Here is a 246,389-nt window from a genome sequence, read left to right on the forward strand (position 1 = left end):
GACTGGTAACGATAAAGGAAGAGTACTTTTAAACTGCATTATCATATTATGTTAGGACTCATAAATAACAACAAATAACAAATATTGGGGGAAACTATTTATGTGTTTTGTGTTTGAAAGAAAAAAAAAATCAGCCAATATATGGAATGTTTAAATCACCAAATATTGGTCTTAAAAATCGGTCAGGCTATAGTGACAATTTATCCAAAGGTACTCTAATAGATTCCAATTATAAATATATGGAGATAGAAATCAGCATAATAGGTTTACTTTAAATTAATGTGACATATTTGGAAAAATTCAGGTATTTATTTATTTATTTTTTAGGAGATATGCATCCTGGGCCTGGCATTGTGGTCCCTTTAAGGTGGAAAGGGTAATATGCTGTGCAATAGCAGTGGTGACTTTGTTAGTGTGAGGAGTAAAAACACATAAAATTATATGTTTTCCGTCTAAAAGAAAACACAACTTACAGCACATAATCCCTGAAGCTTCTTTCCCACTCAGCTTGGTTGAAGAAGTCATAAAAGTGGCAGCCAAAGGTTATAAAGACAAAACCAAAGGCAAGGAATCCAAATATTCCTGTATCGTAAAGAAACACAAGGACAACAAATTATATGTAAGGTATTAGTCGCTTTGCTCCTTGTATACATCATACAGAATAAGAAACCTTAATGCATTATTACATCGGCGTAACTTTGTGCTGAACATGAGGAGGGGGGGTCAAATGGCAGATGATTAAACATGCAACTATTTTTCTGGTAATAACTGAAATAGTACAGAAAAGTAAAGAAGTAAAGAAAATCAACAGCCTATTTGTGCAAGATAATTCATAATTTTATTGGGGGGGGTATATTGGTTGGGTCTGATTACTTGGGGGGGGGGGGTCATAACCCCCCAGGAAATTACGCCCCTGCATTATTAAAATGCCTGATTTCTATGATGAACAAGCAGTTAAGCCCAGGTTTCAACTCTCAGGATGGTTTCTCTCTGATATTGATCAGGCGAGAGTAGAGAACTTACCAAGTCGCAGCATAGTCTCATTGATTTTGCTCGCTGCTTTCTCACTCAAGAGACCGGGGTGATTACTTTTGATGGAAAATAATGTCATAACACCTAGAAACAGAGAAATGTTTTAATTAAGTCTTTGCAAAGATTAAAGAGTAACTTTTATGACAGTTTGTGTCTCTTTTTAGCTCTTTGAGCTCAAAACATGACAAACCAGTTCTTCGGAACTCACCGCGAATGAGGAAGTAGCCACCAACAACAAGCACCACTCCAATGGGTGCAAGCACAAAGCCAGCGCGATACCTGTAGTTCTTGTAGCCCACAAAACAGATCCCGCTCACAGAGTCTCCGTCAACCTTTAGACAACCAGGCATAGACAAAAGGAATCATAAAACTGACCAACCTCAGTTGTAAAACATTTTAAAATCTCAAAGAATGAGGAATTTTAGTGAAAAGCCTCATACACACCTCAGCGATTGCTAGGATGGCCACAGTGAGGACAAAGGGGATGGACCAGGTGACCATGTGGAAGTAAGAGGTTCTACCAGACAGTGGCTGGTGAGTAGTGCCCAGAGCTTTGAAGGATGTGTGCCAGGCATATGTCAGCATGACAAACCAAATCACACCTGACATCAGGGAGTAGTAGACGATGATGAAGATGGTGACACATGACAGCGTTTCCGAAGACCTGAAAAGAGCAAGATTAGAGAATTTCTGTGATTTTTTTTTTTCTTTTTCTTTTCTTTTTTTTTGGGGGGGGGGGCATGCGGAGGGGGAAAAAATCACATGAAATCGTATCATATTTAACGCTGAGATCGAGGTTTTGCACTCACGAGGGCTCCCCGAGTCGCATCGTGTTGTCGCTCTTGCATACAATCTCTTCACGTGCGCCATCCAGAAATTGGGCCAGCCAGCCGATGCTGCCCACAAAGAAACAGGCGTTGATGTAGAAGAGAATGACAGCTGGGTAGCGGTTGGAGTTTTTCCAGTCTGCAAGAAATGTGGCCTGAAAAATAAAGAGAAATAATTAACAAAGCGAGAATGTGGCTTAAGTTAAATGTGACCCAATCCCCCCCAAAAATGAATACCGTTATAGTTTGTCTCACCAGGGTAAAGAAAGTGCAGAGGAGGGTGATGGTTCCAAAGTAAGCGATGTAGGCGTGCATGTCATTGTGCTCCTCTTCAGTGAACAGAGGATTGTCACACTGGATACCACAGCCCTCCACGTCCTTGTACCAGCTCGACTGAATGTCCGTCTTCACCAGAGGAGCTTCACACTGGCCCGATGTGTTGAACTTCAGCTTTTGCACCTCATTCTGCAAACAGAGGATATAATGGGTAGTCTTACAGCTGCCTAACAGTTTGAAATCATTGCTGTTTACTGGACCCTGACCTCTGAGCCCGGACTTTTAAAAAAAGTCTCACATGACATTACATGACAATTGAACATACCGAACAGCCCACAGGGAATTTGTCACATTTGAGAAAGCTGGGCCAGCCTCGCTCCCGATCCACGATGCTACATGGACTACGTGTAGTCAGACAGAGGCTCTGGCTGGGCAGTTCAACTCGGCCGTTTTCGCATTTGGGCATGTAGACGGCGCAGAGCAGAGGCTGGATGACCGACCAACAGCGAGGGGCATTCCGCAAACCTAGGACACAAAAACAAAACTGAAACTTCCTGTGGCATTTAACTTAGAGATGATAGATTCACCACAAGAATGACAATGATCCCATGAGTAGTTAGATTTATGAGACCAGTGATGATGACAGTGATGATCGTTATACACTTCCTATCAATTTCCAAGAGCCGGAGGTGGAGATGTACATATTAAGAGAAGTTATGCAAAAAGGGAAAAAGAAATTATTCACTTTGAATATGACTGACTGAATCTGATTCTTTTAATTTGCATGTTCTATTTGTACAATAGCAATTAATCGAGTAATCCACAACTCAGTCAGTGGAAAACAGAGAAGGTGGGCCTGTACAATATGAGAAAAATCTACAATGTTCAATGTTTTGTTCAATATTGCAATGACAACATATGATGAATAAACAAATATTGAGGCGTCCATATTACATTTATTCTCCAGATATGTGAAGGGATAAGGTGCTAAGGAAGCAGCATTAAGTTGGTGGTGTTTTCTCATTTTGTAGTAAGATTGTTGCTACTGTTGAGCTCTTTTCATTTTTCATTGAACAGAACATTAAACATAAGATTTTTTTTGTATTTATTGCGTTTCAGACAGTCTTTTACTGTGTGTTTATGGCCAATTCACAAGTTCCTTAAGTTGCACAAATGATGCAGTGCCAGTTTCGCTGGCAGGCAACTGCAAGTGACAAATAACGGCTCAATTCAATTCAATTCAAATTCCAGCAGGTAGTTAACTGCATACTTTTCTTGACTGTTGCTCAGACATAAATAAATGAATATATAAAATAAATAAAACACATATGGACAAAAAAATGACATAAAAATCATTTTGTGTGACTGAAAATGAAAACTACCACATTCCCTCCCATATAAAATGTATATGTTTTAAATGTGTTTTATAAGAGATATATGCTTCATATCAAAATAGCCCCTTTCACAGTTTTCAAAATAGAATTATTAATGGAACATATTAACAGTAACTGAACACCCTGTGTATACTGTATACAGTATACATAATTGTTATAATTATGTTGCATCAAGTCATAGAGGTCTTACAGGTCTTATGGCTAAAATTGTTTCTGATTATTGTAGATTTGAGGTTTGGCAGTCTGACAAAGTGAGATTTCGTGACGTCAATTATAGGTCAGTTTATAGTCTAGATGATAAAAACTTGGGATTAAAAATTTACAAATTAAAAAAGTTTATTTTTCCATCCGTGTAACACTTATGTACGGGCATGGTTACAGACTTCACCTTATAATACTTGCAATTTTTTTTATTATTGTTTACAAGAATGATTTTCTAAATTAGTAAAAATCGAGACAAATGATACTCTTTAAGATCTGTGAGGCTGGCCTGGTACTGACAGGTCATTAGTGAGAGTTTATGAAGGTCAAAGTCTTCTTGCGGAATATCTAAAAACCCTTTTATCAGCCGGTCTTCATTTGTTTCCGCTCTTAACACCTTTGAATGATTGTCCTTTGTTACCTTTAATGGATTTTAACCCCTCTTTTCCTCTCGAGGATCTTTTCCATTACTTAAACCTCCTGAGTACTTGTGAATTGTCACAGCAGGCCGTTATCATGCATTTAACATCTTATCTCAATAGAACAATACAAAGTAAATACTGATAAATACGGTATATTGACTGAAAAACAGCCAATTTTCAGAGTTTCGGCTTATTAAAAAGCTAAATGAGTTAATTGTTACTACAAAAAAAAGAAAAAGAAAAAAGCATTTTCTTAATTATTTACATGCGGTATCAAGAAACTGACTTCTCTGACATAAAAGACAAACGTACTAAAGTAGCAAATATGAATTATGATTTTCAAATCATACCGGACCACATGGTCAACTTCTCAAAAGCCTCTTCTTGGGTGCTGGAGTCCTCCGCCAGGATCAGAGAAGTGTGACTGTATGGTAAAGGCGATCCCAAACACGTGTTATATTTAAGCACCTCGCAAGTTGTGGTTTTCTTGCAGGTATCCTCAAATATCGTCCCGTTTGGAGAGAGCACTGCCCCGCAGCCAGAAAGCCAGGCAGCCCAGATGCAAAGCATCCCGTAAAATCCAACAATGGAGCTCCAACTCTTGGAAGACATCTTGGAAGGGGGGGAGGATTCAACTGCGCAAAAAAGGGAGAAAAAAATCACTTTGTTTTCTTGTGCTTCAGCAAACTAATGTACAGAAAGACCAAGATGGGTTGCTCTGTTCTTTAGATTTAGGATAGGTTTCCAAAAGCGGCATGGTAAATTAAAAAAAACTAACTTTAAAGTTTTCCCGAAGTCCTTCCAAACTGTTTCATTCTGCACTTCTCATCCGATCCCTTTTGGCTTTTCCCGAATTCCTTCATTATCCAAAATCTAACCGCCGCGCAAAATGTCCTCATGTGTTGAAAACGCGGATGGTGATCTTAGAGCGGTAATAAAGTATCCATTTGTGTCGTTTAAGCTGGATAGGAAAGTTGCAGATTCTTCTTCCCTCCCCCAACTTCCAAAAAAACTTGCCATGAAAAAGTCTGGATCTCTGTAATAGGATCTCCAGCTCACATGCGCCACCCCTTCTCCAAAACCCCCCTCTTTTTTTATAGTGGCAGAAAAATAAGGTGATAAATTATCCTATATCTCTGTATGAGTTTGAAGAAGTGTTTCTCTCCGGGTGAAGTGTCTGATGAGAGGTTTTTGTTAAGTCCCTGTGAGCTGCACTCACTGTCTGCTGGTTGTTGGGGTTTTTTTTTTTTGTATCTCTGGTATGCACATGGTGGGGGAAAGCCAGGGCAACAAAACCTCCCTTCCCATCCCCCTCTGCAAGTAGAAGAATGTGCCTTATGGCAGACCTTCTCAGAGTTTCTCATCTCGAGGACCACCACCCCAAAACAGCACCGACTCTCCGGTCTGACAGGTTAACTCTCATGTGAGAAGGGTTTTGTAATTTATTCTTATTGACAATGTGAAGGGAGTAAAGATGAAATATTTGCATTCTTTCATCCCCATGTAGGATCCCAGGTGACCCTCAGACATTTTCAGAGCAATTTTAATTACATTGCATATACAACAGCCCCTGCATAATTCTGTTATGAGCTTTTTCATTATCTTTGAATAGGTACGAAATCACAAGCTAATAGGATACACAAATAGAAATAATAAGAAATATGTATGGGTATGGTATTTCTATGCATTTTGCAACAACAGTGTTAACAGTGGAATAGAAATCAGGGTTTCTCAAAGTTCTGATCACAGAGTGTAAGTGTAGAACATCAGCATGTCCAGCATTTGTAATGCATCTCTTCAAAGTATGTATATTGGTAATACAACCGTTTGTTTTTATATTATAACATGAACTGTGGATGAAATGAAGAACAGTGGGTGCTTAAAATGCTTTCTAGAGCAGCCACTTACCTGCAGGTCACACATGGAGAACGTTGGATGTACAGAAAGTGTACGTGCAGGCTGATCTGTGCTGATGACATTTGTTTTTTGGTCACAGTTATGCAGAGTAAACACTCCTTGCACTGGAATGTACATGTGCAGGCATTACATAAGACTTTCAAGTGAAAATAAAATGTCTTACGGTGCTCACCAGCCACAACCTTTATTATTAATCGTGTGGGATTATTATTTGTTTACATGAAGGCTTAGCGATTATGACATCGGAATATCTGTGTATGGGAGAGAGAGGGAGGGGCACAACTCAAAATTAGTTTCCTTTGGGACACTCATAATGGTCTGAACTTCCTCTTTTCTGGTTAAGGTGGCTATACTGTTAATAAAAACACAAACACACGGACAGAACTCACACAGTCAAATTATTTTAGGCTCATCCACTTATCGTTCTTTTCTTTTGACTATGGCGGGATACCAGAAAAAGCACATACCTAAAATGTCAAAACTCCACCATGTTGTTGATATTGCTCTAATTGGAGAGTGCACTTGTGGTATTTGGATGACTGCTGATGCTTTGTGTTCGCAGTGAATCTGGGTTAGCTCTGCTCTGTCCTGAATATGTGTGTGTGTGTGTGTGTGTGTGTGTGTGTGTGTGTGTGTGTGTGTGTGTGTGTGTGTGTAATGCACGTCTGGGCCTCTTTAAAACCTACAGTAACACGGCTGCCTCAGTGAGTCAGAGGAGCGGGGACCACACACAGAGCACTGGAGCCCAGGCCAACACACACTCACTCCAACTCTCATGTACACACTGATTCACTGACTAGAATAAGGGACACCTACGGAGCGATATACTGCGGTTTGAACTGTCACTTTGTCATCAGTTTATTCTGCATAATTACATAATTTCAGGTCTCTGAAAAGTGCTAATGAAGTGAGAATCTAAGAGGGGAGTTAAACTCACAAAGACATGTCATGTTTAAATTGGGAGAAAAAAAAAAAGGCTGCTACAAACATAGGACTGTGTGCGCTCCTAAACATCACAGGCATCAGGTTTGAAGTTGAGATCTCCTCAGAGGTTTTCATTTGCCAGGGAGAGAAATGGGGTGGAGATAAGAGGTCATGTTGGTGTTTGCTTCTTCACAGTTACATTAGACTTCTGGCCACGCAAAGCTCCCTGGGTAAGAAGTAAAAATTGTGCCAGTTAACTCTTCCAGTTAGGGAACAGGATTTGTGTCATTTCTTTTTAATGAATATGTACAGTACTGTGTAAAAGTCTCGAGCCACTCCCCATTTTCATTTTCTTTGCTTCCAAGGAGTTCGCTCCTTGTACCTTACCATTTTCAGAGGACTTGTTGTTTGTTAAACCACTTACCACTGATTTAACCCCCTAAACTCCCCTAACTCAAAATGTGTTTACATTTAACAGACAACTTGGTAAAGACCAAAATTCAAATAGGATCTTTAGACACTTTATTCATAGTAGCCTGTCAGAATCTATATCTATAAAAATGGCAACAATAACACAGTTTACAGGGATAAAATAGTATTTCTGCCCCAACAAGGTGATTCCCAAAGAGCAATTAGCTGAAAACTGAAACATTTTGAGAAAACTGAACAGGTGGGCTAAAAAATATCTAGAACAGATGAACAGTACCTGAAAGCCATGTCCTTAAGGAACAGAGGAAATAGAAAAAAAGAAGTAAAGAAAGGCTGAGGTCTGCCAAATTAAACATCAGACTGAAAAATCAGAGGAAACAGGTCCTTGGGAGGGTTAAATCAAAATTTGAAATTTTTGGTTCAAATCATTATCAATATGTATGGAGGTCAGGAGAGAGGTCCAGTAGTCTACTGGGATCTGTAAAACACAGTGGAGGCTGTGTCATGGTTTGGACTGCATTTCAGCCAGTGGTGTTGGAGATTGTGTCAACATTGATGGAATTATGTACCTGGAAATGTAACCTCAGATTCCAGTTGTGCATGCAATATCAACTAGAACACTTTGACTCATGGACTAGACCAGGGGTAGGCAACTCCAGGCCTCGAGTGCCGGTGTCCTGCAGGTTTTAGATGTCCTTGATCCAACACAGCTGATTTAAATGGCTAAATTACCTCCTCAACATGTCTTGAAGTTCTCCAGAGGCCTGGTAATGAACTTATCATTTGATTCAGGTGTGTTGACCCAGGGTGAGATCTAAAACCTGCAGGATACCGGCACTCGAGGCCTGGAGTTGCCTACCCCCAGAATCTGCACCTCAAAATTCCATCCATCCATTCGCTTCCGCTTATCCTTTTTCAGGTTCACAGGAGCCTATCCCAGCTGTCATAGGGTGAGAGGCGGGGTACACCCTGGACATGTCGCCAGTCTGTCGCAAGGCCAACACACAGGGACAGACAACCATTGCCTTGACTTGAATGCCCTTCAAGAAGCCTGGAGAATTATTCCTGAAGAATACTTCGAGAAATTATAGGAAAGCTTGTTTAATAGAGGTTGTGTTGAAGAATGAAGTCAGTGATACCAAATACTGACTCGCAAGCTCATTAGAATTGCCTTATATACTGTATTTCCATGTGTGTCGATAAGTCACTGCTACACCTTTCCAATTTTCCAAGCAATATACCAAAAAGAAAAAAAAAAGGGTAGCTCAAGATTTTTGCACAGTACTGTAAATTTACAGCTTCATGAAGCAGTAAACATTTATGACTAGGCTGAAGCTAATCCTGACAAAACATTTCAATAGAACCAGACTTTGCTTTGCTTTCAGAGTGAATAAATATTTTCCCCCCTCAGTCAGGGGAGGTCAGTCTGCACAGTGACGGGTCACAAAGTACAAACTGGCTTGTACGAATAACTACTTCAAGAGGGTGATTCAACAGCACTCCAGACATTTGTTTTCCTCTTTTTAAAAGAATTCTTCTATATTTTAGTTTTAAAATAAAGTGAGAGCAAGAAGGATTCAGAATTTAAACTAGTTCAGTCCAAACACAAGAATATGAACTGTGTGGTTTGGCAAACATTTATTTGCAATGGCAACGTATTTCAATATACACCCTACAAGAAAATCCCGCGTCTCCACAGCCATGCAGGCAGTCAGCTGGCCAAAATGAAAGGAGGCGATGACATCATGTGCAGTGTGAGGTCTTGGCAGAACAATTGAGCAGGCCAACATGGCAGCATGATTGTGAAAGGTCAGCGCAGCAGTGTAAACATTTGCTTGCGGTTGTTGTCGAACGAAACCTGTTTATCATACTGTATGTTATTGCTTTAACTTTGTAACATGTTCATGGGGTGGGGGAGGTTCTGGAGCATTGAGGTAATACAAGCTTGCGAAAGAGGAAGAAACTATTCACAAAATGGTCTGTATGCATTGGCTTGGCCTTGTCTCAAGACATATTTTAAGTATGCTGAACTTGAGTGACAGACACAGTTCTAAAGGATGACATTAAACAATATGTGATTTACAGTAATTTTCAGCACATTGAAAAAATCAGAGCCACCTCACTGATGGTAAAATTATGCTTTTTGCTTTTTAAAAAAGTTTTTTTAAAAAACTTTTGTAATAAAATAACACAAAATAAATTTTTTTTAATTCTTGTAGATATTTTCGACTGCATCTCCTCACTAAAACGTAACATCCTGAGCACCAAATATACCTTCTGCCCTTGCTTGGGTATAAAGTTTGCTTTTAAAGTAACCCTTTCAAAAGTCAGCATTTGGTCTGTCCGTGTGTCCTTTGTCCAAGAATCATAACAGGCTCAAAGGACTCTATTGGTTTAGTTCTACCAATCAACCCCGATTATGCTGGTGTCTACATGCTTCCTGTTCTCCTCATCAGACTTTGGTGTCTCCTGGATCAGCTCCACGGGTCAGAGCTGTGTTTCTGGTTGTAGTTCTGCAGCTCGATCTGGTCTTTGATCTGGTTCATCAGAATCTGAGACAAAAGCATTCCAGCCAGCTGCAAACCAGAAAACATGACAGAAGGTTGAACATGTGTCTCTTCTATTAGAAGCTGTGTGAGTGTTGGTATGTAATCCTCTACCTGTGGTATAGCCAGTCCCAGCGCAATGCCTCCTAGTAAGAACAGGTTGCTGTGGATCCAATCAACTATTTTGTCTATGCAGCCATTGGTGTGAATGCGGTTTCCAGCCTCGATGTAATCCAATTCCTGAATGTTGTGACCGCACATGGTGTTGATTACCTGCCCGCAAACGAGCACACAGTTAAAACACATGAAAAACAACAAAAATGAACCACAAAAATCAGTATCAGCATATTCTTAAAAGCAAGTTCACCGTGTCATTTCTTAATATACAGCAGGAAAAGGGGACAGAGCAGCGTTCTCGGCTGGGGTTGTCCTTGCTGCAGTTGAAATACATGTTCTGTGACCAGTCCAAGTACCTCAAAGCACCACAGCAGTCAAACTGATGAGACAGAAGAGATCAGAAGATGGAGTAGCCACCTAAAAGGCTGCCATCACCCCAACAATTCCACCTTCAGGCTAAATCCTTACCTCTTCCTGACCAAAATCAATAAGGTTTTGCAGATCAATATCATCTCTGTAGTGGACAATGGCATTGTTGATCACCTCGGTCACTTTACCTCTTGCCTTGAAAGAAAAATGAAAAAGTATTTTATGGATAAAAAAAGTAAATAAAACAATGAAATAAATCTAGATTAATATGGACAACGTGCAGCAGAGGGCGCTCTCATCTTATAATACACAACCTCTCTCCCTGTGTGTGTTGTTTGCTTCGTTGGCTGCCAACTCTGACAAGATCAGGAGTTTGGAGCAACCAAACGTGGCACACATGTACATGTTAGGGCCTTGAAGAGTTTCATCTCCGTCAGATTTTGTAACGTCATCATGTTGCCTAGCAACCTAAACCTTTTTAAAATCATCCTATATTTAAATCTTTTTTTTTTTTTTTTTTGCCTGTCCCGTTTGGCTCTTTTGCCATCAGAATTATTGTCTAAAGGCGAAGAAAGATGCCCAATGGATTTACTTTACCAAATGGACTGTCCCAGCCTTGCCGTAATGGTCCATTTGATTCACCTTTTATTGTTTATTTTATTTTTTATTTTCACTTTCTAGATACGGGACAGACTTGAATGAGGAAAAGAAAAGGGAGAAAGAAAGAGGGGAAAAAAACAGCGGAGAAGAGGGACGGGGATAAAGGGCAAAAAACAAAACCCAACAAAATAAGCAGACAAAAATACATAAATCAATCACCTGGATCACTCGTTGAGAAAGAAAAAAGAAAACAAGCATTTAACAAGGGATAAACAACATCATGATGATATATGGGAATATAACAGTAAATACTAAATATTAAACATTATTGTGCAGCACGTAAGATCGACAGCGCACAGTGTGCTTTAAGGTAGGAGCCAAAAAGAGTGTAGTTTGTGTGTGTGAGCACCCGTGTGTACACCTGTGAGCATGAACGCGTTTGTTTTTAAAAGGTTCCTACATGTAATGATCTCTTAGAGGGTGTGGGGAGCCACAGCCCCGTCCTCCAGGGCATGAAGCAGGTATGGAGGAGATCAAAACTCCAGACATCCAGAGGCCCCCAGAACACAAGAGACCAAGGAAGACCAACAGAGGGGCAGCCGCGCCACTGTCCCAGAAAGAGCTGAGGAGAGTCCCAGATGAGGGGTCACTCAGCAGCCGTAGAGCATAAGCCAGGGGGGGTTGCAGTGACGTGCCCGGGAGCTCCGCCGGCAGCCAGCCGTGCCTGAGTGACCAAGCCCCAGGCTGAGAGGCCGAGGGCACCCCACCCCCGAAGTGGCCCGAGCGAGCCCCAGGCTCCAGGGCCCGATAAGCAGCCACCAAGGAGTGAGCCGGTGTGTACCTGGACTCCCATCCCCGGACACAAAGACCCACCAACGCACCGATGTCTGAGGGTGTCTGCCACTGGCAGGGGAAGTGGTGGTGGGGGGAGATAGGCCTCCATACCTTGGAGGGCCTGGGATGTCCCCAGAGAGGTGGCGCCTGATACCCAACCTGACATATGGACACAGACAAACAGGCACACACAGATACAAACATCCATTCCCACCCTCATGCTCTCATATGCAATTACTCAACACTCACCCAACGTGGAGACAAACACAAAGAGACACTGTACACACAATCACACTCCCCAAGCGTACTCTAAGCCCCAGGTCTAGGTACCCCTTGAGCTGGAAACTGCACCCAGACCCAGGTGGTGTTACCCTTTTCCCTGCAGTGGGGAGATGCAGACCACCCCGACTCCGCAGCAGCAGGGAGGCCCCACATTCCAGACCCCAGTCGGACGGCCAACTCCTCCTCCCAGCCCCCCCGCTCCAGCAGGCCACAGAGAACGGGGGTGTGAGAAGACTCCAAACCTCCCTCTGCCCGCTCATATGTAGTGTTGATGCATGTGTGTTCTAAGGTGCATTTAAAACCCAGGAGGACATGGAGCTACCTGCCAGAGAGCAGCAGGTAAGCGCACAGCCCCTCCTGATAGCCCTCAATGTCTACGTGTATTTAAAATTGAGAGGTGAGCAACGACGCCAGGGGTGAGGTGTACACCCTGATGGCAATTTGGAGTCCGTGTAGCGTGCCCACCCCCAAGATCCTATATGTACGTGTTATGAGAGTGTGAGTAATGTGAATGTCTAAGTTGTGAGATAAAATTGAAAACAACATTTAAATCTTACAACAATAACATCTCCTTTCTATCCAAAAACTTCATTTAGGTAACTAAGCATCTTCCTAGCAATGGGAAATAATGGCCTGTTTTTAAAGCAATCTATTTTTATTTCACGACAATCACGTCAAATTTATATCCACAAAAGCTTAGTTATACACGATACAATATATTATATAATCATGTTGCACAGCAACCAACTAGTGATGAGCTAAAATGACTTTTATTTGTTGTCGTTGTTTGTTTGTTGGGTTTTTTTTTAATTAAAAGAAAATTAATATCATGTGCAACATCATTAATAGGCAAAAGAAGTAGTCTTAAGCACCAGTTTGGAGCGTGCTTTTCAAGGTTTTATATTAATGTGAAGCTACTGTATAACCTCTCATATGACTAGTGCTGATATTCTGTATAAACATAAAACAAAACTGTATAAAAATCATCAAATGATAAAGAGCCCCCCAAAAGACTATTACACCCAAAGTTATTTATTATAGAATGAGCAACAAAAGAAACCTATTTAAGTTTTGAAAGAGTTGAGAATACAGAGAACTGAAATACATTTGTGTTTACATTATTCTGATTGATAGAACAGTCCATATTGTTCGATTACCTTATCTGAAAAGATGAAGCCCAGGACACCAGCAGTCAGCTGCAGGATGAAGATCACGATCAGACAGATACAGAACTGGGAGGAGGGAAAAAGAGCAGTCGTTACCACATTGTAATTTAAACCTCCTCCTGTGTCTCCATGAAGCTGTTGCTTATGAGCGCCTCACTTGTAAAATAAAAAATGTGCAGATTAAGCAAGAAAGCAGAGAACAACTAGTGAACTCTAGAAGCAAAATATTTTAATGGTTTCCTAGTGTAACCTGTTTGCTTGGCATAGATAGCACAAATATAACCAATGATCTTAAAAGATTGTGCATTTGGACCCTTAAAGATATAATAAAAACTTTAAAATCCATTAAATTCTTCTTCCTCACAGTTTGCAAGAGGCAGAGGTTTTCTCGGAGGGACCCCACACAACCGCAGAAGGTGATGATGAACATGAGGACCCCCACAATCAACAGCATTACAGCGGGGTCCACAGCGAGACATGCGAGCGCTGTTTCTAAAGCAGAAGGGGAGAGAGAAGACACTCAAAGGATAACACAGACAGACAGGGCAGGCTGGGAAACATTTCTGGAAATATAATTCAATGTTTTTAGTGAAAAAGTGGACTAACAAAGCCTTACAGAAACAAAAGCACTCTACCTATATGTGATGGGACTCCCACTGTGTTATTAAAAAAGACTGTATGCTTCATAAATAGAGAATTGTTTTACCTGCGTGTTTCACAATGCGGGCATACACTCCGATTAACACCAACACCAGAGAAATTATCTGAGAACAAACACATAGAAAAAAAGATTACCCAAGATTTCTTTATCCTTGGGGCAATTAAAAAAAAAATTAGAAGTGAAGTGTAATATGCACTCGAGGGGAATATGAAGAAATATTTCTCTTATGTTTCTGCTTGTACAGGGTGCATCATCATCTTTCCAGAACACTCAATTACAATAATAAGAAAAATGTGCAGTGGCTACACATGAGTCACCGATAAGGCTGCACTGATGATTTTCCAGAAACATTCACTCTGAATCAGTGTTAAACTGCATCACCAACAATTGGTTGTTAAAACTAGGAGATTCTTCCAGTCTCTCTGCTTTAATCTGACTATATTAACCTACAGCAACCTGCAGACTTCATTAAAAAAAATAAAGGCTCTTTCACTCTGCACTGCTTTCTCAGTCTCAATAGAATAATAGTAAATACTCTTCCCAGCCTGAATGACATAGATCGAGTTACTGCAGACACTGCGCCTTAATGTGGTGGGAGAGAGAGGTCAGGTTTGTCTTTTTGGAAGGGTTTAGTTTCACAGTCAAAGGGAAAAAAAGGGAAAAAAAACCCACAGGGGTGATATTAGGAAGGTAATTCATGTCTGCATACGAGTCAGTAATTGCCATGAAAAGAAGCGGCGCGCACTACGAGACTCACTGTAGCTGGAGGGAGCAGAAATGACAACACATTCCATACAAGTTTTTACAGACTTATCCTGTTTGTACACGAGCACTGCCTCAATACTGCTGACACACTTATGCACAAAAAAAAAAAAAAAAACCATGCAAAAAATGAAACAATTACAAATATAATAGAATGTGCAAAGGAAACACTACAAACACTGAGCAAGGACATAAGAAAAACACTAAAACTTCATGTCAGATCTTGGTTTAAGCATTCTAATTTTCCTGAAAAAGGGTTAGTCTCCTCACATGGATCTAAACCTCAGCTGGTTAAATCTGCAACAAGAGATCAACTCTAAAAATGCTGTAAGAAATCTCCTTAAGTTCTGGCCCACGGTCACCTGACACCGCAACCCACTGATGGGAACGTTTTGTTTACAACCAACCTTCTGAGCTTCGCAGTTTTACATAATTTGCGGAATTTTAATTTGAATGATGTTATTCAGTCATTTGTTGAAATAGAGATGTATCACCACCTGCACAACCTGGCACAGGGGACAACCTCTGTCAGGAAACAGATGTGAGGTGGGGACATTAAACAAATGTGTGGCCCCATGAGCACATTGACCCTGAAAGTTTGCTTGGCATTGAGTATGTAACAAAAAAGGAAATCAGTGAAACTGGGAAAACTCCTTTGTGTTCACATTTTCTGGTGGCTGAAACAAACCACAGCACTGACTGAGGTGACCAAATCCAATCCTGATTTTCAAAGTGAGAATAAAACTTAGTCAATGTTTAAACACTGAGCTGAGAACACCTGGTGTATTTGTTTGTGTGTATGCCTTTGTGAGTGAGACCCATACTTCCTTCTCCCTTCTACTCTTTCCCTCAGTTTCACTCTGAACACCAAAGTTAAAGAACAACTAAGTGAAACAAAGCAGCAAAGTGTTCCGCTGACAAGGAAGTGATGCCTTACATGGTTGGCATAACTGAAATCACAGGATAAACGTCTTTGAACTATTTGTTAGTCAAACGTCCCCTGGAAGCTCCAAAGACAAATGATTAACCAGCACACAGAGTTCCTAAAATGAAGGTCACCACACGCAGAGATCAGTCAGTCAATGCTTTTATAATAGCGCGCGATTACTTACCCAAAATATAAAATTAAATATGAACAGCAGGTACTTCACAGCTGGGCTGACAAACGTAAACTCCTCGTCAGATCTAGGTGCGCCTCTGCTTGTTCGTGCCATGGCGACAGGTGAGCGTCTTTATTCAAGTTTGCGCGCAAAAAGAGCCAAAAGCTGGGAAAAGGTGTTTCCTAAAGTTAAACCGAACACCTCTCAGCATGATGACGACGACTGATTTGCTGACATGCTGACACATAACAGTAAGGTAACGAGTTCCCAGCTGCCCGCCGACCCTGGTTGATAGTAGCAGGGTGTGTAAAAACTGGGTGTTCCCATTTTTTCTCCACTGTGTTTTTTTTTTTGTTGTGTGTGTTTTTGTTTTGTTTTGTTTTTGTTTTTGCACTAAATGTTCCCTGATATTAACAGGGTCCAAGCACTGATTTAAAAGACTGAGTTGGGATTTTATTAATTGGAAACAACGGTTACATTATCAATAAGTACAAAAATAAAAGCCCAATTGTAAGTAAACATGTATGAATGCAACACTAGAGACAAAAAAGGGCAAAAAATAGCATATGGAAAAAAATATGATTTTTCTTTTCTTTTCTAGTCTATTAGAAAAAAGTAAACGCGAACCACATTTGAGCTAAAACTGTCCTCTCGCTGTCTGCTTTTATTTTGAAGGCACGATATCGTCATAACATCCGCTTTACCTAGAGGTTATTTCCGTGTTTATTAGGATGTCTGCAGAAGTAATAATCAGTCAATTTTATAGAAATATATAAAATACGAAAATGGCGTGGAAAAGCGAAGGTTTGTGCGATGTTGCGCGTTTGTTTGCTAGTAGGTTTATTTATTTTCTTTAGCTCAGAGAAGCCTTCTTAAAACAATTAGGCTGTTAAGCTAACGTTGCTAATTCTCTCTATTCGTATAGCTGTAACCTGTTAATTGCAGTTTCTAGTTAAATTATGTGGTGCTTTCACTCCAAAACCTTTGTTTCCAGTGTCTTCGGCAGACCGTGTTCTTCCTCCAGCCTCTCTGCGTCTCCTTGTCCCTCCAGTGAGACTCATGTCTGCCTTCGTGTGGCAGGTAGCGCAGCAGCTCAAAGTGATGCAGTATGACAAGCTGGCGGACTTCATCAGTTTGGCAACAGAGATGGTCCCAGAGCTGCTCAGTCCCACCCAGAAGGCTCAGCTCATCCTGGGCCTGAGAGCAAGGGTAAGGGATTAGTCCCAAATGTAAATACATTTTAATGTCAGTGAAGCTGAGATGAGGAATTAATAACCTATACTAATGTAGTACTTATCTATGTGGCCCCTCAGAGGGTCTTTTTCCTGCCTTCACCTTAATGTGCTAGTGCATGTCTAAGTAATAATATATATGGTAGGTTTTGAATATTGTTGTTAACCACAATTTACATTTTCACCACATTTAAAAGGCTTTGGTAGTTAATTGAACTACTTGGAACATTAGTGAACGTTCCCAGGTGTGGCCAACCTACCAAAAGTGCTCCAAGAGTACATCGACAACTCATCCAGGTGGTTGCAAAACAGTCTTGTTACATCTGGGATAAAAGTAACACAGCATTTCTTTAAAAAAAACATCATACCAACAGTAAAACATGGAAGTGGTAGTGTGACAGTCTGAAGCTACTTTGTTGTTTCAGGACAGGATGACTTGCTATAATTGGTGGAACCATGAATTCTGCTCTATTCTAGAAAATCCTAAAGGAGAATGTCCAGCTATCGGGTCATGCCCTGAAAGTTTTTTTTTTTTTAGGTTATTTATTCAGCTTATTTTCGTCTAATATTGCAACTTGTTTGATGTAAGTGTGAGAACCAGACAAAAATCTGATCTCAGGAGGGTGGCAAATACTTTTTCATAGCACTTAATGTAAGGCACGAGTTCTGTTATTCATCATTTCATTCATTACATTTTTCTTGCTTTCGAAGTTGAAGTGTTTTGTGTTGCTTGTTATTACATGCCTAAATATTGTGCTTCTGCTCATAGTGGCAGTCGTTTTTTTTCCACAGTATGTCGTGATCTTTTTTTTTTGCAGCTGGTTCTTGAGCTGTGTCGAGGTGATGGTGTATCCAACCTGCAGATGATCCAGAGTCAACTAGATAAAGTCCACACCTGCAGTGTTGAGCTGAGCTCTAATCAGGAGATGGTGGGTGTTTTTAAAGACAATTCAGAGCTGTTTCATCACCAAATTTAAAAAGACAAACAAGCAAGCAAACAAAAAATTAGACAAACAATGAGCTTTAGGAAAAAATAGATTAAAAATACAGAAAAAAACCTTTTTCCTGTATTGTGTGTCTTCTTTTTGACAGGCCAGTTCTGATATATTGAAGACATCATACAGCAACTTTGCTAGCCTGGTTCAGAACATTTTGAATGTTCCTTTTGAGAAGGAGTTCTTTTTTCAGGTAAGTTGGTTTCTGAAAAATTCACAAGTCATAAGTTTTGAAGCCTCTGATTTAGCTACAATCAGTGGCTCATATGGTTCTAACTTATCAGTCACAAGGTAGCCACAATCTGTTTTTTTCGTTTTCTGCACACAGTACCATAATTTACATGTTGTATTAAATGTATAACCTATAATCTATGCTTCTCATCAAGTAGATGAACCTATAGTTCAGATATGATTTCTTTAGGAGGTTTTTCCTGCCAACTACGGCTCCATCTATAACCAAAGGATCCAGCAGCTTGTGTCCATCTTTCTGTCCAGACTTGAAGAGCTGCTGCCAGTACCAGACCTGCAGCAGGTACTCCAGCAGTACTACAAAAGTAATTTGCAGCACGAGATCAAAATTTGTAACCTCTAAGATTTTTTGTTCTCTTACAACCTGCATTTCTGTGGTCTTTTCTTTCCATCTCAGACAGCAGCTTGGCTCAATGAAACACCTGTATCAGAAGAAATTGGACTCCATCTGTCTGAACCCTTCAGTTTGAAGACCCTGCTGCATCATCACAGACAGACGGGGACTCTAAGTTCAGGTGGGAACCTTTTTTCTTTTTTTTTTAATGAAGTATTATAAATGAGTGAGTAATGTGTAATATTATCGGGCTTTCTTCTCTGACAGCACGGTCAAGCAGTGAGGACGATGTCATTTTGTCCACACTAGCCCTCCCTTCTCAAACTGTCGCAGAGGGGTTCACTGAGGCTTATAGTCAGGAAGATCATGACAGTGAAGAACAAACACCATCACTGGAGGGCTTAGAAGAAGAATCAAGTCAAAGCTTTGATGTCACGGCAAATGATTGGCTGCCAAAAAAGAAACCAGGTCAGAAAAAAAAGTAGGAGACCAATATTACTCTTGAATCAGTTAGTCTTATCTCTCTGACTTGCTGTGCTTTGTACTGTTTTCAGGTCCTTTCTCTTGTTTATTCATCTGCCCTCAGTGCTCATTCACACATCGCATAAAGAGAAAAGTCCAGGAGCACATCCAGAGTGAGCACCAGATAACCGCTTCTATTCACACAAACTTTTCTGGGAAAAAAGTCAGGAAGAAGATACGTCAGAATGCTGTGAAAAATCAAGTAAAAGGTGACTCAGACAAACGGAGGAAAACCGAACCAAAAAGTGTGGCTAAAAACTGGGAATGCAAGCAGAAAAATGACAATGTAGAAAATAAGGAAAAGCGTAGATGGAAAGAGCCCAAGCAGGAAGACAGAAGGTTTCTGAGCACGCGACCTGTGAACAAAAACTTCACAGAGAAAGAAACCAAATGTCCGATGTGTGAAAAGTTCTTTGAACATCCAAATCAATTGAAGGCTCACATGAAGCTCCACAGCTTCCCCTACCGCTGCAGCCAGTGCGAGAAAGGATTCACCAGCCCATCAGGCTTTTATCAGCACCAGAGGCTTCATAAGAGAGGACGAATATTCATCTGTAACCAGTGCAACAAGGGATTCCTGTGCAGGTATTCACTCAAGCAGCATGAACGCCTGCACAACGGTCCCACCAACTTGTGCAACATCTGCGGGAAATGGTTCAGCAAAGCTGGCATCACGAGACACATGCAGATGCACAGAGGGGAGAAAAACTACCTCTGCACCACTTGCGGGAAATCCTTCTTGTCTTCGGGCGAGCTGCTGATGCACACTCGGTCTCACACGGGGGAGACGCCCTACACCTGCGTCCAGTGCGGGAAGGGTTTCTCCAGCAAAAGTCACCTAAATGTCCACATGCGCTCTCATACAGGGGAGCGCCCATACCTGTGCTCTGAATGCCCCAAGCGTTTCCTTACGTTAAACTGCCTAAAGAGACACACACTCAGCCACAATGGGGTGAAACCATTCAAGTGTCCAAACTGCGAGAGAGAATTCTCGCAGCAGGGGAATCTGAAAAGACACCTTGCCACTCATAAACCCCACATGTAGTTTGCAGTTCTTATTTTATTGTCAGTCAAACAAGTATATTTCAAACTGGAATTCCAGAATGAACTACCTTCTGTACGAAGAAATAAGTGTGGGAAGCATTAACCATGCAATCGCTGGAAGTATAAGCTTTGTTTTCTTCAGTGTATTCAGCAGGCATTAAAGTGCACTTGAGCATATACTTACCATCAGCGATGTCAATTTCATTTTAGTTTCACACACCATTACACTCGCTCACATTGTAGTGTAGAAAATCTGATGATGAAGCTTTCTGGGTGGAGTGCTGGTTAAATATGCTACACTTTCACTTTTCAGCTCTCTGTAAAACTATTCTAACTTCATCCCTGTTTAAGAAACCTGCAGCCTTCCCTTTGAGCTGAATCCTATGAATGTTCTTGTGCCACTGAATTTTTTTTGGCATTCTTGTCAAAAATGTAATTATCTTAAAATTTGGGGGTTTTCTCAAAATTTAGATGTATTCACTTGAACAAAGTTTCAACAACTTTAAATTCTGACTTGTGGAAGGTGTTTTTTTTCAGCAGGGGAACAAAAACTCTGTAGGACACAACCCGAAACGTCAGAGAAAACCGGTGCAATCTACACATCCGTTAGCGCCTGAGTGTCATTTCAAGTTTCAGTTGTTTCTTTGGCATTGTCTTACTGTGCGGGATCACCTCACTGCTGCCAGGTGAAGTGATTAACATTTATTTGTTACAATGAAGAAGCCAGGAAATGTCCTCCCAGCATTCACCTTAAAGTTTCTGCAAATCAGGCACACCACCTCTCCCTCAATGACACCTTCTGCATTCAAACTTTGGAAGGAGCCAGGACTGATCCACAGAGTCCTTTACAAACGTAGGCATCTGGAAACTTAGAGTGAACACATTTTCTTCCAAAGTTGGACATGTTTAGAGAGCAAAAGCCCACACAGTTCTTAGAAGGAACTCAGTAGTGTTTTGTTTTGTATGAGACCCTCTTGTTCTTTGTGAAATAGCTGGTCCATACAATAGCTTTTCAGGACCTTTGATAGTTTTACCGTATTGCATTCACGGCACTTAGGTCATGTCAGAGTTAGTCTATTGAGGAACATGTGAGGATAGAGACCTGTGAAAAACACACACCACTGTAGGAAATGCAATTTATTTGCAATTTTTTAATAACATCATTCCTCAGATAAAAATGCAATGTTACAGGAATATACATCAGATATTAATTTAAAACTTGCTTTCAAGGGACCATACAGTCTAAATATACTTTTTCCTTTTTTATTTACTTGTAGCGTGCGTTATAAGCAAGACAGACTCTGTCACCAATGACAGACTGACAAGTTACAGATACAAACTGTACATTACTTATTTACAAATCAACTTTTTGTTTGGTTTTTTCTTTCACTTTTTATTGAAAATAGGAGTAGAAAAAGTGATTGAATTAATATTCTGATTTATTTCATTTGTATTCTTTCCCTTTCTAAAATCTAAAATGAAATGAAGGAGAAAAAAAATCAAGATCTCTCTTTTAGAAAAAAAAGCAGAACGAGAGGAAGAAAAAATAAAAAGGTTGTGTCAATCGTGAGATCATGTCACTTAGCAACCTCAGAACAAATGAAATTCCTCGCACAGTCGAGGGGGAGTGGCTTACGTTAAAGAATTCAGTTACAAAAAAAAGAAAAGAAAAGAAAAAAAATGGCCATCTGTCTCCAAAGCTACCAAGCACAATAACACACTCTAGTTCATTTTTCTGATCGTAAATAGTGCTGTTATTAAATACTACATTTAACAGTAGCGTCACTACTAATATTACAAGGAATTGGTCTTTGTGTGATCACCTCTCTCCAAAAAAATAAACTCAAGGATTGACAACAGACGTCTCTCTGACAGAGAAGAAGAAGAAAAACAGCTCAGTCCTGTTAATGGCCCTTTAACACTTTGCATGAGTAGTGACGTACACGTAAGATCATACAGAGCAGCATAGCCCTGATATATAAATGAGGAACAGAAAGAAGATAAAGACTGTGCTGTACGTAGAGCTGCGATTCTCTTGCCACTAAATCAAGCTGGCCAAAAGCAGGGAAGTGCCTTCTTTGCTTAAAGAGATGCTCCTGCATCATCAGTAATGGAAGAAAACACTCATGATGCTCTCAAATGGGCCCACTCATCTATTTAAAGCTGCATCTGCACACGCACAAACAGATACAAGACCTCTATGTTTCTAACTCAACTGAGGCCTTTTATGTCTGTGCTGGTCAGAACATCTCTCTTCCATTAATGGCTACGTAGAAGGAAAATCTACAAATATAAAGTGACTCCTCAGGTGTGAGTAAGAGCATATAACTGTATCCTACATTCACGGGGTGATTGGAGAAATAATTCTCATCTGCGATGCAATGTTAAATAGCTCTTGTTTGTAAAATGAAGAGTGGAGAAGCAGATACAGGCGGAGACATTCGTGGTTTTAATGAGGTGAAAGCTGTTCCAAAACCAGAACCGCTGACAGTCAAGTCTGCATTGTAAAGCTGCTGCCACACCTCTGAAGTAATATCCCAAAGAGAGTCGCGTTTGCTGCTACGGAAAGACTCAATCTTAGTGTCAAAACTGAGTGCCAGGCAGGGCTCTCTGTGATTTGGAATGAATGCGGGATAACACACAAGGTCTTTGAGGTCCTGACAAAACAGTCATACTAAATATTCACATAAAAGGTGCTGTTGTAGGTGCCGCTATACAATGAGTGAATTCTAGTCTATACATTATTCCTAAACCCACTGGGCAAGCAAATTTCATCTATCAGGTTCAGCTAAGAGCTTAGCAGCCCTGGAAAAACGTCGCCACCAATATCTGATGACTTAACGTCGTGCTATGAGGGGAAAAAATGATTAAAATCAGCTGTTTGGGTGCTGCTATGTGCGAGTGCTGCTTAACATGCAAAGAGCTGGCTATGAAATTCAGCAGTGATCACTTATTTAAAGCTAAATCAATCACTTCTACTTTGAAGATGTTTTGATTTCATTGATCCCAACAGATTAAATACGTGTAATGATCATGTAACCCAAATTTGTAGTTTTAAACAGGCTGCGTGTCCTTGATCGCATTTAGTCCATCAAGGACTGAATGAAATGCACCTGTGCCCCACTGCATTTCCTTACCGACCTGTGATGTTTCTTCATAAGATCGCGTCTTTGCACGAGCAACAAACAGATGAACGTAAATCTTCACACAAAATCAGTCTCTCTCTCTCTCTTTTTTAAATAAATAAACTCACAGCATTGCACCTGAAACTTGATAAGGATGTTTCTTTAAATAAAACCAGATTCTTTCATCCGTCCCACAAGCTGCAACAACCTGCCCCTAACAGTCATTTAATATCATATAATATAGCTATAATATTCCTATTATTTAATATCTAAAATAGAAGACATGCAGTACAAAGTTGCATGTAACAATATGTTCCCGCTTTCCGTTTCTGCCCTCTTTCCCAAAGCGTTTATTAGCATCGAAGTCAAAATAACATCTGAGGTGATTCTCTTGATGATTTTAATTCTACTCCTACGACAGCTGGCTATTCTAATTGTACCTGGAAAATAAAATACAATTTATATTCAAAATAGTCATCTTAAAATATCTTTGTCGGCATCAAACAGTGATCAACAAACGCTTTGATTTACAAGAAAATATAATATGCATCTGCTGCAACAATGGTAGATCCACGTGAGGAGATCTGAGTGACCGACACGGGGAAAGATTACAAGACTTCTGCTCTCCAGCCTCACACTCTCCGAACTGGCAAAGTTAAGGACAAACACACAACTCTAATACTTCTAAAAAGTGTGTAAAATGCTATTTTTTTGTTAGTTTATTTTCATTTTTTTAAAATACTGAACAGATTAAAAATTTCTCAATGTACAGCAGCTTTTCTCCGTAACGATAAAAATCAGTCTTGTCATCCTTTTGTGGCTTCCCAGTGTCAAGATTTTATGAAGCAGTGACCATGTTTGCATTTCCAGGCTAAATCCAGCAGATAACATTGTTGGTGAATAAATATGGCAAAACCAACCTGAATTCATTTTGCTTTCTTTGAAATAAACGGTCAAATTGCTGCACTGGAGTCTGGAGCTTTTACTGTAAATGCAGACAAAAGATCTTATCGAATTAGTTCATCAGGCGCAAAAATACTTGACTTCCTACTCTGCAAACAACGCAGATGAATAAATGACTCTACACACACATGTAGATCAAGTCCTCCAATATCTTTTTTTGGAAGTAAAAGAAGAAAAAGAAAAGAGGCTACACGATTTAAACGGCTCAAACCCTCCCCCCCATAAAGATATCTAGTCCTTGGTAGGTGCCATTTTTGGTTAGGTCTGTTAAAAATGTACAGTGTGTATATGTTTTGCTGATGTAGGACTACTTGAAGAGAGACACGTCTCTCAGTGCTACAGTAGGAGTAATAACCAGACTCTGACCTGCACGTACAGGTTGCTGGTAGGACGTTTCAGACCTCTGGCCAAAACACAAAAACAAACACGAGCAAAAGCATGTCAGGATTTGGATCTGTCTGCTGCTTAAAGTTGGGGTCTTGAGCCTTTTAATTTTGGAGTCACAAGCAGGGGCGATGGATTGCTTTCCTGTGGTGTAGCTGATTGTGAAGCAACCTTTCCGAATCTTCCTCAACAGCTCAGAATGTGGGCAATAAGTTGAAAAGCCCCACGATTTACTATGAAACATCCATAAACGTCCATAGCTTAAACGTTCAGTTTTCTTCTTCGGTGCTTCCTTATTTCCTGCTGCTTCCTTTTGCTTAAAAAATACATTAAAGTGGGAATTCATACTGACTTCTAGTCAGCAAGCCTACATAGAAGTGTCCTTCCTGTTCCTTAATCTAACATTCTGGCGATTAAATATCATACGTTCATAAATATTTTGCTATATATGGTATATAAAAATATACAATCATTGGCTAGTGGTGAGACAAAAGATATCATCATTTATATAGGACCAATATTTTATATCCCTATGCACATAAAACATTACTTAAATGTATTGTATAATCCACCATGTCAGATCACCCTCCAGAAATCCAAACATGATGAAATAATCTCTGCGTTCAACATTCTCAGGCCAAACGCCCACGTCTTCCCATTGTCGACCGCTGAATAGATTGTCACCCATCTGTCAGGGACTAAGCCGTTCCCCACTCCAGCTCTGCTTTCACTTGAGGAAATTACTTCCATTTGAACTGCACCCTTTTGTGGCAGAGGGGCTTTGTTTACAGTTTAACTGGCTGCAGGTGGAGATCCAGGACGGCTACAGCTTATCAGCCTGTTAAACCCGCTGTCATCTGTCTATGTGGGAAAAGAGAGCACAAGTATACAAAAAGACCCCCTCACACGTAGTGGATTCAAGGTGGAAGATGTGGCTAATAAATGATAAGAGCTTCACAGACGCACGTTTGGTGCACGTTTACCACAAACTGAAATGAGCCGTGACTAAAGGGGATCCATTATGCTTGCTTAATATTGTTTTTCTTATTCTCAGATGTTACCAGAGTAGTTTAGCATGATTTACGTTTTAAAATAATCTTATTTACTTTACACTGCGCTTTAGTGCAGCCTCTCTGTTCATTTATTATCTGAGGTTTCTTCGTGTTAAAAGGGAGTTTTTCCTTCCTACTATCGCCAAGTGCTTGCTCAGGGGTCATTTACCTTTCATTTTAGAAGATACAACTCTTTGATGTGGCTGCTGCTGTGATTAAGCACTATATAAATACAAGTGAAATGAGTTGAAACAAGCAACTTTAGATGTTTCAACTTCCTTTAAGGCAAATTTCTAAGGTTCGAAGCACAGGCGGGCAGAGCTTTTGTGCTCATAGTCAAAGATATGTGCCCGAAATGACCATTTTGGGATAATTTATGCATATGTATATTTATGTAGAGCCAACATCTGAAAAAAAATATTTAGATCAGTCAGAAGTTTGAGCTTTTGGCTCACACGGAATACTCGTACATACGCTATTTGAAGCTTTAAATATGAGGATATCGTAACAGTATATAGCTGACAGAAATATGAAAAAGCATATTAGGTCCCTATCAAAGCAAATGATTATACCTGAGCTTTTCCTGATAATCAGTCAGCTCTGTTCAAAGGGGCCCTCACTGCAGGTTGGTACCAATATCATATTACACACTGACTGTTTACAGCACAGCTACACACCAGTCTTTATAGTAGATTTGTTTGCAGGTTTTGTATAAGATTATTTTCCATTTGAGCTGAAACACAAACATTTGACCAATATAGAATGCAATTTTACTCATAATGATGAGTGTTTATATGACCTGCAGCATGATAAAAGCCTAGTAAATTATTTGTGACTGGCACTGAATAGTAAAAATGTTAGAATATCATCCTATAGAGTAGAAACATTTGAATATATGCTGTGTAACTCCTGCCTATCTGTCCTCAACCTGGATTTAAATCAAAGTCTGTCCCAGTAATCAATTTAAAAGTAATATGGCAACACAAAGCCTTATTTACTGAATGCAAGAGGAAAAATATTAAACTTGATCATTTATCTGTTCTTAAATTTCATCTCACTGTCCTCCTCAGGGTTATGCATCAGGAAAATAAACTAAAAGCACATAAGACACAAGATATGCAAAATCCCCTTCCGTGGACTCTTCAACTGCTGTCCAGTCAGTTCTGAAGAAGAAATACTGCTTTTAATCATTTTATGTACACTAAATAGTCATATTTAACCTGAATCAAACAAAACAACTGCAAAACCCGGAACGCTCAAATGTCAACACGTGAACCTCATGCAATGTTTACACCCAACAAGCTTAATTCTTAAAAAAAACAAAAAGGGGAAATAAGCAACATAAAAAGATACAGTCAGAAAGTGGGAACCTGGGGAAATATGGTCAGTCGCTTTTGTTGCGTCTCCACTGACTGCTTGTTAATTCACGAGGAAAACACTGACCTTCAGGTCACTGCGTCAAAAAAAAACAACAACAAAAAAGAACATGCTCGACCTACACCCTGCGACGAGAATGAAAAATAAATACATCTGCACTATACCTCACTGCAATGTACCTGATTTCAAGTATGTTAGGTTTTCTGGCATGGAAACCACCAAGGTGACTTAAAAACATAACAAACAGAAAATAATACAGCTTCATGATACTGTGTTGTTGTTTTTTTTCTTCACTTTCACAAACATATTTACTTCAGGATCCTTGTATACAGTCATAGTTATTGCATTGTTTTTGCATATCTTGTGGGTTGCAGGATTACACCCACTCATACCGTTACGCTGCAACACAACATCTCGTGCTATTCTATGTGGGACATAAAAATGGCAATGCTGCTCCACTCCACACGGGGGCACCACAGCTCTCTTAATTCTGAAATCACACTCACCAAGCCTGGGTGGTACTTCTGATTTGCAGGGTTGCTTTGTGTATTTATGTATAGGCTAAAATTTATAAGGAACACAAAAGTAAAGTGAATGTAGTCTAAGTACATTAATTCATTATTTATCAGCTGGAGATGGTCCTGGACTGTTTATAATATGTTATGCAATCTTGTGGAAATGTTCCTATCCAATACTGTCACTCATTACTGGTTTCCACATTCATGGCTGTTGATATACTAGCTGATAAAATAGTCATAGTAAAAAGCTGATGGCTCCACTGCAGCAGAACAGCTAGAACCATTGACTTTTAAACTCAGGGCTAACTAAACTTCAGCTTGATGAACTGAACAAAGATTGGTGCTACTTTTCAGGTATTAACATTCTTGACTTTACCCAGATCTGCAGCTTATAGCAAAACTAGCCACCAAACGGTCCTGTCAGCTTATGCCAGCAAATTATTATTTTTTAAGAGGTGCTTTTACAATAATTCAAAGAAATGTTGACAGTATTTTTATGAAGGCAAATGATTTTTTGGGGGGCATAAGTTAGGAGGGTTAATTCCTTTTGACAAAACAGACTTTTTCAGAGTTTGCAGTGTCATAACCACAAAACAACATCATCACTGCCACTAGAACATACTCAACATTCACATTTAGTTTGCATAATAATGTCAGAAGTCTGGTACTGGCACAGGACGCAGTGTATGGCAGTGTGTCCATGCATACCTCCCTTCCCTGCCACAAAGCTGCTCTGCTTAACATGAAGGAATTAGAGCTCGACAGTAAGTCCTTAATGGTAAATTAAAGAGAAACGAATGGCCATAAGTTAAGACATACGAGTGTCTCTAGGTGGTCGTTCAACATCGCTGATGACTTGAAATGGCAAAAGCTTTTGCAGTGTATTCGAATTTTTCTTGGAATTAACTAGAGAAACTTGTGATTTAGGTTTAAAATGACTCATTAATGTCATAACTAAAACATGAAGATGCACTGTTTGGTGACTTTTGGTATTCTCCTGGTGTACTTTGCATTTTGAAAGTGCTGTTAACACCAATTAGATTTCTCCCTATTTGAGAATCCATCTGCTAGGCCATTGACCACCTGTATTTAAGGGTCTTACAGTGTAGGTGGAAGATGCTTAGTTTTTGGAAAATAAAACTGATAATAAGCTTCATCTTCGTCCTTCTGGGACTCAATTTCCCTCTTGGATTAATAAAGTTTCTCTGATTCTGAAATTTTTAAGACTGAATTTCATGAATCTGTTCCCCTTTTATTTCTTACCTGCACACATTCTGCATATTTATCGATTTCACTTTTAAATACTATTAAATTGTAGAAATAATAATAATGATAATAATAATACATGTGGCAGTTGGTACCAATGAGGTGATTTTGATGTCAGGAATGCTTTTGGAGACGGTACAGTACCGAAGTGAGACCTGTGCCCTGTGTAAAATGCTGAGGCTTGAATGAAATACCTTGCAGTGGTCGTACTTTCAGTGTATTCAAACTATACCCAAGGGTTGAGTTAAAAAAGAGAACGATCCATCAAAAAATTTCAGGCTACTTATAAAGAAAAAAAGTAGCTTAGGATACAATTTCCATCCAAAATGTAAGCTTTGTGATTTCTATCTAATAATTTATCACATTAACCAAACAATTATCATCATCTTATAATTATCAGTAAAATTTCCTGCTTGTATGCTAATTTTTTCAGCAAAACTGTCTTTACCAGTAAATCATAAATATCACAAACAGGAAGTCGGTTTTATCTCTGAAACCATCCCTGATAAAAAAATACATTTTATGATACGAGCCTCATATAAAGATGTGTGATTCAGAAGTCTTGCAGCATCTGTACACCAGCCCTAAAAGTTAATTTGGAGTTTAAACTCAAATGGTCGTGTAATGTGTGATACGCGGGGTACCACCCCCACTCTGAGTTCCTTTACGAGTTGTCACTGTGCCGCTATGAATAAGGGGACTTCTAAAATTCAGAGCAACAACCGCCATGATTAAGAAAAACAGCAACTTGCCAAAAGGCTTCTTACCGTCTGGAAAAACTGCAATGCCTGAAAGATCTATAATTCACTCTGACCTTGCTGGAGACCTTACAGTTAAGTACCTCTGAGTGGGGAAATAAAGAAAAGTTATGCAAAAACTAGTTGTTGAAGACAGAGCAGCTTCTGAGTCTGCAGCTTGGCTAAAAAGTAAAAATCTTGCTAATGAAATCACAAAGCTTTGGAAGCATGCCTGTCCATGGTAACCCTGTGTTAAAGAGGCCCATTATCACACATACACGCACATACCCACACACACCCTCACGTACATACAAACAAACAAGACCATACTTGTAATGCTACCTTAATTTACTGTCTAGGCTTAAAATCAGCTTTTAGAATACACAAGTAAATCACTCAAACACACACACACACACGCACGCACACATTTTTTCTCTTCTGGGAAAAAAATAAATAAATAAATAGATACAATCTGTAAAAGGTGCATACTGATAGAGAGAAAGACCCCCCCCCCCTCCCCAATTTTTTTTAAAGATACACACTCTATCTCACGCATTCATACATCCTGTACTAAAACGCAGACACACATCCGCACGCACAAATATAGTTATGCACTCGCACACAAACACTACGCCCTGCTTCGTTACTTAAAACCTCTTAAAATTCTCCTAAAATAAACCGAGCAAAAATACATTTATAAGACCAGCACCCCGATTGTGCAAACAAATCAAGGATAAATTAAACCAATAACATCATGAATATAAAACAAAAATAGTCATGGCTAGCCAGTTTTGCACAATATTGAACTGTTAAATACATAGTGGGCGTGGTCTGTAGAAATCGTGTGTGGCAGCAAATCCAGTAGGATTCCACGCTGAGAGGAAGAGGAGGGTCCTGGAGAAGGAAGTGTCTTTGATTGACGTCAGAGTCTGTTTTTCATTTCAATCGCTCACTCCCGTTCTCCCGCGCACCCCGCCATCTTTGTTGCCCCGTTCGACAAACGCACGCCTCCCCGAGGGCTGACAAAGCAAAAAGACTCAGCGATGGAGGGAGAGGGATGGTGAAGTAACCAAAGAGGAGGGAGGAAGGAGTGAGGAACGGCGAGGTATGAGGCAGAAAGGGGGGGCTCGCTGTCTCTGCTTAGCCACCCAGTGCTCCTGTTCGGGGCAGCGAGTGGGTGTGGCCAAACGAGGAAACCCGGTGGAGGAGGCGGAGCCAGATCACGTTGACAGACGATTCAAGTTTGTCTCTCGCTGGAGTTTTCCTGACCAGCGGTGGAATAAAAATAAAACGAGCTGGCTAGCTTCCTGTTGGCCAGAGAGTGTCTTCCTCTGCCTGGGCCCCCCATCCCTATTGCAGCCTTATTGGGGCTGTTGGACCATCCCTCAAATCCTTCCCCCCCATTGGCTGGAGGTGGTGTGTCACCTCAATCCCACCTCCAGGCTGGCAGGGCTGTGCTCCATGGTTCCTTAGCTTTGGAAGAGGAGGAGAAATGAGATTTCAAACAGGGCTTTTTTTCATCCCTGTTTTACTCAATACAGCGCTTCATCATCAGTGAACCAAAGAGGAGGAGTTGACCTTTGACCTCAAGTGGGTGTGGTCAGACTGTAATCCAAACTGACCCCTTTCAAAAGCTGGTCTGCTGTCCCCTACCTGGTGTCATGGCGGCCAGACAAACAACAACAACACAAAGTAGGCGTAGGAAATGAAAACATTAAACACACTATGTTGTCTGCAGGAGAACCATAGAAAGGACTTCCTGGCTGTGTTGTTTCTTGTCTACCTTCATTCAGTCATACTTCCCTTTGTCTCTTTTCTTTTTTGCTTGTGTCTACTTTTCTGCGCTTAACACTCTGAGGACATGATAAAACTGTGAGGCACTTTAGAGACACACTCAGACACGTGTGGAGAACACACGCACATGCGCGCACAGATAGAAAAAAAATCCTAGATCACACTGACAAACGTGCGTAAGCACACGCTCGTAGAGTATATCGCTTTTACAGCAAACATCCATCCATATACTAACTCATAGACTAACAGAGTCATAACCAAGTGTTTAAGGTTGCATCACTGGCCGCCACTCTCCAGAGCGACAGAGTGTGTTTGTATGTGTGTGTGTGTATGTGAAGGGTGGGGACAGACAGAGCCAGCCGCGGTGCTGTAAGCAGCACCTGACAAGCATCAGTCTCTGATGATGTCAGAGGGGCCAGTTCGTCGATCGAACCCATTAACTTGACTCCTATAAGCTTGTCACACACTCCATATCCTCGTCCTCCAACAGCCCGCTGTTCCTCTGTCGTGCTCCTCCGATCACAAGCGAGCCTCTGTAGTGCCCCTCTTCCCTCCCTCCTGCCTCCTCTTCTTCCTCCTCCTCTTCTGGTTCTCTCTCTCTGGCTAGCAGCTCCTGCCGCTCCTCTATAGAGGAGGGACCGTGTATGGAGCCTCTGCTTCCTGTAGCTTCTCCCCCACCTTCACTAGGACTCAAGCCGACCACTCGGTCCCTGTGCGTTGATGCTGCTGCTGCTGTTGTGTGGAAGGGGAGGACGTTGCCGTTAGGGCTGTGCTGAGAGGTGGAGGAGGTGCTGGATGTGGCGTTTGTGGGCGAGGTGCCGTTGAGAATGTTGTTGGCGGCGTGCTCCATCTCCTCGATGGTCATGTCGCAGGCATCAGCCAGCTCCGCTTTGGTCGCCTCAATGAACGAGGGGTCCTGAGCAAAATGACCCAAGCCCTCTGATATTAGGACCTTGACAGGGAAAAGATTAAGAGGGATGGACAGAGAGGAGAAAGGTTTAATGTGTCACGTGTTACAGTGTGGTGTTGAATATATGCTAAATAACAGGTAGAGAATATCCTTCATGATCCTATACACAGATACAGCTACATATAACTCATACTCACTGCTTCCACTAGACTGCCTGCGCTGCCGTGACACAGCGAGCTGGAGTCTTTCCCCAACAGCGACGGCACAGTGAGCGACACCGGCCTCGGTGCCCTTTGACTGGACGCTGGCATGCTAGGGGTGGGGCTAGGACTGGGCACCGGGCTATTCCCATTACTGTCATTGTACCTAGGAGGGGAAGTGATTTGTTTTAAACCTTAAAAACGTCACTTGTGCTTAAACTGTTTTTGGAGCAGCTTTATTTTCTTACCATGGGCCACAATTGACAGAGGGCAAGCTGGTATTGAGCTTTTCATGGGAGTTGGAGCCCTCTAGCCTCAGAGAGGGAACTCGCTGGTAGGAGGCATCACTGCATTGAGCTAAGGAAAGTATAAACATTAGTTAGAACTCTCTCACTGATTTAATATGACAAGGACAGAAAGTGCTTCAAAATTCTTGGTTAACCTGTGGGACTTGCTGGAGGTGTGGAGCACAGCCGACTGAAGAGGGTCGGTGAGTGGCTCCGTCTTAACAGAGGACTCAACCCTGCTACAGCCAGAGCCTGGAGGAGGAGAGGGAGAGAGTTAGAGAGGAGCTGCCGGGAGGATTATGATTTCTTTGCACATCTTTTTATGTGCATCTGTAACTCTGTGTGTTTGCCTCTATTATGTAGGCGTCCTGAGGCTACCTGATGATGTACAAGATGTAAAGGTACAGCCGTCTTCTGAGAGACGTCTGGCCTCGACTGTCTCCGGAGACACTCCAGATGGAAGGACGATCTCCGCCCTGACATCAATGCCACAAATATGCAAAAACACAGCACGTAAAGATGCGTAAATGACAGCAGGCGCAATTTATACGCAAGATTTTTTTAAAAAGTGGGTCTTCTCACCCAGAGAAGTGGGACAGAGGAAGACCCTCCTGGGAGACTGCCACCCTCCTCCTCCTCTTCTGTCGTCGACTTCCTCCGCTTCCTCCATGGGAGTCAACTGCTTACAAGTCTCATCGTGATACACCAGCCTAACAAGAGCACACAAGTGCATAAAATAAAGAAAAAAAGTTGTGAAATATTAAAGGCTTGGGGAATAAATGTGCTTTTTTTTCGTTGCTGTTTTTGAGTGCATATGTGTTTAAACGCTACATGTCAGACGAGAGCGAGTGGTCATCCTCATGGTACACCCTGTCTTCAACATAGCTCTCGTCGTATGTCTCCTCTGTTGACCCCTCCCCTCTTCGGATGATTGGCAGATGACTGTCACACGAGTCTGAGCTACAGACAAACAAGCAAACGGCCGAACAAACAAAAAACACAGAATGAACATAAAGACGCACGACACACGGAAAAACAGGAAGACAGACAAGTACATGTAAATACACTAAAAATTATTTGCAATAAAACTGAAAGGAGAAACCCATGGATGCTTAGCTACTGCATGTAGGAAGGCAAAGGAGGAGGAGAGTCTGAAAAGAAGCGGGTGGATATTGCAGCTATTTTCTTGAAGCAAAATGGTGAATAGCAATAAAAGGCAACACCTGGATTATAGCAATTGATAGCAAGACTGAAGTTCAGACATCTTTAAAAAACACAGAAGAGACTATATTCTGAAGGAATGTTGCTCTCAGGGAGCTCTATTTTAATACAGTACTTTTTATGCTGCTATCATCATTTGAAGGTCAGTAAAGTCCCAGAATCTGAGGCTATTGCTTTCTGCGAATCACTGCTTATCAGAGAAAAAAGCTGGAGCTGGCGTTTTTGGCGTCACTGGACAGAAGGAAATTTCCACAGCAACCTTTCATACAGTTGTCTGATAGGAAACTAGACTCATGCACCTTCTCTGGGCTCTGACAGGCTAATCACAAATATGTTCAGACCAGACCGAGTGAATTGTAAAAGTAGCGTAAAGAGCTAGCAAGACCATGTAGCGAGTCAGAATCTGTGGTACGATGGGTTAGGTACGAGACTTTCCCTCAGGAGACTAAGATTCAAATCCAATTTATAATATACTTGTGCTTGTCTGGTGCGAGGAGGTTATAATTCTCTTTGCGTCTCAAAGATGTCTTCTTCCCAGTCACATCCACAGTTGCGGTGAGAAGTTTATTTACATTCATCATGGGCATGAATGCCATGGTAATTTGGGGATGTTCTTTTTCCAGGGTGGAATAATTGTACAGCATACATCTTTAATAAGTTTAAAAACAAGATCTATATTTATTCTGGATTTTTTCTAATCCACACAGGTTCAAAAGTATACCCATGGGCTCAAATATATAGATACACCCCACCAATTTTCCATTAAAATTCCCTTGGCAAGTTCCACCTAGACCAGCCATTTGGCTCACCCATGTGGGCAGCTGCAAATATCAGTCGAGCTTAAAGGTGTCGGTTCTGGAGCAGAGGCTCATTTCTTGGTTGGCATTTTCTCAGCCCACTGGGATTTAAAATGCTTCATTGTGGATACTAACACTCGTCTTCCAGTAGTTTCTTTGGCAAAGTAGTGAAACATCAAAGTTAAAAGAGATCGTAGAACCTTCAGAACCACCTATTAAAATATTTAAGTTAACGCATGTATATATTGAGTCCCACATGGACAAGCCAAATGACTTCTGGAGAAATGTTTTATGTTCAGACGGAACAAAGACTGAGACATTTGACATCAGTGAAGTGAAGTAAAGATGAAGCTATGATCCAAAAAATGACCCCAAAAACAGATGACAGCAGGTTTTAGAATGGATAAAGCAGGCTGCCATTAAGCTTCTGCCTTCCCAAAGACTCAACTTCAACCAACCAATTTAAACGAACTCTGTCAATTCTGCTAAGAGTAGTCAAATATCTAGCCAGAATGATCCTGGAAGCTTGTTGAGGGCTACCAAATCATCTGGTTCAGGTGGAACTTTCCACAGGATATTTAACCAAATATTAGAGGGGGTGCATTTATATGCTTGAGCATGTATGTGTAGTTTTGACCCTGTGTGGATTAGAGACAATTCAAAATAAATTTAAACTTGTGCATGCAATTCAGTTTTTTTTAAATCATTAAAAATGTATGCAGTAAAACCATTCCTCATGGGGAAAAAAACACAGTTCAAAGAAATCACTAAATGGTCCAAATGACCACAACATTCATGCCTACAATGAATGTATGTAAACTTTTAACCACAACTGTATTTCATACCCAATACTCAAGCTTTAAGGAGACATTCTGGCATTTAATTTTTATTCTCTTCTTCTTCACCAGATGTGTTTTTACTTCCAAGCAACAGCACTTCAGTTTCCCAGAGTTTCGAATTAAGAGGCGTAATATGATGCCAAGTTTCAGTTTCAAGTCCCAGAATTTTTAATTTAATTTTTGTTAAGCAGCACATAAACCTCCCCAAACAACAGTGTGGTGAAGAAAAACAAATCATGTGGGAAAAAAACAATCAAACAAAAAAAACTAAAAATGCCAGATGTCCCTTTAATCAGCTAACGGTTCCACGGCAAACTCTGGGTTAGAACAACGACCTAACTTGATGATTTTGGCTAAGCCTTGGTGGATCTTAACCTGTTACTGAACTGATTAAATCCAGTCCATCAGAAAGCTTATACTTTGCTTTGCTTGTACTCAAGTGTATTATTTTAGATTCATTACTGTCCAAGTAGGCCTACTGAATGGGAAAAACTGCGGACATACATGCCAGCACACACAATCAGTTATCGTAACTAAAGTGTAAAGCTGGCTCAACATCCCAACAAGTGGGCAAAATAAATCAAGGCAATGATATACATATTAACTGACTGCTGTTTTTAAAGCCTTACAAATACAGTGACTTAATATGTGAAGTCGTTCAGAGAGGGATGCTAGTCGAAAGTAATTAAGCCACTAAAATCAAAATAAATGCAAAGTTTGGTAATATATTTTAACTTGACATGGAGCAATTAAAGCACAACTTTCAAAACATATAAACCAAATTTCATGAATATACAGTCACCGGCCACTTTGACAGGTAAACCTGTTTATGAGCTCATTAATGCAGATATCTATCAGAGTGTTATTGCCAGACTGCTTTGAGCTGATAGGAAGGCAGCAGTACAGCATTTCTAAATGCAACAACACTGAACCTTGTGCTACAGCAGCAAAAGACTAAAGAAAGTGCCATTCCTGTTAGCTAAAAACAGGAAAATAAGGCGACATTTTACACAAGCTCAAGCTCATGATGAAAAATGATCTTTGAAAAATACTGCTGTGACAATCAGATAGTGGACTCGGAATTTGTCCTAAAAAAAATGACAGGATGGATTCAACCTGCATCAATAGTACAGGTGGATAGTGATGCTTTGCACCAACTGATCATCGTTTTAACACTACGGCCAGCCTGAGTATTGCTGCTAACTATGTCCATCCCTTTATGTCCACAGTGTGCCCACCTTCTGATGGCTGCACATTATTTGGGGTGGCTGTACCTCAGTTGAGCAGGTCATCTACTAATAGGAAGGTTTGGTTGTTTGATCACTGGCTGCTCTAGTCTAGATCTCATACAAGTATTCTAAGGGCAAGATAATGAACCCCAATGTGCTCCTGATGCATCCATTGGAGTAATAATGTCTGTAAATCTTAAACAAAAAGCACTTTGGTGTAGAAAAAAGTCTTTAATGAATGATCCTGAACTGGTAAATGAAGAATGTTGCATGAAACACTGAGTACTCAAATACAGCTATATAAGAATCAGTCCATCATGTCATGAAACTCATATAATCCCAAACTAATTTCTTGACAGTGAGTTCTATGCACACAAATGGCCTCCAAAGCCACCAGATCTCAGTCCAACCATCACAGCAGCAGACATCCAAGAAAGGGTCTGAGTCCAGTAGAGCACCTTTAGGATGTGATGAAAGGCAAGATTCACATCATGGATGTGCAGCCAAGAAATCTACAACAGCTGCGTGACGCCATCGTGTCAAAAGGCAGTTTGAAAACAAAACTGGGTCCAACCTGGTACTAGCAAAGTGTACCTATTAAAGTGGCAGTGAGCGTAGAGCACACATTTCCACATTTGCATTAAAATTAGCAAATAAGTATAAGCTTTCAGATGTTTGTATGTTTCTATACAGTGTCTAACCCAGATCTGTCATATTACACCCCCCCCCCAAAAAAAAAAAAAAACCAGCATTCAGAGAAGCCTTGATAGGAAACGTTTGGCCCCATTGAACCAAACAGTCTATCTACAGCTTTGGTAGCTGATTTTTATAGTAACAGCATGTAGCCTGCTTTTTGCTATTGCAAAATAAAGCACTGTGTGCATAGCAACAAGTGTTACTATAGCACCCTGACAGCTATGTTATTTTATATGCCATTATGAGATTACAGACACACACACACACTCTCTCTCTTTCTCTCTCTCTCTGTCCCCTGGCAACATACCGCATGAGGCTGTCATAAAAACACGTCCTGCTCGCCACCAGAAACAAAAGACAGGGAAAGAAAGCAGGTAGTAAAAAGAAATAAACAGCTGAATTATTTATGTCTATATGGACATCTTTTTTGTTAATTATGTTAAAACAAGGCAGTTAAATATTTGTACTAATGCCTGGGCTATGGAAGAGGAAAGCAAATTATTCACAACACAATCAAGGAGCACATAAAGTAGGAAAGAAGCAGAAAAGTTCAAAACAAGGTGTAAATGGAAGCTGCTGTTGAGCCTGCACTCACCTCTTTGGAGGAAAGCACCATGCAGATCTTGGCAGCAGAATGGGGGTGAGTGGCTGCCCCGTGTGCCCATCCACAGTGCTTATAGATGGGCTCGGGAATCGACTGATGCCCTGGGTTGCCACCCCGGCCATGCCAGTGTTGTTGGCATTGTTGATGTTGGCGTTAGAGTCTGATGAGGAGTAAGAGGAAGGGGTGAAAGTAGTTGAATCCATGAGCTTCTCATGAGACGGGCTCTCGCCTTCACAAGGTGACCCTTTTTGGCTGATGTGCAAGGGACGCTGGGTAGTGAAAGACTGCGGGAAGGACCCACGGCCATCGCTCTGGTTGTAGTAGTTGACATGGTTGCCAAACAACCCTCCTGTGCGCTGTGGTGTGGGCGGAGACGGTTGAGATGGAGGAACACAAAAAGTTGAGAAGAGAAATGGAAAGGTTAAGTTAAAGAATATCTTAATAATGTACAGCACCACACCCCAACATCCATAATTCAAAACACTGCTTGCAGCAATGATGGGAATGCAAAGCAAAAAGCTTTTATCAAAAGGCAAAAAACTTCAGAACATTTTTAGTAAATGAAAGCAGACTGATAAAATTAAATAAACTGGACACTGGAGTTTTATTTTCTATTAACCTTCATTTTAGCTAGGCACAGGCTGTCTATTTTTGGTACACAATGCAAATACAGCAGCAAAAAAAACTAAACAAAACAGCATATGAATGTTATAATGGTGGCGAAAATGAAAGGTCGATAGCATAACTCACCCTCTTACTGTAGAAGGAGCTGTGTGTATGTGTAAGTATGTAATCCTTACAGTTGCAGCGCTGAATATTTGTTTAGTGATTATAGTGTGTAAAATACTGCTGTGTTTATTAAAAACTTATTTTCATTGGACCCCACACATCCCCCCAAAATCCATAAATATAGTTCAGTGAGTGTAGCATTTTGTAGCCAAGCTATGTGGTGGAACATGAGGCTTTTTTTATTATGTCTTCTTGACTAAGCACATGCAAGAATGCATGTTTATGTGCATGATGCAATACGGCTTCAAGCTGGCGTTGATCATCTCTCTCTCTCTTTCTTTTTCTCTCTCTCTGGAGAGTGAGTGAAGGTGTGTGTATCCAACCTTTACCCTGAAGATATCGTCCTCAGACGCCGCTGACACAGGCTCCTTTACACCTTTATCCAGCTCCTCCTCCACATTTAGGTCTCCGGAGATGGCTCTCCTAATCTCCGGACCGATGTCGTGCAATGTCCGCAGGCCCGCCTACACACAGACACAGCAGTGTTGCTTACATATCATGTTGTAACCCAGGAGCAAATTTCGAATGTCAGAAATCTACTTCTGTAATGTTTAGCTCTACTGTGGACAAAACTTGTCTGTATACCTGCAGAGAGAGTGCGGTTTTGGGGGGCACCTTGGCCACCAGCCCTTGTTCTTTCCTTTTCTTAAACTTGCGGAAATATTCCTGGATGAGGAAGGTGGCGTAGAATTTCCCGACTGTTACCTCGTCATCTGCAGAAACAAAAAAACAACAACATCATTAAAAAAGATTAATGCTTAAAATTAACATGCTGCAAGATTTTTCAGAAACTCCACTGCAAGTGATGCAACCAAGGTTTTGACCACAGTAAGGTGACAGTAATGTCTATTGGAAACATTCACTTCTTAAATATTTGTGCATAAGAAACTGTGCTGCAGGGTGTACATACCACCAGCAGGGGGCACTACTTGATCCAAGAGCTTCATACTGGTTCTCTTCCATATCTTCTTCACTATTGCCCTCAGTTCCTCATTGGCCTGCTCCAAGTTCCCTGCACACACAAAGCACAGTATGAAGTACACATTATAGATTCAAACTAGAATTTCCATAGTTGGAAATTACATTACAACCCCTCTATAAAATAGGTTTTAAAAAAAGTGGGGCAAAATAAGAAAACATGCAATTTCACATTGTGCTATCAAGTATGATGATGTGCCCACTGGTGCGTACATGTGTGACCTTTACAGTTGTGTGCTAGTGATTGCCCCCATACGTGTTTTTTACCTTCTGTCTTTATCCTGAGTGCGGTTCTGACCAGGGCAAACAGTGTGGCGTTGAACATCACTGTTCCGTCGCTGTTCAGAGGCATGTTCATCGACACCAGACGCTACGTGAGATGAAAAACACACGCACCTTTTTAACACAGTGAATTGCCCTAACAGCTGCCAACAGATACTGGCAGCTGACAGTTTGTTAAAAATACGCAGACAGCAGTTCAACTCTAAGGACGCTAATCTTTCGTTAGAGAGATTTTTTTGAGATATTTTCCCAGGTACGATTTGTTGTCAGTATGTGTTTTGAGTCATTGTGCAAGGCGTTATTAGCTGTGCATATGTCACCACTCTAATACAACACAACATGAGGATTTTTTTTAACTCATGCAGTGATGGTACTTGAGCTGTTATGTATATTTTTGATAACTCTGCAGCCTTGTTTAGGAATTTGTGTGGCCATGCAAGTGTGTTTACCTTGCAAGCCACCCTGTGTGGACAGAGCTTTCCAAACCCGAGGGGAGGCTGGATTCTTCTGAGCAGAGTCACCACATCAAGATGTTTTATTCTCCCCCTAAAAACCAGCATAGATGTTGAATTTTAGAGACGCTCTACACTAGTGATTCTCAACCACGGATAGAGAGTACTCCAGGGAGTGTTTTTGCAGTAGAAACAGGATGCACGGACAGATTATTTCAACTACTTGAACATAACTAAGGATTTAATTAAAGAAATAAATTGAGCAGTTTTGAGCAGAAAGCTTCCCTGTCTACTAAACTATAAGCAGTAAAAATACACAGCCAAAATAAATGCATGAATATATGTTTGAAACAGATGAAAAGTGGCAAATATAGCTTTGTAAACTTACTTAGCTTCTGGGTCATATTCAGCCCAGATCCTCTTGAACTCGTCAAGATGATGTGGCCCCAGGATCGACCAGTCACGCGTCAGGTAGTCAAAGTTGTCCATGATGACGGCCACAAACAAGTTGATGATCTGGGGAAAATCAGAAATCCATAAGTTTCTATCGTACCACTCTAAACAATTATAGACCTGCCAGTTCAATCAACATGTACTACATTTCTCTACAGTCTATTAAATGTAACACACAATTTCAAAGTCATCTTTCTGGCACATTTTGAAATATGTTAATTTGCTATTTGTGGTTATGACAGTCACATGAAATACTCTCCTTTTACTAATTAAAATTAGATGTGTGCCTGTACTCACCAGGAAGGCACAGAGCATGTAGAAGCTGACAAAATAAATGATGGCAAACTGGCTGCCACAGTCCTCGTTGGACGAGCTGCTTTCATTGGTTGATCCTTTCTCACACGGCTGTTTGGGTGAACACGCCAGCATGATCTCCTGCCACGCCTCACCTGTTGCACATCTGATAGACAGACGCATGCACACAACCAACCAAATATGCATGGACGCCGACGCAAATGCCGGCGTGCATGCGGTTGTGAGAAAGACACACAACAGAAACAAAGAGGCACACATACACACATATTGAAATGCATGCATGTGCGCATGTATGCATTCGCGCATAAAAGCATGGAGTGAAGCACACACATGCACATTATTACAAAGACAAAAAGAGAGAGACGCAGATGTTAGACTTTGTTCTTATTACATCTGAGCATATAAAATATGACTATGTATAAGCACTTTATATATATATATATATATATATATATATATATATATATATATATATAGTGGGGCAAAAAAGTATTTAGTCAGCCACCGATTGTGCAAGTTCCCCCACTTAAAATGATGACAGAGGTCAGTAATTTGCACCAGAGGTACACTTCAACTGTGAGAGACAGAATGTGAAAAAAAAAAAATCCATGAATCCACATGGTAGGATTTGTAAAGAATTTATTGGTAAATCAGGGTGGAAAATAAGTATTTGGTCAATAACAAAAATACAACTCAATACTTTGTAACATAACCTTTGTTGGCAATAACAGAGGTCAAACGTTTACTATAGGTCTTTACCAGGTTTGCACACACAGTAGCTGGTATTTTGGCCCATTCCTCCATGCAGATCTTCTCGAGAGCAGGGATGTTTTGGGGCTGTCGCCGAGCAACACGGACTTTCAACTCCCGCCACAGATTTTCTATGGGGTTGAGGTCTGGAGACTGGCTAGGCCACTCCAGGACTTTCAAATGCTTCTTACGGAGCCACTCCTTTGTTGCCTGGGCGGTGTGTTTTGGATCATTGTCATGTTGGAAGACCCAGCCTCATTTCATCTTCAAAGTTCTCACTGATGGAAGGAGGTTTTGGCTCAAAATCTCATGATACATGGCCCCATTCATTCTGTCCTTAACACGGATCAGTCGTCCTGTCCCCTTGGCAGAAAAACAGCCCCATAGCATGATGTTTCCACCCCCATGCTTCACAGTAGGTATGGTGTTCTTGGGATGCAACTCAGTATTCTTCTTCCTCCGAACACGACGAGTTGAGTTTATACCAAAAAGTTCTACTTTGGTTTCATCTGACCACATGACATTCTCCCAATCCTCTGCTGTATCATCCATGTGCTCTCTGGCAAACTTCAGACGGGCCTGGACATGCACTGGCTTCAGCAGCGGAACACGTCTGGCACTGCGGGATTTGATTCCCTGCCGTTGTAGTGTGTTACTGATGGTGACCTTTGTTACTTTGGTCCCAGCTCTCTGCAGGTCATTCACCAGGTCCCCCCGTGTGGTTCTGGGATCTTTGCCCACCGTTCTCATGATCATTTTGACCCCACGGGATGAGATCTTGCGTGGAGCCCCAGATCGAGGGAGATTATCAGTGGTCTTGTATGTCTTCCATTTTCTGATGATTGCTCCCACAGTTGATTTTTTCACACCAAGCTGCTTGCTTATTGTAGATTCACTCTTCCCAGTCTGGTGCAGGTCTACAATACTTTTCCTGGTGTCCTTCGAAAGCTCTTTGGTCTTGGCCATGGCGGAGTTTGGAGTCTGACTGTTTGAGGCTGTGGACAGGTGTCCTTTATACAGATGATGAGTTCAAACAGGTGCCATTCATACAGGTAACGAGTGGGGGACAGAAAAGCTTCTTACAGAAGACGTTACAGGTCTGTGAGAGCCAGAGATTTTCCTTGTTTGAGGTGACCAAATACTTATTTTCCACCCTAATTTACGAATAAATTCTTTACAAATCCTACCATGTGGATTCATGGATTTTTTTTTCACATTCTGTCTCTCTCAGTTGAAGTGTACCTCTGGTGCAAATTACTGACCTCTGTCATCATTTTAAGTGGGGGAACTTGCACAATCGGTGGCTGACTAAATACTTTTTTGCCCCACTGTATATATATATATGATTTTTATCCATTCAGTTTTGAGTTCCTCTGCTTATCAAGTGTCCAAGTATACTGTCATTCTTAATGGAGACTCAGTGCCATGTAGGGGTGTATCCAGAATAAGAAAGGATAGACATTTTTTGAACTTGAGGAGAATAAACTTGGTGTAATGCTAGTAAATTATGTGTGATTCCATCCTTTCAGGTTCTGTGGTTTTTGTCCCCCTTCATGGAATCTTACCATCATCACAACCAAGCAGAAAAGAGGAAGAAAACCTTCAGGGCGTTTGTCGTAAATCAACATCAAGCTGTTTTTGGCTGCTCCCATATAGACTAGCATGTTTGATTTGGCAGTTTTTAATGCCAGAGCAGTTACACAAACAAAGTATACAGATTAGGAGAAAAGTGGAATAACAAAGACGATGAGGGAGTAAAAAAGAGCAAATGCCCAAATTAATCACCCTTACCTGAAGAGCAGCAGCACCGCCTGAGGGAATGTCTGGAAATTGTTGTTCCTGTTGATTTGCATGTGGTCCCGCAGAGCTATCTTACCAAACATCTGTATAGGAGGGGAGGGTGTAGTCACAGCACACAGCATATGATGTCAGCATTGACAAGTGAAAGTCGGTCACATTTAGTGGCCAGACATCCCCCAGCAAATCAAACCAAAGTGTCTCCTACTCATCGTCAGTGAAACAAACAATACAACAGCTTCCAGGTGAAACAGAGAGGAAGCAGAGAGACAAAGACAAACAGTAACTAAAGAGCAACAGAGAGAGGAAGATAATGGGAGAGCAAAATAACAACTTGACCAAACAGGAACTCTGAGTGACAAGACTCCAGGGGGACAGACACAGGACGGAGGCTTGCTAAAGGAGAGAAGGTGAGAGAAGATAACAGTGGGAGGGAAACAAGGGGATAACAACCTGACAGCTTACCTGCATGCCAATGACGGCGTATATGAAGAACAGCATCACTATAAGCAGAGCTACGTAGGGCAGAGCCTGAAGAGAGGAGAGATGCATCAGTGGCAAGTTTTCTGCAGGCTTATCCTACACCAGAGCTGGAGTCCATTCATTTTCATTCAAATCTCACTCGTCCAATTAATCTTCAAAGTCACAATCTATTTTTTTCTTTTCTTTTTTTTTTTCTTTTTTCAAACTTGTGAAAGTGAATGGATCTGCAGTCTTGTGTGGCACAACACCAAAAACAATCCAGGACAAATCATCTGACTTCAGAGTGAAAAACCTCAGCAAAATACAATCTGTTCTCTGGACTTAGCCAGGAGATCAGTCCCAACATACAGCACATGCACCAAACAAGGGCAGAACATTGTTTTTCTATATTAAGACGCATTAGCAAAAGTGCAGGACTGTGCTCCTGGCTAATATTACTCCTGTGTATAGAAGGGCAGGGCCAAGTCATGATGAATAAATGAAAAAGTTAAAGCCTGCTCATAAATTAAATAAATTCTATAAGCGCACAAAATATTAATGCATAGCTCAAAATGATATTCACAACCACTGCTGATTTTTAAGCCTGTGGTTCAAACAGGCAGCAGTAGTACAACATGAAGTGGCCCGTCTCAGCTAACGCAAGAGAGAGAACAGATGATTTTAATGTCCCCACAACTCTCTATCAAATGATTTCACTTTTTTGGTGGAGTGCTTCGTTAAACAAAACTTGTCTACGGCTTAACTCGCCTACGGGGAATGGTGAGCTCTCAGGGGTTAGTAGTAGGGCGCAGGGTGTTTGACGGTAATAAATAGAAGAAGAAGAAGAAGAAGAAGAAGAAGAAGAAGAAAGAAAAGAGGAGAAGTGGAAAGACGAAGAAAAGATTTCTCGTTAAGGTATGGATTTTTTTTCCTGTTTTCAAACTTCATAATCTGCTTCTGTAGTTAGACTCCCAAACATCCTCTCCATTACCTCACACCATCCCTCTTTTTTTTTTAAAAATAGCATCTACCTGACCTTCTACGCAAGTAAGAGGTGGGGATGAGGAGGGACAAGGCGAGGCAAGGAAAGGTAGCTTGTGAGACTCTACCAGGCTGGATTTACACAAGAACAAGGGCATTTATAGCTGCATGCATCTCAGAACTGAAAATAATTTTTAAATTTAATTTACAGACTTTAAATGTGTGGTTAAAATTAAAATGTCTTGTAAAATCTCTTAAAAAACAGAACTTAAGTGAAAGCAAATAGAGCTCTGAAAGGAAGGACAAAGAGAGCCACTTCTCCCTGTGTAAACCCAACCCCCCTATTCTAGCATGTTGTGTCCGGTTCTCCCCTCACTTGGAAGGATTTGATGAAGGTCCACAGCAGGGTCCGAATCCCTTCCCCGCGAGACAGCAGCTTCACCAGCCTCATCACGCGGAACAGCCGGAAGAAGGTGATGGAGATCCTGGCGTTCTCTTCAGAGTTCTGCAGTCCCTTTTGGTGGGGTTTGGTGTTTTTTTTTTGTTAGAAAAAAAAAACACAGGACGCATGGGAACACATGCAGATAGATAGGGAAATGAAGCAAACGCACACGCACACACACATATACACACGCACGCGCATAAATGATCATGAAAACATGCATATGCACACAGACATACAAGTAACATTTGTATCCATATTTCCACCCACACATATGAGTGTTAATATGAATAAAAGGCACACACATACGCACACACACACACACACACACACACACACACATACAGAGTTAATAAATGGAAACTTGCGTCCTACAAAATCCCATCAAAATCAACTGACACAAGAGATCTGGGAGAGAATCGGGCAGTCATGCTTACGTGTATGACTTCATGGAAAAATCCCTTGACATTTCTGATTGAATCCGCTTCATTCATGTTTACAAGCATCTGATACACCTTAACGCTGTTTCTTTGACCTCACCACACCGCCACCATAATCACAACAAAGAAAGCGTCCAATTACAGGTAAATCTAGCCATGCGCTGACATTTGACAAACAGGCTTTTAAACACTTTTGGGACCTCTGAAGTAAATCTTCTGCATTTATTCTGCACTGCTATAGACTAAAAATCTAATATCTGAGACTGGGACGGAGAGTCTTCCATCGATGGAGGTAAGCACTCTCATAAATCACTGTTAACAACTCACGGTAGATACAATACAAAAATCCGAGCCTGTGGGCTGATTCCTGTTTCAATAAATCATGCAGACAGGCTAATTGTTTGTCACAGATAAACTGGCCACCTGGAGAAAGAAAATCCAAGGATGATATTCCAGAGGATAAAGTTATTACTGCCCAGTGCAGTGACAGCCATGTAGAAACACTATTTACCTGTGTGGTAAATCTCCATATCTACACCATCTGTGTACTGTGATCTTCTAGGTCTCTTTTTATTTACAGAGCCTCTAGTATTTTGCATCTCCAGACATTTACGCATTCAATTATTTGAATTTTTGCTGCTTTATTAGGTAAGGTTAGCTAAGGTTTCTGTCATCCACAGGAAATAAGTCTGCGATAAAATATTCAGCCATCTAGCAGAGTGCTATTCTAATACAGATTTATTTATTTATGCTGTTCCTGCTCGTTCTCCAGAACAAAAAGGCAGAAAAACAAAGGCAACATCAGAGTTTTTGTACAGCACGATGCACACAACACAGCAGCTAACGGCCAAGCTAAGGAATAAATATCCACAATTTACACCACAAATGACAGCTGAATCGGGTGAAAGCAAGGATATCGGCTCATTAGCAATCCTAATGACAAAACTAGTTATGCAAAATTAAGGAGAAAATCTCCAGTTCACCATTATCTGACTGGCCAGTATGCACAAAACAAACCTGACTACACGCAACGTGTAACCAGAGGAGAGCTGTGCTACATCTTTCGTCACTGTAACAATGAAATGTGACCCAAAGAAACACGGCATCAGCCTCTCTGACCTCTGAATCTGCTTTGCCACTTGTATTTTTCCAAGAAGCCATTAATTCTTTATGTTAATCCCACAAAGAACACACAGTGTGCTCCCACAAAGAACTTGCCATTCTCCACACATCCTGCTGCAGTTTGGGATAACAGATGTTGCACGGTGCGTTACTTTTCAACATATTACTGATCTGATTTGCATTCATTATTTGCACTAGTCACTTGCTTTGTGTTGCAAATAAATCAAAGTTTGGAAAAATGACTAGTCACTTCTATTTTTATGTAATTCTGGGATAAAAGCTTGTTGACAAGTAACCGATAACATGCATTATCCCAAACTCCACTGCCAGATATGCTAAAAGTGGCACATCCTTCTGAGGAGTGGAAAATCACAATTCTGTACTGCATGTAAATACCACAATTGGACCACAGTGGGCACCATTGCACCATTGAAAGAGTGGGGGTGGGGGTGGGGAGTGAGCAGAAGAAGTACAGTGACAGTAAGTGTAACAGAGAGAGAAAGAGAGCCAAAGACAGACACTAAAGATAAGGAATTGTTGGAAATATTCAGAGACAAATCACAAGACTGATTCGTAAACAGACAGACAGATACAGACAAAGAGACAGATACAGACAGATAGATCAGTGGAGAAGAGTGAGAAAAAGAGAGACAGCGTGACCATGATGGCTCGTACTGATGACGAAGCGCGAAAGATACCACTTCCATACGGAGGGCAACTTGCAAGCCATGGGGAGGAAGTGGGGGCAGCTTGCGCCATGGCAAGAATGACAGCCACCAAGGAAAGTCACAAGACTCCAGTGATACTAGGCCTGCATAACGTACAGTGTCCTTCACCATATAGGACTACACATATATATACATTTAACAAAGCACAAACAACAGCGATATATATCTCGGCATGCTGCAGAAGTTAACAGCATGAGCGACAGAGGGGGAGATGACAGGGTGGACGAGAAGATCATACCGTGGATGGCATAGCAGAGGGAGGGATGGAATGATGGAGGGATGAAGGGATGGTGGAGGAGGTAGGGCGGCGGGCGAGGTTACCGTCGGAGCGTACCATTGGCCTTACCACAGGGGGGTGAGAGGAGGAAGAGGAGGAAGAGGAGGACGAAGAGGACGAGGACGAGGAGGAGTCAGCCGGCTTTAAGGAAAGGCAACAAACATCAGCACCAGAGTAGCGCCTTGGTGTGTGTGTTTGTGTCACGGTGCAAGTGTGTTTATGTGTGTGTCTGTGTGTTTTGTTTGTTTGTTTTTTTGAAAACGAAAAAATAAATAAATCACAAACCGACAGAGTTCAATCTCTGATCGAGACTCATATGGTGGTGAATAAATATAATCTCATCAGAGCCAGATATTAGAGGGAGATATTTGTGTGATATTACTGCATCTAGAGAGTGACCTATCCTCTGCGAGGGCCAGATCAGGCTGAATCACTTCTTATCAGAGATACTAGAAGACTGAAACATGTAGTGATGAGAGATGGTGGGAAATTTCTGTCCTTGAGGGACAAAAAAAATGAATAACGCTCAGGAGCTGCAACACAGGGGGTGAGAGTTGTCGTAGAGTGTGTGTCTATGTGCGAAAGCTTATATGTGTATATGATCGGGGATAATTTAAGTGAATCTACATTTAACCAAATTTACCTACATTAATCAGGTGCATCTTTCACCAGAGAATAGTCACAATTCATGTGAAATTAAGCTTTTTTTGGAAGTTTTACTTTGAAGGAAGCATCCACAGTTAAGATGCTGGTAAGATAACATATAAAACTCTGTAAGTTCCACTAACTGCAAAGACGATGCTAGACTGTGGAAATTAGAGCTTGTGTGTGTCTGCATGTACTAACGAGCACACAAACCTTGTGCTGTAGGGAGCCACCCACTGGTTTTCCCCGGCACTGCAACATTTCAGACTGCTGGGAGTGATAGATTAACTAACAGTTCAATCTATGACTCGGAAGCGCGTCACTCTGCGTTAGAAATGGCCGTGTTGAAATACCCCTCACAAAATAAACGCATCATTACTTCCTGTCCTTGTTTTCAAAATCAAAAAGGTCTGAGCGGGTGAGTTTAAAGGAAGAGAGAAAGAGGGTGTTTAAGAGACACAATAGGAAGGAAATTAAGGAGAAAATTGGGAAAGAAAAGGAAGAGTAGAAGAAGGGACGGAAGACATGCAGGGAAATTATTTTAGAGAGTTGGAAAACAAATTAAAAGAGGAAGAAAACAAGGAAGGAAGGATGAGGGATTTTATGGGATTTCAACAGGGCCATCTACACGCCTTTATGATAACACACACACATACTAACGATGTACACAGAGTAAAAAGTCTTTACGATGCACCACTTCTCTAAATAGAAAACGTAAATAATAGAAAAACAAAAGTAATAATCTCTTCACATAAAAAAGGAGATCAGGCATAGCAAGCCTGAAGAGAGAATATGACTATATGTCTGTAGGAAGGAGGGAGGGATAAAGGAAGGATCTGCAGGAAGGAAGGACGGAAGGGTATAGGGGAGGAAGATAACCTGATTTATATTAAGTGTGGACTAAGTAACAAACTAAAGGCATGTTTGAGTGTTTTTCTGAGGATTATGATTAAGGGCCATTGTTTGCAATGTGCTTTCATTTCAAATTGAAATCAAAGCTTTGACACAGAATCCAATTAAACTTAAAATATCCTTCATTTATCTTCTTTTAAAACAGATCAAAAGTAAAATATTGATACTACACTGAATTTTTGGCCCTGGAAGATCCTCAAATAAAATATACTTTTAGCAAAACACAAATTTAGTCCTAAAAAAATAATCAAACAGTCAAATTATAATATATACACAATATATAGGCTGAACTACAGTGCAGATGTGAGCACATTTAAAATGGATCCGAGTTGTTCACTCACATTGCACGGCAATTTTTTCAAGCAAAAAATTTCATCAGTTCAGTCAGTTTAATGGGTAACATGTGTGTCATGGGATTATTCTTACCCGTTAATTTACGTTACAGAAGCTCGAACATATTTTTGTTTCATTTGTCATATTTATGTATATTTTAAAACACATGTTTACATATAGAGCGGATAATTGTGGACCTCGTAGGGCATATGAAACACACGAGAGACCCATGTTACCCAGCTTTCATTTTATGTGAGCAAGCTGCACCGCAATCAAACGTCAAAGAAAAGACAGAGAAAAAGAGAGAGATAAACATCCATAAAAGAAGAGTTCAGTGCATTGAAAAGGCTCAGAAAAAGAGAAGGAGGAGGAGGATGGAGAGGAGAAGAAGAGGCATTCCGAAGATAGAGAAAGAGATGCAGTCCATACTGGCATTGTCCGCAAGACACCGCTCAGAGCAAACCACTACTGATCTGTTCAAACTACTGCTACTCAAACCAAAACCAAAACGTAAAAGAAACCATACAAGGTTTAAGAAGCACCCGCAGGTTTCTGGGGAGAATTAGAGATCCAGGATTAAGGGGATATTCGGTTTTAATGACCGGAAGATATGCGGCTAATCTAAGTCAACCAGGCACCCAAAGGAGCGGCGAAGTGGGTGCATTTAGATTGGATGTTTTAAATATTTACTACAGGCAAAGTGATAAGGTTTTAAACGCCAGCCTGTTACTGCACTCCACTGTACACTCGTGTACATTTGAGAGATGCGACTAAGGAGATGGCGGCTGTTAAATACATTCACTTGTGCTTTCGTGGCTGATGCAGTCGCAGGCTAAGATTTTAAATGTCTATGTGACAGGGCCCCAGTTCAAAAACGGTCAAGAGTTCTCAGAGTGCGGAGGGTTTCTTAAAAAAAAGACACCGGAAAAGAAAAAAACTACAGGAGATAAAGACAGAAAAGGTAGCTTGGGCAGCGCATCGCCCAAATTATTAAAAACTACCAGAGGAGAAAATGAAGAGGAGGAAAAAAACAAACAAACTTGGGGCATGCCTTTAGGTTAGAGGTTAGAAAACAATATGATGAATCATTCAGAAGGAACTGCAAACCAATTAACCAAATCAATCAATCTCTCAATTAACCAACTCACTCAAATCAAAGGCAATCTCCAAACCAAAGTGCTAAGTGCAACATCAGCAGCTTGTATAGATGACAAAAGTGGATATCTCTGGCCCAACACACCTCAGTCTTAAGGTGGTTATTCAACCTGTTTATTTAAATTGACATTTGTGCCTTTCTAAACAGGAGCTTCAAGATCAGATACATTATTGAAGATACTTTATGATCCTTTATTGAGTCCCTTGACAGCAAATTGTTCTAATAACTAAATAGAAAAACGAAATAAAGAACATATCTAAGCATACCCAAGCAACGATAAGCAGCTTTGTCAGCCTCTCATGGGGACAAATGCCTTCCTCATGGCATGAATACAAGCGCTTAGCTCATACATGCCTGGAATACAGTAACTGTACTGTATTTGTATGCCTCACCGGTGCTATCTGAGGAGGAAAAGCTGCATATGAAATAAAGTACTGATCTACATCTATGCATGCTCTCTTCCTGCTTCATGTTTTCAAACCAGTTGGAATTTTTAAGCTGGTAATATGTGGATCCCCAATCTTAAACAGAAAAAGGCTGTATTTATTGTGACCTCCTAAATAAAAGTCTTTTAGTGCTCTTTATTATGTTAGATTAGAAGACTAATGACTGACTTTGAAGGACCTTGTTCTTTCTAGCTGAGGGACAGCCAAGCTATGCTTACCAAAAAGACTGGCTACACCTAGCTCTTTCCAAGATCACTGTAGAGAACACCAGCACCACTATGTTTTGTGACTGAAATCAAAAAAAGAGATGGGTGGCTACTTTCTTTTTACCCCTTCACCACAACTGGGCCAGCTCTTCTCTCCTGGTGTCTTTATTTTCCTTTTCAAGTTATGCTAACCCTCAACTTTGACTCAAACATGTAGTCAGAACTCCATCAACATTATACTAATATTAAACACTTACTTCTCTAAGTTAGGGTAAAAGTACTGATTCTTGAAGGTGCTATGTCCTTGATTTAGTCCTTAGGAGGTCTTAAAATGCTCTCAATACAGCCTCAGATAAACAACAAAACTAAACATATTATACTGTGTTATTAATTTAACAAAAAATAAGTCAAAATCCAGAAGCCATGTGCAGGAAATTTATCTCTAAGTCAAACCATACAATGCTAAGGGACACTGCAAAAAAAAATCCTGGAAAAAGCTACATCTCATGCTCTACAGGCCTCAGTTAGTTATTAAGTGATAAAGTTCATGACAGTACAAGTAGAAAAAGAATGTGTAACTATGCCACTACAGCTTAGGTTTGCAAAATTGCATCTGAACAAACCACAAGACTTCTGGAATAATGTCCTTTGGACCAAGAGTGGAAATCAAAGTGGAGATGTTTGGCCATAATGCACAGCACAACATTTGGAGAAAACCAATCACAGCACAAACACCTCATACCAACCACTCCAACAGTGATTTGAGCTTGTTTTGATAGACCATCAACTCCTTTGAATACCAAAGCATACAAGGGTCAAACGTGAGGCGATCGGTCTGACAGCTAAGGTTTGGCTGAATTGGGTCATGTAACAGGTTAATGATCCGAGGCACAGCAGCAAATCTACAACATAAAGGCTAAAAAAAGAAAAGAATCAAGGTGTTGCAATGGCCCAGTCAAAGTCCTCAATGTTTGACACACTGCTTCTGGATTTTGGCTCAATTTTTGTTAAATAAGTAAGACCTAATTTTAAGAATTGTTAAGGACTAGATAATTTAAAAAAAAAATAAATGTCTTGATGTATTTTAGAATTGACAGAGGGTGAACTTCTTTTTTTTTTAACCATAAGTGTATAGAGAATTACACTTGTTCTCGTGTTTTGTTTTTTGCTTTACAAAAGATGCAAAGCTTTTCAGATCGAAGGGAAACCATAAAAGCAACTTTAATGATGGGCAGGTAGAAGAAATGTCGAAGTAACATTAAGGTCTTCGGTGAGGCCGATCATTAGTACAAATGCACTTTCCTCTAAGGATAAATGAAAAGGACTGTGCAGTTCTTAAACTCTACTCCTGCCAAAGAGCACTTTCAGTACCACATGAATTAAACACTAACTGTCCCTGAAGTGTAAATACAATAGACACTCAACATTTGACTTGTGTTTGGGATATTCATTCTTATTCAGCCCCACCACTGACCATAGGGCCTCCACGTCGATGATAAATGAATTCATACATACATTTACATAAATTTCATGGGTCCCGAGTAAATCCATTTATGGATCAAATTGTTCCCCATGTCTCCACATTGCTACTGTTGGACAAAAGAAAATGCAACTCGTGTATGTTTCTCATAGCTACCTTAAGTTTTTCTCGCTATATATAAACTCAGAGCGCTTTTCTTCTTACCCTCAAAACACTGTTGTTATAATATGAGAATCTGCATTTGTTCCTTTATTCAGAATATAATTTCTGCATAAGATAAATTGGATACAGTAACAGGCCTGGATATACCACTGTTGTATCTGTCATGCTATACAGTGTCCATCATGCCAGGGGAATGTATCCCCTAAGGCAGTGATGAAAGACCAAATAAAACCAATGTGTAATCAAACCAAGTGCTGAGGAAATGCAATCGGTTCTATTGACAAATGCAATAGTCTCTGATGCTACTGATACTAAGCAGACCGAGGCGTGAAAACATATCTCAAGCAGCTTCAAATGTTAAAAGCCGCACTGAAAATTTGGCATTTTCACACTGCTTCTAATAGTAAAAAAGTGATTAGGATTGCTTGGGAAGGAGGCATTTTCTTACACAAAAAGAAAAAAAACCAAAACAAAATTAAAGGACGCGATACCTTACCACGTCCAAAGATAATCAGATATGGGAACAAAACAAAGCTCAAAAACTACAAAAACCCTTCAGAAGCCAGTAGTTTCCAGTTTGATTGGGCCCCATATGGCTGTTTTATCTGCCAGACTTACTCAGCCATCTCTTAGGTTAAAATATTGTGCAGCTGCAGTTTTCCTAATCATTTGAAAGCATGCGAGATGGGTATCAGCGCTCGGTCTGTTTGTGTGTGTGGGAATGGCAGAGCAGGCAGGCAGGAAGGGAGGGAGGGAGTTTGGACTACTTACGTTAACCTCAGTGATCGCTATGTCAACAATGCTACCCACAACTATCAAGGCATCAAATGTGTTCCATGCATCAACAAAATAATGCTGTGTAGGGATGGACAGAAAAGGAAAACAACAAAAGAAAAGGACAAAACATAAGACATTTAAAAAAATGGAAAGAACGGAAATTAAAGGAGAGAGGAGAAAAAATAAGATAAAAACCATTACATACATGAGCACTGGAGTTTTTAGTAGGAGTAGAAAGGGAAAGAAACAACAAAATTTAAAAAAGGCTAAAAAAGAAAAGAGGGGGCAGTCTGAAGAAGATAGACAGCACAGGTAGAGCAGCAGCGATCGGTCATGCTTGTCTATGAGAGGAAATGTCAACAGGAACAGGAACAGTAAGGAACAATATGCAACAAAATCACAACTAAAAAAAAATGAGAAAAAGCTGCGTAAGGCTGTTTGTGATTGGTCAGTGAGTTAGTTCAGTTAGTCAGGGGGATCAAACCTGAGTGTCACAGTGTGGCCAAAAAAACAAAAGAAAAGAAACCAAAAAACCCAACAACATTTTAGATACTGTGAAGAGTTAGGAAAGAGGACGCAAGACAGAAACCTTTGTGCTCAAAGCTAAACCCTGCCTCTGTTTCCTTGACTTTTTGTGAAACCCAGGAAGAAGCTTGTTCTCGCTCAGGAACCTCTGTGGCTGTGGGTGGGGGGAGTGGGGGTCCCGTGCGTGGCAGCGGCCATCTTGGTTTTAAGAATGAAAGGAAGAGAAGGAGGAGGAAGAAGAGAAGGAGGAGGCTGACAAAGAAGATAGATGAAGAGAAATGACAGCATGACAGAGAGTAACCACAAAGGAAAGGAGAGCAGAAGGTAAGACAGAGTGAGAGGACATGAGACAGAGAGGGAGAGACAAGGAGAGTGAAGTGGGAAGGGGGGGGACGTCGTACTTACGTTGATTTCACTGAGAATGACGTCTATTATGCTGCCAATTACGATGAGGAAATCAAACACATTCCAGGGATCACTAAAGTACCCCTACACAGGATGAGGTGAGCAAGAGGAGGAGGAGGGTAAGAAAGGTAGGTTAGAAGGAAAACAACATCTGCTGCCACTTCGCAGCCCCTATCAAGGTGGTATGAGGTTGTACAGTACATTGAGGAAACAGAAAGAAAATCAGCTACACTTGATGAACCAACACATGAAAGGATAAGAAGTTTCCACTGAGCTATCTGTTCATCGAGTGCAGCTGAATTTCCTGCTCTGCGAAGGATGGTGGGTTAAATGGTTATTTACATCTTCCACATGCATCTCGGGGCTATTCAGCAAAGCTGTGGCAGTGATTACACTGAAAGCCGACTTTGTTTACTTAACTTATTGTGGGCAATTCTTTATCAGCATTGGTACAAAGGCAGTATTTATGCAAAAATACATCCATATATCTTCAGGCCAGAATGGTATTATTCACATTTATTTTTATAGTGTAATTACAAAGAGCTGCGTCTTTGAACACTAATGAACCTTGGAGTTTCGTCTGCATACACTGTCGTCTAATACGTCACTGTGATTATTCTTTTTTTTTTAAACACATCTGGACCACTTTGACTTTTATTGTTCTCGGTCATAGTTTTGCATATTTTACAGGAATGGAACTAGCGACTAGCTACAATATTTTCAACAAAAACATTAAGTCGTAAGGTATGCATGACAAATATCACGCAACTGTTTGCACCAATTGCTAAATTGGTGGCTACACACACTGACGGGGAATGGAGATCAATCTTGCTGATCTATTTTAAGCTTCTTCATCTGTCATCAGCAGCTGAGATAACATGAAAAAAAGGGGGGAAAAAACTCCTCCTGCCATAATTCGTCTGCACAGTGCAGATATTAGAAGGTATCCTTGGCAACAGTGGTTTTAATGAAGTTGCTTTCAGTTTTAGGAATAATAATGAGAACTGAGAGTTAAATATTAGTCAAACGGGGGTTTGGCATTAGTACCCAAATACTCATTTATGAATTGATTAAATAGAGAGATTAGACAAAATAAGCATTGTCTAAATAAATAATTAGATTATGTGATTCATTAAAGACTTAAAAATATAAAAGAGTGGGAAAAACTGTAAAAACATGTAAAAGTCTTTGTTAGTGTTACTGTTGCCCATCCATTGATCAACCTATCAAAAAGTATTGAGGTTAAATAGAATGAGGCAAACATTACTGGAGCGAATTCCTTGCGTCTGTGAGACCTGAGAAGCAAAAGCATTAGTGAGCTCCTCCGTCCTGTGCGATGGCTGTTTAAGGCAAAAGTTTATCAAGGCAAGGAAAAGCATACACAACACCATATGTCCTAAGCACTGTTCATTGTGGCTTGGGAATCTGCTGTCATGCTGCACCACAATAAACACAAGAAAGAAAGATGCAAAACAAGTATCAGTTCGTCAGTATTTTATACGTAAAGAGTCACAACTTAACTGGTGATACTTTGATGTTTTTTAAAAAGAGAAACGCTGCCTTCATGATCTGGCAGTTCATCTTCCTCACATACATAACACAGCACAGCACGATGTAAATTCCCAAGTCCTAAAATTCATTGTTCCAAAATCCACTGTTGGCTAAAATACTGCAGAGCATGCATTATGTTACTCAGACAAAATGTTCTAACCGTAGCATTTCAAAAGTCATTACAAGATAACCATCTTGCAACTATTTAAATAAAAAGCACAAACTTTGCAGAGGATTATTGGAAGAAACAACAAAACAAAACAACAGAAGACTTGTAATTTAATTAGTGGTTGGAAAACATTGTGTGCAAAATAGTAGATGGTCTTCATTAATGAGCTCAATTAACTTTTGTAATAACTGGAAAACCTTTGTTCTTTTGATTAGTACAATGCAACAGTAGTCAAAGGAGTAAAGTATAATATGAAACTATGTTATTGCTGTTGATTGCGTTCAAGATTCTCCACTAACCCTGCGGTAATAAGAGGGAGCATGCCCATCTGTTACTGTTTAAATAGCTGAAGCACCAGGAAGTTCTTAGATTGGGCACGGCAACAACAGCAGGATAACAAGGGAACAATGGGATTAAGCACATAAACGCTTTCCTCTAATCAAGGTTTAAATCCATCGTATCGTAAGGAAGGAAATGAAAAAGAATTATGAATTTAGAGCACAACAATCCGTCTTCTGCAACGCTGTGACTCAAAAGCCTTTAAAAAAAACTATTAAACTCTTTTTCTTCCGGGCTGCAATGAGCACTGATAGATAGAGCTGTGAGTTTATCTAATTTCATCTAACATTACATTATAAAATGTCTCTTTGTCTGTGCTTTTTCACATTTCTCTAGTCTGTAGTCCTACACAGGTATCACTGTTATTCTAGCCTGCTGTTTGAGTAGTGAACATACCCTGGGTTTGAAGGCGATCAGTTTAAGGATCATCTCAACAGTGAAAAGTCCCGTGAAGAGCATGTTGAGGATGTTCATGGCATCATTGAAATTTTTGGTCTGTCCATGATGCTGCAGGGAAAAAAAAACACAAACTCATTACACAATGTTAGTTCTATGGGAGTTTTTTTCTAAATGTACACACACATTACTCACCTGCATGGCCAGACAGATGGTGTTGAGAAGGATGAGTGTGAACATCAAATACTCAAAGTAGGTGGAGTTGACCACATACCACACCTTGTACTGGTAAGGGTTCTTGGGGATGTAGCGACGCAGCGGACGAGCCTTTAGAGCGTACTCCACGCACTGACGCTGTGGCATACACACACAAACACAAAGGTGAGCATTTGCCATTTACATGTGTCTGCTGATGTATTCAGCTGTGTGTCGCCCTGTTCCCAGACAGTCATGGAGGAAAAGCTGTAGAAAAGTCTTTTGGCACGCTAAAAAAGCTAGACTACTCTTCTATCCTCTGTCTGCATTTACATGCTTTTTCTGAAACATGGATCATGTCAGAGAACACAGCCGCAGGCCCTTGGCCTCGTTCCTTTTGTAAGGTTTAGTCTCATCTTTTTTGAACTGCTGCAGCTCCTCCTGGCTGGGCTCCTGAAGTGGTTCTGCCCCTAAAACTCATGTTCAGCCTCTTCAGATTCATCCGTGTCAAACCCCCATTGCCTGGCTCTTATTCCTTCTCCCTTGTGGCTCCTAAATGACACAATGACTTTCCCGCTCCTGTCAGAACAGTAGAATCACTCCTCTGTACCTTTAAAAAAAATCTCTCTGCTGTACTACGAGATTTAAAGTCAGAAAGTTATCACTATACAAACAAAAACAAAAAAGCTCCAAAAGTACTAATAATTTTATCGAGTAGTAACTTTACACAAAATATACACGAACACTACCTGGTTTTTGTCCAGCTCGCAGTTCTTATATTCTTGCTCCCCTTGTTCCTGGAATGTGACGATGACGAAACCGACGAAAATGTTCATCATGAAGAAGGCAATGATGATGATGTAGATGATAAAGAAGATGGAAATGACCACGCGGTAGTTGTAAATGGGCCCCACATCCTCAGCATGAGAGTCAATGGCTCGGTACAGTAACCTGACAAAGAGACGGAAAATGAAATCTGGAATTTAAAAAACAAATTGCATTTATTCCATTGTTTAGTAAGAAGTTTCACAAAGTTCAAAAGAAAACTATTATATTTGAACACTGTGCATGTATTCAAATTGTTATGTATTTAAACAGTCAGTTTAGTCAGTCTGAAAACCCTCTACATGTCATTATTATCACTTTGACCTTCAGATCAATCAGAATTTTGAAAAAGAGGTCAGGGGTCAAATGTGACATAATATTTTAAATCTTTATACGGTACTATCTCTATGTTGACAATAGAAACCACACTTACCACAGCTATAAGGCTTATTGTCAATTTTGGACCAATAAATTACTGAGTTGACCTTGGATGTGGATTGTAAGAATGACCCCACTCTACACTCTGAATTTATCTGAATTCAGACACAATGACATGCACACACTCACTTAAACCACAAAATTGGCAGAGGTCATAAAAAAAGGGATTGTAATATATATACATAAAAAAACATCTGCACTGTGCTGTTATATAGACACACACCCTGGCCATCCCTCGAAGGTAGACACGGCAAACAGTGCCATCATGCCTTGTAGAACATCATCAAAGTTAAAGTCACTGTTCTCCCACACTCTTGGGGCTTTGTCAGGCTTCCCCACATCCCCGTCTTTATATGTGATGAAAGAACCTCTGTGGACGCAAACAGACATACGCACACATAATGTAGTTAGACTGTAAGAAAAAAGATTAAGATGCCGTCTGCAGGGGGGATCTCTTACCTGCACTCTGCCTGAGTCTGCTTAGAGTTGTCGGTACAGTAGAAGAACTTGCCCTGATTGAAACACGAGACAATTTCTTAGTCAGAATTTTAAAAAAGGGTTCAAAAAGTACATTAACTAACTGATCATATTCCCTTTTTTTTTACCTTAAAGAGTTGCACTCCAATACAGGCGAACATGAACTGGAGTAACGTGGTGACGATGACGATGTTGCCAATAGTCCTGATGGCCACAAACACGCACTGCACTACATGCTGCAAAAAACCCACCAAATATAAGAGTGAGTGATAAGTCTATGCCTTTTTTTAGAGGACAGACAAGTGTTCATTGTGTGTATTTTTTATGCGTGACTATGTCAACCTTTAGTCCTTTGGCTCTGTTGATGGCCCTCAGTGGTCTAAGCACGCGCAGAACTCTCAGGATTTTTACAACATTAATTGCGCTGGACCTGTAGACACACATTTGATTTAACTACTGACCTGCCAATTTGATTGACCACATCTTACCATCTTAAAAAAATATATTTGTAATGTTGGAACAACACACACCATAAACTGCTTTCAGTAGAGTCTTTACTTTTAAACACAAACTGTGGAGGCTGATGCAACGAAAAGCTAATGAAATGACAAAAAATGGACAAAATACAATGGACAACTGAAATAAAAGTTCACAAGAAATTAAGAAAGATGACAAAAAACAGATACAGATACAAAAAGGAATTTAACACAGCCTTGATTTGTTTTTACATAAAATGTAAAACTGAAATTTTGTCACGGCTTAGAGTGGAGAGCACCGAGAGGCAGAAGTCGAAGGCAGGAGAAGTAACTGAAAGTGAGCAGTTTATTTGGCTGCTGAAAAATTGTACAAAATACAAAAAAGACCAAACAGGAACACAAGGAGGATGAAAAAACATGTAACACCATGGGAACACAAGAAGGTAAGAAAACAGACGCCATGACAAACAGAAAGGTCGGAGTATACATACACTGGGAACTGATTACATGATGGCACACAGCTAGGAAGAGGGGAGAGGTGCACCAGTCAGCAACAGGTAAAAACAATGAGGGGAAAAAATAGAAAGTAAAACTGGATACAGAAGACTAACCTTCCAAGTAGAAGAGTAAAACGAAAAAAACGCCGAGATATGAAGACAAACACTAAACAAGGTGACAGAAACAGTGGGAACACAAAACAAAGACACCAACACAGACACGAAAAAGGAACTCAAAGAAACAATGGGGGTACTGTGAGCATGAAAAACAGGAACAAAAACCCAAGAACCCAGAACTCAACATCATGCATTTCATCATCTACACCAAACTACTGTTATTATTATTTTAACTAACGTCCCATAGCTGTGAAAGCATTCTTCCCAAGAAGACCAACGTGTATTATGTTACTAAATAAATAAATCTCTATGCCTAGCTAGTTGCTGTAATGTTGTTAATGTTATTTATTTTATAAACAGAAACTACTTAGCATACTTACTTTTTTAGACAGTTTAAAGCAAATAGACTTTGTTAATGTTACGAGTAGTTCTAGCATCAGTTATCAAGGGGTCACTTTCAAAAGCAGAAAGCATACAGTCACGTCCATAATTTGTCTGACAAAGACACAACTTTTTTTTTAAAACTTTTTCTAAACTACCATAGTGGATTTAAATCAAGCTATTAAGATGTGAATAAATTTCCCCCTTTCAGCTTTAATTCAAGGTGATTTTACAAAAGTTTGCAATAACATTTCAGTAATTAAAGCCATTTTTTGATACCATTTTCAGAGAATCAAAAGTAATTGGACAATTAAATGACAAAGCACATTTTTAAATATATTTTTAAAGATCAATCTTAAAGAAATATCATCATACATCATGTTCCTTAGTTGTTTTTGTGGTATTTCAGCCCTTCGCAGTGTTTCTCCTATCTCTCTGATTTTTGAAAAAGTTTATTACCTTAGTTTATTTTGTTTTTAATGAGGGCCTCCTTCAATTGCACTGACATCTCTTTGAGCCTCATATTTAAAAATGCAACATTTTTTGCACTTCAGATATTATGTTTGGGTGTGTCATGAAATAAGAAAGGAACAGGCCATCAATGTTAGTCCACCAATTGTCCAATTGCTTTTGAGCATCTGAAAATAGGAGAGCGTATATGAAAATTGTTGTAATTCCTGAACCGTTCATGCAAAATTTTTGTAAAAACCCTTAAATTAAAGCTGAAAGTCTGCACTTTAATTGCATCTTGATTGTTTGATTTAAAATCCATTGTAATGGTTCACAGAGGCAAAAGTGCCAAAATTATGTCACTGTCTGACAAATTATGGACCTAACTGTAGCTCCTCAAAAACAGATATTAGTAACAGTGTATCCGTTACATAGTAATGCACATGAAACACATATAATATATGGACAAACACACATAATGAAACAACACGGATGGGCCAACATAAAGACACAGGCAGACATTTACAAGCAAACTACTGTGCTGTAAAAGAGTGTCACTACAAGCCAAAGGTCAAATGGTGTGACCTTTTTCAGGTAGAGCTTAAAAGAAAGTGATTTACATACAAAGGAAAAAAAATAATAAAATTAATACCATGACATTTTGAGTTGTACAGTAACTGTCTGGAAAGAGCTTTAGCATTAGTCCTTCTCTGATCTGAACCGGGCCTCTCTCAGCGTGATTATTTATACTTGAGCTGAGTTGGTCAAAGTCGCTTCCCTTTATTTAAAAAGCCAGTTTTTCAGATAAATGAAGGAAAAATACAAAAACGCTTTCCACTGTGTGACACAAGTACAAGGAAAAGAAGGTGTTTTCAAAATGTCAACATAAATAGATTTCAAGGAGTGACTTTCTTGATGGGTAAAGTTGTGATTTGGAGGGAAACAATACTCTGTGCTAACTTTGAAACAAAGAGTGAGAAACAAAAGAAAAAAATTACCCGCTGTGCAACTTTTTACAGAGAAATGTGGAAGTTAAAGGCACTTAAAGGTAGCTCGTGTGGAGTAGGATGTTATCAATCGCATATCACAGTCAAACCAACTGCTAGGTTATTCGTGGAAACATCAAATTATGTTAAAAGGCAATATTTTAACTGTCGGAGTCTGATGACAGGGATGAAGCACGCCATCCACCTGATGAAAAGGACTCTGACTAGCGATAAGAGAGCAAAAATAGATGAGGTCATCAGGTATTGTTTTGCTATAGTTCTGTCTTCTTAGCTGATGTAAGCCATATTTCATGCTGTCACATTATGAGGCTTACTCGGGGTGACAACACAAACAAGCAATCTGTCATATGTAGTGTATACAGTAGTTTTTTTTACATGCTTTTTTATGAGCGTTTTTTCACAGCTTCTCTACAACTTAGGCTATACTTAAAATGGGTTCTTATTTTGTAGGAGTAAAAATAAAAAAAACTACATCACAGAAGTGGTTTAGTTGATCATAACATCATTGCAGTTCTTTTAACTGTGATAAATAAAGAAAAATCCCACTCACTCGCTACCTTTAACAGGCAAAAACCACTAGATTCTAGCATTAGGGCGTCATTTCTATAACCCAGGAGAGTTGCATTTATCTAGAAATATGAGAACTGAATTTGACCTGCCCCCAAAATCCATGACAAAAAGTGAAAAAAAGAAGAACAAACTCATTAACATCAATTGGATATGAAATGCGACGAGAGTATTGGAAGACCCAGGATAATTTACTCAATGTAACACTTTTTCTGGGTAGAAACCAATTATGTTGCTGCTTGCAAAAGATGCATTCTGCAGTGGATCTGGCTCAAAAAGAACCGCATGTGTTCATTCGTTACAAGTTCAGTGTTATCCTACTCGACAAAACCATTCAGTGACAGATTTGGTTTTATTTGTTCTTGCTTTGGGTGAGTCTTCGACTAAACTCTCCAAGACTATAGGAATATCAAATCAAAAAAAGTGACAGCTTTACACGGTTCAGGTGACGGTCTGTTAAAGGGGTTATAACACGGACTAATATGGACTTACGTCGAGAAGTCTAGTCTATTAAGCATCAGAGACAGAAAGTGCAGTATAGAATATTAAACATCACAGCATTTCAATGAGTTATTTGCTGCAAGAAGAAGAGAACATTTTAATAAACATCACAAAGAGACAGCGGATTAGGAGTAATGAAGTGTGAACTTGTTATGAGAAGACAGAGAAGTGTAAAGCACGGAGCAATTTGCTAACGTTTTTTTTTTCCGACTTAGGCACTTGATTTGTGTCTCACGCAGTAGTCACAATTTGTGTGATTATATACGAGACAATAACACAAATGCGTGTTTAATGATATTTGGAAAATGTTAGTAATATCGGTGAACAAAAGCTTACAACGTGACTGGATCAGGTATAACACATGCACCATAAAACATCGTACTGTACTCACTGTATTCCAGAGGAGATGAGGGACACGCTGACCACCACCAAGTCCAGGATGTTAAAATAGTTTCTACAGAAAGAACCTTTGTGGAGGAAGGCGCCATAGGCTGTCATCTGCAGGGGTCAAAGTTCTGATTATTACCTTTTACCACGAGCAGCAATATTTTAAAAGGGTTTAATGCTAGCTTACCAGAAACAACACTATATTACCACATCTACAGTTTGCCTATCTATACATCTAAATCCAGTAAATAATTTTTGGTAAGCACATGAACCAGCTTGTAATGATTAAATATTATTTGACAGCCAAATGTTAATTTTAGCAAAGAAAAAAAAAAGAAACTGAATGAACAGTGAATGAATGCTTTAGTGTGCATCACAAACATTAAATACTACCTTAAGAATGATCTCGATGGTGAAGAGTCCAGTAAACACATGATCTGCATAGCCCAGGATCTGAAAATAAATACAACACTGTATTTTAACTGGACTTGGACTACCCCTGCCCGACACGCAAAGGCTTTCTGAATGAACAGAGATCAAAGTTGTTACACTGTTTCATTTGCCATGACAAAGTTCTTAATGAACCAAGATTGTTTAACATTTCACAAAGCAAAGCTGAATGAATTCAGAAATGCTCATGACTCTCTTAAGGCCACAGTATACCCGCTGTAATGGTCGCTTCGCTGACCACTGCAAGTGATTTTAACAGAAACCCGTATTTACACCTGCCGTTACAGTGCAGGAAGGTGCTGCGGTATTCTTCTGAAGGATAGGTGTCGCCACTCAGACAGTATCACCACACAAGCACTAATGTAGGAGGAGAAGAAATCAAAACCGGATGTTTTCAAACTGTATATCTGTATGTGTCTGAGCTCCTGTGCTGGAATATTATTAAAATGCCTCTAAAAAAACGACACGGCCGCTCAACTCAGCTGCGGTGGCTGTGGCGCAATCCGATTTACAAAAATCCAGAGATGTACAACTAGCCGATGCGCCACTCACGACCCAAACACAGCATTAGAAGGCACTTTTTTTAGGTTCATAGTCTGTACATAAACGATGGCAGTAGCTACTGGGCCTGAAAAGATGGCGAACTCTTGTGCTCATCCATTGTATAGAAGTAAATTTTTATACAGAAGATTAAAAAAAACAAGATAGAAACAGTCAAAATGCTCATCTAGAGGCTTCAGAACATCAGTCTACAAACCAGTTGGTGATGTCCACTGCCTATATACAATCTATTTGTGCCCCATTAGCAGAAGCACTCTTGAAGCCCTAAACTTGGTAAAATGTGTGGTAAAACTTGGCAATGAATGTGTGCTTCTTTTTGGGAAAAAGCAGGACTTACGGTCAGCTGCAGCATAACATAAATGACTCCACAACTTACTGAAATAATGATAATGTTCAGGTCCAAATGAACTAAAATAGAAATGCTGGAAAAGCTGAAAAACAGGTTTTTTGATTTCATTACTGTTTCAGACTAAGGTTAATTGGTTTAGACTAATAGAATATATAATAGGATCCTACACCAAAGCAAGGGAAAATATAATAAAACAGATCTTTATTGGCCTCTGAGGAATACGTCTCACTGACTGAGACAGGAAACTGTGCACAAAAACAGATACAGCAGCACACATGGTGTTTACATTAGACTACAGCTCCATTACAGTCATAAACACCACATTAATTTACGAACAACGGGCTGATGTCACGCAGCGAGTACAATTGCAGATATATCCTTCGTATACTGCAAAGTAACTGAAAATGTTGCGGTTTCACAGCTCGCCTTGAGGCTAAACACGAAGTCTCCGCTGCTGCATACGAATTAAAAGACACAACTTCTTACACATTGTCAAAACAGACTGTGCAAACACTAAAACAGTAAATACATTCATTTCTTGATTAAATGTTGACATTTAGCAAAACAAACACAAAAAACACCCTCATAAATATATTTTCACACTGTATGTGTACAAAATGATACAATAACTACTCATTTTTCTTTTTGGCTAATAAAACAGTTTAAAAGAGCGCAAAGCTTAAGAGGCGTTTCATATCTTCTTAACATGAAGTTAGTAACAGTTACAGTGCTCGAGACGAAATCTCATTAAGTGTAACGGGCCACTCACAATAAGCTTTGGTTCCTCTATAGCTATAATCCATTTAGGTCAGAATGAGTGTGCGTGTGGGCATCTAATTATGGCTACTGTGCCTTACTGTACATCCGGCATTGTATGTCTTTATATACTTTATTTATATTGTTATATATGGGTTTTTTTTATGCTTACAGGTGGCTGTGGCTCAGGCAGTAGAGCTGGTCGTCCAGTAATCATAAGGTTGTTAGATATACTGCCGAAATACTGCTGTGGATACTGAACCCTGATTTGCCCCAGATTCATTAATTGAAGTGTGAGAGTGTGTGTGAATGTTAGATAAAAGTGCTTAAGTATAAAAGCAGTCTATGAATGCGCTCGAATCGAGTAGACGGGCGTTATATCACTTATATGCTACCTTATTTCTGAAGGAGTCATTTTTGACAGGGTCTTCTGCCGCTAGACTGATGCTGCTGAGCAGGATGAAGAAGAGGATGAGGTTGGTGAAGATGTTGTGGTTGACGACCTTATGGCAGAGAACCCTGAACCTAAAAAAACAAAGTTCAAGCGAGAAAGAAAGCAAAATGTTTTCATCTAGTCTCTTTAAAGGAAAAGGATGCCAAAACGAATGCAGCAGAAGCTGACTGAAATATTGGGCGGAGAAAATGAAGTTGGAGAGGAAGATTACTTGTTGGTGTGGCTGAAGATAAAGAAAGCTCGGGCCTCAGGCATGGGGACAGCCTTCTCCTTCAGCTGAATGTCAGAGAGGGGCCGTGGCCTCGGGCCCACAGGCATCTCTGGCTCATCATCGTCTTCATCTCCTGATTAGGAGGAACGGGAAAGAGGAGAGTAAGATAAAGAAGGAATATAATGTTAGTAACTAACTGTTTTTTATAATAACAAAGACAAAATTCTCAATGAAACCACCTCTTACCTTATACCTATAGGAACACATAATATTTATGGCTGTGGTGTGTGTTACCTATATAATCATTGGCGGGATATGGATTCTTCTCTTCGCTCTCATCCCCACAGCAGTCATCCATGTTAATCTGACAAGGAGAAGTATGAGATTTCATTCATTTTTTCTCACTCCTTTGAACACACACACATATTCTCACTGAGTCTTTGTGTGTCTCCATGTACCTTTGTAGCAGTGTTGGTCTCCCCATCAGAAGTAATGGACTTCAGCTCTATTTTCTCCTTCTTCTCTTCTTCCAGAGGCGGCTTCTCATTTTCATGACGCTTCTCTGGACTGCCAAGCCTGGAGAAGGAGAGAGAACAAGAAGATCCTCAACTCTAGCATCTTCCCTTCTCCATACATAAATTAACATCAGAGGGACAACATAAAGACGTGTAATTATAGGGGGTATTTTCTCAGCTGTGAGGAAAATTACAATTTTCTGTTGCACCTTTTCCATAGATTAATACAGATTGCAACTAAGCAGAATACATTTTTATGATTTGTGCTAAAGAACACTTTCTTTCTCAGCTGCACTTTAAACTCAACTTTGATCTTTGCTGGGAATTAATCTTTGCAATGACACTGAAAAAAATAATAAACTGTTGTAGAGAAAAGCCAAATAATATATTTGTATTCTATGTATGAAAAAGCAATTTTAGTGGTTTAATTCAAGCTTCTAGTGTCAGCATCCTTATTCACCTTGAGAAATAATAGGCTATCCAAGATGCTGCAAGCTAATGTTTTCCCTGGGTGCTGTTTGGATTGGCCGGGTCTCAACATCTCCCTCTATCCCTTTACAATTTTTTGTCTGACTGCCTCCATTCAGTTTTCTGCTTTACCTGGCCAGTTTTTTCCTCTCCTTCTCCTCCTCTTCCTCTTTCTGGGCTGATGTCAGGCTCTCGGCGTCTGCCAGATTGTCTACAGCAATGGCCAAGAAGACATTCAGCAGGATATCTGTTCAGAGGGGTGATGTTAAGGATGTTGCTGACCCATCAGATCACAAACAAAGCTGGCTATAAACAGGTGGCAACCCCTGGGGCTAAAAAAGGAAGCCAAAACCTACAGTTACTGTAATGACCACTTGAAGCTTGGGTTAAAAAGTGAGTTTTGTTTTGTTTTTTGTTTTGTTTTTTGCTTTGTTTTATTCTTTGCTTTGAGCCCTGTGTACAGGAGCTGCATGCTAAAACATCTTTTGTTAAAAGGGTTGGCGTAATAAGCATATGCTTCAGCCAGTACCTTTTGATTAGCCTTGTCTTGTGCTTTCTTGCTTTGTGGTAATCTTTTTTCTTTATTCACTTTATTTGAATGCTAATCAATAAATCAAAAAAAAAATATCAGTTAATGTTCATAGACTGTTATGTTGAAGTGATCAGATAAACAGCATTCAAAACCAATGAATGCAGACTCCAAAGCCAAATGACTAATCCTGCACTGGCTTTGGATTCAGCAGGCTAAGCTGATGAATAGTAACAATTTAATCTGAAAAACACATTTTTAACTACTCTGTACTTTTAAGTACAGACGCTCAGTGGCCTGCACTAAAATCTTTTAGCTTTAGGGAAAGCATCTGCATGCAAAATGTGTTCTTTTCCCCTGCAACTGCATCTTAACAAGGGGTTAGATATCAGATGTGACTCAGTGATTCAAATCACAATCAGCAACACCAGTATCCATTTGATGACAGGATTAAAGATTGTCAGAAAACAAATTTGACTGTCAGTTACTGGATCTGATTCACCACGTTTTTATTTTGAAATTCTACATGTATAAGCATCACGCCCGCATGTCCTGGGTTACTGGTGTAGCTATTCCATGTATTTGTATTTACATAGCACCAACATCTAAAAGGACCTGACATTATAATAGAAAGACTCTGCAACAATCTAGAACAACCAAAAGATTCCCTATGAGCAAGTGCTTTGTGACAATGGGGACCTCCTGTTGTGGTAGGATACAGTTTCCGCAGATGAAGAGGATGATGAAGTAGATGCAAACTAGCATGCCAGGAAAAGCTGGACCACCGTACGCCATGATACCATCATACATCACAGAGTTCCAGTCCTCTCCGGTCAGGATCTGTAGAGACAGAAGACAGTAAACAAAATCTTATAAAAATTTATTTTCATTTAAAAGAAGCCTCAGCCTCGTGATAGTGACAGATTACATTTAATTAAGCAACATTATAAAATTTACACTTTTTGTATCATTCAAGGACAAAGGTAAGGTGACAATGGAGGCCGGACACACTTCACGAGAAAAAGTGGAGCATGATTACCTGAAACACAGTGAGCAGAGACTGGGGGAAGTTGTCAAACGTGCTTCGTCTGGTCTCGTCAAAGTTGAATTTTCCCCCAAACAGCTGCATGCCCAGCAGGGAGAAGATGATGATGAAGAGGAACAGCAGGAGCAGCAGGGAAGCGATGGAGCGGACAGAGTTCAGCAGGGATGCCACCAGGTTGGACAAAGAGTTCCAATATCTAAAGGAAGAGAAATTTAGTTGAAATGGTAGTCTTGTTATAATATATTTGGTAGGTTGACTGTTTTGATTTCTTTATAGTTTAGAAGTGACTAGAAGGGAGTCTGATAGTTTCTGTTTCAGTTTAACAGTGCTGCCGGAGTTTCCTGCTAAGAAGTTTATGTTTTGCCATCCTGGATTCATGATTTAGTGTTTCAGTTGTAGGATTGAACTTTTCAGTGTTTCCTTTATTGTTTTTTTCCCTCTGTTCTGTGTTTCTGTTTTATGTGTTTGCCCTCCAGAGTTCCTTTGTCTCTGTCTTCATGTTAATGTGACCGTCGTATCTCTGTGAGTGTTTTGGTTACTCCCTGTTTTCAAGTGGGTGTTTTTGTGCGTCCTGTGTATGTTTTTCTTCCAATCTGCCTTTCTGCCATTGTCTTTACCTGTGTGTGGGTGTTTTACCCTCCTGTTATTCATTTCCTAATTAGCCCTTTGTGTATAAATAGTCCAGTCTTTGTCACAGTGTGTTCTCTGTGTGTAGCCTTTGCATGTTTTGTTGTGCTGATTTTTTGTTCTTAGACCTTGTTAATTTTTACTCCTGTTTACATATATTGAAAGCTACTATTGAAAACTTTGCTTTGTTATTAAGGTTTCTTTCTGAAATCCTGTATTTGGATCCTCACCCCTATGCTTCCCAAACCTTGACAAGTCTAAAAAGCCAATATACAATCACTGGACTGTATTTGGTACACCTGTTAAACTGATTAATGCAGTGACTTAAGTGACTTTGAATGTGGCATAGTTGTTGGTGTCAGCCTGGTCTGATGAGCTTTGATTTATGGTGCGACATTCAGATGGTCGAGTCAGCATTTGGCATAAACAACATGAAAGCATAGATCCATCCTTCCTTGAATCCAGTCCAATACCTGGCTGTTGTTGCTGTCCATCTCTTTATGACCACAGTGTCTTCTGACGACTGCTTCTAGTAGGATAAGGCGCCACGTCACAAAGCTCAAATCATTTCCCACTGCTTTCCTAATCTTGACAATACGTTAACTGGACTCTATTAGCCTCAAAAGTCACTAAAGCTCAATCCAATAGCGCTCGTTTGGGATGTGGTGGACGGGATGTGTAGCTGACAAATGCTATCGTGTCAACATGGACCAAAATCTCTGAGGAACGTTTCCAGCACAGCGCTGAATCTATGCTTTGAAGAATTACAGCAGTTCTCAAGGGAAAACTGCATCCAACCCGTTATAACGAGCTGTACCTAATGAAGCGGTCAATGAGTGTATGTAAACTAGTCACAATAGGAAATTCTCACTAAATGATTACTGTGGCAAAATAAAATCCAAGTTTGTTTGTTGTTTTTGGTAATTGCATCACAGACCTATTGTAACCTGTTAGTTCTTCATCCTCTGTTTCCGCTTTGCTGAATGCAAAATTAAGGCTCCACTGGTATAGAAACACTGTAAAACGGGGCAGTGTTAGCTCAGTAGGTAGAGTGGTGGCCCCATGATTGGAAGGTTGGGGGTTCGAATCCACTGAACGGCTACCCTGAGGTACCCCTGAGCAAGGTACCGTACCTACACACTGCTCCCTGGGTGCCCATGGCTGCCCACTACTTCACTGAGTGAATGGGTTAAATGCAGAGAGGAATTTGCCCACGGGGATCAATAAAGTATATATTATTATTATTAAAAAGATGTTACTTTATGTTCAGTATAGCATTAGGTATCTGGGTGAGTATCTTGCCTGTTGGAGGACTGAAGGAATAACTTCTGCTTATCAAATGCATATGCTTTAAGGTCTACACTAACCTGGTTATTTTGAAGATTCGGAGTAAGCGTACACAACGTAACACAGAGATGCCAAGAGGAGACATGATTTTTGTTTCCACCAGAATGGTTTCAAGGATCCCTCCACATACTACGAAGCTGTCGAACCGATTGAAGAGTGAAACAAAGTAGGCCTGTGAGGAGCAAAACGCAGACGTTAAAGGTAGAAAAAAGGGTAGAATGTGGTCAATGTTAACACAAAACAGTGATACAGTGTCCTACCTGCAGGCCCAGACTGTACATCTTCAACAGCATCTCACCAGTAAAGAGTGCTAGCAAAACCTTATTGGCTATGTCTGGGGAGGGAAATAAAGGGGGAGTAAAATTAGTGTGGGATGAAAATATAATGCCAAAGAAAGTAATTGCACAGAGGTCAATAATTAAGCCCAGATCAGACATATTACTGTTTTGTGTGCATGTGTGTGGGTTGAGCAATGTACCTTGTACATCAGTTAGCCACTGAGGCTGCTGGTGATGTTCAGAGGCAATGGTCAGAGTGTTGAGGAAAACCAGGAAAATGACCAGCCAATAGAAAACTTGTGATTTGACTGCTGCCCGGCATTTCCTTCGACACAGCCTGTTCCACCTCCGAGAGTAGCGGCTGAGAAGGAAGAAGCAGAGATAATAAGTTGGGAAAAGGTGGGAGAGAAAAGAGAGGTAGGAGGACGGGACAGAGAATGGTGGGAAAAGGGAAAGATGAAGGAAGAGAAAAGGACCCACGAGCAATAGGATAAACCAAGAAAAATAATCAAAAGAAAGAAACGAATGGTGAAAAACAAATAGAGGAAGTGGAAGAAGGACAAGAAAGAGTCAATTAGGTTTTCTACAAAACAGTGATGACATCATGCCTCGGTCTGTGGTCGAGGGTTAGTCATCCTCAAAGGCGTTTCACAGAAAGGAGAAACCAGTACAAAGAGCTGTGCTGGAGCATGAGATATGCACTGTTTGAAAAAAAAAAAGAACATTTGCGCTCTAAAAATGATCGAAGGGGCAAATTTAAAGTGAAATATGTTGTATTGTGTCTCACAACACAAAGGAAAACAATGCTTTAAAAAGAGAAGTAGCTCATTTTAGGATGCCAACCCCCCTTTTTTTTAAATCTAGTGATTTTAATATCTTCCTCTATGCTGTGGTCAGGTCTTTTGCACCTTGAATGCTCTCTCATGTTGGAAATTAAAGTCATTGTTTCTGATAATTGCTAGCGTTAAACTTCGCAGTCACATCTGTGTGGAAAAACTCCACTCAAAGGGTGTTTCGACGCTCATATACTGATAAGGTGTCGACTGTAATTTCATAATTGTCCTATTCTGGTCAAGTGACATCAAAAACACTAACGAAGAGCAGCTTGTGGTCTTGTTGGCCTACAGGTGGAAAAGTAGTGACGCATGAATTTCACTTAAGATTTTCACATAATTTCAATAGCCTAGACACTGATTATATATTTATGGAATGAATTGCTTTAAAAAAGAACGAGCAATTAATTGTTTTTTCTCCAAATAAACACTGTAAGTCACTTTGTCATGATTTTGTACACATGTGGGTGTCTTTGCATTATGCGTACTTGACCCATTTGTCAACCGCAGCAAACATGCAAGAGGATTTTTCATCCAATTGTGACTCCTCTAATTAAAACAGATCAACACAGCCCACCAGAGAATCTTCTCCCTCTGCCTATATATGTTGCATCAGTCTTCTGTTTAAATGTGCGTGAGTGCTTTTTATAGTCACTTATGGCACACACTGGCTTCTGCCATGATGCTCACACTGAATTTTACATGAGACACACTCACAACACAAGCAGGCATGCATCGTTACGCTACAGTTTTTTATCGTGTCCGTGACTCCAATTCAAGAAACATTAGTGTTTTTCAAATACTTTGTGTACAGAGGGATAGTTAGTTCGTTGTCTCATCCCCGCTATGGAGATATCAGTGGAAGAATTTGGACCATTTTATGGAATGGTTGGAAATTTTTGAGAATTCCTTGATAATGCTCATTGTTTCAAGTAGTGATGAATATGGATTTTGCATGAAAAGTCAAATGTCGTCTGCATAAAGATTAATCTTGAGGTTATTATTAGATGTTGGGATTCAGATGATATTTTTATTTTGACAGATACTTTAGGCGCTATGAGTGGCTCAATTAAAAAAGAAAAAAGAAGACTGATGGTGATGGGCATCTTTGCCTAGTACCCCTGTTTCGTGTGTCATTTTGTGAGATTATTCCATTCGTAGTGCCAGTGGCTAATGATGTGGTATACAGAAGTTATAGAATGATTCAATAAATCCAAAGTTTACCTTATCAAAAGCTTTTTCTCCATCACTGTAACAACAACTTATTGTTCTCGCAATTAAATTAAATAGTCTAAGTGTATTATTTGAGGAGTAAAGTGGTCCCTCGCTATAACACAGTTCACCTTTCGCGACATCGCTGATTCACGGATTTTTTGTGTGTGCAATTTTTCATGGTTTTTGGGGTTATTTTTTTTGGTTTGTTTGTTTTTTGTTTTTTTGACAGCGCATTGTGTTCTGCGTCCTGATGGGCTGTAGACCACTGTCAATCAATCTTGTGTGGGTCTTCTGTACAGTACAGAATGCGTTCAGCTTGTCAAATTGTTTGTACGTTTTCTCCCCAACAAACACAACAATGTCAACGAAATGCTTTGCACCGTCAAAGGCAACCGCGGGTGCCTTTGGTTTCATTCTGTAATACTGGACATATTTTTTCTACAAAGGTTTGAACTTTGAGGGTCTATAAATAAGAGTGAAAAGTGTGAAAAAGTTCATGCCTGTCTGAGAACAGTGTGTAAAGTGTGTAGTGAGGGGTTTTACAGCCTCAAAACATCTCTATATATAATTGTAATTATATAATTGTAAAAAATAAAGTTGGCTACTTCGTGGATTTCACCTATCGCGGGTTATTTTTGGAACATAACTCCCGCGATAAACAAGGGACCACTGTATTGACCTTTAATGAAGCCAGTGTGGTCTTAATGTATTATGTATGCATTTAATCTAGATACTGAGACGTGAGAGGGACAATAAAAGGACATATTAGGTTTCCATAGAAGTCAAAGAGTAAACAAATAGTAAACAGTCAGTATGCAGATTTTGTGGAAGCTGTGATGTGTGTTTTGTTTCTGTAATGAGACATAAAAAAATCATTTGAGCATGTTCCATAAATATTCTCCACAAATGCTTATAAGTGGCGAATCTAACATATTTACTGGCAACTTTTTTGCTTTAAATGTGGTGGTAGGACAGAACGAGGCTGTTTACAATATTTATTTTAAACTTTATTTGACATACCCCATTTAAGCAACAGTTCACATCACTACCAAGCAAGAAATAATCTATTTTTCTAATTAAACATTACCACCAAAACTTTTGTCTGTTTATCTTCCATTTTCATTCATCTCATTCACTCTATATTTTTCCCCTGTCTGCTACTCTGCAGTCTGATAACTACAATGCTAAGCTTAAATAATTGTTACCATAAATTTATTTTACTGCACAAACATAACCATGGCAACGATCTTCTCATCAAACTCTGCAAGAGAAGAACCGACATATTCGCAACAGTTTCTCCAAAGAGCAAGGCTATGTTTGCCTGTGTTCCTTTTGCACATCTGTACACACACACACACACACACACACACACACACACACACACACACACACACACACACACACACACACACACAAACACCAACGACCAATTAAATAGCACAGCATTAGAGACATTAGAGCAGGTGAATTAAGAGACTATGGTAAACAACATGTACTAACCTGAACTTGGATTTGGAGATCCTAATTCTGGAACACAGAAAACAGAATGGATTATACATACACACATAACACACATATAGACAGGTGCACATGAAAGGGGTGATTTGAGAGGGATAAAGGGGAATAGCTTCCCTTATTATCACAAATGTCTTGGCATATGTTTCTTGATCAACCTCAAACATTCCCCGATACGCAAGCACAAAAACTGCTGATTCTCTCCACAGGATGATCAAAGAACATATCTGCTTTTAACAAAAAAAAAAACGGCCTGTCCATTTTTATGCACCCACTGGGAACAGATTTTGGGTACAATATAACAAAATGCACTTTGCCGTTATATTTCCTGCTTTTCTCTTGAACAAATCACCCCCAAACACACATACAGTGGCATCCAGTCAAAAGAAAGCAAACTGCGAGTTTGAATTTCCTTCAATCAATCCTGGTGTGAAAAAGAAACGTCATTTATTATTGTAACAAAATGTCTGTTGATTGTTCACCACTGTAACGGGAAAAAGTACAACATGGATAACTGAGGACAAGAGATTATGGAAGACATTTTGAGAGAAGAGTCCCCATGGTGGAAAATTTTAATCTAAAAAATAAAACTAAAAAAAAAAAAAAGAATCACTCAATTTATGACTTTAAATATTTAATTTGATCACAAATCTGTGGGGATGCTGAATGACCACGATTAGTTTAACTATATCCACATTTTTTAAAAAGATCTGAAAATTTTATGGTCCCCATGAAACTTCTCTTGGATTGTTTTCACTGACTACTCTGATGTTGGTAAAAGCAGATAAATAAACCGACGAGCTCACTGACCGAAGCAATGAAATGTTTTCACTGACTGACTGACTGACTGGATATGGGAGCTGACAGGACACACATCTCTTGTCTTCATGTGTCCGTCTTGATTACGAGACCAGTGGGTGCTAAAGTAGCTTGTACTGTGAGGAACAGCTCCATGCCGATGTGAAGAAGAACTGACATACTCTGAAGTCTTTCCTCCGGAATACTGGGAGGAATGCTCCATGTCAAATTTGTTGAAATCTCACAGAGAAAGAATAAGGGGCTATATTTCTAGTCCTGACACGGGTACACTACATATCATTCTCTGGATATGTAAATTTAAATTAAACGTTATGAATGGTAACACCAAGGGCATTACTGATCGCCAAGAAAACAACATAATAAAGCAAATATTATGTCATTTATTTCCTAAATATTCTGACCCGTCTAATCCTCAGCATGTCAGCTAATGCGGTTTGGTTAAAACTGCTGGAGTAGCAGAACTCCTGAGTCTATAAATATAGTTTAAAATATATAAACATAGTCCAAGATTAAAAAAAGAAACCAAATCAGCAAATGAAAGTTCAAGCAAGATATAAATGACTTTAGCTACGGCCACTTACACTATGTGGTCAAAAGTATTTGGCCACACATCTTAATCTCTGAATTAAAAGCACCTAGCCATGCAGGTTGCCTTTAAAACATTTGTGAAAGAATGGTTATTCTAAAGAGATCACTGAATTCAACCATGGTACCATAATAGAAAGCCACTGTTGCAACAAGTGAGCTTGTAAAATTTCTTTCTTTCTAGATATTTCACATTGAACTAAAAGTGGTGTTATTGCAAACTGGGAGAATTTAGAAACTGCAGCCATAAAGCGGCAGACCATGAACGAGTGCGGAGGTGTGTAGTGTGCAAAAGTCACCAACACCCTGCTGACTCAACACTTGCAGAATTCCAAACCTCCTCTGGCATTAAAATCAGTACAGATACTGTACACTTGGAGCTTCATGGCATGGATGTCCATAGCCTGTAATGCCTGGGATGAGGATGTATTGCAATACATCATCTTTATTACACTGACTGGCAACGTGAGTAGTTGGAAAAACCGTTACGTAGCCAATAATAATATTTAATTTAAAAAAAAAAACGTAATCCAGAACTGCATGTCCTCAAAGGTTAGTGGTGACTAAAGTGAGGCAACATAGCCAATCAAATAATTGTCTAATTACTAATTTTAGTAAAGGAAAGAGACATCTGTGTTCTTGAACAAAAGAGCAGAACCTTTTTACTACTTTATGACAACAAAGAAAAAGAAACTGTGAAAAAGAAAAAAAGTAATGTCGTGAAATGTAATAGAAAATTAGTTTACTTACAAAATTAATTTGTAAGTATCAAATTGCTGGTTTCTTATTTATTTGGCATTTCATTATTCCATGTTTCATTTCTGGTTCCAGCTTAAGCCTCACATATAACATACCCTTTTATTTTTTTTTATTTTAGCCTGACAGATCACAAATAAACACATACAACATAACAAAGATGAAATAACAGATGGACAGTGAGACTACAGATAAACAACAGCGTGCCATCCACGTGTGCCAACTAGCCTTATCGCTCCTGCGGTTGAGAGTGAATCAGTTTAAATTTAAGATTAAAGTTTCTGTGTAATGCATTTCTGCTCGTGAGCAACAGTTTTTTATGCAGGTGTGTTTGCATGTGTGTACTGAAATAAGTCCGCTGGGGTCGCGGCCCCTGTGCTGTCTTGTGTCTAAGAAAGAAAGCAACACATTTGTTTGAATAATGTAAAAAATGAAAGCAGAGCGCGAAGCGGGAATGAATGAGTCAGCTGTTTGTGAGCTCCCACAGGGGCGGAAGAAAGCACTTCAACAGCTAACACAGAAAAGTGGGTAGAGAGGGAGAGAACGGAAACTCAGAGAGAGATGAAAGAAAAAATAAAGACGGAATACTATTAGATGTAGTTAGGATGTCTTGCTTTTCAAAATTCATTAGCTCCCAAGCAATGATTGGCTTTGTCCTTGTACCATGTGTAGCAGTTGTGTGCACTCACTACCCAACTAGATAAACTTAAAAACTGTGTTCAAATGATAAACCTCTAGTTCGCAAACTGATAGCAATAGCACATTTATAATTGTGATATGAGGAAAACAACCATAAAACGAGATTAAAATCATTTTTTAACTGGAACTGCGATCTAGCAACTAGTTTTTGCTCCCTCAATTTGCTTGCTTAGCAACAGTTTGCCAAAAGAAAGTGGAAAAAAGGGCAGTTGGCACAGCACTACTAATAAACTAGCAAGTTAAAAAAAAAAAAAAAAAAAAACACTTCCAGGAGCAGCTCTGATTAGTTCCCCTTCAGATCGATCCAATTTTACTCTAACAGAACTTTATCCATGTGGAATATATTGACAGCTTTGTGCTACTGTAGTCTAACAGACTTGTGAGATCAGTAAAGTATATAAGCAATCTGAGGCAATTCTTCCATGCACAATACTGCAGGATGCAATCTGTCCTTAAACCTGACAAAAGATGGGTGAGAAAGCTGAGGAAAAGAAGGAGGAGAAAAGGTGTGTCTGTGAAAGACGGTGAGATACTTACGCCAGCCGGGTACAGCAGGTCTCACCCTCTACGTCTCCCCCGGGGGCGTTGTCTGTGTTGACGGATTCATTCTCGCTGGCTGGCATGCTCACTGAGAGACAGAGATGAGCAGCAGCAGAGAAAGGGGAAAAAAATTGACAGATGTGGAGAGAAACAGAAAGAGAGATGAATTAACCAGAAGGAGAAATGGGTCGGACATCATAATTATGCAACGGAAAACACTGTAGAATTTTACAGGTGCAAGACAACACACTTGAGAGCTACAAAGTGCAACCAGTGTTCAGGTAGCGAGGAGCACTGGACACTTGGTTGGTGTTAAACATTTGATCTTTATCGGAGTTATCTTGCACCAGCATACAAGCTAATTAAAACCACTGTTGAAGTATAGGAATGAAAAAGTCAGCATTATTCAATCCTGCTAATTAAGGCACACGGCTACACACATACCCTAGAGTCAATAAAACCATTCCCAAATTTTGCACTGATTGCCCACACTAATTACACACTAAGTTGCCAGTTAGGAATCCTGGGACACAAACCTTGCAACCTTGTTAGTTTGTGGTGCTAAACCAAAGTAATATAATTCCACAGCTTAATGCCTAAAGCTAAAAAGGTAGCACAGACACAACACTTGAGGAAAAAGCTGACTAATTCTAATTTTGCCAATTGCTGCTGTGGTGAATGAAACTAAGCTGAAGCATTAGCATGCTTATTGACATCGCCACAATTTTTGAAATTAGTCAACCATTTCTGTGCTCGATTTTAACTTTTGGGTATTCAACATTGGGGGTATTTAGAAGGATTTCCATTTTCAAGCTGGGGGATTGCTTTACTTTGAGGGGATTAAAACTTGATAAAATCTATTTGTGATTTCAAGACCCAAAGAGTTGGGGAAAAAAGATGTCTATCTGTAGTCTACAGATGGTGTGTGGGGAGGGGATTGGTCTTTAAAAACAATCAAACTATTAAAAAGAAAAAGTACAGTTTTACTCCTCGCCGCAGTGATAATTTTGCAGATTTGCAAACAGGTGGAAAGCTTTTTCTTTGTTTATATAAATCACAAGTACACTGCAAATGTGGCACTTTGTCCTTAGGCAGGAGTAATATAAATTGGCAGGTAAGGATGGAATAGAAGAAAAAATGAAGGAAAATAGAAAGGCAGGATTGGAGGGCGAAAGTAATGGAGGCACTGAGGGAGGTATGGTTAGCGGGAGAGAGGGGAGAAAAGAATGTGGGGATGGCTGCTGGAGAGATTGATATGAAGTGATACATTGGTTTTTATTGCTTCTGTCAGTCTTTGCCTGCTGGCGGGAATGAGCTGCGTTCCCCTTACTGTCACCTCAAACACTTATTGTAACACCCTCTGGGCACTAGAGCCAGGTACTGCATATGAATATCAATGCCTCTTTTGTTAAAATAAGATATCTTCAGTAAAACCTACTGGTGCAAATGATCTTACAGCATGAAACCAAATAATATGATCAGCACTTAACCACGACCCTCTCAAAAAACCTGCAAACAAACACCAATTTAAAAAAAAATATATATTAATAATGTTATTCTGACTGGGATTATCTTTTTCATTTACTCATTGGTTCTGGGCCAAAAAGTCCAGTTACATGTATTCCTGCATTTTGTTGGTCTTTTGTGCAGATTTGCTACTGAAACTTGAGAAATCCACCAGGCGAGGTCATGAAGTCATGTTTAGAAAATTACTCCAAAGTATGTATGTAAGTATGCATTTCAGCCCAGAGAACTGCTGCTGGATATCTCCTCTTTTTCTAGCCATAAACTCTAGTGATGGTTGTGCAGGAAGATACCAGTAAATCAGCAGGTTTCTGAAATACTCAGACTAACCTGTCCAGCACAGAACAACCACTGCATGTTGAAAGTCACATAAATCTCCATTTTTTTTCCATTCTGATGCTCAGTTTGAACTTTAGCAGGTTGTCTTGATCATGCCCGCATGCTTAAAAGCATTGAGTTGCTGTCTTGTCATTGGCTGATTAGATATGTGTGTACCTATCAGAATGGCCAGTGAGTGTATCTTTCTGAGCCAAAGGAATCTGTTTGCATTATGTGGTTATCCTAAGAGATGGCTTGTAAGCCCAATGATGTGTCAAAGTAAGCTACAGTGAGTGAACAGTGCATTAGGTTACTGTACTTTGACACATGGTTAGGGATGAACGAGTTTAGTGCTGTAGAGATCACGATGGTCTGTCTCAACTTGAATACCTCTGCCATGAACACGCTGTGTGTTTCTTCACCTCGACACGTGCCACCTGCTGCTATGCTACTTAGTTAAAAGCACTCAGGGCCCTCTGGTCTCTCCTGAGGCTAAAAGCCTTTCAAATATAAAAGCAGCCTGGTGCCTTCCCCTCAATGGAGCGCTGAACTAGTTTAATGCCTATTGTTAGAGTAAAACCCCAAAGACCTGAGACACAGAGACAGGGAAGGAGATGAAGAAGGAAAAGGAACATATAGTATTGAAAGGAGGGGCAGAGGAGGGAAGACAGGAAGACAGAAAAGTGATAGAACAGAAAGTGTTGGCATGTGTTGGTGAGCTTGAACATGAACTCACGGCGCTATTTCTGAAAAAAAGCATCCTCCACAACAATTTGTTTTTATGACAGCGTCTCGTGTTTGTTTTGGTGTTTTTGTCAGCAAACCAAAACAGATTTTATTTCCAGTCACAAAAATGAAAAATATATTTAATTTAAAATGTCACACAAACCCCCCAAAAGACACTGAATTCTACTTTGTATCATTGTCTTAATAATGACAACACAAATCTTTTCATGCAGGCTTTTGGTAATTTGATTTTATAAAAATGTTAAATTTCTCATTTCAAAGCTGTTTCTCCACTGTGTTTCATTATTGCAGCTAGCAAGGCTAATAGTGATGCAGGAGGGGGGCGGGGGGACTTTAGGGAAAGGAATCTGAAAAACCAAGGAGAGGACTCTGACATCACTAACAATAGTAAGAACAGTGTTTTTTATGAGTCGTGTGGTACGAAACCATCACTCCAGTTGTTTTCTGTGATGACATCCTCTTGTTATTTTTTCAGACAAGTCAGGCAGATGCAGATCCTTTCCTACAAAAGTTGTTTCATCTCAGCACAGTAATGTTATTTCTCTCCTTGTATCCCTATTCCCTGGACTTTGAGGTTTTTTTTGTTTTGTTTTTTTTTTACATTTTGGATGTACTCAAGTAATTTAAAGGGCCATGAAACACTGTAAAGATTTTAATGTAATAAAGACATGCAATTTTGCCAGCAGCAGGGGTAGTCATCAGGGGGAAAATTCCATGTCTCCACTGTCGGAGGATATTCATATATATGGCCCTCATATTTAATCATCATTCAGTGGTTGGTGCATGAAAAAGGGTAAGGAAGAGAATAAACTACTTTACAGTGTTGAGAGGCAGCTGATCCCCACTCTGGAGGCTGCAGAGAAAGATGCTTACTCCACTGGAGGGGGAGTGGATAAAAGGGGGAGGAAGAGAGGCATCGGAAAGTGGGGAGTATAGGTGAGCAGAGAGGTTGCAATCTGCTTGCATGTCTAGAATCCAGTAAAGCTTTAACTAGTGCTGGACCATGCAGACAGACGCACACGCCTTACGAAGGAAAGCCGCATTTTTCTTCACGGCTCCACGCAGGGACAGAAAATGATGGCTCTTACCTGGGGATAGAGAGCACGGCTCAGCAAGACAGACCAATATACACGCACACACACACAAACACTAACATGAAGCGTTCACACAAGTATGGTCATATATACCAAAATACGCACAAAGAACTATGAATTCTTCTGGAAAAATGGCATTCCCTCTTTGCAGTCACACCTCATTTCATTACTGCAGGTACAGAGTACTAACATTACTGGCATTACTGGCACAAAATCACTCATGTCTGTTTCTCTCCTGTACCGCTTAATCTTTTAATCTCCACATGCTGGGTAAAGGTACATATTTGAACCCAAATCACAATCTTTTCTCAAATCTAGCCAGGTAGCGAATGAAAACAAACGTAAAAAGGCAGGTTAAAAAGAGATGGTGACTGAGAACTAAGTGTATTGAAAAATTTCTGTTGTTTCGCTCCGCATAGTGAGATGCCACAGAGTAGTAGCCTGAACATCTTTCTTTTTCGTCACATCCTCCACAAACTCTTTAGGAGTCTGGTGTGTTTCCAGGACAGATGGGATTGTATCACTCTACTATTAAGGAGGCATCCTAACCAGAAGCCCTGCAGATCAAAAATAATTCCAACTGAAAACATTTTAATGTATACATGCCTAATCCTAAACTGGATAGACATCGGAGCACAAGTCAAAGAACAGACACATACATGATCCTAACAGTCAGTGGAATGACTGGACCAGGCATGCATACTGGTCTTGTTTCTCAAGTAGGCTAGAAATTATTTTAACACACACAGGAAGGACAACAAAAGAAGAAGACAGAATGTAAGAACAAGATAGCAATGAAAGCATGCAAGACTGGCACTTCTGCTGTGTGCCTTAAACTACCTGCTTCCATAAAAATCTATCCTCCATTCCATGTGTTCCAAATCAATCCCATATCTTCCAGCTCTCTGTACCTCTTGGCTAGCCCTCCGTTGACCTGGCAGGGTGGTGGGTGACCATTCGGCCAATGCTGTCTGTAGCATTTTGGGTGTGCTGTGGTGGATCGGATTCTCCAGTTTCTGGTTGATTGGGAAGGGTATGATTCCTTCATCCAACAAGTGTTACAGGGTTTGGAAGTTTTGAGTTTTGGCAGTTGAGACTCTTAAGACAAAGACTCTATTGTGGTAAACCCGGGAATTTCTTCTTATACTGTCCAGTGAGGCCAAAAGGGAAAGCCTACCAGTAAATGTAGAGATACTAGTGAGCAGTATTTAACTAAAAGCCATTCCCTGCATGTTTTTGTCAGCCAGTCTTTGTTTTAATCAGGATACACTGTCTCGCTGAGCTATAGTTGACTCTGGAACTAAACAAAGCCTGTTACCAAATCAACTGTTTCCTGCCCAAAGGGCCAGGTTGCAAAGGGGATAGCTGGAGAGATAACCATACCTTCTGTGTATTAGCACCTTTACCACTGTCTATATTGGAAGCAGACAAAAGCAGCATGAACTTCAGAGCAAAATCAACACCTTGATGACTATCAGAGGGCCCCCTGCCCCACAATATACTGAAAGCCAGAGAGTTTGGTTGTCTTCTAGAGACCTCTTAAAATCCACTTCCAAGAAGTTAGGTCCTCTTCCGGGGACACACCAAAAGTGTTTCCAAGCCAACTGAGAGACATAATCTCAGCATGCCTAGCGTGCCCTGGGTCTACCTCTGGGCCTACTCCCATTTGAACATAACTGAAACTGCTCATCTAGAAATCATCCTAGTAGAACTATATCACACCATATCAAATGGCTTCTTTCAATATGAAGTGCCCAATGTATAGCAGCCAGTGTGGCAAAGGACCTCTTCCTGTCTCAAAGGCTGAGACCAGACACCTTTCAGAGAGGTCATTTCTGCCACTTGTATATGCGAGCTCATTCTTTCAGTCACTAAACTGAGCTCATAGGAATGCAGATCTAAATCAACAGCTCTTTCTTTACCACAAAAGAGTGGCACAGCATTTAGATTACTGCGGATGCTCAAATGAATTATATTAATAATGATTTAATCTATTTTGTTTGTTTTTAAGTTGATTTCTTAAGTTGTGGTTTACAGCAAAAATCCTTCCTCAAGTGAAATGCATATTTACCATGTCACAGTGTAAGATCTATCACACCATTTTTGCAGTAGCAGCTAAAAGCAAGCAACATTTATAACACTGGCGCCGCTGTAAAATGGACATTAGAGCATCATTCCCACAGCATCAAATGCTGCTGGGTTTTTTTTCCAGTGCCAGCACACCTCACAGATAATCAGCTGTCCTTTGGTATCTGTGCTATGGAGCACTGGGTCTGTCACATAATGTTTGCAAAGGACCTCATATCACTGCATTTAAACACGCTGGGCAAATACAACATTTTTCAAGGTGTAGCATTAAATCGCAAATTCCAATCTTTTGTTAAACCTAAACAGGCAGCAAGTGAAAACTAACGTCAAAAGCAGGTTTAAAGGAGAAAAAACAAGACTGAAAACCAGGAGGCTGTGATCTCCTGGTTAACAAACCTGTGATTTATTTCACCACAACAACTCAAACGTCCTAATGTGGACATCTTTCATCGCTCTGTGTTTATTGTAGGACACATCTTTGCGTATCAATCTCAGACAAGGAGAATCGGACAAAACGGCAGTATTTGACATCCCTGGATGAGACTGCATTGCAAGATAAATTGAAAATTTCTGTTTTATTACTCCACACAGCGGGAAGCCACAGAGCAGTCACATCCTCTACAAATCTTTAGGGGATCGGTGCATTTCCATGATAGATGCAATATACTGTATCACTGCACCATCAAGAAGGCATCCCAAACAGAAGCCATGTAGACCAAATGTAATTACAACCACTTTTGGTGTACACAGGCCTAATCACAACCGGAATTACATGGAAGCACATGTCAACGCCACAGAGGATACACAAACACCATCCTGACAGTCAGGAGAATGACTGGATCAGACATGCATACTGGTCTTGCTTCTCAGGTGGGCTGGAGACACTCCTAACACAAACAGCAAGGACAACAAAACACGATGACAGCATGCAAGAACAAGATGGTAGACAGCAACAGCACGGAAGACATGCATACAGACTATGCCCTTGAGATGACAGAAAACACACATATTTTACATATATTATACTTGACATCATCAACTTCTCATATTCATAATATTGAATATGATGTTAGTGCAGCCCTGTTGCACTGCAAGCCTAATCTTCTTTGGGAGCCTCATGTTAGAACATCATGAGACAGCAGGGTTGTCCAGCGATGATGCTGATTTAACCTGAATAAGAACAGCAAGACTAGTGAATATCGAGGGAATTTATAGGCAGTCCATGGGGTGTCATGTGACTTCTGCACACCCTGCTCAGGACTATCTACAGCAGTAATGCACATGAAGCAAACCTCTGCTGCTGCTGTGTGCCACATGTGATAAAAGGCAACTTCGGACAATCCCCTAACCTGATTTTCTAGATATTGTCTGGAGTCCGTGTACACTCTGCAGTCCTTACACTGTCTGAACATCTACTTTTCCCTTTTCATCTATTCTACTCTCTGAGTCTCCTATCGCTTCTTAGGACACACATTTATGTGAGCTGTGCATGCATGAGCTGATGCAAAATGTCCTGGGCAGCAGGGACAAACTGCCCTCGTTCATCTTCCCACAAGAGGATCCATCCATCGGGGAGAGGGGAGGCAGAGTAATAGACAGAGCAAGTGACTTGATTTTTCACCTTCACAAACAGAGAGCGATGATTGATCCTTCTTATAGAGAACTTTGTATCATATATATTAATCATTTTGTTGAATCATCTACATCTAATGGCCTAATTTATACTGTTTAGAAGATGTCACAGGCTTAATCTTGCAACTAAGTGATCCACAGAGATCGCATGGTAGATTTATTTGAGGAAAATATGTATATGTGTGTATGTTTACTGTATAGCAAACACTTACAGGTTCTGGTTTACAGCCATATTTGGCTTGTTAAGACACTGCAAAATATATCACTGATGCAGAATTTGCAAAACTTAGAGCAAAAAAAATATCATAATATTTTGATGTGACATTTTTAAAATTGGCCACATACTGTATTTGTTTGTTTGTTAATGGGCCAAAACACTATCTAAGAGACTGCTGATGTGTGTTTGCCAGACTGATTGGCCCAGGGGAGCACAGTGGTAACAGGTGAAAACAAGCAGATTTGTTACGGATTAGCCACGGGGGTGTTGTGCCTTATTTTCATGTAAATTAGGTCATTGCTCATTTGACCATGTTAATTTCTTGATATTCCCTGAAAGATTAGATCATCATTAGATTTTCTCTTTCTTTCTTTTTTCCCTTGGCAGTCATCAGTGTTTTCTCAGAATGAACCACAGTGATTTTCAAGAGATGAGCGTGGCTGTGCGCAGAATGTAAGCAGAATGCACGCTCTGTCTCTTCGTGGTTAGTCCTCATTATTCATTCATCCACTACCAGTGTGAGCAAGCTTAGCTCCAAGCCTTTATAAAATACTTCACAGTCCATACTGTTTATACTAAGGGTACATGTCCAGGAATACAACAGACATGCATTTTGTCAAATCACTGCCTCTCTTTCTTATTGTCCCTCTTTCAAGGTCTAACTTCTGAGCTCCAACCTCCAGGTTAAAGAGGCCAGTGTCTACTTTCCCTCCCAAGGAAATATAGTGCATTCCTGAGGAGACATGAGCCATGTGTGGCTGCATCTCTCCGGAGGTGTTTGTATAGAGAGACAAGGTGTTAATTTGTGTGTGTAAATTTCTGTCAAAACACAAGTAAACAAATTCCTTAGGGTGTACCTACAGTGCGTGTGTGTGTTCCTATGTTAATTTTGCATAGCTGCAGTAGTGTGTGTTTGTTGTGTGTCACAGTGTGGGCCCAGAGGCTATTAGCTGCAGTCTGACACATTCCACTAATATCTAAACAGGTTTTAATCCTCAGGATGATTCTCAGCCAAAGCAAGCAGATAATATTAATATCTTCTCGGTCTGTCAGTCACTCTGCCCATACGTCAGTTGTTCATGTAATGACTGTGCCATAACAGTGTGAAGGAAACTACGAAAAGCTCACTACTTATAGACAGAGCAATAAATGTAGTGCAGACACATCCACATCTATCCTGACAAACTTGTGATGCATCTGGGAGGAAATCATTCCAGCTAGCCTTTGCCAAAGTCTTACCATATCCTGACACAGCTAATCCTAACCACCAATCAATAATTCAGTCACACATGCATACAGCATCATCTTCACGGAGAACCATTCTTCCTTCTGTCAAAAAAACGCACACTCACGATTTCTGGGTTTCTCATCGTCCATGCCCTCCTCTTCATTCTCTGGGTCAATGTCTTCGGCTTGAGTGATCCAGTCTAAATAGCCCTGTATTCACACACAAACAAGGGAAATACTGATGGGTAAACAGAAAGATCAAACTTCACATCTGTTTGGAATCATAAGAATGAAATGTTTTAGAATATGTATCATGTGTCTCAATCTTCGTGTGCCCTATTTTTTTTTACACTTTTCCATGAGGTAAGAGGAGTGCTTGTGTTGTTTTGTAACTTAGGTAACTTCTAAGTAAAGTTTGCTCTGCTTTCCCTGCTCACTGTTACTGAAGGGTTACAGGTTACTGAACACTGACAGTACAATGAACCTAAGTCTTTGGTAAAGACTGTAACAGCTTTTCTGGCATGGGGACAACCGCATGCACACATGCACACACACACCAAACTACCTTGAGGTCTTCCTCCAGTTGCTGTTTTTCTCTGAGTTTCTGGAAGTCACCGCGCGCCTTGGCCTTCTCTCTCTCCTTGGAAAACTCTCTGGGAGGAGGGGAGCAGAAGAGAAGGAGCGGGGCAGAGAGTTGACGGGAAAGAGAGAGCAAACAGAGAGAGAGACAGGAAAGAGAATCTGAAAATCTTGGCTAAGGTTTTGGCAAAATCATGTGACAAAAGTGATCAAGTTAAAAGAAAAGGATACTTCGGAAAGAAGAAGAGGGAAAACCCTGCCAGAGAGAAGAAAAGTTAAGTAACGAAAGAAAAGTTTTGCCACGGAGAAACGGTGTTAGTATGCAAATGCAGCTTTTGGTTTCCTAGAATATAGATCTTTATACCTTATTAATAATTATTTACATATCAACCACTCAAATAATGAAATACCATTCAAGCCAGCTGGGGTTCCATGAAAGATGATGAGGACTGATTCCATGTGATTCACATAGACAAAAGGAAGAACCAAACAAAAGAGTGAAAGGAATTGATGCAGCAGGAACCCTATTCATTTAGGCTGTTGCACTGTTGATGAATTGTACCACCTTTTCTCAGCAGGGAACAGGTGATGATTTCTGGCTGATGCATGCTCAGCTAATATGATAAAAAGCTACAGTGAAAAGTCTGCCGATTGTAAAAACTTACTAAATATTAAAGTTCAAGACTTCATTTATCTGTACTGGACTCCCAGGTGGATCCAGGCCAGCTGGGAAATGGGATTCCTGTGGTGTTTTCTGGGTCTACCCCAGGTTGCAATGTGCTTGGTACAACCCCGGAGGGAAGCACAAAGAGGGCGCCCTCACCAGCTGCACAGCCTCAGCTGTTGTCAAATAGTTGGAGAGGTGGCTCTGCACTAAAGTCATCCTGCATCACTGAGCTCCGAACCTTTTGCCCGCCAACTCATTCTTTCAGTTACTACTCAGAGACATTGATTACAGAAAAAAGTTATAGGTTTGCACCTCACCTGGATTTTGGAGTTTTTGTGCACAAAGAACACGTGCAGAAAAAACAATTTAAGACAATTAAAACCAACGTGACCAGCGAGTGTGAAATATCATATCATTATGATGAAATTCAGTGAAATTGCTTCCAGGTGACAGGAGGGAAGAAAGAACTGAGGAACACTTGATTAAACGGTGCACTCGGGGAAGGTCAAAGACAGGTTAGAACCAAAGATCCAGTCTGAACAAAGGAAATTTATTCAGATGAGGGCTGACAGGACTTGGGAGACTTGGGAATTTTTGCAGTTAAAACGTGAACAAATTCATATTTAAAGGCCTGCTGGAAAATAAACACAGCAAATGCCTCCTTGTCATGAATATTTTACATAGAAGTAAACTTCCCTACGTTCGTTTTGAACATACAAGTGGGACTCTTTTTGAAGCTCAGGTTTAAGCGTTATCTCAATACTCCTAATCAGATTTCAAGCAATTAGCACAAAGGTTTTAAGAGAGGTTGTGTAGGCTGTTAGTGTTTCACTGCTCTCCAGAGATCAAGAACTGATGAAACTCTTGGTATTGTTATTGACTTTTTTTTGATCATGTCTATTGGCTGGGCAGAATTCAAGTGTTTGAGGATATCTGTGTGAAATTTAGGGGAATGATGGAACCTCAGATTGAACTCAAACCCACAACAGCAGATCAATGAGCATTAGGACAAACATCTATTGTCCCACTTGTCAGAACATTAGCAGGAGATCCAATCCTATTGATCTGGGCTTGTGCAGTTCAGTGCGCATATCCTGAATGTGTGTGTGCGAGTGTGGCCTTGAGTGCTAAAACCTTAGGCTCCACGCTCATTTTCCAATTCTCCACTGTCTCACCTTTCTGTCCTCAGTCATCTTTTAATTCTCCTTTCTCTACCTACTCATTCTCTTTCGGTCGAGCCACTTTCTCCATCCTCTCTGTTTACGTATTACATCAAATCCAGACAAACACAGTCACACCCTATGCCTATGTCTCTACATCCGTCACTCTCCTTCTTCCTGTTTAGCCATTAGTTATTATGCCAATCTGAGACCTACACACACCATGGAGTAACCAGTTGGTAAAAGGTCAGGCTGTGTAGTGAGCTGACAGCATCATTAATCACAAGTCAGACAAAGAGTCGGACTACCAAACCCCCCAAGCTGTTTGGTACAGATAGACCTCTATTATTTTCCCTACAATGCTGCTGCCACCTCTCCTGAGGGTATCAAGTCAGATTCAGGTCAGTCAGTCAGTCAGGGGTGAGACATCTGACTCTAAAACCTGTTCCCTGGCAGAGCTGATTTTGGAACTGAGAAGTTTAAGATGTTTTTAGGTGGCAATTGATATACTTCTGTTACTGCTGAATTTAGATACATTTTCTTGCATGTTTTTGTGTATTAACTGCTGGTCTATAAACAGCTTTAATCACAACAGTTCTTAGTTTACATATTAATTCCTTAAAAAAAACCCCAAAATGAAATGGTAGTTTTTCCACCCTGCATCAGTGCTGAAAACAGAGCACTTCACTTCACAATAGCACTAGTGCTATTTTACAGAAACAGCAGTGGAGCCTTGTAGTAAGAGAAACAATACCCAGAAGGTTTCAGTGGTCTTCGAGCCAGATGCTCGAGTATGATTTCACTACAGTCAGCTACAGTGATAAAAAAAAAAAAAAAAAATCTATGTGCAGTCAGCAATGCTCAGTTGGAAGAGTCACAAAGCCTCAGATACATGGTCTTGTAAAGCAACCAAATGGGACTATATAGAAACACAATCTTGTACATGCTTTGTACTCATTAAATATAAACGCCAGCAGCAGCAAGAGGCAGGAAGGAGAAGGAAGTAAAGAGATCCCTTGAGCAAAAGACCAGAAGCAAAATTCTCCAAGAGCAGCAAAAAGACAAGAAAGAAAAATTAGTTTCAAACGACCTTTGACCCTGCCCTTACCCGCTTAATACCCCCAGAACCAAGTTTAGCACAAAGAAGGATCCGATGATGATTAAGGTGACAAAATAGACCCAGGGCCACGTGTAACCTACAGCATCATTCACCTAGGAGGCATCAGGATAGGGGGCAAAGGGAGGAGATAGAAGGATGGAAGATGGGAAGTAGATGGATGGTAAAAGAGGAAAAAGTAAGACAAGAAGACAGGGGATTGAAGGAAAAGGCAGGGAGTGGTAGGATGATGGGGATGGGAGAAAGGAGAAGGGGGGATAAGGGAATGAATTAGATCCTTGGTGAAAGTTCCCAACAGATGGAACCGTTTACCTCTGCTTGTTCCTTGCTGGGATTATGGTGCATTGATATTATTTGTTAGTCACTTAGCCTGCCACATGGCAAAGTATTTGGGCAATATGAATGTGAGAAATGATAAAGAGATGCCTTGGTGGATTCAGCGGGTCTTTTAAAACAGTGAAACCTACAGCAGGCTGCGAGTCTCATGGGACAAACAAAATACATGAATTAATGTATTCCTGCAAGAAAAAAGTCAGAAGTTTAATAATCACATAGGTGATTCTACTTCCACTGTAATTCTTCTTTTTCATCCTTCATCACTGGAGAAATAAGAGTGTAGTTAGACAAATGAAGAGACTGTGCACCAAGACTCCCATGGACTGGAAATAGACATCAAGTCAAAACCATTCTCTGCCGATTTATTGACAATTATTTTTTAACATTATCATCATTATTATTACCATCATGTGTGATCTGCAAACAATGTTTTTTACGGATGCTTAAAAAAATGCTTTTCACTACTCAGTGCAGCCTGCTGTTCCATAATTTCCATATTTAATGCCACATTTCCTCCAGACTCCACTCTGTCCTTATTGTGTTTTACCTGTTGTGCAAGTTTTTTTAGCATTCCACCTCCATGGCTGACTTGAGGGGTGAATTATTTATACCCTAGTGTGTCCCTGCAGACCGGGAGGCGCTTGTACTGAAACAGTGTGACTTGGCAGAGTGGGGTAAAACAGCACCCAGCGAGCCTGCTCGAGCAGTATTTGTTGAAACAAAACACACAGCGCAGCACATGCCTTTAAACAAATATAAACACTCTGTGTGTGCGCGCACAAATGTAAAAAAAAAAAAAAAGAAAGATAAATGCTAACTTGCAAGAGACAAACGTGCATGTAAGCTAAAAAACATGTAGGAACACAGCAGTGTTCATTTTAAGTTGAAATGTGTTACGTTTTGGAAATGTGTAAATATTTGTGTGTATGTGTCTACCTGTCCAGCACAGACAGGTGGGCAAACTGACATGAACACGACAGCTAGACGTGGGGTCACTCGCAGCTTTTTCTGAGTGCTTTTGTGTATTTCTTTCAGGCCTGTGCCAAAGGATTGATTGAGTGAAAGAGAAAGGGAAGAGAGCGAATGATTTTGCTCAGTTCAGTGATCATCATTTTATCTTTCCTCAACAACAGAGGACTACGGTTGTCTAGCTCTGCTTTTTCTGGTGGAATGATGAGGTGAGACTGCTGTCAGCACACGGCTCTTATTTGCATCTAATTTATTATTTTACTGGGTCTGTGTGTATGTATGTGTTAAAACATTAATGACAACAAAAAGAGAAATAATAAGAAAAAACTTGCACTTTAGATTGCATTACGGGAGTCTTGTAACATCGTCATTTATCACATTTAAAATAGTAAATAAAGCCACACAGCACACCTACTGCACATACACAAGTGACAACAGCATAACCTCTTACCCGCTCAACACTCCCAGAACGAGATTGAGAACGAAAAAAGAGCCGAAGATGACAAGAGAGACAAAATAGACCCATGGCAGCTCATAGCCCATGGCATCCTGCATCTGAGAGAGAGAAAAGGCAAAGAGGAGCGAAGAAGAAAGAAAAGGAGAAAGAAGAGGAAGGAGAAAAAGGGGGAGTAGCACAGATGTGGAATCAACAGGTGGGTGAGAAAAGTAGGGAAAGAACAGGAAACATGACAGAAAAGGTTTTGTGAAGGTTGACAGAGAGAAGATGAAGTCACGGATGAGTCAGGGCGGTAGAGGTCAAGGACAGGAAAGTGTGTTAGAGAGAGAGAGGTTAAAAGGAGATAAAAGCAGGAAAAAAGAAAAGGAGCGGTGCATGTTAAAAGAGCAGCAGATAGCAGAATGGCATAATTGTATGATTAAAACTGACTATAAGCCTTTTATCCTTTGCTTGGAGAGCAGGCAGGCCACGATCCACAATTAAGAACACTTTTGTAATTTAATGGCAAACCCTGGCTGCAATTTAAAAAATCTCTTTAAACAGTTCCACAGTAACTTAAGTAATTTCATCTTAGATTGGTGAATGGATCTAGAAAGTCTGTGAAGGTTCTCAGTCATCCAGGTCATCGTAGTCAAAGGTGCTTGCAAAGAAAAGCGTCTGGACTTCTTTAAGTTGCTTGAAGACGTTTCACCTCTCACCCGAGACGCTTTTCTTTGCAAGCTCCTTTGACATGGATCTAGAAACAAAGATACAACAGTATCAAGAGAGATTAATGTGGAAATTGTTGTGATGAATAAATGGGGTGGATATATGTAGCAATCGATGCTGACAAAGTAAGCAGTTTAGCATCCAGGATTTTACTTCAAAACAAAAGTCCCATTATTAGACTATTAGATTACTGATTAGATTGAGGTTGTAAATGCAAAGGTTAGGTTAGCAGATAATAATATGATAAGGCTCTTAATTAAAGAATTTAACACAAAGACTGGGGGACAGAGATAAAAAGGGGAGATGATAAAGGAGAAGGCTGACAGCAGGTTTATGTGCTGTGACAGCAGCAAATGTTGCATGTTGATATTTTGTAGTGAAAGTGACGCTGACAATTATGTAAAATTACAACACAAACAAAATATTGTCAAAGGGCTGGTGCTTCAATCATTCGACTATTTAACATTTTACAGCACGTCAAATTTGTTATAGGCGTGCTGTGGGTAAATATAAACAGGAAACTGCAGTAGATAAGCAGAAATAGCAGAACGGATGTAGAGCTAGTAACTCAACCAACAAGCACATACTGGATGCACATTTTTACGTGATATCCCTACAGTGGCTCTTAAGAAAACATCAGGAAACAGAAAAAACACATAAACCACAGTGAAAGTTTAATAAAACACAATGGAAATAGAAAAAATTAAGCAAAAGTGAAAACAAAAAACAGAATACTTTTGGGGACACTATAAGGTGACGGAACAGCTGCGGAAGTGCCAAGCTAACAGTAAATAGCTAATAGCAAGAATGTATTTACGTTATTATATGAATCATGTGATTAAAACAAAAATTACCTTCCATCTTTTTAAGCCTCACAACACCGATGAACCCTCTGGTTATTTTAAGCGTGTCTTAATGCTTGGCATGCGTTGGTTTCCGTCATTTCTGCAGCTGGTTCGTCACGGTATTGTGTCCCCAGAAACACTTCTGTTGTGTTTTGTAGAATTTTCTTGTTTTTTTCTGCTTCTACTGTGTTTTAGTCAACTTCTTTTTTGTTTTAATCAATTTCAGCTGTGTTTTTTTTTATTTCCACGGTGTGTTGTTCAGCTTCTGTTTTTTTGCAGTGTTCTTCTAGTTGCTGTTATTTTCTTAAGCAACAGTCCATTTGACCTCTCAGTGCCATGTAGATCTCAAACACAAGAGAAATTTATTTTGCTACTTTTTGTAACTAATTTATAACCATTTTATAAAATGTCAAGCCAGAAAGCTAATGCATTTACTTCCCTACAAGATAAAACTTTCAAAAATGCAATTGCAACAAAGCACTTAAAGCTGTTCTAAAGGTTTGTCCAGCATCTTGAAAGCCCTTTTGTTCTAATTTACCAAGCTCTATTTGATTTGATTAGCAGGGAAACTTGTCCCTGCGGAAATATTTAGTTGTCTGTGGCCCCATGTTTGCTCACTTGACACTGAAATCAAGCGTAGGGATTCTACACACGTTCTAAATGAATCTGCAGCTTCAATTACACAGTGTATTGTCTGCATTAACCTGAGATAGAAGCTAACTCTGTGTGTGTATTTGTTCAGTCTTTGTATATGTACCCACCTTTCTAAAACAAGTGTTTTTGTTATTGTGTTATACTCCTTTCTCAAAAGCACTCATCTGGCACTGATGTTACAGATACAGTAAAGAGGCTCCACGCACCAATCCCTCTGGTACTCAGTAAGCCACACAAACACAAAAACACTGCTTTGGTGTCCGACTCACCCAGTACAGCACATCCGTCCAGCCTTCCATGGTTATACACTGGAACACCGTTAACATGGCAAAGGCAAAGTTGTCGAAGTTTGTGATGCCGTCGTTTGGGCCCTCCCACCCAACTCTGCACTGTGTTCCATTCTGCTTGCAATGTCGACCATAAGCTCCATCAGGTGCACATGGTGCTGGCTTTTCCTCTGCAATAGTGCCTGTGACAAAAGAGAAAAAAGTGGCAATGGCCATTTTTTTTAATTTTTCAGATATCTTACAAATAATGTCTTTTTTGTTGCTTTAATGATGCACTGTTGAGGAGGGTCAGAGGTGGAAAATTAGACTGAATTACACACAAAGATCATTTTCTGTTGTACGAGGGAAAAAACAGCTCAACAAGACAGCTATAATTTATTTAGAAACCACAGATGTAGTGAGTTAAACTTCATAGAAAAAGCCATTTTTAGCTTTTACCCATCATGATTTTTAATGTAGAAATCAAGCAGCAGGAAGCCAACTTAAAAGTAGCAAAAACCACAGATCCTCGAAAGCCTGCTTGAGGCATGCTCCAAAAGGAGGTCACTTGTCAAGGATTCACATGTTACGATAACCAAATTTATAACAGAAATAAACATGTTTAGAAGCTGGTATAAAAACATTTTGTGCTCTGTAGCTTAAGTCTGCTTTGATGCCAACTGTAAATTTTCACATAACCCACTGTTTTAAGTGTATTTTGCATTGGTAGCACGTGCAAGTTTCACTTCCAATAACTCTGTAACTTTTTAAGATTTTGTCATATTAAAACATACTGCAAACTATAAGTTGCTCACTTTTTTTCGATTGTGTTTTGTTTTAAGCCTGTTTTTCACTCGTCAAAGTTAGCATCTCATGTAGCAATGCAGTGACTTTACACAGGCCTAGAAAGCAGTTGGCAATTGTCTGCTAACCACTGGCTGCTAGGATTATTCCTTACTGGTTGCAAGAGGTTGCTGGCTTACGCTGTGAAATCAGTTGCTAAGCTCCAGTCATACATGTCTAGAGACCTGTCAGCTACCCCCTGTAATCAGCGATTGCCAGGGAAAAGTTGCTTACAATAGCTAATTGCAAAGAGGTTGCAAACAAACTGCCTTGTGAATGCCATTAACTGTGAAGACATGAAATATACAGAAATATGTTGATTTCTGTGGCAAAGCACCACTTACTTTGAAGGTGAACTGTCTCTGCTTCCAGTTTGTGTCATACTTTTTCCAGTTAGTTAGCATGTTTGCAGACAAATTGGAGCCTTCCATGCAAACTATGGGTGACAGCATCAATCTGCTAGCAACCAAAGCAATTGCAAAGAAGCTTTTGGTATGGCACCTGTTTGCAACAGAGTTCACCCTATTTGCCAGCACTAGCAATAGCAGAAGCTCCAAGCTTCAAAACTCTAGTCAATGTTTCATTTCAATGGAATATCCATGTACTGTACTATTTATGATATATAGTGGCGACTGGATCCTTGTTATCAAAATTCTCCTTGAGATCATGACTCCTTATGCTTTTGTTTACACAGACTTGCACTTTTTTTATCGAGCATACTTTTCGAACTCAGCTGCTTGTCTTTTGAACTGCAGATCCCAGCAGGAGAGATTTACGCCCATCCAAGCAGTGCTCACTGAACATTTTGATTTTTTGCTACGGGAAGCTCTGTTACAGATTCAATCCATTCACATAAAAAAAGAGGTTGAAAGGCTAAAAGGACACCATGAAATAACACCAAACAAAGGCACCATGAAAAAAAATCAATGTGGAAAAAGTGTTTTACTAATTATACAAAACAAGCTCTTCAGGGTGATGTATAGGATAGCAGAGTATTCCACTGGCACTTACCCTGTGGAAAGCTAATGCCTCTCAGGGGATGTATAACACCATCATAATAACACTCCAGTCCATTATACCTGAGGCCCTTTGCTGAAAATTGTTTCAATCATTTATGGCAGCTGTTGTTTCAATTATTGCTGAAATTGTTCCTGCTCAAAAACATAAATGATGGTTTGAATAATTAATTGATGTGATCATTTAACTGTTTAAGGTTTGTTTGCTGATAAAGTTTTACTGTAGAGTTCGAATTTATGCAAAGCTCAGTCAAACCAAAGACCTTGAACACCAAAGTTTGCACTTTGTATGTATGTGAATAAATGCTAACTGAAGCATGGCTGCACATACACTTCAATACATGCTTTGATCATGTATCTAAGCAACTGAAGTGTTGTGTGCCATTGGCTGTGTTTGATCGTGCATGTTTTTATTTATATCTGTGCATCAGTGCTTATAAATAGGTATTCTACGAGTGAGTGTTTGTGTGTACCTGTTAGGTTATGAACGCAGGTCTTGTGCATCTTGCCCATGAAGAGCTCCAGACCGATGATGGCATAGATGATGATGACGAAGAGGACCAGCAGGGCGATATGGAGCAGAGGAACCATGGCTTTGATTATGGAGTTCAACACTACCTGTAAACCTGCAGGAGGCACACATTTGCTAAGAATCCAAAAAGGCATATGAGAGTGTACAGAACATTTTAAAAAAGCATACAGTTCTTATAAAATCTGAGGATTGGAGACTTACTGTCATTAAAAATCATTACTGCCACCTCATATACCAGCATTGTCATAATGAATCACCATGCAAGCACTTAAGCTGGCTGTTATATTTCATCTGAAGCTTTAATATTGCTTTTGTACAGATATTCTACTGAAAAGTATGACTTCTATTAATTGTAGGCAAAGAAAAAAACATGGTATTTTTAAATGCAAATTTGTCTATGAGCAGAACACCTTTCCAGTTAAATTTAATAAATGCTTTAATGAACAAAAGCTCAGTGCTCTGCATATTAATAACTTAAAACAAGAGGAGCAAAAATATGTTGCTGCTGAAGAGGCGTAACAATACAAAAGGCAGTAGGAGAAATTGTGGGTTTATTTAACTGACTAATTTGTTAAAACAAACTAAATTAAAAACAAAAAAGTTCACAGGCTTGCGCATATAGGCGAGACCAGTTTATCAGATTACACTCGTATTAATTTAATCAGTTACTCTTTTGAACTTTTTAAAACGCAACTGCAAAATTAGTGTGGTGTCATGGAGTGAGGAACACTTAGATAGTTGCTGGAACAGCAGTTTTTCCACTTTTCAGTCGTGAATAACTGGCATGGCTAAGACGTCTTGATTGTACAACCTCATGTTTTTCTTCCTTTAATGATCAGCCTTTAATAAAAAGATAATAAATTCCACAGCACATAAGCAACTGAACACCATCTGTGCGCAAGTCAGCTGGCAAACACGCTGTTGATCAGTTGCCACGACTGCCATGACAGCCCAGTGATGTTGGACAGCGCACAACGGCACTCAGCACTTTTACACCAAATGACAAAGTGATAGCTGTGCACTTGCATCCTCTGCATTTGTCTGCAAGTGTAATGCACATAAAGGTGGAAACACACTATTTTCATTAAGAGTGTCTTCACAGACAAGTACGCACATAAATCGTCCAGTTCTGAAAGCCTCTGCATTTCTGACAAGAAGAAGACTGGGTGTGAGTATATGTGTGTCATCATGTGTGGCGTCAAGCACCAATGCAAGCTTCAATCTCTGGTCCATTCCACCCCCCACAACACCCAATCACCATTCACACCTGATCCCCAGAGCACCATTTGTGCTCCTGCTTTTCTCTCTTTCATTCTTCTTTTTTACTTCCATAGCTCTCAGTACTTACTCGGTACTCCAGAGACCAGTCTGAGGGGTCTGAGTACTCTGAATGCCCTCAGAGCCTTGACATCAAAGCCCGCCGCTTTCCCTCCAATAGGAGTAGCCCCATCCCCTTTTGTGGCCTGCTCCAAGATTGCACTGAATAACCTGTAAGACAGAAGGTAATGACTTCAATAACCATCAGTTTCACATTGACATCCCATTTCCACATACTAGAGAATCTATGAGAGAAAGAAAACAATAAAAGAGATACAGCTGTAAAGGCCCCACCACAGTTGGTGTCATTATGGCCATGTGTTTTACATCTTTGTTTGCCACTTTAGACATTGTCAGTAGTGTTGCACAATATCAGGTTTCAGTTGAAATAAAACTTTTTAAACACTTTTTTCATTAATTCTATACTAAATGAATCACCAGTGGAAACATTGCAATATAAGTGAAATGTGCTTACAGCAGCCAAATTTGGGAACATATTTTTAGAAGGTAAAGGCCTGGTGAAGTCAACAGTGTCGTTTCACAATTTGACTCTTGAAGAAACTCGAAAGCAAAAAATAAAACAGCTTAGCAAGTTATCCTTCCAAGAAAACAATCGAAAATGTTTCATCTGTTCCTTCTGTCTTTCGCAGATAAGGAAATGTGAGGCATGTGGCTTTAATGATTTGACAGTCAGCTCCACAGATGCCTGTGCATGACTGTAGTGAAGAGAGCTGCACAGTCAGGTTATGTGGTACTATGCAGAAAAACTCTCTTTTAAAATGTCAAATGTATTTTTACACTGTTGCCCTTTTTAGTTATTACCCTCCATGAAAACAGAAACATCCAGCCAAGAAAGATTTAAGCAAGAACTGCTCATGAGTTTAAATTAATGGACTTTGACCAAAATGTGTGAACACTTTACTTTGGTGAAATTCAGGCCTGGGACTGATTTATTATAGTTTGGGTTACTGACTTTTAGTCAGAGTGACCAGTAATTACCAACCTTGGGACTGAAAGGACATCATTACAGAAAAGGGCCAAAACAGCTAAACAGGTGCACTCTGAGGATGGCCTTGATTTTGGATTTGAAGGGTCACAAGCCAATAAGGTTGGGCAGCACTGTTTTACTGTAGAGCAGTAAAAGTTTGTGGTAAATGTAAAGCGAAATGTCGTATAACAGTGCCCATGAGTGCAAACCGAGGTCGGTGAAGTCATAATTTCTCACATTGGTCTGCAAGAACTTGGGATGAAATACAACACCGATCCCATCAGGCAGGGTGTGGTGGAAAGCAGAGGCCAGTGCCCAGAAATGTCTTGAATGACATGATCAGCAATCACACTGTACTCTTCAGGCTTCCATACATATTTATCAGTGTAAAGCAGAAGTATAATCTTCAATGAAGAGCTAAATATGCTCTTTTTAACGCTCCCCCCTTTTGTTAACTGATATCCCAATGAAATTATTGACATACATCCCTTTGGTGTAAGTGACTCACAAGCTTGAATTTATGTACGTCCAGCTGAGCTTATCGCTCTCCCCTTCCTGTCTCTGGCTCTCCGACATCCTTTAGAAATCACCATACAATACCATTTTCCAGCTAGCGTGGCTCAAAGGCCAGTCAGTGGCACGTTAGTCATGGAGAATTATCAATTAGCACAGATGAAATGGCCACTTGAAAAGGCCTCTCAAAACATATCTCCCTCTCTCCCTCTCACACTCTCTCTGCCTCTCTATTTCGCACTACCTGCCTCTCAATTTGATTAACTCTCTTTTCCTCTCTCTCCCCCTCTCTCTTGGTGGGAAGCACTCCTTTGAAACTGAGCACGAACAGTACGTCAGAGATTCACAATTTTGCACCACCAGCATGTTCTTTTGTTGTAGGGTGTTTAAAGGTAATTAGAGCCTTGGAGTGTAGCACCACAGCTCCAAGGTTGTATAGAGCTGTATAGATCCACAGCTAAAGATAGTACCAACCGCACGCATTCAGAAAGAGAAAAAAGGCTGAGAGGTCTCACAGACGTCAAAATGTCAACACCGCTTCGCTTGAGAAAAAAATATTTACACTTAATTATTACAGTTTTAAAAGCTTGAGCATGTTTAAATAGTGATTCTTGAAGCATGTAAATAACACTTGTAGCAAAGTGTGATAAAGTAAAAGCAGAGTCTCTGCTTCACATTTAGATGGCACTACAGTCCTTGATGCACTGACTCACAACTTTGAACTGATCATGTGTTATGCTGCAAATACACATACTTTACACCTTTAGATACCTTTAGATACCTTTGTTTGTTTGTTTGCTATCCTGCGAACAGAGAAAAATTGACTGACACATATTTGCGGATTTAAATAGTCTGTATATATCTACAGGTATTTATTTGTTCTTTCCTTTCTAAGTGAATTGAATTAATTTTATTTTTGTGTAGTTATCTGTGTGATTGTTTGGGCCTTGGCCAACTTTGCTTGGATCAGCTGGTTGTTGCGTTTGTGGTGTTCTAAACACGTGATATATTGAAGGATGTTTCTACTATATCTCCTTTTACATTTTTTATTTATTGGCATAAATTGTCATAAATGCTGATATCGACAGTTAATATCTACTGATAATATCAGCCCACTGATAAGCCTAATTTAGCTCATTTTGGTGTACGAGGTATGTGGAGTTGCTATCTAGTATTACTATCCTTCAAAGGCTCTGATTAATAGTCAAGTCTCTAGAACAGTGATTCCCACAGTGCAGATCAATGACTGTATAAAATCTTTTACACAGTCATTGTGCAGGAAGGAAACCCCTTGTGGGCTGTAATGGTACTGCAGGTGAGCTTCAGTAATAACAGAAGTATTTATATTTATATAAAGGTATGTATTTAGATAAAAAGTGGATCAAATCGGGTAATAAGAGATGGTAATGATATTGATCATTACCCTGATCTAAATTTAATGCTTTTATATTGAAGGTTTCCTCGAGTTTGGCCAGCCTAAGATACCACAGTTTATTCTTAGTGTATAAATTATTTACTTTTTTTCTTTTTCTTTTTTTTTTTTTACAAAAAGCTACGACTGACTCATGAAATATTATACCAAACCACAATACATTATATTATCTCTTATAAAAGCAAACATAGTCTATAAAACTCTTCGAACAAACTGTCACAAACTCTGCGCTTATAATATAAATGAATTGTTTTATAAATTGTTTTGTATGCGTGAAAGGAAAAGTTCTTTCCCAGCACGTTTTGTCATTCATCTTCAGTATCCAAAGGTGTATGGTACTCCTGTGTAATCTGAACATATATCTGTGTAAATACACACAAGTTTGCTTCACAATAATTTCTAACATTCTCCAAACAAGAAAAGTTCAATAGAGGAAACAAATTCTTTTTTGCGGGTCAGGCCATGAAAGTTTATTCACATCACATTCACTGTCGTCTTTAACTCGACAGCATGGAAAGTATTGCCTGTAGTGCCGAATCTGAGTGAAGTATAGTGAGTTTTTCCACAGGCTTTTTTTCCCTGTTTTTTCCCCCTCTTTTTGTTACAGTGTAAAGCAAAATATTCATTCAGCTTGTATTAATTCTGCCCAAATTTTACATCCTGGAGTACAGTAAGTGTCACGTGGTAGTTTTCTGACCCTGTAAATGCTGAACAAATGAAATAGATAATTTTTTTTTGCCTGAATCCTTCACTCTGTATTTTGTATTGATTACACCCTGAATACAAGGAGGGAAAGTAAAATGAAAGAAACATAAAATTGCATGGGGAAGGAGATGGACCTAATATATCTGAGGAAAAACAAAAGTGGAAAAAGTGATGACAAAGAGTGAAAGAGAGAAGTCAAAAATGAAGAAGCAAGGTATGTATGAATGCAGAGACCAAGGTTCTTAACATTTATTTTCCAATCTGATCTTTAAGTTACTAAAATTGAACGTGGGTCTTTTTTTTTTAATTGTTAATGATTATTAAAAATGTGGATGGGGTATGGGGTACATATTTTTTTCTGTGTGACAGAAAAAGTTTGAAAACTGCTGAACTTGAGTCTCATTCATATTCATATTGCGCATGCACACATGAACACAGCCTGTTGAATTACTGAGCCTTAACTAATGACCTCTCAGGTAAGTGCCAGCCAAGTGTGGACCGTAGTATCTATGTGTGTGTGTGTGTGTGTGTGTGTGTGTGTGTGTGTGTGTGTGTGTCTGAGGTTGCTCAGCACCAGGTACAAGCTCCTTCACCCATATGGTGAATAATCCAGAGGGAGTGAACTCTTGTCACTTCTCATCTATACACAGACACACAGACAGACTGGCAGTTAGATTCGCAAGGGCACAGAGACAAACAGCCACTTATGCACATAGCCACACAAACACCCAGCCACACACACTCCCTGCAGCTTGTGAAACAGAAGAATTTTGTGTTTGTTAGCTTTTCACATCTACTCTAGTGGATTTTATTTGGTTTCCAATTCAGTTAAATGTCAAGTTAAAACTGAGTTTGCATATTAGTGGAGTGCTTTCTAATGTGTTAGCTCTTTAGCAAAGAAGTGGTTAGGATTAGGCAACATAAGCTGTTTGGGGGATATTAGGAAAGAATTATGATCATGTTCACCTTCACGACTGATTTACATAGCAGCAAAAAAGGAGCATACATGACCTTTGCACTGAATTCTGACTACCTCAAGTTAAAAACTAAAAATTTTGAAGTTATTCAGTATTCTCAGATCTAAATCTGAATTTGGGGGGGGGTATCTGAATTTGGAGACTGAAGAAAGAATTCAGACTTTAATCATCCAAGCTAATAAAATACACTAATCAAAAGTCAATAAGCTGTTTGGCATTGGCATAGGAGATTTGGTGTTCCCTCTGGGTGCAACCCTCATTCTCAACTCTACTGCTCATCTCTGCTGCTCAACTCTTAAATATGTTTACAAATGTGTCAAAGAAGAAGCAAAGTTACGACAAAGAAATAAACACAAATTTCCTTACATTTTGTGCCAAGTTTATATATATGTTCAGTGGGCCTAACCCTCTAGTATACATATTTTCTGAGCCTTTTGAGGCATCCATATCCAGTCCCCTATAACATTAATCATTAAATAGACTGATGTGTCATTCTGCATGACTCCAAATAGAGTCATGCAGTCAAACAGACGTGTATTTCGCCTTCTGAACTTCCTTTGGCAAGGTTGTAAGAGAAACAAAAATATTTGCAGGCATCAGTGCATTATAGTTGTAAATTAAATCATGTTACATTACAATAAAAGGCACAATTCACATCGAGAAAGAGACATGAACAGAGGGAGACAGACAGTGAGGGTAGATAACAGCTTAAGAGTGGCAAAGGTTGTGTTTATGCCATGGGCACTGGCACCATGTTTTCAGCCGATGGGATGTATGTGTGTGTGTGTGGTTGGTGTGTGTGTGTGTGTGGTTATAGGCTCAAGCCAAGCGTGTTCAGTTAGTGATGGCTAATATGAGTGAACACTTGACTTGCAATGAACAAGACTCACTGAATGTGCATGTCTGTGTGTTGGTGTATTTACAAAGGCTTCCTCCAGGCTGAGGGTGCTTTCGTGCACACACACACACACACACACACACACACACACACACACACACACACACACACACACACACACACACAGGCACACACGCTCAATTAGACCATCTTTATGGCATAAATGTAACTGTCAAGTCCAGTGGTCAAGTCCAAAATTATGTACACACAGCACAGCTGGCAAGGGGGTCACACACACGCACACACACACACACACAAACACGCAGGCACGCACGCACACACACACACAAACTTAGGCAAAATGGATTTAGCAGATGGACTATGTTGCTGAGTTGCAGATAAAGAAAAACAGAGCAGAGCTTTGCTATCAGCATCTCACAAGCTAATCAGTTTAAGCTTCACCAATACACTGATGGCCAAAGTTTGCTGCAGCTTTAGCACAGATTTTCTGTGAACTAAAGAAAGCTTTGTCAGCGGACAATACTCCTCTCAAATGGCTACTACAGTAATCTTTCTAAAATACAACAAAATACTAAATATACTCGAGGTATTGTGAAAAAAGAGCATGCATATCCTCAATCAGCTTCCTAATTCAGAATTACTTTGTGTGCCAGCAGGTTGGACATTGCAAATCAAATAATTTTACTGTCACAAATAGAGAAAGTGTTCAATAACGCTGACAAGATCACAGCAGTTGCACTGATCCAGGCTATCAACACAGACAATTCGACTGTGAAAAATGAACATAATTTTGGCACAAACTGAACTTTTTATTTCAATGGTTGGATGTTAAAAAAAAAACACATGACTGTCGTGTTAAATTAGTAAATAAATTAACAGACTTCAGCTTCTCACCAAGGCCGTATATTTGTCTCTCTGTCGATGAGACGAGTCGAGCTGAATTTTACGAAACCTAGTGGAGATGTTGAGCAAGGAGGAGCAGTAGAAGAATCTATAAAATGTTAGTGCAGACCTGGATCACTTTCATTAAAATCGCAAAATATGGGATTGGCCTTGTAGAGTCTGTCTGAGCGCCCTTCTGGTTTTACAAACAGGAATTAGAGTAAAAGATGAGCTACAAGAGAAAATATAGCTGCTTCTTTGCCTTTGCAACTGAAAGTAAAGAAGGCCACGTGAAACGCTATCTTACTGCAATTTTGATAGATGCTAACACTATGACTACCTCTTACATTAGACAGAGGCTGCCAATTGACTTGGCTGTACTTCCATTGGTTGACAGTAATTATACTAAGGTACTATGATTAATTTGCTAATGATGTGCTGAGGTTGTGTGTGTCAGGTAGCTGTTGAAAAGAGACTATGCGTCACAATTACACAACTGAATCTATGAAATCTGCTTCATCTGTCAAACTTCATAGACTCACTTGGAGTAACAGAGAACCATCAAATAGCACCTCGCAGTTTGTCTCTTTTCTGTGTGATTCTGATCGCTTACCCTACAACTACAATGATGAAGTCTAGCAGATTCCAGCCGTTCCTCAGGTAGGCGTTGGGGTGGAAGAGCAGGCCGTAGGCTATTACCTTCAGGAACGCCTCCACCGTGAAAATGATGAGGAACAGATACTCCACACGCTCCTGTGCAGACACAAACATAAAAAAGTCCATTTACTCATCTGAGGGGCATCATTGCAGCATGACATAAAACGAGCAACAGACACAGATAAAATCAGAGGTAATTATAAATGAAAATTTGAAATCAGATTAAATGCTAAGTTCATGTCGCAAAGGATTGAACTATGTGCAGTAAATCTTTTCATCGTGAGAGGTGGCTTATTGGAAAAAATTGACATGCTGTAGCACTATTATATACACACGTTCATTCACAATCATAAAACTTTTTTATTTTTCCTACATCAACTCTAAGGACATTGTATATGACTTGTGAGCACTCGCAGTGCTGGCTGCCTACTCTTTCAAATTTATCAGCCAGAACAAGATGTTCTGCCGCTGTTTATGTGGCTTCTGCTTTGTGCGTATGCATGCGTGTGTGCGTGCGCATGTTTGATTATTTATATGTTAACATGTATTTGTCTAACTTGTAATCGTGTACACAATCAAAGCATTTTGATTATTTAATCAAACTGGCTCTCTTCCTGTCCTACGACGTTACTGTCTGATGGAAGGAATGATTTCATGTGCACATGTATGCACACGCAAACACACAACGGGATTTTTACTACAGAGCTCCTCAGGGATTGTTGTCATATTGCCGACCCCAGCCTGACGGGGTCCTGGGAAATGTCCTGAAATGTCCTTGAAAGAGAGCAGGATCATATAACTTTCTGACTGTTGCAAAGTCGTAAACAATTCATCATCCACCTAATCCCTTTTCATATCTGATTTTAAATGTTTTGTCAAGTTTTTAAGGAAAATGAGATCAAAGCAATGCAGAAATCTATTTATTTCTTGCTGTGCAAATACAACATCCTATATATAGAATTATTCAACATCCTCTTGCTTTCTGCCCAGTTTCTTTCTTTCTTTCTTTTGGGGGTGGGTAATAAAAACATCTATCAATCCATCCATTCATTTTATTCCCTGCTCCTCCTCTTTTTCCCTCTATTTTCCCATGGATACATACACACAGCGGGCCAGAGGTTTGGGACAGAAGGCCAGGCAGGTCTCTCTAGGCTCCAGTCTCATCCCTGGGAAGAATCAGCTAAACCTGAAGAAGCTGTGTTTAAATTTACCAAAATATCTTCACAGGCTGACTGACAAAAGAGTTTAGGTTGGATTCCATCATTGACGTACATAACCACATACAATACAATACAATACAGCTTCTAAATTGTCCAATCCACTGGAATTATATGCCTTCAAGCCTGTTATTTCCTCTGATCAATGCTGACATTTTTCTCCTGACAGCTACAACACTGACGTCACTGACTGTGCAACACCTGAGTCACATGCTGGCCTTTGTGTTTTTAAATTTCTTTTTGTTTCTGGCTTGTTTTGAGGCTCTCAAATACTAAATCATTTGCACTGAGGGGAAACATCTTTTAAAACTTAAAACTGATAAGGAATAAGTGATTAGCAAGGATAAGAAAGATCTGTTTACCTCTGTCATAAAATGGACATGACATTGGTTTTGGAAAAAATAAAAATGTATTCTTCTGTAGATTATACAGCAGGGGTGTCGAACTCCAGGTCTCGAGAGCCGATGTCCTGCAGGTTTTAGATCTCACCCTGGGTCAAAACACCTGAACCAAATGATTAGTTCATTACCAGGCCTCTGGAGAACTTCAGGACATGTTGAGGAGGTCATTTAGCAATTTAAATCAGCTGTGTTGGATCAAGGACATCTAAAACCTGCAGGACACCAGCCCTCGAGGCCTGGAGTTCAACACCGGTGTTTATACAGGGATGGCATTTTAAAACTGAATGCCAACCTTCTCATTGAGAATAAAATTTCTTATTCTTTAATGTATTTATTTGATTGTTGGTGATTTTAAGGACAGTACAAAGAGTGAACATTCTCAAATCATTGCTGAATGAAGGTTAAATGTTTGTAATGGTGTTTAATCCAAATCAGTCCGATCAGTCTATAATCGCTAAAGTGTTTCTAAAGTTAATGTTTATGTTGGAAAAACTTGTGTATACAGTAGCCGCATTAAGATTAGATGTTCAGGCTGATGGAAATCCGAAGGCCATCCAGCTAAACAAACAAGAAAAGACTACATCAGACTCCCATTAGGCCAGTTGCAGTGACACTTAACACAGCAATTTCCAGTACCATGGGAATCAGGCATTTTTCTAACCACTGATCTCACTTTTTCTCAAGTAGTTTTTTTCAAGTGTTTAAACTTGTTTTTTTTTAAGAGCTCTATATAAGAGCCATCTCAAAAATGTCTCATGAATCACAGCTGCCAACACATTACAACTGCAAGAGGCTGATAAAAAACAAAAAAACTTGTCCTTTGCTTTCTTTTTTGTTCATAATGAAGCGATTAAACTTGTAAACCATGATTTTTCCCGCACTTAGAAATGCTCAAGTAACTTGACAGTCAAAGAAGTGACATGAATTATAATTCTGTGGATTTAAACAGGTTGAAACACAGAATACGTGAAAGGCGAGTCGATTTTTAGCCCAGGGATTCTGCGCCTCAGTCACCTGCTCAGAAAGCTGTCTTAAACTTGTTGTGCTCCTGCTCTCTACATTTCTAACCTTCACTCCTTTCAATTCAAGTCTGTTCAGCGTCTTTTTCAGCCCAAAAGTGTCCAGCTTAATGATAAAAACTGAGATTTTCACAGTCGACACCTGTTTTTTTTTTCTGCGTGCGCGTTTCGATTTCAAAGCCGGCAGAACTGATTTGGTTTAATATTCACCGTTTGTACCGTCGACCCTTCACCGCACAGTGGAGTGTTAGCAGTGTATGCGGAAGTAATTAATCTCACAAACACACACATCCTCCCTCTCGAATATACAAAAGCTCTCTATCACGCTCGCGCTCTCTCAAAGATACACACACCCGAGCTGTGTATCTGCTGGTGACAGGCAGACAGTGCGGCGCTCAGAAACATAAAACAAAGAAAAACATCTGGTAGGAACAGCTTAGCCTGACACACATACACACACACACACACACACACACAGAAAACACACACTTCCTCCTTTCCTTCAATTCATCCAGTCCTGTAAAGGGCAAAATCCAAAGGGGCAAGACTAATTTGGTTAGTGACTGGAAAAAGACGAGAGAAGATGAGAGTACACGAGGAAGAGCGGCAGACTATAGAGACAGAGAGAGCGAGAAAAGAAAGCAGACAGAATGACCGAAAGGTAAGCATGTGGGGGCAATAATTCAGTTAACTGTGATAGGTCAACCAAACCACCTATCCATCAACTAGGCCAATCAGATTATAGTATCGACATTCTACCATAGCGCAGACATTGTTTCCATTTGCAATGACCTTCTGTGTTTGTGTGTATGCTGCAAGACAGGATTAGCTATTAAGCTGCTTTTGAAGGAACCCACAGATATATCGCACTGTGTGTGTGTGTGTTAAGGCATGTGTTTGCAAGAAGAAGACAAAAAAAGTATCATATCGAAAGTATTACAACAGCACAAATCAGTACCACAGAAGAAATATCCTATTCTTCACTTGTCCCTGCCAAATTATGACCCGATCATCTGAATGTTGCAGCACAAATCAAGACACATTAGACCAGCCAGTAATGTTCTAATCTTCAGCTTTTGTGTACTTATGTGAACTGAAGCCTCAGGTGTGGCATCCGGTGTGGTCTTCTGCTGCTGTAGCCCATCTGCCTCAAGGTTTGAAGTGTTGTGCATTCAGAGATGCTCTTCTGCATGACTTGGTTGCAATCAGTAGATGGTTTAATTGCCTTTCTATAAGTCTGCAGCAATCTTCACATTCTCCTCTGACCTCTGGCATCAACAGCCCATTTTCTCTCAGAGAACTGATGCTCACTGGAGATTTCCTCTTATTTAGACAAATTTTTGTAAACCCTAGAGATGGTTGTGCAAGAAGCTCCCAGTTGATTAGCAGTTTTTGAAACACTCGGACTAGCCTTTTTGGCATAGGATAGTGAGCTGTCTAGGATGACACCAAGGCTCTTAACCTGAGGTGAAACGAAAACTGCGAAGTTGTCATTAGTGAATGTGAAATGATTTGGTGCCACTTAAATCATCTTTCTTCCACATGCTGGTGTTTGGTTTGATCTTCAGCATGTCTACTTGACATCCACAAATGCAGTTATATAACTGGACAAAAGGTAAGAAAGGAAAGAAAGGAAAGGAGGACCAAGGTTATTAAGGCCCTTGAAGGTGAGGAGAAGAAGCTTGTATACTATTTGGAAGTTCCTGAAGGATAGGGATGATGTGCTGGTAGGACGGGGTTCTGGTAATAATGCGGGCAGTTTTGAACCAATTGAAGCGTATGGAGGGATTTTTGGAGGAGACCATCTAAGAGTCAATTACAATAGTCAACGCAGGAGGTAACGACACTATGAACAAGAACGGACGCCGACTGAGTGGAAAGAGACGGATGTAATCGGTTAATGGTGTGTAGACGGAAATAGGCAGAATGAGTGAGATCACTGATGTGAGATTTATAGGATAGTGAGCTGTCTAGGATGACACCAAGGCTCTTAACCCGAGGTGAAACGAAAACCACAAAGGTTCAATAGTGAAAGTGAAATGATTTGCCTTTAGTAGGTTGGATTTGGAGCTGATACGGATTTCAGTTTTATGCTGATTGAGCTTAAGAAAATTTGAGCTGAACCGGGATTTTAATTCAGATAAACATTCTGGAGGAATCAGGCCTGCAAATCAAATCAAATCAAATCACTTTTATTGTCACATCACATGTGCAGGCACACTGGCACAGCACATGCGAGTGAAATTCTTGTGTGCGAGCCCCACAAGCAACAGAGATGTGCAAACACAACAACACAAACGAGCAAAATACAAGAATGGCCAACCTGAAACTAATAAATATATGTACAATATATAATAGTGTATGCATTTCTGGATGTGTATACTAAATATTTTCCTACGTGTGTGTGTGTGTGTGTGTGTGTATACACATTTTTACAAATTAAATAGTAAAAAAATAAAAATAATAAAAAAAATAAATAAATAAAATAAAATATATAAAATATACAGAGTTGAATATGTGCAAAACAAGTGGCATTTATATACAGTGTGGAGTGCATAATGTTGCAGGAGAGATATAACTGGGTGTCATTAGCAAAATAATAAAAGTGAAGATCAAATTTATTGACAATGGTACCAAAAGGGAGGATGTATATTATGAAGAGAAGAGGGCCTGAGACTGAACCTTGGGGTAAACCAAAAGTGACTGGGAATAGACGAGAGCAGAATGATTTAAATTGAATAAACTGGGAACGGTCAAGGAGATATGATTGGAACCCGGTTAGGGGTGTGTCGGAGATGCCAAGAGAGGAAAGTCTGTTTAGAAGGATGGAGTGAGAGAAAGTGTCAAAGGCTGAAAGATCATTAGTAACTTTAAGTAAAGCAGATGTACTGTGACATGAGCGAAAGCCAGATTGAAACCTCTCGTATATATTATTATAAACCAGGTGTGAATGAAGTTGAGCAGTTGTACTGCTGCTGCGCTTAATCAAGTTACAGTGTAGCAGGAGCAGTAGTTCCAGTTAATTAATGTTATCAGGTGAAGCAGTATGACTTTATAACTTTTCTCTAATTTGTTTTTTCCTTTTAAAAACTTTTACATACAGTAAGGGGTTAAATTTAGCCCAATAAGTTGGTGGGAAAAACCTGTTAATCATTTCATTTATTTTTTACAGCGCTTTAGATTTAGGTTACGATGTTGTAAAAGTTTGCACATTAGAATTATTAATATAGTTTGCAGGGGTGAAGGGGGTGGGAGTTGTTTAAACCTATGTTTTCTAATCTGATTTGATTCCACAATCTACCTTTGGAATTATTGTTGATACTCTTAAAAATAACTGCTGAAATAACTGCCCAGAGGAGTTGTTAAGATGCACGGCTGAGTGGCAAGACTTGCTTCTTGAAAGACTTTGGTAAAGTAATATCAATACCCAACACCCTAAACAGATGGAAATTCTTTAAACGACGTGGGTTCTATATGTAAGTCATATGCTCAACACCTACATCAGACTGAACTAGCAACCACCTCTTTCCTATATGAAGCCAACCAAAAGCCCATGTGAGGCTGCAGATAACAATATTAGAAGCTCAGACAAAAAAGTAAGAGGATGATGCTTTGAATTCTCTCAGTTTCTCATTCCTCTCTTCTACATCTTCATCTCTTTCTTTCTCTCTATCTCTGTGGGTGCCAACAAGAAGTTACCATAGAGACCAAGATGGGTTTCTACGTTACCATGGAAACTGTGGGCTGCAACAGCAGCGGCAGCAGACTTTCTCTTCTTCTCTCTCTCTCTCTCTCTCTCTCTCTCTCTCTCACACACACACACACACACACACACACACACACACACACACACACACACACACACATACAGATGACACTGATCAGTACAGTACTAAGAATATCCACAGCACATAGTTCTAATTACTACTCTTCTATCAGCATTCAAACTTCCTATTGTAAGTCTTTGTGCACTTATGTATACCAGCAACAGCTCCTGTATGAAATCATGTGCTCATCTCTGATGCAGTCATCATGTGTTATACTTGCCACATTTTACCTTTTACTTACCACCAGCAGATTGGACTTAGTCTCATATAAAACTTTAGCATCACTTTACACAGCCCTTTCATCTATAACATTAAACTTAGCCAGTTCGGTATGGATGACCATGAGCACGTCTTTGCCAGTAGAAAGGCAAAAAGTGACCATATTTCAGACCTCTGTCTCAGGTGAAATAAACAATTCAGGCTGTCACTCTCATCCCATGACCTGTTCTTAATGACTTAATGCACTGTTAGTGCAAGGTACAGTTAAGGTCCAAAGTTGACCATGAGTGGGCCAGAACAGATCCTTAAGTGGGCTCACGAGCCATAAGTTTGACACTTGTGATCTACAGAATAATGTAACACAAAATCATTGGATGTTGAATGCCAAGATGATCCTACACTGCTTCAATAATGTTGAGGTCCAGCATCTGGGTAGACAAATCCAAGACTCCTTTTTTTTTTTTTTTTTTTTTTTTTTTTAATTTTTTATTCTTTTTATTTTATTTTTTTTTGGGGGGAGGGGGGGATGCTTTTCGCATTTCTTAAGGACATGATATTGTTTATCTGCTTTTCAGGGCTGCAACTTCTTCTTTTTGCCTCCTATTGTTCAGTTTCCTCAACATTCCAACATTCAACCAAAACATTACTTTGAAATTGGTCAGGTACAAGGCCTGGACTAAAAATAAGTGAGAAAACAGTCGATGACTGACCTTCAAAACCTTCAAAAAACTATTGCTCAATATCAATTTAAAAAATATGAATAAAGTCGGATTCTTTGTAAGCAAAGTTTTCTTTTTCCATCATGTCTTTATTCACATCACATCATCTGTCACAGTTGTAAAGGGCTGCTTGAAAATGAAAAAAATAAATCCTAATCTAAGTTACATTTAGATGCCAATTATTTAACATAATTAATCATTAACTTTATAAACAATATGAATTTAATGAAATCAAAAACACCAATTTCTACTTGGGTTTTTGGAACTTAATTGTGTAGACAGTGAGGCATGCCACTTGGCTTCAGGCTAGACTTAAAAGAGGGCGAACTGTAAACTGTAAAGATCATTATAGTAAATGAGTGGAGCACATAATTCTTTTATCTCAATTACCTTGTTTTCACAATCATTGGAGGCCAAAACTCCATCCTGAGTACCACATCTGACAGTCATAAAGAGGAAACACTCAGCTCTCCATTCCTGAAGTCTGCTCTGCACTAAGGACATCCAGCTATGAGTTTTTCATGGTCACTCAAGAGAAGAGAACTCTTTTCTTTTTCTCCAAAGCCTGCTATTGAGGTTGTATTGAGAAAGGCTCTTAAAGGTAGGCTGAGTTTCGATGGCAGCACCTTGGGTTGTAAAGTTTAATATATTGTCAATCATCTATGTCAGCTGCCCTGTTCCATGAGGCGGAAATGGAAAAGTGTCTTTTTCCTGTGCTCACTGCCTGATAAAACAGATCTCCAAGCAGAAATAAACACCAGAAGAAAAGAAAGAAAATTTCAGCATATTCTGCAGTTTTCTGTAATATAAAGGTCAACCTTCAACCTTTAACTTAGTCTAAATTATGCTAGGTTATACTACAAGTTCAATATGGCTTTGAATCCATTCCCTTTAATGTAACTGACTAATTCTGAGCTTTTAGTGAGACACTAGGTTTGGTTTACTGAATATATATGACAGTAAGAGCACGAGTGCTTATGTTCTACATAATTAAAGGTTGACACATGGGAAGGGGACAAAACAAGATGTAAGGAGGTCTACATAATATGTAATTATGATATCCAGAAGCCTTCAGCTACAGCGTGTGTTCAGCAAACATAGCTTAGCAAATATTATGATTTCATTTGAAAAAAAGACCAACCAACACTGCTTTGATATATTCAAGCTGTAAGCGGTGGCATCTCTGCCACTTACAGGTGATTGCAATTATTTTTAGAGATTTTCCTGGTAACAACTTTATAAATAGTCTATTATTGCACAACTACAGTCTCTTAGTTGTTGAGAGGCCACAGATCTGAACACAGTGGTAACATGCTGCATAACATGTTTAAATCAAGACTAAATTATAAAATTCAGTTCCAGTCTGTGGGACTCTGGCAGGAATTACATCTTGTCTTCATGCATCCAGCTGGAGAGAGATGACAAGAAAAGGGATCTATACTTATCAAGGGTCATGACCCCTGATCTACAGTTATAGATCAATGATAGATCACACACATACAGTCACTCACACAAGCAGGTAGGCCCAAGCTTACAGTAATATGGCTGATGAACTTTTGTCTATGACTGGAAAAATACTAGACTGTCATTGTTTATTTCCTGCAGTATACAGAATATCAAAGTTTACATAAAGACAAAAAACTCCAGTTTCTAGGCAACTAGCACTGTAACTACCAAATAAGAAAAGCAAGAGAGAAAAGAAGACAGGAGGAAAGTATGAAAGAAAAAAAGCAAGCACGAAAAAAAGAAAAAGCATGAAAACAAGAAGGGAAGAAAGAAAGGAAATTGAGACATTTGTATCCATGCAACAAACGTCTTGACACGCAATCTGTCTGTGGAGGTTGATTATCATGAGACTTGTGTGTCTAATGTGATAAAAATGATTCACATTTGTCTTTCCATAACAATTTTTACAAACACAGATGACATGCTGTGTTCTCTCATGCTGTTCCAGGGAGTTTGCACATTTCAGCTGTAGCTTTTTTTTTAAAGGCAACTTTTAGGGGAAGAAATGACATAATACGAAGAAAGAATGCAGAGTGATGAGTATTGTGAAGGGCTGAGATTTATTTCATACTGTTGGTATGTCAGTATATGCAGTCATTTCAGAGTTTGAATACCAGCTGGCTGAGGCATTTCTATGTGGCGTTTACTCTGGATTCCTCTCACTGTCAAAGACATGCATGTTACATTAACTGGGGAACTAAATTGTACTGATAGTTTGAAATAATCTTTATTTACTTCATACCACTTTATACATCAATCTATTAACTGTATGAAACAAGCTATTTTTGGCTCCTGGCCCTCTAAACCACCTTTCTTCTTATCAGTTGCTCTTTCTGTTCAAAAGTATAGACGTTCTTCACATAACTAGTTTATGTGTAATAATTACTTCCCCTTAAATGCGTTATACCTCTGGAGACAACTGTACTGTGCTAAGAATATGATCTTTGACATCGAAGAGAAGAAAAAACTACGAGTTTTTAGAGCTTCTTGCTCACTGGGATTACATGTATACAAGCCTCTTAATTTAAAACTGTGACCAAACTCAATATGAACGTACACAACGTATAACAATATCCTCTGTTTTTCTGAGGTAGTTCTTTCTTAATTTATAAACTGATCTCACTTTTACACACTACACACAGAGAGATTAAATATGTCAATAAACCACATCCCAGCTGAAATTTCTTTTGGAAACCAGACAGCAAGTAGCATCAAGTTCTTATTCCTCTAAATAAATAATTGATTCATTCCTTTATGCTCTTAAGCTGTCTCTCTTCCTTTGAGTTAAAATGTTGGCAGCCTATCCCAGAATGCATCTGGAAGAAGTTTGAGAAATAACTTAACACACAAGTAGTCTTACATCCATAAAGCCATAAAGCCAAGCAAAAGTCAAACTGACCTTTGACAGAGACAAAACATTTAAAGTCATCTTCAAATATAGACCAAAGAGCAGAAAACCAGAGACGAGAAAATGTTTAGAAGGCTATCAACGTAAGCAGAGAACTGAAAAAGAACCAGAGTAATTGGTCTAAAAATAAAAGAACACAGGGGCATAAATCATGTAATATAGACAGCCAGTGTGTGTGTGTGACTTAGAAAGTGTTGATAAATGTGTGTACACTAGTTGATGTCTGGGAGGAGGTAACTGGTACCCTTGAGAGATGAGAAGGAGAGAAAGAAAGCTGGAGATTGCAGAAAGAAAAAGAAAGATACTGTACATAATAGGAAGAAAATTTAAAAAACACCAGATGAAAGGTTGGAGAAGCGAGTCTTCCTGGTTTTTTCCACTACCTCCTTTCCAGCTTACACACTCCCTTTCCTTTCTCCCGATCAATTGAAACATGCTACCCCTCCACTTCTGCATTCCGTTGAGTGTGTTGTGCCTGACTTATCACGACTTCGCCTGCGTCCTGCCTCACCACGCAGGGAGACAGATGCTGCACACAGACACACACACACATAAAAGTCACAGTCCTGAGTTTGGAGTTCACGTTCACACCCTCCCACGCACGTATACGCTCACAATACACACAGATTTGTGCGTGCAAGGGGACACACATGCAAAGGTACAAATGAAGACAAAGTGAAGTGAGACGCAGGATCACTGTAGTGCATCAAGATCAGAGTAGCTGCTTGCTAAACTGGCAGGAAGAGATAGATTACTATACTTTATGACTCATGATACAGAATGAGTGTGTGTGTGTGCGTGCGTGCATGTGAGTCATCTAATATGCCTCTTGGGCTGATCATGCTGCTGTGACTTCTAAGGAGCGCGGAGAGACTGAAAGGTGGTATAGAATGACAAGACCTCACCACAGCATATATTGATATAGAATATTAAAAATAGCATCATTATTCGTCAATCTCTTACAAATGTCGCCCGATTATAGTTGCACTTCACTTCTGTCTTATGTGAACATGCCAGTTTTGTGCACACGTCTACAGGAATACGAGTACTACAATAAAGTCAAGTCTACAGTAAAAACGAATAAACTGAGAACACAGGAAATCAAAGTAACTCTTAAACATCTCGGACTGCCAACTGGAATAAATGGGGGATTTAAATACGCCAGTATGTGCAGTATGGGCTTGGTTTGTCACCCCAAAGCTTTCTGTTCATATCCACCTTTACATCGTTTTGTCCTTTTTTTTAGATTCTTCTCAATTCTCAATCAGTTGTCCTGTCTTCACAATAAGACGATGTAGAATGAAAATGGCTGAAGCAACAGACAAATCACTTAAAGAAAGAAAGAGGACGTCGCTGGTGTCGTTCTCCTCCTGGCATCAACTGAACCGAGTAATCAGAAAAAAAGACTACCCTGAAAAACCAACGATTAGAATTCTTAAAAAGAATATCAAAACTACTCAAACTATCCAAAACTATAACACAAGATTTGCGATGACAAACCCAATTGTAACTATTATTCACAATGACGCCAGCATAGGACGGCATTAACCACACGCACATACGGCGATGATGTGGGATATGCGCTATATGTGATGGAGGACTGAGTTTTGCCTTCTAGTTCTTTGCCAACTGAGATCAAACATAACATGAGTATGTGCCCGCTGATGTGCTGACATAAGTTTTCCTCAGATATGATCCAGGATGGGCCGGCAACCGTGAAAATGCTGTTCAGTGAAGCTGTGATACTTTTTAATCTTTCAATGACGGACAGAATTTTTAAAAACAGAAATAAATCCAACTCCTCAGGTTTACACAGAGTGTGATGCTTATGCATTTGCAAGGCGAATAATGAATATTTTAACATATTTTATATATTACTTTCAGTATTGGTAGTAGTCAGTACTGTGCCTTTAATACCTTTTGGGTTCTAGCTCACTGTATGAACGAGTGACCATAAAAGAAGAAATATTGGTGGCTGCCAGCAATAACCCCCAGCCCCCTACATTAACTTGTTCTCAAGTTATTGCATGCTCAAGATTTTCAGAAAGCTTTACCTCTGACCTTGAGGTCAAGGTCACTATGATTCAAATTCATCTGTTGCTCACACGTGGGGAAAAGGGTAACACCACCTGGGTCTGGGTGCAATTTCCCCCCCTCCAACGGCAAGGGTACCTAGACCCGGGGCTTAGAGTACGCTTGGGGAGTGTGATCGTGTGTACAGCGTCTCTTTATGTCTGTCTCCACGTTGGTTGAGTGTGGAGTAAGTGTATATGAGAGCATGAGGATGGGAATGGATGTTTGTATATGTGTGTGCCTGTATTTCTGTGTCTATATGTCAGGTTGGGTGTCAGGCGCCACCTCTCTGGGGACATCTTAGGCCCTCCAAGGTATGGAGGCCTATCTCCCCCTACCACCACTTCCCCTGCCAGTGGCGGACTCCCTCAGACGTCGGTGCGTTGGTGGTTCTTTGTGTCCGGGGATGGGCGTCCAGGTACACACCGGCTCACTCCTTGGCGGCCGCTTATCGGGGCCTGGAGCCTGGGGCTTGCTCGGGCCACTTCGGAGGTGGGGTGCCCCCGGCCTCTCGGCCTGGGGCTCGGTCACTCAGGCATGGCTGGCTGCCGGCGGAGCTCACGGGTGCGTCACTGCAACTCCCCCTGGCTTCTGCTCCGCGGCTGCTGAGTGAGCCCTCATCTGGGACTCTCCTCAGCTCTTTCTGGGACAGTGGCGCGGCTGCCCCTCTGTTGGTCTTCCTTGGTCTCTTGTGTTCTGGGGCCTCTGGATGTCTGGAGTTTTGATCTCCTCCATACCTGCTTCATGCCCTGGAGGACGGGGCTGTGGCCCCCCCACACCCTCTAGCAGATCATTACATGAAGGAACCTTTTAAAAAACAAAAAACAAGCGCGTCCATGCTCACAGGTGTACACACGGGTGATCACACCCACAAACTACACCCTTTTTGGCTCCTACCTCAAAGCACACTGTGTTCTGTTGATCTTATGTGCTGCACAATAATGTTTAATATTTAGTATTTACTGTCATATTCCCATATATCATTGTGATGTTGTTTATTCTATTACTCTTGTTCTCTTCTGCTTGTTTTCTTTTTTCTTTCTCAGCAGGTGACCCAGGTGATTGATATATGCTTTTTTTTTCTTTTTTTCTTCTTTTTTTTCTTTTTCTGCTCATTCTGTTGGTTTTTGGTTTTTGCCCTTCTCCCCCGTCCCTCTTCTCAGCTGTTTCTCCTTCCCTCTTTCTTTCTCCCCTTCTTTCCCCCAGTCAAGTCTGTCCCATGTTCAGTAAGTGAAAATAAAATAAACAATAAAAGGTGAATCAAATGGACCATTATGGCAAGGCTGGGATGGTCAATTTGGTAAAGTAAATCCGTTGGGCATCTTTCTTTGCCTTTAGACAACAATTCTGATGGCAAAAGAGCCAAACGGGACAGGCAAAAAACCAAAAAAAACCAAAAAACAAAAACAGAGCAGGAAGGATTTTTGCAGCAATGACCAGCTACAGCCAAATGACTGCTGTCCTCGCTTCAGAAATTTAGGAAATATTTAAGATAAAAAGTAGGTATTGATAACTCCCCTCTAAATGTTTCAGGTCTGAAGCATTCCAGATTATATGTTTATTCAGTCACACATTTTATATTTTGCTTTATAGTCACTAAACGCCACTTTATTTCCTGCTTTTTCATTTCCTATTGATATTCACACTGAGTGCCAGGGCACTACACTGTGCCACAACAAAACTGTTTCCCCTCTTGCTGAATAAAAGAAAAAAATCCTAGAGGAAACACTGTTCTGTCCATGTTGATTTGCTCCTATCAGAAGCAAGCACACCACTCTATCTCCCCGCAGAGGGCTCGAGCAGCCCTGCCTGGGAATGTATGTGCGCTTGTTTGCATTTTTGTTAGAATTGCTCCATCATTCCTCCGCTGGTTAATGTTCAGTGGAGCGAGACCAGAGCACAACACGGTGAAAATAGAGAAACAGAGATACAATGGGAAAACACTGACATGTGTGGCTTGGCTGTGTGTGTGTGTGTGTGTGTGTGTGTGTGTGTGTGTGTGTGTGTGTGTGTGTGTGTGTGTGTGTGTGTGTGTGTGTGTGTGAAAAAGAATAAATAACACTGAGGTGTACCAATCTCATACAGCTATAAAAGCACTGCAACAGATATGTCAATTATTTCGAATGGCACCTGGAATCAATAACAATTCCTCTCAGTAAACTACACATGGTGTCATTACAGGGTCATTAAGTGCACTTAAACATGCCATTTAAAGCAAGTCATATGGGGTCATGCTTTCATGTGCCATTTGGTGCTGGGAAGTTATCACCATGTTTGCAACACTTGATTGCTGTGCAAAGAGATGTGTACTATATTTCAGGAGCTAAAGCTGATAAGCAAGGTGAGACTGAACTAGAGAAGAGAATTTACAGAAGCAAAACTTAAATCCAGGGGTAAAAGATTATAGAAAGAATGAACAGACACACTGCAAGTTTTATTTTTTTAATCACCTTCCTGCTTTTTTTTCTAATTATCTTCATATTGCAAATTTGGATTTCCTTTCACATAAACGGTATCTGTTTCACTTGTATTTTACTGAAGTAAACTAATAAACTCAGCTGCACAGCGGTTAGCATCACTGTCTCATGGCTAATGCCAAAGAAGTTCTGCGTTGTCTTGGTGAACTCCTTCCACTGATTACATGCGGACGCTCTTCTTTTTAAACTTACTAGGCTATTCAGGGATTCAGATTTAGCCACTGATGTGAATGTAAGCACGAGCCTTTGTCTGTCTCTGGGTCACAGGGATAGGCCTAAGTCATCACGGTGAACCAAGCAAGATAAGATGCTCTAAAAATATAGGTGGAAGTATGGATAAATAATATAATTCTGATTGTTTCCACACACAAAAAAATCATTTTCATAAAATCCTTTTCTCACAGAAAAAAAACTTGGAATAATTAGTCCCCCTCATGCAATATCTTTAAACTTTCATAATATCTTTGTATCCTAATAGTAAATTAGCTACTCACGCTACAGGCTAGCTTGTGGTTCCTAAAGTTTCTAAAGCTGCGTGCCAGCTGATTGCTTGCGGACATTCCAGATTCCAGTTGCCTAGGTGACCCTCGAACGTTTTGCTTAGCATTATCGTTCTCATTTGTTGTCTCTTCAGTCGCTCGCCTGAAAGTTTTGCGCTAGTCCTGCCCACAATGCATCGCCAGCAGTCATTTCGCTCGTAGTCACCTGAAATTGTGAAATATCATTCGCTTTCTGTGGTATTGGATCACCACATCACTACAAACCGCTTACATTGTGTATGCAGCTTAAAGGTAAAATTGGAGGTCCCTCTCCTTGTCGCCTCACAACAGAAAGGACCCCAGACACTAGATGCTTTTTAAGATTAGACTTAACCTTCCTTTTTTCAAAGCTTACAGTTAGAGCCAGGTCCTGCGGTGGGACTTTCTGTGATACACTGAATACTTCTTCTCCTCTCACCTTTTTCACTCTCCAAGTGTTTTGTATACAACTGCTTCCCATAACTTTTTCTAACCATTTGACACTTCCTTTTAAAAGGGAGTTTTTCCTTCCTACTGTTGCCTGGTGCTTTCATTCTAATATTGTAGAGTCTTCACAGTACAGTGCAAAGACAGTACAAAGACAGACAGTGTTGTGGTTTAGCACGATATCTACCTAAAGATAGATAAACAGATTAAAAAACACCAGGAAAAAAAAGAAAACTTTTTAAATCTTTTCTGGGACTTATGAGGCCACAATTCATCTGAAGCTGAAGAATTTCTAATGGAGACTGTAAGGGGATTATATTAAAATCATAATTTAAACTTGAAAATTAAAATATGTTTTTATATATATATAAATGTTCGGTCAAAAAAACAAAAAATCCAATGAAAGTGAAAAAATACCTTTTGCTATTTCATTTTCACATACTTGTAAGTGATGTATTATAATATAACATGGAAGAGAAAAGCTTTTTAACACTTCATTTTCAAAGTATATATTGTGTATGTAATCTGGACAAAATTTACATTTATTACATTTTATTTTTAAAAACGCACACAGTGTCCTTTAAACGAAATCAATGGAACTACAATGACTTTAAGTGATCAACCTAATCTGTGTTGATGAAATATTAAAATATTATTAAAAAGAAGAAAGCTTGTTTAGCTCTCTTACTTGGTGCCATAGCAATGTCACCATGACACCCAAACAGGATTAGCTGCTAACACCCACTCCCCTGCTGTTACCATAGTAGCACTGCAGAAACTGTGACCCACAAGCTATAAAAAGCCAAATGAAACTTCAAAAAGCAAAGAATCAAACAGAAAAAGAAAGCAATTAAAGGGGTAACAACTTATCTTTTGTGGGTATTTAACTTGTTTGATTTGACCGAAGCACATTTTAGCCGACAGGTCAAAAAGAGAAAGAGCAGGACATGAAAGATGGAGGGAAAAGCTGTGGAGGACTATTAAAATGGCTAATGGGGTTATTATGAGGATGAACCAGAACAAAATCCATTTTTCTCTTTCCTCCTTCACTGTTGAAACGTCAGAGGACCTGTCCTCACCTTGTCTCCTTTCAGCCTCTCCCCGTCTTCCTATCACCTCTCCTTTCTGACTGTGAAATTCAACCTTCACTTTTTTTTGCCAAACCAAGGGAAACACCTGAATTTGGACACTGACTGCCTCTCTCTGCGTTCTCGTTGTCATTGTTAGAGACGCAATAACCAACAATTATTAATACATATATATTTAAATATGAATAATTTCTGGTTCTTTTTCAAATAGATTACGAGCACTGACAATTCTGGTAGAGTTAGTGATACGACCGCATAACCGCAGATCTATTTCATAACTTATCAAAATTTGTTAGTGTAAGGCCATGAAGCAAAAGTAAGGCTTTACAAAAGAGCGTGGAAACACAACTTTTTTTCTTTCTTTTTTTTTTCTTTTTTTTAAAGAGAGAGTATAGTCTCTTTTCTGAAATTTCCACTGATATGGGCATTCACTTATAATCATGGCAGGAAAGGGAATGAAGGCTGAAGGTATAGCCAGCAGGTCTGAGAGTCAGCTGGAGTTAAAGAAGAGTGGAAATGTGACCAAAACACAGACAGACAAGCATGGACAGGTAAGAGTGTGAGAGATTAAAAGAGACACTAGGTATATATACAAGTTTGCCTTGATTCAGTAGCTCGTAGAACCACCTTTACCAACAGTAACTTGAACCAACGATTTTGATTATGGAGGAATATTGGCCCTCTCTTCTTAACAGTGTTGTTTTAGTCCACTGACCGCTCTCTTTACAGTTTGACTGGGTCTTTGCAGTACCACCACACTTTTTTTCAGTCATTTTGTTGCAAGTTTGTGTCCCAAATATGTTTGGGATTATTTTCCTCTTATATGCTTTAGCTCTTGGACAGATTTGACTCTAGAATACGTTGGTATCAAGGGAATATCTTTGTTGCCTCAATGACTGCAAGGTAGCTAGGTTCCATTGCTGTAGGACAAACCTCATACATCACCCCTCCACCATTGTACTTGTGAGTTAGTGTGAGGTGTTTTGTGTTAATATGCTGCATTTGGTTTTCACTTTTCCACACAAGCCATACTTGTTTACCGTGATATCAACTTCAACATTTAGCATGCTAACAGACCTGCAGAGTCTGGCATGTAGCTCTAGGGGTTTTTTGCAGTGTCTTTGAACATTGCAGTCTGACTTTGTGGTGAATTTGCTGGGACGTCCACTTCAGGGAAGATTGTGGCTTTGTGTTAACAGATACCTGAATGCTCCAGAGCAGCAAACTACCAAACTGCCATTATAGACATGCACATAATTGCTGGTGATCAGTTACTGAAATACATTTGATTAGCAACACCTGGCTGCTACTTAACCTTTTAATTCTAATCGAAGCAGTAAGGGTGTACAGAGTCCTGTGAAAACTCTCCTTTTAAAATAATTGTACAACTATTTAGGCACAATTCCTTGTCCATCCCTGTCTCCAGAGCCCAAAAAGCAGTTTCTCCAACAATATACTTGTTTTACAATTTAAAAAGACATAACCCAGATGTATTTGGTTGCAATGATCTTAAGCAGAAACTAATGCTTACATTTGTGGAACTAGGACCACTGATATTCATCTTTACCTTTAATTTACCCTAAAAGGTTAGTCAGATTTTTTTCCCTCTGATATCTAATCATTAAATCAGCTGCTTGCACTCTGTTATTTATGTGGCAAAAGTTACAAGGACTTTCTTCTGGACTTTTTCATTTCTTCAAACCTGAGACTTCAAATATATTTCCCTAACTATTTGTAGTTTTTCTCAAAATAAGGTATTTTGTCACCATAAGTAAGAAATTCAGTATAGGAAGCACATACAAAATCAAACAAGGCAGCAGCAGCGTTGTATCCCATAAGAGTTCGATGACTCATACTATGATTTACTCATAAATGCGGCCTCTTTATCGTTTTTCTCAGACACCATAATGTTGCTACTATGATTCATATTTCATTCTTAAATTTAAAATGTATCAGGTCACTTTCATGAGTAATATAAATATAAATCATATAAATCTTTACAATATATAAACACAAACATTTAATCAAACTTGGGCTTTTTTTCATATGCGATGTGACAGACACTTCTTAAGAGTTCAGTGATGTGATCACTAAATGTGGAGAGATGGCGAAAAAAGTGAGATGAGTGAACCTGCAGGGCATCACAGCGGTTTAGGCAGAGCACTGAAGTTGCACACACCCTCAGCTGATCAGTATCAGCTGACTCAGTTTATATAATCTGACAAGCTTGCGCTCTCACTCTCCTCTGATCATTCATGCTGCTGTGACCGGTTATGCTGATTTATTTTTTCCTGCACCCCAGCATCATCCTGTTCTACCTTCATACTAAACACAGTTTGTGATAGCATCTCATACCTTGTTAAAAATATATACTCCACCTCTCTGTGATATTGTATGAGTGTACAGACTGTGTTACAGTTACAAAGACAAATCCTGAATTACGGCTACATTTCGACAGGCCTATAGCAAACAGCGTGCCACATTTCTTTTCCTTTTTCCGCCTGAAACCAATCAAATTACCGAAAAGCATTTACAAATCAGGAGGTGAACAATATGCTGTGTTTTGAGACATCTGTCTGAATTGTATGCATTTCTCAGATCAAAGAGAAAACAAAGCACACATGGTCCACCTACACTTTCCCTTTCAGCTCAGCGGGGAGCGCAGTAGATGTTGCTTGTGGCCCTTTTCAGACATGGCCATAATTAACCACATGAAAGAGACACGTAGACAGAGACAAACACATCTCACACATAACTCACTGTCTCAGGATAGTTGCAGGGTCCAAAAACCCTTAGACACCAGAAAGCTTAGCATTTGAATGAGAAGCAAGATTTTGATGTGTGGTTAGGATGTCTATGCTGGGATTTTCCCACACAGAACCATGTCTGGGGTTTACAGAGAATGGTCCAGAGAAGAGGGTGTTGCAATTCTTTGGGTGAAAGTACCGTATGCGAGGGTCATAGGAGAACGGTCAGACTGATTAAAGCTCATATGAAGGCAATAGTCACTTAAATAGCAGCTGGAAGGTGTTGTGGTAAGACTACACACCTTTGAAGTGGGAGTCGCAAGTTTGATTCCCACCCGGTATCCAGTAAGAGGCCTGGCTAGACCCCCCCATGCTAAAACCAAGCCCTGGAATGGCGCGGCTACATCGGACACAAGCATTTCACTACATGTTATATGATTGTGTATGTGACAAATAAAGGTTGCTTTGCTTTATAAATTGCTACAGTGCTACTGCTGCCACACCAGGTGCTACTCCTGTGAGCTAAAAACAGGAAATAGGCTGACCAAAACTGGACAAAAGAACACGTGATATCTGGATGGTAGGGTTAGAATGTGCCATAAACAACATGAAAATCCATTCTGCCTTGTATCAACAGTTCATCCTTCTGCTGGTGGTGTAATGGTATGGACGTAGTACCAACTGAGCATCAATTAATTGCCTCAGCCTACCTGAAAACAGTTAAACTGGCTTTGGTTAGTTCAGCGTCTTATGGGAGACAGTGAAAACAAGAAAGATTGTGGAAAGCTGATAGATGTAAAATGGAATAACAAAAACTAGAGCGAGGTAAAGTGTCAAAATCATACAGGATAAACATATGGGAATATAACAGGAAAGTAAAAAGAAGGCTGGACTGTGACTTTTGGTTATTTTGTGTACCCACAGCCCTCATATTTACCTCCATATCAAAATTTGTTGAAACAACAAAAAAATCAGCACACTGTCTTCCTGAAGTGATCAGTTTGATGCAGCAAAGACATGATTTTTTTTGACTGTGTAGTGGTCAAGTGCAGAGTTTGGTGCTGACTAGGGTGTTTTTGATAAAACATTCATCCTTTCTGTGCTTTTACTGATTCAGCTAGGGTAAGAAAGAGAGTGAGTGCATGTGAGCTTGTATGTGTACATATCTACGGTCCTGTGCAGTTATTTTGTAATATATGTGCATGTCAATAGATGTTTGGAAGAAGTCCAACCTTTCTGTATGCATGTGTTTGCACATCAAGGCATAATACTGCAGCACTAATGCTGATATTGCATGCCTGTGTATACATGTGTGTCTGTGCTTTCACTTTCTTTTACCATATTCATCACTTTGCCCTCACTTCAAAGTACTTAGGAAGGTAACTCAGAAGTAACACTCTTCTTAAAATGCGCTTGGACTGCTGGTTTTTGCATAATCTGTCCTTCACTCTCGGGTTTCTCACTGGGGGTAAGAAAAACGACGTTTCTGTTATAACCAGTGTGGACTGTGCAGACTCACTCAAAATCAAACACATCAAAGCTGCGAGTGTGAAAACAGACAGAAACATTGTGATTAATGATGGGATAATTAAAGGCACAGCTCATCCCAAAAATTAACTTTGTCTTGTGGCATGAGCTATTTTTCTAACTAGATGATTTTTTCCAGTGTTTTAAAGATATCAGCTTCAGGGACGTCAGCTTTCTCTTAAATATGATGGAAACACATGCCAAAAGAAAAAGACATTTGAAAAACTCAGCAACAGTATGGCTTTTTTTTTTCTCCCATAAATCATAACCTGGTTGCTTTAGAAACAAACAATCCATAAATCTTGTACTGACTACTTTCATAATACCAAACTACACTTGCTAACCTCTCTCATTGTCACGGCTGGCGGAGTGAGCCGTGTGGAGTGGAGGAAAAGGAGGACCCAAAATGCAGCAAACTGATGATACGAGTGAAGTTTATTTACACGGTGGCAGTGGCAAAAACAGGCAATGAAGCATGAGTAATGACATGACAGTACCCCCCCTCCAAGGGCTGGCACCAGACAGCCAAAAAACAAAAACAAACGACCAACCCAGGGCGGGCGGCGGGGGCCCAGGACGGAGGGACCAACACCGAGCAAAACAAGCTCCAGCGGACCGAGGGAATTGTCCAAAACAAAAACACACATGCTGGAGTACAAGGACAAAAACACAGTTCAGGAGGCCGGCCCAGGGGCTGACAGCTCAGAAGTCCAGGACAGTTCATCTTCTGAGGCCGGCCACGTCGGCGACGCAGATCCATAAGCCGACCGAGCGGAAGGCAGCGGTGGCGGAGTGGAGGCAGTTCAGGGGGCCGCCCGTGCACACGGCAGCGGCGGCAACAGGGAAACCGTTCAGGCGGTCGACCGTGCGGACGGCAACGGCGGCGATGACAGAAGTCTGGAGGCCGACCGTGCGGACGGCAACGATGACAGAAGTCTGGAGGCCGACCGTGCGGACGGCAACGATGACAGAAGTCTGGAGGCCGACCGTGCGGACGGCAACGATGACAGAAGTCTGGAGGCCGACCGCGCGGACGGCAACGATGACAGAAGTCTGGAGGCCGACCGCGCGGACGGCAACGATGACAGAAGTCTGGAGGCCGACCGCGCGGAAGGCAGCGGCGGCGTCTAGGAGGTCGTCCATGTTGATGATGACGCTCCACCAGCGGCCTGGCAGATGACCGCCGATGTCGAGGCGGCAGTTTGGGAACCGAAGGTGGCGTGGCCGTCGCAGCACCAGACGAGACCGAAGCAGAGGCTGGACCAGACGAGGCAGCTGATGAGGATGCTGAAGCAGAGGCCGGACCAGGCGAAGCTGAAGACACGAAGGCTGGACCGGGCGAGGATGAAGGCTCGGAGGCTGCAGCTGGCGAGGATGATGAGGCTGCAGCAGGCGACGGCGTGGAAGCCGGAGACTGTAGCGCTGCAGGCGTGGAAGAAGCTGCTGCTGCCCGCGGCGTGGATGAAGCTGCAGCTGGCGAGGATGATGAGGCTGCAGTTGGCAGCTGGACGGGCTCCTCGGGCCCTCCAGCTGACGAGGCAGGAGGCTGGCTAGGTTCTCCTGAACCTCCAGCTGACGAGTCTTGAGGCTGGACGGGCTCCTCGGGCCCCCCAGCTGACGAGTCTTGAGGCTGGACGGGCTCCTCGGGCCATCCAGCTGGCGAAACAGGAAGCTGGGCGGGCTCCTCGGGCCCCCCAGCGAAAACAGTCTCTGGACCAGTGGGCACCGGGGCCCCTGGAACACACAGGTCAGAACCAGCAGGCGCACGGGCCTCTGGCAGGCACGGGTCAGAACCAGCAGGCGCACGGGCCTCTGGCAAACACAAGGCAGACTGCAGCTGCACAGAGCATTGACCCAGCTCGGGCAGCGACAGCCGGATACAGTCCTCAGCTGGCTTCTTAATCTCCAGGGGTCCAGAGTCGGCCGGGGGCTGGGACCCAGCCTCTGGGGAGGCCCTGGAGTGCGTCACAGTCTCTGGGCTGGCCAGCTGTTGCGGACTGACAACTGCTTATGTGGTGTGTCTCTCTGCTTGACATGAACAGGTGAAATACAGTGCTTTTCCGGTTGGATGGACTCGACTTGTAATACAGGCGGAGCTGGTGAAGATGGTGGCTGAATAGGTGGCTGAGCTGATAATAAAGCTGATGAGTCTCTTGCCAACAGAGCTATTGACTGAGCTATGGATTGTAACCAAGTGTCTAATAGGTCTGGCTGTGACTGTAATGGAGGTGGCGATTGAGTGGCTAACAGAGCTACTGGCTGCTGGGCGGCTAACTGAGCTACCTGCTGGGCAGCTGGCTCAACAAACACAGCCCCGGAATAAACAGTCATTCGAGCTGGCGAAACAGACGGAGTGTCTTTTCCACTCACCACAGCCGGCAGTTCCGAAGTCCTACTCTCCGGCTGTGGGGCGACGCGCCGACGGCGCGATCGTCGCTTCCTCCCGGGCGAAACCTCCGGCGGGCCGGGCAAAACCTCCTCCGGCGGGCCGGGCAAAACCTCCTCCGGCGGGCCGGGCAAAACCTCCTCCGGCGGGCCGGGCAAAATCTCCTCCGGCGGGCCGGGCAAAATCTCCTCCGGCGGGCCGGGCAAAATCTCCTCCGGCGGGCCGGGCAAAATCTCCTCCGGCGGGCCGGGCAAAATCTCCTCCGGCGGGCCGGGCAAAATCTTCACCGGCGGGCTGGGTTGGGAAGCGGTAGCGGCTGGAGGGCGAAGGTGCAGCTCATGAAGGAGGAAGTCCCGTGCCAGCGGGTGAAGCGAGTCTAGCAGCCTGGAGTGTGCAGAGAGTAGCTGCTGTAGCCTGGCTTCTACAGCGCGGTGGAACTCTTCTTCCTCCTGCTCGAGCCACAGGTTTACCAACCTTGCGACCGTGTCGGTTACCTCCTCCCGAAACTCCTGGGTAGGTGCGAATGCTGCTGGGTCCATGTTGGTCGGCTCGTACTGTCACGGCTGGCGGAGTGAGCCGTGTGGAGTGGAGGAAAAGGAGGACCCAAAATGCAGCAAACTGATGATACGAGTGAAGTTTATTTACACGGTGGCAGTGGCAAAAACAGGCAATGAAGCATGAGTAATGACAAACCTAAACTGGGAGAAACTAAAGAGCAAACCTGAAATCTTACAAAACGGAGAGCGGAGCAGAGAGACGCAGACCAAGGACCAGGATACCAAGAAACACAGATGAATGTAGATTAACGCAGTGATACATGGATGAACGCAGACGAGCCGACAACGAACACAGACCGACACCCACTAAATACACACACACACACACACACACACACACACACACACACAAGGTAATCAGGTAATCACACACAGGAGGGAAGAACAGCTGAACCTAATACACCTGGGGACCGGAGGAGACAAGCTGAACACAATAACAACAGACACAGACCTTCAGAACAGAACAGGAAATCCAGAACACGAGCCTTCAAAATAAAACAGGAAACAGACTGATGTACAACACAACACGGGGACATGAACAGAGCACCAAGGACAGACACAGGTAGGGCTGACAATACACCAAACTTCAGGTTAACCCTAACTAATACAGATCAGAAAAAACGCAAAACGCTGGGTCAACGACCCAGGACCATGACACTCATAGAAGAAAAAAGCAGGAATGACAGTGACAAGACACAAACATTACTGCACTTAATTCTCAGAGTGTTTGAGCAGATATGTAGCATTATGTATCTTTTGCAGGGCTACAACTGCAATCACATGAAAAAATAAGACTTTATTTAATATTGTGCTGATTTTCTTCAGTTTTCAGACCCAGCACAGTGCAGCTTTCTCAACCTTGGAAAATAGACTTCTACACACTACAGTAGGTAAAAGTTACTAAGCAACCACCAGCTGGTACGAGCAAAATAAATGCCGATGCTGGAGTAAATCGTTGTATATTGGGTTATGTAACTTTAATGTTAGCTAGCTGCGTGTGTCATAAAGTGCAGGAAGAGGGACCCAAATGCAGGCTATGGAGGCAGACTGATTCAGCAAAAGTCAAGCTGTTTATTATGCTTGAAGAAAAGTGCAATTGGTAAAAAAATCTCAAAGCCCTGTGTGCTAGGTAACACTCTCTGGTAGAAATGTGAGGGGAACTACTCAGGGAAGAATAAAAGCCACAACAAGGAGTGAAGAAAAAGACCTGGATAGATGCTCATAAGGGTTATCAGTGGAAAAGAGGTGGGTAATGAGCCACATGTGTAGATAATCAAGACAAAGAAGACAAATGACTACCAAAATAAAACAGGAAGTGAGAAACAACTATTAATCAGAAAAACACAGGCACAAGAATGAACTTGTATTTAACAAAGGGGAAAGTCAAAGGAGGATTAGAAAGAGGAAACCCTTAAGAGACCAATAAACTCTAAAACAAATTGGACACAGAGCTAAAAAGCAACGGCTCGAAACACTAAGGAAATGTAACATGCAATTTTCAAACATGGATTGTAACCTAACAAAGATCTATTATTTATATTCTCATAATAAATAATAATATACTGACAATTTATTAAAGAGTTTGACAGCATGGTCTTTTTTTGCTGGGCCGATGTAGAGAGTAGAAAAAGCGAAGTTAGGCTCCAGTGTATTCAAGATAAGGCAGACTCAAACCAAAACAAATGATGGATAAACAACATTGCAGACCAGAGGGGGAAAATAGCATTAATTGGATTTTGGGGTGGCATAATTTACAAAACAGGGAAAAGACAGGTTTAAGGAGCAAAAGCACTAAAAAGGGGTGATGTGAAAATGAAAGGAACAACAACTGTAATAATAATTACAGATAATTACAGTCGCTCTTTCTTTCTTTTTTTAACCCCATTACTCTTTCTGGAATTTAAACTGATGCAATAGTATTTTAGTGATCACTTTAGTGATCTGGTATTGCTTATTTTATCCCCAGTGTTCCTAATTTGATTACATATGCGCAAGGTAATGAAACTGTACCCTATCAGATACCAAAGCAATTTGCCTAACATATAATATATGTTGCACAATCTTGGAGAATAGTTTGTAAATTAACATAACCATAACAAACTGCATAGTACATTTCTCCCATTTACAGATGCACTGCTTAGGGGTGAAGAGGTACAGAGAAACGTAAAGAGGGATGAGGCAGAGAAAAAAGAGAGATGGAGGGAAAATGGGGTTATAAAATGAATCTAGTATCTTGTGTTCTTACAGTCTGCATGCTGTCATTTTACCCTTGCTGTCACTAGCAACACATTGTCTCCCTGCTGTATGTATGTGTGTGTATGCATGAGCGTATGAGTCACAGGGTGTGTGTGATGAGCCATGAATGATGCTGGATATCAGCCTGTCAGACGTGTACAACCACACAGGTACAGAGGCACACACAAACGCACACACACACTAACACAGAGTTCTGCCCCACAGCAGTATATCACACAGATAGGATAGATACAAGGACATGCTTCCTCTCTTTATTCAGTATGTGTTTCTCTATTATCCATATCGCTTCACCGCCATGCAACTTCTGCCTCTTGAATTCACAAACCTTATTTAATCTTTCTTTAGTATAGCAGTCTTCATTATAACTTCTGTGGCAACTTTTTGCAATGCATTCAGACCCGCCTTTTACTGTGTATGCGTGGTTCACTGTTAAAAGCTGTTTGCACACCAACATTAGTTTTTGATTGAATCATTTATATTGGCTCAGTTTTGGACCCCATGTGTGCGGGTGTCTATCACTGAATGTGAGAGAAAGCTGGCCTCTCATTAACCATCCACCCCAGCATTGTGATGTAAACTCCCGCTGAGTCTGGCATGTTGACCAGCTCTAGGAAACCGTCCCTGTATCATTAAGAGGCTTTTGTTTCTGATGCTCGACTTTTCTCTGCCATTCCTCTGCTGCCTGTGAATCATGAATGCTAATGATTTAATGATAAAAACTGAGAATGGATCAGCTCCTTTTCCCAAAATAAACAATTCTCATATTCATGCAATTTGCTGAGCTATTCAATGCTTATCTTCACAAACTGTGAGTGGCCCAAAGAGCAACTTTTAAGCTTGTTGTAGATTGTACTAAATAACATGGTGGGAAAAATATTGCTCCTTTGCTGTATATATTGTATGGCTAGACCATTATATTATACTGAATGTGTGAACATGCCAGCACTTATGTTTTGACAAGTTTTGAGAAGGTTTCGTGTTGTTGGCATTCGCATAGCCACTGACCCTGACTTTGTCAAAGAGATGATGAGTCATTGTTCTGGACTTCTAGCATAAGCCTCTCATCAACCGACTCTTGAATGCTGCTCGGTCTTTATTCCAGCGTCTGTTGCCATTGTTAAAATTCCCATTTCCATGGGCAAAAACAAAAACTTGGCTTGGGGATAAAGCAGGTCGTGTACAAAATGTCAGTGTTTTTCGGCCAGCATTATATTTAGCAAGAGCATCAATGACAGCACTATAGTTTAGATCGGCCATAGACAAGTCAGATCGGGATTCTGGTTTGGAATCAAATGAACAATTCTTTGTCTTTGCAAAGAATTCCTAAAGACTTGTCATGATCTGCGGAGGCAGACCGTACGGAAATGTGTGTGGTGGACCCAGGTGCGAACACAAGCGAAGATACAGGAGTGGATTAAACAAAAGCGAGCCTTTTATTATGGCTGATGAAAAGGAACAAACCAGAGTGAGGGCAGCATAAGAGTATAACTCAACAGAAACCTAAACTGGACATAAACTATGGAAAGGCTATGGCTGGAGATACGGAACACAGGGGGTGGGAACACAGACAACGTGACACAGACTACATGAAACACAGAGACTAAATACACATGAGGGATGATCAGGGGAAGTGGTCACACATGGGAACACAGCTGACACACATGAACCATAACGACAGGACAGGTGAAACTGAATACACTGACATTGAATACAGACTTTCAAAGTAAAACAGGAAACATGGAGATTAGACATGAACTAGACATAACCACGCAGACATGACACATGAACCAGGGAGACTTAGTACAGGGGAAGATGACATAAACAACTAAGGAACAAGACTAAACAGCAATCTAGAAATTAACTAGGTGCACTAAGCTAAGGCACAACAGAAGTACAAAAGATACATAAACTCAAACACTGGGTCGCTTGACCCAGGACCATGACAAGACTGCTGTTGGATTTTTCTCTTGCACTGACAAGTACAGTGCGTAATGGGGGAAGGCGGGGCAACGTGATTGTACGTGATCTCAATTTAAAGTTTTCAGGGTTCGCTGTACGGCAGGCAGAGTAGGACTCAAATGGAGGACTCGAAATCAGGGATGAATACAACCAATATCTTGACGCATGCTCAATCATCCAGGTAAGTAAATCCCCAAAAGTTGATTCTGTTCATCTGGACGTTTCGTTACTCATCCAAGTGACTTCTTCAGTCTCAGCTGACTGCAGGTTTCTCCAATCTTATAAACAGTACATTTGCATAATGACTGAGACTAGCACCACTGAAGGAACAATGGGTTGGGAGGTCAGTTCCTTGATCATTAATATGCAAATTCTCATGACCATTGATCAACAACCACTGATCAAAGCTAATTAATCAAAGACCTCTGATCAATGGCCATGAGTACCACAGAGAGTTGGGGAATGGCTGCAATCACAGCATTGTAAGATTGGGGAAACCTGCAGTACGCTGAGACTGAAGAAGTCACCTGGATGAGTGACTGTAAACGCTACGTCTAGATGAACAGAATCAACTTTTGGGGAACACATCCAATAGTTTTATTGTTTAAACTAAAATAACAAAATAACAAAAATAACTCAGGCAGAAACCAGGAATTCACTAACTAAGCTTTATGGCCTAAACACTGAACACATGGGGCACACAAGACTAAATGGAGACACAACTGCAATGACTACAAACAGCATGGACTAATATATAAAATGGTGTCTATTTGAAAGTTTTTTTTTTTTAAGTCTGTACGCAAATGAGCCAAATGTCTAATATTGTCCTGATGATCGCCTCCTTTTAAAATTCTGGTCATATTAAAAATAAGTAAAGGCTTCAAAACATCTATGCTGGACATAATCACATGATCATGATCAGACTTTAGAAGTACACAAGTTCTAGCTTACCCGAATGACTTCTTTAATCACATTATCATTATGCTGTTGTGTACCAGTAGACCTAGCTAATAACCAAGTTAACCTACTTCCCAACTAATTCCATGTTTTATTTTGGATCCTTCCATAACTAAGCTTCCGTGTTGTACACGGTACACACCATGTACCCACTTGCGGAGTGTAACAGCTTTCCAATAAACCACAACTACATGCCACCTTATGTAAGCAGTTCAAACATCGTTGTTGCTGCATCTTTTATTATTATTTAAACAGACACAAGTTAGTTCTTCCAGTTCAACATTTATAATGCAGTCTAACTTAACACAACCAGTGCTGACATACCTGCTCAGAGAACACAGTTAAAAACTGCTGTGCTCCCCCAGTGGTGCACCTGAATGAATGAACCGTTTCCTGTATAAATGCAGTAACTTAAGAGGTAACCGCAAATAGTGTCCAAGCGTCCAAGGAGTAAATGTCTCTTAAAGCATGTGAAATCTAAATTTTCTTAAATGGAACACAGTAGAGGGGCATCCGAGCATGAAGCGATTTGCTCGTGGCGCACCGCTTTGTCACTAGAGGACATTACAAGCTCAGGTTGCCTTGGTAACCCTCTAATGTATCTACCATTGTGTCATCTTTGAATCATTTTTATCTTCTTGTCTTATATGTAGTCGCTTCCGTTGCTTATCTTGAAGTTGAGATGAGTTTATCTAGGCACCATCCACCAATCACTTCACGTCGCCTGCAGTTACACTTACTACTGGTGGACCTTGCTGACAATCATTGATTTTCTATGGTCGCCTCATTACTGCAAATCATTCCTGTGTTGATGCCTCTTAAGTGTGTTCAGTTACTGGATATAGCAAACACAGTATTTGACCATGACTGTCTTGCTAGCTTTCACATTTTGAAAATATTCAAAATGACTACACGTAATTACTTTTTCTAAAGACGACAATTTAAAAGCATTCATCACAACGCATGCAATGTGAATGACACGGCAAACACAGAGAGATGAATAAAGTGTTCCACACAACTATTACACTTACGAGAGCATCCTTGAGGTAACCTCAGTGCACCCCAACTAGCCATACCTGTCATTGTGAATGAATAATGCACTCAAAATAGCAAGTGGAAGAGCAGATGTGATTTGAGGGACAGCATTAACACTGTGGCGTCACCATTAAACCTGAGCCTCTTCATCTCCATTGGAAGCACATCTGTACACTGTAAAAACTGTGATTGGGGTTAATTAGAATCTAATAGGAGAGTAATAGTAATTATTACTCAGTAAAAACGTGTATGAGTAGTTTTAATCAAATCTAAGCAAAATTCAACAATTTTGAGATGTTCAGTTATTTAAATTTACACAGTTTTGTTTGGGGTAAATTCAGCAATGGTTTGTTGAGTAGATTTAAAAAAAATGTTTGAGTAGTAAAAAAATTTAAGAAATCTAATAGATTTAACTGATGAAAGCATTTTCATTTTTCATTGTACACTTCCGCCCATAATCCTTTGTGCCACGTGCAGGACACACGCGCTTCATGAGTGGACGTCTCCATTTTGTCAGAGGTAAGACTTCTTAATTTGTTCAAATATAAGACACGGTTTAAACAATAACGTATATCGGTTTTGAGTAAAGGTTTTAAACAGTATGATACGTCGAAATTTTATTAATAATCATCACTGTAATGATAGTATCGTATTTTTACACAAATGGCAGTTAGTGGACTGCTAGCACAAGGTCACTTTCCAAGCCTTCACACTGTGTTACTGAACAGCTTTAACTAACCACATGTTTTACCGTATTAAAAAACATCAACGACATATTCCGATGAGTTTTAACGTCTTTCATCCACGTTTAAAAGTTCATGAAAAGGTTTTGCGGTCAGTTGTGAGTGATTTTGTCAGCCACAGTCAGTTTTTCGAACTCCAGTTTCCAATAATGGCGGCCGCTACTAAGTTTTAAAATTACTCTTAGTAATCTTTCTGGGTCACAAAATAAACTTTTAACATATTTTCAGGCGCGAAAGTAGCTGTGTAAACATCAAATATCTGCTCGGTTTATCAAGATATCGCATGTTTGCAAAAGTGCTTCGACGTTTTCGGAGCATCTGCTACCCACCAGCTCGATAGCAAGCCGGGAGCTCGAGGGTCACTGAAGCCGCTGAGAACGGCACAACTCCCGGCACATCATTTTCAGATCACCGCGGGGTTTCGCTACTCAGTTTAAACGTAATGTATAAGTCACTTAGACAACCTAAAAATGTTATTGTTTGGTTTTTTTCAGTGTTTTATTTGTTCGTGAGTAAATCGGTTTGGCTGAGATTAAAGTTATTAGATTAGATTAGATAAAATAAAACTTTATTAATCCCCCGGGTGGGTTCCTCCTTGGTTTTTACACAGCTGACTAAACGTCAAAAATGATAATGTTGCTTTCCTTTCAGGTAATGGAAGATCCCTCAACTTAAATTCACCTGATCAGCATGGGATTGAAGTTGCAGGCTATCATAGCCAAGGTATTTTCCACAGACATTTCAGCTTGGAATTTTATTTAAAGAATTTTTTTGTCAAATTTCATTTGCATGGTGCACAGCTCCACTAATTTGTTTGCATGTTTTTGTCAGTGCAAGAGGACGCCAGGACGTCACTGATATAATTAACAACACAATTATGGGTTTCATGTTTTAATTGTATTTTAAATACATGTCTATTCTTAGTAAAAAAAACAAACAAAAAACAAACAAAAAAACACAAGTACAGGTATTGCTGGGTTTTTGTTTTGTCCCAAGAAGGAAAAACCCTTTCTGACGAACATAAACTAAATTAGATAAAAAAACTAAATGACTAAATTAATGTAATTTACTAAAACGACACATTTAAAGATTGAACCTGTCAAGCATGTTGACAATACCTTTGTGTTGACTGTCAGCACCCAGGCATGTGCATTAACATCAGCTAATTATCGCACATAATGCTCCATGTGATGATAATTTGATATTTAACAGTTTTTTTTAATACTGCCAATTCTCACAGTTTTGTCTTAATAAATGGTCACTTATCTGATGGTAATTTTTGGAATTCTTGCTCATTTTCAGTCACCAAGCAATCCTAGCAATAACATAACCAGAAATCTGGTTATTCAGTGCTTGATGGTGTACCTTGGGGAGTCCATTGATCAACTGATCAAAGAGTACAGTGTAAGTGTTGAAGTAGAAACATTATTCTGTTTTTGTTATTCATATGTGTTTGTCAAGTTTCAAATAATTTGAGGCATTATCATGTTTTATTTGTCATTCAGCTACAGGATGTGTCCAGGAAATATTTCATGTGTGCAACTACAGTCAGAAAACCCATGTGTTTGTTGTTTCAGGATGCTGATGAGGATGGTGTGTCACAAGATCTTTCTGAACAGAGGATGAAAATCTACAAAATCAAGGCTGTTGGATCTGAGGAGGATGACATTGGCATTGTGCTGGAGGGTGTGAGAGTTATGCCTGCTCTGGGCAATTTTTCAAGAGCATGCGCAATGCTGGTTGGATTGACATATGCAGTCGATCTTGCCTATTCCAAAGAGCTAAAATACACCTTGGAAGTATTCCAGAAACTTTTCCTTGAACTGGATTGTGCTAAGCTCTCACCAAAAGTGAACAGCCTCAAGAACAAGTTATTGGCTTAAACGAGGACTCTGAAAGAATGAAAGGGAAATAAGCTCACTGAAAACCTTTGGTTTGTCTTTGTTAGATGCAGCTATCTTTTCAGTTTTTAAGTTAATTTCATCTTATTCATATCTTACCCAAATGACCTGCAATGTGTCAGGCTGTATTTGTGCTCTTCATTTTAATTTTGTTTTTTATTACCTACAAGTTTCTTAGGAATATTCTGTTTGAAAGGCAGCAAATTGGAGGAATCACTAGTGAAGCTTTTCTTTGTTTATAGTGTATGTTACTATAAAACATTGGTTTAAAACAACTTTAAAATTTAACAGAAGTGCAGTCCTGTAGCTGTAGAAATGTTACTTCCTCTTACATGTGTCTTAGATTTTCTCAGGTTAAACATCCAAATTGGGATAAAAGGTTGATTTACATTATTGATATTCCATGTACATGAGTGAAAAACCTTTGTTCTACAGTTATATTGAGTGATTCAATTTAACAAAAGATTGACAAACTAAAGTTTTTGTTTGTCAATCATAAATAAGTAACAGAGATAAAGGAAACGGTAAAAGATATTCAAATTTCAGGTTCATGTTGATATTACAGTCTAAAGATTAATTTCTTTTTTACAAAACTGGTTTACATTCATGCAGTTTATGTTGCTGTTGCTCTGTACACAAAGCTGTGTGATAAACTGTTTATGACACTAAAACAAATTTACAGCAGAGGAATGTATTTAGGAGATCAGGAGATTGTTGATGAGAATTCAGTGTATACGAGCAGAAAAATGTTATATTATAAATTACTGTGTTTTATTTTCCACAATAAAACAAATTACTGTTTTGATGTTTTCTTTGTGAAATTGATTCATTTTACTCAGAAAATAAGTAAAATCCATTTCATTTTCTCTTATTATTCAGTCATTACTTTTAAGGTTTATTTGGAAAATTATTGAATCCAATTTGAGTTTTACTGAAAAAACAAGAAGATTTCATTTCTTTGTAATGGATATTTTAGGAAGTTTTTACTAAACATTTGCCAGATAGTTAGTAAATTCAAAGTAATTTTTCTCAGAGACTTATTTCATATCAATTATTTTTTTTGGTAAAGTTGGGCAATTTCAACCTTCAGTTTGAGATTTTGACCCTAAATCCAACACATATTTACAGTTTAATTCTATTAATATCTACTTTTGTTTTCTATTTGAATTTAATTAACATTTTCTCTACATTTTACATAAATCTTTTGAAATTAAAATCTACTTAATTATTTCAAGTGTCACTTTGTTGCCATAACTTTTTAAAGTAACCTCTAGTCACAGTTTTTACAGTGTAGGACAAAGTGTCCTAATGGTCTGCTAGAGGGTGATGTCATAAGGTTGACCAGACACAGAGGAACGCCTCCCCAGAGAGGACGCACTGTACCGATCTGGACACAATGACATACAGATATACAGAGCAGCCCGGCTGCTGTGTATTAGTGTGCCACAGACACATGCAGACACTCCCCAGCGTGTAAACTTGTGGCCGGATCATAAAGATTCACAAAGAGATTCGTCCTTCAGACTTTGTCATTGTATGAGGACGAGCCAATGACAGTATGGGAAGAGAAAAAGGAATAAAAATAAATGGGATGCTCTTACAGAACCCAGTATGCATGTTTGAAGACAAAAGAGAAGAGGAAGCAACATGATAGCCCAGATGGATGGGATGATATACGACTACTTCTTTTAAAAACATTTGAATGCAAGTTTAAATGTTTGCATATGAATTTAGCATTAGTATGAAAAAATCCTGCTTAGTAATCTCTGAGCTATTAGCATTCAAAGTAGGGAATTTAATAATGAATTCTTCTTCCTCTTTAAGTAGTGCTCCTTTAACTGTCCTTTAATCAAACAACCTCCTCATAAATCTTGTTTTCATCCTTCCTCCCTGTAGTATTTTTTCCATCCATCTGTCGTTCTGTTACCTGTCCTTGTACTTTATCCCATGCTACAGATTTGTACTCAGCACACTGACAACCTTGCCACATTTCCTGTCTTTGGAGTTCATTCGTTAATCTATACTTAAATAGGATGCCTCTCAAAATCAAACCATTTCTGATATCTGTGTGTCTGTCAGCTTTGTTCACCTAAATATGAGCACACCTCTCCCTCCTTTCTTCCCTCTTTTTCCTCAAGAGCATGCCCATTAGTTCTGCTTGCTTGGTGTTCGATGGAGCCTGTCCGCCATGCCGGCCCCCTCAGAGACCCCGCTGGAGCCGCCATGGAACCTCTGATTCATCAATCTCCCTGCAGCTGGCAGGAAACTCAAGGGGCACAGTCCCTGCTGGCCACCTGGAGCCAAGATGGCTGACAAGACGTGAGGGTAAAGGAGAGGACAGAGGCAGGGGACACACAGATTTAAAACAAAAAAAGGGAAAAAAACCAAAGTGTTATGCAGAGAGATGGAGAATGGAGAGTATACTTGGTAAATTGCAGGAATGGCGATTGTTGTGGGTGTGGTGCTAAACCTCTGATGCAATAACGGAGAGCAACTGTTTTGTCCCTGCCTCGTTCCAAACACAAGCCCTTCAGCAGTGCTCTGTTGTATATCATGTGGCCATCTCTCTATCATGTCTGTGTGTGTGTGTGTGTCAGCATGAGCAACAAGATTTCACGGTCTAAGCTGATACACTAAAAGCACAGTAGAGGGCAAGAAGGTTAATAAGCATTCAATAAATGGATTTTACAGGGCCTTGTGTAATCCCCCTACATACCTACGAGCACCCAACATAATGCGCACTTGCACACACCCGACTCAAATGTGCAAGACTCCTTTGGAATAAGTTACCAATCAAATGCACACAGTTTAAACATCACTCATAGTATAAAACAAGTGAGAAAACAGAAGAGGGCTAAGAATGAGTATCTATGAATACGGGCTTAAGAATACGAGTAAAATAAATAATGAAGAGGCTATTAAAGGGTATTAGTGACAAGACATGCGCAATAAAATGAACTTATCTGTGCAAACTAGCTTTACAGATTCCCTCGCCTGAAGCTAACTCACTGCACGCAGATTTGCTTAAAACCAAAAACAGTGACTCTGACATTAAATCCAAAAAAATCAGGCTGTTAGCACCAGGAAATCCCCTCTACAGCAATCTCTTTGCCTCAGTCATGATGTGACAAAACACAGTCACCCTAGGGCGGATGCTCGCTTTAACCACCAGTCTGACTGGCCTCAAAGCAGCTTCATTGAAGCAGCAGAGGTTGAGTGTCTTGCTCAAGGGCCACTCGACCACATTTATAGATCCAGCAGGAAGTGTGGTTCATTCGTTGCCCAGCCTGGGTTTCCCCCTGTTGGTCTGGGCACTCAATCTAGTTGGCTTCTTAAAAGATCTGGCAGCCACCCTTTTGGCTTACCTCCATAAAACAGAAAACCCTTGTGTTTCCTGAGGAAATCTGACTTAATTGTACGAATGTACAAAAGAAATAAAAAATGCCAATCACAGTTTCTGAAAGCCTAAGGAAACATCAATATTTTCAGTTGAAAAACCCCAAATGTTTTGGTTTATGAGGATTAACAGAGAAAGCATTTCTTCACCAGATACATTCCATATTACTTCCATATCACTTATAATGTACATAGAAACAAATGAGCAACATACTATACTCCCCTCACTGTTCATATAATTACTACACTACACACAATCCTTCCCTCTTTGTCTTACTATTTTATAAGACAGAGCTTTGTGCCACTGCATTGATGAGTCATTGATGACACACACACACACACTAAAGATTATTAAGTCTTCTGTTGCTCATGTAAATGTGTGAGTGACTTGGGATTAGTCAAAAATCCCAAGTCAAAAAAGGCACACAATAAGCTGTGTACACAGACCCTTACGTGAGGTACCTGCCTACACACATGGATTCACACAATTGCAAACATACACGTGAGCAGTGGTCCCGAGGTCTGTTTCAGGCAAGCGGCCTGGGCTAACAATGGATAGCGAAGCCTTGCGGGACACCCAGTGGCACACACGCACACAAATGCGCTCCCTCTCTCACTTTCTCTTTCCCCCTGTGGGTAAAGACACAAAGTAGATTCTGGGCTGTTGTTCAAAGCTTAGCAGGATTAGCTGCATGATCTCGCCACTTTTTTTGAAAAATATATTTTCATATTTCTAGCAGGTTTTGGAGATCAGCTTTAGAGAGAAGTACTTGAGAATAAACTGTCAGATTTCATCTCTGTTTAGCAAACACGTTACATCCTGGGGAGCGGTGAAGGTGTCAGTAACACAGGCAGAAAGTAAATAGACAAGACTCTACATACTTGGTCTATGGCTGTGTTTCCTGATATGGTCAGTAACTTACTTCCACTTAGGACAGATCCATAAAAATGTGATTGGACTGCACATAGCAATCCAACATCTTTCAGCTGAACTGGACGCCTGACAACACAGCAGCCCATGCCAACCACCATCATAGCCTGACCTCACCAAAGCCTGAGTAAAAGCTACTTCCAGCAGGTCCAGGTTGCAAAATTTTGTAGACATCAATGTGTGAAAGCTGTAGGTTAAAGAAGAACATCAAACCAAATAATTCTGGAATGTGACATTTGATGTGAGTGTCCCAATCATGCAGGCCTAGAGACCAGTCAGGGACCATGTAGCAACCACCTGTCATGAGGGAAACGCAAAGAGGCATAAAATGCTGCACTGAAAACCTCCTCATGATTGTTTTGATTGCTATCAGGACAGGTTGTCACGGTTGCCAGTAGTTTGCATGGAATTTGTCAGCAAACACTTACAAGCATTGATGAAACCGTGTGACGCAGACCAGAATCTGAGACAACAAGTATTCAAATTAAAATCTGTGCCTTTTGACATATATGCTCTTTGCAACGCTAAAGCACTTTTTCAGGTTTAACTGCAGCTCAGAGAGTAAATGGTGTTTATAGAGAAGCTGCCATCTTCCATGCAGACTATGGGCAAGCGTGACAATTTTCTACCGACCAAAACAATCACAATGAGGTTCTTGGTTCAACACTCTCTGCAGCTGATTTCGCTCAGCTATTGCTAACAACCTCCAGCAGCTGCTCGCAAACTGATCATGCAGTACACAGTTGTCCATAGCAACAGGAGGTTACCAGGAGGTCGTAGGCCTATGTGACTGAGTGAACCTAACCTAAAATTATGTCACATAATATAGTTCTTCTGAGAACGATTCCAGTAACTTTTACTTCTGTTCAAACGATGTAATTTCCAAATCATCTAAAGCTGTATTTCCTAAACCACCCTCTTGCAGAGAAATACACACCACAAGAACATGTTGCTTGTGTAATAAAGTCATGTAATGGCACTGAGCTCATTCTGGCTCATTTTAAGAAGTCTCCTTGGAGAAGGTTGACTTTGCCTTTTAAAAACCAGCGCTTGTGATTTGTGAGTCTCCCGTGAATTGTCAGGGCTTGGTTTCAGTGAGGCAAGCAGTAGCGAGACGCCTCTGCCTCGTTTTATATCGCATTTTGTCCACTTTGTGTAATTTTTTCCTCTCTTGCTGTACTCTCGTTTTAGTCTCTCTCTTTCTCTATTACATCTTGAATCTATCAGTGTCTTGGAAGCGAGACAACAGAGAGGCAACACTGCACGTGGAGAGAACATACCCACAATTCCACTGCTGTGTCCAACAAACACACACATACACTGACGCGCACGCGTGTTGATAATTCCATTGTGTTAACTAGCTGGCAGAAAGCCTACCTCAGTGTTTCCAAGGCAACAAGTTTGTAATTTTTAGGGATGTTGTTGTACATAGCGTGTGTACATGCGTGTGAGCCGATATTTTCTGAAAACAATAATGAAAACATATGAAAATGCCAAATGTGATTTAATTGTTCTCCTCCCTCTTTCTGGTCTGACATCTCCGGAGCTTTTCAAAGACAACTGTCATTTACACAGAGATGAACAGATTGGCACATGAATGATGATATAAAGTCGCAGTCTTCTACACTGATATTTTTGCTTGCTGCATCTTTTGCAGATGACTTCAAACTCAATCTCTGCTCCTGAATGAATGCTTTGAGACTTTTGATTGATTGTCAGTAATGTTTACGCTGGAGGATAAGGTTGTTGGTTTTTCTGGATTTTTATTGTTATCCAACCAATCCTGCGAAAAGATCAAAACTAGTGTCAACCACAATCCCAGTGATGCGCCTCTAGACGAATATTTGATGCTGCAGAGCTGTAACCTAAGATGGACTTATTATGATTTTTCTCCTCCAGTGAGAAAAATAAAGCAATGTCACCTGCTTAATTCTTTAAATATACAAACAGGAAGGGACTAGTGGCAATGTGGGGAGATTGCTGAAAGGCAGTGAATTTCCATCAATTGCAGCAATGACAGATGAACCAAGCACTAGAAATCCAAAGTGTACTGACTGAGTAGCACTACTTCCAAGGAAGCAAATTACTTTAGACTCTACAAATGGAAGCAAAAAAACAAAACACAAAACCAATCAAACAAACCCTTGACTGAAATGTGACAGTGTGGAATATAAAGTACAAGGTTACCTAACAACTAGACCTTAGCTTGGGTAAACACTACAAAGTGATGGGAGACAAGGAAGTTCAAGGTCTTTCAGTAACAGCAGCTATACTCAGACTTGTCTCTTTTTAAAGGAAAAAGAAGATATCACATATGGGAACTGTGAAATATAATCCTCACTATATGGGGTCAGTTAGTGTTATTCCTCTATATTTACTGTGTTGGGATTGCCAGGTCTTATATTTTTCAGAAATTAAAACTGTGAATGGGCTGTGGACTAATAATAATAAAAACTGGACAAATAATGCTTTTTTCCCTCTATATTTATAATTTATTTAGGATAAAAAGGCTGCACTGTTTTTTACTTTATCTCTCCAGTCAATTGTGTGCTGAGATTGGACAAGATTTTTTTTTTGACTGAAGAAATAAGAATTACAGTGAAATAAGGAAAAGTATAAGACATGAAGTACACAGTGCACATACATACTATATGCATTATACATACATTCTTTGCATCAGAAACAATGGCTGAAACCAAGCATACAGCATGGTCAGCCAAGATAGGGTGAGTCCAGACTGTAGCCCAACGTCAGTGTGTGTATTAAGTGTGTGAGAGTGGTTTACGCCTCGAGCTGTCTTCTTTTCTTCAAGAGGCAAGTAATGGAATTAAAGAGTCTCTACTGGCAATTTTTACACACATACTCAAATGAATCAGGTTCAAAACGAATTTTTAAACATCTTCCTCTCTCTCTCTCTCTCTCTCACACTCACTCACACACACACACACACACACACACACACACACACACACACACACACACACACACACACACACACACGGGAGGCCAGAATAAAACATGATTTATGGGGTCTATGAGAGGCTAAAGTGAGTAAAGATGCTGCTGGCTATTATACTGAATACTGCAGATAAATAGCAAATGTTTACAATGTGCATACTGTATGTACAACATGGATAGTATTATTCCACAAAAGACACACATTCACATGTGCAATTGTACAAAAAAATAAATACACAACATCAGAGATTCATGTGATATCAATCAATTGCATAGTAAGTGTGCTGCAGAACATCTTCACCTGAAGAAACCTCAGTGCAGGAAGCTAGAGCCCCACCAGAAAGCCACAAAAAAATAAATAAATAAAAATAAAACTCAGTGTGTGCACACCTAGTCCTGCCACGCTGTCTACCTTCTGATTTAATTTGCATAAGCCTGCTACTAGAAAACCTTGGGTTTGTACGCTACAGAAAATCTAATAACAGTCTTCGACTAGATGAATTTATAATTTAGTTTTCATTTTTTTTCATCACACCGAATGGGAAAAGAAGACACTGACAAAAAATGATGGAAAAGGAAACGGAGAGAATGATGAAAGAAAGAGGAGAAAGCGTCACTAATGTTTCCTGCTAAAATATTCAGACTACTGCTGCATGATGCGTCACCGTGTCCCACACATACACGTACACTTACACACTCTCACATGTACACACGGAGCCGAGAGCCATTTCTAGCCCCTCTATCCAGAGTCCCCCACGGAGGAGCGTGCAAGAGCCGGCGGCCATATTTGACCATGCTAAACTTCCTGTTCACTCGCTCTACTGACTCATGATTGGTTAATTATTTAGGAACGGGAACAGGAAGGGAAATTCAGCGAGTAGAGCACAAAGATTACATGTTGCAGCTGCCTGTTTTGTAGAGAAAAAAATGCCAAAAAGTTAAAAGTGAATCACCTCTTAACCAAACTTTTTTCATGCAGATTGGAGGACCAGGATTTTCTTAGTTCCCGCATAGTTAACAGAGGCCCACGTAGAGTTAGATAAAAGTCACATTAAATAGAAAAAAAGGAGCAGACAAAATTCAGGATACTGGAATGTGTGTAAGCTATGAAAAGATGTAACCAAATGGAGGGCAATCGTGGCTCAAGAGTCGGGAGTTCGCCTTGTAATCGGAAGGTTGCCGGTTTGAGCCCCGGACAGTCTCGGTTGTTGTGTCTTTGGGCAAGACACTTCACCCGTTGCCTACTGGTGGTGGTCAGAGGGCCCGGTGGTGTCAGTGTCCGGCACCCTCGCCTCTGTCAGTGCTGTGGCTGTGGTTACAATGTAGCTTGCCATCACCAGTGTGTGAATGGGTGGATGACTGGATGTGTAAAGCGCTTTGGGGTCCTTAGGGACTAGTAAAGCGCTATATAAATACAGGCCATTTACCATTTGCCAAACACTGGGTATCTTTTGCTTTCCTTTCTTCCCTCCATCCTTCCCACCTAGGACACAGCATATTAAACATTAAAAACCCCTAGTCCGCTCAGGAATACAGTCCAGAAAGAACAACGGCAGGAAGTGGAAGGTAGAGGAGAACAGAATCAGTCAGATCCTATACACACACTCAGTGTGGTGTACGTGTGTACTCGTCAGAGGTCAGTGTGCTAATGTTAAATATGAATAAACATGTGGTTAAAAAAAAGGTCACACCATTGAAGCCCAAAGACAACTGAAAATAATCATTTTTGTACTAATTGTCTCTGGAACACTTAAAGAGCTTTGACTGATACTATTTCAGTCAGGCAAAATATGTTGAGGTATTTTTGTTTATTCAAGGTCAGACTCTTTGACTCTAATACTTTCTGACAGTTGTCACTTGTTACACCTCAGTTCCACCAAGACACACTGCTACCTAACTGTGAGATTTTTTAGCTTGAAACAAGGCGAAACGTCAGCAAGCAGTGAACTGCAATTGCAATTTAAACAGCTTTTTTTCCCCCAGATGCAGCATTTATCTTCAGCTATGACTGATATACTATGGCAATATGATGCAATTCAAGACAGAGCTGCTAAAAACTCAGAGTGATAGGATTTATTAACTAGCTGAAACCTTGCCATCACTGCCCTTTCTTTTTCATTTTATACCATCCCACTTAATACAGCAACACATTTTTTAAGGTTCTGGTTAGGCTTTATTCACCAATCAGATGATGTGTATAAATACTTGTGGCGTACCACTGTCTTTTAATGGGTAGAAAAAAACCTGCCATACTTATATGCACTCATATCCAAAAGACAAAGCGACAGTATGGTAGCTTTCACAAGTAGTAACACATACACATGCTGATACAGAAATCAAAAAATTAGCAAATTCAGCATATATAATAAGACCCCTCCACCTTTAATAATAACGTAAATGTTCATTCATCCTATTAAACTGATGAAAAGGCTTACTGGATTTCTGTCTCTCCACATGGGCTGTTTGGCTCATTGACTTCATCTTTCTGTCTTTCCTTCCATCCTCCCATACACACTCTCGCACAGGTACTACTTTTGTTAGGTTTTAGGGACATTTTAATACCATAAAAAGCCCAAAACGGCACGTCAGTTTGCTGTAAACATATATAAACATGCACACACGCACACACAGTCCTCTGCAGCTGAGACGGTTTTCCTCCAGAGACGTAGTGTGTCCAGTTCTCTTAGTTCTCTATCTAGGTCAGCTTCATAGAAAACCATGCATACCTCTCTCTTTCTCTTTTTCTCTTTCTTTATAGCTCCATCTCTTTCCTTTTCTTTTCCCGTTTCTGTCTCAACATCTGGCTTCATTCTTTCCTCTTCTAAGCTGCCCCACTCCAGCTTTATTTTAAGTTTTCCTCTCTGCGTGTGTGTGTGTGTGTGTGTGTGTGTGTGTGTGTGTGTGTGCCTGTGGGGGTGTCCATGTGCGTATGATCTCTGAGAAAGGATACCAACAGTTTGAACAGAGTTCCAGTTATCCTATTGCCAGGGGATAAGGTTGCATTTTAAGGAAAGGAAAAATAACTTCATGTAAAAATATGCCAGCAACATTTCCCGATATCCACATTCTGCGTAGCTGTAAATCACATTAACAGGATTTTCCTGAAGTCAACTGAGGGGCTTCATTTTGAAAGTATAAAGTCCTGTTGATCAAAGGATGAACTATGCAGTTCTGCACCAGAATATTGAAAAGATCACACCTACACTTAAAACTAGTTGGCGTGAAAATGAACTTTCATTGTGGGTTTCTTGTTGACTCATGACTCATGTTTAATCCTTTGTTTACAAAGTTTCACTTAGAAAGTTGGGGCTTTGACATCATCACAAGAAGCTGCTTTTTCACTGATTTTCAACCCAGTCCTTGTATCTGACCGTGTGATTTTTTTCCTCCTTTCTTTTAAACCACTTAACACTGACCTATGAATCATTCAAGCATAGAAAAGGCACCTAACTCAAGGGATGATCCAGTATTGTGTCTACACATAACAGACACAGCACAGAACCAGTTTTAAATGGTATGTTTAGGCACTTTGCTACTTGCAGCCTTTGGCAAAAGCAGACAATTTGTTACCATGTCTTTAGGTCTACCAAAGATATTAAAGATAATACAGTTTGATAGGCATAAAATTCTATTTTTGCACCACTAAGGTGATTCCCAAAATGTTATTAGCCATCTCAGCATGGTGTGCATTGTGTCTTTAAAAATTTCTAAGGAAACTGGAGAAATAGAAGTAGCACGCCTAAAACCTACCTACAACAGGTGAACAGTATCTGAAATGTCATGTCTTTAAGAAACAGCAAATCCAGCAAAGACCTCACTCAGACCTGAGAGGTGCAACTGACGCCTCATTAGAAATGGTCTAAATGAAAGGGTGACTGTCAAGAAGCCATTCTTAAGGAATAAAACAGGGAGAAAGGGGTGTGGTAGGCCAAGTAACACAAGAACAAGACTGAAAATCAGTGGCTACACGGCTTATGAAGTGATAAATCCAAATTTGAAATGATAAATGATCAAAATCAAAATTTGTGGTTCAAATTCTCACCAAAATAGAAGAGCTCAGGGGAGGTATCAACTGCCATCTGTAATCAAGGTAGATGCGTTGTCATGGTTTGAGAACAAAAACGATGCAGCCAAAGAAAAGCTTCAAAAAGTCTGGAGAGCCAATCCTAAAGACTGCTTAATGAAATGACAAGACAGCTTGCCTAGAAGACTGTGTTAACGATTAAAGGTGTTCATACCAAATAATTTCCCATAAAGAAATGAGGGGTGCTCCAAGTCATATGCAAAGTAGTTTATGTCTTCAATTATTATATCTTTATAAATGGATATATAATGTGCACAAGCTTGTCTGACAGCAGATGTGTAAGGATGCATATATTAAATAACAAAACACAAAGTACAGTCTTGTCTGCTCTGCTGAAATGGTTTCCATGCCCTTTGGTGAAAAAAGAAGCCAAGGGGAGTGACAGCAAATAGAAGCTGATTGATTAAAATGAAGTTTGAATGGGTTGCAATTAATATCAAATGTTACATGTCCTGTTTTGTTTTGTTGTTTTGGTCACACAAGCTCACAATTCACACAGATCAGTGCATATTAAAAGGTAATGACACATGCAAAAGACACACCTACAAGAGCACAAGAGGTTTAAAGGTTTTCCTGGAAAATATGCCTTCAAAGAACATTTATCCAATCGCTGTGTCACTGTACGATAAATGTGCCCTGTGTGTGCTTTCCACATATTTGGAGCAGGTATTTATACAAGCTGAGTGAAGGCACAAATTTTTTGTGGTCTCTATACACCTCAATTAACTTTTGTAATAATATTTAATGAGTTTTGAGAGTCACTACACTGAAATTTGGATTCTTTGTTACACTCACTTTGTTTTTCATCTTTCCACTTCCTTTTCTTATCCATTCATTTACTGTACTTTAATCCTGTATGTACTTTATGTACTTTAATGTCTATTGTGCAGCTAAGGTGTTGCCACCATAGGTTACTTTGCTAAAAACAAAAAACAGTTGCCATAGTGTAACTGACTATAATACAAAGAAATGCAGCTTGGAAAAAAAAGAAAAAGAAGAAGATGAGGCAGACTTAACTGACAAGTCTGCTCTTTTACTGGAAGCCGACACTCGTGATCCACTTGATGCGTGCGTTTGCTTGTGTACAGTAGGTTCTGATTATGTAAATGTTTGTCTCTTTTCTGGATGTGTGGATATTTTTTAGAGCTTTGGAGCTTTCTTTTTTAGCTTATGCAGTCAGTTAAATCTGTGTATAACTTGTCCATTTGTCTGCAGATTGATCTGGTTAGACTACAGAGTTCAGAGGCGATGGCTAACAGAGCTTGAAGATGACTACTCTGATAAACGAGTAAACCACACGACACATACAAACACATGCACTGGCAATCCGAGGGCAGTGAGGGACGCAGAAGATGAAAGCAAATCAGCTGAGCCCATATAAAAAGCTTCAATCTGATTCCTGGTAAAGTGCTGGATAACATAGAGAATAGCATAATCAATGCAAACATGATAGTACAGCCACAATAACCAGCACTTTAGAATACTTAATATTGGCTGCTTTCTTAACAGAGGGCCATTTGTGAATTACGTTGTCATTGTTTTTGCCTTTTTCTTCCAATAATGACGGTTGCCAGGAAGCAAATTTGAATGATTAATGTAAAAATGCAACACTGAATCATCACATCTTCATATGCCAGTGTTCTGACAACACAAATCAAATTGTAAATCAAATTAAGTAATGTCACACCTCTAATAAATCAGACCAATAATACATAATTTAGTTTTATTTGTAGCCCGTATTTTTTTCTTTTTGAAAATGTTCTATCTATCTATCTATCTATCTATCTATCTATCTATCTATCTATCTATCTATCTATCTATCTATCTATCTATCTATCTATCTATCTATCTATCTATCTATCTATCTATCTATCTATCTATCTATCTATCTATCTATAATATGCACAGATTAGAGCATTCTACTGTCACATTACATTGCATTTCAATTTATATTTACTCATAAATCGGGACTTGCTAATGACTCCTTCACCTCCTTCTACTAGGAAAAATTGGTGGTTGCTTCATATTGTAGTATTATATAGAATTTTTCCACTTTCACCGACAGACTGCAAGTAGTTGCAGTGAGTGCTTTTGATCGCAAGGTGATCATACAAGTCACCTGGTGGGAAAAAAACCCTGTGTTCAAGCAATCGTGGACTGATTTAGAGAGACTACAGTCACTGTCAGACAGATTGGCAAAGGTCTGCAAATAAATGCAAAATTAAAAAAAAAAACTCTTTGTGAAATTACAGTTTAATCCAATTGTTCACTTGATAATGATCAATCTTACATGCTAAGTTAAACATATTTCAATTAAGGAGTCGATTTCCACCAGAGGGCCATATCATTTCCATCAGACACATTCAATAGCCATCATGATAAAACCACTAGAGAGCAAACAGAGAGATCTGTTTGGCTAGCAGCCTAGACAGATGGACTATAACACCAGGCTAGGACAATAACATGGCCTACAGGACCATACAGGCAAAGTACACGCATAACACACATGCAACGCACTAACCACAGGGAGATGGCCAATCATATGAGCATCTCTGCCAAGGTCAGTGACCCACTGAGAGAGAACGACACGAAGTGTGTGTATGTGTGTTTTGTGGTTCCTTTGCTATAATTGCACTCACTGGACTTTAAAGCTCTGAATAAACTGAGAAAAATATATATTCTGAATGAAAACATCACACGAAAATATACAAAAACCATTTATCATACTTACAATGTGACAATGTTTCCATCATTTTAAACCTATCCATCTCTGTCAAGATGTTCTCCATAAACTACACTGCTCTGTCGTGTTCTTTCAAGCAATTAACACCCCCCTCGTCTGGCTAAGAAGCAGGTAAATCAGAACAAGCCACTGAGACATGTTGAGAGTTTGAGTCATTACAGTTGTAGGAGAGCCCTCTGATTCTGTTGCTAGCATATCATTAAGACTTGTTGAGGTAATTCCTCTCCAATTAGCCTCTCTGTGATATGAGGACCAGTAAAGGAGCAAGCAATAGCAGACAAGGCCACTCAGAGTTGAAGCCACCCTCGCGCACAAATCTCACCTGATCCCACTTAAGCAGTTCAACTTGCTGCTGTTCTTAGTACTGCTACTGCCCTGCTGCAAGAATTGTAACTATGTTTCGCTTCCAGATTTTAATGAAACAAGACCCTCCAACTTACTTACATAAAAGAATAGTCAAGTAGGTTAAATACGACAATGCAGTAGCCAATGTAAGATAATGACACTAAAGACAATTGGAAACTATAGAGACTGTTTTACTCTTCCAGCAGGTATTAAAAATCAATAACAACAATCAAGTTCACTGTCATAAATAGTTTAAATTGGACACCACTACATGCACAATGTATTTGCTAGTGTAGTGCATAAAACTAAACCAGGCAGTGTTGTCGCAAATCAAACAAATGCACTAGCTGCCTCAGCATTTCCTGAGGCTCTGACACATACACACGTTATGTTAATTCCTGAAAAAAAAAATCTAAACGCAGCTGTTAGCTAGCTAGCAATAGTAGTACTCTAAACTAACATGTTAGCACCACGCTTTGACTAAAATAAGAATTGCATGCTGCTAACTATCAAAAACCAAAGGAAAGGAAAAAGGAAATGCACGAAAAGACTGCTTCAGCCTTCAAAAGGTTCTGTGTTGAAAATGAGGTCTTGTGCATGCTGTGCCAGGTAAAGCAAGCATGTTATAAATGTGCCAGGGGGGATCTTTTAAGCATTGCTAAAAAAAAATGCATTGTAAATCTCAAATACTCTGTTTCCCAGAAAATGCCCATCTCGAGTAGATATCCCAACTTTAACATCTAATCTCTGGGACAGTTTTTGCACTTTGTTGATCAAGCTTAGAACTTCCTTCCTGTGCCTCAGGTCCTCTCCCTCTTGTGTCCGTACCTGCCAGTCTTTTTCCGCCCCCAAATAATCACTCTTAACAGTAACTGTAAATGCTAAAGACCATTTCCATTGTTTAGAATAATTATTTTAATTCATAGAATAATTGTTTAAAACATTAACATTTTCTAGACCAAAAAGTCAAATCATTAAATTTTTGTTTTGCTTAAGCAGCAAGCCAAACAGCTGGTAAATTGTAAGATGAGGAAAGACAGAAAACTCTGACATTAATATTCCTTTGTATGACTAAATGATGCAGATTTCAAACGGTTGAACAAAATGCACATACACGCTATGAAATTTTGGCTGTGCAATTCAACATGTTTTAACTCCTATCTCTCTTTGCCTCTTTGGCTCATTAAAATGTCATCTTTACACTGAAGACACTGTCTCTCTCTCTCCCCTTCTTTCTCTCCCTCTGTCTTTGTGTCACTCGTTCACCTTCTTTCTCCAAACATGGTAAACAGAGGAGAGCTTCACCACCACAGTTTGAGAATATGCATGTGCGAGTGTGTGCGCTGCTGAGCGGTAGATAAACATCTTTCTCTTTCTCCCTAGGACACACTGTAACCAAACCCATCTTTCTCACAGCCCATCTGTCTCCTTTGTGACTGCAACCTAAAACTTGAGTGTGAAAGCCAGATGGGGACATCATTTCTCATGGTTCTTTTATACACTGACTAAAAATTTCTAAAATTTGCTGCACACCTCTCAGGCAAGTCATTTTTACAAATAAACCTTGCTCCCAAGGAATGAAAAGGGTAACGCGGGGACACAATCTGAAAGCAGAGATGACAAAAAAGCAAACTTTACACAACAGCTGATAAAAACCAGCCTGTTAGCAACAATGTAATAAGTGATTATCATGTACATTTAATGAAATTACAACATGCAAAAGAAGTTACTGTACTGGGAAATATCATATTTATTTTCAGAATTCAATGAAAAGAAAAGCATGTAACCCAAAGTATGTGAGCACCATTTGCCATCCAAGTAATGCCTGCATAGGTAATTGCTAATATATAAATTTTTTGAAGCCCTAGTCATTGATATCCTGTTTTTATGCATTTCTGTGAAGGCCTTCTAAAAGATGCTGAAACCTTGAAAAGATTTTTCCTCCAATTCAGCCTCCACAGCATCATTAACGTTGAGTACTGACATCAGATAATGTTACCTGACCACAGACATTATATAGCTTTTCCTCGACTTTGAGTGTAAGCAGAAGCCTGACTTGCCCCATTTACAGGACTTTATGCATCTTGCCATCATTTCCCATTAGGTCGTGGTGTATTAAAAATCCAAAATAATGTGGATAACTTTGAGGTTGTGGTCTTGTGTTCCAGATCTCCAGGGAAAATCAGTGCTTTATGCAAAAAACTTGTGACCACATTGTTTCTTGCATGCATAATAATAATAACAATAACAACAATAACAGTAATAACAATAATATTAAAGAGATCTTCTTCAGTTTATTCAAATTTCAGGGCTTTACTGCCATGAACGTTTAAGTGGAATTGCTAAATTATCAAAAGGCACAACAAATAATAAAGAAAATTGTGATTATTCATCAATTTTTATTTATTTATTGTGAACTTTGTGTGTTATGGTCAATCACTGTTCTTAAGGTTATGTTTATACATGATGTTCTGTATCCTTCTTCTTGGGCTATTTTTAATTTAGACATGTCATTAAGCTCTCAAACTGCAAAGTTGAATTTGTTGAGCTTGTTTAACTGAATGCTTAGCATGGCAACTGTTGTCATGCACTGGTGACACATTTGCCTTATTTATCCCGCTTTTAAACATATTCACACTAAAAACAGTAAAATATTTCCTGCAATTTATGCAAGCGTGAGTATGAGCATGTGTTTGCTGCATGCTCTGCGTGTGTACCAGTTGTCACATACACACTCCCATCTCTGCAAATGTGAGGCTACTAAGCTCCATCACCAAGGAAACCAGCTTGTTGCCAGGTAGCAACAGAGAGAGAAAGAGAGAGAGAGAGAGAGAGAGAGAGAGAGAAGGGGAAAACAAGAAAAATTAGTGAGACAGAAAAGACAAAATTAGACAGAAGTGAGAGACAGCGTGTGTGAAAACACAAGAACATTTCCCTTTTTTAAAATGACACCTCACAAATTAAAATGCTCTATATCATAGTAGTTAGTGTGTCCATTCTTTACTCCAGTCCTTTGACATATTTTGGAAAATGTTTCGGTATTGCCGAAACATTTTCCAACATTTTCCACTTTGCATTCTTCATAGCGCTTGGTGACAGTGAAGCACACCTTATGAAAGGTAGCTGTTGAATAAAAGCTGAATTCTGGCAGCATTTACAGTGGGGCAAAAAAGTATTTAGTCAGCCACCGATTGTGCAAGTTCCCCCACCTAAAATGATGACAGAGGTCAGTCATTTGCACCAGAGGTACACTTCAACTGTGAGAGACAGAATGTGAAAAAAAAATCCATGAATCCACATGGTAGGATTTGTAAAGAATTTATTCGTAAATCAGGGTGGAAAATAAGTATTTGGTCAATAACAAAAATACAACTCAATACTTTGTAACATAACCTTTGTTGGCAATAACAGAGGTCAGACGTTTACTATAGGTCTTTACCAGGTTTGCACACACAGTAGCTGGTATTTTGGCCCATTCCTCCATGCAGATCTTCTCGAGAGCAGTGATGTTTTGGGGCTGTCGGACTTTCAACTCCCGCCACAGATTTTCTATGGGGTTGAGGTCTGGAGACTGGCTAGGCCACTCCAGGACTTTCAAATGCTTCTTACGGAGCCAATCCTTTGTTGCCCGGGCGGTGTGTTTTGGATCATTGTCATGTTGGAAGACCCAGCCTCGTTTCATCTTCAAAGTTCTCACTGATGGAAGGAGGTTTTGGCTCGAAATCTCACGATACATGGCCCCATTCATTCTGTCCTTAACACGGATCAGTCGTCCTGTCCCCTTGGCAGAAAAACAGCCCCATAGCATGATGTTTCCACCCCCATGCTTCACAGTAGGTATGGTGTTCTTGGGATGCAACTCAGTATTCTTCTTCCTCCAAACACGACAAGTTGAGTTTATACCAAAAAGTTCTACTTTGGTTTCATCTGACCACATGACATTCTCCCAATCCTCTGCTGTATCATCCATGTGCTCTCTGGCAAACTTCAGACGGGCCTGGACATGCACTGGCTTCAGCAGCGGAACACGTCTGGCACTGCGGGATTTGATTCCCTGCCGTTGTAGTGTGTTACTGATGGTGACCTTTGTTACTTTGGTCCCAGCTCTCTGCAGGTCATTCACCAGGTCCCCCCGTGTGGTTCTGGGATCTTTGCTCACCGTTCTCATGATCATTTTGACCCCACGGGATGAGATCTTGCGTGGAGCCCCAGATCGAGGGAGATTATCAGTGGTCTTGTATGTCTTCCATTTTCTGATGATTGCTCCCACAGTTGATTTTTTCACACCAAGCTGCTTGCCTATTGTAGATTCACTCTTCCCAGTCTGGTGCAGGTCTACAATACTTTTCCTGGTGTCCTTCGAAAGCTCTTTGGTCTTGGCCATGGCGGAGTTTGGAGTCTGACTGTTTGAGGCTGTGGGCAGGTGTCTTTTATACAGATGATGAGTTCAAACAGGTGCCATTCATACAGGTAACAAGTGGGGGACAGAAAAGCTTCTTACAGAAGACGTTACAGGTCTGTGAGAGCCAGAGATTTTCCTTGTTTGAGGTGACCAAATACTTATTTTCCACCCTAATTTACGAATAAATTCTTTATAAATCCTACCATGTGGATTCATGGATTTTTTTTTCACATTCTGTCTCTCACAGTTGAAGTGTACCTCTGGTGCAAATTACTGACCTCTGTCATCATTTTAAGTGGGGGAACTTGCACAATCGGTGGCTGACTAAATACTTTTTTGCCCCACTGTATTTAAGAAAGATGAAGCGGTCAGCCATCAGAGCAAAACTTCATCTGTTTCTGCCCCCCTCACAGCTACGTTTAAACCTTTGTTTGTGAAGCATCACACGATATGTTCCCGTGTGTGAATGTGCAAGTGCTCGAGTTCATAATTAAATCTGACTTGAAGGTCGCTAAAGATTAGAATTAGATTAGAGTTTAACACTAATTCAACAATGTATGAGACACACACAGACAAGGTTACATCACAGGTCTGGGCCAGTAGGAATGGTGCTTCACACTGTCAGTCTGTCAGCTTTCATTAAAAGCTGATGAGATTTCAGCAGATGAACACAATATAGTGAAGACGCTGGTGTGTCTCTGAGGACAGCACCTTCGTGAACTTGGCTTATGTTTTCTTTAAACACTTCTGTGCATGTGTTTACTTGCGCTAGTGTGCGACTGCATGAGGCGGCAGAGTCTGAGAAAGAAAGGAAAAAGGCAAGGACAGATATAAAATAAGTCTATCAAACTGCTAGAGTTGGGGGGGAGGGGGGGGGGATTCAATTTCAAAAACATCAGTGCATATCGTAAAGTATTTGAAATGGCAGCTGAATCTATACCTGCAACCTTCAATGCAACATGAACCTGCTAGCTGCCAGCTCCTTCCTAAGAAGGCAATAACGGCCCTGAGCAGCCCTAAACATAATGTATTTTTAAAATCCTTGCCTTAGTCCCATCTAACAAGGCACAGCCAAATTGTCAAACATGGCGGATCAGCTGCTAAGCTTCCAAATCATGACACAGCGGATTCAGACTTTTAATATGACACAGCGTGTTTACACTGCAGCAGAGCACAGAGAGAAGAAGGGAGGGTGCTCACCAGTGAATTGAAGATGGCATTTTAATTAGATCAGGGAGCAGACGCATGAGACGAATGAGTGAGGCTGGAAGAGATGGAGAAGCAAAGAGATAGCAAGCATGGGAGAAATGAAAAGGAGCATGCTTTCATATGCATCTTACCTTGTTAGCCTTTGGCTATATAATTAGAGGAAAAAGCATCTTCTTTCATAACTATGCAATCATCACTTGTTACACTGTATTGAGCCAAACAGGCTTGCTGCTTTATATGACTGCCAAGCTCTTGAAAAAAGATGGGGTGTTTGAACATTTCCTTAAGCTAAAAGCAGCTCAAAACTCAGCTTAACAGGCTGAGGCATTTTTTTTACATAAAGGGGATCTTTAAATATGCTAACTGAAAGGAAATTATGATGGTTGTGATGATTTTCACTACCCTGTGAGCAAAGTAACCCCCCCCCCCCCCCCCAAAAAAAAAAAAATCATAATTAAATGAACGTTTTCAAAATAGGAAAGACTAAAAAAAGTGTAAATCGTTTAAAAAATAGTTCATATATTGCAAAGCAAAATCATACTTAGGTTCTAATTTTGTATTTGTTTCTTTTAGTTGTAGCTACATTGCAGGTTCACCCACTGCTGAAGAAAAATGTGATGTTCAATGAACACTCAGGGTCACTGGATGTTAATACAATCTATTGTCCAAAAATTGGTAAGAGCATTTATTTTGTGGAATTAATTGATAAACACAGATTTTAAATGACTTAAAGCACAGGTTTCGAACTCCAGCCTCGAGGGTCAGTGTCCCTGCAGGTTTTAGATGTGTCCTTGATCCAACACAGCTGATTTAAATGGCTAAATTACCTCAACATGTCTTGAAGTTCTCCAGAGGCCTGGTAACGAACTAATCATTTGATTCGGGTGTGTTGACCCAAGGTGAGATCTAAAACCTGCAGGGACACCGGCCCTCGAGGCCTGGAGTTCGACACCCCGACTTAAAGGAAATGTACAATTAAAATTATACAGTAAGATCCACAAGGTTTTAGACCATCACAAAATATTTGTAGTTCTACTTCTGTACACCACCACAGTGGATTTAAAATTAAAGTGCAGACCTTCAGCTTTAATCCAAGGGGTTTAACAAAAGTATAGTATTAACTGTTTAGCAAATACAGATATTTTTTTTACACTGTCCTGCATTTTCAGGCTCAAATGTAATTGAGCAATTCCCTGACAAGTAGTTTCATGCCCAGGTGAGTCCTATTCCCTTGTTGTTTCATGACAAATTAAGCAGATAAAAGATCTGGAGCGGATTCAATGAGTTGAACTGTTTACTGAAACTAAGAGAACTCATACAGAGTTAAACTGTTTATATACATATATATATATATACATATATATCTTTTCTTTGTGCACTTCTCACTTTCTTTCTTCTTGTTCTTAAGTTTTCTAACTCATAATTTCACCCTTAGCTATCACACCCATGATTTTAACAAAGCCAATTTAAACATTAATAGAGACAGTAGTTGAATATGTGTAACTGTTTTGGAGTGCAAGAATTAGAAAAAAACACAGCTTGAGAAAAAGAAAATACCTCACTGTATTTAAAACAGAGAGAGTTAAAGAGAAGGATACAATGAAAGTGGAAGAAGAAAGAAGCTGAGAATCACAGTGACATGAAGTCTAAAGCAAAGATAAAAAAAAGAAATGTCCATATACGGTTGCCGGTGTCGCTCGAGTTGCCTGGCAACCTAAAAGTTTGGCTTGAATCTCACTGCCAAGTCATTATTGCTGTGAAACAATCTGTATCCTTTTATAACTACAGTGAAGCTAGAGAGAAGAGAGAGATTTACCAGAGAGCAACTTCGCACACTGCAAAGCAACAGAGGCTCATTAAAATAGACCAGAGACATGAACACGGATGCTTTGGACAGTGTTTATTTATGATAGAACTGAGGTCTTGTGTGTAGGTTCAGTGTAGAACTGCTGCATGGGCCTCAGTGCATCATACCATAAAGGATTGTTAGTTATCAAAAGAACAAAACAGTGTAACAGCCTTTAGAAAGCACAAATGAGGAAGAAATTGCATTTTCATGGCCTGCCTTGATTTGCGCTTTAAAGTTGTATCTTTTTTAAATCTCGTGCCCACAAGTTATTATTTTCTGTTCTATGAAATAGAACAGTCAGATACTGACGTGTTGAGTGATTGAACAATCTTCCACAGACATCCCAGGGTGCACAAAATAATATGTTATGTGTTTACATGCACAAAATAATCACCTCAGTGTATTTCAAAGGCTTCATAACCAAGTAAAAATGTCATATTAGCAATATATATAAACAATACTAAAACTTCTTGAGAGACATGTTCTGCTTCAACTCTGATTGTGACCACTCTAAAAAGCCTTAAAGTTAAAATATAGTATTATATATATACTTTTACATTACTTAAAAATATACATTTTTTATGTGAGCTACTGCTCCTCTGCATACTGTACTTGTGTCTATTCTGCCCATCTCACTGTCTGTGTCTCATACTTTGGCTCCCACACACACATCAGAGTCCTTGTCAAGCTGCCTTGGTGAAACTAATAGTAAAGGCTAATACCGAACACGTGAAGCCATGTGCTGCTTAATCTTCTGAATAATGTGATGTTTGGAAGGATAAAGTGTGCAGAATGTGCTTGTGTGTGCTGCAGATGTGTTAAAGGTCAACCACTTTGAACTGTGCCTTCTTCATGAATCCATAAAAAGTTTTTTTTATCAGTAGCCAGACAAAATTATATTTCATAAAAAGCCACCTTTGGCTCTGGAAAATGTAATAACATTATTTTTCTGTTCACTGACATTTTATAGATACAATGATCAATCAGTGAAAGAGGAAAGATACACCCTCATGGAGGTTTAGGAATCTGTTCCATTACATTTAGCTACAACCTGAACAGAAAGGTGGACTAGACATTTGAAAAAAACAACAACAACAACAACAACAACAAAACATATTTGATCTCCTACAATTAAAAGTGTAGGCACACATTAGTTATGTCTTCACATTTAGGTTCCAAAGAGCCAGACTCTCTTGTAATTGTTTAAAATGGCCTGAGCCGCAGGTTTAGAAGGTTTCAGAAGGACTTTAACTGATCAAGCACACACATCCATACATATGCAATAATACTAAGTGCAATAATCCTTTCTGTCATCGTTGTATTTTTACTCAGTTGTATATAGTATTTGTATTTGTATTCTATTTTTATCTTATTGTATATTTATTTTATTTTATTCTACTGTATATAGTATTTTATTTTATTCTATTCTGTACAGTTGTGTACTGTATTTATTCTTATTGTATTCTAATTTTTGCCTCATAACTTTTGCACTGTCCACTTCCTGCTGTGACAAAACAAATTTCCCACGTGTGGGACTAATAAAGGTTATCTTATCTTATCTTATCTTATCTTATCTTAAAAGTTTTTCTTTGGACATTTCTCTGCTTTTTTTTTTCATTTTCAGTCCAGTTCTTGTACCTGACAGTATTTAAAAGTCATATCCTTAAGAAATAGGAAAAATCCCACAAAAACCTGAAACAGGACCTGAGACATACATCTGACCCTTCACCCGACCTATTGTTTGCTGAATGAAGCTTGGTGGAAGGTTAAAATTGAACGAGACTGTGTTATGGAGTGATTAATCCAAATTTAGAATTTGTGTCTCAAATTTTCAATATTTATGTAGGACAGCGGTGAATGAGTGCATGCAGCCATCAGTAAAACACCATGGAGGCTCTGTCATGGTTTGGGGAACTTGTCAAAATTGATGGAATAATGAAAGCAGAAAAGTACCATCAGAATTCGGAAAGCATCTGATTGGGAAGATATTCATTTTTCAGCATGACCATGATCCTAAGTACATGGCAAATGCAGTAAAAGCATACATGGATAGAAAAAAACATAATGGAATCAGTCATGGATTGGCCTCCCCAGAGCTCAAGAATATTCAGGAAGTGTGGGATCATCTTTACAGAGAGTGAAACAAAAGCAGCCAACATCCAAAGAAAAGCCTTGAAAGACCTTCAAGAAACTTGAAGAACTATTCCTGAAGACTGCTTGAATAAATTGCAAGAAAGCTTGCCTAAGAGAGTTCAGGTTATGCTGAAAAATAAAGGTGTTCATACCCAATGTTTACCTTCAAGCTGGTTAGAACTGAACAAAACCCTTTTTTTTGCCTTATATTCTCTATTTCCATTTATGTTTGCACGTTTCAACCTGTTTGACCTATTCCCCTAGCAAAATCGAAAGAAATGAATAGTGGCTCCGCTTTTGCACGATACTGTATAAAAAGTGTTTGCAAGAAACACAAAACTTGTGTTAAAATGTAGTTTCTGAACAAATTCCTCCGTGTCGATTAGGTTTGTGTGAGACGAAACTGCAGTCGGAGACTTTTAACTGTCCTGCAGATCTTGCAGTGACACTGTCGCTCTGTCTGTAAAGAGGTCTTGGTTTACAACAAAAAGGCTATTACAGACTTAGAGCTGGCTCTTCATAATTATGCACATGCAGTTAACGCAATAAAAAATTTACTACAGGAAAACCGAGAGACTAAACATGGTTTTAGCCCCCGCAACATCCGTTCACCAAGCATTGATGGTTGCTTACATGTTGTGTTTTTTTTTCTTTAATTGTTTTTACTAAGCAAATGTGCTAACACCATGCTTTGAAGTAAAAATGCTGTGTGGGCACTTTAAAGCCTTTCGGATAAAGTGAAATATATTATTCACAACACCCAATGAGAAGGCTTTTGTTGTTTGTGCGTGCGTGTGTTTTGCCTGTTCAGACCCACTTATGTACAAACTTTATGCCATCACAAGGATTGACAGCTCTGGTAGAAAGGTAAAAGGCAGTCACCTCTACATGCCCCTGTATGTATGTGTCGGCTGCACAGAACGAGTGTGTGTGTGTGTGTTTGTGCGAGTGTGTGAAAATGCTATTCAACAGGTGGCTGCTGCAGTCAGCAGTAACAGAGATTTAATACAAGCTACACAGCAGCCATAAAAGCAAGCACACACACACTTTTACTCACTGACTGTATAGTAGCAGTCTCTAACCCATCCATTTAGAACACACTAACACAAATGCACATCCTTGTGATATTAAATATGTTCACATTTATTGTAATCTTGTAGAATTGAGCAAAGGATCCCACAACTTATATTCCAATCAGGCTCTATAGGAAGGTGGACAGAAGCACAGGAGAAGGTGAATGTGCCTGAGCGTCTGCTAAGACAACTATTTGGGGATCTAGGCAGGTCATGATTGACAGGGTCCTCGAGCAGCAGATGGCCATTTCCCAAGTCCTTTCAAATGACAGAAAGGTCAGACTCTCATCTCCTCGTGGCAGGACGCTGATGTACGTGAGACCACCAATAAGTCACTCAGACCTCTGGTTGAATTCTAAGAAGACCTAAGTGTGTTTTGTTTGAAACTAACCCCTTCAACACCTCAGAAGCTACAGTGCAAGACAACAAAACGGAGCTCAATAAAAGCACTGAAAAGAAAACGGTGTACTTCCTCGAAGGCAAATGTAATGACATAGACAGGAGCTGATCGGCATGGCCTTTTCCCAGGACCGAAGGTACAAGCTAAAATCTGAAAATAAGAACAATTTCTCAAAGCAGCCATGTTGATATGAAATAGTAACGCATGTAAACACGTCTGTTACTACTATTTGCTGGGCTCATTTTCAAATACACAGCTTTAATTACTGTGCTTTTTAAAGAGTGTTTAACTCTATGACGAGTCCATCAAAGACAGAAAGACAACTAAGACGAAGAGAGTAATGTCATTGTAATAATAACAGCAATAATAATTAAACCAGCTGAATTCATCCTTAGAAAAAGTTTTCCTTTGCCATAAATCAAACACATAAAATACAAATATTCTAACAGAACAGATACAGTCTTACAGGCAATAATATATAATATTCAGTTAAAGGTAAGTTTAACGTCAGTAGTAAGACCTGTTGGCTGTTTGCCTAGTCTTATGCTACTGTCTTGAGAGACAAAGTGCACAAAATTGCTGTTATTGAACTGACTGTAGATGGTTCAGTAGTTCGAATATTTGGTCCATTTTTCCCTTCTCATCTCTCTTTCTGTCATCTACCTCTCCTTTCAGTACTTTTTTCATCTCTCTTCCCCTACCCCTCTTCCGTCTCCTCCATTTCGGACTTCTTGTCCCGTCTACCCACACACTCCTTCAGTATCCCAACTCTCTCCATCACTTCTTCTCTTTGTTATCTCTCTCCCTCTCCTTGCGTCTAATACTCTGTCACTCTCTCTATCCATTATTCATGGCACAGCCACAGTCGGCATTAAAGGACCTTGCATTATTGCTACGGCAACAACGCAGCAGAAGCAGCCGCACTGGATCATGGGAAACTGGGTCACCTCCCAGGAGCGGGAGGGTGCGGGGGGTGCAGCAGAGGGAGGTCGCTGTCACACACACACACACACACACACACACACACACACACACACACACACACACACACACACATGGATAGACACACCTGATTTGTCCTACAAAGCCGGATACAGGAAAAGAAAGTGTGGGAGACGAGAGAGATATAATTGGTGTCATTATGTTAGCTTTTTTACTGAATAAGTATATATATTTATGTTTTTAAGTTTTATTTTCATGTATATATTGTCTTGTCCTTCAAGCTCAGGTCGTCTACCTGGTAGTATTTTAGCTATTCCTAGTACTGCACTTTTCTGCGCAAAACTCAGATATCTTTCCTGGAGTCTGCACACCCAATTTGGGGTCTACTGTCCCATGTCTTCTGATTACCACAGTGACTACTGTTCCCTTCACGCTTCACCTTCACTATTCTCTCGGCCCTTGGTGTTTATCAAGCTTCTTCAGATTTTGAATGAAATCAGTAACAGTACAAGTATTTTTGATTAGTTTTAATTTAGCCAGTAGTACGGCAAATAAGAACTGAAAATCAATTGCAACTTCCATATTTGTTATCCAACAGTTTCAAAGGTTTTGTGTACTCAATGCATTAATCACAAATGCTCCCACTCTGCTGCCTGTCAGAAAACAGTAGATGCTTTTTATGCTTATTGATTCCACACTAAACTGATTTCAGTGAATAGATATGAGTGGAAGCAGCAATTTACAGTATGAACGAGGCCACTCTATTGATCATGACCAATCTGCCTCCCACCAGCCTCTCAACAATGAACGATAAAGACCCAGCGGCAAAAGCTAACTGATATTCATCTTTTGATGTGAAATCACTATTACATAGTGAATGAGTCATCATAAGAATAAAACAAATCCTGGAGCTGCTGACTTTATGCCAGGTGGGTCTAAATGATGAATGTAAAAAAAAAAACGTAAGGATTTTGTTTCTCATAGTGAGCAAAAAACATTCTTTGTGCTTAACTTTTATGTACATATCCGCTGTGGTTGGTTTAGTTTTAAGAAGGGTTATCAAAAAGGGATAGAGATGTTTACCTGTATTTACCTCATTATGTATTTATCCAAAAAATACATGTCCCTATGTTAAGAATCTCTGTGTATATCACAGAAAAACAGAAATAAACACAATGAAACACTGTGTCACATGTTGCCACCAAGGAGGAAAATGGAAACATCTGTTTCTATGGGAACCCAGCCCTTTGATGATGCAGGCAAAACACACAAAGCACGCTAGCAAGTGTGCTGATAGACACAAACGCACACTTACACACACTAATGTTCTACATCATACTAATGCACACTGTCAACAGTTTCAACACACGTGTATAGAGTACATCTATGAAAACCTTTACATTGCATGTCTGCGTGTAACAGCAAGACAGAGCACGACAGAGAGGGACGGGAGTGAAAAAAAAAGAGTGCATGGCTGCCAGAACCACGACCAGATGGCTAAATGTCAGTGAATACCACACCAACATGACAGCTACTTCTCCCTAACAGAACGAGTACACACTGCAACACAGCTTCACCTATTAATTCAGTGAGCAAGTGAGCTGAGACTTCATTTCAGGGCTTCGAAAAAGTAACCACAAGCAGGAGCGTGACCACAGAGTGACAGAGCAACAACAATTTTCATGCTGATTTTGAAAAAAAAAACAAAACATGTTATTCTGCAAATCTGTTGCTGACGAGTCTGCTTCCTGCTGCTTGGGGAAGGATGGAGGCGGGGGAATGGGGAGCGGGGGGAGCCGAAATGACCTGGTGCAGAGTTTGCATTTCTCCTCGTGATGTCACAACAGGCTTTTATGGCTAGTCAAATATTAGTCTGGATTAAAAAAGGCATCTGTTTGCGACCCTAAACTACCCAAAGATCTACTGTGATCTTCCATTACCAATGTGTTGCCATGGCTCTGATATTTGCTAAATACACAATTTGCTAGGCACACGTGTGTAATGTTATCAAGCCTGGTTTTCATGTTTTTACTGGTTTCCCCCTATAGATCCTAGATCCAATACTTGTTTTGAAATTCATTTGGAAAGTTGAATAAGGTCTTATCTGTCACAACAGGTCTGGATGATCTCGTAAATTCAGTTACATGATAATCTATATTTCCTACAGCAGCGGTCCTCAACCTTTTTTGTGCCACGGACCGGTGGCAAAACCAGTACCAGTACCAAAAAAAATAAGATTATTCACAACACACAGGAAAAGACCCAGGGAAACAGAGTTAACGATAAAAACTTTTAAAAAAAATAACGCTAAAAACCGATAAAAACCTTGAAAACCATAAATTTCACACCCGAGCCTCAACTCACGCGGTCCGGTACCAAACGGGCTCAGGGGTTGGGGACCGCTGTCCTACATAATCAAATTTAATAAATGTCTAAATCTGGCTGGACTGCACATAAAAAGAATGACTCACAGTGTCCTGACACATGCTCAATAATCCAGGTAAGAAAATCCTAGAAAGTGTCTTCAATCACTGCACTGTAAGATCTCAAAATGCCACGACTGCAGCAATTCCCAGAATCTCAATCAGTTTGCGCATCAGTAATCGTGAAACTAAGCTCATTGCTCATTGTTAGGCAAATGGTGCTAGTTTTGGTTGTTATGCAACTGTACTTTTTCTGAGGTTGGGGAAACATGCAGCCAGCCAAGACTGAAGAAGTCACTTGGATGAGCGACGAAATGTTTCTTGTACTGAAAATCCTACGTCCATCTGAATAGAATCAACTTTCTGGGAATGACTCCCAGTCACAGTACAGAACACAGCTTACTAAATAGACGCTGGTATGGAATTGCTGATCCAAGCCAAAGTGTCATTATTGATGGGTTGCATTTGCTCTTTACTTTGCTTAGGGACTTCAGACTTGAGAAACCAGTGGAATAACTAATATGTACATTTTTGCTTTTGCACACATGTGCCTGAAATGTCGTAAAAGCTGCCTCTCTACTTTAAAAAGAGCAAAGTCATTCATTGCCTCCATCCGTGACAGTGCACATTACATTGTCCTTGATCACTTGGGAGCAATGTGGCTGCCAGAGTTAAAATAATATAGATAGGTCAAATTCAAATTTCTCCAGGGTGGTTTAGTAAAATTAAACATTATATTTTATTCAGAACTTGAAACTAACCTCTGCACCACCCACTGTCTTGGTGATCACTCATTCATTATTTAATCTCATGCTGATTCATGCTCAATTTTATCGCTATCTCTATGACGTTCTATGCATGTTGCAATAATTACATTTACACAACACATGTGTAATGTTTGGCTCTGCTCTGTGATTTGTTTGCTCTTACCATGATGAACTGCTTTTCCTACTGGGCAGAGGAGCCATTAAGTTTAAGCCGACCGTATTTGTCATAATAGCAAACTAAGACAAGTATGCTCCTGATAGAAATGGGGACATTAAGACTGACACGGCTCCCTGTGGAAAGGTTGCAGTGAGAACCAGAGTTTCAGTGATGGACAGAGACATAACTCTTTCATCTCCCTGCGTGCTCTGTGTGAGCTCTAATGTGGGTCGAACAGAGGCAGAGGTGGACACTTTTAGCTCAGTAAAAATATCCTCTCTTTCTCTTCCTTCTCTGTCACCCTGTCTTTCTCACCACCTCTCTGTCTCTCTCCACATTACTGCTGGCACATCTGGAACGTCATACAAACGATTTAAAAAAAATTCACCTCTGCATCAACTATTTCAGACAGTTATGTAATGCTATTTCCTACATTGGCATGAGCGTTAGGAAAACTTTATTTTAGTTTCATAAGGCTCATTTGACCTGATTTAGCATTACTCACTTGCCAAATTACTCCAGCACTGAATGCCAATGCAGCAATTCAAATCTACAAGCATGTATGGTACATCCTTATATATACACATTTCCTCCCACACAAAAAATGCACCAAATACACACACACATATGCACAAATATACACACAAACATGGCTTAGAACTCAAAGGGGTTTGTGTTATGCAGATTTGGCATAAGCAGGGGGTGTAGGATAGGATAGTTTCCAGGGATTTGCTCAGGAATCATGAAATACATGCTTAAGACAGTGTTTTCACAAAAAAAAAGAAAGATGCACGCAAAAAAAAAGAAGAGAAAAAAATGAGGCAGAGGTCAGGAGGTTTGTGTGGAAATCTCCAAATCTTTATCATCAAAATGGGACTATTAAAAAGTAAGGGAGGAGGAAAGGGGGAGGAGGGCAAGGGTGGTTCTGTAATGGATGCGGTGCCACAGCTGCCATCATTTAGTCTTTATCTTTCATTTTTATAAGAGGTAGAGGAGCACAGTGAGGGGAAGGAGAGAAAGACTCAGGGAGGGAGGGGCAGACTGAGGTTAGCAAGGAAGAAAAATTCTTGCTTAAGTGTAGTTTCAGTTCAAAACAATGATATCACCGAAGCGGATAATAAAATGTTCTGCTTTAGTCAAATGGTTCCTGTTTAACAACCATGCCATGAAAGCTTTTCAAAACAGTGTGAAAACAAACTGAGTGTCAAAGCGCACTTTTTTCCCCCTGGCACAAACGTGTGAATGTGAAAATGGTTAGCTACACAAGCAGATATTGCTAAACACTTAAATTAATTATCCCTTTTATTTCCTGTACTCTTCCTAAAAAGATTTCCTTTGGAATACAAAAATATGTAGGCAAAGGATCAGCTTTCTTTTTTGCTTTTTTTTTTTTTGTTTTTTTTTTGCTTTTTTAAATAATGCACTTGTAGATTATTGATCATTCATTTTTAACGATCTTTTTGGTAGCTGGACCAACCAAACACTAACCAATTTTTTTTTTAAGTATTTACTTCCACATTTGCTTCCTCATCTGGCAAAAGTCTATTCTCCAGCACTATCCTGCAAGGTCAAGACTGTGATGATGAGTTGGGAGCGAGTTGGGAGCTATAATCCAGTATCTCTATGTGGCTAAGCACCATGTATGGAAATACTGCATGCCAACTACATTTTTTTTATTTGTCTTTGCTAGTACACAAAGTACTGAATTAATTTAAACCCTGAAGGAGATGATCAGACACACAGGCGTGTGGGACGGAGAGATTTCGCAGGTCTTTCCTCCCCACTGCTGTCAGACTCCATAATAAAGACTTTAACTGATCAAGCACACACATCCATACATATGCAATAATACTAAGTGCAATAATCCTTTCTGTCATCGTTGTATTTTTACTCAGTTGTATATAGTATTTGTATTTGTATTCTATTTTTATCTTATTGTATATTTATTTTATTTTATTCTACTGTATATAGTATTTTTATTTTATTCTATTCTGTACAGTTGTGTACTGTATTTATTCTTATTGTATTCTAATTTTTGCCTCATAACTTTTGCACTGTCCACTTCCTGCTGTGACAAAACAAATTTCCCACGTGTGGGACTAATAATAAAGGTTATCTTATCTTATTTCATAGTAGTCACCAATGTTCCCTCTAAGCTGCGCGTGTGCGCAATTGCGCACTGTTGGCACGGTCTCTGCGCACAAATCTAACCTGAATCGAAATTAAAATTAAAACTTTAACAATTCTGTTTTGCAGTGTTAGTAAGTAAGTGACTGGCTGCTCCCGTATATAATTAGAATGATGCCACCTTATCCCATAGTCCAGCCAATCACACGATTTACATTCCCATATACCGAGCTAATCAATGTCGTTGACAGGCTATGGCAGCGTCCTTATGTGCCGACACCGGTGTTTTAGCTGGCAAAACGGCGTGGCTGATGAGGACTGACGCCACGTTAATGACAACGTGTACAACCATTGGAGATGTGAGCAGGACATTGATGGGAAAAATGTGGACTTTATACCAGTTTTTAAATTGTGTTGATAGGCCACGTAAAACCAGAATTATGATAAAAAATATTTGCTATGTTTGGTTTTCTTCCTGAATACTATCGTTGTTTATATTTACTGCTGGAAGAAACAGTAAAAACGGCGTTTTATAAGGAAAAATCTCGAAAGCACTCTCCGCCTGTGAGCAAAGATGAAACCAAAAAAACCCTCCACCCTTTCCTATTGGTCAAAAAATGTACCATGTCGACCAATCAAAAAATTATATGGCAACGTGGCATTTAGTTGTTAAGAAACGGGAGGAAGTTTTAGGAGTGACGGCGGTGTTTTGAGATGTGAGAGATTTGCGACGCAAATCTTGTGTAGTTAGTGTGTAGTGTAGTCAATAGTTTTGTTGTGTGTGTCAGAACAATGAGGCGACTGCTGAATGTTACAGGTGTTACAGGAGTGATACATCTCCTGCTGTCAGGCCTGCAGGTATCAGGCTGTTGTTCTCCTTTATGTGGACAGAAATTATTTTTTGGAGTGGCACAAATAATTTGTGTGGCATCAAATTTGATGCAGAACAGCTGATTGTTCTGTAACTATTTTGAAATGTTTGTTTAAAAAATGCCTTGGCTGCATTTTTAGGTAAACAGCTGCAAAAAGCTGTGTTGTTTGCAAAACTCAGTCATTTTTTTGAAGACGTAATTGCCCAACATTTGTCTTTATATACTGTATTTTGCAGAGAGAGTTACAGAACTCTCTCCCAGACCACAGCTCATACTCATAATACAAGTCAGAGCTTTATAAAAAATAAATAAATAAATAAAAAATTTGTGTTTTCAAAATTGGAGTTCAAGTTATTTTTACCTCCAAAAGTGTTAACATACTACACAGGTCATTTTTTTTTAAATTTTCATTGTAAGTGGGCTAAAGCAGTTCATTAAAAGTAGTCTAACATAGATGTAAATGCTGTAATTTGATTATTTTAATATAATTATAATTTAATATAATTTTAACCATGTGACTTGGATGGATTTGATGCTGGCATGACCACAGTCCACACGTCTGCTGTTTCTCACAGTGGTCCAAGGGATCGCCCAGGGAGCTCAGACACATGGAAAATTAGATGGAACATTGGTAGTCACTCTAGCAGAAAGAAAGAAAAAAAAGCCCTTCCCTGTGCATATGTAAAGCAATTTGTTCATTGCCAAACCAGGTAACAGTGGGTTGCTAGTGGCAAGTGCAGGCTGTGGCTGCAAGAGTCACCGGTTGTATTTCGCACTGCATCATATGCTATTCAATTCAATTCAATTTTATTTATAAATCACAACAGCAGTCGCATCAGGCCCTTGTTGTAAGGCAAACACCCTACAATAATAGAGAGAAAACCCCAACTATCAAATGACCCCTTTTCACCAAGCACTTCGCAACAGCAGCAGGAAAAGCTTCCTTTAATTAAACAGGCAGCTATATGGACAAAAGTACTGGGCCATCAACACATTACACCTGACCATGAAGCCGCTGGTGCACTGTTTTGATGGTGATGTTAATGCTAGAGGAAGTTTGGAATTCTGAAATAATTAAGTCAGCAGAATCTTTTACACACTATGTGCTTTAGTGCTCGACGACACTGCTCTGTGGCTCTATGTGGTCTTCCACTTCTAGCGGAGTTGAAATATATAGAAGGGAAAAGTTTTCACTTGTTGCAGGTGTGGTATCCTATAAAAAGTTTTAAAAAGTTTAAAAGAATAAATATAAAAGTTTTAATTCAGTAAATGGACTGGTACTTGCATAACAGCTTCTACTCAGTTGAGTCTTATTCAAGCAACATTCACACACACATTCATACATTATCTATGCCTAAGTGCTTTCTCTGGCATCATGGGCAACTTGGGAGTTAATATCTAGCCCAGGGTTACTTTGACATGCAAGCTACAGGAGGCAGGGATCGATCCGCCAACCTTTCGATTAACAGATAACCTGAGGATCATAGCTGCCCTCTGTGAGCTCTTTAGAACGACCCACTTGTTTAGTCAGTAAAACCACACTGGATGGCTAGGTGCTTGATTTTTGGGGGTCAGTCAAAACATCCTTCACTCCCACCTAGTTGCTCCAATCTCTTGCTTAAAAGTCATTTTCTGTGCAACACCGCCCCACCACACACACACACACACACACACACGCACACACACACTATCACTATCACTAAAAGAAAACATAGACCCAATGTGGTTAGATAAGTGAACATAAAGACAGATGCTGATCGTTCCTTGAGGTCTATAAATAGACATTCCTAGCAACCAGCAGAGTAGCACCCAATGGAACAGCATGTCAACTTGATCCTCTACAGCACGAATGATGAGATGACAACAAGACAAGTGGAGAAAGACAAGTGGAGAGTCTAGAGTTTACCAGGCAATATTTGGAGGAACATGCAGGTCAGAATTTAACATAAACAATGGCTCACTGGCCCAGGGCCAGTAAGAAACCCTATCTAGGCAAATGCTTACTGTAAGTACCAAAGAAGCAGCTTTTCAAACTATGCCACTCTATAATTTCACCTTGTAAAAGGTTCTTGTCAAAGGGACCTTATGCGATTGCAAAAAAAGAAGTGGTTCGTAGTGTCATGATCAACACAGTAAACCTCGGTAAAGGAAGGCAACAGAGCTTTCAGTTTGGGTTTCTGCTGTCCAGAGAGATAACTGCCTATTTAAGTCCAACTCGCTCCAGTGATAAATAATACTTAATAACTATGTGCAATATAAACATAATATATACTAATGGGTAATGGAATTTTCATTACTTTAATTAAAAGAAAACTAATCCAAGGATACATATAGGCCCATCAAGAGGTAAAATCTTTGCAAATACAATCCACTTTCAAATTGAACAGGCACAGCCAATAAAAAAATTGTTATGCAATCATCAGAGATGAATTTTGAAGTTATGTACAGTGAATTAATCGTACATGCCTATACCTTTGTCCTGCTCTGCCATGTAAATATCGTTTTAGTTCATCGTTAAGTGTTTGACAGGCAGGGTGTTATAATATGAACACACATATATATAGATATATATTCAAGGATTGTGGATATAAGTTAGATTGGTGTGAAATTAAAACAACAAGAAGCTTTTATGAGGTGCATAAATGCTAAAAATGAGTTATTTTAGCCCTTTGGTAGGTGGTTGCTAGGCATCATGATTACATCATAATATCTGATATAGATAAGAACCTTCAGGGACCTAAGATGTACCAGTGTGGGAAGTTTGGTTTTTCAACTCTTGATTGTATGGGAGTTTGCAGACCAGCAGACAGGCAGTACTTTAGTTGTTGTAATATGTAGCAAAACCTGTACCATAAATAAAGGAGGTGGTTAAAAAGCAAAAATGTGTCACTCAATATAGTTTAGCACCATAAACTTTAAGAAAAGAGAAAAATCCTGTTTGGTTTTAAAGAAAAAAAATTAACCGTGTTAACAAATACTGCTGTTGATAGAAAAGCAAAGATGAGACACAGAGACTGGGTAGGAGTGTGTATGAGATGTGCCGGGGTCCATTACCCTCAAACAGGTGATTCATTTATACAAAGGTGCTCATTTCACATGCCTTCTGCAGAGCCGGCAGCTACTTCATCCAACACTGAAGACTCCGTCACGCACTACAGATACACACAAATATACCCCTTGTGAAACGCAAAAGAAATTTAACTAGTTATGTGTATTTGTGCACACAGGATGCCACAGCGAGCTGACAGTAGCTCTCTTACCCCTCCTCTCAATTACTCAGTGTCTAGTCTGATGTATCGATTAGCTAATTGCTTTGTTATGGCAACATTATTCTGTCAATCTAAAAGATATTGATCTGATTAGTCAGAGCAGCGAAGTAAAAATGTGACTGAATAGAACAAAGGCGTTGGTGGGAAAGAGAGAAGCGGTGAAGTGAACGTGTTTAAATTTAGCCTCACATTTAAATTTTAAAAATTTTACAGTTAAAAAAAGAAAAGGAAAAAAATGTGGTCGCTAAACTTAACGATCCAAAGTGCAGCATATATATCCTCCCTGAGAGAAGAGACTTTCTCACACTTTGGTTCCTATCCTTCCCATCTGTAACCAAGGACAGATGAGGCGCATCACTACGGTTACCATATCCATGACAACCTCTCCTGCTGCTATTATTGGGCATGTCGTCAAGGAGACAGAGCGGCACATTATGGGATGCAGACAGAAATAGAAATCTTGAACTGGGAGAAATACAACAGATCTGTGGTATTACATAACAAGGACTTGCAAACCTACTGAGGGGGTGCCACACTGAATCTGAAACTCAGGTATGATTAAAGCAGGGTTGAGGGGGAGTATATTTATAAATACATTATTACAAGTATACTTAAAAGTATAACTGTAAGAACATTTTGAATATTCCTCAGTTCCATTTGTAGTTGACGGCAGCTACTCTGCAAGTTCTTCTTATTTAATGCCAATGAAAAAACTTTAGAAGACAAGATCACAGGAATGGACTGATGACAGGTGGCATCGATCATTGGGTGGACTAAATAGTGGATAGAAAAAAAGAGAAACAAGTAGCTTGGGAGTGTGTCATTGCTGCAGTGAAGACGGTAAGGCAGAAACTTGTGCAAATGGATTCCAAACTGCAACAGCCATATGCAACCAGCAGGATAATTGTATAAAAAAAGGAGAAATGGAAAGAAATAAAACTTTTGGTAAACAAACAAAATCACACGGGACTAAACACTTAATGATAAAAATAATAATGATAAGCTACATGGGAAAGAAAATTAATGGCAGCAATATCCAACAAGGATGGAAAATGCTACAACAATACTAAATAACAACACAAAAGGTTAAGGTTAAGCTGTGAGGAAGGCAGTATTTATAAGACTCCCGTGGTTCAAACTAACATTATAGGGCTGTCTCACAGTCTGCAGCACTGGAAAGGTGACACTAACTTATCTTAGTGTAACGGGAATGATCATGCCACTGAGTTTCCTGCTGGTTAAACAATATGGTCACAGGTTCCCTCTTCCTAAATGTGCATTAAGAGTCATTTGGGCCGTTAGTGTCCTTAATCAAAGCAGCTCTGGATAAAGCCATCCTCTAAATTATTATGTGAATATAATGAGGATCACAATAGACACTCTGGCAAATTAAAAAGTGGAAAGTAATATGGATTCTGGCAGTCTTTGGTTTAATTACTGCTGTGCAAACACAATGAAAAAAAAAAGCTCAATAGGGCCAGTTGTTAAATAGCGTAAACATAAAGAACATGCTTAAGAGGCCCTTATGGCATTATCAGATGAAGGCACTGTTATTAAATATGATGTTCTCATTCTGACATGTGTTTGTCACAAAAAAAACACCAAAAAACATTTAAAAAGCATTAAACGGTGTATCGGTTTAGTGGCAGATGTTTGAATAAAGACAAAAATACACTCACTGGCCTCTTTGTTAGGTACACCTGTTCACCTGCACATTAATGCAAGTATCTAACCAGCCTGTCACATTTAGTCATATAGACAAGGTCAAGATTACTTGCTGAAGTTTAAACTGACCATCAGAATAGAGAAGAAATGTGATTTAAGTGCCTTTTACTGCCTCATGCTCCTTGGTGTCTGACAGATTACCTAGTGAGCAGCAATTCCCTGAGTGAAATTGCCTTGTTGATATCAGAGGTCAAAGGAGAATGGCCAGGGTGCGTTGAGCTGATAGGAAGGCAACAATAACTCAAATAATCACTTGTTACAAGCAAGGTTTGTTGAAGAGCATCTTTGAGACACATACAACACATCACATTTTGAAGTAGATGGGCTACAGCAGCAGAAGACCACACTGTGCGTCAGTCCTTTTAGCTAATAAACAGCAAACTGAGGCTACAATTCACAAAGGTTTGCCAAAACTAGACAACAGAAGATTGGGAAAAATGCCACCTTGTCTGAAGAGCCTCGATTTTAGATGGTAAGGTCAGAATTTGGCATAAACAGCAAGTATTGATCAATCCCATCTTGTATCAAAGAGTAGGCTGCTACCGGTGGTGTAATAGGATAGGGGATATTTGTTTAGTACACTTTTTTACCCCTTAGTAGCAACTATGGAAACTCCAACAAATTATCCCAAACTTGTTTCTTAAACATAACAATAAGTTCAATACACTCAAATACCTTCCACAGTCACCAGATCTCAAACCAATAGAGCACCTTTGGGATGTGGTAAAACGGGAGATTTGCCTCAGGGATGCATGACTGACAAATCTGTAGCAATTGTGTGATGCTATGATGCCAATATGCACCAAAACCTCTGAGGAATATTTCCACCACCATATTTTTTGTACCGTCACACATTTGACGACATCTGTGTCTGAGTGAAACGAGATCTGAACCACTGATGCCTCCACACATTAATCAGCCAGACAGCTGTGCAATAGATCTATCCCCCCACCCGCCTAAAAAAAAAGTTGCCTAGTTGTTAATACTGCACAGACACAGACACTTACATATACATGGTTCGCCTGTATATTTAAGACTCTGGTCCATCTGCTCACTGCTTCCTGTCTGTCAGAAGGTTATAAAACTAATTGAGCACAGCTGTAGTGGTTGTGTGTGTTGTATCTGTTCATTAACTTAGGAGGTGGGGAGGGGCCACCCGTAGGGTCCAAAAAAGAAAAAAAAAAGAAAAACTTGGCTAAAATATATGACTTGACACTAGTTTTGTTTAGGCCTTGCATTTTATCTAACAGTGTTCCTCACAGTGTGCCAGGGCTTTGTGCTTTATACGGTTTCAGAACACTGAAGCCCTCTACGGTGCTTCCATACGGTGGGAAAAACTGAGAGACTTATTACACAGTTCAGATTTCAAGTAAAAACCTCTTCTGCACTGAAAGACAAAATAATATTTACATAAAACAGAATTTCCATTTGGGTTTCCAACATGAATGACTGCGCTAGCTGCTTTTCACCTGAAAGTTCAGCCTTTCTCAATGCCTCTGAAGGATCAAGTTCTGTCAGTCTGTGCTGCTAATCTTATTAACGGTTTGATAACATAAATAGAACCTTTCAAATTATATGAAAGAGTGTGATTAAAGAGCTAAAAAGCAAAGCGTGATAAGCAGAGAGAGTAGGTGATGGGCATGGATCTAGAAGATAAAAAACAGCTGTCTGTTTGCTGACTCATATGCACCTGCTCTGACACTGTATCTTTATGCGAGAAATTAGAGGGTTGGCATACAGTTAAACAAATAAAAACAAATATTTAATCATTCACAGATGTGCTGTAAGTCCAACACAACATTATGAGTATGCAAGGTGAAAAAAGCCTAAATGGGGCCTCTTTTTCTGCTATTTGTATTCAGAAGACAAGACGGAACCATTCTCCAAACATGTAGAGATGTGTGGAAATGTGAAGGCCATAGTAAAGTGTGAGTTGTACAAGATAACCTTAGGAAGAAGGAAAGAAAGAGTTGGAAACAGAGTGCCAGATGTTACAAGGCCTCAGAGGGATTAGTCTCCTCTAACTATAAGGTTTTGTCTGCATACAGGATTTTTTGGCATCTCCCAAAGAGGTTTTAGCCAGAGCCAAAGGAAAGATCACCAGCATTATATTAACATTCGTTTTTAACCAAATATAGAAGAATTCTATGAAATAACAAGAAAATGCATAGATTTCTGTCACATGAGTTAAAATAGACTCACTATTTTAACAGTCACAGTCAAGCCCTAGAGATTCGAGCCAGGAAAAACCCTGTAACTATACACTGGCATACATTTGCCAGCTGACACACACATTCACACATATGTGACGCACATAAATCACATGTACAGTCGAGTCTAAAAGTTTGGAACCACGCTGAATATCAGTCATAGAAACCTGGAAATCCTTTGAGCACTTGGAAACATTTTAAAACACAAGAAGCTGAGACGCTAAATGTGAAGAATCAAGTGTGCTAAAGGAGGGCTAAATAGAGGACTTCTCAATATGAACTCATGGCTAGGCTGAAGGATTCTTAGGGGGAAGTGTAAGTCACATCAAATGCTTTGTGGAAACTGGTTCAGCTGTTTCCCAAGCACGGTCAGGCAGAACAAAACTGACCACATAATCAAAAGATCAATACATCAGGCATTATTTTCACTGAAAGACAGAAAAGTAGCTTCACCACAGTTGCGGGATTTGCTAAATGAAGTACACAACACTTCAGTCCAATAATCTGCAAGCACCTGACCGCAGCCTCACTGAGCATTTATGGGGACACTTTATGACTGAAAAAGCCAAGCATTCCTAACATCACAAGAAGCTTATCAAATCGTGGCTGAGTTTAATGTGTCATCATTGTGGTTACTGTCAGTGTAGCTCTGAAACCCATTTAAATTTTTCAAAGGTTTAATACAAAGCTTTTTATCAACTCTTAACATATGAATGAACAATGCAAAAATACAATTTGCAAATCTCTTTTTATTAATAACTCATTTTTTCTTCAATATGTAACATTTAGTACAATATGAAAGAAGAAAGAAAGAAAATCAGCCAATTAAAACAAGTCAAGTCAGGCCACCAACAAAAGTTCGCAGTTCCTCAGTGCAGACCAAAATGATGGTTTTGCCCACAAAAAATGAGGCCTCATCTTTGAGCAGATTAACCCACAAAGCTTTGTATATTTCATACAACTCTGAACTCAAGTTAAAAGTTATAATCAATAACCTTTTCAAAAAATTAGGGTAATTCCATGCCCGTTTTCCCCAAAGTTTCTGCCTTTCATTAATTTTACTCGCTCATTCTTATGCTGTACCTTCGCTAACTTGGCAAAACCGCATACAGTTCATGACAGTAAATCATACAAGGATGAATCAACTGGAAATGTGCAAATTACACGCTAGAATGCTAAGGAAAAACAGCAAATGCTGCTAATGAATTGCTTAATAAATCACCCCCTACAAACACAAGGTAACTCAAGTGTCAGGCCGAAGCAACAGGACTGCAAAAACATACCCAGTGAACCAAGCAGCATCTATTATACCAAACCGCAAGCGAGCATACTGAGCTGTAAAAGAGCTTAAATATCATGCACTACTCACCAAGTTGGAGTTGGTGGCGTTCGAGTCATCCTCAGGAAAGGGGATGTAGACAGCTAAGGCCACACAGTTGGCAAAAATTGTCATCAGGATGATGATCTCAAATGGTCTGAGTGAAAAGTTAAGGTGGAATAGTGTACACAAAACAAGAGATACAGAGGCATTTACATAGCAATGATTATCTTGGTTTACTTGAGTACACTTTAAAAACATTAAACTGAGTCAAATACATTTCTTCTGCTTTTGGAGTACCTCTGAGTTGGTTTTAAAATCTGTGATGGAAAACACAAAATAATATAGACTCTGGTTTCTGACCTCCTTGTATAGAAAAAGTCTTCATATTAAGCATGTTGTTTCAACAGAGAAGTATTTTCAACCACAGCAATACATCTTTACATAAGCATAGGTATATATAAACATCGCAGAGTGCACAAGGAGTGTACACAAGGAGAGAGATCAAAGTCAGTGAGTTTGGCTTTTTGTTAACAATGACACACGCTGGCTTACTTAGAGACCTCTTTGTGCGTAGTGGAGGGAGGCGAGGGTTAGAGAGACGCTGCATGGCCTAATATGGGTGCGGCAAGGAGCAGGCCTGTCGCGTGGAAGACGGGATGAGGAAAGAGTGAGAGCAAGATGGAATAAGAGAGGAGAGACACAGAGGGCTTTTATTTGGAACGGTCCTTCAGAGGGGAGTGACCTCATTATTTTGGGCCTCAGAGAGAGAGAGAGAGAAAGAGAGGGGTGGGAGAGAGAGGAGGGCTACAGATAAAGAGAAAGAAAGGGAGAGAGTGTGAAGGAGAGATAGAGGAGCTCTGGTTTTCATCAACACAATTACAAACTGCCACTGCTGTCACCTCCCTCCACCTTCTTCTTGCCCTCCCTCTTCTTCTATTCTTACCTTCCTTTTCTTACTTTGTTCCCCTCCTGTCTGCCTTCACTCTCGGCTGCATATCAAATTAGTCTAGACTCCAGACCTCAAGGTATAATGTAAACAGCAATGTACTGATGACTCGAGCTGTCAAAACCTCCAATCCTGAAGACAAACCATCAGCAAAGTCATATATATTAGCTGACACTAACATATTGCATCATACCGCGAAAGCAGTTGGGTTTTTTTTTTTTTGTCCTTGAGACCAGGGTTTAATTATTCACTACACTGAATCTCACTGTTGGACTTGGAAGTGGCGGTTTTGCAGGTGCTGTAACAACTGGTAAATTAATCTAATCAGCCAATCGCTTGACAGCACTTCATTGCATTTATACATGTAGACATGGTTGAGGCCACTTGTTGCATAAGAACATCACCAAAAGCACAACTCATAAAACCTTGAAGCAGATGAGCTACAGGAATTGAAGACCACACTGGATGCCACTCTTGTCGGCTAAGAACAGGAAACTGAGGCTATAATTCACATGGGCTCACCAAAATTGAACAATAGAAGATTGGAAACATGTTGCCTGGTCTGATGAGTTTCAATTTCTGCTGCTACATTCAGACGGTAGTGTCAGAATTTGATGCAGAAATCATTAAAGCATGGATCCGTCTGGCCTGTCATAAACTTCTTATTTAGAGTTGCAGATGGTAAAAAATAAATCAACATTCAGATATGGTTAGAAGTTTACATACATTCAACATGGGCATGAATGCCATGGTAATTTGGGGGTTTTAATGTTTTCTTTGAACTGTTCCAGAGTGGAATGATTCTGCAGCACACATCTTAAATGACTTTAAAAAAAACAAACAAACAAAAAAAAAAGAATTGGATGCAAAAGTCTGAATTTACTTTGGATTTTCTCGTTTTAACCCCAACAAGTTCTACAGATCACAGCCTTATAGTCTTCTGAAGTATTGCTTGCAATAGGTTTAGATGACCAATAAGAAATGGGTAAGTAATTCCCCAAAAATGGCCCCAACAATTTTAGCAATCATACTACTTGCACCATTAATAATTGCTGTGTGACTAGAAACAGACCTCCTATTCATTTTAGAGGCTTAACTTCTGTTGTAAGAACAGCACTGTAAACACATAAAAGAGAAAGAGCTTCAAATTATTACCATCAAGCAAATGTTTTGTTTATGTTTGGATTAAGAATTGACTCTTGAACACCATCGGCCACGAGATCATTCAGCTCGTTCAGCTTGGGACCAAAATGCATCAAAGTTAATCACTCACCCTTCTACCAAGGGCTCATTAAACTCACTTCAGACATATGGGGACCCACTGAAAAATAGGCCTGTGACTCATTCTGCATTCCTGACCCATAATTTCAAAAACCCTTGAGGTCTGCTTCCATCAGCATGATAATAAATCTACTGTCTGCTGTGCTGTTGAGAGCAAAACAACACTTGGAGGAAATTTGGGAGGTCTGTACCAAATCTATTCGTAACGTACATTAATTAGCATAACAACAATAGCAATATGCATCTTTAAGACCACAGGAAATAAAGAAATATCACTGGGAATCAACATTTTGCTGCAAGCAAACTGAGAGCTCTAAAATTAACCAGAGTAAATAAAATTGAAATCAACATCCATGAAGCTGAGAGGCTTTTACGGCTGATACATATTCTGCATTCTGACAGGCTAACTGTGGAACAGAATTTCACTTTGGGATTGCATCCTAGTACCCCTGAAGCTGTTATTTCTAGAGCTTCTCTCTGTACAGTTGGATCACATAAATGCCACATACAGTTTACAATAACTCAGATAATCTCTTATCTTTTCAAAAGCCCGTAAGGAATCTGGGCTATACTTATACTATCGAGGAGAGTGAGGTTACTTGTTATGCTGATATCCCGATATCTAGTTTCCTGAGTTTGAAAATGTATACGAACAGTGCAATTCTTCATGTAAGCCTGTGGAGTTTATTAGCTGTAGCTGGGAAGTGTGTGCATGCATGTGTCTGTTTGTAAATGCGCTAAATAACACCTTTTGAAAATGACAACTTAGTGTGATTTCATATAGAGAACATGGTAGTTAGGAAGATGTCTCTCTCGCTGACCTTGCAGCGTGCAGGTAATGTTTCCAGGCTATAATTACACAGCACGCGAGAGCACTGTGTGTCTGTGTTTTAGTCCTTTATCATCTGTGTTCAAGTACGTGTGTGTTCTTCAAGAGTGTTGCTGTGTGTTCTCTAATCTGAGTGTGTGCTTGTGTGAGCTTAGACAGGCCCCATTGACCTGTTGAGAGCAGCAGCAGTTGTCATGGTAACAGAGGAGGAAAAGCGGAGGATTTTGGATCTCTATCTCCAGAGACAGAGGTACTCACAGTACACAGGACATGCACGCATAAAGCCTCACATATATAAACAAAACATACACCAGAGTGGACACCGAGTCACCCACATGTTCAACAGCATGCCCGCACTGCAGTTATGAAGGACATCCCATAGCAGGGAGGTTAAATAGAAAAGCAGAAAAACAAAGACTTGGTGTTAATGGTGTTAATTGTGTTTCTTCCACGTTTCTTCGTGACTCAGAGGCCATGCCTTTTTAGCTGCAGTTTTCTTTAAGAGCACATTTTAATGTCCATTTTCTTTCTGTCACCTCACCAACGCTCTTTTCCTTCCCACACTGAGCAGTTTAAATGAATGATTTCAGGGAATTGTGGCTAATAATCTCATCAGTTCACTGGGTTAGATTGTTCCAGCAGCCCTCAGGGTTTATTCATGCTTTTGGCTTATATTTTCCAGCTTCTGCACAGCTGGACAGTTGATAGGTTATTGGCACGATAATGACAGATACACAAGGTGACCGTCGGGACAACACGCTCACCGTTTCCATAAACAAACTCAATAATATAGGTCTGACTCCACTTTCATGAATTCATGGCAGATTCACAAGTTAACCTGCATGATGGAGGGAATCTATGTAAATGGAAACTTTTGTTCAAATTAAAATTTGTGAAACTTAAGCACTTTTTTCATTGTAGTTTTTTGATAAATATAGCCTGTAATGTCAGGCTCAGACGATAACAATGCCCACTGTGCCAGGCTAGGCTAGGTTATAGTCATAAAATTTGCTTTTTGATGACTGAAAGACCTGAAAGACGAGAGTCTGATCCTTGACTATTCCTGCTTCCTGTCTTTCACCATATTCATGACACAGTTGGAAAGGAGGCTCTAGCTAGCAATTTACAGGAAAAGAATGTAAAGAGACATTAGCAACTAACCACCTAGCTAAAGCCAAAGTATCCTTCCCATTTTGTTTTTGCAGGTGTAAAGTTGTACAAAGCACAGCTCTTAATACTACGAATTTTGTAGTATCCACAATGGGTTAGTGGAAAATCTAGAAAACCTTACATGGTGGGGCAAAGCAGGGGCAAATTACCAAAATATCCACAAAAACCATTTAAAGTATCATTATCTCATCTAAGAAAACAAACACAAAGGGATTTTTCTACAAGTTTTAAAGCAGAACAACTTTGCTCACACCGTGCAGTACTCACTGGCAAAACAATGGCACAGATGAAAAGTATTTTAAGGACATAAAAGTTGGGGCGGCTGCTGGATGTGGCAAGTTTCTACAGCAGGGGGCCAGTTGCTCCCCTTGCCCCCTTTAGATCTGTCCCTGCTACAAAAAGAGCTAGTATAGCATATTCATCTTTCTGTCTGGAAGTCATTAGGCAGCCCAAATGCAGTGTTGTTTTTTGTTCATTAACAGACACTAAGGGGTAAAACAATTAACAGTAATGCACAATCTCAGCTTTCTGATCTGGACATTATCAAGTAGTCTGAACAATGTTTTTCAGACTAGCTTATAGTGTGAACATGTGAGGTCCATTAGAGCCTATAATATTATCAACACTGATTTATTGTGACTTGTTAATTTGTTAATGCAACCCACCCAGCACATGCATTAAAACACATACTTCCTATATCTTCTTCTATTTCCTACCATTTTGCACTGCTTTCTACTTCCTTCCTCTTCTCTTCCCTTATGATCCTTCTATTCTAAACCCACACCTCTACCTCCTTCCCTCCACTTCACTCACTATTTTCTTGTTTACCTTTTCCGTCCTCCCCTCAATCTCTCACTCCCTCCGTCCCTTCTCTGTTACTCAGCTCCATTATCTCTCCTGTCGACATCAATGTCCTGCCCACATCCCTGCCTTTCTCATTTTCCTGACCCCTCCTTTTCCTCTCCTTCTGTTCCTCTAAGAACCGTGTGCAATTGTGCTCTTGCTGAGTCGAGGCTTATGTGGACATGCACCTACTATTGATTATTTTGAGTGTGACACAGGCCATTTCTGTCTATCTCTCCATTTCCCCGTCTCTTTCGCACCCTGAGGGAGAACCATGTCATTATGTTCAGGAACTTAAAAATAGATTTTAAAAAAACAAAACAAAACTGGAGAAGCAGGGTTGAAAGGAAGAACAGTAAGAATTTGGGATTTGGGTGGACAGAGGGAGGGTTGGCTATTAAATGCTGAGACTCCTAGGTGGAGGATGGGGGGTGGGGGTAAAGGATGAACAGAGGTGTGGATGGACCTGGGGGAAAGAGGATAAATACACTTTGAAATAGCAAGGGGAGAAGTGTGAAGGAGGGATGAAAATGAGACAATTTTTTCATCCTCCTGTGAGAAAACAGAAATAAAGAATGTAAGATGAAAGAGAAGAGTAGTAAAAGAGGGAGAAGGGCAGGCAGAGGAAGGGGAGAAGGGATTAAGACTACTGAGTGAAGAGGGAAAATCACACTTATTGAGAGCTAGAGGACAGAGAGAGATTGATTAAAGCCCCATACGAATGGGATTATCATTATGGGGGGGAGGAAAGGGATAAAATATTCTCAGTGGACCATGGAAATTTTTACTCATTGTCCTGGAAAGAAATTTTAAAGTTAAAATTAAAGAATGGGAATGGATGTCCAGTAGGACAAAAAGGCCCAAAAGACATACATAAATCCACTTTGAAATAACAGAAAAAGACGCTTCAGAATCAGCTTTTTGTAAATCCACCTGTGCATCCTCTACCAGTTATTAATCATACATATAAAAACATCAATTAGCTATAATTCTATTTTTTTATGACATGCTGTTCCATCTGCGTCTCTCCAATAATTTCATCCTAAATCTAAAAAACAAGGGGGTGGAATATGGTTGCAGTAAGAACTGTATATAAAAGATGGATGTAGCTTCTGGGCCTTAAAGGTGAGCCAATGAGGAAGTGCTTTAAGCTTGTATTCTATACAATGGCCAGCAGAGGGAGAATATCTTTTTCTTTAGAAGTCTGGGAAAACTGTAATTGCCCCCCTTGCTCTATAACCTTTGCTAATACTTTACTCATGAATTTATGGGCTTTTGGGAAGGATTTGAATCACCGTTTGACTGACAAGTTTCTACTCTGGGAGACTGCTATATATATATATATATATATATATATATATATATATATATATATATATATATATATATATATATATATATATATATATATCACTTACTCGGATTCACCCCTTTCTCATCACATCCAGTTTTAAAACTCAAAAATGCCAACAACAAAAAAGCTTAGCTTGAGGCTTCACAACGGGACAGGACCAATAAAGAAATACGATCAGATAAAGTCTGTGGTTTGCAGTTGAAACATATTTATCCTACATGTATATGTTTGCACAGGAACATTATATATAGTTGTAAAATATAGAAATGTCATCATATAACTCTCCAGTACAATAATAACAATAATAATAATAATGGATTGGATTTATATAGCGCTTTTCAAGGCACCCAAAGCGCTTGATAAAGATGGGCCATAACCCTTTACATTTTGAAACTGACATGGACAAATTCTACTTTTAACTGATTTTCTTTAGACTATGCAACCAATTGATAAGGATCTGATCTATGAGAAAGCACTACACAGGGAACAACCCTTTGCCCATAGTTTGTTGAAGGATACTTCCACTCTACGATGCTGATGCAGGCCCTGCGGATAGGATTCTTGAGTGTGAGGCAGAGTAGAGCTCGTGGCGGCCTTGTGGCTGTCGTTGTGGTTTGTTTCTTGGGTTTAGCGGTATAGTGCTGTCTCTTCCGTTGCGTGGAGCTGGCCGTGGAGATGGGCCCTCGCCCTCCAGACCCAAGCCCCGCCCCTCCACCCGATGCGGCATTACCCATCATCTTCGCCTGCCGCGCGGCATCGATCGCCGCCTGCCAGCTCAGGGCTGCCCCCGGTGTGGGGATGTGCTCTGGAGCCAGACCAACCACGCCCACTCCATGGTTGACCCCGCCCCCTCCTCCACCATGGTCGCCATGGCTAGTGCCACCACTGTGCTCATTGGTCAGGCCAGGTGGAGGAGGTCGAGGAAGAGGAGGAGGGGGAGAGTAGTCGGAGCCTGGAATTGAGAAAAAGAGAAAAGACAGAGGAGACAGGAAGTTAGCTACATAAATTTATGGATTACTTATAGAAGGGATTTGCTTCAAAAACTGTTTAGTTTGTTGGTTTGTTAGATTATTCTGAATATTCTGAAGAGGCTGGATAAAGCACAAACTCATCAGTTATGATGCCCTGTACTTTGTATTTTTGTTAGCTATCGAGTTCAAAAGAGCTAACCGCTTTAACTGAAAGTCTAAGGTCTTGACAATGTTGTGATGTCTTCATCACAAGCCATCAAATGTAGTACTTCAACATCCATGTGAAAGACTTGATGGCACTAGTACCACTTGTGCATGGCTGGATCCCTCAATCAAGAATTTAGCAATGTCTACTTGGGGAGATTAAAAACAACTGAGTAGCAAACAGTTCTTTGGGTGTAGTTGTAGGGAACTAACATGTTTAAAATGATAGGTCTCCCAGCTTTAAAGATTAATACCCACTGAAAAATCCAGAACGTGTTTAGCCCTGAAAAGAATAAGACTGGGGACAACAAATGCTTGTATTGAAATAAAAGATAAAAAAAAGAAGAGAGAGACAGAATTACAATAATCTCTGTGAGATTACATAGTTTTACGCAAACAAATCGTGGGAATAAGACAGTGTAAAACAAAGACACCGGATTAACCATACTGTATGCTTAGCCAGATTAAAGACAGTTATAATATCCTCTCAGCCCTCCTTCTCTCTGACAACTCAGCAAATGTTTCCACTGTGCATATAGATTATACGCTGAAATTTTATGCAAACAATTATTATTCACACAAAGCCAAGCGTGCAAGTGCACATGGAAATTTTCTACAGATGGAAGAAGTAACAGTGCTTTGCAGAGACAAGGGTATGTTTGTGAAACAGTAGTCAGAGCTACTGATATCAAAGCAGAAAATGTTTGTTTTTAATGATTAAAAAGAAAAACTAATTTTAAAATTGTTAAATTGTTTGAACGCAATAGATTTAGTAGATATACTATTTAATCATACAAACTGGAATATATATCATTATCTCGATGTTGCAGTGCCATATAGTAGATCACTAGATCTTTTAGCACAACTAATGCATGGTGGAAATGAAAAGCTTAATCTTTGTAGATTTAGCAATGTCGAATTCATAAATCTCATAAAGTGAAATTCTTTTGGAAGAGGAAGAATCCAAAAGTTAAAGAACCTCTGTAAAGTTAATCCATCCTGTGCTGTTGCAACAGAGATAAGGAGCTAGAAAGACAGAGGAAGGAGAAATGTGAGTGGGTTCAGAGGGAGGAGGAGGAGAGAAGTAGATTTATCCTACAATTACAGGGCATTCACAATGTCTGCTAAAATCCTGCTCCTCTCACTTCACTGCTACAGGTTTTTACAAATGCACTCACACTGGGCGATGGCCTGAGGGAACAGTACATCACATCCTGAGGACTATAGTGACTATAACACATGCACAGAGTGTATATACATCTATCGCCTAATCATCTGCAAGTGCTGCTTTCTTACTCAGTCACAGTAAAGTAAAAATAGGACAGCAATATCCCTGTGACTAGGGAAAATGGATGGTTGCCTGGTGATTGGACTAAAAAAAATTTTTCGTATTCAGCGACTGAATGCAAGTAGTTGCGGTGATTGATTGTCAACATGTCGTAATCCATCTCAGTCAGTCTGTGCCGATGAACGGAACTGGCCTGCAAAATATTTTTAACATATTTGCGTTTATAAGAGTTAATTCGCATATCATCACAAACAAATTGCATGTAATTGCCAAACTGATAGCCGACTGATAGCCGACTGATAGCGTTTCATCGCCATCTTGAAGCGTCAAAGTTGTTTTGAAAACAGCAGCTACCTGCAAGTGGTCACAAACCTGGTCCTTGTCTTCGAAGAAACTATTTCAAAGGCAACAAGATTATAAATTCATTGTGACTGTAGCATTATCCACAGAAATTGACTCGTCAAGAGCAACTTAGAAGGGTGCTGGCAAATCTCACATGCTTTTTGGCAATGTAAAACATAATAATTTATCCCTTACTAAAGATATATTAAAATTCATTACTGAAGTTGCTAATTACTTAATCAGTATAATTAGTTCCCTATTTTTCTTTCCCTCTCTTTTTAATCCATGTACCATGCCTCTAACAACAACTCTTAAGCCTCAACAAGCACACTGAATCTTCACATATGTACAGCTACTGGACTCTGATACGCCCATGAAAAACAGTACAACCATCTTAAATGTGCTTGTATTTAAATGCTACTTAAGTGATCCAAAAAAGTCCAATATTTATATAAATATGCATGACAATGATGATGATAACTGTGTTAGGCATTCAATCATAAAAACAAGAAAACACAAATATTATACACACATGACAGAAAGAAACAACACACTGGACTTATTTGAGAAGTTAGTTACTAATTTCAGCATTTTTTGCATGCAACTGTGGCGTAAACCATAGATAGATAGATAGATAGATAGATAGATAGATAGATAGATAGATAGATAGATAGATAGATAGATTTACTGATGCATTATTCATGGTAGCAGGCCTAATTTTATTGACTTTATACCATTAATAAGTTTAATGTAACCAAAAAAAAAACACAATGGTACAGCTAGATATAGCTATATTAAGACATTGTAGAAAATTATCCGTAGCCTACTTTGCTTAAATGGCCTACAGTGAATAAGATGTTATGCGCATACAGCTACATTTACTTTGCGCAACACATTTAGAAATATAGCAAAGAGCTAGCTACTCTGACTCACAGCTATCACCAACAAGTTAACTTGGGATCAAGGACTTTTTGCAGCACTGCAGAAGTCAAGACACAAAACCATAATACAGCAATGACATAAAAATAACTTAGTAGATCCTTATAATACTTGATTTAGCATGTTTACATGCCATAAGCTAGCTTAGCTAGCAACTAACACGACCTTCTGTTGGGATTAGTGACTGAAATACAACCAAAATGTAGTCTTACTGTTAATGTTATATGAAAATATGAATAGATAGCCATATTCCACTCCTTATAGTGATAACATCCGTCATTTGCTTGGCTTGTCATCCTTAAGGAAAACAATATAACTCAAAGCTATAGCCTTTTAGCGAACTCTTATTCATTCTTAGTATTTATTGATATAGCGGTTTTGCATTTTCAGACTTTTCTGTTATGATTTGTTCTATTAATAATGTAGATTGCTGGTTTTATTTGTGTATGTGGGTAAGTTGTTTTTTATGGCAAGTCTGCTGTAATATTTGTTTGGATAAGTGCTATATAAATAAACTTTATTGCTTCTATTACAAAATAAACTGCGATGCCCTCAAGGTAGAAGTGGTCTTAAAAAAAACAACAAAAACAAACAAACAAATGCAGTAAGAAACAACAGCACCAGATCTGCAAATATTTAAAGAGTAGTGTGCTTTGAATAGAGCAGTCATGCCCAAGGAGGTGCTCTTTACATTTACCAGCAATGAAGTCACTTGGTATCAGATGCAGCTGTGTCCTATGAGAAAAACCACTGTGGTTTCAATTTTCGAGCATATCTTTCATCTCATTACTTGGCTGAAACTGCACTCCCCTCATTTATTTATTTATTTTCAATAAAATGAGGGGTTGATTTTAGAGATTTTCTTAAAATCAGCATAGTAAAATTTTCTTTTATCAAACATGCATTTTGGCTCTGTCTCAGATGCTCCTTTATACTGGAGCATATCTTCCTTCAGTGCGAGTTAATAACTGCTTCCTGACTTCTGTTGCACATCATCATTTCTCCTTTGCTCTCTATCTCTCACAAACGCACACTCGCAAACACACTCACACATAATCACTTTCAGCATATTGTACTGCTGTGTGATCAGTTTATCTCACATAGCCTGCTCCTCACACAGGGTGTACCCCACCGAGAGAGTGTGTTTGTTAGTATGTGTGCTGTATGAGCGAGTTTGAGAGGATTAGAGGCAAGTAAACTTTAATAATACTAATCTGTCTGACCGCGTGTCTCTCCTGTGCGTCCGTCCTCTCACATGCATATGCACGGACATGTGTTTGTGTGTGTTGCACAAGCTTATGTGACCGACTATAATTCTATTAGCAGCTCTAATGGAAACACAGCATTCCGTGGAAATATGATTCCTAGAGAAAGGGAGAGGTGGGACAAGCAAAGGATGAGGAAAAGGATGGAGGATGAAGGGAGTTTAAACCATGAGAAAGAGTGGGATGAATGGAAGAAGAGGCTGAAAGACTAACGAAGGGGAAAACAAAAATATATGAATGACATCAGAAAAAGCGAACAGAAAAAAGTGTAAAGGACTTAAAACCACTATTGTCATTACACAACACTGTAATGGCAATAGTGGTTCATTTTTATGCTGTTATTGTTATTGTTATTTTAGTAGACTCGCAGACATAAGGTTCTTCATTTTCAACATCTATCCACCACAGGTTTTGTGGTGTAGCTCCATTTAGGCCAGGCTAACTCATCATAAATGTTCTTTTGTCTGTGCTTTCATGTTACTCTGATGAATATAACTCACCTAAACATTGTTGCAAGACTAAGCACCTGCTTCCAATAGCAAAGGCAAGCCCCAAAAGCAGTGACCTCCCCCAGCTGAACCACACCGCCAAAACTGATCAGAAACTGTTTGGGAGCCTCATCGGTGCCTCAGGCTCTTTGCTGTGCTTCTCAGAGTCCCCAGATCCCAGTCTGTACAAGCATCTGCAGCAAGCAGCAGAACAAAGCCAGTCCACAGAGGCCAAACCCTGAAGCCCACAGGACCCAAAGGATCTGCTGCCAACGTCACACCGGGAGACAACACAGGGCACCCCAAGGGGTCCCCTCCCTTGTGGTATATAATAATAATAAACTAAAAATGCATGAGAATTAAATGAAACAGTGATGAATTTATCTATGATCTTCCAGGGATAAATCAGGGTCAAATCAATGAATAGGAAGCAGAGGGACTTTATACATCCAGCTTTGTACTGTAAAGACAGTCAGCATTCACTCTTAATGAACTTGAAGTGAACCTGAAGTGAAACTGAGTCAAACTTCACTGTGAACTGAGCTGGAGACTGTAATGAGCCGTGATTCAAACTAAAGTCAGTGGAGCTGTTATCTACTTAAAGATAAAGACTGGCAAAAGATACTATCACTGCAACTCTAAGCACTCTGCCTCAAAATATCATTGCTGCTCTGCACTTGCACACAGACAGTATTCTCCAGATCGGTTGGTCTAATTTTGATTACCAGCAAAGTACGGTTCCTTTGCAATTTACAGTGTCAATAACTGCATTAGTGGAAAGCTTACAAAGTATTATGCCGCTTTGCTCTGTTAATTGGCTCAACCAGATAATGAACAAAGACAAGGACCAATCAGATTATGCCATCCAAAATCATTCTCAAGTCTTTCCCTCAATCTGGTCTTTTTTCCTCGCTTCTTTTTTCACTCGTTTTTACACTCTCACTCTCCGTCTGCTTTTGAACAGGGATCTGCTTGAACGGACAGTAAAGATGCAATTATCAGTCAGTTAACTGATGATGACACCTGATCACACACTAATTGAGCTAGGGTCCACACATGCAGGCACGCACAAACATGTGTCACCTCTAATAAGACGCAGAAAAAAACTAATATTTTTGTGGCGAAAGCTGGTCTGTTTTCCATCTTATGAAAATACTATCTCCTTTGTTTTAAGTGTTCTGTTTCCTCCTCTCCTATTTTTTTCCTCCTCTTGGTCCTGATCATTGCCAAATACCCTCTTAAAAGCCTGCCCTCTAGCTTTTCATCTCTATTTCTTTCTCCTTCCCTAACCCGCACCTCCTCATCCTCTCCTTCTTTTCCCCTTCCTTCTTTTCTCCCTAATCTATACAACTGTCACTCCCTCCATTGACTCTCCAGCAGCAGACAAGTTCATTTTCAGTCGTGCACCCTTCCTCCATTAATCTACCCCCACCCCTCGCCCATCGCCTCTCCATTTTTCCCTATCTCTCTTGCCTTGCTGCTTCTCACTCTTTCTCCCATCACTTGCCTCTCTGTCATCTCCAAATAGCTGACAATTATTCTTTCACTCCTGCTCTCACCCATCTCCTTAGCTGAAAAGAGAGGTTAGCCCATAACTAATCAGATCCACAACACCGCTCCTTCCTCGCCGCCTGTAGCAGTCACCTTCGGCCTCATGCCTGGACTAAGACACTAAGCAAAAGACGACACAAATAATTATTTCAGTGACAAAGATTGTCACTTCTTCCACGCTTTTCAGATCTTGAATGACATCCCATCACGCTTAACCCTCATTATCGCTGTCATCGTAAATACCAGTTGTAATGCTAATACTACTTTTTAACCAATTTATGTGTCATCCACTCACTAACGCGCACACTTACACATACATGGAGCGAGTGTACTCACAAATCCCAAAGCAAGTTAAAGGGTTTATGTATCTGTTGTACATACACACAGTCTACTCCTTCATGTACACACTGTGTGTGCATATGTGTGTCTCTCATTTGTCTCTCTCTCACACTGTCCATATGTGCCCATTATCTGGCCGAGTGAGCACGGCACACAAACACACACTCATGCATACACACCTGCTACCCTCAACACACAAGCACACCTGCTCCCCTTGAAAAATAAGACACATACACACCTGCTTTTCTTAATCTATGATACTCCCCAGCAGACACACACACACACACATAAAACAAGCAGGACATGCATGTAATTTACAAGGAAAATACACAAAGTGGAAATCACATGCTTGTGATTGGGGCATTGCTGAATAATCATGACAACCAAACAAACTGAAAATTTGCCACACTGCACAGAAAATTTACTGTTAATGGGCAAAAGGGCAGCCTATTGTCAGGAGAAATTCCGGCTCATTTAGCGCACACTGAAAGTAAGATGCTTCTTATTGGTTTGAACACAACCAGTCAGCACACACACCTCTGGCTCTTACAGCTGACGTAGTTTGTCCCACTTTGTGATGTCAAACACAAAGAGGTAACAGCAAGACATATTGACACTTTTTGGTTATAAATAATAAACTAACAACAAGTGCGTGTATTTGTGTTGCTCAAGCCATTTTTTTATTGTAATAGTTATTTATTGGTGTAAGCATTAGCTATAAAAATCCTGTTGATTTATTCATTAAACTAAGCAAGATACCTGGTGATGAAAAGTGAAGAAACTGTGTATGTGGATATTCCACACAAAAATGTAAATGTTGTTTGAATTATGCATTAATGTCCTGTATTCAACACTGCATGGGTTCAGCCCTCGCTCTGTCAATCATGATTCTAAAGCAGTGATTGGTTGTTGTCTCCGTATTCCCAGGAAATCACAAAGGACACGTCTTTAAAGCACAGGGTAAAAAAATAAAATAGAGCTCTAATACTAATATATAGTAGTACAATTAGTTTTCAATCTGTATATCCAGGATTTAATACTGTGTGATAAATCCACCACTCTCAAAACAGTCTTATCAGTGGTTGTTTATTCACACAAATGCCGTAGCTTTCAGAAAATTAATAAAAGAAGTTCACTGCGGGACTGTAAATGTAGCTACTTGCAATTTATCCCTTTTGAAGTGACACTTGTTACAATAATGACACATTATTTTAAATCCTCAGAGGTTAACTTTAAGCCAAAGATAAGACGTTGATTTTAAGTTGTTTAATACTTTGAAAGTCAAATCAGCGCTTGGCTGACTAGTTTGAGTCTGAGCCACATCCAACGAGGTCTTATTTTTTCATGACACAGTGAAATGTGAATTCCTCTGAGATGATTTTGGGTTTTTTTTTAAGTAACTTTAATAAATGTTTTGGATGCTGAGAGTCCTGAAGGTTTGGCAACAACAGGATTTTAGTTAAGGTAATAATCTGTTGTAATGTAATGTCTCGGGCTTCTTCTACCTGTCCCTTCAAAGGAATTATTTAACATTCTGGACAGCATGCTTATTCCATATCTAAATAAGTGATTAGATTAACAGCACTCTTCAAGGAGCACCCCATAAGCTTAGTTTAGAGCCTCAACAAGCTTACAGTAGCTCTGTCCAAATTCTGCCTTATAGCCTCCCTAAACTTCACTTCCATTATATAGTTTGGCATTTTTAGACAGTTTCTGTGGAGTGATTTCAACTACAGTGTGTTTCTTCTTCACAACCTTTGAGTGGAAATGAGTTTAAATATTGTTTGGCAATAGTAGTAAGATCCCTGGTTTGATTCTTAGAGGAGACATAAATCTGTTGGGGATTGTGTCAGGAGCTCAGATTTGTGAAGCAGCGTTTTAGTAAGTCTATCTCCGCTTTTGATTGGCTGAGAGCTAATTAGCATGGTCATACAGCCTATTCTTTACCCAGACAAGACCTAAAAACATGAACGCAACAGTCAGAAGCCACTTTCTGTCTCAACATTGCGCCATTTACCACTATAGGTGTCAAATAGAGTCAGCGAACATCTGCCCTCTAAGTGATGTACAGTAAAAGTCACTGCAGAATGACTGGGGTATAATACATTTCAAACAGAGGGAGTGTGTCTTAATAGCTGACAAAGCATAGACACAAAGGACAAATGTGAGGGTGAAGAACGTGAGCGAAACCAGTGGAAAGGATGCCGAGAAATAAAAGAACTTAAAGGAAACAGAAGCGTGAACATGAGGAGGAGGAAAATAGAGGAGAAAGTGACGTGTAGAGGAGGAGGAGAGGCAAGAGGAGGAAGGTTCGTTCGCACTGCCTCTCCATGCCGACCTCGCATACACGAGTATTCATGCACACAGCGCAGGCAGCAGATATTAATAACTCCTTATTAATATTCATCTGCAGTGGAGAGATGTGAGGCCAGAGTAACCCAGATACGAACAGTTTTCTCTACCTGTCTTTGTGTGTGCGCGTGTGTTCCTTGCATCTAAAGTTTGTGATCTCTATCAATCTCTGCCTTAGCAATGTATATATTAACCATTTATTGGACATATTTGCTGGCTAAAACAACATAAAGAGTTAATTTCCTGAACTCTGATAAGCCACACTCCCAATGCAGAAATTCTGAATGCAGTAAGGTCAAAAGCTAAACCAACAACACACAAGTTCCACACAATAGCATCACTAACGAATGCATTTTCTCCTTTTGAGATACAAACACGCTTAAACAAAGTGGCATGCAATATTTATTAGTGGCAGGTTCCACCTTATCCACTCTCCTCCACAACTCCTGTTCGGTCCTTTTCTTTCTATTCTGCTTTTGTCTTCCTGTCTGGCTCACCTCCCACTTCACATCTGCCCTTTACTTTTGTAAAGGCCACAGTGGGCGCCTGCATTGTACAGCTTATGCCATTCAGGCATGTGTTCATCTAAAGAGCCTTTCTGTTAAAGTAAATGCATACATTTTGTAATCCCACTGAATGGAAATCATGACCTTGGCAAGGTCATTTTATGCAAAACCCACTGAGCCTTGCCTGTATAGTGCAGAATCAAGTCATTGCAGGTGGCGTGATAGTGGTTATACACAGGTTAAAATAAATAACCATCTACTAGAGGATCAGCACACTGCAAAAGAAAAATACAAATCACATACTGCATACACCCTGCAGCATCTGTATTAGCAATTTTATTCATTAATGTATGTATTCATTTAGCTCCTATAACTATAGTAGCAGGTGTGTGACACAAATCACCAAATCCTAGATTGCCTTTAACAATACCCAAACCTCAAGGAGTACGATAGTTGGAAAGACTGTATGTCTGTGCAGGTTGTCAGTCATCCTGGTCATGATAGTCTTAAGATCTTGAAAGAAGAAGGCACTCTGGACTTCTTTAAGTTTGTGAAGATGTTTTACTTCTCATCCAAGAGACTTTTCAGCTCTAAAAACAATAGGTGGAGAGTAACAGGTGTTTAAACCCTCATCGGTTGTACACTTTGGATCGACTAATAATCCTGTGCATCATCACATGAGCCAAGTGGGAAAAAAGTTCTCAGTCATTACAAAAACTGAGAGTTAACAGTTGAACCCCTCTATCGTGTGATCCACTGAGGTCACCTGAGGCACGGTTTATGTGGGGCTCACAGGCCTCAGTTGCACCACAAGACATCTCAAAGGTAACCTTTCGACAAAATGCATGTTATCTTATAATCTCTTTAAATGGTTTAAATGCTGCATTATTGAATTTATATTGATTCTACAGCTGGGCTTTTAAAATATCACCAGCCAGATTTCAAATATTTATGGATGCCTGCTTTGGCTGTTATCTCTATCTTTTTGGCAGCCAACTAGGTCACCGTTTGCCCGCCTGGTCACTCGTTTTCTCAAGTCATCGTGTGACCATGTACCTTTCAAACAGCAGAATATATCAAATCTCTCAGCTATGCCAGCAGCAGTCGCCTGGCTTAGCCATTAAAAAGAGCCTGTTCATTTGAGTTCAACAAGAGGTTAAAAATGAAACATAAAGAATAACCAAAATGCCAAAATCAAAGACAATAAAAATGCTCAATAACAATGTGTCTTACACTCCCCATATGCCCTTAAGCAAGGATTGTATTTGCTCCAGGAGCCGCAGTAGGAGACTGTGGATGCAATCTGCAGCTGAGATGAGGAGGGATTGTGTGAAGATGTGTTACTGCGAAGCAGAGCGTTGATGATAAGCAGTTACAAATTGTAACACCACTTTCTGTGTGACCAAAATCAAACAAAAAAGCTTTCAGTCTTTTATGATTTTTTCTCCTTTTTTAAAAAATTTCTTTTAAAAATTGTCTTCAGGTGCTGAGAGAGTGAAGGACTCACAACACAATGTAGTGAGGCAAACATCCCAGTACAATTAGCTTGAACAAAGCTGGGTTTCTTTCTTGTCAGCTGCCTCCTGTGGGAAGCTTTCTTTTTGTTAACTAGGCCAAAACAAATTTAAAAATCAATATTTTGAGTTTATCTAAGCAATAATAAATTCACATTTCACAGCTTCGCGCTCAGTCTGCTTTTAATCTTCAGTTTAGATCTGAAATAGATTTTTCTTAAGTGTTTTAACAATATTACACAGATATGCATATGCAAACAATTAGTTTGATTTCACTGAGCTAATTTCAGTTAATTAAAAGGTGAAAGTCTCACCAGCAGGTTCCCTTTGACTGCTGTCTCTTGAACTTAAACAGGTCCTATTGGGAAAGCCTGCATTTAAAAACGCTGTTAATTGTTTAACATTAACTCAGTTCCTGACAAATCCATATTATTCAAGCTTCTCACAAATAAACTGTAATGTTTACATTATAATAGACCTTAGGATTTTAACACCACTGCACACATCACCTCAACCTTACAGCTGATACAGGTCACCCCAGATATAATAAATCATAAGTGATGATAAGAGATGGATCAAGCATTCAATCAGGGCTGAAACTGTATTTTAAATCGTATTCGTATTCTATTCAAAATTGTGTTCTCATAAAATTAAAACTGCCTTGTTACTGTAAGTTACAAAAGGCTGCTGGATAAATTATTAATGAATGCATTTTTATTTTAAAATGATCATTGTAGCCTGTAGCTACAATAATACTTGAAATACTTGAATCTTGCTTGTGGCTTTCATAAACATCACTGTGACTGTGTACCTTGCCATAAAAACAACAGCTAATCTAGTTAGAACACACGGTTCAATTCAGATTTCACTTATTTATGACTTGTTCATTACCTTGGCTGTGCTGGCACAGAGTCAGAGCATGCAAAACCCTCAACCTCTGGGCAACCACTTTCGATCTCAAGGTGACAACACAAGTCGCACATATAGGCCAAACAATCTGACACCAAACAACTGCAGTTCAACTTGAACTGAAAGCAGTCACTCACACTTTGGCAAATTTTTATGAATAACTGCCATTTAATCTATGAATGTAGACAGATCCCCTACAAGTTGCAACCAATTGGAGTCTATCTGATCTGTAACGATTCTTTTTGCAACAGGCGACTCAGTTCAGCCTGTTCCTAGCAGGTTGCATTGTGAATATATTCCCATATAAAAGCAAGGATGCTAAGTGCCTACTTCATTTTGCAGTTAAATCTACGGTGGCCCTGAGAGACCAAACAGACTGCAACTTAAGAAAACACCAGCAATAAGAAAAACACTGCAAAAGCACACAAAACACAACAGAAATAGGAAAAACTACAATGGAAATAGGAAAAAAGAAAACAGAAATAGGAAAAAACAGATTTCCGAATAGTGATGTGTTGGTTGCGAACGAAACGGCTCTTGGAGCCGGGTCTTTGAAGTGAACAACGCGAGCCTGCTTATTGGGAGCCATATTTTGATTTTTTTTTTCTCTCTCTCTCACCCTCTCTCTCTCGCACTTTTTTTCCTGCTTTGTCTCTAGGGGCCACCATATATATTTATATATAAACATATATAAATAAAACCACATTTTTTTACATTAGTAATTCCTTTTGTGCATAATTTTAGATTGTTGTTGATAATAAATTAATTAAAACAACCTGAAGATCCAGTACGGCCCCGGTTGGGAACCGAAAGAATCGGATCTTTTTAGTGAGGCGAGCCGAAAGAGCCGATTCTCTAAAAAGAGTCGGAATTCCCATCACTATTTCCAAACGCACAAGGGAAATGTTTCTGGGGAGACAATAACCCGACGGACCAATTGCAGGAACCAAAATATGCTAGGAATTGCGCTGGGAGACACTTAAAAGAAGTGGAGGATCTATCGGTTTTGTGAGGAAAGAAAAGATGAGAGGTAAGTGTGTTAACCTAACTTAGCCTAAAAATCCGTCATCAGTATTATATGAATCATGATAAAACACACCTCCCATGTTTTGGGTTCCTGCAACTGGTCCGTCGGGTTATTGTCTCCCCTGAAACACTTCCCTTGTGCTTTTGGAAATCTGTTTTTCCTATTTCTGTTTTTGTTTTTCCAGTTTCTGTTTTGTTTTTTCCTATTTCCGTTGTTGTTTTTCCCTATTTCCATTGTGTTTTGTGTGCTTTTGCAGCGTTTTTCTTATTGCTGGTGTTTTCTTAAGTTGCAGTCCGTTTGGCCTCTCAGGGCCACCATGTAAATCACCTTACTGCAGCAGCTATATCACTATTACTGAATCTTGGAATTATGGTCCACACAGTTAGCTGTAAAGTCATGTGAATTTGTTAGCGACGCTTTTCTTTCCAAGCTCCTTAGACTATTGTGTGTCTACATTTTTCAGTGTGTTGCAAATTTCTAAATTTCACACCTGCTGAAATGTTTTTATTTCAACTATGGTGGCTATTTTCCAATTCAGTCTGCAAATCTGCTTTACTCTGAGCTAAACACAATCACTTCAGATGAAAGAAAAGGTTTATTTATTTTTTTGATGTTTAAAACTTGATTGAAATGAGAGTCGTCCGATGCTGCCACCTTAATCTAGGAGAAGAAAAGCGTACAACCAGCCAAAACAGAATTGGATTTAAGGGTCATGAACATCAGACTGAATGAAAATTGTCACATAGTCCAAAAGCTCTTGGTTAATTCAAAAAAAGAAGAGAAATTAATAACCGAAAGCGCACATAAGGAGTCTAAATCGTAAAATACCTTGAGGATAAAAGATAACGGAAGAATATTGCAGTGCAAATCACGATCTCACTGTAAAATGGTTAATAACTCTGTACCGCGACTAAAAGTCATTAAGAAGAGCAGTTGTGTCATTATGAGGAGCTCTGACATAAATACAAATGGCCCTGAAACTATAAATGAAACTACAATTAACCACTATTAAGATTCCTTCCATAAAACCTTCATGGAGAAATTAGAGGGGAGCCGAGGTGACACCGTTTTACTGTTGAGTCAATAAGTGTCTTCACAGTTTGTACAGACATTACATGAGCGAATATGTCTGTGTGTGATATGGCGACCCAGAGAGAAATTGTAGTCTAAGGTACAACACACCAGGGAGCCATCAAGTGAAGTACATATGCTGTAATGTCTGTGTGTGTGCTCAGAAGCAAAGGTGAGCGTGTGTCTCTTTGTCGAGTGTTGTCAAGTTTAGACAAAAAAGTGTGTCTGTGTGTGTGCGTGTGTGCTTGGAGCTATGCACGTCTGTGATTAATTGATGTGCCTACAAGCAATAAAATGCTAATGAATGTGCTCATAGTTTAGCTCCACAGTCTGGCAGAGCCACAGTCTCAGAGGGTGCGTTAAGTTTATAGCTCCAGCTCTACCCATCCTGCACATCCCCCATCAGGTGATGAGGGGCCATGGGAACAAAGGTCTGGTTTTTTTGCAGTTAAACTCAAGTTATGCAACAGTCAGTATTCTGTGTTAATAAAGTACAATAAAAAAGGCAAAGGAAATAGGAATAAAACAAGTTGCTTACAGATTGATGATAAGCACATTTGGAATACCTATGATCTCTCGAGTTACCCGGCACACTCTTTAAATCTACCAGGATAAAAATGTCATTGGTCTTTTAATAAATGTAAATGGAAAAAAACCAGACTCCATCCTGGCTTCTTCTGTGTCTTAGGTGAAGACAGTGACGGTGAATTGTGATGTCAATTCCAGTCATGTCACTCCTTGTTTCTCTCTCTTTAATATCTCACTGAATCATGTATCTGTTTTTTAATTGTTTTTTGTCTCCTTCTTGCCTCAAAATGTTTGCCTTTATTAAGGAAAACATAAAGAAGGGAAATAGTAAAGAAGCTAGGAGTCCAGCAGAACAGCAGTCGTTAGAATGGCTCAAAAAACAATTGTGACCCCGGTACTCTATAATCACTCTATAACCAACAGACTGCCTTTCTTATTCGCTTTAGCCATAACTAATAGATTTCATGGAATTCCAATTCATCTGGAGGTTACTGTCCCCCCCATTATACTTGATTTTTTTATTAGATGAGACAGAGTTTTCAGACAGAATAGTCTCAGTTGACTCTCCTCTATCATGCCCAGTTATTTTCTTTTATGGTGGCATTTAAATCTAACAATGAACAAAATATATTTTGTCATATACAGAAGAGTAAACAGTAAAATCCTGGACCATTGTTTTTGAGATATGTGTCAGGTGATAGGATTACAAGTTAACAGCCAAATTAACCCCCTGGTCCATCGCCAGTCAGGCACTGCATTTGTTAAGCAAGAGCTAGCGAAAGCACACAAATGAATAAATTAAAAGCAAGCATTTCAAGAACAAAGATTTTTAATAACATTCCAGCTGTCGAGCAAAAATGCTCCATGAGATCTAGATGAAAAAGAAACACCCGGTCCTGCAGTGGTGAGATTTTTTGGTCGTGTCTTTGCTGAAGACACATCATGACACATAAGCATTTATGCTGCAAAAGATATTTGTCCAGAAGTGTCCCAAACTACCTCAGCAAGTGCTTTGATTGCTTAGACAAATTATAATTGGTGGCATTCATTTGTGATGTGGTCTCCCAACAGGCATTGGGCACCAATGAAAATTTAAATTGTGAACTGATTTCACACCATCCATCCATTCTCTTCCACTTATCCTTATCAGGGTTGCGAGTGTGAGATCATAAGGCGGGGTACACCCTGGACAAGTCACCAGCCTAACACACAGAGAGACAACCATTCTCACCTATAGGCAATTTAGAACTATCAGTTAACCTAACCCCACGTCTTTGGACTTTGGGAGGAAGCCGGAGTACTTGGAGAGAACCTGCGCAAACATGGAGAGAACATGCAAACTTGACACAGAAAAGCCCTGGCCAGATGGTAGATTCAAACTCAGGACCTGCTTGCTGTGAGGGAGCAGTGCTAACCACTGCAGCAACGTGCTGCCCTGATTTATACCAACTTCATTATATTCCATTATTTCATATCTCTTTAGGTTATTCAATATGTGATCCATTTATTTGCAGAATGCTGGTTTTAAGTTTGCAATGTGATTTTATTTGTACATCATGCAAAGCACCTTGTGATGTTTACCTTCCAAACTGGAATTTTTTTTCTCCTCCGTTCTTTTTCTTTACACTAAGTAAAACTTAGTTTCAGTCAGTTAAATGGCCTAAAGCTTGGATATCTTCAAAAATAATCCAACACGCATCCATCGAGTGAGCACAGTCCCACATTAGCATATTCGCTGTGCTTATCAGATTACGGCATTCTCTGATTTACAGCTGCACAAATGCACAGCACTTCCCAGCGCAACGATGCACAAATATGCTCTTACATGAGAAACTGTTGTGTGTCTCTCATCCTAAGAAGTGTGGACAAAACACATGAATATTTACCAAGAAACACTATACACATTAAGGTTTTGTACTGGGAACAGTATATGAACTTTAAAGATTAATGATAAATTACCAGGATGTGAATTACACATTACTGCCAGTCAATCAAACTCTAAACCAGACTGACAATATCCATTCATCTATCCATTTTATTCTACATTAATTGCATTTCACCAGTCATCAATGTATAATTCTAAAAAATCCCAGCAAAGTGGAGCAGATTCATGACAAATCTCGCATTGAAAATTTCCAACAAAGATTAGCAAAATGTTTGACTGACAAATGCAAAGCGTCTAATTGGGTGTTTTTGCAGATTTATAGTTCTGAGCCTCAGAGAGTTCCAGGCTTACAGCTCAGCCCCTCCCTGCTCTTTCTACCCCCAGCCTACTAGGACATGTGGGGCCTGGGCAGCAGAAGAAGAAATCAAACACCCCTTTGATGCGAGTTTGGCTGCGGAGTGAAAAAGGCACAGTGTGTGTATGTGTGTGTTTATGGATATAAATACATCAGAAAGCTCAAGTGGAACACAAAGGGCACTTCCTGTGACAAAAGAAACATGTGTGCCACCCATATTTCAGCTCACTCAGTGAACTGGTAGAAATGACACGACAAAATATTTGATGATTAAATGGATTAGGGATGAGGAGAAGAAGGGAGGAAAGAGAGGATGGAAGGACATATGTTGAGTGGGTGGACAAGCAGGGAAGGCAGGGAAGGGGGTACGACTGGCAAAAATCACACACACGAACACACACATGCAAGTCTCTCCGCCATCTGGAAAACTCACCACCCTGCCAGTGGTCCTATCCAACCAAAAATGATTGTTTCTCTGCCTTTCTTTCCCTCCGTTTTCCTGCCTTTCATTCTTACCTTCTTTCCTCTTCTCCTGATCTCTAAACTAATTCTTTTCTCTTCTCTGGAAATTGCAGAAAGCTTTTATAGTTGCCTGTGTGTGTCCATAATGTACGTATAAGACAATCCATCTGTGTTTGCATTCATGCCTGAGTGTGTGTGTGGGCGTGTGTGCGCGGTGTGTGTGTTATGTGTGTGTGTGCACTTCTCCTTAGTGTGCAGGGACCTCTCATGGCTACCACAAGCTAATGAGCTCCATTTAAATCCAGCCCTTCTGATCCTTCCTCTCGCCCAGTTTTTCTGCCCCAGGGGCTGTCGTTCCCTGCTCTGGCCTGGAAACTGTGGCACGGCGGCGGCCATTTTGGCTCATTAGTAACAAGCTGTTGAACCAACACGCATGTCTCACTGAATCAGTTTCAGACTAATGGATGACTGGTGTACTGGTGTGTGTATGGGTGGGTGTTTGGGTGTGTGTTCAATCACGTGACTAAATATTTGTGTATAGCGTATGCGTGTCTGAGGATGCATGATTCTGTGTGTATTTGTGTGCACTTGTGTGTGCGTGTCGGTCCATGAGGCATCACCAGCTTATGGATGAGTCATCCTCAAGTGCTCCAGTAGCATCATCTTTCTTTCGTCGCACATCTAACTTTCCCTTTTTCTCACTTTCTCTCATTCAGCCTTTTTCTCTTCATTTTGCTTCCTCTCTCTCTCTTTTTTTTTTTTTGGGGGGGGGGGGGGCACATTTTCTGTAAAACTAAACTGGCTCCTCCCACTGTGCAATCAGAGTGTTGAAAGGGTTGAGATCATGTGTTTGCTGGTTTTACGGTCGAAACGTTGCCTCAAGCACACATTTGCAGAACCACACGTACACGAATCCATAGAGTCATGGTGAAAAGATATCATATCAGGACATAATAATAAAAAAAACCATCTAGGTGGTAAATACCACCTGAAATAAGCAACACATGGCATTATTTATTTAACAAAAACTAGGCCATAATTCAGAAGCAATGTGTAAAATCCCCATGCCCCCCATCCTCCAGTAGCAATTGTGACTTGTTTTCTGTATAACTTTATCAGTCTCTGACATGGTTATGGAAGAATTTGGCCCACTCTCCTTAAAACACTGCCTAATTTCATTTTTGTGGCACACTCTTAAGATCCCAATTCAGCATTTCAGGTTGGCAAAAAAACTCTTTGGTCTCATCTTTCCAAAGGACATTGATCCAGAAATCTTGTGGTTTGCTCAGATGTAGCTATGCAAACCTCAGCTGCTCTGCCATGTTCTTTTTAGAGTTACAAAACTTTTTATTGGAAACCCTTCCAAACAGGTCATACTTGTTCAGTCTTTTTCCAATTACACTGGCATGAACTTTAATATTTAACATGCAAACTGAGGCTTGTAGAGTCTGAGATGACTTCATCTTATTTTCCCCTTTCTCTGAGAATCACAGGGTTCATTGGCACAACTACTTGCGTGAAGATTAGCAGCTATCTTGAATGTTGTTTTTTTTGTTTTTTGTTTTTCTTATGAAAAACATTTCTCACTGTAAACCTTCCAATTGTTTGGAGTTGTTTGTTCGCAGCTTGAATTCCTTCTTTCAGATCATTGCTAAAAGTGTCTCTTTTGCATTTTGTTAATACACAGACAGTGTTGGATCATCAAATTGCAAAAACATCTGCTTTTATAAAGATATCCGCACTTACTGATGATCAATTAAACAAGTGTATTTGATTAGCAGCACCCTTGGAACAATGGAAGCTTGGGTGAACTTAGTTTTTTTTACACTAATCAAACTGGCTAGTATTAGCTGATAACTGCTCTGTTGATAAAACCAGCAATTGTAGTTCTTGAGTATCCTTATAGTGGCTACAACCATATTCCATAATGCTTTTGAAAGGGCTGCATGGAGTTGTTGGTTCACTAGTCAAAATGATTGGCCTTATGTGTTTCATCCTGCTACACTGTCTACTACCTGTATAGCCTGCTCTAGACTGACATCTGATATCAGTCTCTAATATTTAACAAAAACATGATTGTGTATACTAGGTCTGTTTTTTATAAGAACTGTTAATAACTATCAGGCAATTTGTTGCCTTTTTGTTATTTCTTTTTAATGTTCTTTGGATGCTATGGTAATAGTTCTATATGTATTACCATAACCTTATCCTAACCCAACCTAAGCTTAAACTTAATCCGTCCATCCATCTATCCAATTTCTCCTCAATCTAGTGATTGACATTATAGGGGCTTACTGTTGTACCTAAAATAAACAGTGACTGCACTGTCTCATGTGTACATACACAGAAGCGGGTGTGTGCAAGCTCACATAGCACAGTTCAGGGTGAGCAGATCATATTGGTATGAAAGAGCCTCATTGGACTACTTTCAACACACACACAGAGAGTTGGGCAGAAGCGAAATACCCCCTGCCTGAAGATATGTGTGTGTGTGGGTTTGGGTTTGTGTCTGTGTCCATATTTCCATGGTATTCAAGTACAAGAAAAAAACCACAATGTGTCAGTATGAGTTGTGTATGCATATGTGGTTAAGCGGTTCGGAGACTTGATGTTTCAATAAACAACAAGTGACTTCTCATTTACCGCTTGTGCAAGGCTTGACTGTAAGACACAGACACACAGGCACAGAACTGCACCTCATGGCTGCCTTTGCGTCTGAGTCATAAAGCTATTAGATAGCTGGCTACGAACGGACTTCTTTCTCTCCAGCATTCCTCTCTTCTTAACCAAACGAGTCCCATTATAAGCACTTACACTGAAGTGCCATCACGCCGCCATCGCACACATATGAAGGTCTATGTGTGTGTCTAAAGTTTACTACTTTCTCCTCTTGCACTTTTTCTTTCTTTCTTCTCATCATGAGTTTGTCCTGTTCAAGTAATGGGCTAACTAATAAAACACACGCAGGCTGAAGTGTTTCCCGGGGGCATTCCTCAGCTAAAAAAGTTATGGTATGACCGAGTTTCCACTAGAATTTTAGACTTTCAGGAAAAAAAATTATCTGGAATACTGGGAAGCCATGTGGCATTTACAACTGGAAGTTTTCCCAGACTAGGATAGAGTTGATGGGGGACAGTAGGGAAAATTAGGGAAAACCACAGACTACTGTTTATACTAATGTCGACAAGAGAAGAGAAGAGAAGAGAAGAGAAGAGAAGAGAAGAGAAGAGAAGAGAAGTAAATTTAATTACTAGTAGATACGATCTGCTCAGTAGACCTGAATAAAACAATATTGAGATCAATGATTCACTAAAATGCAAAGCCCATAAAATAGCAAAGTAAGTCTAGCTTTAACTGGTAGCCCAGACTTAGACAGCGTCTTCTTTATGGTATAATAGCTTTTCTGTTTAAGATACTTTTTGCCCTTCTGTATAAGGATTACATGCAGAGATTGCCAGAAGTCTGACCTCTGTGTGTTCAACATTTATCTGCTCTGTCTTGCCTCGTGCATGGGCTTCAGTAAATCAACTGGCATAAGCTTGCTTAGCATCATCTTGAGAGCAATGTAAAGCAGTGGATCCAGGACACACAGAGGACAACCTCCTACCAGTTTTGTCACTGCGCAACAATGAGCTGATCTTAGAGCTTAATCCAGGAAATGTTGGGTATAACTCAGAGAGTATTAGGAAGGTTCAGATGGGGACAGAACAAAAAAGTGTTTGCATGTGGTTGATGCTACTAATGAATAGCGCCCACTATTGCTTTGTAACCTCTAAACTAAATGTCAATAAATGTGTACTAGTCCATCATAACATAAGAAATCACCATAAGAAATTTGTGCCACACACAGAGACTAGGTCACATATGCTTTTGTGATTAGTATTTTATTTTATTGCTATGAAAGATGGAAGTTGCTTTATGGCTACAACTATGTTGGTTACTTGAAATCAGAATTACTTATTAACCATTAGAGGATAGGAGGGGTAGCTAATGCTACCAACCCTTATTAGCAAGGATAATCCAAGAATGTGCTGGTACATTGTACAGACACCTGCTAATTAGTGCTAAGTAACATGCTTCTTAGCCATGCTGTTAATAAAATTACACAACAGGACATATAATTTGCCATTTAATTGCTTCAAATTCTCCAAATGGTACAAACAACACAAATACAATTTAAAGGTACAGTTTAGTTAGTTTAGCATATAGCTCCTAGCTATAACTGGCTGTATCTGGCATGGACTGCAATCTATCTTTGGGGACTGATTTGGAGCCAGCCCCAAGTGGCCATTTAAGGAACTTCAGTTTTTTGCCCTTCTGCTTTGGCTTCATTTTTGAGCTCTGTAGCCCAACTCAAGTAACAAGATAATAACTTTTGGAAGACCGCTATTCAGCAATGGATCTTCTAAGACTTAAACAATCAATCTTTATGCATTTTGTGGGCCATGTGGAACCAGAAGTTAAATCTTTATTAAAAAAAAAATACTTCAATTAGAATTCGCACGTTTAAGTCTTACCCTGCAGCTAAACTGTACAGTTAGAACTCATCAAAATGACTCTGAATATGTCATTTGCAAACAAAGAAAGTGAACAAATAAATGCTATGTGACAGAGCACGAAAAAAGAGAAAAGGCAGAAAAAAGCAGATGAAAGACAGGCTGAAAAAAGACAAACGGACAGACGGGCAGAGTGACAGAGAGCGAGAGAAAGACTAAAAAGAGAGACTAAGTTTAGCACTCCCCCTGAGGACTCCTCTCAGGTTCCTCTGCTCTTTTCAACGTCCTCCTCTCCTCCCTTTCTTCCTGCCTCCTCCCTCTTACAATCCATCACAAAATAATTAACTTGCTATAAGTGAAATTAATTCCACTAATTGGTTTTAAAGGTATTTTTGGAAAGGAAAAAGGATGAGGAGGAGAGTGATGTGTGTGTGTGTGTGTGTGTGTGTGTGTGTGTGTGTGTGTGTGTGTGTGTGTGTGTGTGTGTGTGTGTGTGTGTGTGTGTGTGCGAGAGCGATAGAGACAGAGAGAGAGCATGTAAGACAGTAGGAGCGTATGGTAGCTATTCACCCAATCATGTCATACCAGGGAGGATGTGACCTAGCCTAACAGGAAGTGAACTTGATGAACTTAATGAGCAAATAAGCGGAAACTGACTATCCGGACAGATGGATGCTGGCAGTGAACAAACACTTTTCATGTCAAAATCCCTTTTTTCCTGATGTTTTTTCTCTGCCATCTCTAGATCTATACTTTGTCTTTCTTCTACTTGTTTTTTCTGTCTTTTAGACTTCAGTTAAACAGTTGTTTTCATACAACAAATGCATTCTACTCCTGTCGATTTGCAGTAAAGGGCTTATCTTTGAATACCCGTGGTCTGATCGCGAGAGAGAAGAAGGCTTTCGTTTTCAGATGATCCTTGAGTGAATAGGGAGGAGAAAATGACAGTGAAGGCTTTTCAAGTAGCTTCAAAGCTAACATGAAACGGACTGAAATAGAATCTTAAGTTGTCCAAACAGCTATTTTTGTCTTGGTTTTCTTTTCATTTTTGACAACTTATTGATGCATTAAGGACACAAAATGGGAACACAGATCCCTAACACATAAGCCAACCTATTAAAGAGCAGATAAATGAATCAGGTGATTTGTGCAGATATAAATTCTTGTTTTTTAAATTAGCTAAATGTCAGCATTTAGCATATGATATATGTTATGATAACATATTATAACCTGCTAATATTTTATATCTATAGTGCATTAGTTAATCACAATGCAAATAAAGTACAATATAACCTTCTAATGGTGATGTTGTTTAACTGTGTGAATGTAAAACAGCAAAAAGGGGTATGTGATGGGAAAACATCAACGTGAGCTGTGAAGTTTGCTAGAGTAATAATGATCATACTTCCGAATGTTCTTGTGGCATGCTATGCTACTTAGAGCATTCCTTAGTTCAGGAAGGCCATGAAGTCAGGCTAGTTCTCCACTCCCAACAAATCAGCTGATAGCAGCTGACCTGAGTGCTTACCCACATTAGCTTATGGCTCAACGGACACCTTTCTATGCATCCAGCTGATAAAGCTAATAGATTTACTACTACTTAACCTGCTTTAGCCTCCTTACCTTTCCTGTGCCTATGCACGCCACTTTTCAAACCTGCCCCAAGCCTTTTAACATGATTATGCAATATAATCTGCAATGAAACAGTAGAACAAAGGAAAGAATAAAGCAGCACAAAGTTATTCATCTATCCATCCATCAATACATCCATCATCCATCAATGCATCCATCCAGGCAACCAAGCTAACCAGACTGACAGACAAACTAAGCAGAGAAACCTAGACCTCATTTTCCTCCAGCAAACTCCACTCACGTGTCATAGACCTATCCCCCCAGGGCCTCCTCCTGGTAGGACATGCCAGAACACCTCACCCAGGAGGTGCCCAGGAGCCTAGCTAACCTTCATAGCAAACTAATTTCCTCCACTTGAATCTTCTATCTCATGCTTTTGGTATTCACCCAGAGCTTGTGATCATAGGTGAAGGCAGGGATTTAAATCCGCGGGAAAATCTGCAGCTTTGCTTTACCACTCAGCTCTGTTTTCTCCTCAATGCACCACTGCAAACCCTGAGATAATTGAAATCCTCCACTTGGGACAGCAATTCGTCCCTGACCCAGAGTGGGGACTCCATCCTATCTGGGAACCATGGCCTCAGACATGGAAGTGCTAATTCTCATTCCTGCCACTTCCCACTCAGCTATGAACTGCTCTAGCAGTGGAGAAACACAAAAAAGCAAAGACGAAATCCTGAGACAACCAAACACAGACAAAGGTCTGTCCAGCTTCCTCCCCTGCCACTACCAGGTGGTGACTTCTCTTCTACCTCTCTCTGTCCCAATTGCTAGTCTTGGTATCGCAAACACGCAACACACCCCGCACCTGACCCTACGGCGCCTCCTGCAGGTGGTGGGAATACAGAATGTTGGGCCCATGTGACTTTTTCAGGCTGAGCCCGGCCGGGCCCCATGGACTAAGGCTTGGCCACCAGGCACTCATCCTTGGGTGCCCTCCTCAAGCCTGGCTCCAGGCTTTCACTCCTAGATGTTTTTTAATGTCTTTATGTGATCCCTCACCTCACAATGAGATACAAGCGGCGGAAACAAGCTTTCTCCAAAGGGTGGCTGGCCTCCCCATTAGAGATGGGGTGAAGAGCTTGGCCATCTGGGAGGGCTTAAGAGTAGAGCCGCTACTCCTCCATGTTGAAAGGAGCCAATTGAGGTGGTTTGGGCATGTGACAAGGATGCCCCCTGGGCGACTTGTTCTGGACATCTCCCACTGGGAGTACGCCACGGTGGCGAGATTATATCTTTCAGTTGGCCTGGGAATGCCTTGGTGTTCCCCCGGACAAGCTGGAGGAGGTGGCCGGGGAGAGGGATATCGCAGCTTCTCAGCTTAGGCTGTTGCCCCAGCGACCCAGCAGCGGATAAGCAGAAAAAAATGGGAGGATGGATATTAAAGCTAATAAATAAATAAGGTATGAGGTTATTTGGTGACAAAAAAAACTGTTAAGAGTAGCATGAATGTGGCAGTATTTTGTAATTTCACAGTGATTTAACCAATAACAGACAATATTACACAGAGCATCATGTCATGTCATTGATGCCTGATTTGTTCAGTATGAGGGTCTTATTGTTGTTGTTCGTATGGAAGAGTACAGAGGTCTAAGAACAGAGATGTTATCAAATCTACATTACCACAGATAACTAAAGTGGTTCTGATTGGACTAATAATTACACTGTTTACACTGATTTTTCTTATTTTACCCTTTGTTTTTATTACATTGAGAAATTATTACAAAAAAAAAAAATTTGAACACATAATAATTCCTTAGCTTCGCAGCCAGCAACACTCTTATTCAAATGAATGGGGCTGCTCTGTTGTTTGCTCTGTTGAGTTCAAAACCAGCATAGCAGAGACAAGAATAGGGTTTCCAGTAAGCCAAAAGTGTATCTTAGGAATTCTAAATGCATCCAGCTGCACTGCTGCCCAGGTATGACTTTAAATGTGTGTTTTGTCAGCCATCCAAACACAATTTACCGAGTCCGTTTAATAGCACCCTTGCCCTTCCTGTATCTTGACATGGAGAACACAGGGCAACTAAACTGTGTGCATTTTTGTGTGGGGGCTTTTTCCTTTGTTTGTTTGTTTGTTTGTTTGTTTTGTTGGTAACCAGATTCCTTCCCTGCCTTCCTTCACTTGCTTTGCTCACACGTCATACGGCCCTTAACTCTCACCTTTCACTCTTCATTATTTTCACCTACTTTGTTTCTGTCTTTGCTGTCAAATCCCGCTCCTACCGCCTGATGACTTTCACTGATGTTTTCGTTATCTCTTTACGTTCTTTATTCTTTAAAGCTTTTTCTTCCTCCCTGCTTTCTCTGACTGATTCGCTGCAACATATGCAACCACTTGCCTCCCTCTCTTTCTCTCTCTCTCGAACACACACACACACAGACTAATTACAGAAGGAGGAGAAAGGAAGAAGGAAAATAAAAGAGAACTAGTCTGGGTGAGCGAGAGGGGAGGTGAGAGAAAGGGCAGGGAAAGAGAGAAGGATAGAAAAAAGAGAGATAAGGAAAGTGGGTGAAGGGGTCCTTGGGGTGAATTTTTCATCTTACTCCATGACACCTGAGGGCAATCTACCTCTCTGTGAGTCACCAAGTTAAAGAGAGAGAGAGAGAGCAGACTGTATGAGTCAGACATGCCCAAGAGGATATTAACACCTGTGTGTGTGTGTGTGTGTCTGCGCGTGTGCATGTGTGTCCTGCAGCGTATTGTCCCCTAAGCCTATCATGTGCCACCTACATACGGAGACCATCTAAAGTGTAACCTGTGGCTGTCACTCACACAGACACATACTCAAGCACACACATATCCTCGGAGTCAGTAATAAGCTAGGTCAGCGCAGCACACAGTGTAAATCTTACTCACGCTGAGCCACAGCCGTAAGCAGTGCTAGCATTAAACAGCAGGGGGAATAAACTCACACACACAGACAGATGAAAAACACGCGCACGAAACTGGCTCGTGTTCTCAAGCATCACACATGTCATCTTTCCATTAGCCGCATTTCAATTAATAACCGCCATCATCCTCTTTGCGTGTAATACGGTATAATCTGGTGTCTCCACTCAGGCTCTCAGACCTCTCTAACTGTTGACTGGATCACCGACATTCATCAGCATCAAGCCCACTGCTTCTTGAATTATTAAACACGCGTATTTCTTACATCCTAAAGCAAAAAGAAAAAAAAATCAATTCTGGGGAGGCTGTAAAACTGTTGCAGTTCATTTGAAGCTTTTAATTGGTGCTGCTGTCTAAAGTAAATTGCAGTGATTTAGTGGAGGCAGAGTGTCTTGCTCAAACAGACTAATAGCATAGCAGCTGATAGACAGATTATTTAATTCTGGGATTGATGCTGTCAGTTTGTACAGGATCACCACACCGAGCTCCTGAGACTTTCGTAAGACATGATGTTTAAAGGTAATTCAAGGTTCAAAAAGTTACCCAAAGATCGATAATGCTGCAATTTGAACTGATCATGGAGCAGCTTTTTTTTAAAAGAGAAAAAAGGTGATTTAATGACATAATTTAACTACAAATGGAAAACTTTCCAAGCACACGCACGCACACACACACACATCCATGCACCCACAGATATTGGAAACAAAGCTGTAATGCAGTGTCTTGCTGAGATGCTGAAAAAAGACGAGAAGCTATTTGATGTCTCTGTTTGTCTTTTGGCTTCTTTATATGCGTTCCACTTTCCCTGGCACTGAGCGTGACTTCCCTTCTGAAATTAACCAGGCAGCCCAAAAATAATCCACCGCTAGAGAGAAAGAGTGATGGGTGAAAGGAGAGAGGGAGAGGGAGCGAGAGGATGGGTGGGGGTGAGAAAACAGGGTGGTGAAAACTAAAGATGAAAAGGAATAAAGCCAAGCAAAATGATAAAACAGACAAAAAAGAAACTAAAGAGGCAGAGTGAAAGCAAGAAGTGGAGACAATGACAATGTGCAGCAGTGACAGACTCTATCCTGTGCGTGAATTTATTAGCATTCCTTTCCTCGCTGTTTCATATAATCTTTTGGCTGATCTGTTCTAATGCACATCCAGACAAGACACGGTCAAATTTTTATTCCAAATTAGGTCATCCTTGTTTTGGAGATACTCCTTAGCAGTTTATAGAGCAGGTGACAAGGTTAGAGTTACTATGTCCGAGCCTGAAGGCATGGCTTGACTGGAAAAAATGGTGGGTTTTATCTATACTTGCTGCTAAAAGTGGTGGTGATCAAGCATCTTGGAGTCAAGCCAATATGGAATGCAAGCACAACCTAAGTGTGGAGGGGGAGTATGGGATATGAGATGCCTTCTGAGTGCCACTCCATGGAGGTTGGTGTTAGATTGTGTCACCTAGGGAGGGATGCTACATCCTCCTCCTTCACTATAAGCTAACTGACGATGCTCTGTTTGCTATGTTTAGTTTTCCAACCCTGGCTGAAGCGCAAGTGGTTCAAGCAAGTCTCTATACCCAACTAAAAGGTGGGTATAAAATAGTGTCAGAGCTCAGAATGACACCATGCTGCTTTGTGCAACCAACAGTCTAACTTCTAAATTCTCAATAAGCAGGAATTCACTAATTTGCCTGGAACGATAGAATGTGTACATTATTCGGTCTAACAAACGATTATTAAATATTTTAAGAGCTTTTTGTTCAATTAATGTTGGTACTTAAGTTGTCAGGTAAATATAATCAAGTAAAGAGCACAATATTTTCCTCTTAAATATTTTACTGTATAGGAATAAAGCATCAAAACACTGAAAAAATTCAAGTAATGAGTAATAAGTACATGAGTCAGCTTGGATTTTAGGTGGCACACTCTGTGCTATGAGCTACTCCATCAAAGTAAACACAAAAGAAGTCTAAATTATCTTCATCTTGGTGCATAAATTGTGCAAATACCCCACACCCCAAGTGTCTGCCCAGTATTTCAGGAGGACACAGCTGAGGAGAATGTTGTGAAAACTATGCTGCTGCTGTGGCTGTTACCCACACATAGATAAGCCGCAGAAAATGGAAAGGCTGATTATTCTGCTGGTTCAATTATTGGACAAAGAAAGAATCCTCGGCCTGCACTTTTGAAAAGTTGAAAAGCTGAATATGGAGCACTGAAAGTTCACAGTGGAACACGAGGACCTTTATTCAAGGAGCATTACCTCCAGAAATGACAAAGAAATTACGGAAAATGCATGAAACCCATTAAGCATCCATTAAAAATGGATACATGCGAGGGGGGAAAAAAGGATTACAAATGCCAGCTGTGGCGAGATTCTAAATAAAAACCTCAAATAAACATCATGCTAACGAATGACTGATTCTAAAGAACGCTTTCAACTCCGACATGCATTAATATTTTCATCAGTTTCTCCTAAGGCTGCAGACCGCAAGCAGAATCATTTTCCAAGTAAGCATCAAGAAACAGCCCTCACAAATCAAGGCGCTGCAGGTCTTCTTATTCGTGCGGAGACTTCAAAGCTAAAGTGGAGACAGAGATAACACGCCATCACACACACACACACACACACACACACACACACACACACACACCATTTCAGGTGAACTACATGAAGCTGAATGTCACCTTCAAGAACGAGAAGCCCGGGTGTAGTAATTTGCAATGCACTGCTAGCTCTGCCTGCACTTTCTATTAGTCCTCCACAGAGTACATCCACATTCGCATAATAGTGTATTCTGCACGGCTTTAGTTAAGAAAAACCCAACTACATGTGCAAAAACACAAAGCACATGTGCTCACACAAACAGAGACGCACATTCATATTTTTCCGTGATAATCTAACAGAGATGTCTTTATAATTAATGGATTAATCAAGCAGTAATGAAAGTGGAGTGGCTCCACACGGTGCTGATTAACACAGATGATGGAGGGGGAATGGGGAAAACTCTGCGTCTATGCTTCGTTAATACTAACAGTGGTAGCCATGGGAGAAGCCTCCATGTTTGGCTCCTACAGTGCAGTGGGAGAGAGTGACAGCCTGATTGAGTGCATGTGTGTTTGTATGTGCGGGAACATAAATGATAACAGTGTCGCACAGAGAGAGAAAGTACGTTTTCTTCCGGCTTCCGCTGTCTGTTTAATCAAGTGACACTGTGTATGTCTATATGTGTGCGTGCGTGTGTGTGTGTGTGTTTGTGTGTGCGTGTGTAATCACAGTGACTTTCTCTCCCCAATTACAGCTTTAATCCATCAGCTGGCTGTTGCTATGGTGTTTCTCTCTCCACCCAATCAAAGCGATGCGAGTGAGCACGCTCAGAGAGGAGAATCATAAGACAACTCCAACAATAATCTTGGTACAATGAACAAAGGGATGATGGAAGCGGTGTTTTTTGTTATTTTTAAAGGGGAGTTAATTATTAATAAGACCAATAACAGTAAATACAATGTGGAGAAGAAAACAAGCAAATGCAAACACTCGGTCCATTCTTTGAGTGCGCAGGTTTCCAGAGCACAGACACTCAATGCCACGTTTCTCAGTTGCACTTTTTCTGTTAGGAGAAAGTTCTGATTTACTACAACTGCACTGCTTGCACAGTTGCTCGCACTCATCCCAGGAGGAAGTGGCATGACTCGTGTGTGTGTGTGTGTGTGTGTGTGTGTGTGTATAGGGATGATATAACAGCAGACACTAAGTAGTGGCACCAATTTTCCCTCCATATTGTGCATATTATGGATTCCCTCCCATGATGTCACTATTTCTGACTGCGCCTTTATGCCTGTTTATTTCTAGAACAGTACAAGCACGACTTCTGTGTTTACAGAGAAAATGATAATAATTCCAGATTTTCTCTGTCAGTGCCAAATAGATTTTTTGGTTATCAAGTAAGGTATCTTTGAACAACAATATTTATTAAAAAAAGAAAAAGGAAAAAAAAAAACATTTTCAATGAGAAATAGAGAACATTAACAATACATTTCCATCCAATCATCTCCTTCACTGGGTGGGCTGGAGGCTATCCCAGCTGTTATGGGGTGATAGGTAGGGTACACCTTAGATAGGTTGCCAATCTTTTGCAGGGCAAACACAGACAGTCATTTAACCATTCACATTCACACCTATTGCCAATTGCCAGTTGTCGTAGCCCAATGTCTTTGGACTGTGAGAAGAAGGTAGAGTACCCAGAGAAAACATGCAAACTCAACACAGAAAGGCCTCATACTAGATTCAAACCCAGGACTTTCTTGGTGTGAGGCAATGCTGCCAATCACCACAATGCTCTAAATGGTGTCAATAAATAGAAACATTTTAAAACACACAAATTTCCCCCTAAAACGATGAAATCTTTAATTTAGCAATTACAGGACACACCCATCACATGCACACAAAAGCATCCATACCACAAATAGGAGGAAGAGGTGACGTCTATGCTAACTAACCAATAAAAGCATCCAGTCTCATAAGAACAAACAGTGGAGCAAATTGACTACACATCATTTCCTGTCATTTTGTGCTGTATTAGAAAGGTCAGAGTGCTAGTTTAGATATTACTGTCCACGACAAAGTGCTTTTCATGAAGTGTATGCCATTTTATTGAACTATATTATTTACTATAAGTGAATAACCAGTGTCCAAACTCGGCCAAATGCTGGCAACGTGTATAAAGTTTGCATGCGGTGTATGTAGAGTGAACGAAGGACTTGAGCAGCGCGGATATAGGTCAAGAAGAAGGCATGGTCACACAGAAACATACAGAGTGAGAAAGAATGGCAGGCATACAAAGAATGTCAGGTGTCCCAACCTTGTCCACTTGACATTAAGGAGTTAAGATGGAATACGGCTGTCCTTACGCAGGATGACAACTGCTCTGGTGGATGGAGCAGCATGGCGCCACTTGGCCTTGCTCACAGCACGGGCAAAAATGTTGCTAATCAATAATGGAAAGTGTGAGTCAAAGCCTTAACAAAGTAAAAGAGCCCAACAAATAGAAAACATGGGGCATAAGAATTTGTATTTCACTGAAAACAAAACAATTAACAACCATTAAAATAATAAAACTACACAGGCCTGCAATTTAAAGCCTTTCTGACTTCATAATGGCAGTAATATATCTCAGTTCTAAAGCTACCCATAACAAGAGGGCGTTAGTGGAAAAGAACAGAGAAGAATTGCCTGTCTTGCTCTCCCTGTCTTACATTCCTAAGTGGATTTATCATTTCCAGGCTCTGACCTGTCCTTCCTGACAGGGAGGCCCTGCTCTGACTCAGCCCTGCAAATTACTGCTGACCCTGACCATGAAAAGTCTTTGACCAAATCACAGAACTTGTGATATTATACAGCAGCTCTAAGGCTGCTAGATGTGACTTTGACTCTGACCTGTGCTTACAGACCCCACCACCTTCTTTTATATCACAATTCGATCAGAAGATGAGCAATGATGAAATGCATTCGGTCTAAATTTTTCACTTATTCAGAGATGAATTCACGAGAAGAAGAGATATCACTCTGTTGTGGGCAGTCTGATGTTTTTGTTTTCATGTGTGTTTCTCCTGACTCATTCACCTGCCTCCCCACACACTAAACGAATACTGCTTTTGCTGTCAGGCAACTTCACACCTCTCTTTCACATCCATTTAAGCTGTACAGCTGTGTCATTATCAAGTCCTCCTATTTTTGTGCGATAGCCCGTTTCACACATCCTGGAACCTTTCTTCCTGCTTCTCCACCTTCATTCCCTCCCTCTGCCTATCCTTCATTCTTCCCTTTCTTGTCCCATCCCCCCCTCCATTTTGGCCACGGCTAGGCTGTCAGTATTTCTTTCCAACACCGTCTAATGCGCTGTCATGTTCCAATAAAAGTTGTGTGTGTCTCATTGTGTGTGTTCAAGTCAGTTTGTGTGACACAGCCAGTCGTAGGAAGCTTGGGTGATTAACTCTGATAGCCACCAGATGCCCAACATAGAGATACACTCTCTTGCACAGAGGTATGCACGCACACACACACACACATAAAAACTTTAAAATAGGAGATGGACATAAACTTAGACCGCAAAGAAAAAAAAGCGGAGTGCCGTGTAAATAAGACAGAGCGAGTGAGGAGGAAAGAGGTGCATGCGTGTACACTATGAAGTTGCAACAACATGTACAGCAAGTGCTGACTTTGTACAACTTGTTTTTTTGGTGTTTTTTTTTTTTCAAAAAGCCCATGCTCCTTGTGAGGTTTGTTTTGGAGAACAAACAATACACGAGTGAAGGCAGATGACTGTCACATTTTTTTTTTCAGAATGGCTCGGATGTGACCCCAGATCAAAGCTTTGAGTGGCCAGATGCTGCAGATGTTGTTTGCTCTCTGGTATTTGCGCATGTCTGTATGTGTGTGAGAGAACGATGAGGTGGTGGTGGTGGATTACAATGCTTATTTTCATTTTGCTTCCCAGAGGGCAGTTGTGTGTGACAGGACAGTACATCGCCGTGTGTGCATGCATGTGCTCACCCCTAGTGTTAGCCTGTGTGTGTGTGTGTTCACTGGAAACTTGCTATCAGTCAAGCCTATCAGATTGAGCAGTCAAAAAGCAGCTGGCTCAGACTGTGGGACTCGATTGGTATTGCCTTTCTAAAACTGCCAAACACCGAAACCCTAGACCAGGGGTGGGCAATCTCAGTCCACGAGGGCCGGTGTCCCTGCAAGTTTTAGATCTCACCTTGGGTCAACACACCTGAATCACATGATTAGTTCGTTAACAGGCCTCTGGAGAACTTCAGGACATGTTGAGGAGCTAATTTAGCCATTTAAATCAGCTGTGTTGGTTCGAGGACACTGGCCCTCGTGAACTGAGATTGCCCACCCCTGGTCTAGACTCTGTCATAACAACTGCTGTTGACAAAACGCACAAAAAATATGCATATATGTACAATGACAGACATGATACAGTAATTTATTTTCAATTTAGAGGGTAATATTTCCGTTGGAATGCATATCTAACAGAATTAGCGAGGCCCAACTACAATCTAAAACAGGAACCATTTAAATTATTTAAGGCAGTGCCTAAAACAGGAATCAGGGCCTCCTGTTTTCATTTCTGACTTCCGGAAGTCTATCCGTATATCAAATAAAATCCAAAATTCACAAATGCATGTATTTAAAATAGAAAACGAGCTTTAGTTTTAAGGGAACAAACCTCTTCTGTATGACTGTCTGCATGAGTAATGTGCATTTGGCAAATATTATTGTAAGTAGGGGGCATGCTTGTTGACATGAAGTGAACGGGACTTCCTTTCATGGCCTGATCCTAATCAAAGCATCGCACTTGTTGCAGCTTATCGCAAATTATGTGCTTGTTTTACTGCAGCTGACTCCTACAGTGAGACTCAACCATATTTAGCCAAACTTAATTTGAGATCCCATGGTGAGGATGCTTCAAAGACCATTACCCCAATGATCTAGCATCTAAAAATGTATAATTGATTTTTTTTTCTCTCACCCTCTCTTTCTCACTCTCTCTCTTAGGTCCCAACCCACCTCAGCAAAACACCTTATGAACCACTCTACCAAGTTCCTCAACATCTGTGCTCCAATCAGCCTTACTGTGCTGCGACATCCAGCATCATTAATACTCAACAACCTGCTGTTCTGTTGAGCTGTTAGCACTTGTAATAATTAGCATTAGCATAAGTTAAATGTGGAGAAAATTTGCATTTATTACTGTGCTGCTACACTGGGCTGTTGTTGGAGTTGAGCTGAAGAAAATTATGGGGAAGCTCAAAGCTGCTCAGTGGTAGTACCTACACAGCCAATGCTATTCTGGGGGAACATTAGCATATAGAAGCACTGGATATTAGTTCGCCATTTAAATATTCCACCCAGTGACTGACAACACACAGGGTGTGTAGTGTTAAGGGGAATGTAATATTAAGACTGATGCACACATGCGATTGATAAAAGCAGTAGATAGTCTAACAAGCACACATCATGTACTTTTACGAAAGAGAACAGCAATATCAGGTATCAAAAATAATGTTCTTTAATCTATGTTTTAAATGTATCATATCTCACATGGAGATAGAAATTTTTCTGTTATGATTTTCTTAGAAAAATACTTCTCCTGAGCTTTTTAACGGAAGAATGCCCAGAGTCAAGCTAATCATAGAAAGGATAAGGAACTGAACACACAAGCAGAGGGTGATATTAACTGCAGTTTTAAGATATCCAGGAAACAAGTACAGGGTAAAATTGAAACACATCTGTAATATATTTGTATGACTGGAAAATAGTGATTCCCAGAAGCAGGTGCTATTTTGTTAGAACTAAAATGATGGATTGAGTCAAGTTTATGCAACTGCTGGATCATATATTCAGTCTGGAGCACCCCAAGGCCAAGTGAAATGTGCTTAGAGGGAAAACATGATGACGGCGATGATGACGACATAGATGTCTAATACCTTTACCAATGTGTAACTGCAAACAGAAAGGCTTTCAGGGGGGAAGTGGTTTCCAAATTATGCTGCAACACCTCCAACAATTGTTTTTCTCACTGAGCAAATTCTAATGTAAAGTACGGCCTACAAGGGTTAACACTGTCGTTTCTGGGCAAGAAGTTTCTGGGTTCAAAGCTGCTGGCCGATGTCTTACTGTGTAGAGCCTGTATGGTCTCTGTTTGCCTGTGTGGGCTTTTTCCAGGTGTTCCAGTTTCCTCCCACAGTCCCAAAACATTCATGTCAGGTTAATTAGCAATACTAAATTGGCCGTAGGTTACTTGTGAGTGTGGATTGTTCTCTGTCTCTCTGTGTTAGCCCTGTGATAGGCTGGGGACCTGTCTAGTTTGAACCCTAAGCTCCAGTGACTTTGGTTGCAAAACTGGTTAAGAAAATTAATGTGATGGAGAGATTTGTAGAAACACTACAAACTCAATAATTACCAATCCTTTCATGCTGGACTAAATTTAATGTAGATTGAGTCAAACCCACAGCAAACTGTCGCTAACTAGTGCTCATGTTACCACTGGTGGGTCACATGACTGCATGTTGTAATAGTCTCTTGACACTTTCTCAGTAGAAATCAGAGTATTAAGCATATTTTCACAAATTCCCACATGCATGATCTAATTACGGAGCTACAAAATACTGACGAGAACTTACGTGTGAATTATCATCATCGCTCTTACCAGTCACCCAAATATCCGTCTCTTATGCCCATATGCTGGTTGTTGTACATATTACCTTGTTACCGTGACTACATACGTGTGGGGGGTTAGCAGTGGGACATGGTTTCCTGTGTCACTGTTATTAACCGAACCCTGATAACTGGCATAGAATATTGATAGAGAGGAAAATGGCCCCAAGCAGATCTTTGCTTCATTAGCGAAGACTAGGGAGACGGAAGCAGGAGAGTTCACAGTAGCTGGAGGAGGAGAGAGAAGGGACATGAGAGTGGAAAGGGGTAAGGGCTGGGTGGTAATGGTGGGGGTGGCAAAGAAACAAAAAGCCAAGTGAAGTTGAGTACAATGCTGCTAACCCAAGAGGAAGCAAAGCAGAAAGGAGAAAAGGTGTTAGGAAGGATGGAGAATGGATACAGACCAGAGGAAATTGCTTTAAATCATATGTGGTTTCTAACAGCTTTCAGAAACCAAAGATATTGAATCACTCAGTACATGAGTGACCATGAAACAGTTCCCGTAACAAATAGAAAAGCAGTTATGTCATTCTTTCCTGGAAGAGTGGCAATTCATTATACAGTGTATAGCTGAAGTGACCCTTTAAAGGTCTGAGGCGGGAGTCTGACCTCCACTTGTGGGTACCAATCAAGGTCCCAGGATGTTACAACAATACAATCGCAATGAATCAGCAAGAAAAATAAGACCAAAAAGAAAAGCATCTCGCTATTCTTCTCCTTTTTTTCTTCCCCATCTGATCCATCTCTCCTGCACCCTCTCTCCTTGCCTCTTACCCTCTCTCTCCCTGTGTGTCCCTGTTGGAGCACAGTGTTTGTTTAATGCGGTGTCGCCGTCTGCCACACTGAGGTAATGTCGTTAATCATCAACTTTATCACACTGCAACCTAGACGCATGCACGCAAAGGACCAGCTATGACATTTTGCTGAAACCATCGAAGGGAGGTACACTTGCAGACATTAAAGAGCAATGGCACACAGTCTGAGGTGTACACTGAGGTAAATCAGTGCTTTCACAGGCAAAGACACACCTTACAAACGCTCTCCTTATTCCTCCTTTTATCCATCTATCTCGCTTTATGAGAATCTCTTTCGGTTGACATGACAACAGACAGGCGATGTCGCGCCTCCTATTCTAATGACATCACTACAGGCGCCAAGCCAATCCCCAAAAAAGCTCCCCATCATCTCCTCTCTTTCTCCCTCTCTTTCTCTTTCTCTGGGACATATTGATCTGGAATACTAATCACAGATGCAAAGCGGACATGAAAGAGGGGAGGTAAAAGGTGAGGAGACGAGATGAAAAAAAGACGAAGAAGAGAGGAATGCAAGAGAAGAGAGGGAGAAAGACGAATAGCTACACTAACATCTGAACTACTGCCATGCCCACTATCTCCCCTTGGCTGTCTAAAATGGAGTGTGTGTTCCATACTCAGTGACTTTGGTATAAATCACAGGCACACACATGTAGAATCAATTTGTTGAATCCATTTTTGCAAGGAGAATGTTAAGTCGTTTTGCATTCTCTGTGAGTTCTTGTGACTGGGATTGCCTACTAGGATATGTTTTTTGTCTATGGTAAGCAAAATACATGATGGGCAAGTGTGAAATAGCTCATTCATTTCCAAGAATATTCAAAATGACAAAGTACGCCTTGCACTTCCATTGCTATTAATGACATGAACATTAAGGAAACAACAGCGAGGATCTTTTTACTTGAGAGATGAGACCATAGACTGTATAAAAAGATGGACATAGGCATTGTGACGTCACCCATTAGTAAGAACGGCTAATTGCTTTTTGACCATTCCCTTCTTGCTTTTTTTTTTAAACAACATGTGGTAATAGGTTCCACTGCCACTGACAAGTTAGTGTGTCTATTGCATACCTAAATGTCAATCTTTTGATAGTGAAGGGCTACATTCATGCTAATCAGTCAACCAACCCTGCCTTGAATTGCTCTTTAAACCTCTACTGTGGAAAGCAATCCTTAGCTAAAGATGTGAGGCACGTTCAGTCATCCCGGAAAGGAAATCCCAGAAAGCTGATTATGTTCATCTGGACATTGCATTTTCTCCAACTGAAAATACAAAGTCCAGATGAACAGATTTTTCTTTCTGGGATTTATACAGTTACAACATTTATTGTTGGCTAACTCAGAGCAGAAAAATGTATATAGGCCACGTCAGCGGTCCCCAACCCCTGGGCCACGGACCAGTACAGGTCCGTGAGTTGTTTGGTACTGGTCCGCAAGAGTTGAAGCTTGGGTGTGAAATTCATGGTTTTCTGGGTTTTTCTCGGTTTTAGCATTTTTTTTTATTTTTTATTTTTATTGTTAACTCAGTTTCCCTGGCTCTTTTCTCATGTGTTATGAATAAATCTTCTTTTTTTGGTACCAGTACTGGTTTTATTTTGTTGTATTTATTCGGGACACCTTAAAAGCCAGTCCGTGAAAATATTGTCGGACATAAACTGATCCATGTCGCAAAAAAGGTCGGGGACCGTTGGGCTACGTACTTATCCATTTATTATAAAATTAATATTCTTTCATGAAATATATGTGATTCATGAAACCTGGTGAAGAAATTTTACAATTTAGCTAAAGAACAGCTCTACCAAGACAGTACATTGCTCCATTACAGCAGCAAGGTAACAAGCTAACATTAGCCAGCCAGCTGTTACTTAGCTATGCTACATGCTACCATTTTATCTACATTTATGCTACCATTTTATCTAGATGGTGGTTAGATTGTAATGTAGATAAAATGGAAAGCTAACACTAATTAGCAGCTTAAACTATCAAAACAGGATTATGCTACATTCAGCAGCTAGAAAGTAATCCCTATTAGAAGGAAAGCTAGAAAAGCTAATCTTAGCAAACATTAGCCAGGAAAAAGACAGGTCGCCATCAATTTTGATTCCAGAAGCAATAAACATCTCAACCAACCTACATAACTAAAACCTTTGAACAAACATACGCATCTATGACAGAAAAGATTTGCCAAAAGTTATTAGGTAAGGATATATTTTTAGATTTCAGTAGAGACAAAATAGGTGAAATGATTGACCCATGTACAAACACTGTTATCCACAGAGCTACAAACAACACAAAAATCCTCAACAGTTAAACCAGCCATTTAAAACCTCGAACTATGCTGGACCTGGGTTTTTTGTTTGCTTTTTAATCTCTGGAGATGGAAGTCCACATGCACATGCATGGATACACTGTAAAAGGAGTCATGTAACAAGCCTGTTTTTGCCATTATAACTCCAGAGTGTGAAAGTGAGTCTGGTCTTTTGGGAAGTGGACTGCTCTCTGTCTCTCTGTAATACACACACTCTCTCACACACACATACAGTGGTCTGTGGGGAAGTGGTCCATAGAGCACACACATCAAGACTGGCCTAGATAGATGGGATGGCAGGACACACACACACATAACAGCTTCTTCTCTTTTACACACATAGAAAGTCAAGGACACTCTTATGGCCTATATAGTTGGATCATTTCATACCAGAACACCTTACCCTTGTCTTTCATATGAAAAGGAGTCGAGGGGGAACGGGGACACACACACACACACACAAGTGGCACAAGAAAGATAGAATGATGGGATGAAACCACTAAATAGAATAGAGGGGCCACTGGAGTGTGAAAGAAGAGAGAAAGAGAGACGAATTGTTGCAGGATTTTCTCAAGATTCGCCTTCTAACCTTAGTTTCATCCTCTCCAATCCTACCCTAATCTCTGCAGAGAGAGTTGATGAAAAGAACAGAGTCACTGGCGACTCGACAAAATAACTGGAATAAAGTAACAGAATAGAAATAAACAGAAAGGATAAGATCAAGAACACAGATGTGAATTCATGCACGATAATAAACCCTGTTTTTTTTATTTTAAGAAATCTACTTGGGTGATGCATGTTTTCAGTACAGTAACCAGTGCATTTGCTAATGACAAGTCTCATATAAGACATTTCTTTAAAAAACACTATAAACCAGCATCAACAGAGGCTTAAAAGGGCAACTCTTTTTTACTGTCAGTGTGTGACCAGTTACAATATAATGTCTTCTCGGTCCTCAGAGAGAAGGCGTTTTTTTGTTTTTGTTTTTTATCATTTTAAGTGTTTAGAGATCATGAGAACTCAATGTGGCCAAGGACTAAAAGTCAAACTACTACTGCTGCTGCTTCCATTGAAACATTTAATTTTTTTTACCTTAGCCCTCAAAGCACCATGACTTTGTGGCCATTCAAAAATATATAAATAAACTGCTCCATTAAATTTGAGACCGCATGTCTTAATAGTGTATTTTCCATAAATCTAAAGGTAGAGTGGGCTATCTACCAATCAGAAGGTTGCTTATTCAATCCCCAGTTTCTCTAGTCTCCATGTCAAAGAATGGAAAGAAAAGCGTCTGGACTTCTTTAAGTTGCTTGAAGATGTTTCACCTCTCATCCGAGAAGCTTCTTCAGTTCTGAAGATGAAAGGTGAAACGTCTTCAAGCAACTTAAAGAAGTCCAGACACTTTTCTTTCCAAGCTCCTTAGACTACGATGACCAGGATGACTGAGAACCTTCACAGACAAGAAGATACTGAATCCCAAGTTGCCCCTTATGCATCCTTTTGAGTCTGAGTGTGTGTGAATGTTAGGTTAAAAGCACATATGCACAGAAAACAGCACTTGGGTGAATGACGAAGAAGAAGGACATGATGAAGAAGGAAGAAGGACAGCGCTTTGAGTGCTAAATACAATAGAAGAGCACTGTATACGTACAACAGTCTCTCTCTTTATCCGTTACTGTACCAAAAAATACTTAGATATTTTCAAATAATCCTAAAAGTAATTATATAATTTTTCTTGGTTTTCCCGGTGACTTTTCCTGATACATTTCAATTGCTTGGTTGATTTAAGTCAAAATCGAAAGCAGTTGTCAAGACGCTTTTTCTACAAGAATCATGTTTTCATAGGCTACCTTCTCTTGATGTTTGAACTGTTGTGCATGTAAATCTAAGAACTTACCAGAATGGCAGTCATTCTGATAAGTCCATTTCCTAACCTCTCATTAGTGATGTTGCACAAAGAATTTTAAAAACATTGGTGCTAATTATGATTTAGAATATGTTGGGTTTTTGCATCTTTTCTGGAAATGGTGTTGTTTAGAACAAGATGACCTCTGTCAACCAACAGCCCTTTGCGCTTCCAAGCTGAGGTGTTACTTAACCTTTGCCAGTCTTGCTGCATAATAGAAAAAGTAAAAGAGTGAATTTTGTGCCCCGGGCTACACAACAGGCTTTTGTCACCTGTGACTCTTAGCTGCAAGAAGTGATCTGACAGCTTTTGGCCCACGACCAAAAAAACAAAAAGGAAAAGAAAAAAAATGCACATCTACAAACACCCAGAGGCAGGTAAACACATATACATGCATATACACACAAAGACTTGCATCACACCACTCTTAGGTTTATCTGTCTTGTCTGGGTGCCGCCACCAAGCGGGGTGATGCACTCACAGAGGAAAGTGTGTGTTTACGTGCAGATGCCCATGGTGACAGCTTCTCTTTAGGGCAGCTTTTCACCTATGACAAGCCCACCAGAGGCCTGACTAACTAGACTTTCTGGAACTGGGAGCGTGACAAAAACACATGAGTGGAAATCCTTTGTGCTTTTAAAGCTCACTTCCTGAGAGTCAAACATGCCCAGCAACAAGATATCTGCAAGATGCATACTCGAATGAATGAATAAATAAGCATTTATTCGAGTATGCATTCTAAAGGGTGATGTACTTTTTCTTATATCAGTAGGAGCTAATAATAGAGGAACACATTATAGCATAAAATTCAATTTGCTGCAATGCACTGATTGAATAATGGAAAATCACTAGCAGCTTGTTGGGGGAAAAGAGACCTTACTCCAAATCTTCATTTTAACCAAATGCTTTGTTTTCTGCTGGGACACTCGTGAACAACTAGAATCATTAATTGAATTAATTCAGTTTGAAAGAAGAAAAATGTAGCAAAACTGGATTCACTGGTTTGACTATAGAAACACAAACTCAAAAATCTAACATGCTGCAGAAATTCGTGGATCTGTGCCTTCTGTACCATTATTCTATCTTAAACATTCTCTTTCTTTAATTCTTTTCCTCCTGCTAAGGCCCCACCTTCTTAAATTGGCCTTAAGGAAAATAAATGATAAAGGGCTGGTGTGTTTTATGTCTGGTGAATCACAAGTGCATGTCTGCATAACACAGTCGGGACCACTGCTGGCGCACACATATGTGATCAGTGTATATTTGAGCATGCAGGGTCAGACTCTCTAATGTGGACAGTGGTTTCATCATTCCTGCAGATTACACAGCTCAGCCTCACGTCTGAACACTCAGCTGGAAACAGGGAAAGACTACTCTTATACTGCAGATGCACACGGCATAAGTCCTTCCTTCAATGCGAGTGTGAACAGTTGACACTTCATGCTGGTGCACTCAAGTGTAACATAGGTCAAAGTTGGGTGTGATCTGGCAAGCCGTAGTTAAACTTGTCACCGGGTGTCAGAATAGGAGAAATACAGCATGTGAAATGAAAACATGGATGTTATTTACAAATATAGTTGCTTTGTTAAACAGAAAGAAACTAGTCGACATGTCACTCCATTTGATTAGATTATGATAGTCATAAATGTGAAGTATAGCAACTGAAATAATCTCAACATCAAGTGTGCACATTTGCAACACATCATGGACACTTCTGTTTCTTTAAAGGCTGTCAAAACTTAAAGTATTTCATTGCATTTTTTATTGCAATAAGCTATTAGAATCTGTATGGCTGAGCCAAAACTGAACACTTTGTTATTTGACTTGACAGATTTCTGCTGCGATTTGTCATCTGGGTTCATTGGTGAAGGCCATGAACCAATCATCAATTAGTAGCTCTTTAGAAAACTATAGCTCACTTGGTTGAACAGGTGACCTGCATGCCAAATGGTTCAGTTTTCTGGAACCATTCTGTCTTACTATCTACGTATTTTCCTTCTAATATTGTCCTATCCAATAATGCCAAACAATACCCCAAAAAACAATAATACCAAAAGAAATTGAGCTAATTTACTGACTACTGAGGGGTTACTGACAAGTAGAATTAAATGAAAATAACACAATAATACTGAAAAAGGTGTTTACACTGCATAATCTAAATGGTGATGAATGAGTGCGGCACACAAATGTTTCATAAATAATGATATCATATCGCTGAGTGTTTTGTTCCCATAAATATTTGATGCTATAGGCAATAGTTTGAGGCGAGTTCTCGGGAACTTTAGGCACATCATTTCGCAAACCACACTGCTGTGTTTCAACAGACTATAAAAAGCCCCTTCTTATTTTTAATTCCTGGCATTTTCATGTTGGTTGGAGTTAATGTGTTTCTTGAAGTGAAGACAAAATGACAGCCGTGACGTGCGCTGACATTGTTGACTGTCATAAACAGTAAAAGGATGACGTCAGGGGGAAGTTCACGGTGCTGCACGCTTAAAGCATCACCATCATCCCCTTTGTTCTTCTAGTGTCATTTTGTGGAATTTTATAGCTAAGAAAGCGGCAGACTTATCAAATCGTGCACGCCCTTCTTCCTCGTACATACAAAACACCACAGGGTTGGACAAGCTAAGATTAATGTCAATGTCTAGCTGTTGTCAAGTACCAGGAGCAAATCCTGGTATTGCTGCTGAATGATCTGCTTCACTTTTAAAATACAATGACGTTAGATTGAGGCAGATGCTATGGTCTCCCCTCTCACATGGAAATCATTTAAAGTGGGAACAATATCAGGCGAGGTTGGAAACGGGGTGGAAAGACAATTTCCTCTAACATCAGGCTACTAATTTGGACAGAGTAAATTCTCAGAAAGCTCCAGTAGTAACATGACCCACCGCTCTGGTGTTTCCTCTAAAATAAGGCAAAACGTTCCTGCTTCACAGAGGATGTCCTGCTTCCTGATTTTAAATGTCTGCTGACAAAACTTACACAATCTAAAAAGAAATCTCCACAGTCAACCTTTCAAGCACACACCTTTCTTAAAGCAATACAGAATATAAATATCAAGTCATGAGTGCACAAAGAACGGGCTAGTGGTTATCAAAAACATCCGTGTGGCTACGGGGAAAGCTCTTACTGCATATACATTAGAGCAACAGGCCAGATGCATACTTGTTAGTGTACTGACTTGTGGTTTATCTACTTTGTGTTGAGTAGTGAATCTGTTGATCTTATAGGCAGAGCACCCCCATTGGGGCAATAAAGAGTGTTTTCTATCTTGCTTTTCTGTGGTTATATCTACAGCAAATGCTATCGAGCCTTACAGTAAATGCAGGCAGATGGACCGATTATTTCACAGAAGAAAGGAAACGTATTAAACCTCGTGAGCTAAAACCAAATGGATAGCGGATTGATTGGAGGGCGGGTCGGGTTGGGGTTGAGAGCAAATGAGAGAATTCAAAGTAATTTCTCTACAGGCAGAAATTATTTAGAAACTGCGAGATAGAGAGAGAAAAAAGCTGAAAAATCGAAAGAGGCAAATGCATGACAGATCATGAATGACAGACTGCTCCCGACTCTTCTCTCACTTCTTCATCATAGAGGAGGCAAACACACCCAAAGACAAACTTGCATACAGCTCCTGAGCAGTGGAGGCGTTAAACACACATGGGTGCTGTAGATCCTTGGTGATGCTGCAGGCATCACATGAAACATAGACATGGCACATAAGACTGAAATATAAATTTTTAACCAGTTTCCATATGTCCATGCAAGAGCCTAGATGTGACTTAAATGTGGAATAAGTTATAATCAAGTCCCTCCCACTATGTCCTAATAGGCCTGCAGCACTGAATTTCATTGCTCTTATGTTTAGTGTAGAATTGGTTTTGTATAAATCTTTCTTGAAAGCACATAGAAGTGCATATAATGCTTTGCAGGGATGTTTTATCATTAAATTCATGTAAGGTGGAAAAATACTTTCACTGCCACATAATCAATTGTGCATTCATGACATACATCAACACAATCTGTGGAAAATTCCTGCTAAAAAATTGAAGAATCTAACCATAACACCATTATTGAAGCACTAATCCTCAGTGAAGCTTTAGGGAACTTTGATAGTCAAACAGCACCCAATAAGTTGAGGGTTAGCTAAGGTAAGGCACCTGAGACGGAGAACTTGCAGTCAAAAAGAGGGAGCGTGGTGAAGAGTAGAGAGCGCAGAAGATGCTACAGGTCCGTATTCATTATTTCCGCTTGTGGCTTCAGCCAGATCAATAGAATAGGAGGCTGTGTGTGTGTCTGTGTATGGGTTTGCATCAGAGAGGTAAGACACATGTCCAAACACAGACGCATACACACACTGAGGCAGCCAAGCAGGCACAATGCATGTAGGCAGGCAGCCAGTTGCAAATGCACACTCTCACACACACATACACTCACAAAACACACTCAGTGCTGCCAGTGTTGGCATATTGTCCCACCAGAAATGAAGACTGAGGCCCGATAGCACTAAGAGCAGAGGACAGCCTCTGGATAGATTTCCAATATCCAACCAGAGGCTTAAGCAAGACAGAGTCATGGATAATCCTCCCTCCTTCTCCTCCTCCAACTGTGCTCCATCAGTTCTTGTTCTCCCTCGGCCCCAGCCCTGTCCCCTAACCTGCGATGCTCACTATTTTTCATGGTCGTTCCATCCCTTGATTCCCTTCTCCTACAGTTTCTTCTCTCCATTGTCTGCTCCTCTACGATCCCTCTGTTTCAGTGCCAGGCAGTGTTCTTGCTCCATCCCTCCTTTCCAGCTCTGCTCTCCACTCTCTCAGTCTTGCTTCTCTTTTATTACCTTTAATGCAATCTGTCATTTCATTCTCTAATTTCTCCTTCGATCCCCCCACCCCTCTTTTCCTACCGTCTTTGTGTTGTCTTCTTTTGTCTTTCAGATGGAGTTTTACGTTAAGCGCAGCTGTTGATGAGTCACATCCTTAAGTTAAAGCCATTATACTCTCTAAAATGCTAATATAAGCTTCTTTAATGCTAGTTGGCCTTTAATCGCTCATTACATCCTCCACTACAACATTACAACCTCGCTGTGACTAACATGTCTTCGCACACACATCCCGTCAACAATAAGCTGACTCTATGATTCTATACTACTCTTGTAAAGCCTGAATTAAGGGTAGTGTGAGAGAGCAGTTTCCAGATGTTTTTGTCTGTGACCCTATAATATAAAGCAATTCCTATTTGCAAGCCCACAGCTCATTTGCAAGAAATTCTATTTAAGAGTTAATTTGAATTATCATTTGGTAACTGGCAAATCAGTTTTTTTCTAAACCTAAGTGGTTTTGCTCAACTTCCAGGGTGGGGTTCACCAGATTAAAGGGATTCTGAAGGGCAGTACAAAATTATAGGGGCTCTTCAACAATCTGATGCACTGCTTAATATTTCTGCTACTATCCCCTCTAAAAATCAGAAAACATATCTGAGTTAAACTGGCTCAATCTTTGCAAAAGACTTTCAGAAGACTTTTCTGCAAAGTGCTTCACCATCTAGTGCTCCTTAGTTTATGTCATTCCTGTTCGGACCACTTACATTTACACATGCCTACACAGAGTGAAAACATCAGCTTCGGTGTCAAACTGACCAAAGGTTTATGTCAAGAGTCATCACTGGTGCTGTGTCTCTCTGACCCAAAGCCTGCAGTTCATCTATTTTCTTCATTTTATCCAATTCAGGGTCATGGCAGGGCTGGGGCCCATCCCAGCTGTCAGAGGACGAGAGGCAGGGTACAGCCTGTACAGGTCTCCAGTGTGTCACAAGGTTAACACAGAGATGCTCACATTCACACCTACAGCCAACCTAACATGCATGTAATTGGACCGTGGGAGAAAGCCAGAGTACCTGTTAGTGACAAAGTAAGCATATGGCTATCTTTTCGTTAAAACATTTAGTAAATTATCAATTACTAAACACAATTTACAATGGTGAAACAGCGCAGTGACCACCAGGAATAGACTCTCAGATAACGTTTCAACACTGAATAACTGTTGGCTGCTCATCTTTTCATGACATCTAGTGTTGCTTAAAAAATACTTCCAAAATAAAAGTAAAAGTTGTGTCAGTATCATAGACGCAAGTTTGCCATCAGTTCAAAATAGTTCTGAAAGTACCTCAACACTCTTGACAAACTTTCTAACAAGATAACGTTTGTGTTCAAGGATTCTTTTATAATAAATTTTTACTGATTACGGTGGCAGAAAGGAATATCTAAAAATATCTAAAACAATGTATAAACGTTTATGGTAACCTTTCATCCCGATGACCTAAGTGACTACATACCAATAATAATAAATTCATCATGATAGTTCAGATATGTTAAGTTCACCATGGGAAAATATGCTTCTATTTTCTTTATCACAATAACTAATCGGTAGTTCTTCCTCTATCTGACTGGACCACTACAGTACTGGAAACTGAGTTATTATCGCAGCATAAAGAGCTCAGTTTTTCCCGACATACAGCAGCCCGGTTTGATCGTGTGAGATAATGATGCTGGGCTGCAGTTGAATGCAAAAGGCAAAACTGCAAAAGATTTAAAAAATGAAAAAAACATAACAAATCCTTGTTGGTTTAAATAAAGGTTTGAACACACATGCAGCAGTTTTGACTTGTTATTTAATCATCTCAGCCATAGCACTGAATTATTGAAGGTGATTATGTCCTGTGTAAATCACTGCTTGGAAGGATGACCCTGTCTCTATATTCTCATGTAGCTCACAGATGTGGACACAAGCATGTCGTATTCTTGAGCCACAGCCATCCTATGTAAAGTGTTGGGGGATAACTAGCAAGGTTGGATCTTTCTTTATTGTTTTTTATCTACTGTGTTTGTGTTTGCTGCTTGACATGTATGTCTTTAAAAAACAGAAAAGTTTAAAAAATGTTTAAAAGGTTTTTTGTTTTTCTTGGTTTTTAAATCAAATGTATCTAGGATTATTTCTTCAACTTGCAGTGACTGAAGACATGATACAAGGCCCAACATTAGCTGATTTTACCTTACTGTGGATGAATGTAGGTTTTAAAAAAGAATAATGCAAACTAACATAACATAATTGTGACTCGTATTATTTTTAAATGGCACTTTTCACGTTACAAAACACTGTTGAATGATTGGTTTCTGTTCATTTTATCACACCAAGAATTCAATTCCACCAATATTGAGCAACAACTGGTTTGGGTAACAGCTGACTGGCGCCTAATTGCCCAGATTTCCATCTATGTCAAGCACACTGATTGATGCCTTAGCTTCCTTAGCAGCTACTCTGCCCCTGTGGATTCTAATTAAAACACGTCTGGAAGAAATGCTTGATTAGTTTTTGCCCTTTTTTTAAATAAAGCAACAACTTTACCACCTGCAGCTAATCTGACTTCTCAAAAGATACCTTGATTCATCTGGATTTTCTTTAATTACGTTTATTGTCATTGAGTCTAACAAACCTAAAGCCAGTCTAAGCCTCCTTGTTAGTCCTGCATAGGAACTGAAGATTTTTTAAACCTGCTGTTGCATAGCTCCACTTCTACTTAAAAACCTCTGCTTACGTCTGTAAGTGAGAAACAACCTTAAAAACGTCAGTGCAGGGGTTTAGCAAATCGAGTCAAGTCATTACAGAGTGAGGTGAACTGGCAGATGGCCAACACCCCTGAGTAACAATTGCAAATCAATTAATATCCCCTAACGGATGTATCATGCCTCTAGCACAATGCCCACAGGGAAAATCAACTTGCTGATTACACAGCTAAAAACTGCTGCTGTAATAAGTGTGCATGCCTCTGTGTGTGAATACTTGTGCGCGTGTGCATCTCTACAATAACTAGAGATTCCACAGGTGTTTGTTTGTTTCCCAGCCCCGTCGGTCACACGTGCATTGCAGCAACAGGTCTGTATGTGCCTCAGTGCGAGAGTGCACTTTCACAACTCACTCAAAAGAGTCCTTAAAACTGAGATTATGCAGTAAAGATGATCATCAACTCTGAATTACAGGGTAGATCTAAAGATGCACGCTAATCGATGAAGGAAGGAGAATGTCAGATCTGGTGTTAGATGTCAGGAACTGTAAACTAAAGTTTCACATATCGACTGGTCTGAGACTTGTCTTTTCTTTCAGGTCCATCGATAAAGAGAAGAGAGGTCAGGGTTGGATGGAGAGGAGGGGCAGGAAGGGCTTAACTGTGGTTATTATTAAAACCGAACTGCTGTAACTTAGCCAAAGCATGATGTCTGTTATAGCTACACTGCATGAGGCTGCTGTCATCTTTCATGTGTAGAAAACTCGTTAAGTGGCCCCTAAAATATATCCACCTCCCTCCCCTCCACTTAACCCTTCTTAACAAATGAAAACTACAGATAAATATAGCACATAATTTAATATGGTTTCTATGACTTTGACCCATACATGCAAATGATTCATTCACCATTAAACAAAAAAACAAAAAAACAAATGACTAGAGTAGAGCAGGATATAAAGAATGCTATCTCAGCGTCGATGTCTTTGTAATTCTTTAATAGCTGTCATGTAGCTGTCAATAGACCAATGAAGAATGAACTGTCCGTGGTGCTGAAACCACCACCCACATGTGCAGCCTGAGATAAGAATGCTAAATCCAAAAATAACAGGGCCCAAAAATTCACTTAGGTTTCTCTAATAGAGTTTAAAAGTCTTAATCTGACTCTTTTTTAAATGTTTGAACCTGAAAAGGTTGTTACAAGGTTTAACTTCACTTTTACAAGTGAAGTCATAAATCAATCTCCATTAGAAAAAGCTGACATGACTGTTAAACTGTGCTGTATCCATGTGCTGTTGACTTGTCCTAAAGTAAAATACATTTTGCAGAGTTCGCATGCTACACTTTTAGACAGCATTATGCACAGTGACCCACAAGATAACAAGTGACGCCTAATCGTGAAAAGAATCACATGTGTTAAACAGCAGTTTTCTTGATCTGCTTACTCTCACTTACACCCCATGGTGGTGATGGTATCCATTACTTGTTTGGATATCGTTTAAAGGGGACCCAAAAAAAAATCTTTTCCGTTGATAATAATGGATTAAGAGGACATTGTGGCAATCAGGGCAACACTTGTCTTACAGACTGAACACACACCTGAACACACACATCATCGTGCTGTTCTGACTGTCATCAAACTAGCTTCTCAGGCTCCTGGGTAACATCCACCCTGTGGTGAGTTCCTCCTTGAAACAAACTGTTAGTGAAGGTGGCTCGCTGCGACACAGATGCACGCACGGATAGACTTACATAGGCTACATACATACACACACACACACACATACACCCCCACCCCTCTCCTCATCCCCTGTTGCTATGGAACCTGTCGCCAAGGAAGAGGTATGTGGTTGTGCTGGAGGTGGTGGATGAAGTCGACGACGACCACGATGATGATGATGGTCAGGAGGGTGATAATAGTGATCGGATAAATAAGGGTTAGCTGAATTGTATGGTTCGGCTGGCCATAGGCGAATGCATTGCTGGGCTTTGCTCTCTGCAACGTGGGTGGAAGGAGCGACGCGTAATACTGCGCAATGCAAACAGAGCCTTTCCACTGACAGTACAACAGAGCACGGCACAGGATTTCAATCCACTCTTTGCCCGCGGATTCCCTTAAACACTTGAAAACTCCTTAAGGTTGAACTTTGGGTCGTGTTTTGTGCAAAACAATCTACTGTCCTCGCTGCCATCCCAAAAATAGCACACCATCAACCCAATTCTCAGCAGACAAATAAGTCCTACAGGCCCTCCTACTGCCACCTGTCATCTCTGCGATTTTCTCTCGTGCTGCCATCAAGGAGCTCTAAGAAAACTGAAAACTTGCTTTTAAAATGTGAAAAATAAAACTAGTGATTAGGAGAAAGGGGATCGATAGTGGTCGAGCTCGTTGGCAAGCGCCTTACGCCGGGTTGTGAAGTATCGTCAACATTCTGTATCTGCAGTTTAGTGTAGTTGTGCAAAATGCTGTCAGATGTTTCTTGAACAATAATATACACCGCCTACAACTGCCTGTTGGCTAAATATGACCACTGCCCACCCATTGTGCCACAGAGCTCACAGAGTTCCGGCTTGTCAAACCGACAAGCGTGGACGAAATCAAGCAAGGGAAAAAGGCCTCATCCGTATCTGTTCGCGGCTACCTGCAGCCTTCTGTTGCGTGATCATGGCACAAGTTCACTTGCTGCACAAAGTGCTGTGGGCCTGCGGGGAAAGATCAAATAGACAAACTGCACACACAGAGGGGAAGTGGAGAAAAGAGAGCTGCATCTGTCCATCTGTTGAAAATGAGTGAAGAGCTACCACCCCCTTTTCCCCCTCCTTCCCTCCACCTCCTCCTTTCCCCATCCCATCCCCATTTCGAGACCACATCATAGGCTACCTACTCCCTCCCTCCCTCCCTCCCTCATGCACAGTTAGATGTTTGTTAGTTACAAATAAAAAAGGCACCACATACCTTGATGGTTCTCAAGGGTGTCCTCCGGGATGTACATGTTTTTGCTTTCATTTACCATAAATGTAGTCCGGCGTTATCCCTATAGGTAAATGGAAGAGAGAGAGGGAAAAAAGCTGGAGAGGAAAATAACAAGAGGGGGGGAAAGCCCCCAAAAAATAAAGAAATTAAAGAAGAGGGGAGGAAAGAAGAAATAACTGTCTGACACGGACAGTTTTGGGTATTCCGTTGTTTTTGTTTATGGGGAGGGTTTCTTCCGATGGAGTGAATATTACCTAATCCCCATGATGGAGGTGAAGGCGAGAAAAAAGAGGGAGCTTTCGGCGGAACCGGCTGGGAAAACGCACCGGTGCATCCCTCGGTACATCCGGGCCCTAGGCAAGAAACATGAGACCAGCACCGCGTTCAATTCAATTCACACCTCTCTCTCTCTCTTTCTCTTTCTTCCTCCCCTCTCTCGTGTTTTTAATAAATGTATACAAAAAAGAAAGAAAGAAAGCAATTGAAAATGTTATAAAAAACGGGCGCTGTCAGTGACGGTCGCAATGGAAGTGCGCAAAAGACGCATTCGGGCGCATCTTCAACAGCGTGTCAAAATGTGAGAGAATGAAGCACGGGAGGTGGAAGTGATGGATGAAGAAAAGGAGGAGGAAGAGAAGAGGAGAAAAATTAGAAAACGAGAAGAGCGTAAATATTCCATCACGGGAAGCACGGGGTTAAATCTCCCAAAAGGTTGTCGGTTATTCCACGAATCTTTAGCAGAGTCCCCCCAAAAACAGAAGCCAGGCCGTCCTGTCTCATCCGGAGGCGGGTTTCTCTGTCTTGATCCAGTCCATGATGGTCCGGCAGTGTGTCTGTCAGTCAGTCTGTGTGCCTGTCTGCCTGTGTCTTACTGATTGGGAGTTAGAACTCTCTCTTCTCTCTGCCTCTGCTGCCTCTGCGGCTCAGCTCTGCAGTGATACCGAGAGAGAGTGAGAAAGAGAGCGAGAGAAAGAGAGAGAGCGAGAGGTAGCCCCCCTCCCAGTGCATGTAGACGCTTTGACTGTTTCCAGATGTGTGTGTGCCTGTGTGTGTGTGCCAGAGAGAGAGGGAGAGAGAGAGGAGAGAGCGAAAGAAGGAGGGAGACTGTATATGGAATAGTGTGGAACTGGCGGCTGGTATCCAGATGAGGATGAGGATGGTGAGGAGGAAGACAAAGATGATGATGATGAAGTGTGTGGGTGGTGAAAGGAGAGGAGGGCCCACAAAATGCAAAATATTTGGGAACAGAGGGCTCGATGAAAGAAAGGTGCTGAAACCTGTGAGAGTGTGTGTTGCAGACAGGAAGAGAGGGAGAGAGCACAGGGAAGAAGAAGGGGAAAGTGTGCCTGCGTGTGTGTGAGAGAAGGGAAATAAAGCGGGATAATGATCCATGGCAGGCTTGAGCCCTACAAAGACTTTCATTTCTGCAGGAACAAACAGAGATCCGAGAAGTTATGTGTACATCTGATTTGTCCGTAGTGCCCACACATCTGGACTGTTTCAACCCCATTCTTTTCTTTGGCTAACGTTGTGTTTACACACACACCAAATATCTGGTTTTTCCAACTCTTTTATGACTCAAGCTCTGATCTTTTCATGGCTCTCTTAAGCAGGAAGAAACCGCAGGGAAGTTGATTTGTTAGATCCTCGGATGCTGTGTAAATGCAAACTCAAATCTCATAAAGTAGACGGGCTCAGGAAGGTCAATGCTCAAGGACTGACTGTGAACCTTTTTATCTAGAGGGCAATAAAATGATTTTGGGGGGGAATGTAATTATGTTTCTCTCTCATTCTCTTTCTTTCTCTGTCTCTCTCTCGCTCTCCTTTGCTATCAGGACAGTGAAGCAGGCTTTGACATTGTGCTCCATGGCCAGAAACAAATTTGTCCTGGCCCCTGAGGCACGCAAAGCCATTTTCTGGAGACATGGGCTCACTTTCTTAGGTAACACAACAAAGAATTGAAGCTCATTTGAGAGTAAAATGTCAAACAAAGTCAACAACATCAGCTCTTAACTAAATAGCTTCTGACCAGGCTTCCATGGCACAGAGTCAGCTTCGCTTATAGCTCACAGAGGCTTTGGGATAGAGCTTCTTGCGCAAATAACATGTCAGTTCTTAAATTGAGCTGGCTTCTTAAAAGCTGTCCACAGGCAGCTTGATATAAAAAAGATAAAACAAGCTATCTCAGGCTTATAAAGAACCTTGAGTGCCTTTATTTAGCGAATAAATTCAGAAGACAAAAAACTGCATCTGAACATTTCAAATTAGAGGATGATAATTAGACATCAAATGTGCACGAAGGCCTTATAGAAACCTCCACAAACATAATACTTGGGTTCAATAATACATCAGAAAGTACTGAAGGTACTCTTGATTCTATTCATGGCACTGGCCAGCCCATGTAATTGTTTCTTGACACTGAATACAAACTTCACAATGTGCAGGCCTCATGTCATTCTCACTGCAGGCTATAATCAGGAGGTGAATCTGATGACTCAACCCAGCCTGTATTCATTTGTTCAGTGCCATAGCGCAAAATCACCACCCACCCATTCTGTAATAGAATAAAGCTTTTTGTCTACATGTGTCACTGCAGACATAGTAAAGACAGGGAGAAGAGTGATAAACGATTCTATTGATGACATCTGACAACTGAATTGTGTTTTTTAGAGGAATATATAGTGTTTTGTGAATCATATGTTATATTAATATACTGTATTTTGACGGAAATTGCAGACTGTTGAATGCCTGCGCTGGTGAATGAAATGAAATAATACCAGAATTTATTACAGAGGTTATTATAAAATAGCATCTCAGCAGTGAGTAAGAACTTTGTCTGCAGAAAATATATGCCTCAGTTGACTGCAATATCACCATATTATTCAAAAGTTAATACTTATGTTTAAGTAGAAATTTAGAATTTTAACAATGAAGCTGGTCAAGGTGATGTGATTGGGTGGTTGCTCCTAGCCAACAGGCCAGCAACAGGGCCTCTCTAAAGAGTCACATGATAAAGATGCGATTCTAACTACTTTCACAGCTTTTTTAATTTATTTATTTATGTCTGTTGAGAGTTAGCAGGCTAGAAAGTTGTATTTATACCAGTTTATCCTCTTCCTATTATTTAAATATAACATAAATGTCAAATAAACGTTATGGAGAAAAATATCTGCCTCTGAAATTCTCAAGAAGGTAGAAATCACTACAAAACAGCAAATTCCCACTGCTGTAGATGGCTGCTTGAACATTACTGCACTGGTTGTGTCACAGATGGACTGTGAGATGCATCTTATTCTTCATTTTTGAGCCAGACCAGCTTCTGTTTGATTATGCTGGCCAGTGAATGGAAGACGGGAGGAAGGGAATGAGTGAGAGAAGGAAGAACGGATGGAGGGCAGGTCGTGGGAACAGACAATTCTGCCCAGGGGACGCACAAACACACATACACAAATGTCCTCAGTAATGCAGCCTGCAGATGGAATACCAGTTCTATTTATGACTGTTCTATATTTGTGGGCCCAGGCCCTTTGTATGTGCAAATGTGTGTGCGAGTCTAAAGCCCAGTTGGTCTCTGGGAATCTCTGTACAGGCAAACATTCAAACGCTAGTATCCCATGTGGGAAACCAACAACCTGCTGGTCAATCAAAGGGGAATCCCCTGGTGAACAGAGAAAGATGCAAAACTTTGGATGAAAGTTTTTATTTTTATTACCAATCAAAAAATGTGTACTTTTAACATTGCCCCTTAAAAACAGAAAAAAAAGCATCTGGTTTATTATCTCTTAATAACATTAATTTTTTTTTATCTTAAAAAGAAAGAAAAGAAAATGGATACTGAGCTTGAGAGTCCCTTTCAGATAAACACAAACATTGGCCCCCTTTTCACTCATTTGTAGTCCATTCTTTGTACCAGACCATTTTCAGAGGAGTTGGGTTTTTTTTTGTTTGTTTAGTTTAAGTTACTTAAAGTTGACCTATGAATCATTCACGCAAAACTTAGAAGAAAAAAAAACATGCACCAAACTCAAGAGATGATCCAGTGCTGTGTTTACACATTCAGACCCCAAAGATAACAAGGCATAAAATAACCACTCTTTTTTTTTTTTACCAACAAGGTGATTCCCAAGAGTTGTTAGCTAAACATTTGGTATATCCCAGTATGGTCTTTAACAAATATGTGGAAACAGGACACACAGAGGACACAACAAGTGGAAGAGCTAAAAATTATTTAAAAATGTATCTGAAAGTCATGTAAAAGAAAGAAATAGGGGGGGAAAACTCTGACACAAGACATGAAAGATGAAGAGCAACTTCGGGTTCTGTATCTTGCCCAAGGATATTTTGGCATGCAGACTGGAGAGACTAGTAGTATGACCTGCTCTGCCACTAAAGTATACCTGGACAGAAAAACAAGATGAAACACAATTAACACAGTCATGGACAAGTGCCCCAGAGCCTAGACTTCAACATTACTGAAGCATTGTGGGATCATCTGGACAAAAAACAAGAAGAAAACCAGCCAAAATCCCAAGAAGAGCCTTGGATTTCCTTCAAGAAGCCTGGAGAACTATTCCTGAAGACTACTTAAAGAAGATCTAAGAAAGCATGCCTAAGAAAGTTCAGGCTGTACTGGAGAATAAAGGTGCTCAAACACTTCCTTTAAAACTCATTTGAATTGTTCACACTGTTATTGCCGTACATACTATATTGCTATGTAAGTTTGCACCTGTTTCAGTAAATCACTGCACTAATTTTCATGGAAAAATATAAATAAATGAGTGGTGATTCAAGACTTTTGCATGGTACTGTATAAACTCAAGTTTTTATATTTAAAGTCTAATGAGGACCTAGAAGAAAAATGTAATGTCTACCAGTATCTAGATGTATGGCTGAAGATAGTCCCAGATTGAACAATGTAGGAAGGCTCATTCAGTCATTGTGGTCATTATCTCACCTACAAAGATATTCCCTTAAAGTAATAAATGATACAGTCACATGACAAAGAACGTTTTCACTGGACTCTATGCAGACTTGTGAAAAACAAAGTACGCTCTCATCTTGATGCATTCTCAATCATCCAGGTAAGTAAATCTCCAAAGGTTGATTCTGTTCATCTGGACGTAGCGTTTTCAGTGGGAGAACCGTTTCGACACTCATCAAAGTGACTTCTTCAGTCTCAGCTGGCTGCAGGTTTCCCCACTGCTTTCACGGGAATCAAGAAAATAAGTAGCAGCCAGCTTATACCAAAGCATTCTCGAGTCAAATGTGAGGCCATCAGTCTGACAGCTAAAGCTTGGCTGAAATCGGGTCGTGCAACAGGACGATGCCAAGTGCACCAGCAAATCTACAACAGAATGGCTGGAAAATAAAAGTATCTAGGTGTGGCAATGACCCAGCCGAAGTCCAGACTTCAGCCTGATTGAAATACTGTGGTGGGACCTTAAGACAGCTGTGCATAAACAAATGCCTGCAAACCTCAATGAAATGAAGCAACATTGTAAAGAAGAGTGAGCCAAAATTCTTCTACAATGATGTGAGAGCCTGTAAGGTCCTACAGGAAATGATTACAGGAGTTTTTGGTGCTGAAGGGGGTTCTACAAACTATTGAATAATAAGGTGTATTTATTTTTACATGAGTACTTTTAGTACTTTTAAATATGTACATATAACAGTGTTTTACATGATGTTACTATTTTTTTCTTTTCAGCACACATCAGTTTGCATTTCCTTTAATATATAAAATAATTTTTCAATGTGTCTAGTACAGTATAGCACAGTGGGCATATAGAAACACAACACCCCAGAAAACAATGCTTATCCAAATCTTGCTATTCCAACACTCTGTCCACCAGATAAATCCATGCATCATTTCTGCCTGGGAGCCAATCATGAGCATCTCATGGTGTGTCCCCACTAGTCCACCACTAAAGACATCTATTCAGTCTTGACTGATTATCGGCAGTTTTGACCTGCTGATGGATAAGTCATTAGCCTCATCATTTACTAACTCACACCCTGAACAAACAGATAAATAACACTCCGACAGACGTGCATGTGCGCCTTGAAACACACACAGCACTAAATCTCTGACAAATAGGCTCATGCTAAATCACCAGGAGGTTATTTTCATCTTAATGGAGACATGCGTGTCTTGGCCTGACCTGGAAGTGTTTCATTCATATTTAAGAGAAGGATTTGTGTACAGCCTTGGCGTGGTGAACCCTTCACCTTAAAACATCTGAAGCAGATATTTTTATCCAGTGTTTCTTGGGCTGAGTGAATAGCTGAATGTTTTTCTTTTTTTTAATTGTTTTTCTCAAGGACACTCTGATACAGCTCTTGATTTTACATGTCAGACTTGTGCCAGGTTTAATTACTGAAGCAACTGTTAGCGTACCACTGTTACACTAATGAGAAGAAGTGCCTATATAAAGCTAAACAGTAATTTAGTGATGAAGAGCTTCTCTGTGATTTCAAGTCAGAGCATTACGTCTTGTGCAATCACTATCAGAAGGAAGAAGAGGAATGAGACCGGGCTCATATGTTCACTTGAAGAGTTTGCTATGCCTGCTCAAGCACCCTTGAAACAGAACAGAATGTGTTGAACTGAATATAGAGAATCATTGTCAGGTGATATTGTCTGATATGGCAATTGCTGAGATGAATTTCAAGAACTTACAGTCCTGAAAGTCCTGTTCCTGTATCAGTTACTGTCCTGTCCTTGAGTATTAATTTCAGGCAGGATGTGTCTCATTTCTGAAGCCTAGAGCTGGTAGATAATGTAAACCAAAAAGAAGAAGAAACAGTTTGAAATGACCTAGGAATAAGGGGAAAAAGATTTTTGCATAACAGTGGGATAAAAAAAATGAAATCCTTTTAAAATGCCTGACAAATGTTCACTGTAACTGTCAACTTTGTAAAACTTCACTAAGTAGGCTATCTTAACTGGGTCCAACAAGACACTAAAAGACTTTCAAGAAAAGGCAGCCTTTGCCCTTCTTCTCTCCTCTTTATCACTCCTTATTGAGCACAAATGGCTGAAAAACTCCTGATGTGACTCAGAACCAGAAAAAAAATGCAATTAAGAAAAATCTATCTCGACACTGAGACAGAGGTTATTTTCTTATGAAACGGAAATCTTTTAAGATGGATAGATGTCCATTTTAGAATATAAGTGGTTTTGCTTTTGACTGCTTGTGTCTACTCTTCTTTTTATGTAGACAACAAGACATTAAATATATTTGCAATGTAAGCCTTCTTACAAATACGCCTGTTTGTATTCTTCCTTTGCATTTAGATCAAGTCCAGCTCTTGCGATGAAATGGGAAAGGATGGATGCCCGATTTAGCCATCCCTTTGGCGCCTCCTAGTGCATTTGAAGGGTGGTGTTAGAGAGGATATGGTGCCATCAGTAATCATCACTGAAATATACCCTACTTAACAGAAAGGTGAATGATAAAAGAGAAACGTCAGCTGCTTACTTTTAGGACACACACACAATTAATGTAGCATGAAACAAGATAGCTTTAAATTAAAAAAAAATACTAATGAACTCTCAGTGTACAGCAAAATATAATTTCTTTCTGTCACACACACACACACACACACACACACACACACACACACACACACACACACACACACTACA

General features: G+C 40.1%; 5 protein-coding genes across 29 annotated transcripts in view; 2 read left to right on the forward strand and 3 right to left on the reverse strand.

The window, feature by feature from the left end:
• smo (smoothened, frizzled class receptor) overlaps nt 1-5,381 on the reverse strand; it is a 10,218-nt gene extending 4,837 nt beyond the window's left edge. Inside the window, exons 1-8 of the mRNA XM_082509583.1 lie at nt 4,503-5,381; nt 2,461-2,660; nt 2,115-2,324; nt 1,842-2,014; nt 1,477-1,696; nt 1,241-1,364; nt 1,024-1,116; nt 474-582 (exon numbers count right to left, since the gene is read on the reverse strand). Of these exons, the coding sequence (XP_082365709.1) occupies nt 474-582; nt 1,024-1,116; nt 1,241-1,364; nt 1,477-1,696; nt 1,842-2,014; nt 2,115-2,324; nt 2,461-2,660; nt 4,503-4,764 (1,391 nt within the window). The 5' untranslated portion in view covers nt 4,765-5,381. The remainder of the gene's footprint in view (nt 1-473; nt 583-1,023; nt 1,117-1,240; nt 1,365-1,476; nt 1,697-1,841; nt 2,015-2,114; nt 2,325-2,460; nt 2,661-4,502) is intronic.
• Nucleotides 5,382-9,045: 3,664 nt separating this feature from the next.
• On the reverse strand, nt 9,046-16,927 carry tspan33a (tetraspanin 33a). 3 transcript variants are annotated; one of them, XM_082510251.1, is made up of 8 exons: nt 16,842-16,927; nt 14,043-14,100; nt 13,701-13,828; nt 13,328-13,402; nt 10,554-10,649; nt 10,336-10,464; nt 10,083-10,241; nt 9,046-9,998 (listed from the first exon to the last, which is right to left on the reverse strand). In XM_082510251.1, the coding sequence occupies exons 3-8, from the start codon at nt 13,788-13,790 to the stop codon at nt 9,897-9,899; spliced, it is 651 nt and encodes a 216-aa protein (XP_082366377.1). In that variant the 5' UTR covers nt 13,791-13,828; nt 14,043-14,100; nt 16,842-16,927; the 3' UTR covers nt 9,046-9,896. The 3 variants fall into 3 exon arrangements, with proteins under 3 accessions (XP_082366377.1, XP_082366375.1, XP_082366376.1); XM_082510249.1 differs by lacking the exon at nt 16,842-16,927 and adding an exon at nt 15,872-16,153; XM_082510250.1 differs by lacking the exons at nt 10,336-10,464; nt 16,842-16,927 and adding an exon at nt 15,872-16,156.
• On the forward strand, nt 15,647-20,414 carry LOC309692068 (uncharacterized protein). 6 transcript variants are annotated; one of them, XM_082510246.1, is made up of 8 exons: nt 15,647-15,833; nt 16,854-17,068; nt 17,910-18,020; nt 18,184-18,279; nt 18,508-18,618; nt 18,733-18,850; nt 18,937-19,137; nt 19,224-20,414. In XM_082510246.1, coding segments are annotated over exons 1-8 (1,866 nt in total). In that variant the 5' UTR covers nt 15,647-15,832; the 3' UTR covers nt 20,237-20,414. The 6 variants fall into 6 exon arrangements, with proteins under 6 accessions (XP_082366372.1, XP_082366369.1, XP_082366370.1 ...); XM_082510243.1 differs by lacking the exon at nt 15,647-15,833 and adding an exon at nt 16,278-16,693; XM_082510244.1 differs by lacking the exon at nt 15,647-15,833 and adding an exon at nt 16,278-16,693 and having other exon boundaries at nt 18,511-18,618.
• Nucleotides 20,415-21,357: 943 nt separating this feature from the next.
• On the reverse strand, nt 21,358-239,723 carry cacna1c (calcium channel, voltage-dependent, L type, alpha 1C subunit). Of its 17 annotated transcripts, none has more exons than XM_082510506.1 (51): nt 238,724-239,723; nt 187,466-187,898; nt 180,572-180,677; nt 106,157-106,296; nt 99,219-99,358; nt 97,812-97,964; nt 95,483-95,682; nt 91,236-91,339; nt 88,287-88,374; nt 87,841-87,931; nt 78,872-78,962; nt 75,461-75,487; nt 72,113-72,273; nt 71,895-71,968; nt 71,655-71,806; nt 69,655-69,856; nt 69,335-69,455; nt 68,219-68,333; nt 67,562-67,679; nt 67,398-67,467; nt 67,104-67,236; nt 66,834-66,963; nt 64,716-64,775; nt 64,327-64,433; nt 60,282-60,369; nt 60,068-60,175; nt 59,922-59,974; nt 59,686-59,832; nt 58,949-59,150; nt 58,200-58,358; nt 58,005-58,115; nt 55,550-55,633; nt 48,464-48,643; nt 45,870-46,007; nt 44,516-44,581; nt 44,045-44,136; nt 41,486-41,648; nt 41,124-41,251; nt 40,733-40,829; nt 40,269-40,371; nt 39,934-40,035; nt 39,609-39,736; nt 39,347-39,487; nt 38,226-38,590; nt 33,680-33,808; nt 33,431-33,558; nt 33,227-33,324; nt 33,004-33,100; nt 32,810-32,918; nt 32,559-32,727; nt 21,358-32,403 (listed from the first exon to the last, which is right to left on the reverse strand). In XM_082510506.1, exons 1-51 carry the CDS (start codon nt 238,779-238,781, stop codon nt 31,900-31,902), a joined length of 6,963 nt encoding a protein of 2,320 aa, XP_082366632.1. In that variant the 5' UTR covers nt 238,782-239,723; the 3' UTR covers nt 21,358-31,899. The 17 variants fall into 17 exon arrangements, with proteins under 17 accessions (XP_082366632.1, XP_082366639.1, XP_082366638.1 ...); XM_082510513.1 differs by lacking the exon at nt 91,236-91,339 and adding an exon at nt 93,001-93,104 and having other exon boundaries at nt 39,353-39,487; nt 48,560-48,643; nt 87,847-87,931; XM_082510512.1 differs by lacking the exon at nt 91,236-91,339 and adding an exon at nt 93,001-93,104 and having other exon boundaries at nt 48,560-48,643; nt 87,847-87,931.
• Nucleotides 136,992-139,988, forward strand: LOC309692219 (uncharacterized protein). 2 transcript variants are annotated; one of them, XM_082510519.1, is made up of 4 exons: nt 136,992-137,062; nt 137,938-138,009; nt 138,589-138,690; nt 138,864-139,988. In XM_082510519.1, exons 2-4 carry the CDS (start codon nt 137,977-137,979, stop codon nt 139,167-139,169), a joined length of 441 nt encoding a protein of 146 aa, XP_082366645.1. In that variant the 5' UTR covers nt 136,992-137,062; nt 137,938-137,976; the 3' UTR covers nt 139,170-139,988. The 2 variants fall into 2 exon arrangements, with proteins under 2 accessions (XP_082366645.1, XP_082366646.1); XM_082510520.1 differs by lacking the exon at nt 136,992-137,062 and adding an exon at nt 137,325-137,725.
• Nucleotides 239,724-246,389: the final 6,666 nt, after the last annotated feature.

The sequence above is a fragment of the Aulonocara stuartgranti genome, assembly GCF_965226115.1.
Source record: "Aulonocara stuartgranti genome assembly, chromosome: 17".
NCBI lineage: Eukaryota > Metazoa > Chordata > Actinopteri > Cichliformes > Cichlidae > Aulonocara > Aulonocara stuartgranti.

Coding starts and splice junctions, on each gene's coding strand:
- tspan33a (XM_082510249.1), bottom strand. CDS start 15,973: ATGGCACGAACAAGCAGAGGCGCACCTAGATCTGACGAGGAGTTTACG. Junction 14,101..15,871: donor TATTTAATTTTATATTTTGG/GTAAGTAATCGC, acceptor GTTTGTTCTCAG/ATAATTTCTCTGGTGTTGGT. Junction 13,829..14,042: donor CCGCATTGTGAAACACGCAG/GTAAAACAATTC, acceptor CTTCTGCTTTAG/AAACAGCGCTCGCATGTCTC.
- LOC309692068 (XM_082510243.1), top strand. CDS start 16,645: ATGGCGTGGAAAAGCGAAGGTTTGTGCGATGTTGCGCGTTTGTTTGCT. Junction 16,694..16,853: donor TGTTGCGCGTTTGTTTGCTA/GTAGGTTTATTT, acceptor CTTTGTTTCCAG/TGTCTTCGGCAGACCGTGTT. Junction 18,280..18,507: donor AGAAGGAGTTCTTTTTTCAG/GTAAGTTGGTTT, acceptor TGATTTCTTTAG/GAGGTTTTTCCTGCCAACTA.
- LOC309692219 (XM_082510519.1), top strand. CDS start 137,977: ATGGGATTGAAGTTGCAGGCTATCATAGCCAAG. Junction 138,010..138,588: donor TGCAGGCTATCATAGCCAAG/GTATTTTCCACA, acceptor GCTCATTTTCAG/TCACCAAGCAATCCTAGCAA. Junction 138,691..138,863: donor AACTGATCAAAGAGTACAGT/GTAAGTGTTGAA, acceptor TTGTTGTTTCAG/GATGCTGATGAGGATGGTGT.
- cacna1c (XM_082510506.1), bottom strand. CDS start 238,781: ATGGTAAATGAAAGCAAAAACATGTACATCCCGGAGGACACCCTTGAG. Junction 67,680..68,218: donor GAGAGGAAAAAACTGGCCAG/GTAAAGCAGAAA, acceptor CTCCTTCTCCAG/GCTTGGCAGTCCAGAGAAGC. Junction 33,559..33,679: donor CACTCGCTCTCGTCTGACAT/GTAGCGTTTAAA, acceptor TGCTCTTGTTAG/GCTGGTGTATCACGATGAGA.